The 288,358-nt window shown below is 37.2% G+C and overlaps 4 protein-coding genes, 1 long non-coding RNA gene and 2 pseudogenes across 11 annotated transcripts; 3 read left to right on the forward strand and 4 right to left on the reverse strand.

Moving 5' to 3' along the window:
* Positions 1–14,565: 14,565 nt before the first annotated feature.
* LOC144456667 (uncharacterized) lies at positions 14,566–24,955 on the reverse strand. Of its 2 annotated transcripts, XR_013485679.1 has the most exons (4): positions 24,783–24,955; positions 24,599–24,677; positions 16,901–17,019; positions 14,566–14,779 (listed from the first exon to the last, which is right to left on the reverse strand). It is a non-coding gene; the product is annotated as an uncharacterized LOC144456667 (long non-coding RNA). The 2 variants fall into 2 exon arrangements; XR_013485678.1 differs by lacking the exon at positions 24,783–24,955 and having other exon boundaries at positions 24,599–24,774.
* A 13,171-nt stretch (positions 24,956–38,126) lies between these two features.
* Positions 38,127–69,835, reverse strand: SLC25A46 (solute carrier family 25 member 46). Its single transcript, XM_021009341.2, is given in 9 exon segments — positions 38,127–40,477; positions 45,244–45,301; positions 46,651–46,707; positions 62,358–62,458; positions 62,938–63,015; positions 64,519–64,576; positions 65,990–66,032; positions 69,459–69,684; positions 69,686–69,835. Coding segments are annotated over 9 exon segments (1,254 nt in total). The 5' UTR covers positions 69,740–69,835; the 3' UTR covers positions 38,127–39,898.
* Positions 46,716–54,230, reverse strand: LOC144456897 (protein FAM210A pseudogene; annotated as a pseudogene).
* A 54-nt stretch (positions 69,836–69,889) lies between the features above and the next one.
* On the forward strand, positions 69,890–98,375 carry LOC144456898 (uncharacterized). Of its 6 annotated transcripts, none has more exons than XM_078153102.1 (3): positions 69,890–70,296; positions 74,287–74,406; positions 76,296–76,539. In XM_078153102.1, exons 1-2 carry the CDS (start codon positions 69,960–69,962, stop codon positions 74,319–74,321), a joined length of 372 nt encoding a protein of 123 aa, XP_078009228.1. In that variant the 5' UTR covers positions 69,890–69,959; the 3' UTR covers positions 74,322–74,406; positions 76,296–76,539. The 6 variants fall into 6 exon arrangements, with proteins under 6 accessions (XP_078009228.1, XP_078009227.1, XP_078009230.1 ...); XM_078153101.1 differs by lacking the exon at positions 76,296–76,539 and adding an exon at positions 74,598–75,181; XM_078153104.1 differs by lacking the exon at positions 76,296–76,539 and adding an exon at positions 74,598–75,181 and having other exon boundaries at positions 69,890–70,273.
* A 1,007-nt stretch (positions 98,376–99,382) lies between these two features.
* On the forward strand, positions 99,383–164,566 carry ISOC1 (isochorismatase domain containing 1). Its single transcript, XM_021009353.2, has 5 exons — positions 99,383–99,834; positions 130,891–131,010; positions 131,117–131,320; positions 131,520–131,636; positions 163,971–164,566. The coding sequence occupies exons 1-5, from the start codon at positions 99,511–99,513 to the stop codon at positions 164,115–164,117; spliced, it is 912 nt and encodes a 303-aa protein (XP_020865012.1). The 5' UTR covers positions 99,383–99,510; the 3' UTR covers positions 164,118–164,566.
* A 14,815-nt stretch (positions 164,567–179,381) lies between these two features.
* On the forward strand, positions 179,382–231,724 carry MINAR2 (membrane integral NOTCH2 associated receptor 2). The gene is given in 6 exon segments (XM_078153106.1): positions 179,382–179,685; positions 188,335–188,411; positions 206,966–207,195; positions 207,198–207,268; positions 215,516–215,752; positions 231,481–231,724. Coding segments are annotated over 4 exon segments (579 nt in total). The 5' UTR covers positions 179,382–179,685; positions 188,335–188,411; positions 206,966–207,104; the 3' UTR covers positions 231,661–231,724.
* Positions 231,725–247,249: 15,525 nt separating this feature from the next.
* LOC110222124 (transmembrane emp24 domain-containing protein 4-like) lies at positions 247,250–250,979 on the reverse strand (annotated as a pseudogene).
* Positions 250,980–288,358: the final 37,379 nt, after the last annotated feature.

Below are 288,358 nucleotides of genomic sequence, written 5' to 3' on the forward strand. Positions count from 1 at the left end.
TTTATCAGAGGCTCCTTCTGGACATGCAGGACCTGAGTATACTTTGGAGACCTCTAGATTCTACTGACACTACCCAGACAATCTGAGAACACCATATGACACTTCCTCCAATAATAGTAACCATACGATCTTCTAAGCACACATATTCACAGAGATCAAAACATAAGATAGTTACCTTTGCAACTTAATAGATATAAAAAGGCCTCACACGAGACTTCTTAGAGAACGAAGAGAGCTCCCTTTCTAACAAGCACAGCAACCCTTCTCCCTCCCCATCACCTGTAAAGTCTTTATCACTTATAGTCCCGCACCTGATAGAATTATAGAAAAGGGGAAGGCTGCTGTTGGTTTGCTGTTCCAGATCAGACTCCCCTCAGGGACCCATTTTTCTATACTGTATGACTCTTTTCCTTACAATTCTCACCAGGTAGGTAGACTACTGTTCTTTTCTTCAAGTAGCAACCCTAGCTCCAAGCTGACGGCGGCTCCTCCCCACAGGCTCATTTCGTCTACTGTCTGTTTCTTGTAGCTCATTAACTTTGCTGGCTTCCACAATACCGCTCTTCTCTTGAAAATGGAACTTTTCTTTTTTTAGGAGGCTGTGACTTTTTACTTGTAATATTTTATTTTTCTCCCAATTACAGGTAAAAATGATTTTTAACATTTGTGTTTTTTTTTTAAATTTTGGGTTCCAAATTCTATCCTTCCCTCTCTCTCCTCTCCCCGAGACAGTAAGCAATCTGATATAGGTTATACATGTGCAATCATATAAAACATATTTCCATATTAGTGATTTTGTGGAAGAAAACACGAACCAATAAAAATGAAAGAAAGAAAGTGAAAAATAGTATGCTTCAGTCTGGAGGCAGATAGCATTTTTCATCATGAGTCCTTTGGGATTGTCTTGGATCACTGTATTGCTAAGAATAGCTAAGTCATACATTCACAATTGTTCATTGTATAATATCGTTTTTACTGTGAACAATGTTCTTCTGGTTCTGCTCACTTCACTCTGCATTAATTCATGTCAGTCTTTCCAGATTTTTCTGAAATCATTATGCTCCTTATTTCTTACAACACAATAATATTCCATTATAATCATATACCATAACTTGTTCAGTCACTTCCCAACTGATAGACATCCCTTCAATTTCCGATTCTTGGCCACCACATAAAGAGCTGCTATAAATATTTTTGTACAAATAGGTCCTCCCCCCCTTTTTAAATCTCTTTGGGATACAGACCTAGTAGTGGTATTGCTGGAGCAAAGTTATAGCCCTTTGGGCATAGTTCCAAATTGTTCAAAATGGAACTTTTTCATCTTCCATAGCAAATCAGTTCTTTCTTTACTGGGCCCTGTGATAATTGTCTAGAGTAGTGGTGTCACTCAATAGAAATGCGAGCCATGGAACCGTAGATAAAGATCTATGGGTTACATATTGACTTAGTTTTAAAATGTAATATATCTATGTTTTATTGTATTTTTATTTATTTTGCTAAATATTTTCCAATTATATTTAATCTGGTTCCATAACAATCAAGAGTATTATGGACTACATATGGCCTGGCACCCATGTGTTTGACACCTCTGGTCTAGAGCTGTACATCCAAATCCCACAGTCCCTCAAATATACACATACGAATATATACTAGATATCCCACAGGCATCTCAAATTAAATATGCCTAAAACAAAGCTTATTATCTTCTCCTCTCTCCCCTCTTAAACACACACACACACACACACACACACACACACACACACACTCCTTTCCTCTCTTGTGAACTTCCCTTATGGATTCAATGTACACAGACTAAATATCTGCATTTGAGCTAATAGTGACTGAACAACCAGTTTTTTGTTTGTTTGTTTGTTTTTAAAATATATAGTAACAATGGTCCATAATTGGAGTTATAAGCACTTCAATCCATAATCCACAAAATCACAGAATCTCAATCTTGAGAGAAACCTCAGAGTCTACTTCAATTCAAATCTCAGCAAAAACCATTTCTATAAAAATCCTATAATAATAAAAAACCTTTGCAGAGTACATCCAGTGAGGGGAAACTTCTTGTATTCCAAATGAACTATTCTACTTTGAGATATACCACTATTAGGAAGTTTTTGATTACAACAAGCCTAAACTTATCTTTCCATAATTTCCACCTACTATTCTTAGTTCTGTACTTCAGCAAAATGTCTAGTGTCTCTTGCACAAGACATCCTTTGGATTCTCGAAGAAAGCTTTCATGTTTCTCCATCTTTTCTAGGCTGAATATCCCTAGTCACATACTCTGAAATCCAATGACACTGGACTTCTTGCTGTTCCTTGCACAAGACACTCCCATCTCCCGATTCCAGGCATTTTCACATACCTAGAGGCTTCCTGGCTTCCTTCAAATCCCAGCTAAAATTCCACCTTCTACAAGAAGCCTTTCCAGTTCCCCTTAATGATAGTGACTTTTCCTGTTGATTATCTCCAAATTTATCGTGTATATACCTTGTTTGTACATAGTTGTTTTCATGTTGTCTCCTCACTATTTTTCCCCTTTCTTTGTATCTCCAATTCTTAGCACAATGCCTGTGGTTTAGCATTTAGCCAGTAGGAGTTTATAAATATTTGTTAACTAGTATATGATTTATTGCAGGAGTAGCTGAATGGTGCAGTGAATAGGGCACAAGGAAGTCAGAAGACTGACTTCAATCCACTTCAAATCCAGCCTCAGCTACCGCCTAGCTAGATGACCCTGGGCAAGTTATCTAATAGGTTGCCTCAGTTTCCTAATTTGTAAAATAAGAATAATAATAACATTATTATTGGCCCTATATTGTTGTGAGGATCAAATGTGATAATAATTATGAAGTACTTAACACAGTGCCTAACACATACATAGCAAGTGCTATATAAATATTAGCTATAATAATAATTATCATAAATTGTTATTATTTATATCATAACATTGTTATAAATTGTTATAACTATTATTATGTGTCATACTAATTATTATTATTATGGCATGATTTCTACTCATGTGACCATCCTAGTGTCCTTCTTCTGAATATGTTCTTCCTAAAAATGTCCTTCCTAAAAAAGAAAAAAATTTGGTAACTAGAACTTCTTAATATATAATGTATTATTACCAGATTTTTGTCTTGAAGATCAGAGAAGCAAAGAGTTGAGAAGAACCTTAATTAACCACCTAGTTCAAATTCCTGCAATATGAAATATTTAGTCAGTAGCCTTTGATAAATCTAGCACTTGCAAGAAATATATCCAGCTGCACCCTGCTGTTTCCCATGCCTCCTCTGCAAGCATTTTGTAGAAATGCTCTTTTAATTTCCAGTTATGTTACATTGGTAACAAATGTCTCATTGCCATTTCCTTTTTGAGTTCCAGTTTGGCTTTTAGGCGATGTGTTGGTACAGGCCAAATTTCTCTCAATTTAGCAAAAGAAATCACTTCTTCATTGGTAAGTAGTATGAATTTTGGTCAGAAAGGAATGTAAACTAGTCATTAAAAAGGAGTTTGATAGGGGTGGGTATTATTAGGATATGGGAAAAGGAATTATTTGTGGAATTTCCTTATATAATTTTTTACCAATAGATTTTCTCTCTCTGTATAATGGAAGCTGTACAGTAGTTAAATGAAATACATTCATCATCCCACTGGCATATAAAATTTCTTTATTCCTGTCCTCTCTTTTCCAATGAACTAGAACCCTTTTTGAATTTCTTACATTTTGTGAAAAAGCCTTAAATTCCCCAGGCACTGTTTCACAGCCTAAATAGTTTTCAGAAATTGAAATTTTTTGATGACATCTGCTGCAACTAGACAAAGGAATATACACACACACATACATATATATGTACTGCTAAGCTACTATAGAGTTAATTTTCACTCAACTTTGCATTTCCTTTAACAAAATGAAATGTGTAATCCTTAATATGAGTCACTGTGCTGTGATTTTGAATGCTTTTGCACAAATTACATTCATGTTCTGGCATGCACCAAAAGGTGAAAAAAGTGACTATCACTTCTTTGTGATTTCCTCATGGGAAATAAAGGGGAAATCCCTAAACAAAATATGTGAAACTTAGTAAAGGTGCTCAACATCTTACCTATAGAATTAAGGAGATCCAAGGTCCCTTCAAGCTCCTGGGTACCATGTATTACTTTGGTCTTTGAATTTGCGATAGATGTCAAAAATTTTGAAATATTACTCAACAACAGTTGCCAAGTTTTGTTGTTTCTACCTCTGGCATTTTTTTCACTTGTCTCCTTTTCTCCATTCATATGAGTACCACCCTAGTTCAGTCCCTCTTGCATGATTGATTACGATAGCTTCTTAATTGTTCTGCTTGACTTAGGTCTGCAACCTCTCTAATCTACCCTTCACACAGCTGTCAAAGTCATATTCCTAAAGCATAGGTCTGACCACTTACTCCCATACTTAATAATCTCCAGTAACTCCATAGTATCTAATGCAAACTTTCTTTTTTCACATTTAAAGTTCTTTACAACTTGCTTGCAAACTACCATTCCTGCCTTATTCTTCTTCTTCATATACTCTTTAGTCTAGCCAAACCACCCTTCCTGATATGCCTCAAATATGTAACCATCTTCTGTCAGATAAGGAGGGCTCATTTTATAAGTCAGACCCTCATAGATCCATTAAGATTCTTCCTTCAGCCTGTAGATGGCATTGTCCATATCAGGTAGAGGGTTCAAGTAAAGAGAAGAAAGAGCAAGTAGTATAAAAAACCTGAAAATCTCTGAAGTTTCACGTATCAACAGGCAATCGCAACTTCATGAAATTTATGTGAAAACTAGGTTTATTACAAGAGAAATGAACATGCATGTGGAACCCGAAGAGTTCACAATCCATACAAAGTTTGAGTATTTATGAGAGTAGGACAAAGGAACAGGAGATACCAGGAATCTCCACCTAAATGCTTGTTGCATGGAAGGGGGAAAGATACAATAAAGGTAGAAAAAAGACAAAGCTGCTCCCAAAGGGGAGGAGCAAGGCAATAGCAAAAGCCTCATTCTTTTCTCTTGAGAACTGCTAGACCATGAAGATAGGAGGGTCAGCTTATCTGCAAGGGACCCAGCTGCACAAGCAAATTTCCCAGCCTGCCACAGAATGGCTGGCACCTGTCTTGCTCCCCAAGGGCACTTAAGGAGTCTAGTTTAGGATGCAAACAACAAATTATGTCCTTGATTGCATGCTCTGGGTCCAGTGTTTCTGGAAAACATGGCAACTCAAAAAGTCAAGGTCAGAGGACCACTTAACAATCCTTAAAATCTTCCTCTTAATGACCTCTGGGGATGTCGATGACCATAGAGAGCACACTAGGTAAAACAGTACTGTGGATACTACCTGGGACAGCCCCAATCAATTACCAAGTGAGATCAGAACTATTAATGAAGCACAGTACAAGCCATAGTAAGAATGACCAGAATTAGGGACTAATTTGAAGGGGAAAATCAAACAATATCAAGATAATCGAGAGATTGTAATATACAGATACAGAAAAAAAAGCCAAAGGGGTACAACAATGGACAAAAATAATAATAGACCTTAAATTGAGACTTAGTACTCCATTCCAATATCCATTCAATCAACACAATTCATCCTGTATCTCAGATGTCCCATGCAGTCGTCAAGTCCCTAGCACACCTTTCCTTGGGGCAATCTGGAAAATTTTGTGTCCTCACTTCGTTGGATTTTTCCATTCTGGTTCCAAGTGACTTGTAGAGGCTCCTTAGATGTTCCTACTAGAATCCCTCACAAAACAGATCTCAATACAGCACGGCACAGACTCTTAAAATTTACTGCTCTAAAAACTAGTTTACGTTATGAAAAACAGCTCAAACCTTGCCAGTATTCCCCGCCTAGCCTTAGGAGGAGCAGAGACAGATAAGGATTTTAATCCTCACATAAAAACATGAACATAGAACAATTTTTATAAGAAGATGACCTATGATACACAAATAAATTTCAATTATAGGAAAAGACTTGGGATGATACTCAAGTAGTAAGTTCAAAATAGTGCATATCAAATAATAAATTTTTATATGCACACACATATAAAATAAAACATGTTTGTACCACAGGACATGCTTTATAAATAGGTATTGTTTCCACATTAGTAATAACAAATAAAATTGATTTTCCATTGATGTAACATAAATTATTCCATAAACTACTCTCCTCTAAGAAAACTGATTGCACTAAAATTCTCTTCTTCAAACCAAACCAAAGATGTTTCTAATTTAGTTTCAATAATTAATAGAATAACAGCTATGTCCCACAAACAGTTGTATTAATACCCAATTATTCTTACATCATTTTGAAACATTTAAGGATCTTATTTTATACAGAAATATGTATCTAGTAACATGAAGATGACTAGGCCAAATGATCAGTTACTAAACAGCAAGATCTTGCATATTTACATTGTGCTCATGCTTTCTACCCACCACTTGCTCAGATTACAGAAATTTGCTATAAAAGGAAAAAACAAGAACATGATGTTATAACAACATCACATGTCCTTGATTACTCAACACATATACAGCAGGATAAAGCATCCTTAGCTCTGTCTGACTTCAGGTAAGGGTCACAGCTGACAACCAATCATGCAGTAACAATTCCCCCTCATAGCCAGACTCAGGAACAGCCAGCTTTGTGGGGGGAGAGGGTGGGGTTTTCCTTTCAGTTGGAGAAGGACTGCACATGCTCCAAAACGGAGACTTCTATTCTACTTCATCATGCCTTTCCAAAAGCAGGCTTCCTCCTCTTCTACATGGGACTTATTGAACATTAACAGTAGTTTTCCTAGTAAGCCACACACCTCCAATCACCAGTCACTGCTACATAGAGACTACCATAAATCTAGCATAAATCTGCACAACCTGTAGCCCGCCAAAGGATTTCGAGCAGCTTGTGAAAAATGTAGAGGAAAACATTTTTCACAGGCTGCCTGAAATCCTTTGGCCTTCCCATGGGGCATAAGCAGCCCATGGGCCACAGGTTGTGCAGACCTGATCTAGCAAATGATCAAGCAATAAACTGAATCCATCCATGGCTAAGGGCAGTAAAGTAGGAGAGAGATCACTGTTGTTTGTCTGGATGACAGAAGGCTTCATGGTCAAGAAAATACTTTAAGAGGAAAGATTGAGATTACAAAGAAGAATGAGAAAATTGTAGGAAATGAACAAAGGAGGTAGAGCTGGAAGGGACATTAAAGTATAGAGTGCGGAATTCAGAAAGACCTGAATTCCAGTACTGCCTTTGGCACTGATAAATAGCTTTGGGCAACTCATCTCAATTTGTCTCCTTTGTGGTGGGTGAAGTTTATAGTAATTGTAGTACCTACCTCACAAGATTGTTGTGAGACTTAAATTGATAACATATAAAGTACTCTGCACATTTTAAAAAGCTGTCTAAATACCTATCTGTTCTCATCATTATTATTATCTATTCCAACCCCCTCATTGTACTTAGGAAATTGAGACCTAGAGGGACTTGTCCAACATCACATAGGTAAAAACAGAGATGGCTATGGACCCAGTTCCCTTTTTACACTACACCATGATGGTTATGGGAATGGGCAAGCATGAGCATAATGTGTGGGGGAATTATTTCTCATTTTCACTTTTTTAGCATTAATTTATTCTGCTGGCCATGGCATTGTGGAATTTCTCTTTTTATTCTTTAAGTCCCATTCTCCTCCTTCCCCCTTATGATCCCTGTTTCCATTTTTATCTCTTGAGCATTGATAATTATTTTGTTCTTTCTTCATCAATTTCCAACATGGATTGACTCCAGGTACTTATTTTTCCTACTGTTTGCTCCATGATATTCCAAGAACACATGGGCTAATGCTGATATCTTCTATATTTGCTTCCCTCTTTGATATAACTTTATCCCGCTTTAGTATATCAGGTTAACCTTTTCTCCACAACTATGTCAGCTGCAATATAGGTTTGAGTATGATTAAGACTCTTACTGAAATGTGTACAAATATTTTTGGTATTTCAGTATTAAGATTCTCTATATATCTAGCTTCAGATTAGCCAGAATTAATCCAGTTTTAATTTTTTTCTGGAAAGGTTCCTTAAAGCTGCTTTTTGTCATTTCTCTCTACAAGATATGACTAACACAACTACTACTTCTGGATAGGATTAACACTCTGCTCAAATTGTGAAGTAACTTGTTTGTCCTTAAAATATCAGGATATAAGGTGTGTTCAGGGAAGGCTGGTACCTCTGGTATGAGGGCTGCTTTTCACCTTTGGTGTCCACTTGATCTACTCAAGTCTTACCAAGAAGCTGTAGCATGTGCAGCAGCCACACCCTAGTAAACTGTTTCAGTAGACAGGCTAAACCAGACTGAGGATAGCTGAGGGGTCTCATACCTTTTGGTGAGTTAGATGTCTATTCCAAGCATGTGAACACTCCCCCCAGTGGAATGGGCAGATGAGAACAATTCATTACAACGGCCATGAAGATGGCTGAAGCAGGCACTGCGGAGTGCTTACAGCTTGGTTAGACATCAAAGATGCCAAGGTCATCCACTGCATCCCAACCTATCACAGTCAATCTGGACTTTGTCTTGCCACCAGACTGAAGCAGCAATGGGATTTAGCAGCCCCCTGGGTATCTGAGCAGGCCTTTTGAACAAACAGCAACTGCTCACCTCCTGGTGTGAAGGGCCTAGAAAAGGTCCCCTAAAAATTGTCTGCTTCACCCCATTCTGGCCTACTTATTCGGGCAGGAAGGCATCCCACCCTGTGGTTGAAACAAAAATATGTACAAAACCTTTTACAAAGATGATTCTACACACCACTGGTACATGGAATGTGCAGATGCTTATGAACAATATAAAATCCAGAAGACCTGAAAGAGGAACAGTTCTAGTTGCGAGAGAACTAAGCAGCCCTGAGTGAAACACAGCTGGCAAATGAAAGCCAGCTCACTGAAGTTGGAGCTGTATACATGTTTTTCTGGAATGGCTGCAGTGAAGGGGAGCGCCATGAAGCTGGTGTAGGTTTCACGATCAAAACTAATCTAGTCAACAAGGTTATTTTTTTTTAATGTCTACCAATAGAAGTGAATGACAGGCTCATGATAATGTGATTGCCACTTGCAGGAAAGCACCACACCACTATCATTAGTGCATATGCTCCCACCATAATGAACTCTGATAAGGTCAAACAAAAATTTTATGAAGACATGGAGATCCTCATCATCAATGTACTGAAAGAGGACAGGCTTATAATTATAATTTTGGGTGACTTTAATGTAAGGGTAGGCACAGACTACCAGATATGGCAGGGAGTCTTTTGGAGGAATGGTGTTGGGTAAGGTTTTGTATCTCTTGTTCCAAGCTATTAATTCTCTTTCTATATTCTTCTTCCATAGTTCTCATTTCTTTCCTCTCCAGTCTCATTTGGTTTTTAAAATCCTTTTTTAGCTTTTTTTCAGAACTATTGCTTTATCTCTTCCAGTAATTGATGGTTAGATCTGTGTCTGACCTGTTTTTTTTCTCTGAGGCTCTCTTATAAACATTTTGGAGTCATTTTGTTGTTCTCAGTTTGTGTCTTGAGCTTCCTTGTAGCTCTTTATTGGGGGATTCTGTTTTTGTTTGCCCATTCTTCCAGCCTACTTCTTAACTTTGGCCTTTATATTTGGACTCAGCATACTGCTTTGGGGAAATGTTTGGCCTGAGCTTCTTCCATCGCTCAGTCTGGGGAAATAAAAGCTTTCTGTATTCTCAAAGTGACATGATCTGGGACAAAGTCTGCTCTTTGCCCTCTTGGTTTGAGTTTTGCAAGTTCTCGACCCAAGTTGGGTCTGTTGGCTTGTCCCTGTTTGGAAGTTTCAGTAGACTGCTGCTGGTTTCAGCCACTGGGAGGCTCTGCAGGTTCAGAGTGATAAATTGCAGACTCTTCTTTTTTTTTCTGGGACTCTGGAGGCTAGAACTGAATCCTTGTTCTGCTCCTAGAATCAGTCACATAGTTACCATTCACCACTGACCTAGTTCTTCACAACTAGATCCTTTCTGCCACTTCTAGATGCAGGTCCCCTCCTCATTTTGCCTTACATCTGTGACCTGAAACTTGGTAATGGTGACTGAGCTATCAGATGGCACCCCTTCCTGTGCCTTATGCTAGTTCTGAGATCCTTGGAATCTTTGGAATATTTTCCTGCCCTAATGCCCAGTTCCAACCTCTCTCTGGCCCTGCATGTTGGAATGTTTCATACTTAGTGTGCTCCCGGTCAAACCTGGTCCCCAGTGTCCATAACCTCTCTCTCTGTCCTCTTTTATTTCCCAGTCAGAATTTGGTCTGTTGTGTTTTCTGAGTGTTCATGAAGAAAATGTGGTGGGGAAGCTAGGACCTACTTTCTGCTACTTTAACATCTCCTGCATTCATATGATTTTAAATGTATAGTGACTAAGATATTGTGTAGAGTAATGCAAACGTTCTGTATTTCTGACATGAAAACAGTAGTCAACTTGTCAAAGAACTGGCCAATCCAATTTGAGGAGGGTACAATTGTATCATTTCAACACAATTGTTTAATTTTTAAAATTTGTCAATCAATTGTGATCTTGCATGAACATAACCCGAACCTGAAAACTTATGCTGTATGCCCCTCTGCTTTAGAAAAATTCTCTATAAAAAGCAGAGTGAGGGGAAAGCAATCAACAATACAGAAGTGAATGTTCTCATCTAAGCACGGTACCATTATAGTCAATATTGTACCCATACTAAAAATAGAAACCCAAAGACCATCACATCTTTGGGAAGCTAGTAGTCAGAGGGCAGGTCTAGTGTTCTGAGAAGGATATTAAGTTCCCTTGCACAGCTCTCTAAGAACAAACATGTGCCTATTATAGGTAGACATGAATTATTTCTAGTTTTCAGTATCTACAATTACAGATTATAACGTATCTATACCTTACTAAATGATTTTTTAGTTACTGTAGCTTTTAAAAAATCATACTTAGGTGGCCTTCATGATGAATCTTTTCAGATTTGGCTAGCTTGGAAGACAGGCACACAGTGCATTAGTGATAGCTCCTACTGGGAACTTGTATAACTCTGTAGGGTTTATATTCTGTTGCCATATTCTTAGGAATGCAGAGTAGTGCCTCCATAACTTCACTTCTGTGGAGGATCAAGTTATTTCAAAATGAATTGTTCAGTGTATAGGGCCTAGGCCTGTTTCTCAGTGTATAGCACCTAAGCAATTTTTACCATCTAGATAACAGCATATTTCTAGACTGCCGTAAGATGCATTTTTTACCACAAAGAGAGAGAGAGAACTATTCCAAAATTGTAATTATTGTTATTCTAGTCTCATAAATAAGTGAAAACATCATCAGCTCACAATTTTTATTTTATTTTTAATTAAACCTTATTCCCTCAGTGAAATTATTTGGTAGTAAAACAAGCAAACTACACATTTTTCTAGCACTCTGGCACCCATTGTGCTATTCTGGAGAAAGTGTTAAGTTGGTACATATAAGCAATGTTTAGAAAGCCGTAAAAGAAAATGCTCTCAATTATAGGTGTTATTTCTCTATTTGAATGAAATAGTTATATTGACTCAACTGGAGAAATAAGCTAATGGACCTGCTGGACCACTCTTTCCTATTGAATTTTTACCCTTTATATCTCAACTCAAATATATCTCCTCCATAAAGCCCTCCTTGATCCCATATCCCATCTTAGTCAGAATTCAAGAAGAAATAGTAGTGAGTCATAGCCTAATGTGGCAATATGAGCCTAAATGAACAAGTGTTTCCCATGACTCCTGGCTTAAAAGCCCAAGTACCGTCCTTTTATTGAGTGTAACAAATTGCAATGACACATTTGCTAAGGGCAAAGTCTTCCTGCTCTGCTCTAGGTTTTGGCAGGCCTTTTTTGTTTTGTTTTGCTTGCTTGCTTTTTGTCCCTGAGATACTGATCTTTCCTTCAGTCTCAGATCCCATTGCTTTATTGCCCCAATTTGCTTCATTGCATGTGGCATGGGAACCGCTCTTTGTGTCTGGCCTTTAATCATTATCTCATTCTCTCTCCCTTTACTACAGGCTCTGATGACTCCACTTACTCCATTCTCTTCACTGAAGAAAAACCCTTCTTTTCTACTCTTGATTCCATCCTCTTCTGTCTCCTTTGGAAGATTACCCACATGATAATCCCCATTCACCCTCTTTCCCTCCCCAATTTTCAATTTCTCCCTCTCTAGTGGCTCCTTCTCTGCTACTCTCATGCATGCACAAATCTCTCCTGTCTTTTAAAAAACTTCTACCTCCAAAGTCAGTACTTTTTCTATTGTACCACCTCACTTTCTTCTCTCTCTGTGACCTCATTAGCTCACATGGGTTTAATTATCATCTTGATTTTTAAAACTATCAGATCTACAAATCCAGTGCTAGTCTCTTTCCTAAGTTCTAATTCCATATTACCAACTGCGTATTGGACATTTCTCACCGGATGTCCCAATGGTGTCTCAAACTGAATATGAAATGGAATTCACTATCTTTTCCAAATACCCTTATTCTATAGGAGAAAACACCCACCCCTGCAGATGCCTGGGTTCACAATCTCTGTGTCATCCTCTATTTTTCATTACTCCATCTATCCATTCAGCTGCCATATCTTTTCATTTCTCCTTCCATCATAGCACTCACATCCATCTGTTTCTCTTCTCTCACACAGTCATCATACCAGTTTAGGTTCTCGTCAACACTAGCCTCAGATATTGCAATAAACTGCCTCAAGTCTTTCCCATCTTAAATCTGATCTCTGAACAGTTGGCAAGGTGATTTTGACTAAAGTTAAGTTTTGACCATCTCATTCCCCTACTTAACAATCTCCAAATGCTTCCTGTTATCTCTAGGATCAAATATAAAATCCTCTGTTTGACATTTAAAGTTCTTCACAATCTGGTTAGTCTTATTTTCCAGTTACTCCATTTCAGCCATTACATTACATTACAATTCATTTGACCTCCTTACTGCTTCTCATACAAACATCTTCTGTCTCCATACTGGTTATCTATTCCTGGTTTCCTTTAAGGCTCAGCTTAAGCACTACCCTTTACATGAAGACTCCCTTGATTCCCAAAGGTATTAATGTTTTCCATTCAAAATTATATTTTATCAATTTTGTATCTATTTTGTTTGTAGCTACAGTTATGCCTTCCTTACCAGGTGGTAAATTACTTGACTACAGGATCTCTTTCATTTTGTCTTTGTATCCCCAGCATATAAAATTTTGCATAGTATGTATGTATTGACGGATGGATAAATGACTTTGGTATGGAATGATAATCATGTAACTACTAAAAATTTCTAATATGTAAACATCTTTATAATGGTTGGAACAATTTTATCCCACACTTTGGGGTGACTGCACTATTCAGGCTGCATCAAAAAGAACAGGATTAAAGGAAATGCCAAAAAAAAATGTTCAGGAAGGATATTTCCTTATGATAAAGCCCTTCGTGTAGTTTATTTGTATAGAGTACATGCCTGACTCCTTGTTCCAGTAAATCTCTTTTTGTTTAAAATATTCATCTTTTTCATTTGCCTGGTATTTTCATCTTGATTTCATAGTGCCATCATGACTAAGACAGTTCTGGCTCCAACACTACTGTGAGTAGGTGTGTGCAGTGTGTGTGTGAGAAAGTCACTTAAATTCTCTTTTTAATGTAATCATTTGCAAAATTAGGCAGAAAAGTTTCTGTCTGCCTATTTAAACAGTGAGCAGGATGCCCAGGGATTGTCTAAAGAATGTGTTTTTTTTTTTTTATTATTGGTAGCATATCTAAGCAAAACTAGTGACAATGTTATTGTTAGTTTGAATTCTCATTTATGACTTGAAACAAAAATATGGTACCAAAATGTGGTTTTAACAATAATAAATATCATCATCATCATCATCATTACAATAATAAAAATCAGTCTAACCAAAGATCCTACAAAAATTCTCTCTCTTCATAGGGAGAATCCCGGGAAGAATGGGTGTACACCTGCATTAGCAATAGCAAAAGTTCTAAGGACACTTTATTGGCCTTTGGCTTAGGGAAGAGGAAAAGAGAAGATATAATGAAGTTCAAAAGAAGGAAAACATGCTGAGAAGAAGGTAATTCTCTCTAAATCCTCATGGGAATATCATTTTTTTTGTCTGACTAATCCAAAAGGAAATTACCATTAAATTCAAAGACTAGTTTGTTTTTGGATTAGACCTATGGTTTTCATTGTTCTACAACTGCTCTATGACTTACTGGCTTAGAGAGCTGCCCAGAGCACTGAGAGGTTAAATCATTTTCCCAGGGTCACCCAACCAGTATGTGTGAGAGCTAGACCTGTATTCCTAGTCCTCCTGACTCTAAAAGCAACTCTTCCCTATGCAGGCCATCTCTAATAAAAATTAAGAGAGCTTTGAGGTAGTTCAGTTATGACTTGCGAGGCTTCATAGCATATTTAATATTAAGCAGAATTTGGAGTCAGAAAGAACTTTTCAAACTTTGACACATAATGGCTGTGTGGTTGTGCAAAAAGAATTTTAATTCCTAGCACCTATAAGACTATACTTTGCAGAACAGTTGCCAATTTGCTTTTGAATGAAATTGTAGGTCTGGACCAAAGAAGGTTGTTTGACATCTAAATAGTTGATAAGTCCTGTTAATTCTGCCACAAAACATCTGCTTCTATCCTCTTCTTTTCACTCACATAGTCACTCTCTATTTCAGGTACCTGAAAATAAGTAAAATTAGAACAAAATATGTTATATTTTAAAACTAAGCCATAGCACCCACAGGGATCATCTGTAAGTATGGACTGCTAGCCTCCCTTTCTATTTGAGTTTGACACCACTGTATTAGGATACAGAGATATTGTAAATAAAGATTAAAAAGGCAGAAATCAAAATCCATCTTTTACAGATAAAAATACAATAAAAATAGTAACCAGTTCAGGTTTCACAAACCGAAGACACTGACCCAAATGGAGACTTAGTAATGAAATCCTAAATAATAAATGAGTCAAAGAACAAATCTTAGAAACAGTTAATAAATATATGAAATTGAATGATATTTATGAAAAATATAAAATTTCTGGGATGTAGCTAAAGCAGGCCTCAGGGGGAAAATTATATCCCTACACACATTAACAAAATTTTAAAAAGAAAATTAATGAATTGAATGTGCATTTTACAAGTTAGAAAAACAACAATTAAACTGAAAATAAGCACAAGAGAGAAGATATTAAAAATGAGAGAAGAACCAGATAAACTGGAAAATAAAAACTATAGAAATTATAACTAAAACAGTTGAGATGGAATGAAAGAGTAGGTCATGGGATTTAAGGAGTAAGAGGAATTGGGAAGTTTGGAGGTTTGAGGCTAAGCAGCTATGTGAGAGGAGAAGGTAAAGAGAAGAGGAAGATAGCGAGCCAGATGATGAACTCCTTGAGAAAGGAGCTAGAAAGATGAGGGGAATTTATAAACTATACCCAGCTGAAATGCGAAAAGTAATGCAGTAATTTTAGGTGACTTGAACTTCATAAATGTAACAGAAGAGAGTACTGAAAGCTTGTAGGCCTCAGTCTGAACCATGAAAACAAGAAAATATGGGAAAAATAAATGATACCTATGGAAGAAAGGCATAAAAAAGAAGAATTAATAGCTTGGAACAAAAGGTTCGAAACCTTTCTCAAGAAAATAACTTCCTGAAAATTAGAATGGATTAAGTAGAAACTATTGACTCAATGGAACACTAAGAAATATTAAAACAAAGTCAAAAATTGAAAGATAATCTGAAAAAACAGTAAAAGTATTTCATATCATAAACAACTGGCCTGGAAAACAGATCAGAGAGAAATAATTTTAAAATCATCAAAGCTGAGACACCATATTTCAAGAAATCATGGGGGGAAAAAAACTATCCAGATCACTTAGAAGCAGAGGGAAAAGTAGAAATTGAAAGAATCCACCAGTAACTTCCAGAAAGATTTCTCAAAATAAAAATTCTCAGGAAGATTATAGCCAAAACCCAGAACTCCCAGATCAAAGAAAAAAATAATAAAAGCAGCCAGAAAGAAATATATCAAGTCCTAAGGAGCCACAAATAAGATCACACAAGATTTAGCTGTCACTACATAAAGGACTGGAGAGTTTGGAGAGTGGTATTCCAGAAGGCAAAACATCTAGGCTTACAACCAAGAATAACTTACTAGAGTAATTAGAAAATCAAAAAATAAAAACCTCAAATTAGGGGCAGCTAGATGGCACAGTGGATAGAGCACCAGCCCTGGAGTCAGGAGGACCTGAGTTCAAATGTGGCCTCAGACACTAGCTGTGTGACCCTGGGAAAGTCACTTAACCCCAATTGCCTTAAAAAACCCCACACAACTCAACTTAAACACCAACATAGGAATCCTTTTAGTAATATTTTTAATACTTTTTAAAATAATACTTTTTACTTTTACTAATAATACTTTTTAAATAATACTTAATAATGCTTTTTTTATACTGAAGTCATTTCCCAGTGTGATTCCTCTACCTGAACCCTCACTTGCAAAAAAGAATATTTTAGACTTCTCAATAATGTTAATATTAAAATTTGACAAAGAATGCAAAATTAATATTATACAAGTGTCAATTCAAATGGACTCAATTCGGTCCAATGGTAAGATGCAAAAATCACTAGATTTGGATACAGAAGTCCTGGGCACTATCCATACTACCCTAGGAAAGTTACTTCAGCTCTCTGCACCTCAGTTTCCACATTTGTAAAATGAGAAACTTGGACTATATGATTTCTAAAGTTCCTTTTCACTCTAAACCTCAGGTGGTGGATGACCAGATAATTGACTTACCTGTCTGGTGCTTAGTGGCATAATGTCTAATCAGGACTAGACCAGGTGTTTCAGTTGGATCCCATTTTCAGCTGAAAGGCTAGATAGGCCTTGTATTGAAGAGACATTAATAAGTGAGTCTGGACCAAAAAAAAGAAAAGGCCAGTGAAATCATCATTTCCTTTTTTTAAAAAATTGATTTATTTTGATTTATCAACAATCACTTCCATGTGCTTTTGAGTTTAAAATTTTTCTCCCCCTTCCTCTCCACCAACCTCCCCAAGACCGCACACAATCTGATATAGGCTACACATATACATTCCTATTAAACATATTTTCACATTAGTGATGTTGTAAGTAAGAATTAGAACCAATAGGAGGAACCACCAGAAAGAGGAAACAAAGCTCAACAGAAGAAAGGGAAAAAAATAGCAAATAGTATGCTTCAATCTGCATTCAAACTCCATAGTTCTTTCTTTAGATGTGGATACTATTGAGCTATAAGAAATGATGAACAGGCTGACATCATTTCCTTTTGATTCAATAGTAAGAGCACTTGTATAAAACTTTTCTTTTTATCTCTTCAAAGCTAAACTCTCAAGTTTTTCTAGCTTTCTTTGTGGTGAGATTTTTCCCCATTATCATACTCATGTTCCCTTTGCATTTTTCTTTCAGTCAATGAGATAACCTAGAATCAGACAACAAGCCTTTCTGATCAACTAGTCCAAGATTTGAACTCCTCCTCCTACCAGTATCTGATGCTGAAAATTCCTACTACCAGTCAGCTCTGACTGAGGGCCCCAGTAACTCTTGCCACTTTGAACTCACAAGGTTGCCACTATGAAAATGGATACCTTGATTTGCTTGAGTCCCTCCCCCTCTATCAATTATCCAGGTAACCAGTGTATGAGGGCTAGTTGTATTGGCTTGACATACCAACAATCCTTTGCAGTGATTGAGAGTAAACCTAGCTGGATGTGCAGAAAATTAGCAGCTCTGAAGCCAATTAAGCTTATATCAGCTTTGAAGAAGACCCTGAGCCATTTAGTGGTTTATGGACCTTCAAGAGACATCTTATCTCTAGAGACCCCCATAATTGTTGGTTATGGGGCTCTAGGACACATCATGTTTTACATCCCCTTATCTTATTGTTTGTGCTCAGACCTTGAATTGTCTGGTTGATTTGTGTATCACAGAGCCATATCTGACCCTGGAATTCCTTATTCCATCTCTTGAATGTCCCCTTCCTCGGGAATGGGGACTATTTCCTGTTTTTTTCCCCATATTCCCTTCCTCCATTTGTTTGAAAGGTATCGATATCTTACTCTTTCCAACTGCACCTTGAACATGTCAGAACAGACATTGTTTCATCTTGTAAGCTTATTCTCAGGCAATAAATGCATTTATAATCCGAGTAAACTGTGATTGGACTCTGGTTCATTCCAGGTTCTCCTTTTTGGGCCTGGGGTTTCTTCCATTTAATGGTTCACAGGGGTTTTTCTTTAACATCACAAAGATTAAAAATGTCTATTTTTAAAATTTCTTACATAGGTATAAGGAACAAAAATATAGGGAAAAAAATGTGACCATTTTCTCAAGCTGCCACGTGTGAACACTCATTTCTGTCAGGGTGCAGGATGGTATCTAGGAACTGGACTAGAGCCCCTCACCTACCCCTTAATGGAAGTCCTAGAATGAAAGAGTTATAGTTCATGGGAGTAAGAGCAGAAGCTGCCTCTACTTTTAAATTAATGCACTACCCTTTGTCCTTAGAAGATCAATAAGGATGTTTTTGGCACATCTATCTATAATCCCTAATTCCAGAAATATTTCTAGGCTCCTGATTAGGATCAAGCATCTTCCTTTCCAGTGTCTAAATCTTGTCAAACAGACTATAGATATCTCTCCCTTTTCCCCACCCCACCCCCACTCTCACTGGAAAAAAAAAAAGAGCATACTTGTTCTGGAGGCTTTAACAAATTTAGCTGGATATGTAAAAAGACTTCTTCCCAAGGTCATGGAAGTCCAAAGCTGGGAGTCTTTCAGTACTGGCTCCATTAGACCACGCCCTCAGGAATCACTGATTCCTCATGTTTCAGTTTGAACTTCTGCAACCACCACCTATCTTTTGCAGAGACGGTCCCCCTACAACCTGCTTCCTCAGGGGAGGAATTCACTGCCTCCTCTTGAAAACAGGGATAAGATAAACCTGAGGCTTTGTAAAAACCCATGGGGGTTCCACAGTCTCTATCCCAAATCACATCTGGGAAAGCCTCAATTCTTGTGGATCCTTCCTCAACAGGAACGGGATTCTCTGGGCCAGAGACCATGATCTAAGGCCCTCTTATTCCCTAACCCCTTCAGAGAAGAGCTCTTTACTTTCTGGGCCACCCTGTTAGCTGCCCATCAGCTTTCACTCCATGGTCCCTGTAGCCTTGAAGTGTTCTTTACCCTTCTGAACAACCTCCTGCAGCACTCTTAGAGCTCATCTGTCTGCTTCAGTGGGATCTTCTGCCTCAGGGAAAGCCTGCTGCCTGTCCCACAGAGAGGTCTCCCCAAACACCATCAGGAGGGCTCTGGTGGCAGAGAGCCAAATGATCTGTCCACCTTCCTCTGTACTGCAAATAAAGATTACTTCCTCCAGTTTAACCATGATATGAGCCTGGAGGCCATCTCCTCTTTCTCAGCCGGCCAAGACTATGCCAAATTGTGTAGGCATGGCTCTAAAACCAGTTCCCTCTTCGTTTAGGCTCCAAGTTGGAATGAAGTACAGCACTCACAAGTCACTGATATTTAACAAAGGAGGAGGCTTACTCTGCCCTGACACAAGCAAGAATATACCACATGGCTACAGTGGCATGTAGTGTCTCTGAACAACAACTCCCCCCCACCCCCAACCCCAGCCTTTCCACCTTGAAACTGCATTTAGTTAGTATAGCAGAAATAAAGGTAGACCTAAATAATTGGAGAAATTCTCATTGCTTATGGGAAGGCTGAGCCAACGTAATAAAAATGACAATACCACCTAAGTTAACTTACTTATCAATATCATACCACTCAAGGATTACTTTGCTGAGTTAGGGGGAAAAAAACAAGGAAATTTATATGGAAGAACAAAAGACCAGGAATCTTGAGGGAAAACATGAAAAGTGAGAAGGAAGAGATCCTAATAGTACCAGATCTCAGACTATATTATGAAGCGAAAATCATCAAAAACAATTTGGCATTAGTTAAGAAAGAGAAATTAGGTACACAATATACAGAAGCAAACAAGTGCAGTACCCTAGTGTTTGATAAACCCAAAGATCTTGGCTATTGGGGTAGGAATTCACTATTCAAAAAAATTGGTAGGAAAACTGGATAACAGTCTGATAGAAACCAGATGGACCAATGTTGCATGCCACATACCAAGATGAGCTCCAAACGAATGCATGACTAAACTGAAAGAGTAATATCATTTTAAAAAATCTTAGAGGGGAAAGGAAAAAAATTAATTTACAAAAATTTTAAACAGAGATTGGAGGGGTACTTGACTAGATGGCCCTTGCAAGTATTGAGATTGTGTGATTCTGATTATTTTTATGGGAATTATGATTCTGGCGATTTTAGTCGCATGTGATCTACCATATGAGCAATACAGTTTATTCAAACGATCACAAGGACATCTGAATGTGACTTGTATAGACTACACCTAATTTGTGTCTTTGCTTTAAGGATCTGTGGTTTGAACTAAGTACTCCCTCCATTGGTACAGAACACAACCCCTCTTTCCTTCAGCAGAATTCTTGAGGGACTGCTGCTGAAAACATTCATCATGTGACTGCCAGTCATTTGATAATGAGTATCTCTGAATATTAGCTGATCCTCGGATAGCACATACAGAGTGCATTGCAGGACTCAAATAATAATAGTAACAGCTAACATTTATATAGCACCTACTATATGCCAGGTGCTGTGTTAAGTGCTTTACAAATACTAGCTCATTTGATCCTCACATCAGTCCTGGGAAGTAAATGTTATTAGTATCCTCATTTTTACAGTCGGGAAAATTGAGGCAAATGGAGGTTTAAATTACTTGCTCAGGGTCACACAACTAGTAAGGGTCTGAGTTCAGATTTGAACTCAGGTCTTCCTGACTGCAAACCCATTAGCCACTGTGTCACCTAACTGTCCTGTGAGGCCTTTCCAATTTAGTAATCCTTGCTAGGGCTTACATTCTGCTGACATAGTCTTTTAGAACTCTTGGTCACCTTTAGAACACAATCAGGGGTCAGAGTAGGGGCTTAGTGGAGACTATATACATATATATATATATATATATAAATTGTGTTGTTTATTTCCAAACAATTAACTTACGGCTAATTGCTTCCCCTTTTATTCTAAGTTATTATCACTATCTTCATTCTCTTCCACTGAAATAGTGTTAGAGTAGGGGCATACAGTGAAGAATAAGACAAGGACAAACAGGCTTTCTAACTACCTCCATTTCAAACTGTGGAGAAAACTAGCTTAGGTGGTTTTAACAATATGATTTTTATGTAGCTGTTTGGGTGATGCCTTGCTATGGATTTTCTCCCCACAAAAAGAGTCTAAAGGACATTTCTGAGACTTCTCACTTCTTGAGCTACATGTCCCCATCCACCTAGGTGCTTAAGCATCTAGAACTCCCCAAAGGTAACCATCATCTCATTTTTCATGAACTCAGACTCACGAGGCTTCAACATACACAACCATAAAGGCACATGAATGACCGCATTGGAGTTTGTAAAGAATCAAAAAGCATCCACCCAGTAGGCCAGCCTTAGCCGAAGATTTATATAGCTTTCATGGCTTGCAGTAAGTACTGCCTTGGGTGAGATCCAGGCAAAGGGAGGGAGGCTGTTAACTCCCTCTGTTCATTTTCAACATTCCTCTCTGAGGGTATTTGTGCTGCATTTCTCTTTTGCTAAAAGTTCACTTCTAGTTACTACTTCCCATAACAGTACATCTGTAGCACTCTCTTGCATAGGTGACATAGGTCCTTTCAATACTGTCACTGTCTTTCATTGCCAATAGGTTTGGTGGGTCTTCTCTCCAATGCTGTTACTCAACTTTTCTTTGCTGCTCCCAGCAATTCAACTCTCTTCCAACAGATACTGATTGTTTTCTCTCCAGCTTTCAGGCAGAAGTCCAATGAAAAGAGGCTAATAGCATTATTCTTTTATTCCTCTATGCCAAATTGCCTTTGAAATTTTCTGGGCTGTTTACAACTAAATCCTATAGCCCCACCTTCTACTCAAGGATTATTCAGGCAGCTACAAGAACCTACAGGAATAGCTACTTCTTGAACCACAGGAAAAAGTCTCTGTTTTTTAATTCAGTTCACAGTGGATTTATCTTCACCCAATGCCTAGGAGATGTATCCCTGTTTCAGATGAGCACTTTCCATTTACTTGAGACTTAGAACAACATTTCTATTCTCTTTCCATCCCCCATCTTCACTTGCTTTGTAGCAGCTAGAGCCAGGTTATTACAGAACACCTGAGACATTTTCTTCAATGACCTTCCAGAGTGAAGGGATTAGGACAAAAAGGGGCTTCCAGTGGTTGCTCCAAGTAGAAGCAGAGAGTCAATCACAAAGGTAAGGATTTGTGCATTAAGTACAGGAGGGACATCAGTAATCAAAGAGAAAACAGTTACAGGATGTAATACTTTTGACTGACTCGATATGCATACATCTCATTCCTCAAAGTGGTGAAGATAGCTAAGAAAATGCTTCTGAATGCCTCAAAGTCATGTTAGGCCCTAAACTTGCTATATTTCAAACCACTAAAGTAATGACCCCAAAGTAAGGCCATTGAAGGCCAAGAAATGCATAGAATGACTCAGAAGTCAGAATGAAGGCCAGATAAAAAGTCTGCCAAACCATCCTCCTGCAAAACAAGTGCATGCTTGGAAGCCAAGTGGAACTATCTTGGTAGACAGATTACACAATATTTAAATAGTCTTTGAAACTCTTCCCAGATATCTCTAATGTTCACTTTGTAAACTCTGACTTTTAAAAATAATAACAGCAGTAGTGGCATTTGAAGATCAAAGCCCAACTCATTTTTAAATGCTGATTTTAACTCATCAATAAAAACAATAGCCAATGGAGTATCTGAGTAACTGAGTTTAATATTTTATCAGATGGAACAGCTGCCAAATAGATCCAAGGCTATAAATATCCAACACTTGGCTAATCTGGCTGCTTAGGTCCCTTGACACATTTTTATGGCACAACAACCATCAGCTGACAACATACTAAAAATATCACTGAGAAAAAAGCATGTCCAGTTGAACTACGACATGCCTTCCCATCTCCTTCACTCAGCCCAGCTTCTTCTTCTCCACCTCCCCTACTCAAACCAGCTTCTTCTATATTTCCTTCTGGAGAAAGAGGGTCTGTGTAGAGCGAGGAGGCTGATACTGACTTGACTTTTCTCCAACCTAGTTTCTCTCTAATAGAAAATATTTAGAATAGGATTCATAACGTAATCCCCCATGTAGAGTTCATATACATGAATAATCCATAGTATATACTTGCGGTAACATGGGACTGAGAACTTCCCGGCATACTGGGATTTGTAGTTCATAGGGACAAGTATTTCCTCTCAGCCTTGAGAGTGATTTGGGACTATCAGTCTTTGAGCTGAAGCATTTACCTGAGTCATGCCTGAGAGTCTTTAAAGGGACACACATCCTCTGTGAGAGAATGAGGGGAAAGAGGGGAGCTTCAAGAGCAGTGGGGGAAGAGTACTGAGCCCCACTTGGGACTTAATGAGCTGAGCTTGAACACATAGAGCAATAGGTCCAAAGAGAAACTAAAAAAAGACCTCCCCAAAAAAAGACTGAAAAGAGAAAGCAAAAAAAGTGTTGAGCTGTAGTAGATTGAGAAGAAATTGAAGGTCAACAGACATTTTGAAGCAGAGGACTAATTGTACTGAAGCCTGTACTCACTTCTTCAAGGACTGAGTAAGTTCGAGTTTCTTGTAACAGAAACTATAATGTATTCTGCTTACTTCTACCTAACAATTTCATGTATGCTTCAAACAAAAAGAGGCCAAGGGTTAGCTTGTGATCAATAAAAAATTTAAATTAGGACAGAGAGAAAAATCTCTGCCTAAATATTAGGAATTTTCCTAATTGAGGGCTTTAAGCTACTATTTGTATGATATGCACATATGTATGCATTCATGCTTGCATGCATGCATTTATGTATATGTGTGCGTATGTAATACTGCTACCCTGGTCCCTGCCGCCAGATGGCTACTTCTATTACATTTCACTACTCCCTCAGGGTTCTCTGGAACCCTTAAAGGGTTTTGGGTGTGTGTCTAACCTCTCTACAAATGGCTCCAGACACCACCAATGACTTTCCCTCAAATATGTGAGGTTCCTTGCACTCCAGTTCCATTTAGCAGCCAACATTCAGATTAGCTTTCACAAAGGAATGTTCACTTTAAAGGGTATAACCAAAATACGCAAACTTAATCTCCCAGCACGTGGGAGGCACAATCCCCCCTCCCTCCAAACTATCTCAGTCTCTGGGGATGGAAAGGGCATTAGGTTCATATCTTAGCTTCATTCCCATAGAGCACAGTCCCAAGCTCCACAGCAAAAAACCCCCTGGGGATCTAGTCCCAGGTATCCTGGCTTCCCTGGGGTTCCCTACCAGATTGGCTGGTTGTAATGGCCTACCTGGAATCCTGGCCTCAGTTACCATGGCTCAAAATCCTGGTCCAGGAAATTCAGTGGGAATCACTGTCAGCACCTGAAACTGAGAAAGACAAATGAAATTAAAGTGAAACAAACACCCTCAGCCCCATTTATAGAAGCAGGGGTAAAAGAAAGAGAGAAGAGAGAAAGGTCCTTCCCCTCTTACAAGTTCAGTTCATGGTGCCAGCACTATGGGTGAACTGTGACCTTCACTCTCTGGATGCAGCAGGAAAAAGAAAACCAGGACAGAGTGGGAGCCAGAAAAAAAAAAAGACTGTTCTAGTCTAGCCAGTTTTAAAGCTTCAGCCTTTCTGGCTGCATAGACAATCAAAGGAGGCCACCCCCAACCATGTGGTAGGGGGCATAGGGAGCCTCTATGGTAGATGGGCCCAAACAAGCCCTATTACATCTATCTATCTATCTATTTATCTATCTATCTATCTATCTATCTATCTATCTATCTATCTATCTATCTATCTATAACGCACATATACATATATATATATATCATATATAATGTGTATATGTATGTGTATGTGTGTACATGTGTGTATATCCATTTGGCTCTCCTATTTAATTACACTCAGGGCAATGGACATAATTTATCCATTTTTTAATCTATGCATACAATTAGGCCAAATACTTTATAAAGATTATATATTTCTTCAAGAGGTCCCACAATGTTCTAAAGCTTGAGACAACCAGTCCAATATCACCCACAAACAGAAACATTTGAAGAACTTTACCAGGAATCCCTCTTCCATTTGTTCTTGATCTCTTCTATGACAGTGGTAAACACTTTTGAAACACATATTTCCCAGTTTTATGCATTGCCTAATATTAATAATCAGTGTGTCATCAAATAAAAGTAGCTGTTATATTTTTCAAGAATCCTTTTATTTTATATATATATATATACATATATATACATATATATACATACATAAACACACACACATACATACATATATATATGCAAGAGATACCTTGTTGGAAGAGGGTCTTTAAAGTGATATTTTGCAGTACTGAATCAAATTTTTTATAGTCAACAAACAATAAGCACAGTAAGATCTTATATTTTCTACATATTTTCAGGGCACCTAGGTGGCGCCGTGGATAGAGTACCAGCCCTGGAGTCAAGAGGACCTGAGTTCAAATGTGGCCTCAGACACATAACACTCACTAGCTGTGTGACTCTGGGCAAGTCACTTAACCCCAACTGCCTCACCAAAAAAAAAAAAATAGTCAGTAAACATTTGTTAAGCACCTGCTATTGCCAGGCACTATGTCAAATGCTGGGGATACAAATATGAATAATATGAAGAAATACATCCTAGCTGGCCCTCCAAAACTACTCCACAAAGATCTAGAAAATGCACTAGACCAAATTCTGTTCCAGAAAAAAAAAAGCAACAGTAGGAGACCTCAACTTTCCCCTCTCAGAACCAGATAAATCATAAAATAAATGAGAAAGAAGGTAAGGAGATGACTAGAATTTTAGAAAAGTTAGATATGATAGACTTCTGGAGAAAATAAAATGGAAATAGAAAGGAGTATACCTTTCTTCAGCAGTACATGGCACCTTCACAAAAATTGACCATGTATTAGTACATAAAAACCTCATAAGGTAATACAGAAAAGCAGAAATATTAAATGCACCCTTTTGAGATCACAATGCAATAAAAATTACATTTAATTGACCTTGGAAGCATAGAATAAAAACTAATTGGAAACTCAATCATCTTTTTTTTTCTTTTGTGAGGCAATTGGGGTTAAGTGACTTGCCCAGAGTCACACAGCTAGTGAGTGTTATGTGTCTGAGGCCAAATTTGAACTCAGGTCGTCCTGACTCTAGGGCTGGTGCTCTATCCACTGCACCACCTCGGTGCCCTGAAACTCAGTAATCTGATACTAAAGAAGGAGCGAGTCAAAGAACAAATCACAGAAAGAATCAATAATTTCTTTAAAGATAACAGTGAGACATTCCAAAATTTATGAGATGCAGCCTGAGAAAGTTGATTCCTTGAAGACCCCCCACTCTATTCCACTCAGTACCAACCAGTTTGATATAATTATAAGTTCCATATATTTGGCCCCAGAGTTGTAAGTTGCAGATGATAAGATCACTTGTATAATGATGGGAAGCTGGCCAGAGGCCCTCTACCTTTGTTTTTCCTTGTTGTGGTGACCAAGCCCAGTGTGGTAGAGGTGACACAACTACATAGAGAATCCCCCAAAATTACTTTTGTACCTCTCGACCATTTCCTCTTGACCAACATGAGCAAGTGCCCATCTGATGACCACCTAGTCAATGGAGATATTCCTTGCTTTGCCCAACTTTTAACTCTGCTGACATATTATTGTTTTGCTTATTTTAGTTCATGCATCATATGTCAACCAATGAAATTATTCTGTATCTGGTATAGCTGTTCTTAAATGTTTACATATCTAACCCTATAAAAATAGGACCCTGTTAGGAGGTGGCATCTCAAATCAGAAGGGAGATCTGAGGTCCACTTCATTAGAAGGGACCATGGACCCTTTAACGAAGTGCCATTGGTTCAGAGCTCTGCCTCAGTTTCTCTTATAGGTTGGATAATTTTTATCCCCACAAGCCAAAGCAGTACTTAAGGGAAAATTTATATTTCTAAATGCATATATCAGTAAACAAGAGAAAAAGCAGATCAATGAACTGGGCTTTCAATTAAAAAAAAAAAACCTAGAAAAAGAACAAATTAAAAATCTCCAGTTAAACACCAAAATAGAAATCCTGAAAAATCAAAGGAGATATTAAAAAAATTTAAAGTTACAAAAATTGAAATAATAAACAAAACCAGGAGCTGCTTATATATAAAATATGTAAACCATTAGTTAATTTGATTTAAAAAATGAAAAATGAAAACCAAATTACAAGTATCAAAAATAAAAAAGATGAATGAACCACCAATGAAGATAAAATGAAAGTAATTATTAGGAGCTATTTTGCCCAATTTTAATCTGACAATCCCAATAAATCTGACAGTCTAAGTGAAATGGATGAATATTTACAAAAAAATAAATTGTCCATATTAATAAAAGAGGAAATAGAATATTGAAATAACTCTATCTTAGAAAAAGAAATTAAGCCATAAATGAGCTCCCCAAGGACAACTTTTCAGGAACAGATGGATTTACAAGTGAATTCTACCAAACATTTAAAGAAAATTAATTCAAATATTGCATAAACTATTTGGAAAAAAATAGGCAAAGAAGTCCTATCAAATTCCTTTTATGACCCAAATATGGTTTTGATACATAAAGAAAGAAAACTATAGACCAATTTCCTTACAGATATTAATGCAAAATTTTAAAATAAAATACTAGCAAGGAGATTACAGCAATATATCACAAAGATCATATACTCTGACCAGATGGGATTTATACCAGGAATACAAGGCTGGTTCAAAATTAGGTAAAATATCAGCATAATTGACCATATCAATAACAAGAACAACAAAAATCATATGATTATCTCAGTAGATGAAGAAAAAGCTTTTGACAAACTACAACAAAAACTCTAGAAAACATAGGAACAAATAATGCTTTCTTTAAAATGAAAAGCAGTATCTATTTAAAACCAGGAACAAGGAGGGCAGCTAGGTGGCACAGTGGATGGAGCACCAGCCCTAACGTCAGGAGGACCTGAGTTCAAATTCGGCCTCAGACCAAACACTTGACACTTACTAGCTATGTAACCCCGGGCAAGTTACTTAACCCCAATTGCCTAAAAAAGAAAAAAAAAAGATAAAAAAAAGACACAGGAGCAAGCATTATCTTTACTGGGGATAAGATATAAACCTTCTCAATAAGACTAGGTCCATTTATCATCACTATTATTCAATATTGTACTATAAATGCTAGGTTTAGCAATAAGACAAGAAAAAGAAGTTGAAAAAATTCGAATAGGTAATGTGGAAACAAAACTATCATTCTTTGCAGGCCATATACTTTGCAGGATGTATACTTAGAGAATCCTAGAAAATCAACTGAAAAATTAATTGAAACAATTAACGAGTTTAGCCAAGTTGCAGGATATAAAATAAACACACATAAATCATTAGCATTTCTATATATTATCAACAAAGTCCAGCAGGAAGAGATAGAGAAATCCCATTTAAAATAACTGGAGACCATGTAAAATACTTGCGAGTCTACCTGTCAAGACACACTTAGGAACTATATGAACACAATTACAAAACACTTTTCACAAAAAATATAGACGGCTGTAAATAAACAGAGAAATATTAATTGTTCATGAGCAGGCTGAACTAATGTAATGAAATTACAATTCTACCTATAATTATTTATTCAATGCCATACCAATCAAGCTAACAAAGAATTATTTTATAGAGCTAGGAAAAATAACAACAAAATACATCTTTTTTTGGGGGGGGCTAGGCAATGGGGTTAAGTGACTTGCCCAGGGTCACACAGCTAATAAGTGTCAAGTGTCAAGCTGGACAAAATTCATCTTGAAGAACAAAAAGTCAAGAATAAAAAGGGAATCAATATTTAAAAATATAAAGGAAGGTAGTGTAGCAGTATCAGATTTTAAATTATATTACAAAGCAGCAATCATAAAACAATCTTGTACTGGCTAAGAGAGTAGTAGATCTGTGGAATAGAATATGTATACAACACACAGTAGTAAATGAGCATAATAATCTAGTGTTGCATAAATCCAAAGATCCAAACTTTTGGGACAAGAACTCACTAGCTGACAAAAATTGCAGGGAAAACTGGAAAGAGGTTTGGTAGAAACTGGGTATAAACTAACGTCTCACACGGTATATCAAGATAAGATCAAAATCGGCACATGATTTAGATATAAAGGATGATATCATAAACAAATCAGAGTAGCATGGAACAGTTTACCTCCCAGATCTATGGATGAGGGGAAAATTTATGACCAAACAAGAAAGAAACAGTGTCACAGGAAGTAATATGGATCATTTTGATTACATTAAATGAAATAGGTTTTGCCCAAACAAAACCGAAGCAACCAAGATTAGAAAGAAGGCAGAAAACTGAGGAGGGGGGTGTGGGGAGGCGGGAAGAGGAGAGAATTTTACAGCAAATTTCTCTGATAAAGGCCTCAAATATTTCTCAAAATGGCCTCCATCAAATTTATAAAAATAAGTGTCATTCCCCAATAGATAAATGGTCAAAAGATATAAACAGGCAGTTTTCAGAAGAAGACATCAAAGCTAACAATAATCACGTGAAAAAAATGCTCTACCTTTGACAAAGAGAGGGGGTAGGCAGATATTCATTATTGAGCACTTCCTGCCCTATATCAGGATGAGTATCCAATGAAACAATTTAGTGGATTTTAAAAGTATAATGGTCCTACCTTACTGGTATTCATTTAGGTGGAGGTGTATGTTTTCAGTGTTTGTGGCAGAATTTTGTATTCGGCAAGCAGGCCTTTTTTTTCTTTTAACTGTCATTACTTAAAAAAAACACTTATTAATTTTGAAAGAACTATACTTTGGAATTTTGAGTTTGAAGACATCATGCATTCAGTCCACCTCCCCTAAATTTTTAGGAACTGGATTATAATTTGCACTGGCTGTGTTTTTCTGAATAATGCATTTATTTGCTTTACCAGAAATAAGGTTGCAGTGATTTTCTGGTTAGTTGAAAACCAACTCAAAAATAATTTGGAACATTTATAAAATATGTATGAGGCCTCTACTGATGATGTCAATGTATTATATGTAATTTAATTTAATTAATGTAAATTAATTTAATTTAAGGTTATTTGGGTTTTGCAGAGTGTTCATAGGAGAGATGAGCTATACCATAGTTTTTAAAAAATAAATTCCCAATCTCAGCTTGTTTTCTCCTTAAAAAAGAAGAAAAATGCTCTGTCACTAATAATTAGAGAAATACAAATTAAAACAATTCTGAGGTACCACTTTATACCTATTAGTTTGGCTAACATGATAGAAATGGAAAATGACAAATGCTGGCAGTGATGTGGAAAAATTGTAACACTAATTCATTGTTGGTAGAGTTGTGAACTTGTCCATCTATTCCAAAGAACAATTTGGAACTATGTCCAAAAGGCTATAAAACTGTGCATATCCTTTGACCACTACTAGGTCTGTATCCCAAAGAGATCAAAGAAAATGCAAAAGGACTAAATGTGCAAAAATATTTATAGCAGCTTGTTTTATAATAGCAAAGAATTGGAAATTGAGGGCATGCCCATCTATTGGGGAGTGACTGAACAATTTGTGTTATATGATTGTGATGGAATACTATTATGCTACAAGAAATGACAAGGAGGATGGTTTCAGAAAAAGCTGGGAAGACTTATATGAACTGATACAAAATGAAATGAGCAGAACCAGGAGAACATTGTACATATCAACAGTAATATTCTAACAATGATCAACCTTGAAAGACTTAAGCTACTTTGATCAAGAAAATGATCCAAGACAATTCTGAAGGACTCACAATGAAAAATGCTACCCCCTCCAGGGAGAGAAATTGAAGAATACTTTTTTCACCTACTTTCTTTTTCTTGCTTTTCTTTTTGCAGCATGGCTAATATAGAAATATGTTTTGCAGGATTTCACATGTATAATTGACATCACATTACTTACCTTCTTAATGGGTTGGGGAGGGGCAACAGGGAGGAAAAGAATTAGGAACTCAAAATTAAAAATAATAATTAAAATTTTAAAATAAATAATCAATTACATAATAGATTGGAATCTATTTTAAAAAGAATGCTTGGAAATTTATTTCAATAAAGATCCATTTTTCTTCTTGTAGCATTATACTCAGTTTTGCTGGGTAAGTTATTCTTGTTTATAAGCCCAAATCCTTTGTCTTCTGGAATATCATATTCCAAGTTCACTACTTTTTTATTTCGGTGGCTACTAAATTGTGTATCATCCTGACTGTGGCTCCTCAGTACTTGAATTCTTTCTGGCTGCTTACACTTTTTCTTCTTTGACCTGGAACCTCTGGGTTTTGACCATAATGTTCCTTCCTTCCTTTCCTTTCTTCCCTCCTTCCTTTCTTTCATTATTTCTCATTCTTTTCTTTTTTCTTTTTCTTTCCCTCCTTCCTTTTTTTCTTTCGGAGGTGACTGGAAGATTCCTATTTTTTTTTCACCTCTGGTTCAAAGAAATCTGGGAAAGTTTCCTTTTTGATTTCTTGAAATATGTTATCTATACTTTCAGGTTATCCAGTGATTCTTAAATTGCCTTTCCTTGATCTGTTTTTCAGGTCAGTTTGTTTTTGGATGTGATACCTTGTATTTTTCCTCCTAATCTTTTGACTTTCTTTCAACATTTCTTATTTTCTCATGGAGTTGCTAGTTTCCATTTGATCCATTATAATTTTTAGGGAGTTTGTTTCTTTGGCAATGTTTTGCTCCTATTGTGGCAAGCTATTAATTCCCTTTCCAATTGTTTCAAAGAGTTTAAATTCTACTGGGGAAACAAGTCATAATGCAGGGAATGCTGTGTTTAAAGTCAGGAAGATATGGGCTGTAATCTTACCTCTGATTTAATAGTTGTTTGACCCTGGGCAACTTTTTTGGACTTAACTATTAAATCATAGATGGGTTTTGATCTTTGGGTAGATCAAAGGTGTCGCTATATTGCCAAATTCATAGTTCCTTTCAATATTCACTTTCACAGTGCACTTTGTATTATAATTCCTTGTATATATTTTGTCTTCTCCATTAGACTGGAAGCTAAGTTGGAACAAGTATTGAAATTAAAAATCCACTAGATTTAGAGTTAGAAGACCTTTACTAGGTTTGCCATTTATTGCCTATGTGATCTCGGGCAAGTCAACTTAACCTCCCTTAATTTCTTCATCTGTAATGGATGAGTGAAAAAGCATTCACTGAGCACTTACTATGTGCAAGGCACTACGCTAAGCACTTAAGATTCAAACACAAAAGCAAGACAATTCCTGTTGTTGAGGAACATATATAACAGGGGAGAGCACATAAATGGAGGAATGATTGCTATAGAAAGGTATTTTGCCCTGGGAAATGAAAGGGATGGTGAGTAAAGTAACAGAGCAGTGTACTTTTCAACAACAATCCGTAGGACTGATATGATTACTATTTCCAAAGTATAAGGTAGAAAGGAGTAAACACACAGGCAGAAGAGAAGATGGCTAGTGTAAAACATAGACAGGTCTAGGGCAACTAGAAATAGCAGGCTCTCCCAAATCAGGACAGCCAGCTACAAGGTGGGACTTGGTCAGAGTGGATAGAAAAAGAGGCATGAAAGGTAAAACAATGGAGTTGGACTAAAGGACCTCTCAAGTTCTTTCCAACTCTAAAATTCTGTGATTCTTTTTTTTTTTTCTGTTTATTCCCATCATCTAGCCTAATGCCAAGAGAAAGTGAGGCTTGTGACTTTGCACAGCCCTCCCTCACTTACACCCAATTCACTTGCATATCATGGCATCACCTCCCTGATGTCATGGTCCTCTTCGAGAATGAAGGACAAACAACAACAGCTTAGTGCCTAGTAGGGGCTAAATAATTAGATCATAGATTTACACTTCTACAACTGGAAGGGTTCTCAGGGGCTACCTAGTCTTCTCATTTTACAGATGAGGAAATGGAGGCCTAGGAAGGTTAAGTGAATTGTAGGAGGTTGAAGGTTGTCATTATGAGAGGTGAGACTGTAACCCAGGTCTTCTGATTTGAGGTTTGAGATTTGTAAACAAAACAAAACAAAAAAACACTGATGCCCATTTTTTACTGAATGAATTGAAACTGCCCTTGCTCTTAAATTTCATTTAAACTATATATTTTGTGTTTCTCACTGATGTTTATAGCAGTAAAAAAAAAATAATCATTCTGAAAATATTTAACTTTTCCATAATAATATGCAATTTTTTCAAAACATCTAACACAAAAATCACATGAAAAAAGGACTAATACAAATATTTCTTCTAGCTCAGACAATATTTCATAAAATGCAATGTCAAATTACATTTGGTTGATCTGCTATGTATGATACTAAAAACACAACAGCAAGACTATCCAGATTCAATTAATTTTATGAGAGAAAAACTATGTAGTTTCAAAGGGCAATCATAAGCTAAATTAAAGTCTCAGATTTCAATGTTATGTGAATTGTTGCCAGGAAGATTTGATTCCGTTGTCTCTTAGTTCTGAAGGGACTTGTACACTATATTATTTTTTTTTTCGAGGCAATTGGGGTTAAGTAACTTGCCCAGGGTCACACAGCTACTACATGTCAAGTGTCTGAGACCAGCTGGAAATCATGTCCTCCTGATTCCAGGGCCAGTGCTCTATCCACTGCGCCACCTACCTATCCAACTGTGTACTATTCTTAAGAATTAGAGTGGTTCATATCAAAGGAATGATCAAAAGAAAAAAAACTAGTTCCCAACACAATACATATAATTACAGTATTTTAAATGAGAGGACAAAGATGAAAAAAAAATTTAAGTGTTAACCAAAGATCTCTTAATAGGTATATAAAAATAGGTTTTGAAATAAATTTTGTGCCTTATATATCTCTATGCTGAAATTGCAAAAATATCTTTTTTGCAACATTGAAAAAAATATTTTTGATGGATCAAGGAAATCTATGACAGGAGTTAGCTCTGATTCACTTAAAGTTTGAGAATTTAAAAAAAATTAAAATAAAACCTTTTACTTTCACTTTGTTCCCCAAATCCATGGAAATTTTAACAAGTTTTTTACTTTTAAAAAATTATTTTCTGCTGATTTGGAACCACATATGAATCTAAATTGTACTTTCCTAGTGTAAAAATTATTTTTAAAAGGCATATGCACAATATACCCTATGGAAGTGCTACTGATTGTGAGAGGTTAGCATACATCCTATGACATCTCAAAATCAATGGATCAATTTACAAGTTTACTAAGCATAGTGACTAATTTTTATCAGATTTTTTTGTAACTTTGTTTTGACTTATTCTGGGCTTTTTCCAGATGAAGGACATCTATATTTTTAAGGGAAGGCAAATGAAACAACCACAAGCAAGATACAGATTATAAAAAGTTATCCATTTTCTTGGAAACATGTTTAAAAATTCAGTTCAAAAGAATTTAATTGGATGAATAAGCTGTGAATTTTTTACATGTTTTTGTGAGAAATTTGGTCCAACATTAAATTTGAGCTTGATACCTCTTACTCTAAAGAAAAAAAAATTTTTTCCAAAGAGAATTGATATACAAAAATAAAGTAATAGTGAATTAATTGAAGAAAAATGGTAAAAATAATTGCTTCCTTTTTCCATTTTAATCTCATATAAAATCATTCATATCTAAAATAGGCCATAAACTTTCTTAGAGCATAATTGATGTGCTGATACAACAGTTTTCTAAAAATTCTAAAGACAAAATATTGGTTGCCACTTTTAAATAATTTTGAACTCTCAAAATGTGAGCTTCTATAAGCTAAATAAATGATCTTATAAGGGCTTTAGCAGAAAAATAGTCCAACCAGTTCAGATGAAGTTTACCTTCTCTGTAGATAACACTATATAATTTTAGTCATCTGTTTAATATGTTGTAAACATATGAAGAAATTGGATTTCAAAAAAGAATTTTTTTTGATGATGGCAACAAATTACAGGGGACCCTTTCCTGATGCTGGATTCAGGACCATGTTGCATTGCCCATACAGTGTCAGGTTGCAGTTCCAGGGAAAAGAGGAGCACTAGTGCTTGCAGCTGCAGGGGAACAGGGACCCTGGTCACTGTTCCAGGGGGAAGAAGAGTGCTTGTGGTCACTCACAAAAGAGTAGGAACCCTGGTCTCAATTCCAAGGCAGAAAGGAGCACTAGTGATTGCCTCTACAGGAAAGCAGGGAACCTAGTTACAGTTCCAGGCCAAAAGGAGTACTAGCACCTATGGATACAGGGGAAGAAGGTCCCTTCCTGGGTAAAGACCAGAGTACAGGCCAGGAAGGGAGTGACCACACCTTTCTTTAGATCATACCATCTTGGAAGCACCAAAAGCCTACAGACACAAAGAACTAGCTCTGAAAACAGCACAGAAGAACTGAGCTTGGGACAGTGCCCTTCCACCCTAGGAATAGAGACCAATTTAACATGAAATTAAAAGTTAAAAAATAGGCTGGAAAATGATCAAACAACAAAAAAAAGATAACCATATGGAAGATCAAGACACAAACTCAGAAGACAATGATGTCAAAACAGCTACAAACAAAGCCTCAAAGACAATGTGAATTGCATACAAGCCCAACAAAAGTTCCTGGAAGTTTCAAAGGGATTTTAAAATTCAAATAAGAGAGATAGAGGAAAGACTGAAGAAAGAGGAAGAAAGAGGAAAAAATGAGAGAGAAGCATGAAAATTATGAAAAGAGAGTCAATAGCTTGATAAAAGAGAAACATACACAAAAAATAAATACTAAAGAAAATTTTAAAAACCATATAGGCCAAATGGTAATAAGAGGCACAAAAATTCAATGAAGAAAAGAAATCCTAAAAAAGCAGAATTGGCCAAATGGAAAAAGAGGTAAAAATGTGCACTGAAGAAAATAATTCCTTAAAAATTAGAATTAGATACATGGAAACTAATGACTCCATGAGACACTGAGAAACAATAAAACAAAATTTTAAAAATAAAAAAAAGAATAAAAAGTGAAATATCACATTGGAAAAACAACTGACCTGAAAAATAGATCAAGGAGAGGTAATTTAAGAATTATTAGATTACCTGAAAGTCATGATCAAAAAGAGTCTAGATATCACATTTCAAGAAATTCTCAAGGAAAACTGCCCTGATATCCTAGAAAGTGATAGTCATCAAAGCAATCTGATACTGGCTAAGAAATAAAGTAGTCTAGATTACTAGATCAATGTAATAAGTTAGGTACATAATACACAGTAGCAAATGACCATGGTAATCTACAGTTTGACAAAACCAAAGATTCAAGCTTTTGAGACAAAAACTTATCACCATTTGACAAAAATTGCTGGGAAAACTGCAAAGCAGTTTGGTTGAAACTAGGTATAGATGAACATCTCACAGTATACTGAGATAAGGTCAAGATGGATTTATGATTTAGACATTAAGGGTGATACAAGCAAATTAGGAGAACATGGAAAATTTTACCTGTCAGATCTATGGATAAGAGAAGAATTTATGACCAGAGATAGAGAGCAGTATGGATGTAAAATACATAATTTGGATCACATTAAATTAAAAAGGTTTCCACAAACAAAACCAATGCAGTAAAAATTAGAAAGCAGGAGACTGGGGTGGGGGGATTTTATAGTGTTTCTTTGATAAAGGCCTCAAACATTTCTCAAAATAACCTCAGTCAAATTTATAAAAATAAAAGCCACTCTCCAACTGATAAATGCTCAAAGGATATGAACAGGCAGTTTTCAAAAGAAATCAAAGCTATCAATAGGCATATGAAAAAATACTCTAAATCACTAACAGAGAAATGCAAATTAAAACAACTTGAGGTGCCACTTCACATTTATCAGTTTGGCTAATATAACAAAAAATAAAAATGACAAGCATTGGAGGGGATATAGAAAAATAAGGACACTAATTTACTGTTGGTGGAATTGTAGACTGATCCAACCATTCTGGAAAATAACTCAGAGCCATGCCCAAAGGGCTACAAAACTGTGCATATCCTTTGACCTAGCAATACCACTACTAGGTCTGCATTCCAAAGAGATCAAAGAAAAAGGAAGTATGTACAAAAATATACATAGCAGCTCTTTTTATGGTGGCAAAGAATTGGAAATTGAGGGGATACTCATCAAATGGGAATGGCTGAACAAGTTGTGGTATATGATTCTGATGGAATATTTTTGTGCTGTAAGAAATGATGAGCAGGTTACTTTCAGAAAAAAATTGGGAAGATTTACATGAACCGATGCAAAGTGAAATGAGCAGAACCAGAACATTACACACAATAACAGTAATAATATATGACGATCAACTGTGAATGACTTAGCCATTCTCGGCAAAATGATGATCCAAGATAATCCTGAAGGACTTATGACGAAAAATGCTATTCACCTCCAGTGAAAGAACTAATGGAGTCTGAATGCAGATTAAAGCATACTTTTTTTTTACTTTATTTTGTTGTTTTTTGGGGCTCTGTGTTTTCTTTTACAACATAGCTAGTATGAAAATGTTTTGCACATCTACACATGTATAATTTATATCAAACTGCTTGACCTTCTCAAGGAGAGAGGGTAAGAGGGAGGGAAAGAGTTTGAAACTCAAAATTTTAAGAAAACATTTTTAAATTTACATCTAATTGAGAAAAAAAATAAATAAAAAATTAAATGTTTAAAAAAATGAGAGCAACTCAACAACAATGAAAGCAACTAGACCAAAAATATAAAAAGTTTAACCAAAAAAACCAGAGTTTGAACAGTATTTCTTAATTTCATTCTTTCCCTCTCTGCATATGGTATATAAAATGGAAACTATATATGTTTCGGCAATTTTATTTTTTTTAAAAAAACATTTTACATGGACAACTTACGAGACAGTAGAGAGAGTCCTGATTTACATACTTTTTTGCCATTTGGATATCATTATTTTCTGATTACAACACATTTTGTGGTTTATGTTTTTCCATTAAACTTTCAGTGAATTTAACTACAAGTCAAACTAATAATGACAAGTAATCACTCCCCTGACATTTAACAAGTATAAGAACATTTTAGTTTTCTTGTATTCATGAATTTATGGATTTCAAGGTGTTAAATGTCTCCCAAGTAAATTATGGATCATTAATGTGAGAAATAAACTGCAGAGTGTTTGATGACTAATAGTTAAAAACACATCACTTTACTCTGCAAAGAACCTACTCACCAAAGCTAATTCAGAAGAAAGGCAGAACTTTGCTCTTACTTAAAACTGATTCCTTCAAGTTTTCTTTCCTCTCATTTGGTTAAAGTGTGTTCTCCCACGAAACTGATTAAGAAAAAATGAAAACTCATCCATGACCAAATTCCCTTTCAGGATTATGGTGTGTTTCTTCAGCACTCATTGAAACATCAGATTAAATTTTTAAAAATGGAAACAGCCCTGCTTTACTCTTTATGCACTTGTAATCTGGAAAAGTTTAAGCAAAGTCTCAAAGACTAAATTTAAAAAAGGAAATTAATTGAATAACACTACAAGAAAGGCAAAGGGCAACAAATACATTAATTTTAGTCAACAAATACATTAATTTTAGTTTTGTTCCTTGGAAGTCAAGTAACTCTGAAACCAAATTATTTTGACACTTTTTTCAAAACAATTTGTAAATATGGACACTAATGATAATCAGTTCTCATGATTATTCTATGTCTTATGCATCTTCAAGTGCAGTTAATGTTTGAAAAATGGCTCTAAAACAGTATCCTGATAGTTCATATAGCTATATAAGTAAATCATATATGCATTAAATTGCTGGCAAAACAAGAAGTAGTAATAACACCAGATCACTACTGTGGACATGGAAAAACCAATCAGTCTATTCTGTCTCATTGTTACCAAATGATTAAGTCTATGTTGGTGAAATACAAGTAGAAAATATACCATTAGTTTCATTTTAGGCTAATCCTGCAATACAGTAAATTAGGAAGTATATAAGATGAATATGGAGAATGATATGGAGAAAAGTTTTGGAAATACCAAGTTGTCTGGACATACAGCCATTACTAATTATTATTTTATAACTATACTTTCACAGCACATTTAAAACACACACAGTCTGAAACTCCTGCTCGTAATTTGCAAGGTAATTGACCTTTTTTTCATGGTTGACTAAACGCAATTGCTATCATTAAGACATAATCAACTGACCTTGTATTAACTCAAATGGATACCTTTGAGATGCCATTCCAATATCAATCTAGATGCTTAAACAGCTAATAAATACTGAGGCCAGATAAACTGTTTATGTTCAAACATCTTTTCATATTAGAAGAAAATAAAATGTGCTTCTGTTATGAATATTATTTTTCAATCCAGCATATAAGAGCTCAGCAACACCATTTTAATCTTATGAGTACTATTTTGTTGTGATTTGGGATTTTTTTTGATTCAAAATAAAGCACTTCTGTCTTAGAATTAAAATTGTCATCATGGATTCTTTTTTCATGAATTTCATTTTCCTAACCATTTTTTCAATATTCATTTTTTCCTCATAATTTCATAGTAGTTAAGAGCCCAAAATATGTTTCCTGGACTAATGACTGCTGGATCTTTATTTTAAACATTACTTTGAAGCAGTGTAGAGTAAATAATTTTGGTAATCTGAAGAACAGCTGCATGCAGGGTATACTGTACTATGATAGCTCCAAACCCTTTATAAAAACCAAGCATTCCTTCTTCTTGCTTTATAGTATTGATACAGTCTCTCATTCCCTCATATTGAGTATTGATAGGAAGCACTTCATAGCCAAGGTCTGTATTGTCAATTATCGTACGTGTTCCTTGAATATGAAGACGGTGCAAAACTGTTTCCAGTGGGTAAAGCATAACATCAGAGCAGAGGCTGGCAGCAAAGCTTGCAATCAGTTCAGGAAAATAAGCATCCAACATACTCTGTACAGGACTGGTGCTTTCAGTTGGATGACTATGAGCATTCTTCCTTTTCAGAACAAGTAGGACAAACTTCTGGATGATAGAACTTATGATATAATGAAGAACTCCATGCAAAACAGTGGGAAAGGTCAAGGCAAGAAGTGGGAGCAACCGCTTGCTATGAGGTACTCCCATGCCTATCACTCTGCCAATCCCTTCTTTTACACATTCCAAAATTCCAGCATTATCCCGAATAATCTCACTCTGCAACCAAAAGAATAGGTTTTTTAAAAAAAAGATTAATATCTCATTTTTATCAAACAAGTACCATATAAACTCATAAAGCTCTAAAATTCTATTATTCTAAATCAGAGTACTCCCCCCAAAGCAAAGTCACAGAGAGGAACTGTTTTCTCAATTCTCGGTAACGTCAACTGAGAAGGAAAATGGTTGTATAGTAAAAGGAGCTAAAATAAATAATTATTTAAAGAGCTAAATCATGGTACAGACCACAAAGCTATAGGAAGTCAGGGAAGGAAAAGTTCACTGTGCAGTTAAGCAACCAAGTAAAGTTACACAAACGAGACTAGACTTGTGCTGGGGCCTTCAATGACAGTGGGAAGTGAACTGGTAGTGAGTACAATAAAGGACACTGTAGACAAGTAGAATGAACAATAAAAGTAAAAGGGAAAGAAAAAGCATGGGATATGTAGGGGACAATAAAGAAACTGGACTGATTAGAACAGAAGAGTTTGAACTGAAGAGTAATGGGAAATAAGTCAGAAAGGCATGATGAGGCCACTAAGGCTTTGAATACTAAGTTATAAGGAATACTATAAAACAGAAAATAAGCTGATTAAAGTAGCTTCTTACGTTAATCTGAAAATGATTATGTGAAATAACAGAAGCTGACTTTTAAAAGTCTGTAATGTTTTATATACATTATCTCATTTCTTTGAAGTTAAGCATGACAGGTATTATTACTTCCATCCTACAGATGAAGAAATCGAGGCTCAAATACATTGTGATTTGCCGAAAATTATACAATTAATATGTGTCAGAGATGGGATTAGAACCCAGGTCTTATCTGAGTCTAGCATTCTTTCACCATGCTATCTCGGGGGTAGAAGACAAACAAGTACTACTGAAGGAGAAAAGATGAAAGAGGATCTGATTTAAGGAGTGATGCCAGGCAGGAAGACAAGTTAGGAAACAGATGAGGATCTGAATTAGGGTGAAAGCAGGGAAATGGAGAAGTGAAACAAATCTTCCAAGACCCTGAAGGAAGAATCAATAAGATTTGGTTATCAAGTTGGCTATCAGAGATAGACAGGGAAGACTGTGATCACTCAGTCACCCATCTGAATTCAAATACAAGCTGTCAATTGTATGACATTGAGCAATTCAGGTAATCTATCAGGGACTCAAGTTCCACAACAGCAAAGTGAAAAGACTAAACTAGATGGCCAATTTCTAGCTCGAAATCTCTGGTTACGCAAAGAAGTCAAAGGTTAGTTGGGAAAATCAGAACCACTCTGAAGTTTGTTCTTTCATATATAAAATGATAAAGTTGTATTAGCTAGTTATTTTCTAAGGTCTCTTTCAATTCTGGAATTTTATGATCAAAACATGAAAGAAAAAGAATGGTAATGCCACTGACAGTAAAGGAGAAATCAGGAAGGGAAATCAGCTGTTATGAAGGGGATTGGTTTGATTTTTTGCATTATATTAAAGGTAATGGGACAACAAAATGGTGATATGCTGTAGGCAGGTGGGAATGAGAAAATGGATACCAAGTAAGAGGCATGAATTGAAAATAACTTCCAAAACCACTCTGGAGAACAATTTGGAACTATGCCCAAAGGGATATAAAACTGCGCATATCCTTTGACTTAGCAATACTACTACCATGTCTGTAACCCAAAGAGATAAAAGAAAAAGAAAAAAGACCCATATGTACAAAAATAATTATAGCAGCTCTTTTTGTGGTGGCAAGGAATTGGAAACTGAGGGGATGACCATCAGTTGGGGAATGGGTGAACAAGTTCTAGTATATGATTGTGCAAGAAATGATGAGGGTGACTGGTTTCACAAAAACCTAGACTTATATGAACTGATGCAAAGTGAAGTAAGCAGAACCAAGAGAACACTGTACATTGTAACAGTATTATTTTAACAATGATCAACTACAAAAGAGTTAGCTACACAGATCTATACAATGGTCCACAACAATTCCAAAGCACTTATGATGAAAAATGTTATCTACCGCCAGAGAGAGAACTGATGAATTCTGAGTGCAAAATGAAGCATATTTTTTCCACTTTATTTTCCTTGCTTTTTTTGAGGGGAGCAACATGGCTAATATGGAAATATATTTTACATGCCTTCACATGTATGATGCCTTCTCAATGGGTAGTAGAGGGGCTAGAAGAAGGGAGAGAATTTGGAACTCAAAAAAAAAACCATTAAAAAAAATTGAAAAAGTCTTCCAAATGTTTAGGAAGTCATCTGGAGAAAAAAAAAGATAACTATTGAAAGTCATCATGGATGAGACATCTGAAGGAATGACTGTAGAAGAGTAGAATAGCAACTTGACTTAGAGGATATACCGAAAAACCAGTATGCTGAAGAACCACTAAAGGAAAAAGATAAGAAGGGAGTGGAGGGAGAAGCAAGAGATCATAATATCATGGAAACCAAGGGAAAAAATAAGAAAGGTAAAAAGTCTGAGACAAATTTACAGGATTTAACTAGGAGGTTACTAGTGACTACAGAGACAGCAATTTTAGAGATGAGATAGAAGCAACACTGTAAAAAAGCTATAAGGTGAGGAAAGAGGAGGCTCAGGTTTATGGAGAACTCATTAAGTTTTGCAGGAAAAAAAAAGGCAGAAAGGTAAGAAAAACAAGTTTATAATGTATATGCTTAAAGCAAAAGAGAAGAAATCAGTTGAGAATAATTGAAAATGCTTGTTGGTGAGGAGAAAAGGGAAGGGAGAAGAACTTGAGAGTGAAGGGTCCCTAAGGAATTAGAAGGAATAGGTTCTAGAATGTATGTTTGAGAGAAGAGAAAGAATATCTTTGTAATAAATAAAAGTTATGTTACCAGCGAGGTAGCTCTACTCAGTGTACTTGAGTCGCCACCTTGTGGTGAAAAATGATACCCAAAAAGGGTTTCTTTGTTTTTATTTTATTTCCCTCAAAATTTATTTGGAAAGTTTTCATATACTTTCAGATGACATTATATGTACATTAAAAATTCATTTAGAATGTGCTTCCAATGGGAACCACCATGAGAGACAAAAGTGAGAGACGATAAGTTTCTGAACTAGGGTTGTGGCAGTATGAGTGGTAAAGGGAAGAAAAGTTCTGAGAAAAATTATAAAGATAGAATCAACAAGATCTGGCAACTGACTGGACATAGGAAAAGATGGAGAGGGATGAGTTCAAGATGATTTAGATTTCAAGCCTAGTACTATCAACAGTAATAAGGAGAGTGGAGAGAAGGGCAGCTTGGGGGTAAGGGGTTATGGAAGTGATGAGTTTAGTTTTGCACATATGTTTGATATTATTGGTAGAAAATCAAAGTGGAGCTAAAATTTTAGCATGCAGTTGGAAATGCAGAACAAGAGACTGAGGAAAGGGAGAAGGTGGGATATATGGATTTGGGAGTCACCTGTACAGAGATAAGCACTGAAGCAAGGAGTTGAGGAATAAGTGGTCATTAAAAAGTGAACGCAATGAGTACAGAATATTTTTTCTTTAAGTTTCATAGTTAATCACTGAATGAGAGAGGGATATGGGTTAATAACTTGGAGTGTCTGAGTCAAGTAAGGGTTTTTTTTAAATTTTGTTTTAGTATAGGAGAGACATGAGCATGTTGGTAGGTAGAACAGAAGGAGCTAGTAAAAGGAAAAGATTAAAGATGAGAGATACAGAATGAGCATGCAGATTTAGAAGTGGCTGAATGACAGGAAGAGTAGTCACTAAGGGTATCACTTAAGGAAAGATTTCCAAATAAGGAAAGCTATTCAAAAGAATGAGCTGCTTTTGTAGTAGGTTGCTTCTCAGAGGACTACAACAAAAACTGAATGTCCAATTGTGGATATTGTAGAGGGGATGCTTGGACAGGATTAAGTTGGATCAAACAACTACTGATTGATGAAACAAAGTCCCACATTAGTTAAGATTAGAGACACAAGTAGAACGGGTTGGCCTTGGCAAGGAGGAAGACCTTATCCTCTAAGATATGAGGAAAGAAGTGAGGATAGGTAAAAATACAAGTTTTGAGGTAGAAAAGGCAGATGAGAAAGCTCAAGATGTGGCTTCAATCTCTCCAGCAAAGAAGGCTAGGTCCTCTGCTTACTGGGGGTGAGAGGGAATGTTGTTGGGGGCTTGAGGACAGAGAAGAAAGTCTAAAACAGCTATTGTTATGGAGAGTATTAATAGGGAATCAGTTGGAAATTAATAGGACTGTTAGGCTCCCTTAAGATTAGACACTATGAACTTATAGTGGGTCTAGTCACTACCATGTTTTGATTTCCTCCAATACTGTTCAGCAAATTGGAGGTGGGTTGAAATACAAGGCCAAGACTGAAGGGAGAGAAGTGAACAAGTAATTTGATTCTGGTGGCTAATAACTATTTCTGAGTGTACTAAAATGTCCTTAAAAAGACAAAAAAAACCCTGTAGACTACCTGCATACTTATGACAAATCCCAAATAAGGTTCTGATTTCAAAGAGTTGATGAAAGAGAATGGAATAGCTAAGGGACAGAGAAGAGACTCAAAATTAGAACTATGAGACTAGCCTGACTTGCAACCATCACCTAGAAAGGTGTCTAGGGTATAACAACGTGATGAGAATATCAGCTGGAAAATACTACTCAGTCCAAATGATGTAATGTTAATCTATACATTTTCATACAAAACTCAAATCCACAAAATATATCATCTGTATGTTAAAACATTTGAAAAATAGTTTGTTAAGTTAAAAGACACACAAAAAAGAATAAATATGTTGATAATTTACCTGAACAGTTTCAATCAGGCTTGCTGAATAAAAAGGCATTGCCACCACGTAAGTTAGGCTGTAGGGATCAAAACAAACTTATCACTGTCTTGTAAACAAGATTTGTTTATGCCAGCTTTTTAAAAAGCTATTTAAATATAATTATTAACAATTTGAATTGAAGTAGCACAATTTTATGCACAGATATAATCTAAAGAAATTAACTTCAGAAGGCCTGAATTATATACATTTTTTAGTAATGATAAAAAAACAAACTCGGGAGTAGTGACAACATATTTACAGCGTAAAAGGAACATTAAGTTTATTTCCTGTCAGTCTGGATTTAGTTTATCCAACTATAAAAACTTTCATGTGACCTATGTAAACAGTATGAAAAATTCATTTCACACCTTCAGATCCAAAAGTAGAGCTTCAGAAGTAGCGCTCACTACCATTATACCACTATCATACACTGACACCAGTCCAAGTCCCTGAATCTCACCCAACAGAACAAAAGCAGTCTACAGAGGTAAATGAAGTCCCCTTTTATTTAAAAAAAAAAAAAGACAGCTTTGCAAAGTTGTTTCATGTCACCAATGCTTTATTATACAACTTTGGTATACAACTGCACCATCTAGTTATTATACAAATTCCAATGTGGGATTTTCATTTTATAGGACAGGTCTTCACAAGTAGTAGTTTTTCTGTTGAATGGAACACACACACACACACACACGCGCGTGCACGCACACGCGCAAACAAGGAATCAACTGGAAATTAATAGGACTGTTAGGCTCCCTGAAGATTGGATACTGCGAATTTATGGTGGGTCCTATCGCTGTATGTTTTCATTTCCTCCAATATATGCACACACATATATACAATATAGATGTACATACTATATATATATGTATATATACATACATGCACGCATACAAATGCATACAACAGAGGCAAGCAAACATGTAGGTTTCCACTTCACAATCTTCAAATAAATGTTTATTGTTTTTATATGAAGAGTAAAGTTCTAATCTACAGAACTGGTCACTATTATGCTAATCACTGAAGTCCTTCAGTACAGCATGTTAATGCCATTAAGGTAACAGATCTGCTCTTAGCTCTTCACTGTACACACACACATATGCATGTATATATACATGTATATCATTCAACTGTTTACACTTTACAGTCCAAGGTATGGTGAAATTTATTAAGGGAAGGATATAATAAATGCATACTTCCTTCCCTCTTCTGAAGTGCTTTTCCCATGAACATTTGATCAATATTAAAAATTTAGAAACAATCAGTAATCCTGCTATTTATTTAGTATGAATTTTTTCAAAACTTTACCACTATAATAATAATAATAATAATAATAATAATAATAATAATAATAATAATAATAATAACTTCTGGCAAGATACTTACGCTTTAAGTAGAAGGTGTTCTCCCACTTGCTTAGGACTCCACTTGTGAGAAAGTTCCCTAAAACAACAGAGTTTAACTTATTTAATTAGTTCCTGAATTAGCCTTAAGTTCTATCTAATTTTCCTATGTAGTCATGATATCAGGAAATGAGAAAGTGAAGGGGAATGCTTAAAATCAGGCTAATTTGCCTCAGTGTTTCACATAATTAAAGTTCTAAATTTTCTCACAAAACCACGCAATGATCTGTGGTGGCAGAAAGGGGAAGGAATACTAAAAAGGGAGAGTGGGTTAAGGATGTAAGCAACAATATTTCGTAATTTGGATAGGAACTAGTAGAGATGGTAGACAAGAGACTTCAGGCAAAATAAAATTTGTGCTTTATTATAGTAATAAAAAAGATAAAAGGTGAAGTAGGAAAGTGAGAAGTGGAAAAGAAAGAAGGAAGTGGAGGAGAGGAGAAAGGGCAAAAGGGGAAAGGGAAAAGAAAATATAGAAAGTTGAATAAGAAAAATTAATAACAGTAAGAAGACAAAGAGAAGATTTGAAAGGAAAAACAATGAGGAAAAACAGAGAGCACAAAAAGAGAATGTGGAGAAGAAAAAAATAAATAACTCTAATCTGTTTACGTCAGTCCTATGCTGTATTCCTGTGTCCAGCTTGGTAATCTACAACCATGGGTTAGTCATACACACCACTGACACCTCCATTCCTGAGAATTACTGTTAAAGTCACAAAAGTCTGTTGACTGGGTCCACAACAAATTCAACTAGGACCTCATAAATGCATGGTGATTTTTTTTAATGTCAATTTGTTTAGTCATTTATATACAATCTGCACATCTCACTTTTATCACATACAATTTGAATTCAAATTTTTTCATGTAAAATTAAAGTTTCAACTAGTAGAATGGCCTCATTTTGCTACTTTTTTTTTAAATGATAAAAGACTTCTGAGATTTTGAGACACAATTTAAAAAACACCCTCATTCACTGGCAACAATGGTGCTAAGAGAAATGATATTCTGAGTTGATTATGGTTAAAAGTCTTAAATGATGGATAACATGAAGATCATGATCCCCAAAAAGCTATCATTTCTATAAGATAAGTTCCTTATGTAAGAAATAAATTATTTAGTCTGTCATCATTATAGTGGGCAGTAAAACTATCACCAAAAAAGACAGTGAAGACTGAGAAATCATCACGACATAAAACTATAACCATTACTTATGCTGCTGCTGCTATGAAATTAGTACATTGAGTTCATTTTTTCTTTGCATGAAACACTGATTTTTCTAATATTTAACTTTAAAAAGGTCTTATGGGTTCTTTAACTCTTGGAGCACTGGTATCATAAGTCTGCCAAGCAAAGGTACAATTAAGAGAATGTCTTTGTCCACAGTGCCCTCAGGGCTAAAGAGCATGACTGTTTGTGGCCTGGCACACAGGACTCCCTATTCCACTATATGAAACTTTTCCTTTGATTTCTTATAGTTTTTGTGTGAGTTTATCATCTGTTTCTTCCATTTTTTGCCCCTATGATAAGCAACTTTGTTTCCTCCATTCTGTCCTGCAAGTACCTGAAAGTACTCTAACTGGAGGTGGCATTAACATGTAGACACAAGTATGAAGATACCTGACAGTAATGGATATTCTTTCTAAAGTCACAGCGTATCAGGCAGTGCTGCAATCTAAAAGATGGCATATGCAGGTAGTGCATTTCCACTTTGGAAATTTTTCAAAATGTCCACTATGCTGTCAGGTAACCCAATGAGTCCCAGAAAAGGAACATTAACTCCTTTTAATAACACAGCCCTCTCTCTCTGAAGGAAGTTTCCTCTTTTTGCTGTTTATGGTAAGAAACATCTATCAGATTCCTGTCCTTGAGATATGTTGTGAAAAAGATATAGGTAGGCAATGGTTTTGAGGACACCAAAACAATCTTGGGCCAAACATTACATAAGACTGGACATCCTTTTGCTTTGAGAGTGCCCAATGTAACCAGCCCCATGTGAGATCATACATGTCCTATTTGACAACTGAGACACAGTCCATATTAAATTCCACTGCATTTTGATGAATGGTAGTAGTTGATTTCAGTTCCTAGACATCAGCATGTTTTAGGAGAAAATCATTAATCAGAAGCAAGAAAAGCCTGGACAGGAGACACTAATCTCACCCAGGAATCTGTCTGAGGTGAGGGTACCTTGCTTAGACAGCTAACACTGTCAACTTCCAGAGTTTTAGAATGATAATCACAGCCATGGGTACTATACCACATCAGTGGTTCTCACAGTGAAATCAGCAGATACTGGTGGTTCAGAGTATATTGGGGCCACGGCCACAGGCACTGATAAAGCAGATTTTCCTGTACTGCTGGCTTAGGGGGAATTACTGATAGTAAATGACCTCCCCACAGTGTCTCCATTGAAGCCAATGTGGCCAGGCTTTCCCTCGCCCTCCCAGGACCCTGGCAGACTCAGCAATCATTTGTCCTCCTCAGCCAACTAGGACCACACAGGAGGTACTTGTGACTGCCGGGTGCCCAGTTCAGAATCTCTGCTGGCAATGTCAAATGTTTGATGATTCGTTCATTCATCTCTAAATGACCCTCTATCACTTTCTTTCTCTTATGTCTTCAACTCCCTTCCCTTTTCTCAGCAAATGACTGGGCCACCTGTGTCTTATCCTGTTTTTGTTTTTGTTTTTTTTAGGCAATTGGGGTTAAGTGACTTGCCCAGATAAGTGTCAAGTGTTTGGTCTGAGGCTGGATTTGAACTCAGGTCCTCCTGACTTCACGGCTGGCGCTCTATCCACTGTGCCACCTAGCTGCCCCACCTGCCTCTTATCTTACCAAAAATGTTGAGGTAAGTATGAGTTCCCTCATTTTCCTATATCTTTACTTGTACTCTCAAGGTTCAGAAGATTTGCCACTACCAAAGTTAACTACTCCATATTTTCCCCTGATTTCGTTTGAAGGCTCACTCCATGAGTACTATCAACTTCAATCTCTCCTGCCCAGGTAATTTCTATTCTAATAAAGCACTTTCCCTTGACTTTGTCTCCATCTCAGATTAACCTACTCATCTCCTCCCCTTCCCTGTGAAATGGATAGAAAGAATGGTCTATACTTGTTGACCTCAACTTCCTCATTACTCTTTCTCTTTTCAACCCCTTGCAATTGGACTTCTTTTCTCATCTCTAATGGAACTGCTCTCTACAAGTCTATAAGTTATGTTTTCTAGATCCAATGGTTTCTTCTTTGACCTCATTATCCTTGTCCTTTCCATAACACAGTGGACCAGCACTCTTTTATTTTTTATATTTTCTCTTCAGCATCCAGGACAGTACCATCTTCAGGTCCTCTTCCTACCTGTATGAATGTTCTATTGGTGGTTCATTCTCAATTTCCCAGCCTAAGTATAAATGTTCCTTAAGGTACTTTCTTTGGTCTCCCTTTTTTTCCCTCATCTTCCTTAGTGATCTCATCCACTTTCTTGGCTTCAGATACCACTTTTATGCCTCCTAAATATCACATTTCAAACTGCTTGGTAAAACCTCAGATCTTTTCCTTCAGCATGTATGAAATGGAACTCTTCTTCCTTCCGAACACCTATCGTTCCTCCTAACTCCACTGTTTCTGTCAACGACACCACTAATCTTCTAGTCAGTGAGGCTCAAAACCCAAGAGTCATCTTTAAATCTTGTGCCCCTATCACTTCCCTACTCAAAAGCCTTCAGTGTCATCCTATTTTCCACAGGATAAAATACCAACTTATTTGCTATTAAGGCCTTCTATAATCTGGCTTTAACCTATCTCTCCAGCCTTATTCCACTGTCCTACCTGCACAATCTATATTCTAGCCAATTGGGCGACTGGTTGTTCCCCCAATCTTGCCCCTCACTCTCCATTCCATTATGGCTGGAGTAAATTCCCTACACGTTTCTGCTGAAATCCTTCTCTACCTTCAAAACCTAGCTTAGGTACCACCTTGGCCACAAAACCTTTCCTGATTATCTACCCCCTCAAATTTCTTATGGAACTGTCTAGACCTTCCCTGGGCATTTATTACATTTTACTTTGTATTATATTTATTTGTACATATGCTTCATTCCCTATCTACTATCATCCCTTATTCATTAGACTGTAATCTCTCTGGAAGGTAGGGACTCTGTCATTAAAAAAAAAATCCTTTATACTCATATATTTATATATAAATAGCACAATATCATGTATATAAGAGGAACTTTCCAGGCGGAGAGAGGTCCAGAAATTCCCTCCAATGAGGCCAACTGGCAACTTAAAGTTAAGAGATAAATAGTTTGTCCAGAGTCAGAAAGCTAGTCTGCATCAGGGCCAGTATTTAAACCCATGTTTCCCTGATTCCAAAGCTGACCCTCCATCATCATTCTTCCTCTCAAACACTCAATAACTGTTTGAAATGAATTTAAAGAGAAAAGAGAAAAGAAAGAAAAAAGGGATAGAAATAAATGGAAAGGAAAATCAAAAAGGAGATAAGTGAAGTAAGGCTAATGAAACTTAAAATGCTTTCCATATTGCCTGATCTCTGCGGTTTCTATGACTCCTTATTTTATGTATAAGAATATAATTTTGCCTGTTAGAATTTTGTAATTGCAGGTGCTATCCCTTTCTAATTCTGAGGAATGTAAATGGACTTGCTATTGAATATAAACATGCATAAACACATACATATATTACATGCTTATAATAACATTCTCTTGGCACTTGCCAGATAATTGGAATGTATCCTGTAAGTGTTAACTGTCCCTGTTTTTTTGTTCCCACTCCTAAATTCAGCATAAAAGGTTTCCATCTGGGAACCTGACATTATAAATAAGATCCTCCTCCTCCTCCCCATCGTTGTTTACCCCCTTAGGTAAATCAGGGAACATTCCACTTTGGTACTCTCATCCTACTCAATTAATTACTGGCCTTGGGTGGTGGAGCCAAGATGGCAGAGAAGAGGAAGCTGCCCAGTTTCTTCTATAACTTTAAAATAGCACATCAAATCAAATTTTGGAACAGCAGAGCCAATGAAAGGTTGGAGTAAGACATTTTTCCAGCCCAAGAAAAACTTAGAAGGTTGGAAGAAGTCTGTGACATTGGGGTGGAGGCTAGCCCAGAGCCCATGTGGCAGCAACACTAGCTGTGGGCCTTGGAGGTAGCAGCAGCAGCAACAGCTTCAGCAGCTCTCAAATCAATGGAGGACTGGGAAACTGGTCGGAAAGAGACTACAGGGGACTCCTATGCTACCACCGGGTGCAGGACAGGGCATTGCTTGGTAACTCAATTGCCTATACTCACTTCTGGGTCACAGTTCCAGGGCACAGAATGCTTACAGTCACAAGTGAACAAGAGCCTTGAGGAACAGTATAGCTACTAGTCACAAAGAAGCAGGGGCCCTGATTGACTTCAGTCACAAGGGAGTAGGGGTCCTGAGGAGCAGTATTACTTGTAGTCATAAGGGAGCAGTGACTATATCTCTTCTGAGGTTTGATATCCCACTTTTAGGCCATAGCCATAAAACTTTCTGTGTATTATGGGTCTATGCCTGGGAACTGAAATTCCTGATCCAGTCCAGGGGTAATTGCCTACCCCTGGTCTGCCCAGAACAGCAGAATCTATAATCTTTCTCTATAGTCAGAATGACACAGTTCTGATTTCAGAGGGCCTGGAAGGTCCATCCCTGTTCTACATTCTTGCCCTGGTCATTTACCTATAGATTTAATTCTTGATCTTAGGCTACAAAAATGAAAAAAAAATGTGTTTTTCCTTGGATATTCTTATCACTACTTGGTCTGGTGTTCCTCCTAAGATCTATATTTGAGTAGCTGTGGGACAGAGCTCAACTATAATGCTTCCTCTTACTCTACTACCTTCGCTGGTCTCTCCATATTTTTTTTCCAGTGATGCTCTCTGACAACTCATGAAATACCATAGTCTCCAAAGAATTAAAGTTGAGAGTCACGGCACAATGGAAAAATTCATGGTGGACATAAATAGAGTATTGCATATTACCAATGAAGCATTAACCTAGAGAAACGACATAAAGGATGTCATCAGAGAGATATATGACCAAAAAGAAGAGCTGATCATAAGGTCAGAGTAAGGAACAACGAATGGACATCCTATATGCTATATTTGTATTTGTGTAATATCAAGATTTCCAGGAGAAGTCCTATAGCTTGATGGATGGAATCCCCTAGAGAGGACTTACAGGATATGAACAAGAGTTATTCAAGATGAGACGGTATGAATGGATTGTCATCTGTATTTTCAGAACTAATATCTACATTTATTGAAGTACTTAAGTTTGACATGAAGATTAACTTAGAACGAAATGTTTAAGAAAATGAGAATTTCTCAATTTCAGAGAAAGATGCTTTCAACAAGAGATAATCATTTTAACTGGGAAATTCCAATAATGATTTATGCATAGAACCACAGAATGTTGGGGTAGGAATGGACTTTGAAAGTCATCTAATCAAATCCCATAATTTTAAAAATGAATAAAGATAGGACCAGATTAATAAGGTAACTTATTTAAGGTCACACAAATAATCAGTTGGTGGAAGAATTAGAAGGTAAACATTCTACTATATGATACAGCCTTCAAATCCTTCAAGGTCAAGTAATGAAAGGGCAAAGGTAATATAACGATGATGATTTGGGATAGAACCAAATTATACAAAACCTTAGAAATGGCTTATCCTTTCCTTCTTCCCACAGCTATTGCAGTCACCACTTTGTTCGTTGCAGCTCAGAGATAGGGAACAGTTAGGATTACTTACAAAGACAGCCTAAGATGCCATTCCAGTTAAAGATCCTGCCTTAGGATCCCTTCCCTTCACAAGGAAAGGAAGCTAAGAAACATGGGGTCTGCCCAAAAGAACTTTCCTTCATCATGGCTAGCTTCTAATCAAGTATAAGCTGAATTTTAAAAGATAAAAGTCTTTTGAAAACCACACTAAAATCAATCTCAGGAGCAGGTTGGTAGCACAGTGGATACAGCACTGGCCCTGAAGTCAGGAGGGCCTGAGTTAAAATCCGACCTCAGACACTTAACATGTACTAGCCGTGTGATCCTGGGCAAGTTGCTCAATACCAAGAAAGAAAGAAAAAGAGAGAGAGGGAGGGAGGAAGGAAGGAAGGAAGGAATCAATCTCACCAAAGGATGAAAAATTGAATTTTTTTTCCATTTTATCAACATGAAAGCATGCCCATTGATCTAGCAAAAGCAATTTGCTAACAATTAGAGCAGTAAGGGAGGCATCAAGGCACCAAGAAATTTAAACAAAGAGTTAGGAGAAGGGAATTTTAGGGATAAATAATATATCTTGAAAGAAAACAAAAGAGAAGAGCAAATATATGGGTTCCTTGCAAACACACAGCTAAATGTTCCCAGAGGGATAGAGAGAATCCTATCAGGCAACAAGCCCTCATTCCACAACTAAAGGATGCTAGGTCATCTTCTGGTGTGAGATAAGTAATGACGTTCTATCTGAGAGTCTTCATGGAAGGAAACATCATGTCTAATTATGATACTAACAAACAACATGCAATAAAAGTATTAATAAGCAGCTGATGCTTAGCAAAATAAAATAATAGAATTGGAAAGGACCTCATAAGTCATCTAGTCCATCTCTTACCAAAGTTTGTATTCTTCCATAATATTCTGAACAAGAAAATACCTAAGTTCTAATTAAGTAGCTGCTATGATAGGCTTTGACTTTGGCTGTCTTATCTTCTTTCTAAATACATTCTTCCAATGTCACCCTTGCAGGAACTTCTAGGGTCAGAGCCAAGATGGTAAATCAGAAGAAGCACTACAGCCAAGCTTTCCCGACACTTCCCACCAAACGACTTCAAAATAATGCCTCAAATGGAATTCTAGAGCAGCCAAGACAACAAATGTCAGGGTGAGACATTCTTCTAGTAAAAGGTAATTTAGGAGGTTGAAAGGAGAGATCTGTGACACGGAGGTAGAGGCTGGTACAGAGCCCAAGTGCAACACCATGGTGAGACTTCGTGGTGGAAAAAAACAGCAGCAACAGTTTTGGGAGCATTCGCGTTAGATACAGTAAGATGACTGGGCAATTGGTCAGAAAGAGATTACAGGGGCCCCCTATGCTAGCAATGGGCATAGGACCAAACAATGTTTGGCAATTTCACAGCCTGTACCCACTTCTGGGTCACAGTTCAAAGGGGAAAAGGAGCACTTTTGGTCATAAGAGAGGGCAGGGGCCCTAAGGAGTAGTCACTTGCTATTCCAAGGAACAGGGGCCTGAGTGACACAGGGGTCCTGGGGAGCAGAATTACTTCTGGTCCCAAGGGATCTGGGTAAGGACCAGAGCTCAGACCAGAAGAGCAGTGACCATACCTCTCCCATGATCACATAAAAGCAACAAAAATTTCGAAACTCTCAGAATTTGCTCTGAAAACAGTAGTGTGAAAAAGACTGAAGCTTTGCTCAATGCCTCTCCCCCAACAATGTCAAGAATGGAGCCCAACTTTAACACAGAATTAAAAGTCAATAAAAAGGCTGGGAAAATGAACAAACAACAACAAAAAAAAGAACCTGGCCATAAAAAACTACTACAGAGACAGGGAAGATCAAGACACAAACTCAGAGGAAGATAATGATGTCAAAACAACAAAAGTGAAGCCTCAAAGAAAAAAAACCCATTAATTGGACACATGCCCAACAAGAATTCCTGGAAGAGCCAAAAAATGATTTTAAAAATCAAATAAGAGTGGTAGAAGAAAAATGGGTAAAGAAATGAGAGGGAAGAAAATTATGAAAAGAGAATTAAAAGCTTGGTAAAAGAGGCACAAAAAATACTAAAGAAAATAACATCTTAAAAAAAATTTGGACAAAATTAGAACAGATTGATAAAAGAGGTTACAAAACTTAACTGATGAAAATAATTCCTTATGGAATAAAAGGCACAAAAGCTTAGTGAAGAAAATAATTCCTTAAAAATTAGAATTGTGCAAATGGAAGCTAATGACTTCAATGAGACATCAAGAAACAATAAAACAAAGTCAAAAGAATGAAAAAAACAAGAAAATGCGAACTATTTCATTGGAAAAAACAGCTGACTTGGGAAAACAGATTGAAGAGAGATATTTTAAGAATCATTGGACTATATGAAAGCTATGATAAAAAAAAAAGAGCCTAGACATCATATTTTAAGAAATTATGAAGGAAAACTATCCTAATATCCTTGAATCTGAGGACAAAACAGAAACTGAAAGAATCTACCAATCACCACCTGAAAAAGATACCAGAGTGAAAACTCCCAGGAACAGTATAGCTAAATTCCAGAGCTTTCAAGTTAAGAAGAAAATACTGAAAGCAGCCATAAAGAAACCATCCAAATACCATGAAGCCACAGTCACCCTCACGTAAGATTTAGTAACTACCATGCTAGGGTATAGAGTGTGTTTAGGGAAGACTAGTCCCTCTGGTGTGAGGGTTGATAAGCATTTTTCAGGGCTGCTTTTCACCTTTGGTGTCTACCTGATCAACCCAATTCTCACCTGTGGCTCTAAGAAACTGTAGCATGCAGTGGCCAAACCCTTGTAAACTGTTGCAGCAGATTGGCTCAACCAGGTTGAGGGTTAAGTCCCAAACCCTTCAGTGAGTTAGAGGGGTGTCTACCCCAAGTATGTAAAGACTTCCTCTGGTGGAATGGGTGATTGAGAACAATTTGTTCCAACAGCCATGAAGGTGGCTGAAGCAGGCACTGTGGAGAGCTTAGAGCTTGGTTAGACATCAAAGATGCCACCTACTGCATCCCCAGTCATCTTGAGTTTATCTTACCACTGGACTTTGATGATAGGCAGATAATTTCACACAACTCTGCCTCACTTAAATCCAATTTATGTGCAAATCAAAAGATATCACCCATACTATTTTTACATATCACAAAGTCCTGTGACAACATGCAAGTGACAAAGCAGATGTAGATATACTGGGAGCTATATCGCCACCCTGCACACAAGTGGCCCAGGGCATAGGGTCATCTTCTTGCCAGAAGCAGCAATGGGATTCGGCAGTCCCCTGGGTATCTGAGCAGCCTTTTTGAACAAACTGCACTGCTCACTCCTGACATGAGAAAGGGCCAGAAAAGGTACCCTAAAAATTGTCTGCTTCACCCAACTCTGACCTGCTTACCGTAGCCATATGGGAATCCCACTTTGTGGTTGAAACACAAAACGCAAAAAAATGTAAAAAAACTTCTGCAAAGTTGATTCCACTCATCATCAATACATGGAACACACGTACACTTATGGACAATATAAAATCTAGTGGACCTGAAAGACGAACAGCTCTTATTGTGAGAGAACTTAGCAGGTATCAAATCCAAATAGGAGCCCTGATTGAAACAAGGCTGGTAAATGAAGGTTAGCTTGCTGAAGCCAGAGCTGGATACGTGTTTTTCCTATAGTGGCTTCAGTGAAGGGAAGCACCATGAAGCTCGCATAGGTTTTGCAATCAAAACTAATCTAATCAGCAAACTTGTATGCCTCCCAAAAGGAGCGAATGACAGGCTCATGACAATGTGATTGTCACTTGCAGGAAAGTGCCATGCCACCATCATCAGTGCTTATACTCCCACCATGACGAATCCTGCTGAGGTCAAAGAAAAATTTATGAAGACCTGGAGACCCTTATCATCAATGTGCTGAAAAAGGACAAGATTTATAATTATAACTCTGGGTGATTTTAATGCAAGAGTAGGCACAGACTACCACATATAGCAGGGAGTCCTTGGGAACAATGGAGTCAGAAACAGCAACAGCAATGGTCACTTATTACCAAAGACTTGTGCATCTCATTATCTTCTCATTACCAATATTGTCTTCCATTTACCTAAATGCAACTAAATTTCGTGGATCCACTCTTGCAATAAACATTAGCATTTAATAGACTATGTCATTGTAAGGAAAAGAGACATAAGGAGATTATGAGAGTGATGAAGACAATGTGTGGCACAGAGTACTGGACTGATCACAGACTTATCTTCTTCAAGCTAAACATTCACATTTAACAAAAATGGTGGCCTCAAGGCAAAACAACTACCAGAAGACTTAGTGTCAAGAGATTAGAAAGGTTCTCTGAGCAGAAAATTTGTTGCTAACTTGGAGGGAAACTTGAGCCAACATGCAGTTGGAAATAATGGGGCAGAAAAGCAGAGGGCAGCTTTCAGAGATTTGGTGCACCTAATTGCATTTACTCACCTGGGTCAGAACACTTGCAAACATCAAGCAGGATAGTTTGTCTCTAAGAAGGCAGCGTTTAACTCCATCAAAAGTAAAGTGCAAGTAAAGCTTAGAGAGATGCAGGATTCTTGGCTCAGTAAGAATGCAGATGAAATTTAGTTTTACACTGATAGTAACATCCAAAGTGCTTTTATGATGCCCAGAGACTACTTATGGACCAAAGTCTTTTGGTGCATCTCAACTACTCAGTGCTAAAGGAGCCACACTGATCAGTGATAAGGACATGATCCTACAGAGATTGGCTGAAGACTTCCATAGTGCTCTCAACAGACCATCATCAATCAATGCTGAAGCCAACGACTCTTTACATCAGGTTGAAGTCAATTCCTCCCTAGCTGAAGTTCCAACTGAAGAAGAGGTTTTGAATGTCATTAGGCTGCTCTCATGTGGCAAAGTGCTTCGTGTAGATCCTCCAACTGAGATTTACAAGACGGGGGCCCATTGCTCATATAAAAGCTGACTGAAATTTTCTGGGTTATGTGTTAAGAGGAGGTTATTTCCCAGAAGTTCAAGGATGTTTCCATTTTCCTCCTCTGTGCTTTCTATGTTGAGTCCTTCTAACTGCCCTATTAACTGTCCTTATAATGATAAAGTTCTTAAGCATTACATGTATCATCTTCCCGTATAGGAATGTAAACAGTTTAACTTTATTGAGTCCCTTAGGATTTCATATCCATTTGCTGTAACATGGAACCATCAGTTACAGCAAATGGATAAATTTTGAATACTGTGGATAAGTTCATTTACCTTGGCAGTATACTTTCCAGGGATGTCCACATAAATAATGACGTTGATATACACACTGCAAGAGGTAGCTCAGTGTTTGGAAGGCCCCAAAGGAAAATGTGGGAAAGAAGGGTTATTAGACTGTCTGCCTACCAAAATGAAGGTCTGCAGAGCCGTTGTGCTGATCTCACTGTTGTATGCCTGTGAAACCTGGACAGCATAGTGAAATACTTCCATTTGAATTGTGTTAGGAAGATTCTAAAGATCACCTGGCAAAATAAGGTACCAGACACTTTCTCAATCTCAACTACCAAACATTCACACTCTACTGCAGACAGCACAACTCTGATGGGCTGGCCATGTTGTTCCAATGCCAAATGTACATTTGCCTAAAAGATTATTTAATGGAGAACTACACAATGAAGTTGCTCACGTGGTGGTCAGAAGAAGTAATACAATGACAGTCTCAAGGTTTTTCTGAAGAACTTTGGAAATGATTGCATGATATGTGAGATACTAAGCAAAGGACCAGCTAGCATGGTGTGCCAGCATCAAAGGAGGTGCCATGCTTTATGAGCAAAGCAGAATTGCAGTAGCTGAAAAGAAACATGAGATGCGCAAATTTAGAGACAGCTATATTCCCAATGTTCATGTGGACTATTTGTGCCCAACCTAGGGTAGAACCTTTTGAGCTTGTATTGGTCTAATCAGCCTTAGTTGGACATACTGTCCCTTGACTCCATCCTAGTGATGTCACTTTGGTCCTCTTTTGAGAATGAAGGACAACAACCAACACATGCTAAAGGAACAGAGTACCTGCAATATGATATTCCGGAAGGCAAAGGAGCTAGGATTACAATCAAGAACAATCTACCCAGCAAAACTAAGTATACTCTTTAAATGGGGAAAAATGGATATTTAATGAAATAAAGGACTTTAAAACATTCTCGATGAAAAGACCACAGCTGAACAGAAAACGTGACTTTCAAATACAAGACTCATGAGAAGCATGAAAAGGAAAACATGAAAGAGAAATCCTAAGGGACTCAATAAAGTTAAACTGTTTACATTCCTACATGGGAAGATGATACATGTAACGCTTAAGAACTTTATCATCATAAGGACAGTTAGAAGGACTCAACATAGAAGGCACGGGATTGAGTTGATTATGTTGGGATTATCTAAAAATAAATGGATGGGCGAGAAGGAAGGATAAATTGGGAGGAGGGGGAAGGGAGAGGAAGAACAGGGAGCATTATTGCACATAAAAGAGGTATACAAAGAGCTTTTACAGTAGAGAGGAAAATGGGGGGGGCAGGGGTAGGGAGGCAATGCTTGAACCTCATTTCCATCTGAATTGATTCAAAATGGGAAGAATATCTCAATTTACCCAAGGAAGTAGGGCAGTTAAGTAGGAAGTGAAGGGGATAAGAGGACAGGGTGAAAGTGATAAGAGGGAGGGCAGATAAAGAAGGCAGTACTTAGAACCAATGAATACTTTTTCATCAAACCATTAAATTTATTACAACGTTGCTACCCCACCCCACACACACACAGAGGCAATATTTCCACATAAAAACTTTCAAGGAAGCTTTGCATTCACAAGCAAGTGAATTAAAACAACAATGCACTTAAATATGAAAATAAATACTGCATGATGTCCCTTGTCTAAGAATATTACAAAATATTTTTCTTCAATGGAATCAACTATTACATTTATCCAAATAGAAGACTTAAGTGTCCATTTTCTTGGCCAAGATACAAAATGAATTATAAAAACCATAGCTGTGTGGTTGTGTTGAGCTGCTTCAGTCCAACATGACTCTTCATGACCCATTTGGGGTTTTCTTGGCAAAGATACTAGAGTGGATTGACATTTCCTTCTCCAGCTCATTTTACAGATGAGGAAAATGAGGCAAACAGGGCTAGGTGACCTGCCCAATGTCATATAGCTAGTAAGTGTCTGAGGATGAATTTGAACTCAGGTCTTCCTGACTCCAGGCCCAAAACTCTATTCACTGTGCCAACTGGCTGCCCATTTGTGTCTATATACATACAAAACATTTAACCATTACTAATATGTACAAAGCTCTTTGCTAAGTAAAAAGGGAGTATAAGGAAGAATAAGACATAGTCGGATCTCTCAAAGAGCTTCCTATCTAGCAGAAAGAAATTCAGGCAATTAACTCTCATACTTCGAAAGTACATAAAAGAACAACAAAGTATTAGGAAAATTCAGGAGAAAAATAATTTCTGCTTCCTTCATCCCTTAAATAAGATCATAGGCTATACATGGATGAAAACTAATCTACTGAGACTGGAGACTAAAAACTCAGATTGGAAGGTTAATAAGAACTTTATTAAAACAATATATCTTCTCTATTCAACTAGCTTACCAAATTTTTTTTTGGGGGTGAGGCAACTGGGGTTAAGTGACTTGCCTAGGGTCACACAGCTAGTGTCAAGTGTCTGAGGCCAAATTTGAACTCAGGTCTGCACCCAAGTCTTTTCCTGTATTCTGTCCTTTTAAATTCAATACTACTACTCAAACATATATTTATTAATTTATTTCTCCTTTATGGCTGCCCCTTGAGGGCAAAGGAAATGTTTTATATTTGGGGAATATTTCCCACAGCACATATGCTAAGCCCTTTACAGACAGTCATAAATATTTATTATTTTCCAAATTACATAATGTTTTCAAAGTTTTTATACTTCTGACTAAACTTCTGAGAGTATTTAGCTATGAGTATTAATTTATTTTCTTTCAATGTAGTACTATTCAAAAAAGAAGGGTGAGTGTGAATGAGCCAAGAACACATTTTCATTTTTAAGTATGCATATTCTAATGAAAATATTTGCTAGCCCAAAATTTACGAGTTAAAATTTAAATCTTTTTTTTTTAATATGACTATATTTAAGAGAATTTTAGAGCCATAAGCTGAGGAGACTGGAACAGGGTCCAAATCTGTGATTTCAATGGTATGCAGAAATCTTGGGAGAGAAAACTCCCTCTACCATTGTAGTTTGCTTTAGAAAACACATAAAGTTTTTAAAAAAAGGTATTTTTAGGAGGCAAATTTGAAGCTACGGTTTAATAAGAATAGGCAAAAATCTTTTTAAGTTCCTTTCCATTTGTAAGGGATAGAGACAGGAACTAGATCTGTTATTTCATTAACATAGGGAGCTCCCCGATAAGGAAATTCTCTTTACTAATCCCACGTTCATACCCTTCCTGAAAGTTACAGTCTTCAAGAATTGCCTGGGAGCAGCTAGGTGGCACAGTGTACAGAGCACCAGCCCTGAAGTCAGGAGGACCTGAGTTCAAATCTGACCTCAGACCACACTTACTAGCTGTGTGACCCTGGGCAAGTCACTTAACCCCAACTGCCTTAAGAAAGCAGTAAGAGGCTGTAACTTGCCCAACGTCACATGGCCAGTATATATCAGACACAGGACTTGAACTAGGTCTTCCTGGCTTTGAGACTGGCTCTCTATCTATTTTACCATAGCTATTTCCTCAGTTCAAAACAATTCAATTAATTCTATCATTCACTGGACCATAATATTATAGGCAAATTTCTCTTTTGGCTATTTCTTACTAGATATCAGATTCAAGATGGACACTTAAATTTTTTTTCCTTACATTTCACTATAGATTTTAAAAGGATACCTTGGCAAAGGTGTGAATTCACTGATAATTCCTTCAGCTCCAAGTGTGATGCCCTGAACAATAAATGTGCTTCCCATTCCTTTCCAAAGGGCTCTTGGACCCTAAAATGCAAAAAAAAAAAAAAAAGGTATACCCATTAAAGTCTGCATAATATGGGCAAATTCTTAATTATATGGTAATAGTTATTGATGCTTTCCCAGAGAAAATCTTAATAGAGGGTCTTGACTCAATTTCTTTTCATACTCTTAAGGTATTAAATTCAGTAAGAATTAATTAAGCATCTACTATGTGCCTGGAACTCTGCTAGGAACTGAGGATACAAAAACATAATCAAAACAGCCCTCAAGGAGCTTCTGTTATATTCTTACAGATAAGCAGTTTGAATTAGGGTCATGAAGAATATACCAATTAAACATGAATACATATATTTCAAACTTTCTCATTTTAAAAAAAACTTTTCTTTATTGTCCATCTAAACAGACAAGAACAGTTCTTTTTAAAATTAAGGTAAATGAGTATACATAATACAACTTCAGCCTTAGAAAATGTATCAATCAAACCGGTAGACTGACATTCTCACCTGGGTTTTGTTGAAGCTGTACATGACATTGATGACTGTAAATGGAGTGAGGTGATAATGTCGAGCATGATAATTAACCTGTTAGGAAGATTTTTAAGTTCTTTGTTATCAATGGATTAAAATTTCATTTTCCCTTAAATACATTTAAATAAACCAATGAAATATTGAGTGTATCAACACATTTCTATCTTAGGGAACATAGAAATATATTTAGAAAGCAGTAATTTTATTTTTAAAAATCAGGAAGTTAATTAAAATTCATTTAAACTATATTTTTACAATAGTAGAATATGCTTATTACATAGTTACGTGAAGAGACTCCTAGTCAACCTAAGTTCCTAAAATACTGATATTCTAAGTTCAATTCATTCTCAGAGAATCTATACATGGGTCCCTTATAAGAGGAAAGAGCCATTAATGTGCATGAGTTCCCCTAAAAGAACTTAAAAAGTCACTACTGAAAACAGATTGAGCCCTAAAATGCCAAGTCTTCCTTTTCTACCAAAACTTTTTTCATATAAGGTTTCAGAGATGATTCTCCTCATACTCCTCAGTGGGGCAGCTACATGAATTGAAGACATTACATACAGTCAAAAAAGTCCATGAGCTATATATCAGATCGTTGCAGAAAGGCAACTTACTTCTATGGTTCCTCTTCAGGGATCTGTCTCTAGCACAGAGGACATTATAGAAGCAAGGGAACTTAGCTAATCATCATCACTGCTTCAAGGAATTACAAGATTAGAGGGAGAGAGTTAAAAAAGGACTAACTAGATAACAGGGATACATGCTGTGACTGCACCAAAACATTACTGAAGATGAGACAATTTCCCATATTTATAGTCAGAATATTTTTAAAAATGCATTTTCCTTTAAATAAATGTGGATAAATCCACAAAACTTGAAATAAATTAAGAATTACATTTTGAAAAGCACTCTATTTTAAAACATTTGTTTTAAGCAAATTTAAAAGCAAAAGTAAGCCTTGATTTGTTTTGAAGTATGAGGAGCCCATTTCCAATCCATTTGGATAATTCGCTTTATCTCTAAGGTTCCTATAGTTCTAAAATTCTATGCATTTATGATTCTAAGATGAAAAAGTTAGTGAAAAAATATTACAGAAGACAATGATAACTTTATAGTTTTGGTTTTATCATATGATTTATCACAAAATAATAATAGCCTTTAAAGGCATACTAAAACAATGACTTGCAGTGACTTCATTGATACACAACATACAGAAAAAAGACACTAGAGTGAGTCAAAGAAAATGAGTTCTGATCCTGACTCTGCCATTCATCAACCATGTGACTTAAGGAAAGTTATTTAAACTCTGTCTCTGTTTCCTATTCTTCAAAATGAAGAGATTGGACTAGAATGTTAAAGTTCCTTGCATCTCTCAAATTCTGAGATCCTAAATACTAGCACCGATTTTAGAAAAAAATCACTTGAAATAAGAGAGTAAAGATTTATAGCCTGCTTTATCAAAGTTCATCACAAATCTTGGAAGCCTCATTATTACCTGTACTAAGTGAGCATTTAATTAAAATTTTCAAAAGGTAACAGAAATTATGCAATTACCTGACACTGGCGACGGAGAACAATGCAAGGATGGGCCAAAACATTTTCTGTAAACAGACTACAAAAATAATTTTGAACATTTGTGTAAATACTCCAAAATCTATCTTTCTAAAGAATCATAGGTTTACAACATACAACCCTAAAATTATTAATACATATTTGCTATTAAAATGATCTTGACTACACATAAAAATATATTTCAAAAGCAATGTACTATTACTAACAACATACAACTGAGCTGGAGCTATGTAACTGAAACAATACATACTACTCATTTATAAAGAACAAATCCCTAATGGTGAATGTGTGCTAAGCAATTAATCCTTTCTCTTAAACATCCACTTTCATTTCTCTAAATCTTTATTAGTATATTCTGTAGAGTCAGAATATATACCCCAAAAGTTGTCCTCTGATTCCTCATCATGGTATGAAGATGAAACTGGATTCAAGAAATAACACAGTTAAGTCTGGGGAAGTGCATATACATGATGACCACAGGTGATGTGTTTCGAAGCCAAAGAAACTCTTAAGTTACAGAGGGTTATCACAACAGAGAAAGGAATTCCCACATCAGAAAATCCCATAGGTTCCTGAAGTATTGAAGTAAGTATTACAAAATGTAACAATAATAAGCAAACATAAATTTGGTATTTTGCTCCTTACTGAATTTGATGGAAATATGAAGAAATGCCCATAGCTAAGCTGATATCCAATTAAAATCTATTAGCAAATACAATTAGCAAATACATAGCAAATAGCTATGTCATAGTTAAAATCTTCAAAACAATAAAATCATACACTCTATTAAATGTACTCTACATATTCTACTCACTGTAGATTATAATGTTTATAAATCTCAGGTTAATTTTAAATAAAACCCAGACTTTCTAGTGCTTAATCTTTCTTTCCAAAGTCAGGGGCAAAACCACAAAATTACTTTTTTACTTTTAGAAGTGAATCAGCCCAGGGGTTCTCAGCATAGGATAAATCTCAAAGAAGTTCATGAGCTTGGATAAGAAAAAAAATTATCTTTATTTCAATAAATCTTGTTTCCTTTGTAATCCCATGTATTTTAATTTATGCATTTAAAAACAATATTTTGAGGAGTCCATAGTTTTCATCAAACTGTTAATGGGGTACCTGACCCAAAAAGTTAAGAACCCTTGATCTAACCTGTCTTCCTCTGATCACAAACTCAGAATTTTGATTCTTACTGCCCAAAACAATTATCACCTATTCAATCAATTTCTTCATCTTAGACACTACTCATTTTTGGGGGGGAGTGAGGCAATCGATGTTAAGAGACTTGCCCAGGGTCACACACAGCTAGTAAGTGTCAAGTGTCTTCCGCCAGATTTGAACTGAGGTCCTCCTGACTCCAAAGCTGTAGCTCTCTCTACTGCACCACCTAGCTGCCCCACACTACTCAATTTCTAATTAAGTTAAAGCATATATCACATAAAACTAGTACCTTGCAAGTCCAATACCAAATCCAGCAAATCTATTCAACTGTTCTGAAAGAGAAGAAATAAGATTATATATCATTTATAGTTGGGTAAACTGTAGCAACTTAAGATTAATTTCTATTTTTAGAATGTTCATATAAATGATGAATTTGTACTGGAGACCCTGAAGTATTCCCATGACTCCTGGTTACTCATGAATACATTTTCTCCTGCACAGGATAAAGATGGATACACAATTACAGTTGGTACCATTAAAATGATACGCAATTAATCCCGGGGAGTAGGGGAGGAGGAATCCATAAAAGTCCCTATAATACTTTTTCTAGTAACCATATGGGGGGGGGGAATTTCTTACTTTTCTTCTCTGTCCTTCCTCCCCCACCTCCACCCCACCAAAAATCCATTTGTTTTGAGTGCTTAATTCACTTACTGGTCTAGGCTTAAGTGTCATTAGTGCCTTTTGAATAATAAATTTAATAGAAAAGTGTCCAGTTAGAAGTATTCATGCACAGATGATAAAAACGGAAGGAACCTTTCTCTATATCTGTAGCCAGCAGAAAAGAATGTTATGGTAAGGTATCACAAACCGAAAAGTTTGCACTTCAGGTGACATTTTAATAAGAGACAAAAAGGGAGATTTGTCTTTGACTGTGCTTTTACTCTGTCCCCTTGCTTCTGAGTAAGCAATGACCTTGCTCTTTTCACCTTTAAAAGAATCTAAAGTGTATTAGTATATGTTAAGGGGAGTGGAGAAGAAACTATTTGGTTAGCAGAATGTTTAATAATTACTTCATTCATGCATGCATTCACACCAGCCTCAAAAAGTATAAGACTAGATGCCAAGTCTCTTTCATCCTCTTATAGTTCTTCTCACCCTCTCCCCTATTTCACGTGAAATATCTTCTCCACTCTGGCCAGAAAAATTAGTATCCAGGAAAGACTGTAGTGCAAAAAAGGGGGGTGTGGGAATATTCAATAAAGCTTAAGAAACAAAAAATCAAAAACTACTACTTTATTCTCTCTTTTCCAAGAAATTTCATACCCAAAGAAATTCTCTAAGGTCAAACTAGATCGCAAATTGAGAGCCGTAGCAGTTATCTTATTCAACTTTGTAGACCCAACAGTGCTTAATGTATATAGAGTAGGTACTGAATAAAATATTAAATAAATTGAATTGCTTGTTGTATAGACTATACCATTACCTACTGGCTCCTATTATTGCCACAATAGCTTCATACACTATTTTCAGTGTAAGAAATTGACTTAGTTAAGAGAAGCTTCTACCCTCATTCTAATAATACTAATTATTTCAAATTTAAAAAAAAAAGTATTAGTATCTTCAAAATAAGAACGGTAAAAGAGCCCTAACAATAACTGTATAAATGGTTAATTATTTTCTCAGTGACTGATCAGGATAGGATTATCACTTTAAATATGGAAGAGATTTCAGTTCATCTAGTTAAGCAACTTCATTTTATACATGAGGAATCTGAGATCCAGAGAGATCAAGTGACTTGCCCAAATTCACATATATAAATGGCACAACTGAGACTGGAAACCAGACCCTTTTAATTTCAAATCCAGGGCTTTTTCAACTGCACCACAAATGTTTTCTAGTACAGCAAATAAGAACTTTAAACACATAGGAATGACAATAATGTGTGGAAACAAATTTTCATCTCTGGCTTATAAATCTCAATATTTTATAATCATTATATATTTATATATGTATTTAGCACAGTATCTTAGTATCAGGCACATAATAGGCCTTAATAAATGCTTGTGTGTTTGTGTGTGTATACATGGGGGAAAAACTGTATCTGAGACAGCAGCACTATAAAACTTCATAAGACCACAAAAGGAAATCCTTTACCTTTCCTTGAATAGGAATTTCCTCTGTAACATGAGTTCCCTGAAGAGAAACCCACTACCTCTCAAGGCAACTCATTCTACTTTTGGATACCTTACATTGTTAAGTTTTCCTTTACAGTGAGCCAAAACTTGATCCTCTCAGTTGCCACCAACTGCCCTATCTTTGACCTCTGGGACCAACCAAATCCCTTTCACACAATAATCTTCCCAATAATTGAAGGCAGCCATCAAGGAATATTCCCAGGTCCTTCAAGAGATCCAAGCATGGCACTGCTAGCCAGTTCTCTTACTATCCAGGTTGCCTTCTTCTTCACATATTCCATTTTGCCTATGTAGTTTCTAAAATGTAACATCCAGAATCAAAAACAGTTCTGTAGATATGGCCTAACTACGGCAAAAATGGGTCTACCATGTTCAGGACACTATGCCTTTCAATGCAGCTTAATATCAAATTAATTTTTTGGCTGCCATTTATATTAACTGACTTATACTTTTAGCCCACTAAAACTCCTTAATTTTTCTCACTTATAGTTACTGCTATAACTAATTATTTGACTGTAGTTAAAGCAAATCATTCAAACAACAATAAAATATTTTCACAATTACAAAACTTTGGAGCCACACAGCTCCAAATCTGGAATCAGCTCTGGTGTAGGGATGTTATTTACAACCTCAAATAGATACATTCTGGTATTTAGCTGTGTAGCTTTACCATTATCATAAAGGCAAATGAGTTTTTCAACTTAAGCTGAAATTGTAAAATTAAATTTAAAAAAGCATCAAAATGAGCTTTAAAGATTTTGTTTACTGAGTGGCAGGTCCAAATATCAATTTCATGTTCACCTGAAGATGTTTCTACTTCTAATAGGGATGGAAATTCTATAAAAGCTGAGAGTTCAAGATGAAGATGAAGATTAAAAAAAAACCCCTACTTTGAAGAAGCAAAGGAGGGCACTTAAAAATGTCTTTGAATTTAAAACTAATAGTGGCTCCAAAATAAACACTTTAAGACCAGCCTTCCACACAATTAAAAAAATTGTTGAATAAAATTGTTAAATAAAAATGAAGAATCACAGAGATATCTGATGCCCATGTTATTAATACTGAAACTTAAAGTGAAAATAATTGGGCACATAATAACCAAAGCTAGGAAACAGCAGATATTATTGACATTTTAAAAATTGGAGTTTTAGAGAATTCCCAAGATCACATGGTGGGGCTTAGTTAAGAGAACATTTTAGTCTTTTGACGCCCTACTCAAAACAATTTTCATTTTAAGTGTCACCAAATTGATTTCCTAGGACTTTAATACACCCCAAATTTCATATGGGGCTTCTCATCTTGGAGGCTTCGATGGGGAAAGAAGAAAACGAAAAGAGAATGGTAAGTTAAAAAATAGAAAGGACCTGGGATGGGGTTTGAAGGGCCTGGGCGGGGGGGGGGAGGGGGGAACATCGAGGAAGGCAATCCCAAGGGAAGACTAACAGCCGCCTGCTTTTTCGTTTTTTAAAGGAGCAGAATAACCGAAGGTCCCGGTTCTTTCTCCCTCCGCACAACCCGCCCAGGGCAGGTCTCGGGAGCCTGTCACTGCCCTGCCCTCACCGCTACTAGCCCCGGGCCCGCTGGGGCAGCTGCCGGGGTAGGGCTCCTCGCCGGGTCCCCCGAGCGGCGTGGGCACCGCTGCCGGGTAATGTGGGGTCTTCTCCCCCCAGTGCAGGTTGCGGCTGCCGGGGATGTCGGGCGGAGTGGTCACCCAGTGGCCCAGGTCGGAGGTGGAGCTGAAGGACCTTGCAGAGAAGCTGTTGCCCCCGGGATCCTCCCCGGCCGCCGCCCCCACCCCTGTAGCCCAAGCCATCGAAGCCGTCCGGACGCCGCGGATGCATCGAATTCGACGAGGAGGGACTGAGCCACTGGAGCCGGAGGGCACATCCACCATGAGAGGAGGCCCTCCCGCTACGACCACCGCCACTTTCTCCTCTGCGTCCAGAGAGTCTGACAACCGGAAGGCACTCGGTGCTCCCGGAAGAGGAAGTCCTCGAACATGGACTCAGCTCCTTCCGCTGTCAGTTGCGGCGTCGGTTGCTGGGGTGACGTAGGTGTAACATGGGTGTATCCGAAACGAAGTCTAGAGCGCAGAGAGCTTGTAAAGGTTGTGGTTTCAAAGGAGGAGATGTGGCGGAGGTGGGAGGGAGCAAATGTGGTCAAGCAGTGTACCCCGGAAGGGAGGGATCTCTAGGGAACGGAAAAAACGGCGTGAGTGGTGCCTCGGTCTTTATCTTCGGAGGCGACGACGGGCCGGGCCGGCATGTTCGAGTGGCGTCGGTGAGGGCCACACCGGGAGGGCGCCCACCCCGCTGCGGGGGACTGAGGGGCCCTTCTTTCCCGGCATCTCCTGGGGTGCCGCGATGGTCGCTGAGGTTTGGCATTAACAGCGGCGGGGGTGGGTTTCTCCAGTTGTGATCCAAATAACAGGTTGGGTTTTGAGGTGATTTTTTTTGTCGTCTCAAGTCTCCAAAATGCCGCGGTGCTGCCGCTACAGATCCTTTTGCGAGAGCAAGATCAGCCGGAGGAAGGCAGAGACGTGAACCCAATTCAAGTTAGGGAAAAAAAAATCAAACTACCCCCTGGGACTCTGAAACTGGGTGCCACCATTGAGCAAGTAAAGGCAATTTAGGGGCGTATTTACACCTTGCACCTGAAAATACGCGCTACTTAATCCAGGCTAATTAAACCTAAATGTGGACCATTATACAGATACTAAGGTTACCTGTTTTCATTACCTCCAAGGACTCCTGGAGCAAAATCGTACTTTCTGACCCTGAACTTACTTTCCATCTGTTCTTGACTCTCTTCTCTTGGCACCCTCTGCTCAAGATTCTGAGTGTTTTCGTAATAGAACATTAAGCCCTCCTTCGTTCTTAACCCTTATACACGTTACTGGTCTTCATTTAAAATGGTAGGCAGGGAGTCAGTCAATAAACATTTATAAAGCACTTTTGTGCCAAGCACTGTGATGAACACTGGGTATACAAAAAGCGCAAAAGACAATCCATGCCCTCAAGGAGCTCACATTGTAACAGGGAAGGCAAAAAGCAAGCGTACAAACAAGCTATGTACAAGATAAATAGGAAAGAAAAGAGAGAAAGGACTAGAAGTAAGAGCCGCTAGGTGTCAAAGTGGATGGAGAACTGGTCTTGGAATTAGGAAGACTCCTCTTCCTGAGTTCAGATTCAGCCTCAGACTCCTGCTGGCCGTGTGACCCTGGGCAAGTCACTTAACCCTGTTTGGTTCAGTTCCTCCTGTAAAATGAGAAGGAAATGGCAAACTACTCCAGTATCTTTGCCAAACGGGGTCATGAAGAGACAGACACAACTGAACAACTAGAATTAAGAGGAGTTGGGAAATGCTTCCTAAAGATTATAGAAGATGAGATTTTATTTGGGACCTAAAAGAAACCAGGGAATCCAGTAGGTGGAGATGAGGAAGGAAAATGTTCCAGGTATAGGGGACAGCCAGTGCAAATGCCAGAAGAAATAGATGGAGTGTCTTGTTCTTAGAACAGCAAGAGTGCCAGTAATCCTGGATTGAGGAATATGTGTTTAAGAAGCCTGGAAAGGCTAGGAGGGGGCTAGACTGTGAAGGGATCAGAATGAGGAGAGACTGGAGGCCAGCAGAACTACCAGCAGGCTATTTCAGTACTCCTAGCATGAGGTAATGAGGGCCTGCACCTAGGCAGGAGCAGTATCATCCTTTTTTAATTTGGCAGAAATTAATAGATTAAATTGGGATATGATACACTCAGACACAGGTGACAGACTTCAATCAAAAAAGAGTTACTATTTTGAGTAGTGCAGTTTTGGGTGCTATGGGTGATATGAAAGAAGGTAAGACTTTTGGGCACAACCTGTTTAAAAGAGCAATAGAGCAATATAACACCTGTTCTTTTTCTTCCGTGTCTCTTGGATGTCCACACTGTTTCTTAAGCCTAAAATGGACTCTCCCTATAAACTCCCACTGTAAATTATATAAACCGTTAAGGTTTAGAATGTGCTTTTCTCACAATCATCATTTGAGATAGGAAGGAGAATAATACCTGTCAGTCAAGCATTAAGCACATACTATGTGTCAGTCACTGGGAAATAAAAAGGGAAAAAAAAATTCTAACAGCTAGTGCTCTCTATGAAAGATATGCAACATTCTATGAAAGGTATACAACATGTAAACATATACTTTATACTGAAATTATTTTCTATTAATAACCCATTATTAATTAGGATCCAGGCCATTTATTTCCTCATTCAGGGATTAGTCCCTGTAGGTCAGTGAATCAGTCTCTGCTAGTCAGGGCCTGGTTGATAGAGGAGATTGTCCTAATCCTTGGAGTATGTTCCTCAATCTTGTTCCGGACCCCACCCAAGTAGGAGACCTTACTTCTGTTTGAAGTGTAAACAGAATCTAATCTAGGTAAATTCCTGCCCCAAAGCAATAAGTCCCTGTCTTTGTACCCCTCCTTTGAAGTTTAGGGTAACCCAGCTCATGAAGGAGAAAACCAACCAGAGTGGTCTAGTAGAGATGGATTCCTTTGTCCAGATTACTGGAGGCTGTTGAGTCTCATGATCAAGCCTCATTCTCAGCAGGAGGAGCTGAGTGAAGACTTTTAGCTCACCTCCTCATTAATTGTTCAACAATCAGGGTTGATTTTCACCTGTCACAAAATACAAAATAGTTAACATTCAAGTTAGGGGAAGTCAGGCACTGAAGTGTGATCTTGTTCTTTGATATGGAGATTAGGAGGGAATGAATTTCCAGGCATGACAGGTAGTCCAAAGACATTGAGAGGGAAGATGGAGTGTGGTGGTGTGAGCAGCAGAGAGAAAATGGGGCTTGGCTGCATAATGTAGAATGAGTTGAGGAAAAGTGTAATATATGAAGATAAGTTGCAGCCAAGTTATGAAGGACTTCAAAAGCCAAACAAAGTTAATATTTGATCCCAGAAGTATTAGGAAGCCACTGGAATTTATTGAATAAGGGAGTGACATGGTCAGTTCTACGCATATGGAGTATTTTCAGGACTTCTCCTTGAAACAATACCATATCTCCCTTGCCCACATGTCTATTCACCAAATCTTTGCAGCAAGTTTCTGTGATGTAGGTAATAGAAGGAACTGATCCAAATTTATAAGACTTGAGAACCTTTCCACAATAATGGTTTAATAATATGAATAGGTAATTTTGAAAGGAAGAAATCTAAGCTGTCATATGAAAAAATTCTATAAATCACTAATAATTAGAGAATACAAATTAAAGTAATTGTAAGGTTCTGGCTCACATCTATCGGACTGGGAAAGAAGACAAAAGAGGAAAATGTTAAATGTTGGAGCAAAATGTCAATTTTTCTTGTGGGAAATCATGTATACTAGTTTTTGCCCAATGCAAGTAGTACAGTTTGACTGCAGCACATAGTGTGTGGAGGAGAATAATTTGAAATAAGGCAAAATACATTAAATTTTAGCTAAGTGCATTTAAACCTCACAAATTCAGAGAAGAAAAAATATTTTAAAATATCCTTTAATGACTAAAATGCAACACAATAATAAAGGACTGCTGAAAAAAATTAATTGGAGACTAAATCCTAAAGAATTGATGGGTCAAAGGACAAATCAAATGTGTTAGAATGAGTCATTCCCCAACTGATTACAAAACTGAAAGCAGCAGAAATAGGTAAGTTTTGTAATTATTGGTTCAAATGATTCACAGTGGTTAATGCAAAAAAACTTTATCGGCATCCTATCTTAATTGGATCTCCCCTTAATAAAAAACATTACATACGGAAATCAGAAAATTGGGGGAAAAAATTATAGTTTCTCAGATAAAGGTCTCATATCTCAAATACACAGAGAACTCTGCCAAATTTATAAAAATATGACTCATTCTCCAATTGATAAATGGTCAAAGGATATGAATAGGCAGTTTTTGAATGAAGAAAATCAAAGTTGTATGTAGTCACATGAAAAAATACTCCAAATCATTATTGATTAGAGAATTAAATTAAAAATTTTGAGATATCTCTTACCTCTCAGATTGGCTAAAACGATAGGGGAAAATGACAAATGTTGGGGGGATGTGGACAAAATGGGACACTAGCACACTGTTAGTGGAACTGTGAACTGATCTAGCCATTTGGGAGAACAATTTGGAATTATGCTCAAAAAGTTATAAAACTATAAACCTTTTAACTCAACAATACTGCTGTAAGGTCTGTTTTCCAAGATGATCAGGCAAAAAGAAAAAGAACCTATATGTTCTAAAATATTTATAGTAGCTTTCTTTGTGGTGGCAAAGAACTGGAAATTGAGAGTATGCCTATCAATTGGGAAATGGCTAAACAAGTTGTGGTATATGATTGTGATGGAATTGTACTGTATTGTAGGAAATGATGAGCAGATTGATTTTAGAAAAACATGAAAAGATTTGCATGAAATGATTAAGAGTGAATTGAACAGAACCAAGAGAACATTTAAGAGCAATATTAGTTGAAGAATATGAGCAGGTAAGCTATACTCTGTCAAATAGTAGCTTTCTCTAGTTTGGGGTGGGGAGGGAAGGAGATAGCTTGGAATTTAAAATGTAACAAAAATAATTGAAATGTTTTTAAAAAGCATCATATGCCTATTATAAAAAAAAACACCACTGACTTCTCCAAATCTAAGTTAATTAACTTACATGTTTATGTATTCTCAGTCTTTAAGATTTCCAAGAGAGATCCCTGAATAATCCTCAGATCCAAGCCACTGTCTACTGTCTTTGCCTCAGGGCCTTCTCCAGTGCTCTGGATGACTTTCCCAGAGCAGAACCACCTTAAAGTACCAAATGCTACCTCCCTTGAAGACTGCCTCAAGGCCTACCTTTGCCTGTTTCTGCCTTCTCTGATTTGGGTTTCCTGGGCCTCACAGAAGACTCAATATCATTACCAGTTAGAAGGCTGGGCCTTGAAGGAGGGCCTTAAAAGTTTATTTACTGGGGGCAGTTGGGTAGTACAATAGATAGAGCTCTGGCCTTGGAATCAGGAGGAGCTGAGTTCAAATCCAGCCTCAAACACTTGAAACTTAACAGCTGAGTGACCCTGGGCAAGTCACTTAACCCTGATTGCCTCACCCCCCCAAAAAAAAGTTTAATTACCATTTTTACATGCAACTGGGAAATAAGATAAACAGGCAATGGGGTATAGAAATCTATCCTGCCTTACAGGAAAATAGAAGGGGAAGGGAACAGGAGAAGGGAGGACAGATTGGGGGGAGGGGTTTTCAGAATCCACGCCATCTTGGGGTAGGGGGAGGGAAGAGATTGGGAGAAAATTTGGAACTCAAAATCTTGTGAAAGTGAATGTTGAAAACTAAAAGTAAATAAATTAATTATTTAAAAAATTACTTGCCTCTCCCTCAATGGACCTTTCATCAGCCACAATAATCTGCTTGTATTCATACCTTAATGGTTAGCATGTGTTGACCCTGTCATACTCTCCCCAACTCAGTGATTCTTCCCTAACTAGATGGTACAGTGGATAGAAGAGCACTGGGCCTGGAGTCAGGAGGACCTATGGCACTACTTGTGTGAGGCTGGGCAAGTCACTTGACCTCTGTCTGCCTCAGTTTCCTCAGCTGTAAAATGGAGATAATAATAGCACAGAGTTGTTGTTATGATCAAATGAGATAATATTTGTAAAGTGGCTGGCACATAGTAGATGCTTAATAAATGCTTATTCTCATCCTGTCCCTGTTTTCCATTCCTAATTCGTCACTCTCATCATTCCTATCCCCTCAACTTTGTTATTGTTGTTTTGTTGTTCAGTTGTGTCTGACTTTTTGTGACCTATGGACCCTTCTATCCTCCTCTGGCTCTCAAAGTCTGTCCAAGTTAATGTTCATTGTTTCCATGATACTAACTATCCATCTCATCCTCTGCCATTCCCTTTTCCTTTTGCCTTCAGTCTTTCCCAACATCAGAGTCTCTTTCCAGTGAGTCCTATCTTCTCATTATGTGGCCAAAGAACTTAAGCTTCAGCTTCAGTATTTGACCTTCCAATGAGTAGCCTGAATTAATGTCTACATATTGACTGATTTGACCTCCTTGCTGTCCAAGGGGCTATCAAAGTCTTCTCCAGCACCGGATGTCAATTCTGTGGTGCTCAGCTTTCCTTATAGTCCAGCTGTCACAGCCATACATTGATACTAGAAAAACCATAGTTCTTACTATACAGAACTTTGTTGGCAAGGTGAAAAGTCTCTGGTTTTAAGTATATTGTCCAGATTTGCAATACCTTTCTTTACCTCCAAGGAGCAAGTGTCTTTTAATTTCATGACTGTAGTCTCCATTTGCAGTGATCTTTAAGCCCAAGAATATAAAATCTGACACTCCTTTCATTTCTTCTCTCTTTGCCAGGAAGTGATGGGATCAGTTGCCAAGATTTTAGTTTTTGTGATGTTAAGCTTCAGAACAGCTTTTATATTATCCTCTTTCACCATCAAGAAGTTTCTTAATTTCTCTTTACTTTCTGCCATCAGAGTGGTATCATCTACATATGTGAGATTTCTTCTAGCAACCATAATTCCAGCTTTTGATTCATCCAGCCTGGAATTCTGTACAATGTACTCTGCATATAAATTAAATAAATAAGGTGACAATATACAGCTTTGTCATACTCCTTTTTCCAATCTCAAACCAATCACTTGTTCCAATCTGTTGCTTCTTGGCCCACATACAGGTTCCTCAGGAGAGAAGTAAGATGATCAGGTACTCCCATCTCTTTGAGGACTTGCCACATTTTGTTGTGATCCACAAACTCAAAGACTTTGTAGTCAATGAAGCAGAAATGATTTTCTGGAAGTCCCTTGCTTTCTCCATAATCCAGCAAATATTGGCAATTCCTCTGCCTCTTTGAAAACCAGCCTGCTCTTCTGGCAATTTTCAGTTCACATATTGCTGAAGCCTAGCTTGCAGTATGTTGAGTATAACCTTGTAGGCATGTGAACTGAGTGCAGTTGTTCAGTAATTTAAAAGTTCCTTGGCATTGTCCTTCTTTAGGATTGGGACATAAACTCACCTCTTCCTATCGAGTGTGTTTTCCAAATTTGCTGGCATATCGAGTGCAGCACTTTAACAGCATCATCTTTTAGGATTTTAAATAGCTCAGCTGGAATTTTACCGCCTCCACTAGTTTTATTGTTAATAATGCTTCCTGAGGCCTACTTGACTTCATTCTCTAGGATACATGGCTCTAGATCAGTAACCACACCACTGTAGGTATCAAGCTCTTTCTTGTATAATTTTGTGTATTCTTGCCATCTCTTCTTAATCTCTTCCCTAACTCCCAGATATCCCACTCTAGGTAATCTCCTTCCACTGTATTCTCTTCATTGCTTTCTCAATAGTTAACAACTTGTTTTTATCTTAAAATCTTTTCATTTACCATCATCTCCCTCTTCTAGCTCTCACTGAAACCTTGCTCCCTCTTGATGATACAATATCCCTGGCCACCCTTTCCAGTTACTAGTTCCACTTTATATTTCCCTGACTCACTGTTGATGGTGGGGAATTTGGAATGATCCTTGCTCCCTATTGTCACTTCCCAATTCTGTGGTTACCTACTGTAACTGCCTCATTCTTCTCGAAGTACATTCAATTCAAATTAATTAACCAGAGATTTTAGTAGCTTTTATGTACTGACCACCAGGATACTCTTCCTTTTCTCAATGAGTTTAGTGCCTGACTCTCAGTTTTTCTCTCTTCCAAAACTAGTGCCTTCATCCTAGGGGGACCTCAACATATATATATTGATATTCCCTAACTTCTCAGTTTTTTGATCTACTGATTTTCCAAGACCTGCTCCACCTCAGGTACACACAGAGATGTTCACATTATTGATCTTACCATCATGCACAAATGTTCCATTTCCATGGTCATGTTCATCAGCTCTGAAATTCCTTTATCTGATTACAGTCTTTTACCATTCTAACTTTCCCTGTAGAGTCTTATCACCTGTAACTCTGTTCCTTATCTTCATTATGACCGTGAATCCCTATACTTCTTGGTCTTTTTCCAAGGCATAACCCCTGCACTGGTTATACTGGCCTCCCTTTCCAACCTTGACATGTTGGCAAACCAGATCTACTCAATACTAGCCTTTAGACTTGCCCCCTTGTCCTATTGCTGATCATGACTTGTCATGTCCCAGCTTTAGATTCTTCTCACCATCTGCTGCTTTCACTCTTATTTGTGTACAACTGAGCAGAGGTGAATAAAATCACAAAACTGCAAAATGGATCCACTACACATTTATGTTGCATAATATCAACTTGACCCTCACTGAAATAAACCAGTCCTTTTACACTTCCCAAATGGATTTGCTATCCTACTCATCTCAGTGATTATTTCAAACCTATTCATCTCTCCTTGAGCTTCCAATGGAACCCCTCCTCCAAATCTTCTAAACTGAAGACCTTGTTTCATACTTCATTGAAAAAATTGAGGCCATTTGTCAAGAGCTCCTTCTTCCTTTCTCATCTCACCAATATCTTCTCCCACTATCCCCTTCTTATTCTTGTCTCACATTAAGATGTAGCCCTTATCCTTGCCAAGGCAAACCCTTCTAACATAGACACCTGATCCCATTATGTCCCTTCTTTTCCAGCATATTGCCCCCTGTATCATACCTACCTTTTCTGACTGCTTTCCTGCTGCCTACAAACATGCCATATTTTACTTATCCTTAAAAAACAACAACAACAACAAAACACTCTACTTAATCCAATTACCTTTAACCATAGTCCTATATCTAGTCTCTCTTTCATGTCTAAATTTCTTGAGAATGCCATTAACAACCAATTAGTGCCTCTATGCCTTTTCCTCTCACCTTGTTCTAAACCCTTGATAACTGGCTTCTGAACTTATTATTTAGCTGAAATGGCTCTCTCCAAAGTCACCATTGGTATCTTAATTGCTAAATCTGATGCCTTTTCTCAATCCTCATCTCTGTAGTCTTTAATACTGTTAATCATATTGTTCTAGATGCTCTCTCTTCTCTAGGTTTTTGACAATTCTGTCTAGTTTTCTTCCCATCTGACTACACCCTTTCAATCTTCTTTTCTGCATATTCATCCTAGTATTATGTAGTAACTATGGATGACCTCCAAAGTTCTGTCCTGGAACTTCTCCTTTCCCTCTATGCTCTCTTGCTTGGTGATCTCATCAGTTCCAATGGATTCAATTTTCTCTAACTAGGTGGTGCAGTGGATAGAGCACTGGGTTTGGAATTAGGAAACTTCGTCTTTCTGAGTTCAAATCCAGCCTCAGATACTTATTAGCTGTGTGACTCTGGGCAAGTCACTTAACCCTGTTTGTTTCAGTTCCTCAATGAGCTAGAGAAGAAAATGGAAAACTACTCTAGTATCTTTGTTAAGAAAACCCCAGATGAGGTCATGAAGAGTCAGACATGGCTGAATTACAACAAACATCATTTTTAGATCACCTTATCAATCCCTTATCTCAACTGCAACCTGAAGATGAGCCAACAAAATTTCTCCATTTAAAAAAAATGCACCAGACTGAATTCTGATCTAGAAGCAATTTTTTAAGTCACCATAATTAACTATTTTTCCATCCCAAGGTGGCTTAAGGACATACAAAGGTCTGCAGACACTGGGGACAAAATCTGGTTAGAAGCCCAGAGATTAAAAGAGAGCCAAGACTAGTCACAAGGGCTGAAAGTACTGAGACAGGAAGAGATCCCAGGGAATTCCTGAACAAGCTCAGAGTTTAAGAACAGGTGCCATTTGGCAACTCTATCACCCACTATCCAGCTCTGAGTTGGACTGGGGGGACAGTCTGCACATAAAGATGGTGGAGAAGAGTGGTGACTAGAGGATGCTAGCTATTTACTGATCAAGGAACAAGTTTAGAAGCAAACAGTAGCTAAATAGCTCTGATCCCAGCAGAGCAGAAACTCAGTTGTAGGCTTCAACTCAGATTGAAAGCCTAGGACAGGAGTCCTAGACAAAAGGGAGCCTTCAGTTAAGTTTCTCCAACCCTGAAGAACCTCCCAGTGCATTAATAATGTCTGAGTCTAACAACAGTCAAATGAAATTCCCAACCAGGAACAAACTGACATATTAAAACCTGGGTCAGGAACTGGCAGAGCTCAGAAGAGAACAGTGAGCAGACTTTTCCCTGAACAAGTCAATTTGACAGCATAGAAAGTTTGCAGGCCACCAGAATGAGCTGTGAAAATAGCAGAAGAATATAAAAGGACACAAGTTTAACCAAACATTCTCCTCAAAATTGTGTGAAACACAACACTAACATAAAATTCAAAGTAAAGAAGTAGATTGGAAGAGGGTGAAACCAAGATGGCAGAGTAAAGGTAGGGACTCATCTGAGATCTCCCAAATTCCCCTCCAAACAATTTTAAATTAACACCTGAAAATGAATTCTGGAGTGGTAAAACCAGCAAAAGGAAGAGGTGAAACAATTCTTCCTCTCATACCTCATTTGTATAAGAAAATTGCTCCTTTTTTTGTTACATTTTCCTACCCAATTTTGTCTTTTAGAATCACCTTCATCATACTCAGCTCAGCCCCAGTCTTTCTTTTAAATTGTCCAAGTACTGATGACAGTCTTAAAAATATGGATAACATTTTTACATGTAAGAAGTAAACAGTTTGACCTTATTGAGTCCCTTGTAAGTGGTCTTTGATGTTTACCTTATATTTCTTCTGATCTTATATGTGACATGTCCCATTAAGTTATGGTCTTTTTGTGACAAATACCTAAAAGTCATTCAATTCATTGAATTTCCATTTCTTTTCCCATTAAAGATTATATTTAACTTTGCTGGATAAGTTATTTTTGGCAGCAAGCCCAGCTCTTTTGCTCTTTGAAATATAATGTTCTAAGACCTATAGTTTTTAGTGTAGTGGCTACTAGGTTTTTTGTAATTCTGATTGTGGCTCTGTAGTGTTTGAATTTTTTTCTTGTAGCTCATAATATTTTCTCCTTAACCTGGGAGTTTTGAAACTTGGCTATGATATTCCTGTAGGATTTCATCCTGGGATCTCTTTCACGTGGTGGCAGGTGGATTTTTTTCTATTTCTATTTTACCCTCTTATTCTAGAACTTCAGGACAATTTTCTTTAATTATTTCTTGTAATATTGCATCAAGATTCTTTTTTTGATCAAAACTTTCAGGTAGTCTAATAATTCTCATATTGTCATTTCTCAATCTGTTCTCCAGAACAATTGTTTTTCTAACAAGATGTTTCACATTCTCTTCTATTTTTTCATTCTTTTGATTTTTCTTTATTATTTCTTGGTATCTTATAATATCATTTGCTTCCCCTTGCCCAGTTCTAGTTTTCCAGTTGTTTTCTTCCTTAAGATTCTGGATCTCTTTTTCCAATTGGTTGACTTTCTTTTCATAGTTTTCTTGAGTTCTTGGATTACTCTTATTTTTCCCCTATTTTTCCTTGGCCTCTCTTTTTTGATTTTTAAGTCCTTTTTAAACTCTTCCAAGAACTCTTTTGGGGCTTGTGACCATTTGATGTTACTCTTGGGGGTATGAGTGGCTTTTTTTTTAGCTCCACTATCTTCCTCTGAACTATTTCCCTCTAAATATGAACTCACATCTTTTCTATCCCCATAGTAGCTATCTGTGGTTGGGTTCTTTTTCCTAAGCTTACTCATTTTTATTTTTATTTTGTTTTGGTTTTTTAGCAGCTTATTATAATCAGATCTAGTCCTTGGGTGTGGGGAATGGTGACTTAGGCCTCAGGTCCTTCTTACTGTTATTTTCTGAGCTCTGTCTGGGGCTCAACCTCGGCACTCTTCTCTACCCTCAAGCTGTGGCTAGGGCCCCCAGCCAAGTTGTACTGGGCTTTTGCTCCCTGCAGACCCACCAGTAGCTGCAACCTTCAGTTCTCCCTCTGGCCTTGAACTAAAACCAGGAACTCAGCTCCCCTGCAAGTGCCCGCAGTCAACAGTGTTCTTGCCCCAAGGTGACCACATTCACTGGATGTGTGCTAGCTCCTCCCAGTCAGCCCCAAACCAGGACTGCTAATCAGCGCAGATAGGCCTGGTATCCCTCATCCCTTCACCGCAGAGGATCCTTCGATCTTCCCCTGCTCAGATGTTTGACTCTGCACTGCCTATGAGGTAAAAATTCCTGTGGCAGAGACTGCCCATAGGACTTGTTGTTTCAGCTGAGACAGCCTGGAGGTATTTGCACTTCACTTGGGTCAAACCTCTGACCTTGGGGTCTTTCCTCAGGTATTTTTCAGTTATCTCAGGAGGACCACTGCTCTACCCCAACTCTTGTTTACTTTTTCCATCTGAGGCACAGTCCTGTCTTGTTTGTGAAGGAAATCTGGAGAGTGTGGAATTTTTTGACCTACTCTACCATCTTTCCCAGTTATACTTCAATAAATCTAATAATCTAAGTGAAATGGATGAATATTTATAAAAGTATAAATTGCCCACATTAACAAAAGAGGAAATAGAATATTTAAATAACCCTATCTTAGAAAAAGAAATTGAATAGACCATAAATGAGCTCCCTAATGACAAATCTCCAGGAACAGATAGATATACAAGTGAATTCTACCAAACATTTAAAGAACAGTTAACTCAAATACTATACATAAATACTATTTGGGAAAAAAACAGCCAAAGAAGGAGTCCTACCAAATTCTTTTTGTGACACAAGTATGATTTTAATACATAAACAAGAAAGAGGAAAAAAAAACAAAGAAAACTACAGACCAATTTCCTGATGGACATTAATGCAAAATTTAAAAAAAAATACTAGCAAGGAGATTACAGCAATATATCACAAAAATCATACACTATGACCAGGTGGGATTTATACCAGGAATGTAGTGCCGATTTAACATTAGGAAAAACTGCCATCGTAGTCTACCATATCAAAAACAAAACCAATAGAAATCATATTGTTACCTCAATAAATGCAGAAAAAGCTTTTGACAAAATAAAACACATTCCTGTTAAAAACACTAGAAAGCATAGCAATAAAAGGAATAAGATGATAAGTAGTATCTATCTAAAATCATCAACAAGAATTATCTGTAATGGGGATAAGCTAGAAATTTTCCCAATAAGATCAGGGGTGAAGAAGGGTATCTGTTATCATAACTGTTATTCAATATTGTACTAGAAATGCTACCCAAACAATAAGAAAAGAAAAAGAAATTGAAGGAATTAGAATTGGTGATGAGGAAACAAAACTATCATTCTTTGCAGATGATGACATAGTTAGAGAACCCTAGAGAATCAACTAAAAAACTAGCTGGAATAATTAACAACTTCAGAAAAGCTGCAGGTTATAAAATAAACCTACATAAATTATTATCATTGTTATAAATATTACCAGCAAAGTCCAGTAGCAAGAGATAGAAAGAGAAATTCCATTTAAAATAACTGTAGACAATATAAAATACTTGGGCATCTACCTGCCAAAACAAACCCCAGAACTATATGAACACAATTATAAAACACTTTACACACAAATAAAGTCAGATCTAAACAACTGAAGAAACATTAATTGCTCAAGGGTAGGCCAAGGCTAATTCTATAAAAATGACAATTTTACCCAAATTAATTTCCATAGTCAGCACCATACCAATTAAACTACCAAAAATATGTTTTGTAGAGCTAGAAAAAATAATAACAAAATTTATCTGGAATAACAAATGGTTAAGAATATCAAGGAAATTAGTGAAGAAAAAGTGTGAAGAAAGGTAGCCTAGCAATTTAAGATTTCACACTATATTACAAAGTAGTAATTTGCAAAATAATCTGGTACTGGCTAAGAAATAGAGTGGACTAGATTAGATACACAATACACAGTAATGAATGACCATTGTAGCACAGTGCTTGATAAACCCCCAAACACAAGCTTTTGGGACAAGAACTCAGTATTTGACAAAAGTTGCTGAGAAAACTGGAAAGCAGTTTGGCTGAAACTATGTATTGACCAACATCTCATACTGTATATCAAGATAATATCAAAATAAGTACATGATTTAGACAAAAAGGATGATGCCATACTCAAATTAGGGGATCCTGGAATAGTTAACTGTCAGATTTATAATTAAGGGGGGAAAAATAATCAAATAAGAGATAAAGAGCATTATAAGATACAAAATGGATAATTTTGATTATATCAAATTAAAAAAGTATTTTTCACAAACAAAACCAATGCAGCCAAAATGAAAAGGAACACACAAAACTGGGTGGGGGTGGGAAATTTACAGCAAGCTTCTCTGATAAAGTCCTTATTTCTCAAATAGATAGAGAACTAAGTCAAATTATAAGAATACAAGTCATTCCCCAATTGATAAATGGTCAAAGGATATGAACAGGCAGTTTTCAGAAGAAATCAAAGTTTTCTATAATCATATGAAAAAATGCTCTAAATCATTATTGATTAGAGAAATGCAAATTAAAACAGCTCTGAGGTACCACCTCATATCCATCAGATTTACTAACATAATATAAAATAATAAATGTTGGAGGGATATGGGAAAATTGGGAAACTAATACATTGTTGGTGGAGTTGTGAATTGGTCCAACCATTCTGGAGAGCAATTTGGAACTATACCCAAAGGGAAATCAAACTGTGCATACCCTTTGATCTAGCAATACCTCTACTAGACCAATATCCCAAAGAGATGGGAAAAAAGGGGGGGGGGAAGGACCTACTTGTACAAAAATATTTATAGCAGTTCTTTTCATGGTGGCAAAATACTGGAAATTGAGGGTATGCCCATCAGTTGGGAAATGGCTGAACAAGTGGTGGCATATGATTGTGATAGAATACTATTGTGCCATAAGAAATGATGTTCAGGATGCTTTCAGAAAAACCTGGGAAGACTAACAAGTGAAGTGTGCAGAACCAGGAGAACATTGTACACAGTAACAGCAATATTATATGATGATCAACTGTGAATGACTTAACTATTTTCAGCAAGACAATTCCAAAGGATTTGTGATTAAAACTGCTACCCATCTACAGAGAAAAAGTTAAGGAGTCTGAATACAGATTGAATACAGATTTTTACTTTCCTCATTATTCTTGGGCTTTTATCTTTTTGGACTGCATTTTCCTTTGCAACATGGCTAATATGGAAATGTTTTGCATAACTGCACATATATAATCTATATTAAATCACCATCTCAATGGGGGGGGAAGAACAAAGTGTGGGAGTGACAAAAGAATTTTAAATGTAGTCTAAGGGGCAGCTAGGTGGCACAGTGGATAGAGCTCTGGCTTTGAAGTCAAGAGGACCTGAGTTCAGATCTGGCCTCAGACTTACTAGATGTGTGACCCTGGGAAAGTCACTTAACCCAAATTGCCTCACCAAAAAGCAAAACAAAAACAATGTAGTCCAGACTGGACTGGTCTCTGAACTGTGGATGGCCAAAGCTAAACAAAGCAGGCCAGAGGCAGGTGAGTCAGGAATCAAATAGCAGTTTAATTTCAGAGTGAGGAAAACAGGTTTGCCCCTGAGAAAGAGAGCTGGTAGCTTGTAGCAGGAGTAGGGTTTTAAGTATGAAAACCACAAAAAGGCAGGACCCAACACAGTTACTCTCAAATCTTGAGTAAACAGTTCCCACAGCAGGCCCATGTATACAGGAATTTTGGGGACAATACAGGCATTCTTAGATCCTGTGGGAACAGTTCTCAAGTTATTAGAATCATTGAGTCTTGCGATTTTCTTAAGTTGTAAGGGTCATAGAGCCTTGTGATCATTCAGTGGGGTATAGAACCAAAGTTAGCGTGGCAGGAACAGAAGTGCAACACCTGGTTTGGTTCACTTAGCAGTTACAAGCACAGAGATTGGTAGAATGTCAGTAGATGTGATTAATCACTTTCTGCTGCAGCACTTTGACTGTAGCTCCAGCTCTTAGGCCAGGATCTCCTTGGAAATAGGGAAATCATAAGTACCAATTCTGGGGTTTTGCTATGTCTAAGATCATCCAGAGGATGAGTGCAAAGGATTATTGTTATGCTAAGCTCAGGCTACAGCCTGCTTGCTGGGCCTTAGCTTTGGAAAACAGGGTGTCTCCTAATACCTTGACAGGAGAGAATATGAAACTCAACATTTAAAAAAAAAAGAATGTTAAAAATTTTTTACATGCAATTGAGAAAAAATATAATAAAAATTAAATGTAAAAAAAAGAAAAAAATAATTATTTTTGTATAGAAAAACCTTAAACTGAAATCAGTAGTACAGGATGAATAGGAAATGACATTTTGAAATGAATGTACTATATTCCTAAACCTATGGCAAACTTTGCTCAGAAATTGCAGCAGACATTTTCAGTGTAATCCAGAAACACTCGAAGTTAAACTCACTAGTAAATAGTGAGAGGTCAACAGGATATATAATTTATAGCAGTCATAAATATCAAATGTAGTTATTTTCTATGAAACAGAGTTGAAAATGTAGCCCTGAATTTACCCAGGAAATATTCAAATTTGAACTAGTATTACAAAGTGTGTTTTGAACTTACATTATAAAAGATAATGGAATAGGGGCAGCTAGGTGGCACAGTGGATAGAGCACCAGCCCTGGAGTCAGGAGGACCTGAGTTCAAATCTGGATTCAGACACTTACTAGCTATGTGACTCTGGGCAAGTCACTTAACCCTAACTACCTTAAAAAAAATAGAAAAATAATAAAAATAATAATAAAAAAAATAATGGAATAGACTAAAACAGTAAGACCTAGGACTCAGTCATATACAATAGCCTAATGTTCAATAAACCAAAGAATACATATGTAGAAAATCTCGTGGGAGAAGGACTTCCTTTTCTTTTCCTTTTTTTTTTGTTTTTGTTTTTGGTTGGGCAATGGGGATGAAGGGTCACACAGCTAGTAAGTGTTATGTGTCTGAGGTTGGATTTAAACTCAGGACCTCCTGAATTCAGAACAGGTGCTCTATCCACTGCGCCAGCTGGCTGCCCTCAGGAAGGACTTCCTAATAAAAAAGAACCTCCAAGAAAACTGGAAAATGGTTTTGCAAAAAGGTTAAGAATAATATCTTATGCCACATAATATATAAAATAAATTCCAAATGGATATGAAACCTAGAAGACAACAGAAGGAGGTATTTTACACAACTATAGCTAGGAGGAAATAACAAAACAAGGAAGAGAAATATTCCTAAGAGGTCACACAATTTTGAGTATGTAAAATTAAAACACTCTTACATGATCAAAATTCTGCTAGAATAAAAAAAATGTCAGTCAAAAATTTAAATGAATCTTTAATTTTACTGACTTGGATAATTCTTCGAAGGTATAGATTATAACCTACCCATTCCTGTCCATTCTGTGTGACTCTATGTCTTCCTAATTCACCATGGGTCTGAATAGGAAATCAATTAGTTTGATCACTTTGATTTATTTTTACTTTGGTTACAGGATTAAACTCCTTTCTTTAGGAAAAGCTAGCCCTAACAGCTAAGCCAGACTAACATAGATAGTCTCTTTAAGTCTAGGTTACCTATAGACTTAGTGAATAGACACATTGATAAGACTTTATCATTTAGTAGCATATAATTTAGAGTAAGACATAATAAAATAATCATAGGATTATAAAACTGTTTTTAAAGGGTAAGTTTCCTTTTCTAGTAGAAAGGGGGTTCACCAGAAGTTCCCCTTTCTGGCAGCTGGAGAAAGGTTGGCTAGAGGTTAAGTTCCTCTTTCCAGTCTTAGCGGATAAGCTCCCTTTTTTTCTTAAGGTGGAATCTAAGTTGAGTAATGGAATCTTCTAAGCGTGGTAGCTGGAAAATAAGAGGTGGCTGCTAATTACAAACCACAAAGTTTGTCTTTCCTAGGGAGCTTTTCTGATTGCAAAAGGCACCACTTGTAAGGAAGGACTTCTTGGGCAGGATTAAGAAAGGCTGGGAGAAGCTAACTAGTCAAGTAAACTGCCTTGTCCAATTGAATTCTGTTCAAAACAAGTTTCTATATATTTTTATTCCTCTTTTCTGTTATAAAAATCAACTCTGTAATCACTCCTTGCTTCTGACATCTGAGGAGTCAGATGACTTTATTTGATATGCAAATGCTAGCTTTGCCAACTAAATCATAGATGCTCAGTAACTTTGTCCTCAGTTTCCTTTTATTTCAGATAATTGCTTTTAACAGGTCCATTAAATATTCTAGAGACACATGTGGATTTCTCTGGACATAACGAGATGCTGGTGGAGCACTCAGGTTGTCCCCCAGGTGGTCTCTTTCCCTTACTACATGATTAACCCTCTTTTATGACATCCTTTACTTCTATTCTTTGAGGTTTTTATTTATTCTGTGTAACAGCCTGCTCATGTCTACTAACTTTGTACTTAAAAGATGGGCCTTTGTTTATGGGCTTATTGTCCATTGGCTGACAATTTGGTGATGAATTCTTGAGCCACAGCAATTCATTAAATAAAATGTAGTTTGAGAAAGTAAATCTTCAATTTAAACTTACTGTAGACATTATAAAATATTTAGGAGTCTACCTCCTGAAACAAACCCAGGAACTCTATGAACACAATTACAAAACACTTTTCACACAAATAAAGTCAGATCTAAATAATTGGAAAAACATCAGTTGCTCATGGGTAGGCCGAGCTAATATATAATAAAAATGACACTCCTACCTAAGCTAATTTATTTATTCAGTGCCATACCAATCAAACTACCAAAAAATTATTTTATAGAGTTAGAAAAAATAGTAACAAGATTCATTTGGAAGAACAAAAGGTCCAGAATCTCAAGGGAACTAATGAAAAGGAATGCAGGGGAAGGTGACCTCTCAATTCCAGATCTTAAATTGTATTATAAAGCAGCAATCATCAAAACTGCTTGGTACTGGCTAAGAAATAGAGTTGTGGATCAGTGAAATAGGTTAAGACACAGTAGTCAATGACTATAGTAATCTTTTATTTGATAAGCCCAAAGACCTCAGCTTCTGGGATAAGAACCCACTCTTTGAAAAAAACTGCTGGGAAAACTGGAAAAGAGTATGGCAGAAACTAGGCATAGACCAAAATCTCACACCGTATACCAAAATAAAGTCAAAATGGGTTCATGACTTAGATATAAAGGCTGATACTATAAGCAAACTGGAGACAAGGAATAGTTTACCTATCAGATCTATGGAGAACAGAAGAATTCATGACCAAAAGAGAGATAGAGAACATTAAAAAGCAAAATGGATAATTTTGATTACATTAAATTGAAAATTTTTGCACAAACAAGGCCAAAGCAACTAAGAGTAGAAGGAAGGCAGAAAATTGGGAAAGAATTTTTGCAATCAGTGTCTCTGGTAAGGGCCTCATTTCTAAAATATATAGAGAATTAAGTCAAATCTGTAAGAATACAAGTCATTCCCAATTGATAAATGGTCAAAGGATATGAACAGACAGTTCTCAGATGAAGAAATTAAAGCCATGTATAGTCATATGAAAAAATACTCTAAATTACTATTGATTAGAGAAATGCAAATCAAAACAACTCTGAGGTACCACATCACACCTATCAGATTGGCCAACATGACAAAACAGGAAAATGATAAATGTTGGAGAAGATGTGGGAAAATTGGAACACTAATGCAATGTTGGTGGAGTTGTGAAATGATCCAACCATTTTGGAGAGCAATTTGAAACTATGCCCAAAGGGCTATCAAAATGTGCGTCCCCCTTGACCCAGCAATAGCAGTTCTAGGGCTATATCCCAAAGAAATCATACAAATGGGAAAAGGACCCACATGTACAAAAATATTTATAGCAGCTCTTTTTGTGGTGGCAAAGAATTGGAAATTGAGAGGATGCCCACCAATTGGGGAATGGCTGAGCAAGTTGTGGTATATGAATGTAATGGAATACTATTGTGCTATAAGAAATGATGAACAGGCTGATTTCAGAAAAACCTGGAAAGACTTGTATGGTCTGATGCTGAGTGAAGCGAGCAGAACCAAGAGAACATTGTACACGATAACAGCCACGTTGTACAATGACTAATATTGATAAACTTAACCCTTCCCAGCAATACAAGGATCTAAGATATCTTCAAAGGCCTCATGATGGAAAATGCTATCCACATCCAAAGAAAGAACTATGGAAGTTGAATTGCTATTTTTTACCCTCTTCTATTGAGTTTTGTTTCTTCTTTCTGGTGGTTCTTCCTAATGGTTCTAATTTTTACTTACAACATTACTAATGTGAAAATATGTTAAATAGGAATGTATATGTATAGCCTATATCAGATTGTGCGCCATCTTAGGGAGGGTCGTGGGGAGGAAGGGGGAGAAAAACTTTAAATTCAAAATCATATGGACGTGATTGTTGATGAATCAAAATAAATTAATAAAAAAAGAAAAGAAATCTTCACATTAATATCTCTGATTCAAGATACCTAGGGATTTGATACAAATAAATAAGGCCAAGAACTATTCCTGAATGAAGTTTTCAAAAGAATTGCAAACTCTCAACCATGTAAAAAGTTGCTTCAGACCACTAACAATAAGTACAAATTAAAACAAAGCTTAGATTCACTTGATACTGAGTGAGCTGCAAAGATAATAAAAGATAGAAACAGTCAATGCTGGAATAGCTATAGGAAGATGTACAATTTTGGTGGAAATATAGATTAGATCAATCATTGCAGAAGACAATTTGGAATCATGTGAGAAAAGTCACTAATCAGTTCATATCCCACTGTTTCAAGAAAGTCAAAGACAAAGGGGGAAAAGCGTCCCATATTCATCAGTTTCTTTTGGTCAGCTGTTCATGTTTTTTTGTTACAAAGGTTATGGTTTTTTCCTTTTTTTTTTCTAGTAGTGGGAGAGGAGAAAATATAAGTACTTAGCCATTTAAAAAAATACAATTACATAAAATTTAAATTTTAAATATAATCATGTGGGAATTTTTTGTTTGCCTTGTCACGAATTTTACACATTAGTTCAAAGTTGTTCTCATACTATTCTTTTTTAACTTCTTGGTTGAATTTCAATAATATTGATATAAACCAACTGTTTTTTAATTCTAAGTATTAGATACTTCGCATCTATCTAACTAATAGTCATATGGTAACTTTGAAGTGAATTAGTATTTTGTTAGTTATAACTATAAAAAGAAATAGTAGGGAATGAGTTTGATTATAAGTCAAAGATTCTTTTTTATTCTTCCTAATCCATGTCTCTTCTACTGAGGACTAATCAGGGTTCAAAAATGACAAAAATGGAAAATGACAAATATTGGAGGGTTTATGGGAAAACAAGTGCATTAGTGCATTGTTGGTGGAATTGTGAATTATTCTAGCAATTCAGGAAAGTAATTGGGAACTATGCCTCTAAAGTCATTAAACTGTGTATCCTTTGACCCAGCAACACTAGGCCTATACTCCCAAAAAAGAGGAAAAAGGACCCACAAATACCAAAATATTTAGTGTCTCTTTGTGGCGGTAAAGAATTAGAAACTAAGGGAGTGCTTATCAATTAGGAATTGGGCAAACAAATTATTTTGTATAAATATGATGAAATACTTTTGTGCCACAAAGAAAGCTGAAAAGGGACATGTTCAGTGAAACCTGCAAAGAACAATGCTAAAAGATGCTATCCAACCCCTCACAAATGGACTCAGGATGTAGAATTTTTTAACTTAGACAACCACAAATTTATTTTACTTGACCATGCATATTTGTTACAAGGGTTTAAAAACTTTTTTTTTGCAATACAGCTTTGGCAAAAGAAAAAATATTTTTGTTAATTGAATAAAATTTAATTTTTAAAATAAATTAATTAGATTTGATTATATACTTCAAAACAAGAATATTTAGAAAACAATTCATTCTTCAAATATTCATTAGTCCTAAGAAGCTTTTTGGGGGAATCATAATTTCAAAGTGTAATTTGTCAGATTCCTCACAAAGCAAAATAATTTTTACAACACCTGGTATATACTGTAGATTTTAAGAGAACAGATTTCCAGGAGTTCAGAGAAAGGATAAGTAGCATGCCACAGTTGAAAATCTGAGAAGGAAAGTTCTGTAGGTATGGGAAGCACTTAAAAATGAAATTATGAAGATGCAAAGAACCAATTATGATAAGGAAAAAAAGTTCAAGTTGTCTAAATGATAGAGGATGAAGCATAGGCAACTTAGTAAACAACTTAGAATTTTTAAAGATATATTTTTTAAGATATAGATGATAGTAGGTAGGTATCAATCAACAACATGGCCCTGTAAGAAGGTCAGAAGTGAAAAAGGGAAGGATTAGCTGAGGCTGGTGATAAGATGTAAGGAAAGCAAAACACACTTAGGAAAGTGGTAGGAAGCTATTGAGTGGAAAAGAAGATGATCAAAGAACGGATAGGATTAAAGACCTGGATATATGGGATAAAGACAATAGACAATGAACACTAAGTAAATAAACATTTCTTGTTTTTTAGGCAATTGGAGTTAAGTGACTAGCCCTGGGTAAGCGTCAAGTGTTTGGTCTCAGGCTGAATTTGAACTCAGGTCCTTCTGACTTCAGGGCGGGTGCTCTATCCTAAATAAACATTTCTGGGTGCCCACTATGTGCCAGGCACTGTGCTAAATGCTGGGGAAACAAAGAAAGGCAAAAGGCAATCTCTGATATCAAGGTTCACAATCTTATATGGGAGACAACACACAAATAACTGTACTAATGAGATATATACAGGAAGATAACCAATATAGGGAAGGTACGAGATTAAAGAGGATCATAAAAGTCTTGTAGAATGTAGGATTTTAGTTGGGACTTGAAGGAAGAGAAGAGGAAGAGATAAGGAGGGAGAAAATTCAAGGTATTTGGAGACAGCCAATGAAAATGGTCAGATTTGGGAAATGGAGTGTCTTGAGTGAGAAATGGCAAGGAGGTTGGTGTCTTTGCATTGTCAAGCTATTAGGAGACACCCTATTTTCCAGAGCTAAGGCCTTGCAAGCAAGCTGTGCCCTGAGCTTGGCATAACAATAACCTTTTGCACTCACCGTCTAGATGATCTCACCCTCTGGCAAAATCACAAAATTATTGTATTGCTTTGAACAGCACTAGGTGTTCACTGAACTTGGATGAGTTCTGGTCATGAAGCCGTGTTATGAATCAAACTTGTCACATTACTGCTGTTATCCCTCATTGTCAGAACTACAGCTCACTGTCCCACCATTGGTGTAAGTGTTGAGGTCTCCCCACACTGCTTCAGATTCTCTCACTAGAGAAAGGACCCTGGCACTTATGTCCTTGCTTGCAAGCCAATTCCCTCACTTTGAAATTAAATTTCTGTTTGATGCCTGACCTTTCTGTCTCTAGCCTGCTCTGTTCAGCTCTGGCCATCCACAGGTTAGAGGCTGATTCAGTCTGTTGGCAGCATCAAAGAATACTTGCAGGGAAGTAAGATGTAAGAAGACTAGAAAAGTGGGTGCCGGTAGGTTATGAAGGAAATGCTAGATGGGATTTTATATTTAATCCTGATAGGGAGCTACTGGAGTTTATTGGATGGGAGGAGGAGGTCAGCATGGTTTCATTTCTTCCAGCTTTGTTCAGCAGCATATATGTAGGAACAAAGGAAGCAGTTGGTAGGAATGATCTAGGGCTGAAACTTCACAGAACAAGAGAGGATAAGGGGGCAAGGGACTCAAGAGAAGAAAACAGTGTAGAAGTGAATAGGCAGGAGAGTGTAGACAATGTAGGGATGATGTCCTGGGGAAAAAAACTAAGGGGTTGAGTTGAAGGTCATAATGAAAATGAAGGAGAGGGTTGAAAGGCAGAGGGAGGGGTGGAGAATGACAATAGATTATGATCACATAAGGGAATTTCTGAGTTTATGGATGTGGCAGTAGTCATTTGTGGATGATGGCATAGTTAAAGGTATAGCTGAGGTGGAATACAGGAGTAAGTCACAGAAAATGAGTAAACTGAGGAACAGGGAAATTGGGGCAGGAGAGCAGAACCAGTGAAGTAAGTGTGAAATGGAAGATAGCTAGATGTGAAGTCATAGGACCTGTGTTTAAATCCTGCTTCCGCCACTCACCTGTGTGATCCTGGACAAATCATTGCTTTTCTGTGTCAATTTGCTGAACTGTAAAATTATAGAGTTTGACTAGATTTATCTCAATGATCCCTTTTAGTTCTACATCCGCAAAAACTATGACAAAAGGCGGAGGGGGGGAAGGTAGGGGTGGCACGAGGGAAGAAGACTCTTTTATATGAATAACTGTAGATCGACTTTATTGAATTGCTAGAGTCTAGGGAATACAGATATGTGAGCCATTGGGTGGAAGCTATTCCAGCAATACATGCCACAGCAAACACAATGGCAAAATGTGTAACCAAGGACATATTACCAAGATTTGGCCTGCCATATATTATTGACTATAACCAAGGGCCACACTTTACTGCAGAAATAACTAAACTGTCCAAGTGTTTTGGGATAACCCTGAGCCTATACACCCCCTATGACCTACAATCATAAAGGGGGAGAAGCAGCTAAATAGAGAAGTTAAGATCTTTTTGGGAAAGTAAACAATTAGTATGGCCTCAGCTACTTCCCCTCGTGTTGTTCCAACTTAGAAATTGCAGCAGGCAGGATTGTGGATTGTCACCCTTTGAAATTTTGTTTGGTAGTCTATCCAAGGATGCACCTTGGAGCCTGAGCCTGGCCACAGGGGGTGAAAGCATAGTAAGGAATGTGATCTTTCGTTCTAGTCCTCTTTCACAGTTCTGTTTTACAGGAAGGAGGAAGGCTTGATGCAGACTCTGCCTTTGGAAGAGATAGTGCGTCCATTTAAGCCAGAGGACTACAGGTGGATTTGCTGCTTCAGAAAGATTTCTAGTCTCCAGCCCTCCTGGAATGGGCCTTTCCAGGTTCTGCTGATTAGTTATACTGCCATCAAGGTTACTGAGTAGATGACCTGAATACATCACGCTCATGTGAAGCCTGCCATGATTGACCTCAGCTCAGAAGAGGAAGAAACTCCTGATCAGCCCCTGAACCCAGTTAAGAGGAAAAAGGAGCCCAACACCGAACCATGGTTTTTGGCTGCTTCTTTGTTTGACCTGATTTGTTCAGTCATTTTTTAGTCATGTCCAACTCTTTGTGACCACATTAGGGGTTTTCTTGACGAAGATACTGGAGTGGTTTGCTACTTCTTTCTCTTGCTCATTTTGCAGATAGGAAACTGAGGCAAACAGGGTGAAGTGACTTGCCCATGGTCACACAGCTAGTAAGTGTCTGAGGCCAGATTTGTATTCAGGAAGATTAGTCTTCCTTATTCCAGGCTCAGCACTCTATCCACTGTGCCACCTAGCTGCCCATTGGAGTGGTTGGCCATTTCCTTCTCCAGTGGATTAAGGCAAACAGAAGTTAAATGACTGCATAGAATCACAAATCTGTTAAGTGTCTGAGGCCAGATTTGAACTCAGGTTTTCCTGACTCCAAGCCCAGCACCCTATTCGCTAAGGCAACTACCTATCTCAAAAAAGTACCTGTTGTTGTTTAGTCATTCAGTTGTGTCTGACTCTTCATAACCCCACGGACCATAGCACGCCAATATTGTCCATGGGATTTTCTTGTCAAGGATACTGGAATGGTTTGTCATTGGATTAAGACAAACAGAGATTAAATTATTTGACCTGATGATTAGGACCTTACTATCTACTATGCATTTTCTGTTTGTGCTTTATGCCCTGCTTGGCATGGGGTTGGGAGAACAGGAGAGCCCAACACTTATGTGTATCTGATCCAATATACCAGCTATGCTTTTAACAGGATCAACTGCTGGAAATGTGTGCATATCCCTTTGTCCTTGGGGAAGGGATGCCCCTGTGGGTATAGGGACAGATATTCAGAACTAATGTGATTATTATTTTGCAATCAATAAGGCAAACATATAGTAACAAATTATACTGCCATGGGCTGGCAGAATGAATCTTTCCATTTAATCACTTTTAATCGGAAAAAGATCACTAACCTTTTGCAATCTCATCTCCAGCTTGAGCCGTGACATTGTCAGGTCTTCAGTTCTGTTGTTATGAACAAAACAGGACACGAGGTCAGGAAATGGGATGGCAAATGAGATGTGATTATACTCTATCCCTGAAATGAAATGTGACCATTCGGAATAGAAAAGGTCTGAGAATTTTTTTTTTTTTAAGACAGGAGGCCTGGCAGATGAGTGGATTTTTTTAGGATAGCTTCACAGGGATTTTATTTCCTGTGTAACAGAAAAGCTCATTACTGGATCCCCTCAAATTGTACTAGTAGGGTAGGTTGGAGTGGGTGCTTTTTGGCCTCCGGCCCACACTTACCTTGACTCCTAGCACACATTTGGAAATCAAGTGTGCAGCCATTCAAGTTTCTTTCACACTTCCCTCTTTAGTAAGTGATGCTGAATGTGCCTTTTCCCATCTTATTACCCATGTATGTCCCATGCAGATGCAGTCTGGTGCTCTTGAATATTTTGAACAGCATTTTGCAAGTATTTGTTAATGAAACCATAGGTTCAGTGGAGGACTTAAATACTGAGGTCCGTGCACTTAAAGCTAGGGCCTTCCAAAATAGACTGGCTCTAGATTTCCTCCTGGAAAAGAGGGAAGGACTATGCGTTCTCATAGGTCAGGAGTGTTGCACTTGGGTTCATGACAACTTTGATAATATTCATACCCATATGGACTGGGTTCAGAATGCCTGGAACAAGTTCCAGGAGAATTGGAAGGAACCCTGGTCACTATGGGAATGTTTAACCTCTTGGCTCCCAAATCTCTCATAGCTAAAATATCTGTTAGTGGATTTTCTCGTGTGTGTCCTCATAGGGACTGTGTTTTGTTTGTGTTTATAGGACCTCCCTTGGTGCAAAGGACTGATTCCAAAATTACTGACTCCCAAATTATAAGCAGCTGAGAGTAAGATGATGCAGGTAAGGATAGAGGACTGACAGAGGTCCTAATGTGGTGCTGCACCATAAGTATGGTTAGTACCAAAGAAATGATTGTGCAAAGTCTGCTACGTGTGCAGTCAGTCTGAGTGACCTCATTTTTACGCCTTATTTTGACTTTGGCACATGTGCAGCCAGCCTGCAGGAGATGGTCTGGAAATACCCTTGTGTATACACACTAATCCCATCTCACTATGATACTATAATGAGGGAGGAGTTGAAGTGGCACTAACCCCATCTCCTCATGATTATGAGTACCAATCAACATACTTTTGCTCTTATATATCCTTATATATTGCCCTTATATATCCTGTCTATAAAAAGTAGCAATTTGAAATGGGCAGCAGCACCCAACTACTTGCTGTCTTGGTGAGCTTAATAAAATACTTCTATCTTTCTTTTCCTCAGTTTGTCTCATTGATCAGGGACAGGCCTCAACCAATATTTCTTTTAACAACACACAAAAAAAAGACAAACAGATACCCACTAGCTGTGTGACCTAACAGTGTGTCACTTAACGTCTGCCTCAGTTTCCTCAACTGTAAAATGAACTAGAGAAGGAGATGGTAGACCACTCCAATATCTTTGTCAAGAAAACCCCAAATGGGTTTCACGAAGGGACAGAGAGGGCTGAACAACAAAAACAATAGGGCAACAAAGAGGCAGGAATATCAGATGAGTTCAGAGTATTATGCTACTTTCCCTCTTCCTATGTCTCTCCCTTACCCCCACACCCCATGTCATGAAAGACTGGACCAATAATCCAGCTAGAAGGGGGAGATACACTGAAAGCAAACATGGTAGTTTCAAGGCGCATGACTGGTTTTGGACTAGATAAGAACACTAGTTTGTTATGCAGTAACTAGGATATGTGAATTTATTTTTTGTAAGTACGTGCTCTCCACAGGTGTCTCACTATTACTGTATCATTTGTTCCCAGTCACCCCATAAAATGTATGTGCATTGTGAGAGCACGTGCCCCACATTTTTCAAGGGATTGGTTTTGTATCAGCAGTGCCTGTTATACCTCCTTAAAAAGTTTCACTTTTTAAAAAGTATTTACCTTCCAAGAGGCTGATTAACAGCTAGCTGATAGTCAGTCAATGGAGAGTACATTGAATCAGATTAATGAGCTAAAGTGCTAGAAATGTAGCACCTCAGTTCCCCTAGTCCCATGAAAGGAACAGTAAGCAGCATGCTATTCCAGTGGGAGGGGGGAAAGCAACCTGCAGGGAGTACCCATGCCAGCCATTTTCTCTTTGAACCTGGCTCTTTCATCTCCTTTTCCATGGCTATCCCAACAGCCAGCAATGGAACTACCTCCAACCCTCCCACTTTTAGCTGTTCAAGTCCTTTTAATGATTCTTCTCCCATTAGAATTAGTTCCTTGAGGGCAAGGGACTGTGTTGTTTTTCACTTGTGTTTGTGCTCCTAACACTTAGCACAGTGTCTGGTATATAGTTAAGTGTTTAATAAATTATCTATCATCCATCCATCATCATCATCACCATGTAGTGCTACATGTAGCATATGCTCTTGCCCAACTGAACAGTGCACTACAATAAAGTACTGGGACCTGGGCTCTGATTATGTAGAAAAAGTATCCTCTGTGTGAGTAAGAAAGTGAAAAGTGGTAATTTTGTGATACCTAGTAAGTCATGTTCATAACTGTTCTAAAATATATATGTTTGTCATAGTATTTTTAGGAACTTCCTTTCCTAGTATCCCCTCTTCTCCTCCCCCACTTTTATAGACAAAAGAACTGAGGGCCAAAATAGCATTGCAAGGATTTGAACTCGGGTTCTTTTTCAATCCAGTGTTCCTTCCACTGCATGCATGTTTTTTTTTGGGGGGGAGGCTAGGCAATGGGGTTAAGTGACTTGCCCAGGGTCACACAGCTAGTAAGTATCAAATGTCTGAGGCCGGATTGGAACTCAGGTCCTCCTGACTCCAAGGCTGGAGCTCTATCCACTGCATCACCTAGCTGGCCCCTCACTGCATGCATGTTGAAAGCATTCTGCTACAGTAGAGAACTCAATATTGCCATTTCCCAGTAGCCGCAACAAGGGCCACCCACACTCCCAGGTCCATCTCTCAAAAGCTACTGGGAACCTAGTTCTGCATTGGAAAAAGGGGAAATCTCTTACAAAGTAGGTCTGAGAAGGAAGAGAAGGAACATAGAGGTGGAGACATAGCTCAAGGCAAGAGCCATAGTCCCAAGCAGTCTTTCTGTGTCCTTTGAGTAAAAGAAAAGAACAGTGAAGATGAGCCCTACCGCACAGGTGGAAGTGGAGAAATACGTTATAAGCCTGGAAGAGGGGATTCAGCTCCAGTATTTGGGAGATTCTTCAGCAAGATGTGGGGCAGTCAGACACACACTGACATTCTTTCTTGGCCACTCACCCCAGACCCTGAGCAAGTGGGGTTGGGGGGAGGGAGGGTCAGAGAGAGAGGTGGAGGAGAGAAGCAGCAAAGGGACTCCTCCTCTTCTTTTCCTCTCTCTGGTTGCTGGGGACTGGGGCCCTCTCCTGGTGGCAAGAAACCGAGAGGAAAAGGAGGAGCTGTTCGTCGGTGTTGTTCCCTTAGACAGAGGAAGCGAGAGAGAGCGTGCTCAGCTGTGCACTGGAGCTGCCCAGGAACATGGCGTCGGCAACGGAACCTGCTTCCCTTGCACACTTGCACACCAGCAGCGGCGGCGGCGCCCCAGGGTCACTGCCTGCTGGGGGTGCGGTGCCAGTGCTTTTCTGCTTCTCGGTGTTTGCCCGGCCCTCCACTGTGCCTCACGGCGCGGGCCACGAACTGCTCATCCAGAAGTTCCTGAGCCTTTACGGCGACCAGATAGACATGCACCGCAAATTTGTGGTGCAGCTCTTTGCCGAGGAGTGGGGCCAGTATGTAGACCTGCCCAAAGGCTTTCTAGTGAGCGAACGCTGCAAAGTTCGCCTGGTTCCCTTGCAGATCCAGGTAAGACCCCGGGAGAAAGTGGGGTGGTGTTATGGAGAAGGGGGTAGGAAAGTACGCTGCTTTCCCTTTTCTCTTAAATATGCATACTCCTCAGGTGTCCTTGGTGCAACCATAGCTGATAACCCTTCCCCAAGGAACGTGTGCCAGGACTTTGGTGCTTTGTGTGCTTACAATTCTGCTACTTCTTTATTTCAGAATGCACGTGAGCGTGCGTGCACATGTTTGTTTTAATTGTAGTTGTCATTTCGCAGTGTTTCCAAGTAGACATATAAACGTTACCACCCATATAGGTAAGTGGTGGTACAGCCGTGGTTTCTAAAGGTGCTGTACAGTGTACAGATCTTTTTAAAATTTTCCTGTAAATCTTTAAACTTAATACTCCAAGTTCTTAATGTGGAAATTAACTGTTGCCCCTCTCTGGATTTGGTTATTCTATGCAGTTAAATTATGTTTTCCTCAAGTACTGTGAGATAGCTTTTTTTTTTAATTGGGAGGGAAGACTTTTGGAAAAGGGTTAAGTATAATTTGCTTCCTGGTATTGATTATCAGTCATAGCTTTATTTTGAAGCCCTGCTTATTGGCAGTGGAGATGGGGTAGGGTGGGGTGGAAGAAGGAGAGATAATTGGAATAACCTGCAGATCTTCTGATACCTAAGAACTATATAAATCTTAAACTTGGTTTATATTTTTCACTTTTACCTTCTTTTTGTATAATTAATAGAAACTAGCCATTCAGGTTGAAAATGAAATAAATGTGGAATTCAGATCTGGGGGCATTTAGAGCTCAGGTGTCACCCTCTGCCAATTACTCTAAAGCAGCAGTTCTTTAACTGAGTTATCCCTGGCCTTACTTACCTGCCATTACTTTCCTCCTGCCTTGTAATCACTTGAGCATCCTGACCAAAAAGTTCATATGTAGTTTGCTAAATCAAATAATGTTCCCTTGATATGAAAGATTCGGAGCTTATCAAGTTTCTTTCAGGGTCTTTCAGTTAGATATACTGAAAAGTCTCTTAGGTAACCTTGGAATGATGCCCTGAAATGCCTCATTTTTATGTCAAAACATTTTCATGGTTAACGCCTCAGCAACTCTCCTTGAGAGGCTATTTCTGAGAAAGTGAACGCTGGAGAAGATATCATTAATAAATGGTAATTCAAATACTGTTAAATAGTCCTAAAAACAAAAACAGAGTAGCAGTGGGAGTGGGGGGAGGTGGGGAGAGAATGAAGAGCACATTCATTTGTTTGTTTATTCATGTTATCAATTTCTTTACTTTTGAGAGTCATAAAAAATCGTTTTATTGTGAAAATGATCACCCAGTGTCATTTTATAAAGTACCAGTAGTCAAGAAATACATTTGAACTAAATATTTTGAAATATACCCAAGTAAGACATGAGTCCTTGATGTTCCCTTTAAATGTTAATTAAATCTCATTGAGAAGGTCTTTAATAGACTCAGTTGTGATTTTTGAATTATGTTCTACGTGTAGGAGACAATCACTGGATAATTATTTTTGCTTTAAAACAAAAATTCCTTTCACAGACATTTTTAAAAGTTATAATTTTTCTCTTGGGCTAACATCACTTGAACACTATTACAATGTACTTTTTTTCCCTACAGTTGTGTTCTTAGCAATTAAAAGTTGCTGAGGTACACAAAATTCCTTTCCTTTGCAATAACTAATCTTTTTTTTAGTACACTACTGGAGTAGTGCTAGAGAAAGATGCAAAGATAAATAAGGCACAGCTTCCTACTTCAATAAACTTACATTCTACTAGAAAAACTTTTGAGTTTATAGTTTTTTAAACTCTTTTTAAGTATTTTAATAGGTATTTAGCTAATCCTGATGGTTGGGTTTTTTTAACTGCACCCCATATTATTCATGATACTGTAATATCATCTCTTTAGACTTGCCCAGGAATATACCATTATATTCATGTTATCACTTTTGCTCAGCCATTTCCCAATTGTTTAAGAGGTAATCTAAGATACTATCCCAGATTCTAGGTTTTTTTTCTCTTTTCTTCCTTCCCTTTTAAAACAAAATTTTATTCATGTCTTTTGTTGTTGTTTCTTTTAACATTGAATTTTCCCCAGTTTCTTTTCCCACTCCCACCCCTGGAAAGCCCATTCCATATCACAAATACTGTTTTAAAGAAAAAGAAAAAAAAAGAAAAAAATCAGCAAAACTGAACAATGCACAAAAATGTCTGAAAATATTTTCAATGTACCACAACCAATGGACCTCTTACCTCTGCAAAGGGATGGGGGAGAGGAGGATATCTTGCATCTTTTCTGTAGAACCCTGCTTGTTCTTTGTAATTTTGTAACATTTTCTTTTGATTATTTTGTGGTTGTTCTTTTCACTTACTTTTTTGAATTGTATATTTTATATATTTCTTTTTTCACTCTGTTTACTTCACTTTTCATCATTTCATGTAAATCTTTACATGCTTCACTGTATTCATAAATATTTATCATTCCTTACAGCACAGAAATATTTTATTTCATAGAAAAGTGAGGTGAGCAAATTTAAAGACATTTCCATTCCAAATGGATTACTTGTCCCCAGCCTGCAGTAGAGCCTTGTGAGCTTTTATTGGCCTGATCAGCCACAATTGGACAGACTGTACCTTGACCTGGACATAGTGATGTCATTTTGGTCCTCTTTGAGCACAAAGGACAACCACCTTTCTATTTCAATCATGCACCACGTTTTGTGTAATCATTACCCACTTACTGGATATCTGTTTTGTTTCCAGTTCTTTGCTATCACAAAAAAAAAGCTTTTATAAATATTTTGATGTATTTGGTGACACTTTTCTGGGTCAAAAGTTATTAGCATTGCTTTCTAGATGCTTGTACTGATTTACAGCTACACCAACCAGTATTTTTTTCTTTGACGAGCTTTGGATTTTGACCATGATATTCCTAGGGCTTTTCCTTTTGGAACTTCTTTCAGGAGACAATTGATAGATTCTTTCTATCTGTACTTCATCTTTAGGTTCTGATAGGTATGAGCAATTTTCATTTTTCATTTTTTGAAATACAGAGCACAGGCTTTGTTTTTTTATCATAGTTTTCTTAGAGTATTTCTTACTCTTTTATGGAGTCATTAATTTTTGTTTGATTTATGCTAGTTTCCAGAAAGTCTACTTCTAGGATAAGGTTTACCACTTTATCTTAATAAACTATTAATTTTCCTTTCAATTCTTTTTTCTAGATCTTTTATTTTTAAAATCTCTTCCTTCCTTTCTTCTAGGTATTCATGCAGGCCTTTTGGAAAGTCTATTTTTTCCTTAGAATCTCTGCTTGAAGTTGTTACAGAGAGTTATTCTTTCCTTTTTTTGGGATCCTTGGATTTGCAATATTTTTTTTATACTAATGGTATTTTCTCAGATTTATTCACCTTCCCAGCCTCCTGAATTGGTGCTTTGGGTGTGCTTTTGGGAAGGGTGGTCAGTCTTGCTTGGTCTTGCCTGGGATCGCTAGGGTTCCTGTGTTCATCCCTCTCTACCTCCATCCAGAACTGAGGATCACAGTACTGGATCTTCTGTCTCTCTGTGACATCTCAGGATGTATGTCAGGACTTTAGAATCACTTGCCCGGGCTGGTCTCCTCTGATATATTGACACTGCATTGGTTGCTTGCCCTACTTGCTCCTCTCTGGTACTTCCAAAGACCCCACGTGGGGCTTACTGACCACCTTTGGGCTTTTTTTGGGTAGTCTGGTTCTTGCTTCCTTCAGATACATAGCTTTGCAGGCTGTGTGTCTCTAGGCAACCTCTGGGCCTACTTTGAGATTTTCGTGTAATTTCACTGACTTTGCTAGCAACTCCCTTTCCTTTTTTGCCTTCAGGCTTCTAGATAATTTCTTGTGTAGTTCTGGGGTGACTGAAGTCCGTAATTTTTAAAAAATAAATAATTAATTTTTAGTTTTCAACATTCACTTTCATAAGATTTTGAGTTTTAAAATTTCTCCCCTTCCCTCTCTTCTTCGCTCCCCAAGACGGTGTGCAATTTCATATCGGCTCTACTTAGACATTCATATTAAGCATATTTTCCCATTAGTTATGATATAAAGAAGAATTAGAACTAATTGGAGGAACCACAAGAATGAAGCAACAAAACAAAACAACGAAAGAAAAGGAGAGCAAATAGTATGCTTCCATCTGCATTCAGACTCCATAGTTCGATCTCTGGATGTGGATATCATTTTCCATCAGGAGTCTTTTGGAGCTGTCTTACCTTGCATTGCTGAGAAGGGCTAAGTCTGTCAAAGTCAGTCATTGGACAATGTGGCTGTTACTGTGTACAGTGTTCTCCTGGTTCTGCTCACTTCACTCAGCATCAGTTCATATAAGTCTTTCCAGGTTTTTCTGAAGTCCACCTGCTCATCCTTTCTTGTAGCACAATAGTATTTCATTACATTTGTATACCACAACTTGTTCAGCCATTCCCCAATTGATGGGCATCCCCTCAGTTTCCAATTCTTTGCCACCACAAAAATAGCTGCTATAAATATTTTTGTACATGTGGATCCTTTTCATATTTTTATGATGTCTTTGGGATACAGCCCTAGAAGTGGTTTTGCTGGGTTAAAGGGTAGAAGTCAGTAATTTCTGATTGAATTTCTTGACCTTTTTAGGTCTGTTGCAAACTAAAGGGCTGTCTATGAGTAAATATGTGGCAACTGGGCATTCTGCTTTTTTTGTTCTAGCTGCCGTATTAGTCAGAAGTCTCTAGTTTAGCATCTGAGAAGCTTTGTACTGGAGGCTTTGCAGTAGAACATTATCCAGGAACAACACAACAAAACTAGGAATTAGAAAGCCTGTATTCTAATCTCTGCTGTGTTGACTTGTGTGACCTTGGTTAAGGCAATTGGACTTTAGTTTCCTCAAATATAAAATGAAGGTTATTGAATTGCATGCATTTGAACATCTCTTCCAGTTCTAATATTCTATGACTTTCCCAGAGTGGAAATATTTATGTTACAATGACCATGTTTTCCTTCCCTGTTTTCTCTAGAAATAGAATCGTAATTTTATTCTAGGAGGAACTTTGGATACTTATTTTAACAGACTGGGAAAATGAGGTTAAGAGGGGTGAAGTGACTTGATCAAGGTCCTATGTACTTAGTGGTAAAGTTCAGATTAGAAAATAATTCTTCTAATGCTTAGTCTAATACTATTTGCTTTATATCATGCTAGATAGCCTTTAGTCTTTACTTGTGGCAAACCACACAATTCTGATTGTCTCTCTTTTCTTAACCTAAATATTCAGTGACTCACAAGTATCCCATTTTATCCCAGTGTTTAACTTGAAGTAATAGAGTGCTGGCTTTAGAGCAATGCCTACAACAAGGGGAATCCCTTTTCTTATTTTCGCAAATAGCATATGTAATACTGGAATTAATTGTTCTTTGAATGTTGATAGAACTCATTTGCAAATCCATCTGGTCCTGATTCTTCCCACTTCCCACCACCTTTTGACATGTCTTTAGCATTTGATATTGTAGATAGCCTTTTCTGAATACTCTCTTTTCTCTAGGTTTTTGTGACATTAATCTCATCTAATTCCCTTTCTATCTCACCAGCTCATCTTTCTGTTTCCTTTACTGTTTCTTCATACATGTCACATCTTCTAACTATGGATGTCTCCCAAGGCTTTGTCCTGGTCCCCCTTCTCTTCTCCTTCTATACTATTGCATTAGGTTATCTCAGCTCCCATAGATTAAAATCTCTGTACAGATAATACTTAGATCTACATATCCAGCCCTGATCTTTTCACTGAGCTACATTCACACCTCCAGCTGCCTCCTATGGTGTCTTAAACTAGTTGTCATGTAGCCGTCTTAAATTCAATTTTTCCAAAATAGAACCTATTATTTTCCCCCACAAACCCTTCTGAGCTTCCCTGACACTCTTTAGGGTGCCACCATCTTCCCAATCACTCAGGCCCATGACCTGGATGTCATCCCGGACTTCTTCCTCTCACACTATGATAAGAGCAAAATCTACTTTTTTTTTTTTGATGAGGCAGTTGGGGTTAAGTGACTTGCCCAGAGTCACACAGCTAGTCAGTGTTATATTTCTGAAGCCAGACTTGAACTCAGGTCTTCCTGACTCCAAGGCCGGCGCTCTATCCACTGTGCCACCTAGCTGCCCCACTGATTTTCCCTTCTTCCTCTTTCCCCTCTTAACATGGAATGGACTAGTTTTTCCTTAAGAGGCGACAAAGCTACTGCTCCTGTATCCTTTTTTGAATACTTTTTCCATATTAGAGCTAAGTAAATATTTTTTAACTGTTCAATGACCTATGAATTCTTCATTTCATCCTAACATTGAACCTGACCTAAAAAATGCTGACGTGTCTGGCCACGTTGTTTCTTGTTATCGTTTTCAGTCCTGATGTTTCTACCTTCAAAACATCGCATATTCTCCTCACTCACATAGCAACTGTGTAGTTCAGGCCCTCATTAGCTCTCTCTTGGATTATTGCAATAGCTGCCTGTTTCATCTATTTGCTTCAAATATCTTTTTTAAAAAATCTTAAATATTTTTTCCAATTACATGTACAAAATTTTAATGTTCTTTTAAAAAAATTTTTGCTTCCCAAATTCTCTCCCTCTCTCCCTCCCCTCCTCCCACATTGAGAAGGCAAGCAATTTGATATAGGTTATACGTGTGTAGTCATGCAAAATGCTTTCATATTAGTCATGTTGTGAAAGAAAAAAACCCAAGAAAAATAAAGTTTAAAAAAAAGTATGCTTTGATTCCATCACTTCTTTCTCTGCAGGTGGATAGCATTTTTTTTTTATCATGAGCCCTTTGGAATTATCTTAGATTATTGTATTGCTAAGAATAGCTAAGTCATTCACAGTTGATCATTATACAATATCACTGTTACTGTATGCAATGTTCTTTTGGTTCTGTTCACTTCACTTTGTATCAATTCATGTTAAGTCTTACAGATTTCTCTGAAAGATCCTATTCATCATTTCTTATAGCATAGTAGTATTCCATCAAAATCAAATACCAAAACTAGTTCAGCATTCCCCAATTGATGGGCATCCCCTTGATTTCCAGTTCTTTGCCACCACAAAAAGAGCTGCTATAAATATTTTTGTACGAAGAGGTCCTTTTTCCTTTTTTTGATCTCTTTGGGGTACAGACTTAGTAATGATATTGCAGTGTCAAAGGGCATGCACAGTTTTATAGCCCTTTGGGCATAGTTCTAAATTGTTCTCCAGAATGGTTGGATCAGTTCACAACTCTACCAAGAGTGCATTAGTGTACAAATTTTCCCACATCCCCTTCAGCGTTTGTGATCTTCCTTTTCTGTCATATTAGTCAGTTTGAGGTGGTACCTCAGAGTTGTTTTAATTTTCATTTTCTCTAATCAGTAGTGATTTAGAGCATTTTAAATAGAGCTATATAGATAGCTCTGATTTTCTTCATCTGAAAATGAAAACTGCCTGTTCATATCCTTTGACCATTTATCATTTGGGGAATGATTTGTATTGTTATAAATTTGACTCAGTTTACTATATATTTGAGAAATAAGGCCTTTATCAGAGAAACTTGCTGTAAAAAATTTCCCCTAATTTTCTGCTTTCCTTCTAATCTTGGCTACATGGGTTTCATTTGTGTGAAACCTTTTTAATTCAACATAATCATAATTATCCATTTTATATCTTGTAATGCTTTTTATCTCTTATTTGGTCATAAATTCTTCTTTTCCACAGATCTGACAGGTAAACTATTCCATGGTCCCCTAATTTGCTCTGTCTAAACCAGGTACTTATTTTGACCTTATCTCAGTATATGGTGTAAGATGGTGGTCTATAACTAGTTTCTGCCAAATTGCTTTCCAGTTTTCCCAGCAGTTTTTGTCAAATAGTGAGTTTGTATCCCAAAAACTTGGATCTTTGGGTTTTTCAAACATTAGATTACTCTAGTCATTTACTTCTATTTACTACACTGTGTTGTGTACCTAATCTATTCCACTGATCAACCTCTATTTCTTGGGCAGTACTAGTTCGTTTTGATGATTACTGTTTTGTAGTACAATTTGAGATCTGGTATGGCTAAGCCACCTTCCTTCATGGTTTTTTCCCTTGATTCCCTTGATATTCTTGACCTTTTGTTCTTCCAGATGAATTTTATTATTTTTTTCTAGCTGTGGTAGTTTGATTGGTATGGCTCTGATTACTTATGTAAATTAATTTAGGTACATTATTATTTTTATTATATTAGCTTGGCTTACCCATGAGCAATTAACATTTTTCCAGTTGTTTAAATCTGACTTTATTTAGGTGAAAAGTGTTTTATAATTGTGCCCATATAGTTCCTGGGTTTGTCTTGGCACAGTAGGCTCCAAAGTATTTTATATTATCTATAGTTATTTTAAATGGAATTTCTCTATCTGTCTCTTCCTCCTGGACTTTGCTCTGTTGTGAATGAAATTTAGCAGAAACATAAACTGAGGCAATTTTTTAAGCAATATATCATTTATTAACAGGGGCATGCCACCTGATAATAAAGGGTGGGTCAAATGGCCCTGCCTCTGGCCAAAAGACCTGGAATTGAGGGTGCAATACATTTTTATAAGCATGGTACAAAGAACAGAACAAAAATTATGTAACTGGCTAACATTACAGAGGTGAGAGATTATGATTTCTCATCAGAGAAAGCAGGCATAGCCCCCACGTGGGAATTACAACCAACTCTGTCTCTAAAAAATGCTTTCATGGATTTTGTGGGTTCTAACTTAATCTTGAAGTTACTGTTAAGGTCAGACTTACTGGCAGCTGAGGAATTAGATAAGATGACCTTAACTGTTGAAGATGGGACAAGGTCAGGTACAAGGTCATCCTAACTTCTCAGAGACACCTCACAAACCTTTTAGGAAATGCTAAGATAATGTTTTATGAGAATATTGAGAACATGTTTTTTTTTTTAACTGGCAGTCATTGTGGGAAATCTTAAATTTTGATGTCTAACTTCAGAAAGGCTGAACTTTAGCATGCATAAGTGTCTTCTTTTCTCAGATACAGCGAGGAGGCCCAGGCTTTTTATGTAGAAAATAGAATATGGTTACAGGATAAAATCAAATATGAAATATAGGATCAAGAATTAATTTCTCATTTGGTAATATGTAGAAATACTGATGATTTATATAGGCTTATTTTATATACTGCAATTTTGCTGAAGTTGTTAATTATTTCAACTAGTTTTTTTTTTAACTGATTCTCTAGGGTTCTCTAAGTATACCATCATTTTGTCTGCAGAGAGTGATTGTTTTGTTTCTCCATTCCCTATTCTAATTCCTTCAATTTCTTTTTCTTCTCTTATTGTGGTAGCTAGCATTTCTAGTACACTACTGAATAATAATGGTGGTAATGGACATCCTTGCTTCTCCCCTGATCTTACTGGGAAGGCTTCTAGTTTATCCCCATTGCAGATAATACTTGCTGTTAGTTTTAGATAAATACTACTTATAATTTTAAGGAAAGCTCCATTTATTTCTATACTTTCTAGAGTTTTTAATAGCAATGAGTATTGTATTTTGTCAAAAACTTTTCTGCATTTACTGATATAATCATATAATTTTTTTGGCTTTGTTATTAATATGGTGGATTATGCTGACATTTTTCCTAATATTGAACCAGTCCTGCATTCCTGGTATAAATTCCACCTGGTCATAGTATATGATCCTTGTGATATATTGCTGTAATCTAACATTTTATTTAAAATTTTCACATCAATATTCATTAAGGAAATTGGTCTTTAGTTTTCTTTCTCTGTTTTTGCTCTTCCTAGGTTAGGTATCAGCACCATATTTGTGTCAGAAAAGGAATTTAATAGGATTCTTTCTTGGCCTATTTTCCCAAATAGTTTATATAGTATTGCAATTAATTGTTCTTTAAATATTTGATAGGATTCACTTGTAAATCCATCTGGTCCTGGGTTTTTTTTCTTAGGGAGCTCATTGATGGCTTAGCATTCAATTTCTTTTTTTTTTTGTTTTTTTGTTTTTTTCGGGCAGTTGGGGTTAAGTGACTTGCCCAGGTTCACACAGCTAATAAGTGTCAAGTGTTTGGTCTGAGGCCAGATTTGAACTCAGATCCTCCTGACTTCAGGGTCAGTGTTCTATCCACTGCACCACCTAGCTGCCCCCAATTTCTTTTTCTAAGATAAGGTTATTTAGGCATTCTATTTCCTTTTCTGTTAATCTGGGCAATTTATATTTTTAAAAAATATTCATCTATTTCACTTAGATTGTTAGATGTATTGGCATGTTATTGGACAAAATAGCTCCTTATAATTACTTTAGTTTCCTCTTCATTGGTGGTGAATTCACCCTTTCCATTTTTGATACTGGTAATTTGGTTTTCTTCTTAATTTTATTTTCATCAAATTAATTAATGGTTTATCTGTTTTATTGTTTTTTCCCCATAAAATCAGATTCTGGTTTTATTTCAATGATTTTCTCATTCTTATTTTTATTAATTTCTCCTTTGATTTACAGGATTTCTAATTTGGCTTTTAATTTAGAATTTTTAATTTGTTCTTTTTCTAGTTTTGTTTTTGTTTTGTTTTTGTTTTTAGTAGCATGCCCAATTCATTGATCTGCTCTTTCTCTATTTTATTGATGTAAGCATTTAGGAATATAAATTTTACCCTATGTGCTACTTTGGGTGCATCCCATAAATTTTGGTTGTCATCTCATTTTTGTCATTCTCTTTAATGAAATTATTGATTATTTCTGTGATTTGTTTTTGACGAACTCTTCCTTTAGGATTAGATTGTTTAGTTTCCAATTTATTTTAATCTATGCTTTTACAGCCCTTTATTGAATGTAGTTTTTGTTGCATTATGATCTGAAAAGTATGCATTTAATATTTCTGCTTTTTTGCATTTGGTTGTGAGGTTTTTATTCCCTAACACATGGCCATTTTTTGTGTAGGTGCCATGTACCCCCGAGGAAAAAAAAAGTATATTCCTTTCTATTTCCATTAAGTTTTTTTAAGAGGTCTGTCATATCTAACTTTCCTAAAGTTCTATTCATCTCCTTAACTTCTTTCCTGTTTCTTTTCTCGTTAGATTTATTTAGTTCTGAGAGTAGAAAGTTGATGTCCCCTATTTATATTGTTTTACCGTCTGTTTCCTCTTGTAACTCATTTAACTTTTCCTTTACTAATTTGGTTCCTATACCATTTGATGCATATATATTTAGTATTAATGTTACTTCATTGTCTGTGGCACCTTTTAGCAAAATGTCATTTCCATGCTTATATCTCTTTTAATTAGACCTATTTTTGCTTTAGCTTTATCTGAGATCATGACTGCTACCCCTGCTTTTTTTTTGTACTTCAGCTGAAGCATAATATATTCTGCTCCATCTCTTTACCTTTATTCTCTGTGTTTCTCTCTGCATCTTGTATATTTTATGTAAACAACATATTGTTGGGGGCAGCTAGGTGGTGCAGTGGATAGAGCACAGGCCATGGAGTCAAGAGGACATGAGTTCAAATCCAGTCTCAACACTTGACACATACCAGCTGTGTGGCCTTGGGCAAGTCACTTAACCCTGATTGCCTCACCCCCCCAAAAAAAGAAAACCCCAAAACATATTGTAGTATTCTGGTTTTTAATTCACTGCTATCTGCTTCCATTTTATGGATAAGTTTGTCCCATGCACATTCACAGTTATGATTACTAATTGTGTATTTCTCTCCATCCTGCTTTTCCTCCTATTATCCTTCTCTCTCTCTCCCTCTCTCTCTGTTTCTCTCTGTCTCTCTCCTCCTCCTCCCTCCCTCCCCCCACCTTCATCCTATCATTCCTCAAAAGTGTTTTGTTTCTGACCGCTACCTCCCCCAAATATACTCTCCCTTCTATGAGCCTCCCCCCTGCTTATATCCCCCTGCCCTCCTACTTCCTTATAGGGTAAGATAGCCTTCTGTACCCAACAGAATATGTATGTTATTTGAGCCAGTTCAGATAAGAGTTCAAGCATTGCCTGTTATTCCTCCATTTTCCCCTCCACTGTAAAACCTCTCATGCCTCCTTTATGTGAGATAATTTACTCTGTTTTACCTTTCCTTTTTCTTTTTTCCCAGTTCACCCCTTTCTCTAACCCCTTAATTTTTTTTTTTTAGGCAGTTGGGGTTAAGTGACTTGCCCAGGGTTACAGAGCTAGTAAGTATCAAGTGTTTGGTCTGAGGCCGGATTTGAACTCAGGTCCTCCTGGCGTCAGGGCTGGTGTTCTATCCACTGCACCACCTAGCTGCCCCTAATTTTCTTTTTTAATATCATCCCATGATAGTCAATTCACACCTAGGTTTTCTGTCTATGTACACTCCTTCTAACTGCCCTAATAATGATAAAGTTCTTAAGAGTTAGAAATATTGTTTTCCCATATTGGAATATAAATGGCTTAACCTTATTGATTCCTTATGATTTCTCTTTCCTGTTTACCTTTTTATACTTCTCTTGAGTCATATTTGAAAATCAGATTTTCTGTTCAGCTCTGATCTTTTTATCAGGAACGCTTGAAAGTCCTCTATTTCATTAAATATCAGTTTTGGTTTTTTTTCCCCCTTGAACGATTATACTCAGTGTTGCTGGGTTGTAATTTGATTCTTGGTTGAAATCCTAACTCTTTGCCCTCTGGAATATCATATTCCAAACTCTCAGAACCTTTAATATCGAAGCTGCTAAATCTTGTGTTTTGCTGACTGTGGCTCATTAGTGTTTGATTTTTTTTTTTTTGGATTGCAATATTTTCTTCTTGACTAGGAAGCTCTGGAACTTAGCCATAATATTCTTGGGAGTTTTCATTTTGAGATCTCTTTCAGGAGGTGATCAGTGGATTCTCTCAATTTCTATTTTACCCTCTCTCAATTTCTATTTTACCCTCTATCAGAGCAGCTTTCCTTGATAATTTCTTGCAATATGATGTCTAGGCTCTTTTTTTTTTTTGTGGTTTTCAAGTAGTGTAATAATAAGTCACCCCTAGGGCCTCCCTTCCCGGTGGCTTGCCAGGGCATAATTTGCTGGGCTAGATGGCATTGCAATGTTATCCCAGTAAGACGGGCCTTTCCTGCTGACCTTCTAAGTTGCCTTGGGCTGGAAAATTGTTTCACCTTGTCCATTTGTTGCTTCTGCCACTCCAGAATTTGTTTTGAGGCATTATTTTGTCATTGTTTGGAGGGAAATTTGGGAAAGCTCAGGTTGAGTCCCTGCCTTTATTCTGCCATCTTGACTCCACCCTGCTTCAAATCTTTTGACACTCAGTTTCATCCTTCTATAAAATGCAGAGGCCATTCCCCCCCCCCCCCGTCTTCCTGCTTGGTGAGTTCCATGGATGTCTGTTAACTCCAGGATAAAATATACAATAATCTCTTTGGCTTTTAAAGTACTTTGTAACATGTTCCTTTTCTGTCTCTCCGGCCTTACACATTACTCCCCTCCCTGAATTATACTGGCTTACTTTCAGTTCTTCATTTCCTGATACTTCATTTCCTGATGCTGTACCTTTAATATTGCTGTCCCCCTACTCCTGGAATTCTCTGCTCTTTCACCTTTGCCTCTTGGTTTCCTTGCTTTCCTTACAGACCTAGTTCACATCCTTCCCTACTCTAGAAGACCTTTCCCAGCCCCCTCACCCTCTAGCTGCTAATGAATGTCTCTTTCTAATTTAATTAGAATAATATCTTCTTTATAATTACCTTTGCCTTCTCTGTATTTATCTTCTATGTATCTAGAGTACCTTCTATCATTTAAATGCTGTCAGGGCTCTTACTGGACAAATCCCCCTGGCATAGGCAGTACTAAGGGAAAGAAAAACAAAAAAATATATAACTTCCTAAAGAATCACCATAAAGAAAAAGAAGAGAGAGAAAAATGTTGAGGAAGACAAAAACTAGCAATCCTAATCTATTCCTATTACAAGGGCTAAGTCTTAGATTTCAATATTCTGGTCCATGTGGTGAGTGATAACAAATCTTTGCAGTTCACAGTGGGTCTTATAAAGCATAATGGTGATGATGAACCAGAAGAGCACCACGAATATCAGAGACACAGCACAAATGATGAACTTATATTATATTTAGTCACGTATTCTTCTCCTGTTATAAGATGGTGACAATGAATAGGAGTAGTACCAGGAACATTAAGGCCACAGGATGGATAGTAATACTTCTGTTATAGTTAACAATTTTTTATATAAAAAATTTTTTGGGGTGGGGTGGGGCGTTGAGCCAAGATGGCAGAGAGAAGCCAGGAAGTTGCCTGAGCTCTTCTCAGTTTCCCTCATAAACAATGTTAAATTAAGCCTCTAAAAGAATCCTGGAGTGACAGAATCCATAAAAAGACAGAGTGAAACAATTTATAACTTAGAAGGACTTCAGGAAAGGTCTGTTTCATTTGGGTAAAAGGAGAATGGAGCCCACCGCAGGCGGTGTCTGGGTATGCCAGTGGGAGGCTCTTAGCCACAGCACAGATCAGCACCCGAAGCCCCATGGTCCTGGATCAGCAGGCCAGTGGTAAAGCAGGTGAGCCGCGAGGCAGAAGGCAAACTGCCATCCCCAGAACCCTGGCACAACAAGCATGACTAAGCCGAGCCACCCCAGTACAGTGGGCAAGCTGCCAGCACCTACCAGGCCCCTGGCTCTCAGCACAGGAAGCTTGGGACAATGAGCCGTGACTAAAGAAAGTTACTATGGGGACAGGGAAGATCCAAACACAAGCGCAGAAGAGTATCAAAATGCCTTCATGTGAAGCCTCAGAAGTGAATATGAATTGGCCTCAAACCCAAAAAGTCCTCTTGGAAGAGATCAAAAAGGATTTTAAAAGTCAAATAAGAGAAGTAGAAGAAAAATTGGGAAAAGAGTGTTATGCAAGAGAATTATGAAAAAAGAGTCAATAGCTTGGAAAAAAAAGCACAAAAATTGACTGAATTAAACAACTCCTTAGAAAATAGAATTGGCCAAATGGAAAAGGAGGTACAAAAGGTAACTGAAGAAAATAATTCCTTGAAAAGTAGATTTGGGCAAGTAGAAGCTAATGACTCCATGAGACATCAAGAATCAGTCAAACAAAATTTAAAAAATGAAAAAATAGAAGAAAATGTAAAAAGCCATTATATATAAAAAAAAGACCCTGGACAGCATCTTTCAAGAAATCATCAAGAAAAACTGCCCTGGTATCCTAGAACCAGAGGGTAAAATAGTCATTGAAAGAATCTACTACCACCTTCTGAAAGAGATCCCAAAATGAAAACTCCAAGGAATATTGTAGCCAAATTCCAGAATTATCAGGTCAAGGAGAAAATACTGCAAGTCAGCCAGAAAGAAATAATTCAAATATCAAGGAGCTACAATCAGGATTACATGGTATACTTACAAAGAGGGTGTAGGTATGCTTTGACTTTGAAGTGATGATTAAAAAAAAATCATTAAGGGATGATAAAAAGAATTTTACTGGAAGAAGAGGAAAGGAGGAGGGATAGCTAGGTGGTGCAATGGATAAAGCTCCAGCCCTGGATTCAGGAAGACCTGAGTTGAAATCTGGCCTCAGACACTTGACACTTACTAGCTGTGTGACCTTGGGCAAGTCACTTCACCCCATTGCCTAGCCAAAAAAAAAAAGAGGAAAGGTGGAGGCAGAATGGGTTTAATTATATTGTATGAAGAGACATGAAAGACCTATTGCAGTAGAGGGGAAGAAGGGAGGGGGTAAGTATCATTTGAACCTTACTCTCATTAGGTTTGGCTCAAAGAGGAAATAATATACACATTCGGTTGGGTAAAGAAATATCTTACCCTATGGGGAAGTAGGAGGGGAAGAAGAAAAGAAAAGAAGGGGGTAATAGAAGTGAGGGCAGATTCAGGGAAGCGGGGGTCAGAACAAAACACTGGTGAGGAGCAACAGAGTGAAAGGAGAGAGAGAGAAAAAAGTATAAACGGGAAAAATAGGATGGAGGGAAATACACAGGAATCATAATTGTGAATGTGAATGGGATGAATTTTACCACAAAATGGAAGCAGATAACAAGAGTGGATGAAAAACCAGAATCCTACAATATGTCATTTACAAAAAACGGAGAGACATTCACAGAGTAAAGGTAAAAGTCTGGAGCGAATATATTATGCTTCAGCTGAAGTAAAAAAAGCAGGGATAGCAATCCTGATCTCAGAACAAAAGCAAAAATAGATCTAATTAAAAGAGACAGGGAAGGAAACTGCAGCTTGCTAAAAGGTAACATAAGCCAATGAAGTAATATCAATATTAAACATATGTATCAAGTAGTATAGCATTCATATTCTTAGAGGAGAAGTTAAGTGAGTTACAGGAAGAAATGGACAGCAAAACTATACTGGGAGGGACCTCAGCTTCCCCCTCTCAGACGGGGAAATAAACAAGAAGTTAAGGAGGTAAATAGAATTTTAGAAAAGTTAGATATGATAAACCTCTGGAGAAAATTTAATGGGGATAGAAAGGAATATACCTTTTTCTTAGCAGTATATGGCACCTACACAAAAATTGATGCTGTATTAGGGCATAAAAACCTCACATTCACATGCAGAAAGATAGAAATATTAAATGCATCCTTTTCAGATCATGATGCAATGAAAAATACATGTAATAAAGGGCCATGGAAAGATAGATTAAAAATTAATTGGAAACTAAATAATCTAATTCTAAAGAATGAGTGGGTCAAACAATAAATCATAGACTCAATCAGGAACTTCATCCAAGAGAATGACAATAATAAGACACCATATCAAAATTTAGGAGATGTATCCAAAGCAGTACTTAGGGGAAATTTTATGTCTCTAAATGCTTACATGAAAAAGAAAAAGGAGATCAACCAATTGGACATGCAATTTTAAAAGCTAGAAAAAAGAACAAATGAAAAATCCCCAATTAAACATCAAATTAGAAATTCTGAAAACCAAAGGAGAGATGAATAAAATTGAAAGTAAGAAAACTGTTGAATTAATAAAACTAAGAACTGATTTGATTAAAAAAAAAACAAAGTAGATAAACCTTTGTTTAATTTGATTAAAAAAAAGCAAGAGGGGAGGATTCTGGGAAGATGGTGGAGTAGGTCAAAAAATTCCAAGCTCCAAAGATTTTCTCCCACAAAAGAGAAGAAATAGCATCTCAGGGTGAATATTGAGCCATAAAAATAAGAGTAGGGGCACAACAAGGATCCTCCTGAGACAATTGGAGAAGATCTGAAGAAAAGTCCCAGGAGAAGGTTTGGTCCATGTGAAGAGTAAACACCTCTAGGCTGGGTCCTAGGTTTGCTTAAACAACACGCAGAAAGACCTGGGGTTAGTTGGGTTGGGAGGCTGCCTTGGCCCCAGCCACAGCAACTTTTACTCCCTGGACAGTGAGGGGTGTTGGGCGTCTGAGCTGGGGAAGATCAAAGGAACCTCTGTTGACAAAGAACACCAGATCCAGCTGTGCTGTGGGGACACAGCCAGGGGTGAGAAGGCACCAGTATATGCCTGGTGAGTGCAGAAGCAGTGGGGTGGGGACACTACTGGCTGTGGGCACTTACAGGAAACTGGGGGTCTTGGCTCCAGTTCCGCCAGAGGGGAGAACTGAAGGAGGATCTAATGCCAGAGGCACCATCCCCCATACCCTAGGACTAGAAGTGATTATGAAAACTAAGTTATTACAAATTTTAAAAAAAATACACAGGCAAAGGAGAAAGAATCCAACCATAGAGAATTATGATGGGAATAGAGAAGACCAGGGTTCATAGGATACTGAAGCAAAGAAACCCTCTTCTACCCCAAAAAGTAACATCAAATGGTTACCTGCTCAAAAGTAGTTCATAGAAGAACTTTAAAAAGACTTTAAAAATCAAATGAGAGAGATTGAGGAAAAAACTAAAGACAAAAAACAAAACAAAAAACAAGAAAAACAAGATTTTGAAAAGAAAGTCAGCCAATTAGAAAAGGAGATTCAGAATCTTAAGAAAATGGCTCTTTGAAAATCAGAATTGGGCAAGAGGAAGCCAGAGAAGTTATGTGAGATCTAGAAATAATAAAACAAAATATAAAGAATGAAAAAATAGAAGAGAATGTGAAACATCTCATAAGAAAACTGACTGATCCAGAGAACAGATAAAGAAGAGAAAACATAAGAGTAATCAGACTACCTGAGAGCTATGATCAAAAAAAGAATCTTGATACAGTAATACGAGAAATAATTAAAGAAAATTATCCTGAAGCATTAGAACAAGAAGGGAAAGCAAAAATAGAAAAAATCCATTGATCACCACCTGAAAGAGATCCCATGAGGAAAACCCTTAGGAATATTGTGGTCAAATTCTGAAACCCCCAGATCAAAGATAAAATATTACAAGCAACAAGAAAAAAACAATTTAAATATAGCAGTGTCACAATTAGAATCACGGAAGACCTAGCAGTGGTGATACTAAAAGACTGCAGGTCTTGAAACATTATGTATCTAAGAGCAAAAGAACTGGGGTTTGAGCCAAAAATACTATACTCAGCAAAACTAAGCATAATCCTGAATGAAAAAAAAATGGCTATTTTAATGAACTGTCAGACTTTCAGGACTTTGTTAAAAAAAAATACCTGAACTTAATAGAAGAATTGACATGTAAGAGCCAAGAGAAATATAAAGTACCTATCAAAGACTAATTCCAGGGGATTCAATAAGGACAGACTGTTTACCTTTTATGTATGTAAAATGTGAAATGTATGTCTAAGATTGTTATTAGTAATTGGATAGTTCATAAGAAAGATTGGGGTAGACCTGAGTATGATATTACTTTAAAAAAATAAAGTCATTTAGGAACAGCTAAAAAGAGTAATTATTTTTATACAAATGAGTTGGGAGAGGAAGAACCTACACATAAGAATTAGAAGGGGAAGGAGGATTGTTAGTTCTGGAAACGTACTTTCATCTGGAATGGGTTCAAGAAGGAGCTATATATATATATATATATATATATATATATATGTGTGTGTGTGTGTGTGTGTGTGTGTGTGTGTGTGTGTGTGTGTGTATAAGAGTATAAAAGTCCTCTAAATTCAGAAAGAAATAAAAGGCTAAGGGAAGGGGGAGATGATAAGGGAGGGATCTCTATAGGGGAGGGTGAAGGACTAGGTTAAAGGTTGGAGTATAGAAGGGTGTTTGGATTAATGGAAATGGAAGGACAAGGGAGGGATCTTTGGGAGGATAAGGGAGGGATCTTTAGAGGGAAGGGTGAGGGAATAGGTTAAAGGGGGTATAGAAGATTGTTTAGATTTAAGGGAATGGGAGAATAAGGGAGGGATTCTTGAAGCAGGGCTAGGTTAAGTAATGGAGGGCAAAGTAGAGGGTAGAAGTAAAGTAGAGGAGTTAGGAGGGATTGGAAATAAGAGATCTGCACAAACGTAAAAACAAAGATCAGAAGTAGAATTTGTTAGAAAAGTATACATCTATATGTATGTATTTATGTATGTGTATATAAATATATGCATATCTATATGTAAATATATTCACATTTAATTGTAGCCTTCTGGGGGGGATAGGGAGAGGAAGGGAGAAAAAAAGAACAGAATAAAAAGTGTAGAGCAGAGAACAAAAAAAAACTTAACAAGGAAGCAAAGAAAAGACAGACAGCTTTCAACACAATGTGTAGTACTTATTATATAGGCTTTCTTGAGATGGAAATTTGTTGCTATATGTTTTGAATCCTCTCATGTTCTGTTGCCACAAGACATGCTTTTTTCTTTTTCTTATGTATTTAAGTTTTAATATTTAAGTTTATAATGTTTCTTTTTATTTTCTTATTGTGTTTTTAAGTTTCAGTAATTTAAAAAAAGAGAAAAAAAGAAAAACAAAAGACCAAATTACCAGTATCAAAAATAAAAGGGTGAATTTACTGTCAATGAAGAGGTGATTAAAGCAATAATTAGGAGCTATTTTGCCCAACTGTATGCCAATAAATTTGACAATCTTAGTGAAATGGATGAATATTCACAAAAATATAAATTGCCTTTAACAGAAGAGGAAATAAAATACTTAAATAATCCCATTTTAGAAAAAAGAAATTGAACAAACCATCAGTGAACTCCCTAAGAAAAAATTTCCAGGGCCTAATGGATTTACAAGTGAATTCTGCCAAACATTTGAAGAACAATTAATTCCAATACTATGTAAACTCTTTGAAAAAATAGGCAAAGGAGTCCTAGCAAATTCCTTTTATGACACAAATATGGTGCTGATACCTAACTCGGGAAGAGCCAAAACAAAGAAAATTATAAACCAATTTCCCTAATGAATATTGATGAGAAAATTTTAAATAAAATATTAGCAAAGAGATTACAACAATTTATCACCCCTGTGGCCCAGTGGGATTTATACTAGGAATGTAGGGCTGGTTCAATATTAGGAAAACTATTGGCAAAATTGATCATGTCAATAATAAAACCAAGAGAAATCATATTACCTCGGTAGATGCAGAAAAAGCTTTTGAAAAAATATAGCACTCATTCATATTAAAGACCCTAGAGAGCATAGGAATAAGTGGAGCTTTTCTTAAAAGTAGTATCTATCTGAAACCATTAGTAAGCATTATCTGTAATGGGGATGAACTAGAAGCCTTCCCAATAAGATCGGGGTGAAACAAGGATGTCCATTATTACTGCTGTTATTCAGTGTTGTACTAGAAATGTTAGCTTTATCGATAAGAGGAGAAAAAGATATAGAAGGAATTAGAATAGGTAATGAAGAAGCAAAACTAATATTCTTTGTAGATGACATGATGGCATACTTAGGGAATCCTAGAGAATCAACTAAAAAACTACTTGAAATAATTAACAACTTTAACAAAGTTGTAGGATATAAAATAAACCCACATCAGTCGTGAACATTTCTATATATTATGAACAAAGCTCAGCATCAAGAGATAAAAAGAGAAATTTCATTTAAAATAACTGTAGACACTATGAAATATTTGGGAGTCTACTTGCCAAGACAAACCCAAGAACTATATCAACATAATTACAAAACACTTTTCACACAAATAAAGTCAGATCTAAACAATTGGAAAAATATCAATTGCTCATGGGTAGGCAGAGCATATAATAAAAATGATAATTCTGCCTAAATTAATTTACTTATTCAGTGTCATACCAATCAAACTACCTAAAATTTTTTTTACAGAGGTAGAAAAAATAATAACAAAATTCATCTGGAGGAACAAAAGGTCAAGAACATCAAGGGAATTATTTTTTTAAAAATGAAGTAGAAGGTAGCCTGGCCATACCATATCTAAAAGTGTACTATAAAGAGGGAGTCATCAAAACTATTTGGTACTGGCTAAGATATAGAGTGGTGGATCAGTGGAATAGATTAGGTACACAATACACAGTAGTAAATGACAAGAGTAAAGACTCCAGCTTCTGAGATAAGAACTCACTATTTTACAAAAACTGTTGGGAAAACTGGAAAAGAGTATGGCAGAAACTAGGCATAAACCAACATCTCACACCATATGCTAAGTTAAGGTCATAATGTGTAGATGATTTAGACATAAAGGGTGATACATTCCATAAGCAAATTAGGAGAGCGAGGAATATTTACCTGTTAGATCTATGGAGAAGGGAAGAATTTATGACCAAACAAGAGATAGAGAACATTATGAAATGCGAAGTGGATGACTTTGATTATATTAAATTAAAAAGGTTTTGCACAAACAAAACCAATGCAGTCAAGATTAGAAGGGAAGCAGAAAGCTGGGAAACAGTTTTTACAGCAAGTATCTCTGAAAAAGGCCTTATTTCTGAAATAGATAGAGAACTGAGTCAAATTTATAAGAACACAAGTCATTCCTCATTGATAAATGGTCAAAGGATATGAACAAGCAGTTTTCAGATGAAGAAATTAAAGCTATTTGTAGTCATATTAAAAATGTTCTAAATCATTATTGATTAGAGAAATGCAAATTAAAACAACTCTAAAGTACCACCTCACAACTATCAGATTGGCTAATATGTCAGAAAAGATAAGTGATAAATGTTGGAGAATATGTGGGAAAATTGGGCCACTAATGCATTGTTGGTGGAGTTGTAAACTGATCCAACCCATTCTGGAGAGCAATTTGGAACTATGTCCAGAAGGTAATCAAACTTTGCATACCCTTTGATCCAGCAATACCACTACTAGGTCTGTATCCCAAAGATATGAAAAAAGGGGAAAGGACCTACATGTACAAAAATATTTATAGCAGCTCTTTATGTGGTGGCAAAGAACTGGAAATTAAAGGGATGCCCGTCAATTGGGGAATGGCTGAACAAGCTGTGGTATACGAATGTAATGGAGTACTATTGTGTTATGAGAAATGATGAGCAGGCAGATTTCAGAAAAACCTGGAAAGACATACGTGCTGAATGAAGTGAGCAGAAGTAGAACACTGCACACAGCAATGTTGTGCAATGACAGAATCTTCTCAGCAATGCAGGGATCTAAGACAATTCCAAAAGACTCAGGGTGGAAAATACTATCCACATGCAGAGAAAGAACTATGGAATCTGAATGCAGATCAAAGCATACTATTTTCACTTTTTTAATCCCCTTTGTTTTTTCCCTTTTGTTCTGTTGCTTCTTTCCCAACATGACTAATATGGAAATATGTTTACGTGATTGCACACACGTAGCCTGTATCAGATTGCTTGCGTCTTGTGGAGGGAGTTGGAAAGGAGGGAGGTATTAAACAATTTGGAAGTCAAAATTTTATAAAAAATGAATGTTGAAAACTAATATTATATGTAATTGGAAAAATAAAATACTATTTCAAAGAAAAAAATATTGGTCTTCTTCCTAAGTGATGGCATGCTGCTCCTACTGATGCCAATAACACCATACCCTTGACCCTGAGCCTGGGCTACCTGGACTGTAACCTTGATGAGATCCAGAGCATCTGTAGTGTGGGGTGTAATGACTTTGCTCAGCTCCTTGTAGTCCTGCTCAGGTGCCATCTGCCTTTTTCACAGGCCACACAAAGTTGTTGTAAAGGGAGTTGTTTTAACAAAGTTTAAATGAATCTGTTTTAACTCTTTTCTTCATCTCCCTCACTAGAGAAGAAATATTTTCACTCTTTCCTTCCCCAACTTCCACTTGATCTTCTTTATTCTTAACTATGTGGTATGGTTTGTGTAATTCTAAGGGTTTCCATTCACCCTTACCCATATAACACACACAGATGTTGCTGAAAGCGTCTGCACAGATATTTCCTCCTGAGAGGCCATAATTCCACCATGGCCTCTCCACTGTAGCCTCCCTTGAATGATCCAAACGGGGTTAGGGCTTTAGAGAAGGCTTTAGGCTTGGGTAGGACTGAAGGGTCTCAGCTGTCCTGGAATTGAATTACCCTGTATGTTTTTGTTAGCACTCCCATAAGCCGTCCATTCATTGCTTTCTTGTTTGCCCCATGTTTCCAGGCCCATACCCAAAGCTTCCTCCCGCAGGGGATCATTGTTCTGTACATTTATCCAGCTGAGGAGTAGTCTTTAGGACTCCTCCCGTCATTCTCTGAGTACCTATTTACATTGATATCAATATTTGCACAAGTCACAGCTGCCTGAATTTACTGTTCAAATTTCACTGGTTGCTTAGCCTACACCTGCATAGGTGTGTGCTAGGGGAAACCTAGAGCTAAAATCTGAAGGCATTCTGTAGGAGACTGCACCCAGAAGGTAGGATATAAGTGCCCAAGGCAGGCCAATTATAGAGTTTGTGAAGCTGTGTGAATGTGTATGTAGATTCAGTCTCTCAAACTCATTTCCTTTAGGTATTTCATGCCCTCTCTTGAAGATCCCCATCAGGTAGCTACTACAATGGGAATTCACCTTTATGGGACTAGGTGTGAGTAATTCATCTCAGTCACCTAAAAATGGGGGGAAAAGGTGGTTGATCTTCATTTGGAGCCTATGTCTGATTTTTCTGATTATAGTAAGTCTTCAGAGAGCTCACTAAATCTCTGGAGCTAAGTTGCAGAGAAGGTCTCAACATTGGCTCCAGTGATTTCTTAGGCTTGAACTTCTTATGCAACCTACCCAGTTCCTTGGTGGTAAAGTCCTACTGATCTCATATTTCCTCAGTGGAGGAAATCACCCTCCTCCCAGGAGAAGTAATGTCTTTTTTTTTTTAAACCACCATTTGAAGTTTCTACGTTTCTTACTTCCATGCTCATTCTGTCTGATTTCTTTGATCTCTGCATGATGCATCTAAACTGGAACCTTTGGTTGGAGAGTGTACTCAGGTCTATTATCTGTGGCTTCTCAGTCTTCAGCCTCTTCAAGAGAGATCTCTGTTTTTGCAGCGCTATTGTTTGCTCCTCAGCTTTCATTGAATAGTCCCTAAAATTGGAGAACTTTGGTTCTAATTTCTGAATGTGGCAGTCAAATTTACTTTCAATCTTATTATGCCGGCAGTCTAGTCTTTGCAGGATGGTTAACAACAACAAGGGTATTCTGGACTTCATACTTTATCCTCTCTTGCAGCTTCTCCCAACACCCACTGAGTTAATAGCTTGATGTGAGCAGGATCCAGCTCATTTTCATTGAGAGGATTCCCCATAAATGTCTTAGAAGGGCTTTTGCTATTCTGATGGCCCTACAGACTTTCAGCAGTCTTCTTCCAATTCAGTCATTATTTGAGTGACAGTGATATCTCATCTTTTTTCAGTTACCAAATACACTAAATCTTAGTGGCAGAGTTGTCACCAATATTTTTTTAGTTTAGGTTTGATGGTGAGACAAAATGCACTAAGCACAAAAAAAAAGTTAACTTAGCTCTAACATGGCAAGGATATACAACAAGGACACAGGGGAAATTGGCTTCTGTCGATGTCTCCTGATCTGCCCACCCCATGTCTTAGTATGAGATCATACTAAGCAGTGCAGGTTGTGGTGATTTACTGTGTCGAGGGAGGCATAGATTATCTTGGCTTACGTATGGATTAAGGGGGAGAGGAGGATATGGGGGAAACCTTGTTAACAATATTGGTCCTATCACATGAATATTTTATATTTTTCTAAGTATTCGTTCTATCAAAGTCATCAATTTTATTGTCATATAATTAGACAGAAAGGTTTCTAATATTGTTGTTGTCAGTCGTGTCTGACTCTTCATAACCTCTTTTGGGGTTTTCTTGGCAAAGATATAGTTTGCCATTTCTAATAGTTTCTTTTATTTCACCTTCATTTGTTGTGAATCTCATATTTTATCCAATTTGGTTTTACTTTCTCTCTTTTTAATCAGACTAGACAACAGTTTAACTTTTTTTAATCTTGTAGTTTTATTTATCAGCTCACTGTGGTTTTCTTCTAACTTTGTTAATCTCTTCTTACCATTTCAGAATTTCTACTTGGTGTTTTATTGGGGATTTTTAACTGACGCTTTGTTAGTTTTCTTATTTGCATGTCCAGTTCATTAATCTGTTATTTCTGTCTTTTGTTAAATAGTAGTTAATAACATCAAATTTTTCTCCTAAGGACTTCTTCAGCTCCATTTGATATATATTTCATTACTGTTATTTTCTTAGAGGAAATTTTACATTGTTTCCATAATTTATCCTTGACTCACCATTTCTTTAAAGTTAAATTATTTAATCTCTAATTTTTATCCTTTCTTTAAAGGCTCTTTATTGAATATACTTTGTTGCATTGTGATCAGAAAAGCAAATATGTGTTTAATATAATTTCTTTTCTACATTTGTTAAATTTTTATGTCCTGGTGAATTGTTAGTATTTGTAAATTGCTTTTCCCAGCTGAAAAAAATATGTAAACTCCTTTTGCCCTCATCAACAAACCAGTAATCTTTTAAGCACCTGCTATATATCAGGGACTGGAGATATAAGTACAGAGAATGAAATAATACTTCAGGGAGCTTAAATTCTAATGTCATTCAGTAATAATCAGAAATCTAACATCTAATTTGTTCTATTCAGGTCTTAACTTTTTTCTTGTTCATCTTTTAGTTAGATTGATCTCAGTCTGAAAGGTGTATATTGAGTTTCTCCACTATCATAGTTTACTATTTCTACCTGTAATTTGATTAACTTTTGATTAATTTTTCCTTTAAGTATTTAGATGCCATGAGATTTGGTATAGATATTTATTAAGTATTGATATTCTTTTCTGTTGTGCCTTTAACATAGTTTCTTTGCCTATCTCTTTATCTGTTCTTTTTTTTCTTTGCTTTGTCTGAAATCATGATTGCTACCTGAGGTTTTTTGAGTTAACCTTAAACATAATTGATTTTACTCCAGTTCCTTTTTAAATTCTATGTGAACCTTTATGTTCCAAGTATGTTTCCTGTATATAACATATTTTTGGATTCTGCCTTCTAATCCACTTCCTGTTCTTTTCCATTTTATGATGAGTTCATCTCATTCACATTCACATAATGATTGTTAATCGGGTATTTTTCTCCATCAAGTCCTCTTGTACTTTTTCCTCTTTGCCTCCACCCTGACCCCTACTCCCCTTTCTACAAAAAGGTATTGAAAGAGAATAGTTTAACATTAGCGATTTCCAATTGAAGCTGCTTGTTTTGCCTTATTTCCTCTTTTCTTTTCCCCTTGCCGTTCTCCCACCTCAGGTTTTCACACTTTCTTTCCTTTTATCCCCCTTTCACACTTTACTATATGACATGAGATTTTGTTTTGCTTATGACAGTTCCCTGAATGTGTGTGTGTGTGTGTGTTAGCCTTCCTTTTTCTGCTTCAGATGGAAGTGAGGCTCATCATGGAATACCTGGTTTTCCCACACCTTCCTCCATGCTTGTATACTCTTTATCCCATGAACCCCTAGAACAGGTGATAGCAGTATTCCATTTGATTCCTCCTATGTTCTTCTTCAGTGTTTTCCCCTTTCTCCATCTTTTCCTTCTTCTCCTGAGACCATCAAAAGTGAACAAAACCACGGACCTTCTGTTATTTGACGTAACTTTATGACCTGAAGTATCTGAAGAGAATCTTGTTTCTTCTCTCCCTTTAGAACATAAACACTGCATCATTGTGTTGTCCCATAAATTCTCTTGACTCCTGTATTTGCATTTTCAAGTTTCTGCTCCATTTTGACCTTTTCATCAGGGATGCTTGGAAATCTTTTATTTTATTTCTTTTTTTCCCTGTAAACTCCCTGCACACACTCAGTTTTGCTGAATAGGTTATTCTTGGTTACAAGCCTTTATTTATTTATTTGTTGGTTTGTGTGTTCTTGCCTTTTGGAATATGATATTCCAAACTCTCTTCTTTACAGTGGCAGCTGCCACGTCCTGGGTGATACTTACTGTGGTTCCTTGGTACTTGATCTTTTTGTTTTGGGCCACCTGCAGTTTTTTTAACACTCTGGATTTTGGCTATAATATTCCTAGGAATTTTATTTTGAAATTTCTTTCATTAAATGATTTGGTGAATTCTTTATATTTTTTACTTTCTTTAGACTAAGAGAAGTTCAAGAGGTAAAGAGAAAAGAATCCAATATAGTCTCAGTCTTTCTCTCTCTTTCTCTCTCTCTGTCTTCTTCTTTTTGGCAACAGGCAATTAAGTATTAAGTGCTTACTATATGCCAGGCTCTGTGCTAAATGCCAGTGATTAAAAAAAATGAAAAGAAAGGCAGTCCCTGCCCTTAAGGAGCTTACATTCTAATGGGGGAATACAACACACAGAAAGGACTTGAAAACAGCAGGTGTGAAGAAATTAAAGTCCTCATGTAGGGGCATGGTGTTGAAAATTAATAGCACAGCCAGAAAGGGAATAAAGGTGTCCTGGCCTGAGCCTCTCTCTAAAACAGAGGCCCTGGGAGGAGGACGCTGTCATTGGTGGATGGATATGCCTGGGTTAGGAAGCTCCAGGCAGAGAGGGAGGTTCCAAATGACACTGCAGCAGAAGCATGGTGCTGAAGTAGGGAAAATTAGGCACGCAGATGCCAAGGGAGTTAAAGTTTTAATGTTTCTTATTGTCTTGGGGACAATCAGAAATGTCCGTGTTTGTACAATTCTCTTGTTTGGGTAAGTGACCAATGTCTCTGTTTATCCCATTTTAATTTTCAGTTAAGTTCAGTTCTTAAATAAGGTTTACCACTGTCTCTGCTAAGGTATTATCAGTTCTTCTTGTCCTTTTTCCTCCCTGTATATTTTTCCGTTTTGTATCTTTTCTTTCATTTCTTCCTGGTACTATTGTAGTCCTTTTTGGAAGCACCTTCGTTTCCCTGAGAGCTAGGACTAATGAGGTTACTTTCTTCTTTCCTTCTTACCTCTTGGACTTCTCTCAGTCTATGGTTCTTTTTCATTGTGTTTGGCATTTTCTCCTTATTATTCGTATCTTCCATCTCATTTTCAAGCTTTGTTTTTTCTTTTTTGGTTAGACAGTAGGGTTAAGTGACTTGCCCAGGGTCACACAGCTAATAAGTGTTATGTGTCTGAGGCTGGATTTCAACTCAGGTCCTCCTGACTCCAGAGTCAGTGCTCTATCCACTGCACCACACCACCTAGCTGCCCCCTCCATCTCATTTTCCAGACAGTGTTTGAAAGGTCAGTATTAATTCCCACCTAAACTCTTGGGTGCAGTGGACAGGTGTCTGTTTGGTCCTAGATGAGTGTTAATAGGCCCCGTCACATCTAGGACTTCTTGAGTTTGACCTCAGTATTTTGGTTGACCTCTTCTCTGTTGTTTTTGACTGCAAAATCTCAAGAGTTTGGCTTCCTAGGTTCTGCCCTGGCCTTGTCTTCTGCAGTACCTCAGGCAGGCTGCCTGGGTTCCTGTTCAGACCCTGCCATAAGTCCACATTGCTTTCAGCCTTTGTATTCGGAGTACCCCAGCTTGTCTTTAGAGGTTCTGCAAGATTCTGGCAGTCTTTTTGTGCAATTTTAGAGTGCATACAGAAGCTTACAGGAATTTCCCCTTGCTTTTCTTTATCTAATTGCCCTTTCCATTGTGTTTTTAGAACTTGACTGAGGCATTTGTAGATGTTTGAAGTTTCTTTATTTTCTAACATGCCTCCATTTCCCCACAGTTACTCCTGTTGCCTTTTGCATGAGTTATTGTCTAGCCTTGCTCTATCTTCCCCTCTCCCCATACTGTTCTTGATTTAAAAAAAAATACAAGTGTGGCCTTTTACATTTGCAACCATTAAATTTAATCTAATTTTCTTTGGTTTATTAAATCTAGGATCTCATTCATTCATGTATCGTATGACTATTGGGTGCCAAGTACATACAAAAATAAAGATTACTATGGCATTGCCCTTACCCTTGAGGTTTTTAATAAATAACGTCATTACCACAAACAGGACAAACAAATTCCATGTTACATTCTAATTAGAGAATAAAGTTGAAAAAATTTTTGTGGGGAAACAGGATACTTAAGAGAGATTCATAGAATATATGTCTGAGGGGTTATTGACTTATTTCATAGAGACATTATGAAGAAAGTACTTTATAAACTTCAATGAAAATTAATGCGTATTGTTATTCAAGGTAATTGTAAAGGTTATATTCACCACCCAATCCTAATCCTTGAGATATCCCTGCAATACAAAAACTTGGCAATTAGCAGAGGCTCCTTCTCTGAGCAGCTAGGTGGCACAGTGTCAGGCCTGGAGTCAGGAAAACCTGAGTTCAAATTCGGCCTCAGGCACTTACTAGCTATGTCACCCTGGGCAAGTCATTTAACCCTGTTTGCCTCAGTTTCCTCATATGTAAAATGAGCTAGTGTCTTTGCCAAGAAAACCCCAAATGGGGTTGCCAAGAGTCTGATGTGACTGAAAACAAATAAACAAGAACACACCCTCCTTAAAGGCTCAATTGACACGAACTCTTCTTGTAGATTCCTGTAGTGGAATCTGTTATTAAATGTGGCAATATCAAATGAGGCAGTGTAATTTTTAAAAAAAAATCTTAATTCAGGGCAGCTAGGTGGTACAGTGAATAGAGCGCCTACCCTGGAGTCTGGAGGACCTGAGTTCAAATGCAGCCTCAGACTCTTGACATTTACTAGCTATATGAGCCTGGCCAAGTCACTTAACCCCATTGACCAGCCAAAAAACCCCCCAAAAACAAAAAAACTTAATTCATTTGATTTCCACGTTGTCCTAGTACATATCTGAGAACAGAGATATTGCTTTAGACTTTTGTTTTCATGGTATGTTGCAGGTCATTTAGCAAGTGGTTAGATGTTGCTTTTAAAAGTGAAGCACCATTCATTAAAAACCTTTATTTCTCCCATTTTTGCTGTCTTCCTAAAAGTTGTATTTTTTAATGTTAAAATCTTTGCTTGCCCTGATTGAAGTAGGAAAACTTGCATAGAGACAATTAAAAGGAGTTTATTGGAAAACACCTTGGTAGAATGGCCACAAACTGCCAGCTGCTTTTTAAAGACAGCTTTTCTAATACAGGCAAGATAAATCCTGATAGGTACAGGTTTTTTAAAAGGAGATGGGCTAGTGTTTACTATCCAGGAAGATGCATATTTCCAAAAGATGATGGACCATTGGGCTTCAGCTTCTCCTGCATTGCCACATCATAAGGGAAATGAGACTAGAGGTAAGGGGGATGGGATGAAAGCCCATATTGCTATATGCTGATTCTCTGGTAGGGAATGGGATCAAAGTTCATGCCTGCAGACTGCCTGACTCCTCTCAAAAAAGACTTATTAATGCTAGGTGCTGACCAGCAAGCAGGTACACACCAGAAGACAAGCCAGACTGAAAACAATGGAGTCACTTAGGGCACAAATTTCAATATTAAAAAGTTTCTGGTTTTTATAATTTTACATTGTGTTTTCATTAGCTAAGCATCATTTTTCTGATTTTCTCTGACTTTTCTAAACACTTCTTGCTGTGTCACAGTTCATTTCAAATTGCCAGTATCCAGTTTTTGTGTTTCATTTTTAAGGCATCTCATTACCTGCTTTAAGTTTTAAACATTAAAAATTTGTTAATAAATATATTCCGGAATTAAAAATTGAAAATGAACTGCTAATTTCTCCCCTCTTTTCTTTTTCTAGCTCACCACACTGGGAAATCTTACACCTTCAAGCACTGTATTTTTTTGCTGTGATATGCAAGAAAGATTCAGACCAGCCATCAAGTATTTTGGTGATATCATTAGTGTAGGACAAAGATTGGTAGGTTTAAAAAAATAATTTGTGTAATGTATTAAATTTCTATTCTGTTTATTTGAGGCATAGTATATCTTTTTGAAAAAAAAATTATTCTTTTTTTTATTTGCAGTTGCAGGGGGCACGGATTTTAGGAATTCCGGTTATTGTAACAGAGCAGTACCCCAAAGGTCTTGGCAGTACTGTACAAGAAATTGATTTAACAGGTGTTAAACTGGTGCTTCCGAAGACTAAATTTTCCATGGTAATACCAGAAGTAGAAGCAGCATTAGCAGAAATTCCTGGAGTCCGTAGTGTTGTCTTATTTGGAGTAGAAGTAGGTATTTTTCTTATGAAATGTTATTGTATTGATTTGTATTTATCTTTTAAAATGTGATCTTGACAAATAGAAGTGCTAGTTTGTGCTTATTAAGCCTATTTATCTTCAGTTTTTTATTATTTTTAAGAATTGAGGGGTATCAAAACGACTTATGTTGTGTTTTATTGTTGTTATAATGTCAACACTTTTCTATTAGACTCATGTGTGCATTCAGCAAACAGCTCTGGAATTGGTTGGCCGAGGTGTCGAAGTTCACATTGTAGCTGATGCCACTTCATCAAGAAGCATGATGGACAGGATGTTTGCTCTTGAGGTAACATGACCACTTTAATATCTGTACTTATATATCTTGTCATAGATCCTATCACATTTTCCAAGTCAACCTGCTTTTGAAACAGTGCTTAACAACCTAATAACAGGGGCAGCTAGGTGGTACAGTGAATAGAGCACCAGCCCTGGAGTCAGAAGGACCTGAGTTCAAATCCAGTCTCAGACCAGACACTTGACATTTAACTAGCTGTGTGACCCTACACAAGTCACTTAATCCCAATTGCCTTGCAAAAAGCCCAAAAAACAAATAAAAAACCAACCTAATAATAGCTCTATATTATTATATTTGAGTTCAGAATTGTTGAGAAATTAAAAATTTATGTGAATTCATTTAGGGCTTCGCTACTATGCGCAATGTAATCATATTAAATAAATGATTCCTGATATCCTGAAGAACTGATTTTGCCACCATGGTCCTAACTTGAATATCCTATGCCGTACTCTTCAGGTTTGTTGAGGCCAAAAGCTGGTATTAATTTCATCCAAGTATGTACTCACGATGGAGGGCATTAAGAATGCAAAGTACCTGTGCCCTTTTCAGATGTATGCTGTCACCTCTAGACAAACACTGTACTCCTTTGACATCTGGGAGTTAAATACAGTTCTTCCATCTTTGGCCAGACTAAATATGGCCACAAAACTAAAAGAAATTAGTAAATAAAGGGGAAAGTTATAAAAAAAAGTAACTTTTGAAAAAGATGATTCTTTTCACTATTTATTATTTTCACTTTTCACATTTGATGGAAGGCTAGACGCAAAGAAACTGACAAGAAAGGTAGAGTTATATAGGTCAGTGGTGGAAAACTTCAGAGTAGAGAGCTTCACTGTACTGCTTATAGTTCTCTAAAGTATATAATATATAACAGTCCTTTATGTGATAGGCTGGGATTGAAATCTCCAAAGAAAAATAATAATTTCAGTTATAGTGCAGTGCTGCAATATAACAAAAATAGTGCTGCACATAACAAAAATAAACACATGAAATTTGAGGGTTTTTTGCTGGTATAGATAGGTGCAATCCTTGATCTTTGAGAAATTATAAAGTAAGTTTAAAAAAAGATGGAGGCAATAGAATTATTCATTCAACGTTTTATTAAGCCATGGTAATACAGAAGAGGAAATACTACCCCTTCCACTGACAGGGGTGGAGAGAAGTGGGGTTCCAGGAATTTTAGACCTCATTTTGAGTTCTAAGCTGTATTGCTATAGAGAGAGAGAGAGGATAATCAGTGGACCAGAGAGGAAATAAATAACATGGTCTTATTCCTGCCTTGAACTCTAGACTACTGACTCCATCATTAGGAAGAGAAAGAGAATAGGGAAAGTATAAATAAGCATATGAAACATGCCTATCTATGAAATAAAGTTCCTATTCCGTTTATGTTTAAAGTTGCCATTAAAACCATTAACTAGTAATGTAGTGACCTAAAAGTGTGAACATTCCTCTTTACCCACATGTCTTAGTGGAAATGATTTCAATACAAATGAGATTGAGTAGCTGAAACACATAAGCAAGTAATTTTTTTAAAAAAAATTATTTTTTCCAATTACATGTTGAAACGGTTTTTAACATTCATTTAAAAAGTTTTTTGAGTTCCAGATTCTCTCCATTTCTCCTTTCCCCCCTCATTGAGAAGGCAAGCAATTTGATATAATTTATACATGTGCAGCCATGCAAAATATGTTTCCATATTAATCATGTTGTGAAAGAAAATACAGATCCCCTCAAAAAAACCCCCACACAAAAAAGTAAAAAATAATATGCTTTGATCTGCATTCAGACACCATCTTTCTTTCTCTGGAGGTGGATAGTATTTTTCATCATAAATCCTTCAGAATTGTTTTTGATCTTTGTATTGCTAGAACAGCTAAGTCATTCACAGTTGATTACTGCACAATATTGCTGTTACTGTGTACAGTTCTGCTGGTTCTGCTCACTTCACTTTGTATCAGTTCATGTAAATCTACAAGCAAGTTACTTTAAATAAGAAGACCGAAAATTAGTTTGCAAAGGAACATTATTTTCTTTGAGAATTGGAAAGATTTGTGAATATTTTCTCCTTTGATACAGTTTGTAATGTTCCTTCATTTTCTCATCTTATGTAATTCTTGTTCATTCCTAACCAATGTTCTATAGATGAATCTGAGGATTCAAGCTTTGGTAACTGGTGGTCTCATCAAAAGAAATAGGGAAGTTAGAAGAAGGAGCAGGTTTGGGGTTAGTCTTATCGCTGAAAGTATGTCTGCAGCTTCTTACTCTTTGATTTTTTAAAAAAGTCTTTTGGGGGAAGATGTGACTGTTCAGGTTGCTGGTCCTGTATAAAAGGGATTTCCCCTACAAGCTGTCTATACTGCTTGCAGGGTCTATACTGTGTCTGTGCTGCTGGCTGGAAATGTAAGTTTATCCTCATTCAATAAAAGTTCTTTTTTGCTAACACATTGTGGTTCTCATTCTCTTGGTTCTCCCATGATTTAAACCCAAGCCCCCCATGGACTACAAGAGAAGGTCAGCTTGATTCCTAGGGTACCCTTTGGCCCTGGCCTTAGAATCAAGAGGATTTATGAAGAGAATGCCAGCTATCACAAGCACGTCAGACACCAGAAAAGAACATTAGGAACTGTGGAAAGGTCTTATCAGTGTTAATAAAGTAATGATTTTTAAACCAGAATGATGGATCTGACTACACTGAGTGGTATCTCCACTGATGATTAAGCATAGCTGGGGAGAGAGGGTAGAGACATACTCTTCCTCTTCCTGTCTACATAAAGGAACTGAATGTTCTTTTGTGTTATGTACTTGCTTTAATACCTCACTTCCTTTCTTTCCCTGTCAGTCTCATTGAAAGGCTGCTAGAGGAGCTCAGGAAGTTTTTGTCGTTGCCTAAAACAATAACTTTAATTTCTAAGCTATTAAAATAGGTTAAACCTATTGGCCAGCTAAAACCCTAAGCCATCTGTTGCATTTTACTTACTGCTAACATAACACCAGTTTTGGTAGCTCCTCTCACAGGGACAACTGATTCTCTTACTGTTATCTTTAAGATAGAGTTACAGTATTTACTGTCATTCGAGGAATAACCCTGGATTTTTGAAGGCTCTTGACAATGAAGTGTAAGTTCTGACAGCTTTTACCATGCTTGAAAGGCTTCATGTTTGACCCCAGAAACAGAACAGCTGTTTTCCAATGACTAACTTAACCAATCATAGAAAAGTATATCACAAGTGGGATAGTAATTAATATTTTTATTTTCACTGTGGGCAACCAGTAAAACAAAGGAAAAAAATTTAAATGGCTTCATACCTTTCAACTTCTTCTGTGACAGTGGCAGAGTAGTGGGAAAAGTGACAGAGGGTGCTAAAAACCAATTTTTAATCCATCAACAAACTTTAATTTGACTTTTCATGCTCAAAATGTGAGCATCCAAAGACCAATAAGTTGTCATAGTACTAGAAGAGCTAAATCATATTAATCTTGCCAGTCTTATTATAAATAAAATTAGAAGAAAGGTCAGGCTCAATCTTGAATGCAAAATTTCCATTTTCCATTTAACAATCTTAGGCCTTTATGTTATCTACTCACTTTAATACCTCACTTTCTTTCTTTCCCTGTCAGTCTGATTGAAAGGCTGCTAGAGGAGCTCTATCTATTTACCTCTTAATGAGAGCTCATCTTTTATCACCAATCTGCTTAGTAACAACTAGGGTCCAATAGTGGGAGACTAATTGCATTTTGGGAGGCTAGGTGACACAGTAAATAGACTGCTGGGTCTGGAGTCTGGAAGACCTGAATTAAAATGTGACCTTGGACACCTGCTAGTGTGTGCCCCTGGGTGAGTCATTTAACCCTGTTTGCCTTAGTTGCATCATCTGTAAAAGAGCTGGAGAAGGAAATGGAAAACCATTCCAGTATCATTTCCAAGAAAACCCAAATGAGGTCACGAAGAGTTGGATATGATTGAAACGACTTAACAACAACAGCTTTTTTAAAGTGATATTGTAAGTGGCAGCTTCAGGAAGCTTTTGGCTGCAGAAATGAAATGGTCATTTGATTTTATCACCCCTGGGGTGGACATACATAATTTCTTCTGATTAGCTGCCACAAACTATGATCACCCCGGACTTCTGTCTGAACAAGATTGCTTCTTTCTTCAATAGCTTGCCCCATGAAGTTTCCTATGGATCCGGGCGTTAGTATTCTTTCATATAATAGCAGCCTGGCTGCCAATATCCGGCAGCCCTCTTTGTACTTGTCCCCCCACCTCCTTTCCAGGTCACTACAATGTGGCATGTGACCTGCAGTCCCTCTGAGGTACTACTTCTAGGGTGATCATTCAAGAGAACTTTGACCTTGGCTCTAGACAAACTCATCCCAAATTTACTCAAGTCTAAATACAGAGATTTGAGTGGCCTGTGTCCAGCTTCTTACAAATTGGGCCTATCCATTAAGAGACACAAAGTCATTTAAGTGGTTGAAGATTTGCAGCTAAGGAGTGGCATGTGGTAGTAGGACTATATCTACCAGAGTCTGTTGCTGTAGGGTATGGGCCACTTCTTAAAAACAAAAACAGAAACCTGTCTTAGAGACTTAGTTTAGCTCAGAGTTTTGATGTAGTTTCTACGTCAATTGGAAAAGATACATTGAGCTTCAGCCTGTGCCAAAGGCTTTGCTAGTGAATCACCATGGATAACATAGATGCAGGGAAGCTGTGCTTAACTGAATCAGTGTATCCTTGGATAAATATTTTTTTTTCCTGTTCCTTAATATTCCTTTCTTGTATGGCTAAGTAGCCAGTTCATTGGTAAGTACAGTAAACACCACAGGGCCAAGCCCAGATCTGTACTTAACTATTAGATGGATTATGAGTGCCTGGAAAAAGAACTCTGGAATAGATCAAATCACAAATCCATTTAAAAAATTTTACAATAGCCAGTAATATTCATATGTAAGCCTATTAGATGAAGGGGATGATAGGGAGATGAGCAAAAGGTTATGAGAAAAGAGGTTTCTCTGGTTTATTTCATATTTAATAAAGTGGCATGGGCCTCAGAGCAAATTGATTATCAAAAAAGTTGTGCAGTTGTCTTAAATGGGATTATCTGAATATGTCCCTTTATTACCTTAGAATCAGGAGTTACAATTACAGAGTCACAGTTCGAGAGCTGGAAGGGATCTCAGAGCCTGTCTAATCCAACCCTTATATAAAAGGAATCCCCACTGTCACATAACCTGGCGAGGTTTTGTCTACTTTACCTTTGAAGACCTCTGAGGAGTGGCTGTAGATTCCACTTTTGGGGATCTGTAATTGTTAGGTAGTTCTTCCTGACGTGCTTTTGCCTCTCTTCACCTTTAACCCATTGCTCCTTGTTTTGTTCTCTGGGACCAAATGGAACAAGTCTGTTTCTTCCTCTTCATATTAGCCCTTCAGATATTTGAAGACACCTTCCTTATCATCCCAGAATCCTCTCTTTCCAATCTAAACTTGCCCAGTTCCTTCAACCAACCTCACATGACATTGTCTCAGCTCTCTTTGCCATCCTCGCTGCTCTCCAGAGAACACTGTCCACACTGACAGTGAATGTCCTGCTTAAACTGTGGCGCCCCCCCCCCCAAGCTGAACACAGTTCTCCAGATGAGCTCTGATGAGGAAAGACTACTTTCACCTCACTATCCATGGAAGCTGTGCCTCTCAATATAGTCCAAGTTCTCGTTACCTTTTTTGGTTGCCACATCACACTCATGATTCATATTGAACTCAGCCCACTGAAAAGTCCAGACATTTTTCAGAATGAAAACTGTCAGGCTATGCCTCCCCATTTTTAAACTTTTTATTTTGATTCAATTTATTATATCCAAGTGTAACACTTAAATTTATTGTTATTGGATATCATCTTATTAGATTTCAACTCTAGCCTGTAAATATTCTTTTAGAATCCCAACTCCATCATCCAGTATATTAGCTCGCTCTCTAATTTTGTTTCATCTGCAAATCTGATGACTGTGCCACATACACCTTTATCCAATTCATTGATAAGTATGATAAACAAACAAGGCAAAAACCACATCCCTCGGGTATTCCAGTGAGCAATCTCTGCCTTGCTGATATTGAACCATTAATAACTACTTTTTTAGTCCAGCTGTCTGGCCAGTTATGAATTCATCTGATTTTATTGTCCTCTAAATCGTATCTCTTCATCTTGTCCAAAATAAAAGTATGAGGTCCTTTATGAAAAGCTTAACTAAAACCTATGTAAACTCTATCCACAGCATTCCTAGTATTTACTACTTTAGAAATGCTTTCAAAAAAAAAAAGAAATAAGGCTATTCTGACATGACCAAAATAAAAATACTAGGGATTGGAGGTGGGGTTATAAACACTTACATATGTAAAGAAGGCCAGAAAAAGAAGATTGTATATGAAACTATGAATCATATAGCCTTTTAAATATATATATATTAAATTTTTAAAGTTTATTACTGTTTTCTTTCTGTTTTTTATTTGCATCACTATCATTCTTTACTCTTCCCAAATATGACCCCCTTCCCCCAAGAAAAAAGAGAAAAACAATTCTTTGTAACAAATAGGCATGATCAAACAAAACAAGTTTGTATTGCATTGGTTGTGACCGAAAACATGTCTCATTCTGCACTTGCAGATCATGACCTCTCCACTAAAGGGTGGGAAAATATAATTGTAGTCATTCAGAATCCTACTTTGTCATTGTGTTGCTTATGGTTTTTTATCCTTTCAATGTTGTTTTCCTTTATATTGTAATGTATAAAGTTATATATCACATAATAGATCTTCTAGCCCTGTTTGTTTGACTGTATCAGTTCACAGAAACCTTCCAAAGTCTTTCTGAATCTGTCCCTTTGGTAATTTATTATCAAACAATAGTATCTCATTTTAATTAAATTTTATTTTTTCATTTAATAAGCAGTTATTCTCTCTCCCTCTCACCTGCATACCCCAATTGAGAAAAGAAAAACAGAGAGAATCAAAACCTCTGTAACAAATATGCACACTCAAACAAATACAATCCCACTGGCCAATGTCCGTATGTATATGTCTCATTTTACACATTGAATCTACCTAGGTACTGAGTAACATGCTTCATAACTGATAATCTGGCATAATCCTTGGTAATTTGCTTTGTTCAGAATTCTAAAGTCTTTACAATTGTTTGTTTTTAAACAATATTTTTGTTTATTACAAAGTGTTCTTGCACTTCTGCTCATTTCATTCAGTTCATACAAGTCTTTATAAATTCTTTTGAAGACATCCCTTTTGTCATTTCTGACAGCACAATGTTACATTACATTTATATACCATATTTTGTTTAGCCATTCCCTTGGTTTCAGTTCTTTGATATCACAAGGAGAGGTATTATAAATATTTTTGTACATAAGAGTCTTTTTGTTTTCTGTTGATCTCTTTTGGTATAAGCATAGTAGTGGTATCACTGGATCAAAGGCTATACACATTTTAGTGAATTTTGGGGCATAGTTACAAATTGTTTCACAGTTCCACCATCACCAAGTGCAATGATATGCCTTTTCCCCCAGCCCCTCTAACATTTGCATTTTGTTTTTTTGTCAGCTTTACCAATCTAATGGATATGAAGTAGGGACTCAGGCTTGATTTAATGTGCACTTTTCTAATTGTTAATGACTTGGATTTCTTCTCTTGAAAACTGCCTGTTCATATCCTTTGATCATTTATTTATTGGGGAATTGCTCTTGGTCTTGTACATTTGAATTAGGTCCTTACATAACTCAGAAACCTTTTATCAGAGAAATTAGCTTCAAATGTTTTCCTCCAATTAGCTGTTTTCCTTTTATTTATGAATGTTTTTTTCTTAATTTTGTGTAATCAGAATTGTCCTTTTAGTCATCTGTGCTCCTCTCTATACTTAGTTTGGTTATGATCTCTTGCCTATCCTTCCCCCCCTCCTTGTTCCTCTCTTTTGTTTATAATGTTTCTTTATGTATCTAAGTCATATAATTATCAGGTCCTAGGTTTGTTTTTTTCCACTTTCAGTGGTCATTCATGTCTTGTTCAATTTATTTTTCTGAAATTAGGTCAATGCCTCTTGTTATATTAATCTTGGAGTTTATATTTTTGTAAATATGCATCTATTTCAGTTAAATTTCACTAGTTTCTAACAATTTTCTTTATTTCTTCATTTGTTATGAATTCTTTTTGTTTTTGATACTGGTAATTTAGTTTTCCTCTTTTTTAAAAAAAACAAATCAACTGATTTATTTTATTAGTTAAAAAAACTCCCAGTTTTACTTATTAATTCCTTTGTGTTTGTCTGTTTTTAGTGTTCACTTTTGTTAATATCTATCTTCTTTGATTTTTCAGAATCTACATTTTGGTGTTTGGTTTCTGTTGTTTTTTGTTTTTGTTGTTGTTGTTGTATGCTTTATTTGTTGGTGAGATACAAATTTCCCTAAATATCTGATTTGGCTACATCTCAAACATTTTGGTATGTTATCATATCGTCATTATCTTCTATGAAATTATTTATTGTTTCTATAAATTATTCTTTGGCCCACTAGTTCTTTAGGATTATATTACCTCAGAAGAGCTGTAATAAGTATAATTTTTTATTGCATTGTACTAGTAATAGATTTTTAATGTTCCTGTTTTTATTCACATGTGAGGTTTTAATGCCCTAGTTCATAGTCAATTTTTGCAAAAGTGCCACAAAAGTGATAATTACATATACTCTTTTTTAATGCCCATTTGGTAATCACCAGAAGGCCTTCTTTCTTGTTTATTTTTTGGTTAGGATTTATCTAGCTCTGGAAGGGGTAGATTGGATCCCCCACAATTATTTTATTTCTCCTATTAATTCATTTAAATTTTCCCTTAAGTACTTAGATTCTTTGTTATTCAGTACATAGGTTTAGTATTGCAGTTATTTCATGTGCCTTTCAGCATAATGTAGTTTCCCTGTTTATCTCTTTTAATCCCATATGTTTTTGCTGTTTCTTTGTTGTAGATCATGCTTTTTTGAGTTCAGTTATAGCACAATAGATTTTGTCCTAGTTCCACATTTTAACCTTTTGTGCATCGTTATGTTTATAGTAAACTTCTTGTAAACAAAATATTGTTGGATTCTGCTTTCTAATACATTCTGCGATCCTCTTCCTTCTTATAAATGAGTTCATCCCATTCATAGTCACAATAAAATTTCATTTTAATTTTATTGTATGTTCATCCATTCCACAATTAGATATCTACTTTATTTCTACTTTTTTCCTACAATAAAAGTATTGTCTTAAATATTTTTGTATATATGGGCCCTTTCCTTTTCTCTTTGGTCTCTTTGATATATATATATATATATATATATATATTATATATATATATATATATATATATATATATATAATATATATATATATATATTATATATATATTATACTTGTAGTGGTACTGCTGTTTTGTGAGGATATATACTGTCAGTGACTTTTGGGGTATAGTTCTATATTTCTTTCTAGCATAGCTAGTCCAGTTTACAATTTCTCCACAGCATTTAAATATTGCTTTCCTGCATGCTCTTTTCTTGAGGAAGCTTTCCTTAATGAAGTGGTACCTGTGCTTAGGTACTGTGAAGCCAACTATACTTCCCTTCCTAGGTGTTTGCCAAATATCCCTTACTGATCTCTCGTAGAATTTTCCCAGGAACTGTCTACTTCTATGTTACGGAGAGTGGCTCAGCAATCACATCTGCCAGTTCTTTCAGTATTTAGGGATGTCATTCATCTAAGCCATGGGAACTGGAATTCATTTAAGGAAAATAGATGGTCTACTCTCTCCTTATTTATCTTGGGTATCAATTTACTTTTGGGTAAGTTGTCAATAATCATTTTTGTTTACTTTCAATGTAAAGATCTTTCCATTGGGAGTGTAAATAGAAGCAAAATAATTAAATATTTCTACTTTCTCTCTGCTATCAGTTGTTATAGTCTCTTCTAGTCTAAGCAAAGATCCTAATACACACATACACACACACACCCACACACACACCCACACACACACACCCACCACTCTTGTTATTGTCCTTAGCTTTTAGCACCAGCATCAGCTTAATCCAAATGTTAGCATTTCTCTACAGGCCTGTGCCACACTCTCATATTCATCCTCTGTTACCTCACCTTTTTTCCATCTTGTGTGTGTTTCCTTTTAAAATCTATGTTGGTTGATTAGGTACATCCACATTAGTCTCTTCAGACAATCCCAGTTTTTCTTATTGAAATTGTTATGCTTTGTGTCTTCTGAATTTGATTATTTAAAATCTTCCAGCTCTTCAGGGCTTACTTCCCCTGTAATAGATAAAAGATAAAATCCAAGTCAAAGTCAAATCAACAAACATTAAGTGTTATGTTCTGTGAATAAAAAGAAAAGCAAAAATACATTCCTTTTTTTAAGGGCTAACATTCTAATGGGAGATACAACATTTAAATAGATAGATATAAGGTAACCCAAAAGTCTTAGTGTAGTATTAGACTACTTAGAGTATTAAAGACTACTTTAGTGTCTTTACTTAGTGTAGTATTAGACTACTTAGAGTATTAGAATATTAAAGCTACTCTAAAAGGCCTTTCTTGGTCCATCTGAGGTACTCCTAACTTTCCCTCTCTGATCTAACTCAGTCATACTCTAAAGCCTAAGCTTTAATAACTTAAAATTGCACCAAAATTTTGTAGGCAGCTGGTATACAGAATAAATGGAAGATATTGAGTGTCGTGAGTAAAATTCAACAAAGGTAGACTGAGGCACATTTTCTCCAAGCAAGATAATGGTTTATTAACAGGGCACAAATCAATTAATAAAGAGGTCAATGGTTTGCCTCAATTTATGCCAAAGATCCCAACATGAAGACTTAACTAATAAGATTAGAACAAAGAACAGAACAGGGTAGGTGGTGTCATGGGGTGCAGATGACATGACTGGTTACAAAGCTGAGGCAAGAGGGACAATATGATTGGTTGGAAGGTGGGTCCCCCCTTTCTTCCTGGGACTAAGAAATATTCATTGTTTTGAGTCTTCCTGCAAGATCAGAGATATGGTAGACCAGACATGCTTGACGGATAGCTTGGTGGCCCACAAATACTGTACCAGACTCTCTGGTGTCCACACACATTCCTCAGGGATAGCAGATTTCCTTGAGGCAAGAATAAAATGATGATTAGCAGAAGCACTGGATTTCTAAACATCTCATAACAGGCCTGCTGAATTTCTGAATTAAGTTCAGAAACAAAGAACCACGATTTAGGCAGTTACAGGGCAAAATCAATTAATTGCAAATAGGGTCAATAAAAAATGATACAGAATCAATTTCATCTTCTCAGTATCCCCCTTTGATTAATGCGAAACTTGTTTGTCTCTCACAGATCACTTATCTATAAGCTAATTCTATAAGATCTTTAACATAATCATTACCAGTAGGGCACATTAACACAAACTTTTTGGGCGTAAGGTCAGAACAGGCTTTAACATAGCAACTGATACAAAATCTAAAAAGAATAAGACAGGACCACAAGGGTTTATTCACCAAGGATAGGTAAAAGATTGATTAATCATAGCACAGACCATAGCAAAAATATCTCGAACCATGGACTAATTTTAGAGGGGAGATTCACATATCATCAAGATATGCAAGAAAACTCATAAAACATAGGTACTGTGAAACAATAAGCCAGAGTAATACAATAAGATCATCAACATCACTTAACAGCAAGTCTCCCAGTATCCCAGTAAGTCACTCCCAATGTCTGTTTAATCAGCATATTTCATCTTGGATCCCAGATGGCCCTTGTAGTTGTCTGGTGTATGGAAACATCTTCTCAGTGAGCTTTTGGACTTCCTTTTCCGTTTGGCCAATTCTGCTTTTGAAGGCATTCTTCTCTTCATTAGATTTTTGTACCTCTTTTCCCATTTGGGTTAGGCTATTTCTTAAGGTGTTATTTTCTTCAGTAATATTTTGGGTCTCCTTTAGCAAGCTGTTGACTTGTTTTTCATGATTTTCTTGCATCACTCCTATTTCTCTTCCCAGTTTTTCCTCTACTTCTCTTACTGCTTCTCAAAATCCTTTTTGAGCTCTTCCATGGCCTGGGACCAATACATATTTTTCTTGGAGGCTTTGGATGTAGGAGCTTTGACTTTATTGTCTTCTTCTGGTTGTATGTTTTGATCTTCTTTGTCACCAAAGAAAGATTCTGTGGTCTGAGTTTTTTGTGAAGTTTGCTCATGATCCCAGCCAATTACTTGAGTTATAAACTCTTTGTTAAGGTAGGGGTCTTCTTCTAGTGTGGAGAATGTACTGTCCCCAAACTTGGGGGGTTTTGTGCAGCTGTTTTCAGAGATCCTTCTAGGGACCTATAAATTTTTAGTTCTTCCAATGTGGTATGATCAAGGGCGAGGTGTTTACTCCTTAACTGGCCTGTGCTCTGGTCTGTGAGTGACCACAAGCACTCTTTTCTGCTTTGAAACTGTGCGGAGGGTTTCTTCTTACCACTACTACAAGATCCACCACGCCAGCACTCATCCTCGCCCCAGAATCGCCACCCAGAACTGTGACCCAGATCCAAGCACAGGCAAAGCAAGATAATCCTGCCTCAGTAGGAGTGAAGAGATCCCTGCAATCCTCCTCTGAGCAGCCACTTGATCTCCCCTCCCTCTGTGGGCCAAGAGCTCCAGAAGCAGCTGCTGCCCCAGGGCTGCGCCAGGACTGGGGCTGGGACTGAGCTTGTCTCTCACCGAGGTCACAGACCTTTCATACTGACCTTCTAAGTTGTCTTTGGCATTTGTGGGTTGAGAAGTCTGGAAACTGTCACAGCTCCTCTTGATTCAGTCCCCTGAGGTCTGCTCCAGGTTTGCTGAGGCCTGGTCTTTGCCTGTATGCTTACGCTAAACTCTGTTCCTCTCCTAGCCCAGCACAATAGACCTTTCTGATCAACTATCCAGGTTGTCTTGGGCTGGAAATTTGTTTCATTCTGTCTTTTTATGGGTTCTGCTACTCTAAAATTAGTTTAGAACCATTTTTTACAGATATTTGGAGGGGTTTGGGGGAGAGTTCAGGCAAGTCAGTACTTTTACTCCACCATCTTGGCTCCATCCCCCTTGGTCTCTAGAAACTTCTTCTCTAAGACATTCTGGGATAAGTCTCATTCTCAGGGTGGCTCTGAAGGGATTCTTTTTCAGTAGGTTTGCTTATTTGGTTTCGTATCACTTGCAGAGTCTTTTAATTGTTCTTGCTGAAATCTTTTACAGGATCTTAGTACAATTTAGTATAGCCTCTTAAATTTTATTTCTCCAACAACTAGTTCATGAGGTGAAAACCAGCTCAAACTTTATGATTTTGATCTCATTAACAGTAGAGCTATAAAGATAGCATCAAGTTAGAATACATAATTCACTTGAAATTCAAGAGCATTTAAGGTTTTTTGCTCTTTCTTTCTCTATCTAAATCCTATACGTGATGTAGACACTGCCAACAATAGGCTTAAGGACGAAGCTTTATAAACAAACAAACTGAGGATCTGATTTGTAAAATGGGCCCTTCTGCTTAAAGATTTAATATGTGCCAAAGTTGACATGTAAGGTCAACTTCCTTTGATATAGGTTAGCAAATTGTGATGTTGATATATTTAGGAAATTCAAATAACATCTGAGCCATCAAGAATTAAACAATTTAAAACCTTTTAAATTAAGTGTTAAAAGAAACCAGAAAATGCCTGGCTTATGTAGAGGGTGAACAATACAATTTCATGTATAAAAAAAACCTGAACCAAATTTACAACTTTTTATTAAAAACATGCCCAAGGTATACATTAGAATCATTTACATATAACAAATAACCATCTGATCTTGTTGCTATCTCAACAAAAATTTTTATTTCAATTATTCAAACTAATTTTCCACTTTATTTAGAATTCCAGTTAATAATTAGAACTTCAATTAATCCCCACCTCCACCACCACCCCTACCTCTGGAGAAGCAGAGACTGATAAGGATGTAATCCTCCTGTGAAAACATAGGTAACAACACTCATTGTAAGGGGATGACCTACAGTACAGAAATGAATTTACCTAAATGTTGCCAGTTTACCTTAGTTGTAACAAAAATCCAACCATAGGATGTATAAATATGCTAAGTAATCAATTCAAAGCATATAGAGAACAATGTATATTTCTAGCAAGCAGTAACATTTAAATTGTTTGTTCTACATAGAGATGTCAATCCCAAAACAAATAATAAACTTAGGTAAATTTGAATTTCCCTTCAAGGTAATATAAGACAATCCATAAAGTACACTCCTCTAGAATAACTGTTTGTGGCAAAATCCATATCCTTAAAACGAAATTGAAAATTATTCTGACTTAAACCACAGTAAATAATAGATTTATTTCATGGTCCCAAACTTTTACATTATCTAACCATTCCCAAAACAGTCTGAGATGAATTATCTGATTAATAATATAGTATTGTTATCCCTGAATTAGGGACCTTAACTTTTACAGGGATACATGACCAATAAAGGGCAGATAACATTAACAGGCCCAAATACCCCGCTACTAAGTTATTTAGGATATGAAACTACTTTAATTTCATATTGAAAACAGTAAGATCATATATACTTGCTTTACATAGCTGTGTATAGCAGCTAAAGTATTGCAACACAAGATTCATTATTTAAAAAAATTATTACGGCTTTACTTGCCCTTATTAGAGAGATTGTCACAGAAAGAAGTAGGGAAATGATTATAACAGCATCAATTCTGGTCCTCCAGGCCTAAGCCCAAGGGCACAGAATGACTCAAAAGATATATAATAAGATAAAATATCCTTAGTTCTGTTTGATTTCAGGTAAGTTTTGGAATAGCCGATCACTCAGTAAAGTTCAACCTCATTTAGGACATCATAGTCAGGCTCAGGATTAACCAGGTAGGAAACATTCCTTTTCAAAAAGGAAGTAACACAATGGGGAAACTGAGTCAATAGGATCCTACCTTCAGCCATGCTATGGTTGTCCCCTCAACCCAGGGACAGAAATCTACCTGTAGCTTTCTCAGATTGCCCTCCCTTTGATCGGCTTGTGGCATTTCCCTCAAATGGTGGATTACTGACTTTAATGATCAGTCAGATAATCATACCTGAATTCAAAACCTAGGCTAATATCAGATTACAGTCCCATGACATTTTACCTTACACAGCAAGCTTGACTAATCATGCTTAAGACTGGACATAGTTACTGATACTCTCATGTTGCTGCAATAAATTAGCAATAAAAGATTACCAGGCCTTCCAAAAATCACTCAATTTCCTCTCCCCCCAGCCCCCATTTCTCCAGTTTAAACTTATCCTGAATTAAAATCATCATTAGAAATGAATAAAATAATGACATGCTATTATCCCACATAGATAGTGAATATGTTTACTCAAAAAGAATCCTGCAGAAAACACTGATGGTAACCCCCAAACTAACACATTTATATCATAAAGTATTGTATATTAATCCCTAAAACAAAAATAAATCTCTAAGCCTGGAATCTGTTAAGACCAAGTTGATTCAAAATTTAACTTAGAAATATAACTTCATAATTTTAATAATTGCAAATTATCACATAAGAGACCTCTATATTATAAACAAACTTTTAAATTCTCCATTTGCCAAGGAATGGAGAAGAACTCATTCTTCTAAAGTAAAATAAAAATTCACAAATGCTTTCACAGGGCTGTTATGACCTTGCTCAAGCAGATGGTCCCAAGAAATTTGCCAGGTATACAAATAACGAAGTTTCTACAAGATCTTTTTTCCTCTCATTATTTTCTGTAAAGCAAGCAATTATTCTTTCTTTTTGAAATATACCCAAATAAATGATTCATAGGTCCTAACATTATGACAGTATCTCTGATAACATAATTAATAATTTCACAGTATCAGAATCAAAACAAAAAAACTATCATCCACTTAACAGTATTTTTTAAACAATGATTCTTCAGAATTTACAATACAAGAAAATTTAGAAATATAATTATAACATTCATATCATCATGAATGGGAAATATGAAACAAGGCTTATTACCTTTCGGTCATCAATTCAGTCAAATACATTTCTAAATCATATGGAGAAAATCATCCGCTTTACCACCTTTAGCATTTTATACCAATCACATTTAAAATCCACTATAGAGTTATCCAGTATGGATGCATTCTCTGATTGCATTCAATCAGAGAAATAACAATAATTAACAAGCATATAGTGCTTGCCATATGCCAGGTCTTATGTTGAACACTTCTTAATCAGTATATCATGTTTTTGATTTTCACAACAACTTTGGGAGGTAGGTACTATTATTTTTCTTAGTTATAGTCTCAAGCAGTATGACCCTTCTTATGACGGTAAAAACATTCTTTCAACCTATAGTTATGTGATGTAGAGTTGCCAGGGGAGGTTGGATTTTAGTTGGGGCTTGTAGGGGTATAGTTGGTATTAGGAAAAAGTAGCCAGGAATAGGAGGACCTCAGAGGGGTATAACCCCACCCCCCCGGGGAGTGGGGTGAAGATAATGGTTTAGATCTTCCCTTCCTTTGCACTCTCTCTCTCTCTCTCCCTCTGTTTCTCTTGCATATACCTCTGTGGCAATGCTCATAAGTTCATCTCTACCCTTGTCATGCCATCTAGGGCAGAAAATGGATATATTACTTAATTCTTGGCAGGGATTGTTTAACAAAAGCAGAATTAGTAATTTTTGCATCGCGGGGTCTGAGTAGATATAGCCCCAAATTCCACCTAGCGCTTCTATATAATCTGTTATAAAAATGGGTAGGAGTGTCATTTTCTTCTTGCCACGTTGTTTGAAATCTACTCCAATTAATATCCAAACCCAAATGGTGGGGGATGGGGGGGAAGCCTAAAATTATTTACAACAAAATTTCTAATTGCAAAACATACTAATTTGAAAATTTCTTTCTAAATTGATTAGTACTTAACTTTAATTTGTAAAACTCCCAAGTATCTAATTAGAAGGCCTAATCAAACTTATTTACTTTTTGGTTGTTCCCTAATTTGCACAAACTTCTTTATGGGAACCAGGCATTACTAATAAGTAGGTAGTTTTAAAGTGCCAGCTTTATTTACAATGTAAGCTACTGCCTCCTTTTTTTTTTTACATTTTGAAATTTCTCTGATAACTACTTCCAAACCAGCTTCTTTCTAATCATCTAAATAACCTTCCTGTGTTTGCTATAAAATAATAAATGTATCTCTTGGCAGGAAAAAAGTGATAAGAGACCTGAATGTTATTTTCCTTTAACTTTGACAATTATGTACTCAGTTCCCTTAAAGCAAATCCTAGAGAATGTTAACTCCAAGGGGCAGCTAGGTGGCCGAGCGGATAAAACACTGGCCCTGGAGTCAGGAGGACCTGAGTTCAAATCCTACCTCAGACTCTTACTAGCTGTGTGACCCTGGGCAAGTCACTTAACCCCAGTTGCCTCCAAAAAAAGAGAAAAGAATGTTAACCCCAAACTCACTAGAATATATCAACATTTATAAAAACATTTAAACCACAATATGGAGATTTACAGTAAGGAACTTACAATTCAGTCACAAATTAGCCTAATTAGGGTTTTGGGGGTTTTTTTTTGCAATTGGAGTTAAGTGACTTGCCCAGGGTCACACAGCTAGTAAGTGTCAAGTGTTTGGTCTGAGGCCAGATTTGGATTCAGGTCCTCCTGACTTCAGGGCCGGTGCTTCTAATTAGTTTTTGATGTCATAAAATCCTGCAAAGTTAGGGAAAGATCTTGTTTCTCTGTCTCCTGTCTCCTGCTTGGCTAGCTGCTAACTTGTCATAGACAGACATAGACAAAATAGACATAGGCACAGAAAAACACACAAGCACAGACAAACAAGCACATTAGTAAAATAAACACACAACTGTGAGAGAGTGTCTAGGGCAGGGGATGGGGAAGCTGTAACTTCAAGGTCCTCAGGTGTGGCCCTTTGACTGAGTCCAAACTTCACAGAACAAATCTTCTTAATAAAAGGATTTGTTCTGTAAAACTTGGACTCAGTCAAAGGGCCGCACTTGAGGACCTAGAGGGCTACCTGTGACCTCCAGGCTGCAGGTTCTCCACTCCTGGCCCAGGATGTTTCCTTATTGATTCTAATGTGAGGCTTCTGTGAACAGCCTTCTGCCAAAACCAATTTAAAGAGATATTGATACCTAAATGCCAATGACAGACCATATCACCTAAAAGTGTTGCTGTCCTCAATTTGGTCACTAGATGTCACCCGAGATGATGCTAGCTCACACTCCCAGACTGATCAGGTCTTGGAGAGGAAATGTTCTTCAGAAATCAATTTAATTCTTAATTTTTTTTTTCTTCGTTCATATACCTTTTTCTAGGATTTTCTGACTGCCTGCTCATCATTTCTTATAGCACAGTAGTATTCCATTACATTTCATATACTACAGCTTGCACAGCCATTCACCAACTGATGTGTATCCACTCAATTTCCAGTTCTTTGCCATCACAAAGTGAGCTGCTATAAATATTTTTGTACAAGCAAGTCCTTTTCCCTTTTTTTTTTTGCTTTTGGGATACAGACCTGGTAGTGGTATTGCTGGATCAAAGGTTATGCACAGTGTGATTGCCTTTTGGGCATAGTTCTAAATTGCTCTCCAGAATGATTGGATCAGTTTACAACTCCATCAACAATGCATTAGTGTCCCAGTTTTCCCACATCCCCTCCAATATGTGTTATTTTTCTTTTCTGTCATATTAGCCTTTCTGATAGGTATGAGGTGCATTTCTCTAATCAGTAGTGAGTTAGAGCATTTTTTATATAACTACAGATAGCTCTGATTTCTTCATCTGAAAACCTGTTCTTATCCTTTGACCATTTATCAATTGGGGGATGACTTGTGTTATTATAAATTTGGCTCGGTTCCACATGTATTTGAGAAGTGAGGCCTTTATCAGAGAAACTTGCTGTAAAATTTTTCCGCAATTTCCTGTTTTCCTTCTATTCTTGACTACATTGGTTTTGTTTGTGCAAATGCTTTTTAGTGTAATGTAATCAAAATTATCCATTTTACATCCCATAATTTTCTCTATCTCTTATTTGATCACAAATTCTTCCCTTATCCAAAGCTATGACAGGTAAAATTTTCCATGCTCCTCTAATTTGCTTATGATAACACCCTTTATGTCTAAATCATATACCCATTTTCATCTTATCTTGGTATGGGGTGTGAGATGCTGATCTATACCAAGTTTCTGCCAAACTGATTTCCATTTTTCCTGGTAGTTTTTGTCAAATAGGGAGTTCTTGTCCCAGAAGCTTGGATCTTTGGGTTTATCAAACTGTATATTGTGTACCTAATATATTTCACTGATCTGCCACTCTATTTCTTAGCCAGTACCATATTATTTTTGATGATTACTGCTTTGTTAATATAGCTTGAGATCTGGTATTGCTAAGCCACCTTCACATTTTAAAAATATTCTTGACTTTTGTTATTCTACATGAATTTTGGTATTATTTCTTCTAGGTCTATAAAATAATTTTTGGTGGTTTTATTGAACTAAATGTGTTAATTTAGGTAGAATTGTCATTTTTTTTTTGGTCTTATTGGCTTGGGCTACACGTGAGCAATTAATATTTTTCCAGTTGTTTAGATCTGACTTTATTTGTGTGAAAAGTGTTTTGTAATTGTGTTCATATAGTTCCTCGATTTCTCTTGGCAGGTAGAGTCCCAAGTATTTTATGTTGTCTGTACTTATTTTAAGTGGAATTTCTCTTTCTGTCTTTGGCTGCTGGACTAGGTTGGTACTATGGAGAAATGCTGATGATTTATGCAGGTTTATTTTCTGTCTTGAAAGTTTGCTTTAAGTTGTTAATTATTTCAACTAGTTTTTTAGTTGATTCTCTAAATATACCATCACATCATCTGCAAAGAGCGATAGTTTTGTTTCCTCATTTCTATTCTAATTCCTTCAATTTCTTTTTATTCTCTTATTCATATAGCCAGCATTTTTAGTACAATATTGAACAATAGTGGTTATAATGGCTATCTTTGTTTCACCTCTTATGTCACTGGGAAGGCTTCTAGTTTATACCCATTACAGATAATGCTTGCTGTTGGTTTTACATAGATACTACTTATCATTTTAAGCAAAGCTCCATTTATTCTTATGCTTTCTAGTTTTTTTAATAGAAATGAGTGGTGTGGTTTGTCAAGAGCTGGTTGGTTTATATTTCCTGGTATAAATCCCACCTGCACATAGTATATGATCTTTATGATATGTTGCTATAATCTCCTTGCTAGTATTTTATTTAAAATTTTTGCATCAGTATTCATCAAGGAAATTGGTCTATAGTTTTCTTTCTCAGTTTTTGCTTTTCTTGGTTTAGGTATCAGCTTGTATTTGTGTCATAAAAGGAATTTGGTGGGATTCCTTCTTTGCTGATTTTGCAAATAGCTTATATAATATAAGAATTAATTGTTCTTTAAATGTTTGGTAGAATTCACTTGTGAATCCATTTGGTTCTGGGAGTTTTTTTCTTAGGAAGCTTGTTCGATTTCTTTTCCTAAAATAGAATGATTTAAGTATTCTATTTCTTCTGTTAGCCTTGGTAATTTATGTTTTTGCAAATATTCATCTATTCCACTAAGATAGCTAGATTTATTGGCATATAATTGGGCAAAATAGCTCCTAATAATTGCTTCAATTTCCTCTTTATTGGTGGTGAATTCATCCTTTTCATTTTTGATGCTGTTAATTTGGTTTTCTTCTTTTCTTTTTCTTAAATCAAATTAAGAAGCAGTTTATCTATTTTAAGTTTTTTTAATTGCATGGACAATTCATTCATCTGCTCTTTGTCTTTTTTATTGATGTAACTAACTTTGAAAAATTCTATTCATCTCCTTAACTTCTTTCTTCTTATTTCATGGTTAATTTTTTTAGTTCTGAGAGGAGAAAGTTATAATTTCTCACTAGTATAGTTTTACAGTCTGTTTCCTCCTATAACTTACTTTGCTTTTCCTTTAAGATTTTGGATGCTATGCCACTTGGTATTTAATATTGATATTACTTCATTGCCTGTGATACCTTTTAGCAAAAGGTAGTTTCCCTAATTATCTCTTTTAATTAGGTCTACTTTTGCTTTTGCTTTGTCTGAGATCATGATTGCTACTCTTTTTTTCTTTAACCTTGGCCAAAGCATAATTGATTTTCTTCCAGCCTTTCGTTTTTACTCGCTGTGTCTCGATGTTTCAAGCGTGCTTCTTATAAACAACATATTGCTGGATTCTGGTTTTCAATCCATTCTGCTGTACATTTCTGTTTTATGAGTGAGTTCATCTCCTTCACATTCACAGTTGCGAATACTAGCTATATTTCCCTCCATCCTATTTTTTCCCCCTGTTTATCCACCTCTTGCAGTCTCTTTTCACCCTGTCCCTCCTCAAAAGTCTGTTTTGCTTCTGATCACTGCCTCTCTTAATTTGCCCTCTCTTCTATCAGTCCCCCTGCCCCTTTTCTTACCATTTTCCCCTCCTACTTCCCTGTAGGGTAAGATATCCAACTGAGTCTGTATATTATTCCCTCTGAGCCAAATGTGATAAGAGAAGGGGTCAAGTATTGCCACCCTCCCCATTTTCCCTTCCACTTCTTTTCACTTTTTGTTTTATACCTCTTTTATGAGAGAGAATCTTCCCCATTTTCCCTCCCTTCTCCTAGTCCATCCCTCTTTCTCACCACTTAATTTTATTTTTTTAAATCATCCTATCATAGTCAATTTACACCTGTACCCTCTTTCTATGTATTCTCCTTCTAACTGCGCTGATAATTACATTCTTAGAAGTTACAAGCATCATCTTTCCATATAAGAATATAAAAAGTTTAACCTTGTTGAAATCCTCATGATTTCTCTTCCCTGTTTACCTTTTTATTCTTCTTTGGAATCCTGTGTTTGAATATCAGATTTTCTATTCAGCTCTGGTCTTTTCATCAGAAAAGCCTGGAAGCCCTCTGTTTCATGAAATCTCCATTTTTTCCCCCCCCACTGAAGTATTATACACAGTTTTGCTAGGTAGGTTATTCTTGGTTGTAGTTTTAGCTCTTTTGCCTTTCAGAATATCATATTTCTCAAGTCCTCTTAAAAGGGGGAAAATGACAAATGTTGGAGGGGATGTGGAAAAATTTGGATACTCACATACTGTTGGAGTTGTGAACTGATCCAACCATCCTGGGGAGCAATTTGGAACTGTGCCCAAAGGGCTATCAAACTGTGAATATTCTTTGATACAGCAATACCACTACTAGGACTGTATTCTAAAGAGATCAAAAAAGTTGAAAAGGACCTATTTGTACAAAAATATTTATAGCAGCTCTTTTTATGGTGGCAAAATGTTGGAAATTGAGGGGATGTCCATCAGTTGGGAATGGCTGAACAAGTTGTAGCATATGATTGTGATAAAGTATTATTATGCTATAACAAATGAGGAGGGAGATGGTTTCAGAAAAACTTGAAAAGACTTATATGAATTGATACAAAATAAAGTGAGCAGAAACAGGTAATCATTGTACACAGTACTAGCCATATTATACAATAATCAATGGTGAATGATTTAGCTATTTGACCAATGCAATGATCTAGGACAATTGCTAAGGACTTGTGATGAAAAATACTATCTACTTCCAGAGAAACAATTGATGGAGTCCCAGTGCAGACAGAAGCACAATTTTTTTTCACTTTCTCTACTTTTATTGCTTTTTTCTTTTTTTTTTTTTTGCAACAACGGGAATGTTTTGCATGATTTCACATGTATAATTGATGTCATGTATCTTGTCATCTCAAAGGTGTGTGTGTTGGGGGGGGAGAATTCAGAATTCAAATGTTTTTTAACTGAATGTTAAAAATAAGAAAAAAATTTAAAGGAAAATATTTAGTAATATAAAAAACCAAAATGTATTAAAATTATTTAAAGATAAAAAACAATAAACTTTTAAAGTAAATTTTTTTCAATTAAAAAGAAAAGAAAATTCTATCTGTACAGCAGCCTAGGAATTTTCCCTTAGAAATCCTGGTTTCTTCTTCCAACCTGCATTTTCTACTTTGAAGGCCTTTAGGCTTGGCCTTAGCTTACTACATTCTGCCTTTCAGTTAGTTATCCTTTGTAATGCAGGATCCAGACCTCCAGTCAAAATTAGAGGCACTATTCATAAAATTAATGTCAGGGCACAGAATTCTAAGCTTTCTTTCTAAGAACATTTCAAGCACAGCTTTTGTTGAACAGCCATCTTTTTTCAATATTAGACCCAGACTGTAGGGTAGGTCACATTGGGTTGCATATAACTGGGGAAGGAAGTGCTACTAGGATATGGATTTTACACAACAAACATGTAGAATATGTAGTAAGATTCCACCACTATTGACCCATAGACTCTGCAAGCCACTTAACATTCCTCCTCCTGCACCAGCAGATATGTAAAGTAAGCAAACAACAGAATTTACTACTGTTATTACTATCACCACCACCACCATCACCATCACTACCACCACTACCACTACCAGTACTATTCCCCAGAGAATCTATGGATCCAGTGTCCTAAATAACTTTATCTAATGCTGGTTATCTCTTAACCTCATTCTGGATCTTGGAGAAAATACTTTTTGGTTTCTTCTGTCGATGGAAGATTGTAGATTATGTTAGGAGTATAATCATCTATTCATGCATAGCTGCCTATTGCAGCACATACCCCTTCTTCCTTTGTCAGTTTGAAGGGGCAAATGCTTCTTCAGAGTGATGAATTGATTTTGCTTGACCCGATCCATCCGCAGTTGTACTGCAGAAACAGTTTTGTTCATGAATGTCTCCAAAGTCAGGGTCAAATTCATAATACCTAAAATAATTGTTGATTGCTACATATCTAGTGGTGCAGGAGGAGGAATGTTAAGTGGCTTGCAGAGTCTATGGGTCAGTAGTGGTGGAATCTTACTACATTTTCTACATGTTTGTTATGTCAAATCCATATCCTAATAGCACTTCCTTCCCCAGTTATATGCAACCCAATGTGACCTACCCTACAGTCTGGATCTAATATTGAAAAAAAGATGGCTGTTCAACAAAAGATGTGCTTGAAATATTCTTAGAAAGAAAACTAGTTTTGAAGGTATTAGGTTTTTTTTTATACACCTGAGAATCGAAATATAAGAATAAACACAGCAACTCCAGACAACTATGAAATAACAACAGAGATACCACAAAGGGATTTTTTTCCTAAATAAAACAGTAGAAGCAATGGATAAGGCAGAAGTGAATTAGGAATGATGGTGAAAAACAGGTCTGAAACATCAAGGACTAAACTGTCACAATACTCTGCCTATAATCGAATCAAAGTTTTTTTGTAGACTAAATTATGGAATAGGAGGTTGCATAAGAGAAGAGGAGGAAGAAGATTGAGGGGAATATGTGATGTTCCCTAATCACATCAATGGCTAAAAATGAAGGGAAGGAGAATCTTGTAATTTCTTGTAAAATCTCTCTAGGAGAAGAGAGCATAAAAGAAAGGATAATGGGACAAAGGGAGAATTTAAAAGAGGGGGAAAGAAAGGGAGAAATATTGTATCAATGGTAGGACATGATACAAGTGATGAATGTTCCCATGGCAGAAGAGATATTTTATAAAGGGAGATTGGAACCTTGCAACAGATGTAATCTGTAGGGAGTTTGTGCTTAGAGAGATTACTTAGGCTCTCTCAGGAGAAAGGGTATCGGAGTTCTTGGGGACAACTAATGTCCAGAAGAGTTGAAGATCATGGCCCTATGGAAGAAACTTCAAAACAAATGGGGAAAAAAAATTATAACAGAGAAGGCAAAGGTCAGTAATGAACTGCATAGTCAGGGACATAGATTCCTACCATGGACTAGTATCTTCTCTATCACCTACATGAATTAAATTTTCTAAGAGTGAGCTACAACAGAAAAAAGAAAAGAGAGGCTGGGGGCAAGATCTACAAGGCAATAAACAGAGAAGCTATTTAGAAGGAATGCAGATGTAATATATAGAAGATTTAGTTCAGTGAGGAATACAGAGACTAAATAATGACTCAAAAGAGTAAGTCTAGAATCGACAGAGAAGTTATATAATATATAGAATGAGTGAAAGAAATCTTTTTCAGACAAAGATGCAGAAAGTGAAAGTTTAAAAGCTAACAGACAAAATGCTGTGAAGATGATGAGAGGAAGGGGGATTTTACTTGACTACTTAACTGAGGAACAAAGAGAGGGAGAATTCAATATAAACAAAAAGGAACTAAATAAGGAAAATTCAAAAGCTAAGAAATTGGTGGGGGGAGACTTGAGAGTAAGTGAGCTTGAGTAGGTCATAATAGAGTTGCCCCAAAATAGATAAAGAAGGATAAGAAGAAAGAAAGGAAGGAAGAAAAGAAAGAAAAGGAAAAAAAGCATTTGTTAAGTGCCTTCTGTCTGCCAGCCACTGTGCTAAGGGCTTTGTATATGTTATCTCATTTGATCCTTAACAATCCTATGAAGTAGGCCCTGTATTCCCATTTTACAGTTGAGAAAACTGAGACAGAGGTTAAATGACTCGTCCCAGGGTTACATATCTAGTGTCTGAAATTAGATATGTACTCAGGTCTTCCTGACTTTAGATCCAGTGCTTTATCCACTGTGCCGCCTAACTAAAATAACTGAAGAGACATGATATCACGTTTACAGAGGAATAAGAAAAATCTTAATTTGGAACAAAAAACAATATTAATACTTGAGGAAAATATAAACCTAATTCTTTTAATTTTAAATATAACTAGATTAAACAATCTAATAAAATGCAAAAGAGTGACAGGTTAAGAAAACAAAACCCCACAATCTGTTGCTTACAAGAAACACATTTTTTTAAAAGACATACACAGAATTTAAAAAGCAGTTGGAAAAAAGTTTCTCTGCATTAGGTTAATCTAAAAAAAGCAGGAGTAGTAGTCTTTGTATCAGACAAAACAAAAATATTCATAAAAAAAAGGATCAACATAAAAAGAGACTAACAAGGAAACTACATTATGTTGATAGGAACCACAGAAAAGAAGTCATTGTCATTATTAAACTTATATGCTCCAAATCCTTAGCATCTACGTTGTTTAGGAAATGTTAACTGAACTACAAGAAGGCATAGATAATAACACAGTAGTGGCAGGAGATTTCTGTGTTCTTCAGTTTTAGATAAGTCTAACAGAAAGGTAAACAAAAAAAGAAAATATAGAACTGAACAAATTGCTGGAGAAACTACAGCTAAAAGATTTCTGGTAACTTCTAAATGGTACTGCTAAAGAATATAAATATTTCTCAGCGTTAAATGGAACTTTTACAAAAAACGGCCATGTATTAGGTCACAGAAATGTTGCAAACAAACATAAAAAGTTAGAAATAGTAAATACATCCTTTATAGACTATTATAACACAATAAATATTTAATTGGTTGATGGATCACAAAGGACACAGACTCAAATAAAGACTTAACAATGAAATCCCAAATGATGAGTGGATCTTTCTTGAGTGGAATTTAACAGAAAAGTACACTAAGTCATTTCTTTTGGCAAGATATAATTTATTAACAGGGGCATGCCACCTGATAATAAAGGATGGATAGAATGGCCCTATTTCTGGCCCAATAACCCTGAATTGAGGGTGCAATACATTTTTATAAGCATAGAACAAAAATCATATAATTGGTAACAGCATTACAGAGGTGAGAGATTATGACTGGTTACATCAAAAGAAAAAGCAGGCATTCCCCCAATGAGGATGACAACCACCTCTATCTCTAAGAAATGCTTTTGTGAATTTTATGGGTCCTAGCTGCATCTTGAGGTTATTGATAAAGACAAACATTGGTGACTGAGGAATTAGATAAGACCACCTTAAGTGTTAAAGATGGGACAAGGTCAGATAGTCCTAGCTTCTCAAGGATACCCCACAAGCCTTGCAGGAAATGCTGAAATAATGTTTTATGAAAGTACTGAGAACAGTTTTTCTTTAACTGATAGTCATTGTGGGAAAAGCTTAACTTTTAGTATCTAATTTCAGAGGGGGGAGTTGTGGACACATAAGTTTCTCTCAGAGAAGAGGAATATGATCATAGAATAAAATAATAAAGTAAAATCAAATATATAATATAAGATCAAGAATTAATTCCTTCAGATGAAAGAATAAATCTTGGAAACAATAATTACAGGAAAGAAAACAAAGATGAAACAACATATCAGAATTTCTGGGATTTAGCTAAATCTCTTCTTAGGGTGAAAAATCATATCTCAACACATGTACAAATAATGATAATAAAGCTACCAATACACTAAATATGTAATTAAATATGCATTAAAATTAGAAATCCAATAAATGTACTTAAAATAGGCACTAAATAGATATTAAAAATAAGAAGAAATAGATAAACTGGAAACTAAAAAACAATAGAAATGATGAAACTAAAAGCTGGTTCTTTGAAAAATTAATAAAATTGCTGAATCTTTTACCAATATAATTTAAAAAGGTAAGGACAAAAAATCAAATCAATATAACCAACGAACAAGATGACTTCACAGCAAAACCAAAAGAAATAGAAAGATTAATCAAGACATATTATAAACAAAGTAGAGGAGTACCTTCAAAAATATAAAGTACTCACATATAGAGGACCAAATATAGTTCTTAAACACCAATTCTCAGAAAAGAAAATATAACTTGTAATTACTAAAGAAAAAAATTCCAGGAACTGATGAATTCAGAGATGAACTCTTATCGAACATTTAAGAAAGAATTAGTTCCAGTACTACACATACTATTCTCAAAAATTAAGGAAGAAAGGATCCTATGAGATTCTTTAATAAGACAGATAGTCCTAATATCTAACAAGGATAAAGCACAGAGAGAGAACTATAGAATGGTATCATTAATGATATCAATTTAAAAATTTTTTAATTTAAAAATTTTAAAGGAATTTAAATTTAAAATTTAATTTAAAAATTTTAAAGGAAATCCTCTGAAACAGACAACAGCAATTCATTCAAGAAATCATCATGACCAATTTGGATTTGTATCAGTAATGAGAGAATGGTTCTACATTAGGAAAACAATTAAAATAATCATGTTAAAAAAAAAAACCAACATACTCCCTGTCATCCAGGCTCTAAATCTAGATGTCATCCTTGATTCTTCACTCTCATCCCCAGATCCAGTCTTTTGCCAAGGTCTATCTTACCTTACTCCCATCTCATTTCTTCTCTGACATTGCTACCAACCTGATACAAGCCCTCATCACCTCGCACCTGGACTATTATAATAGCCTACTGGCAAATCTCCTTGCTGCATATCCCACCATACTCCACCACTCAGCTGTCAAGAGTAATATTTCTAAAGTCTAGTAGGTCTGACCAGGTCACCCCTTCCCCAGACCTCCACTTATTCAACTCTAGTGGCTCCCTATCATCTCCAGATTCAAAGCCCTTCATAAACTGCCTCCATTATACCTCCCCAATAAAGCCCAATTCCTTGGTGCTCCACCAACAAGATGCTCTGTCTCCTGACTGCAGGCATTTTTACTGGTTGTCTCCTAATGCCTAGAATTATCTGGAATGATTTCCATCCTTATCTCTGTCTCCTGGCTTCCTTCAAGTCCCAATTAAAATCTTACCTTCTACAGAAAGCCTTTCCTGATTTCCCATAAATCTAAGTGCCTTCTCTCTGTTGATATTTCTGATTTATCCTGCATATAGTTTGTTTGCATGTTGTCTTCTTCATTGAACTGTGAGTTCTTTGTGAGTTAGACTGTCTTTGCCTTTCTTTGTATTCCCAGCACAATAACACCAAGCCTGGAACACAGTAAGTGCTTAATAAATGTTTATTGACTGATTTTGGTAATAATTGTGCAATACCTATACAAAGTACAGGTATACCTCAGAGATCCTGTGGGTTCAGTGCCAGACCACCACAATAAAGCAAACCTCATAATAAAGCAAGTGACACCAATTTTTTGATTTCCCAGTGCATATAAAAGTTATGTTTACATTATACTGTAGTTTATTAAGTGTGCAATAATATATAAAAAAATGTAAATACCTTAATTTAAAAATACTGTGTTACTAAAAAAAATGCTAATCATTTGAGCCTTTAGCAAATTGTAATCTTTTTGCTGGTGGAGCATCTTGCTGCAGTGTTGACAGCTTCTGACTGATTGGAGCGGTGGTTGCTGAAGGTTGGGGTGGCTGTGGCAATTTAAAATAAGACAACACTGAAGTTGGCCCCATCAGTTGGCCCTTCCTTTCGCTTGAACACTTAGAGGCCATTGTAAGGTTATTGGCTGACCTAATTTCAATATTGTTGTTATCTCAGAGAATAGGGAGGCTGGAGGAGAAGGAGAAAGATGGACTTGAACAATTGGCCAAGCAGTCAGAACACACACAACATTTATTAAGTTCGCATCTTATATGAACATGGTTTGTGGTGCCCCAAAACAATTACAACAGTAACATAAAAAGTCACTGATCATAGATCACTGTGATAATAATGAAAAAATTTGAAATATTATGATAATTACCAAAATGTGACACAAGTGATACAGTGTGAGCGCATGCTTTTGGAAAAATGGCTCCAAAAGACTTGTTTAATGCAGGGTTGCCATAAATCTTCAGTTTGTAAAAAACTCAATATCTGTGAAGTTTAATAAAGCGAAACACAATAAACAAGGTATGCCTGTATAGGCACTGAGGGATTTTTTTTTATGTCAAGGAAAATGTCTAAATGAAAACAATGGCTTATTCAAGGGGGTATAAACTGGAACCTTTCTTAATAAAAATAGGAGTAAAGCAAAGATAACCTACTCTCCTACTTTTATTTGATATAGTTTTGGAAATTCTAGCAGTAACAGTAATATGAAAGGCTCAAAATTAAGTGTGTAAAGATAGGTAGAGAAGAGATGAAACTATCTATATTTGCTGATAACATGATGATTTACTTAGAAAATCCTGGAGAATCAGCAAAGATAGTAATGAAGGCAATAGCTTTAGTAAAGTTATAGGCTATAAAATAAGCCCTCAAAAATCAACAGCATTTTTATATAATAACAAAATTCACCACTAAAAATGTGCCTACCCTTTGACCTAGCAATACCTCTACTAGATCTGTATCCCAGGGATACAGAAAAGGGAAAAGGACCTAATGTACAAAAATATTTCTGGCAGCTCTTTTCGTGGTTGCAAAGAATAGGAAATTGAGGGAATGTCCATCAGCTGGGGAATGGCTGAACAAAATGTGGTATATGAATGTGATAGAATATTACTGTTATCAGCGCCAACAAAATAGCATACTCACTGACTTCAAAACTACAAACAGGAAGAAAAACCATGTGTACAAAATCTAATGTGATTGTTACAAAATTATAAAGAACAAGTATGGCTTGAAAGAAGAGATGGATTTCCCACTTAGTGGAATTGAAAGATCTGCAAGTATTGTACATTGCCAGTGTTTTCAGAATTTTTCAGCATCTGACTAATTATGTTGATTTTTTTAACCCTTATTTCTTTTTTTTTTTGTCTTTCAAAAAGATGCTTTTTTAAAAAAATAAGATGACTTTCTTGGAGTGGGAAGAGGAATAATAGGAGAAACTAAAGTGATGTTTTTTTAAAAAGTAAATTAATGAAAATTCTTTTTTTATAAAGAAAGAAAAAGGAAAAAATGGAATAAAAAAATTCTTCTGAAACACTCAAAGCAGCAGCTTGAGTTTCCCCTAAGGCTGAAGGTGTTAATCTCAAGTTTTAGAGGACTAATAAGTTTTTCTATTATTACAGCTTCCTTCCTCCACCTCTTTTTTTTTTTCCATGCACTAAAATACTCAGGTTTAGAAGCATATCTTGGCTTATCCCAATATCATTCTTTTTCCAGTATCATCACCCATAGCTCTTTGCCACTGGGTGCTATAGGCCAGTGTCAGGCAGAGTGTTGAAACTCTGCTTTGTTCTTGAAATAAGAAATAATGTCTGCTATTTTGGCCTCCTAATTTGCAAGGAAGTTCAAGAAGCTGTCCTAAACTTAGATATCCACATGGCACAAATGAGTGGCCTAGCACAAGCAAGTGGATATAAAAGAATTGTTTTATCTAGTTTATAAAGATGCAAGTGCTGAATAGAGAGGAAGGATATATGTTGCTAATTTTGATTCTTTTGAGTTTAGCAGCAAGACTTCCCCTTGTCTTCCTTACCCCCAAGGAAAAGGCCTTTGAAATAATGGCTGATGACACAGGCCTTCATAGTATGAGAGGACCATGATGTCTAAGAAGGCACTTGGCCTTTTGTGCTAGATGGTTTTATTTGTCTTGGGTTGGGAGTTAAGGTAAGGACACCAGATACCACAGGCAGCTAGGTGGTGCAGTGGATAGAGGGTCAGGTCTGACTCATTTTCCTGAGTTCAGATCTGGCCTTAGATACTTTCTAGCTCTGTGACCCTGGGCAAGTCACTTAACCATGTTTGCTTCAGTTTCCTCATCTGTAAAATGAACTGCAGGAGGAAATGGCAAACCTCTCCAATATTTTTGCCCCTACAAGGGGTCACAAAGACTCAGACACGGCTAAAGCTACTGAACACCACCACCACCACCACCACCACCAGATACCATATATCCAGGGGAAAGCCTTAAGTTATGCATAAAACAAAAAAACCTTTATGCTTTATCTTTCCATGTAGGGAGGGGGGATTATTGTCTACCATCATTCCCTAACTTCCAATGGCTGTCTGCTAGGGATTTCTAGAAAATTAAATCCGTACCAGTGCTGAGAAACTTCCCATGTAAAAGCCCTGGCTTCTCCCTCCAGCCTGCTTTTTACCCTTTTTAGTGTGTATAGGCTTGACTTCAGCCTTCCACAAAGTCTAAAGGGAGTGTTCTCTATTTCATGCTCTTTAATTTTGCTTTATTACATTGCAGTAGAGATTTAGTTCATGTCTCACTTGTACACCATTTCTCATACTACCCAGCTCCTCCCCACGGATCTACCTCGTAATAGCAAGTCTACTGCCAAGCGTCTGTTGTTTAACTTCAGGTCTATTTTGGGAATGAAGCAGGGATGGGGTCAGTTCTTCCATCACTGAATTTAAGTACAGTACTTATTAGCCATGGCTTCCATATAGAATGTACTGAAGTATTATAACCTAACATGCATTTGCTTTTTGGAAACAGTTTTATTTCTTATACTGATTTTATTTATTTGATTTTTTTTTTTTAGCGTCTTGCTCGTACTGGAATAATAGTTACTACAAGTGAGGCGGTGCTGTTACAGCTGGTAGCTGACAAAGACCATCCAAAATTCAAGGAAATACAGAATCTAATTAAAGCAAGTGCCCCAGAATCTGGTCTACTTTCCAAAGTGTAGGATTTTAAAGGATTGGCTACTAATCTACCCTAAATAAGAACAAAATCATAAACATAGATGTGCTGTCTTCTCACATGTACTGCAACTGAAATGTTAAAAACTGACTACTTTTTTTGCTTGTCTTCACAAAATTGATTTGATTAGTCTATTTGGGTACTAGTATTTGGTCACAAAAATCAGGGGTTTTCAGTGTTTGTTATTTATTTCTTTCCTTCATTTCATCATTGTTCTTTCATCTTTAAAACACTATACTTGTCCCTATTTGTTGTAACAGCTCTTAAAAGTTCATACTTCTGTGAAATTTCTCAATTGGGCACTTTGTTAATAATAAAAAGTACCTGTGAGTGGTTTCACTTCTGACATTAACATAAGATTTATATATAAATGTCATATGGATTCCATGTTTTCTCACAATGTAAACTGATTAAATGAAAATTATTTTAAAAGAATTTCAAAAACATTCTGAATTTTTTTTTTATTAAAAAAGTGTTTTACTTATTCTTTAAGTAGGAGCAAATTTTCAAGTTATGATATATTAATTACTTTGGGCAGCAGAAGCTGGTCTTATTTATTAATACTCACCATTGCCTTGTTACTTCTGAGTAGAGAATTATCAAACACCAATACTTTTCTCTGTTTTGCCTTTATTGTATTTTCTCTCCCTTGATAGCTTCTGTGGCTCTACTTTTATCTTTTCCTGGAGGACAAGCAACTTCTTCCTCATCAGGGCATCTAACTCCCTCTTCGACATGAAAAGTCTCAGTTTTTTAAAAATTACTCATATATATGGTTGTTCTTTTCCTTCCTCTCTTACTCTGCCAACATTTCTCTACTTTACAACTTCTTAACAAGGGTTAATTTTTTCCTTTACTGCTTTTTTTCCCTTTTGAAGCCCCATTTCCATTTTCCAGGGAATACTTTATTGTCCCTGATAGCTGGAAGCATGGAGTGGAAAATTCTTCATTTGGGCTTTACCCTGATTAACAAGGCAAAACTCCAGACAAAGAGAATTAAATGGAATTTATTTTAAGTACATCAAAGTAGCCACATATTAACGGGCTGATAACTGGAGATCATCTATGGCTTCAAAGAGGCCCAGGTTTTATTGATTAGTTCAAATGTCGGGAGAAGAGATTGGGCCCTTGCATCTCAGTTCCTCCACAGGGTAGTAAGTACCTCACAATTTACAGGTAGGTGTATATGACAAAGAACAGGTAATAAAAAAGCTGCAGACTTGGTATTAACCTTTCCCAAACAGAGTCTCCCAACACTGACTGACAAGCAGGTCTGGGAACACTGGGTCACTGAGTCAATATAACTTTCAATAATAGTAATTTGTTAAGGGGGATAAGAATAGAGGAGTGGAGTGTTTCCCAGTTTATTTGATGTTGGCTAACTTGTGGAGTATCTTATCTATGGTGCTAGGTCTATGGGGTCATTTGGTCCCAGATGGACACTTACCCATGAAAAACTGAATGAACTGTCTTTAGTAAGCACTTGTTCAGTCGTTTCAGTCATGTCCAACCCTTTATGACTATTTGGGTGGGGTTTTCTTGGCAAAGATACTAGAGTGGTTTACCATTTTCTTCTTTAGCTCATTTAATAGAGGAGGAAACTGAGACAAACCAGGTTAAGTGAGTTGCCCAGGATCACACAGCTAATAATTATTGGAGGCACTTACTGTGTGCCAAACACTTCAGGGATACAAACTCAAAAGCAAGACAGTTCTTTCCCTCAAGGAGTTTATATTCTACTAGGGGGACACAGCACATATAAGGGAATGGGGACCAAGTCAAGTCAACATTTATTAAGCATTTACTTTGTTTCAGGCATTGTGCTAAACACCATGAATACAAACTCAATCTGAAAAAAAGTCTCTATCCTTAAAGAACTTACATTCTAATGGAGAATACCATCCAGAGGCGTAGTAGAGAAAGTACAGAGTCAGGAATACATTCTGGAAAGGAATGAAGTGGCTGGACTGGGCATTTTTCTCAAAATGGAGTGTCCGTGAGGAACCAACCAATCAAAGGAAACCGCTACAGGGGTGGAGACTGTGAGTAGTCCAGGGGTAGAGTGAACTTTCAAGGTGAGGAGGTTTCTGTGGAAGTGAAGAGGAAGTCCACAGCGTCAGTAGCCAGTGGAGAAGTGAAGGGAAGGGTGTTTTGGCTTGGGGAGCCACAGGGAAGGTGAGTGGAGCCTTAGGAAAATCAACAACTCCAGAAGCAATAGTTTGATTACTCTTCAGAGCAAGAGGTGGAGGGCAGAAAGGATATGTGCTTTGTGTCATAGCAGATGGCGGGAACATTGTACAATGGTCAGATAGAATGTGAAACATAGCTTAGGGTCCAGGACTGACTAGATGTATGCCATTTATATCTATACCGTGTTAACTCACCATTCAGGACCAGAGCATTGATATATAGGAAGTTATAACTGGGGAAACAAGAGATGACCATCTTGATTAGTTTCAGGAGTAAAAGCAAAAGAAGTCAAGAAACAAAATTATTCAAGAATGAAGGATAATAGCTAATTAATGAGGACATGATTCTTCTTTGGAACTTTTTCCTTTAAATGCCTGTCCTTTGCCATGCAGGTGATTGGGATTGTTTTCTCAAGGGAGGATCAAATGTTCCCTGATAGAGAGAGGTGTTTAAAGTATGTTCTCTTAGGAGTCTACATGTGAATACTACCTCAGATTCTATAAAAGGGTAGGGAATAAACTTTTAATATACAGAGATCTTAACATGGGGGGAAAGTTCCCAGTGATTAATATAGCTATGTATAATTGTGTATAGAAATGTATTATATATTATAAATTTGTTTACATGTTCAGAGAAAGGATGGCATTTGCAAGTACAAAATTCTAAGAAACAAACATATCTTTATATACATAATAACAATAGTCATAGAAATCACAAATCAGATACTGTGAAATTAATTGAGATAGTCCTAGCTTAAAGGACCCTACCAAAGTAATTGAGTAACTTGTTATTGGTTGGTTCTTTTATTTTATTCTGAATATTTAATCTTAAATTTAAGAATTTATTCTTAAATAATAAAACAAGCATTTTCACAACATAGTAGAATAGAAAAAAGATGTTTATACATGAAACTGCAAATCTTTTATGTATAACTTGCTATTCCTTTTAAATATGTAATAAAGTTGTCATGTAACTTTTTTCCCTTTTTTCCTTCCCTTCTCTCCCCCTGCCCTCCCCTTCCACCATGGCTACCATTAGACACAATAGGCATACACACACACACACACAGGTAAAATTATTCTATACATACTTCTATTTATCAGTTCTTTCTCCAGATGCAGATAGTGTTTTCCTTCATACGTCCTTTGTAGTTAATTTGGATATTTATTATAGTTAAAGTGACTTAATCACTCAAAGTTGTTCTTAAAATAATATTGTTGTTACTGTATACAACTTTCTCTTAGTTCTGCTGATTTCACTCTTCACTATTTTGTGTATGTCTATCTATGTTTTTCCAAGATCATTGAGTTCATCATTTCTTAGAGCATAGCAGCATTCCATCACAATCATATATCACAACTTGTTCAGCCATTCCCCATTTGGTGGGCATCCCTGCAATTTCCAGTTCTTTGCCACCACAAAGAGGCCTCCTATAAATATTTTAGAACATATAGGTCCCTAATCATCTTGGGAAGCCTACTTAGTAGTGATATTGCTGGATCACAGGATATAGGCAGTTTAGTAACTCCGTGGGCATAATTCCAGATTACTCTCCAAAATGGTTGGATCAGTTCAGAGTTCCACCAACAGTGAATCAGTATCCCATTTTCTCCACATCCCTTCTAACATTTGTTGCTTTTCCCTTCAATCATTTTAGCCAACCTGATAGGTATAAGCGATATCTTGAGGTTGTTTTAATTTGCATTTCTCTAATCAATAGTGATTTAGAGCATTTTTTTTCATATGACTATGTTATTTTGATTTCTTCATCAGAAAACTGCCTGTTCATATCCTTTAACCATTTATCAATTGAGGAATGACTTGTATTATAGATTTGGCAAAGTTCTTTATATATTTGAGATATGACACCTTTATCTGAGAATCTATCATAAATTTCCCCCCAATTTTCTGCTTTCCTTCTGATCTTGGCTATTTTTGTTTTATTTGTACAAAAACTTATTAATTTAATATAATTGAAATTATCCATTTTGTACCTCACACTGCTCTCTATCTCTTGTTTATTCATAAATCATTTACCTATCCATAAGTCTGATAGGTAATACATTCTTTATTGTTCAAATTTTCTTTAATATCTCTCTTTATATCTAGGTCATGTATCCATTTTGATCTTGGCCTGGTAGATGGTGTAAGATATTTATTGGTCTATACCCAATTTCTGCCAGACTGCTTTCTAGTTTTCCCAATAATTTTTGCCAAACAATGAATTTTTATTTCAAAAACTTAAGTCTTTACACTTGTCAAATACAAGGTTACTTGTTTGCTGTTGTAAAATGTATTTCTACTCTGTTCCACTGATCTATCTTTCTATTTCTTAACCAGTACCAGATAGTTTTTGATAATTACAGCCTTATAATATAGTTTAAGATCTGGCACTGCTATTGGTCTTTTCTTTTAGGCATTAATAATTTCTACCACTATAACTAGACTGAAACTGCTCTTTGCTCACCAACTCCAGTGCTTGAATTTATGTCCTAGTTTTTCTGTTTATTTTGTAGCATGACTTTGCTACAACAACTTAAGCTCTCTAGGCCTCTGTTTCCTCCTTAATAAATGAGACCAATAATACTTACAGTAGCTACCTCATAGTGTGAGAATAAAATGAAATAGTGACCTTATAGTGCTTTGTAGCTATAAATAACAGCTATAGAAATGTAAGCAATCAACAATCTCATCTTCATTTGTAAACATACTCTTCTCCATTATTTGGAAACATACTCTTCTCTCTCATTTACACTTAAATGAGAATGATCTAAAAATTTCAATCAAATTTACTTATTTAGCTATAAGAAAGTGTTGTTTTTATTATATTTTTTTAAAGGACTCATGTACCTGTCTTTGTACATCCAGATCTAATGTGTGAAGAAAAGAGTTAAATCTTTATAGTTATCATTGCTGGCAGAAGTAGGATCTAGAATAGAGCTAATCTTGATCTGGCTTCTGCTTTTTGCTACTAACATGGCTATCCTGAGTCATGTGAGCAAATGACTATATTGTAATTCTTCAGTCATACTATTAAAATGTGTATGGAATTAATGTATGAAATAATGTCAGAGGAAATTTGAAATTGTACATCATTTTCTCAATAGCCTTGATTTATATTGTGTATATCTCTTAGAATTATTAATAAATGTTTGTTGAGTGGGGAAAAAATTAACTACATTGGTGTGAACAATAGTTTGAAGAGGATTCTGACCCACGAAGTACCAGAACCTGGGGAGATACCTGGGGTCCCTTGGGTGAGGAGGGAGTGTTGGGTAGTACAGAAGGATGGCACACTTTTTTTGTTGTTAAGCAATTGGGGTTGAGTGACTTGCCCAGGGTCACACAGCTAGTAAATGTCAGTGTCTAGTCTGAGGCCGGATTTGAACTCGGGTCCTCCTGACTTCAGGGCCGGTGCTCTATTCACTGCGCCACCTAGCTGCCTCAATGGCACACTTATTATATTAGGATCATGGAAACATGGACTGAGACTATTGAATCCAACTTCCTCATTTTACAAATGAAGAAACTGAGGCTGAAAGAGGTTAAGTAACTTGCTTGGGTTACACAGTAAGTGTCTGAGGCAGGATTTTAATTCAGGTTTTCCTTACCTCAAACTCAGGATTCTATTTACTAAAAGGGGTGGGGAACCTGCAGCCTCAAGGCCACATGTGGCCTTCTAGGTCCTCAAGTGTGGCCCTTTGACTGAATCCAAACTTCACAGAACAAATCCCCCTAATAAAAGGATTTGTTCTGTAAAAGGCTGCACCCAAGGACCTAGAAGGCCACAGGTTCCCCACCCCTGTACTATACCATCTAACTGTATTTATCATCATCAACAGAATTGTGTTTAATTTTATTTTTCTTATATTGATGGAGATTTGTCAAGTTGAATGAATGAGTGAAAATATTCTTTCTTACTTGGTCACCTTTGTAAACTAAGGCAAGGTTAAATCTAGCCTGCAGCTTAGTTTTGTGAGCTGAATACAGTTTTTACATTTTAAAGTATTTTTATTGAATTTTTAAAATGTAAAAATTTTTCTTAACTCCTAAGCTTGACAGGATTTGGCCCTCAGGCTGTAGTTTGCCAACCTCTGGTCTATGGCATGAATTTATTTATAAGATTCTGGTGGCAAAGTCTCATCCTAAATAGATTAATAAAGGACAACAAAGTTCCAGAAACTACCAAATTACCAAGGTTTGCTCGAATTTGACTGTTCCATATTGAAGGAGATACTTCAACTAGACTTAATTATTATTATGGGGGGGGCGAAGCATTGGGGTTAAGTGACTTGCCCAGGGTCACACAGCTAGTGTTGACACTAGCTCTCTGGTCTGAGGCTGGATTTGAACTCAGGTCCTCCTGACTACAGGGCTGGTGTTATCCATTGAGCCACCTAGCTGCCCCCTTAATTCTTTTTCTTTCTTTCTTCCTTCCTTCCTTCCTTCCTTCCTTCTCCTTCCTTCCTTCCTTCCTTCCTTCCTTCCTTCCTTCCTTCCTTCCTTCCTTCCTTTCTTTCTTCCCTTTGTTTTTTTAGGCAATTGGGGTTAAGTGTTAATTAGTTCTTGATGGTAAGAACTGCCATTGTCATTGATGTTACTGTGCCTTTTGAGAACTGATTCTCTTCTTTTCAATCAGCCAGAGCTGACAAAATTGAAAAATATCAAATAACATGTTGGTATGGGGCTTTGGAAGTAATAGTGGGGTCTCTGGGACATTGACTTTGTACTATATAAATTGGAAATGACTCACAGATATGGAAATCTGAGGAAATTAGCAGTATAGCAGAGATATATACATTGATCAATTACTAGTGAAAGACAGGATACGGAGTAAATAAAAATACTGTCTCACACACCAGTAACGTGCAAGACAGTATGCAGAGTGAATATAAATTAAAGATAATGAATCTTTTATTATTTAATGGCATAAGTTTATCTTTTCACATGTGAGAAGCAAGCAGTGATTTACCTTACATAGGATTATTGTAAATAGTCTTTTTTATTGTTCTTATCAGAGATAGATATTTATTTTATATGTTTACATTACTGAAACTTATTTTTTCAGAAAGTCTTGTTGTGAATCATCACATGGTAACATTTGTATGTCTATATTTTTTAAAATCCTAATTGAATAAAAGAAAGGAACCACAGCAGAGGTGAGACGCCAGTGTATGGCTATGATGTGAGAGCACAATATCTGATTCTGTCTTCCAGCCTAGTCTGAGGTTTGTCGTTGCTTGACTATGAAAAGGAGCTCAGAACAAGTTGCTTCCAGAGCTCCAACTAGGGGAGCTAATCATTTAGTTTGGGGCTGTCACTGAGGTCCAGACTGGAATCAGGAGCTTGAAAAGTTCAGACCAGCTGAGTAACAATCAGACAGTCCTATATAAGACCACTTTGAATGTGCTGAAAGTTTACAGGTCCCTGCCTAAGCTACCTCTGAGATTCTTGAAGAACACATCACTAAATAGGAAGAAAGGAAACAGTGGCATGATTCCAGGGAATACAAATTAAAACCAAAGGGGGTCCAGATACGCCCTCCAGAAATGTGCCCAGCTGATCCTTAACTGAAAGACCCAATTCAGTAGGTGATTTAAGAATGAATAAACAAAATGACTTCAACAATAAAGAGCTATTATGAAGATAAGTGCACTCAAAACACAAATCCAAGAAGAGAACGACTCCAAAACATCTACATGCAAATCCTCAAAGAAAACACAACTCAAATACCAGGTCAACTACTATTTCTGGAATAAGTGAAGCAAGAGTTAAATAATTTAAATGATTTTATAAATGTAAAGAGCTTTAGAGGAGCAAATTAGAAAAGAAATGACACCTTTGGAGGAAGGATTTGCAAGGATAATTTGGAGCATAGCACTAGAGGTGGAAAATCTTATGCAAATAACAGAATCATTAAAAATCAGAATGGACAAAATAGAAATTAATGCAGGGATTCTTAACCTGGGTTTCGTGTACGTATTTTAAAATATTTCTACAATTGTATTTCAATATTACTGATTTAATTTGTAATTCTATGTATTTTATGCATTTAAAAATATTATTCTGAACAGGGGTTTATAGGATTCATCAGACTGCCAAAGGGGTCCATGACACAAAAAAGCCTAAAAACCTAAGAGTTAGGGGCAGCTAGGTGGCGCAGTGGATAGAGCACTGGCCCTGAAGTCAGGAGGACCTGAATTCAAATCGGTCTCAGACCAAACACTTGACACTTACTAGCTGTGTGACCCTGGCCAAGTCACTTAACCCCAATTGCCTAAGGAAGAAGAAAAAAAGAAAAAAAACCCTCTGAGTTAATGACTCCATGAGATAAGAAATTTCAAAATAAACTCAACAAAAAGAAGAAGGGGGGCGGAGCCAGGATGGCGGAGTGAAAGCAGTGATTTGCTTGAGCTGTCCTCCAAACCCCTCCAAATACTCATAAAAAATGGCTCTAAACAAATTCTGAAGCAGCAGAACCCACAAAAAGACAGAGTGAAACAAATTTCTAGCCCAAGACAACCTGGATGACTGATCAGAAAGGTGTATCGCACCGGGCTGGGAGTGCAGCGCAGCGCAGCACGCTGGCCGCAGGGAACCTGGAGCAGGCCTCAGAGGACTGAATCTCGGGCAGCTGTGGAGGTTTCCAGACTCCTCAATCCACCAATGCCAAAGACAACTTAGAAGGTCAGTGGGAAAAGTCTGTTTCTGTTGGTGCTGAGACAGGAAGGTGGGGTTTCAGCTCCATTCCCCAAGAGAGCGCGGCCGGGGGGGGGGGAGCTGCTTCCCGAGCTTCCAGCCCACAGACTGAGGGGGAATCCAGTGGCTGATCAGAGAGGGATTGCAGGGATCTCTTTGCCAGTGCTGAGGCAGGAATCTCTTGCTTTGCCTGCGTTTGGATCTGGATCACAGTTCTGGCCGGCAGTGCTGGGGTGAGGAGGAAACCCCTCCTCATAGTTACAGAACAGAAAGGAATACTTGTGGTCACAGGCCAGGAAAGGAGTAAACACCTCGTCCCTTATCATACCACCTTGGAAGAACTCAAAATTTACAGGTCCCTACAAGAATCTCTGAAAACAGCTACACAAACCCCTGAAGCTTGGGACAGTACACTCTCCACATCGGAAGCAGACTCTTACCTTAACAAAGAGTTTAAAACTCAAGTAATTGGCTGGGATCATGAGCAAGCAGTGCAAAAAGAGTCAGACTATATTATCTTACTTTGGTGAAAAGAAGATCAAAATATACAACCAGAAGAAGACAACAAAATCAAAGCTCCTACATCCAAAGCCTCCAAGAAAAATATGAATCAGTCGCAGGCCTTGGAAGAGCTCAAAAGGGATTTTGAGAAGCAAGTAAGGGAAGTAGAGGAAAAAGTGGGAAGAGAAATGAGAGTGATGCAAGAAAATCACGAAAAACAAGTCAACAGCTTGCTAAAGGAGACCCCCAAAAAATACTGAAGAAAATAACACCTTAAAAAATAGCCTAACCCAAATGCAAAAATGGCAAGAGTCCAAAAAGCCAATGAGGAGAAAATGCCCTAAAAAGAAAATTGGCCAAATGGAAAAGGAAGTCCAAAAGCTTACTGAAGAAAATACTTCCTTAAAAATTAGAATAGAGCAATTGGAAGATAGTGACTTTATGAGAAATCAAGACACAGTAGAACAAATCCAAAAGAATGAAAAAAAAGAAAATGTGAAATATCTCATTGGAAAAAAACTGACCTGGAAAATAGATCCAGGAGAGAGAATTTAAAAATTATTGGACTATCTGAAAGCCATGATCAAAAAAAGAGCCTAGACATCATCTTTCAAGAAATTATCAAGGAAAACTGCCCTGATATATTAGAACCAGAGGGCAAAATAGAAATTGAAAGAATCCACAGATCTCCTCCTGAAAGAGATCCCCAAAGGAAAACTCCTAGGAATATTATAGCCAAATTCCAGAGTTCCCAGGTCAAGGAGAAAATATTACAAGCTGCCAGAAGGAAACAGTTCAAGTACTGTGGAAACACAATCAGGATAACACAAGATTTAGCAGCTTCTACATTAAAGGACCAGGGCATGGAATATAATATTCCGGAGGGCAAAGGAGATAGGATTACAACCAAGAATCACCTACCCAGCAAAACTGAGTATAATCCTTCAGGGGAAAAAATGGTCATTCAGTGAAATAGAGGACTTTCAAGCATTCTTGATGAAAAGACCAGAGCTGAATAGAAAATTTGACTTTCAAATACAGGACTCAAGTGGAACATGAAGAGGTAAACAGGAAAGAGAAATCATAAGAGACTTATTAAGATTGAACTGTTTACATTCCTGCATGGAAAGATGATATTTATAACTCATGAGACCTTTGTCAGTATTAGGGTAGTTGGAGGAAAAAAATTCTATATGTGTATGTATGTAGATAGATAGATAGATAGAGGGCACAGGGTGAGTTGAAGATTAAGGGGTCATATCTGGAGAATAAAATTAAGGGATGAGAGAGGATTATACTCAGAGAAGAAGAAAGGGAGAGGTAGAATGGGGTAAATTATCTCACAAAAAAAAACAGAAAAGAAAAGTCTCTTGCAGTGGAGGGGAAATGGGGGAAGGTGAGAGGGAATGAGTGAATCTTATTCTCATAGGATTTGGCTTAAGGAGGGAATAACATACACATTCAATTGGGTATGGAAATCTGTCTTACCCTACAGGAAAATAGGGGGAGAAGGGGACAAGAGAGCAGGGGGATGATAGAGAGGAGGGCAGATTGGGAAAGGGGTAATCAGAAGTAAATACTTCTGAGGAGGGACAGGGTCAAAAGAAAGAATAGAATAAATGGGAGGGCAGGATAGGATTAAGGGAAATAGAGTTAGTTTTTCACAACATGTCTACTATGGACGTGTTTTGCATAACTGCACATGTATAACCTATATTGAGTTGCTTGCCTTTTCAATGAGGGTGGGTGGGGGGAGGGAGGAAGAGAAAATTTGAAACCTAAAGTTTTAAAAACATATGTTTAAAAAAATGTTTTCACATGCTACTGGGAAATAAGAAATACAGGAAATGGGGTACAGAAGTCTATCCTGCCCTATAGGAAAATAGAAGGGGAAGGGGATAAGAGAAGGAGAGAGATAGAGAGGAGAGGACAGACTAGGGGAAGGGATATTCAGAATGCATGCCATCTTGGGGTGGGGGAAGGGGGGAGATGGGGTGAAAATTTAGAATTCAAAAACTTGTGGGAGTGAATGTTGAAAACTAAAAATAAATAAATTTATATTTAAAAAAAGAAGGAAGAGAAGGAGAAAAGGGAAGAAGAGAAAGGAGAGAAGAAAGAGGAGGAGACAGGGAAGAATAAAGATAGCTATTAAAAAAAATAACCTATAAATAAAATCAAAGACAAAACATTTAAAAATCATTGGACTACCTAAAAGCCATGACCAAAAAAGAGCCTAGATATATTTCATGATGTTATGATAGAAAACTGCCCATATTTATAGAACCTAAGGGCAAAGCAGAAAATAAGAAGAATCCACCAGCCAACTCTTTAAAGAAATCCTAAAATGCAATTCCTAGGAATGTCATATCTACAGTCTAAAGCTTCTAGGTTAAGGGAAAAACACTACTGCAAACAGGCAGAAAAAGTGCAAGCACTGAGAGCCATAGTCAAGGTCACATAAGATTTAGCAGCCATCATTTTAAAGGGGCAGATAGCTTGGTATTCAATATTATAAAAAGCAAAAGAAATAGTCTTACAAAAAAGAAAAACAATATAATTTTACAGGGGAAAGAAAGAACCTTTAATGTAATTAAGGACCCCCAAGCATTCTGGTGAAAAGGCAAAAACTAATTAGAGACTTTGAAATAGAAATGTGAGTCAAGAAAACATGAAAAGTTAAGTATGGATAAGCAATTGGAACAGCATAAATAAGGATAAAATGTTTATATTTTAATAGGTGGAAATGATCCAAGTCTTCTCTCAGAATCATCTTGTCTTCAGGATTCAGAGAAAGAGTCTACTAAGACCTGAGTCTTAAATTAAAAAATTAATTGGAGACTACACAACTTAATCTTACAGAATTAGCTGGTCAAAGAACAAATCATAGAAACAATAGATCATTTCCATGGGGATAACGCAGTACAATTTTTGTGATGCAATCAAGATAGTCCTTTAGGGAAAATTAATATATTTAGACACTTTTATCTACACGTGAGAAAAAACAGAAGTATGAATTTAACATGCAACTTTTAAAAAAACCTAGAAAATAATTAAAAACTCTAATTAAACATCAAAAGAGAAATTCTGACAGAAGAAATTAATAAAATTAAAAGAAATAAGTGAAATAAAAGCTTATTTAAAACCAATCAAATTAATTAAATCAACTAATTTTAAATTTCTTAAAAGGAAAAATCAAATGACCAATATCAAATATAAAAAAAATTACTTCACGAGAAATGAAGAAAAAAAGGAAAATTGCTGAAAATTATTTACTCTATTAAATTCCTAAAACTCTTTAGACAACATCATTTCGCTCCAAAATGTCTCATGGGATTTACTAATGCCCAAAAGATCACTGAAGTCACTAATCCCATGTAGTTTTGGTAACCAGCTAACTCAGTGTTCAAAAAATATATATTAACTTCATTACCTCTTCCCAAAAAAGAAATACCAGAACAGGAAAATCTTATTACATGTGATTGACCTTCCATCTTTCATTATCTATTAAAACCCTTGTGTGAGAAATTCTCATAATATGAAAGTCCCAGTAAAATTTGGAGGATTCTCTCACTTTCTCATTGTCTTGGCTTCATAGGCTTCACCCAGGAAACCTAGATAAATGTATGTGTGATATGTCCCTGAGATTGTCTCCGTATGTGTGAGGTAAATTCCTAGGCACAGTCAGGTTCTTCCCTTGCTGGTTTCCACTTGCTCACAGCAAGCATTGCCAGCTGTTGCTTCCAACAGGAGTGGCCAGATTCTATCATGTATTCTGGGGAGAATATGCCAAAGATTTGTAGGAGAAATGTTCTCTTGAAAATTTTTCTACTATGCTATTTCATTAAATACATTTTCTTTGAACTAATTGTGTCCTCTGACTGACTTGAGAGGAAGTAAATTCATCAGTGAATGCTTGTGAGCGATGGTTTTGAATGGATTTGGACCCACAGAGTTATCTTGAACCTGGGAAGCTTATTCTTGGGGTCTCAGGTGCTACAGCAGAATGTGTGAAGGAGAGTAAGGCAGTGCAGTGGACATAGTTCTGGGTCTGGAGTCAGGAAGACCTGAGTTCAAATTTGACCTCAAACTGTGTGACCCTGGGCAAGTCAATTACCTTCTCTTTGCCTCAGTTTCAGATAAAGCACTTAACACAGTACCTGGCACATAGTATACACTATATAAATACTTTCATTGAACCAAGTTATCTCCATGATTACATTCGATGTACTGTCTAAGATTTATTCAGTATCCCCAAAATAGGAACTTACATAATTTGATTTTCCACTCTGAGTCCAAGAGGATGCTACAACATACCTTCTAGGCACTAACGAGAAAAGAGCCTCTTTTTCATCCTTCAGTAACATAAGAACAAAAAACTGTTTCAACTGAGCACCTGAGAATTTTGCCCTCTGCTAGCCATATTCTTTAAGACCCTGTTACAGACAGGACAGAAGGCAACTAGTCCCAGTTGTAGGATCAGTAGTCATATTCCAGTGTGTTGCTTTGATGATTTTCCTGGGTCTTGCCTGACCATTTAGACTACACTTCCTCAAGTGTTCTCCTGTCAGGTCTGAGCCTGTAGTCTTTCTTCTTCCTTCCTTCCTTCCTTCCTTCCTTCTTTCTCCTTCTTTCTTCCTTTCTTCCTTTCTTCCTTTCTTTCTTTCTTTCTTTCTTTCTTTCCTTCCTTCCTTCCTTGGCAATTGGGGTTAAATGACTTGCCCAGGGTCACATAGCTAGTGTCAAGTATCTGAGGCTGGATTTGAACTTAGGTCCTCCTGACTCCGGAGCCGGTGCTCTAGTCACTGTGTCACCTACCTGCCCCTCTGCCCTTATTTCTATATTTGGATTTCCCAGCAACCTGTATTCTTTTACCCAGTCTAGACTTTTAACAATAACCGCAGACTTCTGACTACTCAGACTTCACATCTTGCCTTTTTTCCTCTCATTTGGCTGGACACTGGCCTAGCTTTATTCTCTGGGATTCATGGAGGCTGTGTGATCTCATTCACATTTACTGACACTCCTAGTTGTGACATCTTGTCTGGATGCTTCATATCTCATCTCCATGCCTTTGCATTAACTGTCCTCCATGCCTGGAATATATTACCTCTTTACCTCAGACTCCTGGAATTCCTGGTTTCCTACAAATTTCAGTTCAAGCATCATCTACTACAGGAAGCTTTTCCTGGTCCCCTCAGCTGGTTTCCCCTCCAAGATCACATTGTATTTGATTTGTCTATGTCTTTTATATACCTGTAAAATCATGTTGTCTCTCCAATTAGAAAGTAAGCTACTTAAGGTCCCAGACTGTCTTGATATCTCTGGTGCTTAGCACAGTACCTGGTCAGTAGTATGAAGGATGGATGGATACATTGCCTTCTCTAATAAGCCCCTCTGTGCTAGTTCTGTCTCATTGCTGTTGATATTGTAATACTCATAAGGGCTTGTCGCAAAGACCCAAGAAGGAAATTTTTATTGTGGGTTTTTCCTCCTTTGGAACGAAAAGAGGAAAAATCTCAAGGAAATCTTGGCTTTCTGAACTACATTTCCCAGCAGACCCCGTTCTGAGTCTAGTGCAGTTGAGAAACTGAAGAGAAGTTATTACCTCGGTCTACACTGTACACTACGACTCCCAATAGGCCTTGGGGCTTCCCTGGCCTTCCAACACTTAAGAGGTTTCCCAGCAGCCATGGGGCAATTTCTTCAGCCAATCACATAAGAGAAGAGAGACCGGGGCAAGGAGGAGACCCTTTCCTGTTGCCTTGGCGCTGTTGCATCCAGCATCCCAACACCCTCCCTCTCTCTTGCCCCGCCCCGCCCCCTTTGCTGATCACATGATAGGGCCGCACTCAGAGCCTAGGAAACAGAGGGGAGGCGGATAGGGAAGGGTGTCGTGTGGCCCGAGTGCGGTCTCTGCGCCTGAACAACCTTGGCCACGGCAGTGGTGCGGGTGGCTGGGACCGAGGGGCATGCGGCAGCTGGGGCAGCCTTGGATCCAGCCCGGGAGGCGGATCCCCGAGCCTTCTCTGCCGGACTTAGCCTCCTCACCGACCAGCCCCCCCCCCGCGCCCCTTTGGGGAGCCCCTGACTGCTGGACGGACCCACCCCCGGCCGCCTGGCGCCGGGGTGCCGGACCCTCGCTTCAGACCCGGGGGCGAGGCGGGGTGAGCGGGATGGCTGGGCGCCCACATGCTTCACCCCTTCTCTCACTTCTTTTAACTTTTCTTTCTTTTACTCCTCTCTTCCTCCCATTTCTCCCTTTCTTTCTCTCCTTCCCCCCTGTTTTCCATTCCTTTCCCTTTCCCCTATATTCCTTTCCCTCTTCTTTCTCCCCTTTTTTCCATTTTCTTCTTTCCTTCCTTTACCCCCTTCCCCCATTCTCCATTCCTGTCCTTTCTCCTATTCACCCTCCCCTTTTCTTCTCTCCCTGCTTGTTTTCCTCCCTTCTTGCCTTTTCTTCATTTCCTTCTTTCTCCCTCTTTACCCTTCTCATCTTTTCTCCTGTTCATCTTCCCTTTTTCTTCCCTCTTTCTTGTTTTCCTCCCTTCTTCCTTCCCTCCTAGCTCTTCTAACCCCCCTGCACCTTCTCTCTACCCCTGTCCAACTTTCCTCCTAGCCAGTGTCCCCAGAAAAGGGAAAGGATATGTAGCTCAGAGGAGTAAGACATGAGAGGGAGTAGGTATGGGTGGAAGGAAGGAACTGAATCTTTCTTGACTTTTGGTTTGTAGATTTCTCCGTCAGTCTATGTTGGAATCAGTTTACATTGTTATGGAGGAGATCAGCACCATCTCTCTAACCTGTTGTTTTTCTGCTCAGACCCATATAATTTTGGGTATCTGTATCATGGATGAGTAAGGAAGATGGGGAGAGGAAACAACTTTTTCATCATGGGGAAAGGCTTTAGTGTTTAGGAAAAATTTTACAGTTATCTCTGGAATCTCACAGACTCCTAAGTATTCTAATTAGGGAAGGTAGACATTGGTTACTGAAGAATGTTTAAGGTTTATTCTAATTTCCTTTCAAAGATGCTCATATGATGGCCAGGGAAGACTATTGGATTTGAAGTCTGAAGATCTTCATTGGAATCTTGGCTTTGCTACTTAATTTCCTCTGTGGGTCCCACTTTCTTCAAATATAAAATGAGGGATCTTAGACTAAATGATCTCTAAGGCCTCTTCCAGCCCTAAATTCTGTGGTCCTGTAATATTTATTGACCATACACATTTTGCCAGATGATGCTCACAGAGCCTGTCTTTTCTCCTCTAGAAGTTAAAACACTTCAAATCCATATGGAGAAGTCTTTTTCTCCTACTTACAAACTAGGAAATTTGTACTTAACCCTACCTACAAATAAGAGAATAGGTTTGAGTAAATGTTAGCTTTTTTCTTAACTTTGAGAGATTGAATTGTCACTGAAATTGTTAAGGGGAGATTTGGGAGAGAACTTTAAGAATGATTGCTATCTTCTACCTTTACTTCAGTTAGACTTTGATTTGCAGCCAGAAGTATACAGTAATAAGGATGCTCTTCTAGACTACTTGTCTTTAATTTGTTGTGTGCTTAGGGAATCTAAATTATTTTAATATATCCCTAAGCAAATGTTATTAGGAACATTGTTGTTGTTTGTCTGTTCTCAACAAGGACCAAGGATATCAGGGTGGTGATATTTTGACTTGCAAGTGATTTGGATTTAAGTGAGGCAGGGCTGTGCAAAGTCATCAGCCTCACTCTGTCCTCCAGAGTCACCAGAGTCCAGTGGCAAGAATAGGTTAGAATGACTGGCAATGACCCCAGATGCAGTGGGAGACCTTGGTCTTTTTTCAGCTAAGGTCTTTCCCAGGTACCAGTTTATCTGAGGCAACACCCATTCAATTATTTAAGGATAGGTAAGAAATGAGGCAAAAGATGGCTTAGTTTAGGGGGCAGCTAGTGGATAGAGCACCAGCCCCGGAGTCAGGAGGACCTGAGTTCAAATCCAGCCTCAGACACAACACTCACTTGCTGTGTGACTGGGCAAGTCACTTAACCCCAATTGCCTCACATAAAATAATTTTTAAAAAAATAGATGGCCTAGTTTGCCTATGCCAAAAAAAAAAAATCAGACTAGGAGGGAAGACCTTCAAGGTTGCTGGCCAGAACAGAAACAATTGCTATTTATACTCACTGACTCATCACAACCCAAACAACCAAGTGAGGCTTGTCTGGGACCTATTATTGGCAAGTCAGAGCGGGAGTGATTTGGGTTTAAGGTATGGTCAAGTAGCTCCATTTGAATCCCAATGGATTTTATCAAAGCATGGTTTTCCTGAGCTCTATTTCAAGAAATCATAAATGAAACTACATGGGACAAAAGAGTTGTCCCAGTTTTTAAAATAATGGAATAAATAAGTAGGAAAAAATCTAGCCCCCAAACCCCAAGATATCTTGGTAAGGTTTCAGTAATCAAAATTTATATTCCTTTAGGTAGAGCGCTCACATGTAGGGGTGTGATTCCCCATGTGGACAGAGGGAAAAGGAAGGAGGGAGGAAGGAAGGATAAAAATTTGGAAGGGACATTAGATACCATCTTGTCCAAAATTAACAAGAGTCTCTTCAATGACATCCTCACTAATTGGTCACCTGTCTTTTGCTTCAGTGAGGGGACATTTCCCACCTCTTGAGTCAGCCCATTCCACTTTTGGATGTTGTTTGTCCTTCATTTTTGAAGAGGACCAATAACTTCACAGGGCGATGTCTTGACTTGCATATGAATTGGATTTAAGTGAGGCAGAGTTGTTAGTCTCACTCTTCCAGAGTCACTGAAATCCAGAGGCAAGACATAAGTCAGGATGACTGGTGATGGCCCAGGATGCAGTGGATGACTTTGTCATCTTTGATGTCTGACCAAACTCACTGGTGAGTTTGAGGCCTGTAGGTTACCCTCAGCCTGGTGTAGCCTGTCTGCCAAGATGGTTTTATCAGGGTGTGGCAGCTATACATGCTACAGCTTCTTGGAGCCACAGGTGAGAGTGGGTGACTGGTTGGACATCAGACATGGATGAACAGCCCAGAAAAGGGCTGGACTAACCTCACACCAGAGGTGTTAGTCTTCCCTTAACACACCATATACCCCCGACTTTTGGATAGTTCTAATTGTTAGGAAGTTTTTCCTTATACATTGTTCCTAAATCTAACTGCAAATTTTCACCCCTTGCTCCTAGTTCTGCCCAAGAAACAAAAGCAGCTGGTCTTATTCTTCTCTAGGCCAGCTATCTTGCTCCCATTAAGCCTTCTCCAAGCTAAATATATATTGTTTCTTCAAACAGCTCTTGTGTGGTATGATCCTGAGGCCCTTCATTATTATTATTTTTTTTTGGCAAGGCAGTCAGGGTTAAGTGACTTGCACAGGGTCACACAGCTAGTAAGTATCATGTGTCTGAGGCTGTATTTGAACTCAGGTTCTCCTAATTCCAAGACCAGTGCTCTATCCACTGCACCATCTAGCTGCACCCCCTTAATTGTTCTTCTGCCCATCTCTGAATGCTCTCCAGCCTTCTAAAATGTGGTACTTGTAATGAAATGCAGTGCTCTAGATGTAGTGGCACTATGGCATAGAATATTGGGACTTCCTAGTCTTGGATTACTGTCGCTTTCTTAATGCAGCCTAAATTTCCGTTGACTTTTTTTGTTTCTTTATAAATGTGTTGAGAAGCATTGTAGCATAGTGGATAAACGGCCAGCCTTGGAGTAAGGAGTTCTGAAAGAACAGTCAATCTGCATACATTTACTAAGCAGTTACTATTAAACTTACTGGGAATACAAAGAAAAAAGTAAAATAGTCCCCACCCTCAAGGAATCTGTGTGTATATATACTCACCTATATGTACATATGGATACATAGAGAATACCCACAAAATGAATACAAGGTAGTTTTGGAGGGCTTGCAGTAGCAGCTGGAAGGATCAGGAAAGGCCTCATGAAGATGGTGCTTAGACTGAGTCTTAAAGGAAACCAAGTGGTACTTAGGTGAGGAAGGAGTGAATTCTAGGTGTGAGAGACAGCCAGTGTAAAGGCCAGGAGACAGAAGATGGAGTATTGTGTGTGTAAACAGCAAGTAGGTTAGCATGGTGGGATTGAAGAGCAGAGAGGGCAGTAAGGTATAAAGGTAGGAAGGAGCTGGGGCTGAATTGCACAGCTTTTTAAATGTTAAGCAGAGGAGTTTATGTTTGATGCTTGAAACAATAGGCAACCACTGGAGTTTATTGAGGGGGTGGGGTTTGACATGAGTAGACCATGCTTTTGGAAAATCACTTTATCAAATATGTGGAAGATGGATTGGAATGGGGAAGAGGTCTGAGGCCGGGAGACCAAATAGAAGGCTATTGCACTAGTCTAGCAGAGATGAGGGCCTGAATGTAGTTTGTGGTTATATGAATGGAGAAAGCAGAGTGGATGCAGGAGAAGTTATAGAGAAACAAGATTTGGCAAGTGATGCATATCTGAGGTGAGTGAGGAGTTCGCTGAAGTTATAAAATAGGGTGACAAGGATGGTGGTGCCTTTGACAATAGGGAAGTGTGGAAGAGGGGGTGGGTTTTGAGGGAAGATAATAAGTTTTGTCTTGTACATGTTGAGTTTGATGTGCCTATAACATGTCTAATTTGAAATGTTTAAGGAAATTGGTTATGCAGGACTGGAACTTAGGAGAGAGATTGGGTAGTGCTTGAGATAGTAATGTCTCCCAAAAACCTAGAGAAAAGAGACTATCTAGGAGAAGAGGATGATCAAGTGTCAAAGATTGAAGAGAAGTCAAGGAGGATCAGAATTGAGAAAAGACCATTAGATTTGGCCACGAGGAGATCTTTGGTAATTTTGAGAGAGCAGTTTCAGTTGAATGATGAGATCAGAAGCCAGATTTCAGGAGGTCAAGAAAGTGAGGAGAGAGGAAGTAGAGGTACCATGTGAAATACTGTTTTTACAGGGAGTTTAGCTGAGGAAAAGAATAGAGATAAAGGATGATAGGGAGAGTCTAGTGAGAATTTTTTGAGGATGGGAGAGACTTGAGATGTTGGTAAGCCATAAGGAAGGAAGGAACTAATAGATGGGGAAAGATTGCATATTAGAGAGGGGAATGATAGTGGGGGCAGTTTGCTGGAGAAGAAGAGGGGATGGAGTCAAGGGTGAATGTAGAGTTGATCTTAGTGAGAAGGGCCACCTCTTCGTTAGAGACTGGACTAGAGGAGGAGATAATAGGGTTATTATCTCAGGGGATTGTGAGGAGAAAAGGGAGTTTTTTGCTAGTGAGTCTGAATTTTTTTTTCCAGAAAAATCTGAAGGAAGAGTCTCAGCTAAGAGCATGTTAGAAGGGATGTTGTTTGAGGCTTAAGGAATGAAGGGAAGGCTGAAAATGCATGTTAAAAGTGTAATATAAAATCACTTGGGAAGATTCCAGATCCTACAATGGGGACTTAGTTGAGATTAGATAACATACATTTGTAGTGAATCCAGTCAGCACAGCTGCAGGACTTTCTCTGGCTCCATTCAGCAGCACATACTAGCTCTGTGACCATTAGCATGTCAATTAACCTCTTAGTGTCCCAGAAACTCCTTAAGTCTATAAGTCACAAATGATTCCCAATCTATTTCAGTGTATGAAGTTTCCACATTGACAAAATCACAGGTTATCTTTTCACATTACCCAATGATGCTACCATTTCTGAAACAATTTTTCAGAACCAGTTGAGCCACAAAAGGAAAGTGGTTGACTCAAAATTATTTTACCAAGACTGAATGCCATTATGTACATTCAGGAGATTATGCTATACCTCATGGACTCTGAGAAGGTCCAGAAATACTTTTGAGTGATGGCAGAACATTAGAACAAAAATCATTTGGATGTGCAAGTTATGGAGAATAGCATAAAAATATTATCAGAGTTGTATGGCTATTATAGGTAGGGAACCTAAATGATCAAAGCATGACAGATAGACAACCTTGGTGCTTTACTCAGCGAAGAGAAGATGCAAGAGGGGTTGTAGAGAAATGAGATTTGGCAAGTGATGCATGTGTGAGGAGAGTGAGAAGTGAGGTTGACACTGGAGTTATGGAACTGGGCAAAAGGAAAGATAGTGATGCCGTTGACATTAATAGGAAAGTTTGGAAGAGGGGTAGATTTTAAGAGTCCATGAATGGTACAATGGAAAGGGCATGGGACTTAGAGTCACAGGACCTAGGTTCAAATCCCAGATTTTCAAGTTAGTACCTATGTGTGAGCTTGGAGTCATTTAGCCTCTCTGGGCCTCAGTTTCTTCATTTGTAAAATGAAGAGGTTGGACTCAACTTCTATAGCCCCTCCCCTTCTAATCTATAAGCATAAGAAGGCCTCTACCTAGTTGAATGGCTTTTCTTTTTGTAAGATTGACAGAGAGACATGGATGAAAATCAAGGAAGATGAGAAGGCATGGATAGGGTATGATTTCTGTCAGTAGAGTAGAATATCTACATCAGTGAGTCCTTTGAGAGAGAGAATTTTTTTTTTAAAGATCAGTATTAATATTTAACATTCTTACATGCCCCATTTGCTGTATAAACTATTGGCTGTTTGGGATTATTGGTGCTGCTATTGGACCTGAAAATAACCTAACTGGAATGGAAATCTACTCAAAGCAAAGGATTCTCAGTTTCACATGTAACTGATCACATCCCATGCATTTTATCAGTTTTACTTTTTTCATATGCTAATGTAGTAACAATTTCAAAAATACCTAAATAGAGAGTCTTTAAATCAGCCATGATTGCTTTTAGTTCTTTTACTCTATCTACAAAAATCTTATCTAGAGTGCACTATTTGTCATTAGTTCAGATCAATAATCTTGTAAACCAGAGGTGTCAAATAACCCATTGCAACCTGCAGCATTGCTTAGCACCCAGTGTGGCCTGAACCAGATTAATATGTGACTGGAAAGTATTTAATGAAATAAAATACTTTATTTTAACATAGTATAACCTTACAATATAGTGTACTTTAACATAGTATAATCTTATAGTAATAATGTTACTATAAGGTTTTCTAAGTCAATATATGGAACTCAGGGATCCTAATGTAGGGCTTTTTTACCCCATTTGTATTTGAGTTTGACACTGCTATTGTAAACAAACTTTAAATTAGACATAGATTCTTTTTAGAGCAAGGATTATAGAAGGACCTTAGAGATCACAGAGGTTAAGCCTATCATTTCACAGTGTCAACTGGACCAAACCTGTGGATGGCTGGAGCCAAACAGAGCAGTCCAGAGACAGGAGATTCAAGAATAAAACAGAAGTTTAATTTCAAAGTGAGGGAAACAGCTTGTAAGCAAAGTCCTCCTTCCTGAGAAGGGGGTCTCACCTGCTTAGGGCAGGGGTAAGGTTTTTTTTAAAAATTAATTTATTTTGAATTATCAACAATCACTTCTATAAGCTTTTGAGCTTTAAATTTTTCTCCCCCTCACTCCCCAACTCCTTCCCCAGGAAGGCGTGCAATCTGAATATAGGCTATACATATACATTCCTATTAAACATATTTTCATGTTAGTGATGTTATAAGTAAGAATTAGAACCAATAGGAGGAACCACCATAAAGAGGAAACAAAACACAACAAAAGGAAAAAAATAGCCAATAGTATGCTTCGATCTGCGTTCAGACTCCATAGTTCTTTCTTCTTTGTGAATAGCATTTTCCATCACGAGGGGTAAAGTTTTTTAAGTGAAAACTACAAACGGCTAGACCACAACACAGGGATTCTCAGGTCTTATGAGCCTTGTGATTGTTCCACACGGCACAGAACCTGGATTAGTGTGGCCAGAAGCAGAAGCGACTACAAATCTTGCACTCTTTCCAGTTCATCATGCCAAAAATTGTTTTTCTTATTTGGGTTTGTCTATCAGCAAATGTTTATTAAGAACCCACTTCATTTTAAGTTCTAGGGTTAAAAATAAAAGCAATAAAATAATCCCTACTCTCAAGGAGCTTATGTTCTAACAGGGGAAACAACAAATACATATGTAAGTATATAGAGAATAAACATAAAGAGAATACTAATAAAGCCAAGGTGGTTAAATAAGTTATTGAGGGAAAGAAAAGTTTCATGTAGAAAGTGGTACTTAGACTATGTCTTAAAAGAAAACAGATTCTATGAGGCAGGGGTGAAGAGGGAATTAATTTTAGGCATGGGAAATGGCCGGTGGAAAGGCACAGACAAACAGTGGAGTTCTATGTGTGACAAACAGAAAGCAGTACAATTTGGGTGGACCATTAGAATATGAGAGAGGAAATAATAGCACATTGAGACTGAAAAGACAAATTGGGGTTAGGTTGTGAAGGGCCTTACAAGTGAAGCAGAGGCATTTTTACATTTTATCTCAGAGGCCATCAAGGAGCTACTGCAGTAAATGGAGGAAGAGAGTGACTTGGTCAAATTTGTGCCTAAGGAAAATTAGTTTATTTTAAATAAAATTTATTTATTTGTGAGGATGGGCTGGAGTGTGGAGATGCTTGAGGCAGGAAGACCAGTTTGAAGGTTGCCAAAATCTTAAGAGGTTATGAGGGCCTGAACTAAGGTAATGGATAGTGTTAAAGAGGAAAAAAAATCATATGTATGAGATAATGTGGAAGTAGAAATGGTAAGAGCTGGCAGCTGATTGGATACATGAGATGAAAGCAAGGAGTTGAGTTCATTAACATGTGAGACAAAAAAAAATGATGGTGGCTTCAGCAGAAATGTGAAAATTTGGAAGAGGCATAGGGTTGTGGGGAAAGATAATGAGTTCTGTTTTGGGCACTTTGAAATATCTTCAGGACATCACAGTGGAATTGGCCAATAAGCAGTTGGAGATGAAGACCTGAAGCTCAGGGGAGAAACTTCAGCTGATTAGGTAAGTCTAGGAGGTGAACTGATGGAAGTCATCAGAGAATGTAGAGAGAGAAGAGGGCCCAGGACAAAGTCTTAGAGACCACCCATAGTTAGGGGTGTGCTATAGATGAAGAACCACCTAAGGAAAATGAGGAAAGAATAGACAGGAAGAGAACAGAAAAATATGGCAAAGAAGTATCCAGGTGTCAAATGCAGCAGAGAGGTCAAGAAGAATAAGCACTGAAAAAGGCCATCAGAGTTGGCAATTAAATGGTCATTGACACTTTATGCTTGGAGGCTGTCATCTGAGCTGAACTACCATGTTTGTTTTTTGGTGGCTGTCAGAAGTTACCTTTGAAGAAATCAGTTCATTCTTGGGGATATTGAAAATCATAATTGAGTCCCAGAGTACTCAGCTTACCTGAAATGAGTTTAGTGTGCTAGCAAAAGGGGAGTGTTGTTGGCTTAACATAAACAAAATAGATGTATCTGTTCCCTGCCTTCTTCACTTACAAGTTCCTTCTCTGCACTTAAAAATGCTTTAAAGTAAATATTGTCTTTTAAAAATTTGGTGAAATAGGGGCAGCTAAATGGCAGACTGAATATAGCGCTGGCCCTGGAGTCAGGAGGACCTGAGTTCAAATCTGGCCTCAGGCACTTGACACTTACTAGCTGTGTGACTCTGGGCAAGTCACTTAATCCCAGTTGCCTCACTAAAATGAGAAAACAAAACAAACTTGGTGAAATGATTCAGACTGTAAGCATTTTCAAATGGCTTTTGACCAGAAATGAAAGAAGTAAATCCAGAAAGTATATTAGTCACTGAAAAAACATGTGATTACAGCCCTAAGAAGATTCTTTATGACCTGAAGCAGGAAAATTTCACAATGGACAAAGTTTAAAAGACAAAATATAAATTATTTCCAAATCTGAGATGCTTTTCTCAAAAGTCTATCAGGCTTCATTTTGGTAATTCTTAGGTAATTGTTTTTCTCCATCTCTGCTTTTTTTTTTTTAAGTAAGTTCTGTTGATGCATTTTATTTTTACATCAGTCATTTCTGATGTAAAGAAAGTTTTCCCACCCCTTAGCCTAAGACTTGACTCCTTTGTAACAAAGAAAGGCAAAAGTTAAATATAATCAGCTAACATGTTGAGCTTCTGACTTTCTCTGCAACATTTTACTCCTTGTAGCCTTTACTTTCCTGCATTTCTCCTGAGAGAAAAGAGTTATGTTTCATTACCTGTACCTATGTTTTATTACCAATCATCTACTGAGGAATGACTTTTGATCTTAAATATTTATGTCACTTTCCTATGTAGCTTTTTATATCAGATGTAGAGATATTTGATGCAAAGATTTTTTTCCTCTATCTAATGGTTTGTCTTCTTGTGATGTCTGCATTGATTTCCTTCGTGCAAGATATTTTCATATAATTGAAATTGTTTATTTTGGCTTCTCTGATCATCCCTATCCCTTGTGTGGTTAAGGATTCTTTCCATGATTGTGGTTGTGAAATGTATTTCCTTCATTTTCTTTAATTTTTTTGAAATGATGTATCTTTTTATATTTAGGTTCATATCTGTTCAGAGATTATTGGGGTATGTGGCATAAATGCTAATCTGTCAGTTTGCTTTCCATATTTTTTCCCAATTTTGTCAAGCAGAGAGTCCTTCCCCTGGTAATTTATGTTCTTGTATTTATCAAACACTGGGCTTTTCTTTTAATTGCTTCTGGTTCTTATCTAGTCTGTTCCATCAGTATACTTTTCTGGTTTACATTTTTAACCAGGACCAAAGCTTTTTGATGATTTTGCTTTAAAATATATTTTGATGTTTGGTTATGCTGTGCTCCTTTTGTTCCTACTTCTAAAAATTATTCCCCCTGGAATTAAAGACTTTTTGTTCCTCAAAATGTATTTTGTTGTTTTGTCCAGTTCTGTAAAGTAATCCTTTGGTAGATTGGTATGGCACTAAATCCATAAATTAATTTAAGCAGCAAATATATAAATTTATAAATATTTAAGATAATTTAGGTAGTATCACCATTTTAATTATATTGGCAGGGCTCAATCATGAGCACATAATATCCCTCCAGTTGTGTAAGTATTCTAGAAAGAATGTTTTGTAGTTTACTCTATATGAATCCGTACTGGCTAACACATAATAAGCATTCAGTGAATGTTATCATTCTTCTGTTTATTCTGTGTCCTGGTAAGAGCTTTTAACATTTTATTTTGTTTTATTTTTTGTCCAGACCTGTGATTTCAGTAGTACAGGGAACTCCCCTGGTAGGAATTTCCTCTCCTGTTGGGGATTGACAACTCCATAAGTGATCATCCTCTTTGCTTGGGCCACTGAGGGGTTACCTTTGAACCACAAGACTAGACTTCTATCTACTTTGCCAGGCTGTCTCTTTTTTGATAAGTTAACTCTCAGATTATCTTACACATTTCATACTTATTTTGAATGATATTTCTCGTAGCATTTCCTCTAGGTTTTTGTTACTCCTGCATAGAAATAACAATGAGTCTTGTGATTTTCTTCTGTATCTTGCTACTTTATTGAAGGCTTTAATCTTCTCATTAAGTTTTTTCACTGATTCACGGGGGCTTTCTAAGTAAAACATATGCAAATCAAGATAATTTTGTGTCCTGATTACTGCTACTTACACCTTCAGTTTTGTTCTCTTGCTTGGTTGCTCAGGCTAGAATATGTTTAAATTTTTTTTTTCCAATTAACAAGCATTTATTTTCTCTCACTGCCAACTTCCTTCCCCCCATTGAAAAAACCAAACCCCTTGTAACACAGATATACATATATATTACATAATTGTACGTTAATATATTAAAATGCAAATATATTAAATATAATATGTAAAACAATGTATATTATATATTATTATTATATTATATATATTTAAACCAAACAAATTTTTGAATTGGCCATGTCCAAATTGTAGGTCTCATTCTTCACATTGAATCTGTCATCTCTTTATCAGGAGGTGGATGGTGAGCTTCTTGAATCATGGTTGGTCATTGCACTGATCAATATTTTTGGTCTAATTAAAACATTTCTCTTTTCATTAATAAGCAGGAAAGATTTCTTTGTGTAGAACAGTTACTGAGTGAGAAGAAGTGTTTCTGGGCAAAGAAATCATAATGGTGCCTTAATGGGTTTGAAGTATTACTGATGATGGGGGGACATGTAAAGTCAGATAAATGCTCTGAATCACAGCAGATTCTCTGCCTCTCTGTGGAGTGGTTTCCATTTACAAGGAAAATTTATCCTTGTGAATCATTAGCCTATCTGTAGTGGAAAGCAAGCTACAGAACTTCCATTCATTTACAGTGAGCACAGTGCAATATTGGGCCAGATGAGTCTTTCCCTCTATGTTACAATGCAACCTTTTAAAAGAAAATGGGAAAACTTCAGGAAGATCCCTATCTAGTCTAGTGAAATCAAGCAGTGGCTTCAGTGCTTTTGAATATTCCTCAACAAAAGGACTTTTGCTATAATCCTCATGGTTTAGTGCATTTTGCTTGTAACTCATTTCAAGTTGTTGTCTGGACACTGCTCATCACATAGGAAACAAAGAGATCTTGTTTTTTCTTTTTAATTTTAATTTTTAATTTTTAGTTTTCAACATTCACTTTTATAAGATTTTGAGTTTTAAATTTTCTCCCCTTCCTCCTTTCTCCCTTCCCCAAGACAGCATGCAATCTTATATAGGCTGTATATGTACAATCATATTAAACGTATTTCCACATTAGTCATGTTGTGAAAGAAGAATCAGAACAAAAGGCAAAAACCATGAGAAAGAAAAAAAAAGGAGAGAAAATAGTATGCTTCCATCTGCATTCAGACTCCATAGTTCTTTCTCTGGATGTGGATAGCATTTTCCATCATGAGTCTTTTGGAATTATCTTAGATCATTGCATTGCTGAGAAGAGCTAAGTGTATCAAAGTTGGTCATCACACAGTGTTGCTGGTACTGTGTGTACTGTTCCCTCTTTCTGTTTACTTCACTTAGCATCAGTTCACGGTAAGTATTTCCAGGTTTTTCTGAAATCCGCCTGCTCATCATTTCTTATGGAACAATAGTATTCCATTATATTCATATACTGCCACTTGTTCAGCCATTCCCCAATTGATGGGCATTCCTTCAATTTCCACTTCTTTGCTACCACCAATGATACAGACCTAGTAGTGGTATTACTGAATCAATGCACTTTGGGCATAGGAAAACAGAGATCTTAACTTGGATGTGTATGATCCTTTACCCAATAGAACCATAGCAAATCTACCTGTTTTTTTTATTGAGGAACACATTCTTGAAAAGGATAAACACATTCAGGCTGCAATAAAGTAATTAACAGGGAACTTAATGGTTTCTTTCCAATGGGAATAAACAACATCAACCTCATGGACAAGACCAGTGCTACAAGGAAGGATGATTTGGGATACTCCTTGTTTTGTTGGAGGACTTTTTCAATTTCTCCTGATTAATACGTCAATTTCAGTTGTGGATACAAGAGGAAACCATTTGGAATGAGATAAACCATTCACTAGGTAAGATTGTATTTCATCAAGACTTACTTTCTTTCTATGAATTCAATACATTACAGTAGGCCTAAACTCTAGTAGTTGTGAATATTTTGGGTCAGTTAAGAGTTTTCTCTAAATTAATAGGCAGGAAGTATTTCTTTTGTGTCAAACATTTACTGATGGAGAGGAATTCTTTTACAAAGAAACACAAGTGGAACATTAATGGACATGAAGCATTGATGATAATTGGGGATATATGAAGTCAAATAAATGCCCTGAATAACAGCAGATTCTCTGCCTCTTTATGCAATGGTTTCCATTTATGGGGAAACCTTATATCACTATAGAGTTCTGGCTTAGCTTTAGAGGGAAGCAAGATAGGGAACTCCCATTCATTTACATTGAGCCCAATGCAATATTGGCACAGGGCAGACTTACCTGATATAATGCAGCCTTTGAATAGAATGTTGGAAAGCTTTCAAGAAGATCTCTTTGTAATCTACTGGAATCAACCTACAGCTTCAGTGCCTTGCAATATCCTTGACAAAAGGACTCTTGCTATAATCCTCGTGATTCGGTACAAATTGCTTGTGACTCAATTCAGTGGACTGTGGTTGTTACCTAGAAAACAAGGAGAATTAACGTGGGTGTTCATGATCTTATATTCAATAGAACTATCACAAATCTATCTGTTATGTTGAGGGACACATTCTTAAAAGGATAAGCACATTCAGGCTGGAATAAAGTAATTGACATGGAACTCAATGGTTTCATTTCAATTTAAGAAACATCTATATAGACAAGACTAGTATAAGGAAGGATAGTATGGGATAGCTCCTGTTGTGTTGGAGGACCTTTTCAGTTTGTCCTGATTGATAAATGAAAAGAAGAAACCATTTGGAATAAGATAAGCCATTAAATGGGTATGATTGTATTTCATCAAGACTCATTTTCTTTTTTTTTAATACATTATAAGAGGACTAAACTTTAAAACTTGTGAGTAATTTTGATACAATTAAGAGTTTTCTCTTCCCATTAATAGGATGGATATCCTCTTTGTTGAACATTTATTGAAGGAGAAAAACTCTTTCTTTGTCAAAAACACACTAATTGAACTTTAATGGACTTGATCCATTGATGGTAATGGGGGGGATGTATGAAATCAAATAAATGTCCTGAATCATAGCAGTTCCTTTGCCTGTCTGTGGAATGGTTTCCATTTACTGGGAAACCCTATATCACTGCAGAACCCTGATCTAGCTTTAGAGGGAAGCAAGATACACAAGTCTCATTCATTTACATTAAGCCCAGTGCAATATTAGTGTAAGTGAGTTACAGCCTTTAAGATTAATGTTGAAAATCTTTCAAGAAGATCCCTATGTTTTCTACTGGAATCAAACCATGGCCTTGACAAAGGCACTTTTGCTACCATCCTCCTGGTTGAGTAGTATAGTTTGAGACTCAACTCAGTTGAATGGACTGTGGTCATTACATAGAATTCAAGGAGATTTAATGTGGACATTCCTAATCCTTAAGCTAATGGAACCATCACAAATCTATCTGTCTTCATTGAGGAACACGTTTTTGAAAAGGCTATTTAAGCACATTCAGACTGGAATTAAGTATATGGTAACTCAATGATTTCATTCCAATTGAAATAAGGAATATCTACACCATAGATAAGACTAGTGGTACAAGGAAGGATGGTATGGAACGTCTCATGTTTTGTTGGAAGACCTTTTTGATATGTCCTGATTGATGAATTAATGTCTGTTGTGGATACAAGGAGAAATTACTAGGAATAAGATAAGCCGCTCGGTGGGTAAGATTGTATTTCATCAACATTCCCCAGAGAAGCTCACACAGCCCTTTCTGCTGCTTGGCTGGTAGAAAATGAGGGTAATTCAGACAGAGGAGCTTCGCCTATATGATTCCATTTGGAGTGTCCTCAGTGTAGCTCCAGCTGAATATCCTTCTCTTTCTGTGGCTTTATAAGTCTGCTTTTATTAACTGTTGAATGATCTAAAAGTGTCTCCTTTTGTTCCAATACTGAATGAACCCGAATATTGAAGATGGTACTGGCCTGGGCCGGACCAGGCCAGGCCAGAACATCCAATGCTTAGCACAGTTCCTGACACTGTGTAGGTATTAATCCCTTACAATTTAGTTTCTGACCTTATCATTCCACCAAAACTGCTCTTTCCAAAGTCACTGATGTCACTAATAAAACCCCAAGAAATAAAGTTTCCAGGCATTAATAATAAATTTATTAACTAGGCTAGCCAATAATAGATTGATGGTCAGTGGTTTCTCTTGGTAACCAAAGATGCCAAGGGAAACTCTGAAACACCTTAAGTCAGGTGTGTGCCTTATGACAGGAAGCTCCTCTGACAAGTGAAACTCAATCCTGATTGGTGGATGTTTAATGAGGAGGCAGGCTAGAAATTTCCAGTTTCTTCCATTTACCACATTGGGGAAGTAGGGAGTGGAGCTCCCTCTAGCAATCTGAGCACCTCAACCAGGTTCTCATGAGCTGATCACCCTAAACTCTGATGAAGATCAAGGACAGGAGTTCTTTCCCCCAGGGAGAGAACTCAGCCACGCTGGATTCTGTTTATACCCTGAACAGAAATCAGGTTTTCCAGTTGGAAGACGCCTTGAGCAGAATTGGAATGCTTCTGGCATTCTTTAGAAGGGGAGGGACTCCTCTAAGCTAACCATTTTTACAGAAAAGGGAATATTGGAAATTATTAATAATGAAATGGTACAGCATTAAAATTAATTTTTCTCATGATGATGTCTTGATTGTCAAATGCAATTTTTTTTCTCTCAATATTCATTCTCCTTGACCTCTGTAGCCACTGACACTATTGATCACTTCCTCTTTGATATTCTGTTCTGTAGGTTTTTGGGTCACCACTCTCTTCTGGTTCTCCTACCTATCTGACCACTCTTCAATTTCCTTTGCTGGATCCTCTTTGAAACCACACTCCCTGACAAAAATGTCACTCAGGGTTTGGTCCTGGGCCCTCTTCTTTTTTCCCTCTATACTACTTTACTTGGTGATTGCATCACCTCCTATAGATTATTACCATCTCTATGTTGATAATTCTTGTCAACAACTGGCCTCTAACCTGTGGATGGCCACAGTTGAGCAAAGCAGGTTACAGACGGGACAGTCAGGATTGAAAAAGTTTACTTTCAAAGTGAGTGAAACGGCTTGCAAGCAAACACACACGTGCTGGGGCCCCACCCCTAGTGGAGGGACATGCTTTATACCAATGGCTGCACAGTGAGCTGTAGCTCTGACAATGAGGGGTAACAGTAACAGTGTGACAAGTTTGATTCATAGCAGGGATTCATGACCAGAAACAATTTGCTGTGGTTGAGATCATCCAGAGCAGAGGTTCCCAACTTTATTTGGCCTACTGCCCCCTTTAAAAAAAAAGAAAGAAAAAATTACTCAGTGCCCTCTGGGAAATCTACTTTCTTTAACCCTTTAATGGTTTAAAAAATTTTGTCGTTTCAAAAATATATAACTTTTAAAAATGACACATCTTAAATTTAATAATTTATTGTAAATTTGTGGGGTTTTTTTCCTGCATTGAAATTTTGATGATGCAATATTGCATCATGTAATCATATAGTATCGCATTGTAAACAAGTTATTACATATTCCTGCCTGTACGTATTCCTGAGCATGCTGGACTTCCTGACCATGCATGACTCACTTGCTGCCAATTCTTGTTAAGACCTGTCATCAGACTTGACCACTGATTGATTGGTTATAACTTGCATTTTGTGTGTTTATTTGGAAAATAATGTGATTACTAGGACTTTAACTGTTACTTGGCAGATGAAACATATACGAATGTTTTTTCAAAAATTTCTTCTCTTCTTTCCTTATGCTTCCACTGCCCCCTTATCTTTATTCAACACCCCCCTAGTTGTACCCAAGTTGTACAGCTTCCCCTGGATCATTCCAGCACCTCCCAGGGGGCGGTATTGGCCACTTTTGGAACCTATGATCCAGAGAGTGAATGCAAAGAAAATACCTATCCTGCCCAAACTCTGATTTCTTCCAATTTCACACCTCCAACTACCTTCATCTACAACTGGATGTTCAGTAGACATCTTAAATTCACTACGTTCAAAATGGAACTCATTATCTTTTCCTTTAAACTCTCTCTCCTACTCTCACTATTACTGTACACCATCCCAGTCCCTCAGGTTCACAATCTAGGTGTCATCCTCATTTCATCACTCTCTTTCACCCCCTATATCCAATCTATTGACAAAGCTGCCTGTTGATTTCACCTTTGTAACGTCTCTCAAATACTCTCCCTTCTCTCCTTTGACATTGCCACCACTCTAATGCAAGCCCTCATCACCTTACTATATGCATCACCTGGACTATTCTAATAGCCTGCTGCTGGTCTGCCTGCCCCAACTCTCTCCCCACTCCAATCCATTTTCCAATCAGCTACTAAAGTGATTTTTCCTAAAGCACAGGTCCTATCATGTCACCCCATACTCAGTAAACTCCAGTGGCATCCTATTGCCTCCAGGAGCAAATACAAAATGCTCTGTCATTCAAAGTCCTTTATTACCTAGCCTGCTCCTACCTTTCCAGTCTTCTTACTCCTTACTCCTCAACACATAGTCTTTGATCCAGCGACTCTGGCCTTCTGTCTGTCTCATGAGCAAGATGCTCCATCTCTTGGTTATAGGCATTTTTTCTGGCTATCCCCCAAGCATAAGACACTTCTCCTTCTCAACTCTGCCTACTGACTTCCCTGGCTTCTTTTTAAGTCCTAGCTAAAATAACACCTTTTAGAGGAAGCCTCCCCCAAGCCCTCTTAATAGTAGTGCCTTCACTCTTAATTTTTTCCTATTTATCCTGTATATAGGTTGCTTTATACATATATATAAATATTTGCTTGCATGTTGTCTCCCCCATTATACTGTCAGCTCCTTGAGGGCAGGGATTATCTTTTCATCCTTTATTCCCTACACATTCTTATGCTTCTTATCACTCCAAAAACAACTTGATAGATTACAGTTTTATTTTAAATTACATTTTTAGCAAGTTTCAGTTTTCAGATCTTAACTATTTCTCTAAAAATCTGGTAAGTTAAAAAAGTGTGTATATATAAAAACGATTGTGTAGTTCAGAGTCTTTGACACACTATGAAAACTATTTTTTTCTTTTGCCCTAGTAAGGTAACATTCTATTTCTCAGAGTAATCATTTCAAAATTGGTCTCTGGAGATCCCTAAACTTCCTTTTAACTACGTTCTCCCATTTACCACTACTGAAGAGTAAGGTCTCAACTGCACCTTGCAAATGTGATCTTTATAGTTATTAATTGATGATTAATACAGGCTAGCAAGGTTCCCATTGGTTTACAATCTGTACTTAGTTTTCAGGTGATTATTTTCCAAAAGTGTTTGCATTTTTCTTCCATACATTTATCTTAAATTATGTGAGGATCGTGAAATTGATGAATTCTTGATAGAAAACATAAAAAGGATAGTATATTCATAATATGAGAAGATATTGAGAGAAGGGCATGCTTTTTCTAATTGTTTTTTTTGTTATTTTGGTTATGATACAAGTGGGACAAAAATCAGATTTCTAAACTTGGTCAAACTATAGTAATGAACAAATTATAATCTCTACTCAAATCTGAGAAGAATTTGTTAACAGTGGGGAACTCCACCAAAACACATCCCAACCATCTATGACTTAGATAAATCTTAGGGAGTTTTTTTTAGGGGGGGAGAGAGATTACAAAGATCAATCACCTTCCCCTGTGTTTTACAACTGCTGATTGGTTTCTAGAAAAATCTGATTTTTAATGTTTTAAAACCTAACCCTTATTTTTTATTTGTGTGGCAAAGCACAATGAAGTTAATTGGCTAGGTATCCCACCAGTTAAAATACAGGAAAAAGAAGAGAAATTCTTCAAACACTACTCAATGAAGCTCTTTTCTAATCTCTCTTTTTTTTGGGGGGAGGCAATGGGGTGAAGTGACTTGCCCAGGGTCACACAGCTAGTTAAGTGTCAAGTGGCTGAAGTCAAATTTGAACTCAGGTCTTCCTGAATCCAGGGCTGGTGCTCTATCCACTGCGCCATCTAGCTGTCTCTTTTTTTTAATCTCTTGACCCTTTCCTGTCCTAGTTTATAATGACCTTGCCCTCTGATACCACATATAGCACTTTGCTCCTGTCTATGCACTTATTTTGTGTTATGATATTTAGTGTGTAATATTCCTTTACTGTATTGTTTCTTATCTAAGAATTGTTTACCATCTACCCTGGTGATAGGCACCTAGGTACTCAAATCATTATTACTCAGTAGAAGCAGTAAAAGTTATTTAACAAGATGAAGCAAACTGAAACTGTATGACTACAACTAATACCGTTAAAAAATAATTGGAAAAATATTATTTGGTCAAGGGTAGGTCAAGCCAATATAATTTAAAATGACAATACTACCCAAATTAACTTACCCATTCAGTGCCATACCACAGTACTAAAGGATTACTTTGTAGATTGAAAACAGTAATAATAATTACAATAGTATTAATAATGAAATTCGTCTGGAGAACAGTAAGCTAGAAATCTCAGGGGAAATAATGAAAAAAGTAGGACACAAGAAGTATCAGATCTCAAATTATACTACAAAATAGTTATCAGACAATGAGTTAAGTAATCAGAGGAACAGATTAGGTACACAATACAGAAAAACAAAGGAACATAGTAGCCTACTTTTTGATAAATCCAAAGACCTCAGTTACTGAGAAAGAACTCATCATTCCACAGAAACTGCTAGGAAAAAACTGGAAAGTAATTCGGCAGATACTAAGTATAAACCAACATGTAACCCGTAATAACAAGATAAGCTCCAAAGGGGTATATGACTTAGATCAGTGGTGCTGGCTGCTTACTGATTTAGAAAACCACAAATTAACATTATCTATGTTATACTGTATTTTTTATTTCTTTTGTTAAACATTTCCCAATTGCTTCTTAATAGCCTTTAACACCTCTGATTTAGATGTATAAACAAATTAGAGGTTCAAGTAAGAAATTGATTTTCAAATCTATAGATAGGGCAGAGTACATAACCAAATAAGAAAGAGGGTCACAGAAGATAAAGCAGATAATTTTGATTATATAAAATTGAAGTTTTGCCCATATAAAACCAACATAGCTAAGATTAAAAAGGAAACAATTAACTGGGAAGGAGTGGGGGCAGGAAATCTTTTCATCAAGTTTCTTTGTTCAAGGTCTCCTAACTGATTCAAATTTCTAAGAATAAGATGTTAACCAAAAATCATGACTGTATAAGACATGGGTAGTAATTTGATTTATTATAAGAAAAAGGCATGTCTGTGTTGACTCCTAAGTATTTCATACATTTTGTAGTTAATAAATGGAATTTCTTTTCTCTCTCTTCTTGCTGAATTTTATTGGTAATGTATGGAATGTTTATTTCAATTAAAATATTCATTTCTTTCATTTATATTGTTAATTTTGTTGGCATACCCCTTTTTGACATCAGTTCTTTCTTTGGAAATGGATAGCATTTTTCATCATGAGTCCTTTGGAATTGTCTTGGATCATTGTATTACTGAGAATAATTCATTCACAGTTGATTGTTGTACAATGTTGTTGTTAACTGTGTACAGTGTTCTTCTGGTTCTGCTCACTTTACTTTGCATCAGTTCCTGTAAATCTTTCCAGGTTTCTCTGAAATCATCCTGCTCATCATTTCTTATAGCACAATAATATTCCATTACATTCATTTTTTTAATTTTTATTTTTTTTGGCTAGGCAGTGGGGTTAAGTGACTTGCCCAGGGTCACATAGCTTGTAAGTGTTATGTGTCTGAGGCTGGACTGGAACTCAGTTCCCCCTGAATCCATGGCTGGTGCTCTATCCACTGTGCCACCTAACTGCCCCTCTATTACATTCATATACTGCAACTTGTTTAGCCATTCCCGAATTGATGAATATCCTTTCAATTTCCAATTCTTTGTCACCACAAAAAAAAAAGTTGCTATAAATAGTTTTGTGATAATAGGTCCTTCTCTGTCTCTGTCTCTCTGTCTCTCTATGTCTTTCTGTCTCTGTCTCTGTCTCTCTCATCTCTTTGGTGTACAGACCTAGTAGTGGTGTTGCTGGATCAAAGATTATACACAGTTTGATTGCCCTTTGGCCGCAGTTCCAAATTGCTCTCCAGAATGGCTGGATCAGTTCACAACTCCACCAACAGTTAGTGAGTGTTCCCATTTTCCCACATCCTCTCCAACATTTATCATTTTCCTTTTTGGTCATATTAGCCAATCTGAAAGGCGTGAGGTACTACCTCAGAGTTATTTTAATTTGCACTTCTCTAATCAATAGTGATTTAGAGCATTTTTAAAAATATGACTATAGATAGCTTTGATTTCTTCTTCTCAAAACTGCATTTATAAATTGGAGAATGACATATTCTTGTAAATTTGACTCAGTTCTCTATATATTTGAGAAATGATGCCTTTATCAGAGACACTTGCTGTAAAAAAATTCCACCAGCTTTCTGCTTACCTTCCAATCTTGGTCATATTGGTTTTGTTTGTGTAAATCCTTTTTAATTTGATATAATAAAAATTATCTATTTTGTATCATAACTATCACTTTTTTGGTCCTAAATTCTTCCCTTCTCCATAATTCTGACAGATAAACTATTCCATACTCTCCTAATTTGCTTGTGGTATTACTTTTTTTGGGGGGAGGCAAGACAATCAGGGTTAAGTGACTTGCCCAGGGTCACACAGCTAGTAAGTGTCAAATGTCTCAGGCTGGACTTGAACTAAGGTCCTCCTGACTCTAGGATCCATGCTCTATCTACCACACCACCTAACTGTGGTATCGTTCTTTATGTCTCAATCATGTATCCATTTTGACCATATCTTGGTATATAGAATAACATGGTTTACACCTACTTTCTGCCATACTGTTTTCCAGTTTTTCTACCAGTTTTTGTCAAATAGTGAATTTTTGTCCCAAAAGCTTAAGTTTTTGGGTTTATCAAATGCTGTGCTACTATGGTCATTCACTACTATGTGGTATGTTTTGTTGAATAGTGAGTCCTTATCCCTATAGTGGATTGCTTTTGGGAACCTAATTTATTTCATTGATCAACATTTGTATTTTTTAATCACACCAAATTGTTTTGATGATTACTGCTTTGAGTATAGTTTACAGTATAATTTCTTACAGATTAATTTTGATTTGTTTTTGTTTTTGTTCTTTTTAGTTCTATATAGTGGCATTTGGTAGTTTAGTATGACACCAAATCTGTATATTTATTTAGGTAGTATTGTCATTTTTATTATATGCCCTGGTGATAAGCAATTTTTTAATCATTTCAGTGTATATGAAGTGCTTTACAATTGTATTTGTTTAATTTCTAAATGACTTTTAAGTGGACTTCCGTGGTATTTTATACTCTATAATCATTTTGAATGGAATTTCATTTTCTAGCTCTTTATGATGAGATAGAAAAAGAGGCCTGTGGATACTGAAGAGGCAGTTGTGAAAACACCTGGCTGTGGCAGCAGCAGTGGTAGAGAGCAGCCCAGTGCCAGGGGATGGTAAAGGGACTAAACATCTAGTCAGAAAGAGATCCCAGAGGACCCTGGTACTAGCACTGGGAGCAGGAAAGGTTGCTCTCTGGCAGTTCTATTACCTATTACTCAGTTCTAGGGCAGAGAGATGTGCAAGTATAGTCACAAGGGAGCAGAAGCCCTATCTAGGTAGGGACCAGACCACAGACTAGAAGGAGAGTAACCAGACCTCTCCCTAAATCATACCACATTGGAAATAGTAAAAACTTACAAGCCTCCACTGAGCTGTAAAACAGAAAGGCAGACTCTCAGGCTGCACATTCCTCATCTCCAGAGATGAGCAGAGCTCAATTCTAATATAAAGTCCAAAGTCAAGAAATAGGCAAGAAAAATGAGCAAACAACAACAACAGTAAAATCTGACCATAAAAAGCTTCTATGGTGACAGGGAAACTCAAATCACAAACTCAGAAGAAGACAATGACATGAAAACATCTACAAACAAAGCATCAAAGAAAAATGCAGATGGTTAATGATTCCAACAAGAAATCCAACAAGAAAGAGATTAAAAAATGGAGAAAAAAATTTTTTTTATGTAATAGTATTTCATTTTTTCCAATAATATGTAAAAAGATAGTTTTCAACATTCATTATTATAAGATTTTGAGTTCCAAATTTTTCTCTCTCCTTCCCCTTTCCCTTCTGCAAGACAGAAAGCAATCTGATATAGGTTATACATGTACAGTCATATTAATAGTATATCCATATTAGTCATGCTGTGAAAGAAGTGAAAATAGTGTGCTTCAATTTGTATTCAGATTCCATAGTTCTTTCTCCGATGTGGATAATAGAAAGAATTATTTCAAAATCAAGTAAGAGCTATAGAGGAAAAATTTGGTAAAGAAATGAGAGCTATTCAAGAAAATTACGAAAAGAAAATTAACAGCTTGGTAAAAGAGGCACAAATAATACTGAAATATTTTAAGAATCTGAAGTAAAAAAAAAAGAGGGTAGCAATCATGATTCCAGACAAAGCAAAAGCAAAAATAGACCTAATTGAAGGAGATAATTAGGTAAACTATGTTTTGTTAAGAAGTACCATAGAAAATGAATAAATATTGGTACTGAACGCATATGTATTATGTGGCATAGCGATCAAATTCTTGAAGGAAGAGTTAAAAGATATACAGGAGGAAATATACAGGATAAGGAGACCTCAATTTACTCCCTCTCAGACCTAAATAAATCTAACTATAAAATAAATAAAAATGAAGATAAGGAGATAAATAGAATTTTAGAAAAGTTAGATGTGAGAGATCTTTCAAAAATATTGAATTGTAATAGAAAGGAGTGTATCTGTTTCTTAGCTTGGCACCTTCACAAAAATTAACCAGGTATTGGGGCATAAAAACCTCACAAATGAAAAGTACTGCCTATATTTGTCATGTAATTAAACTTTTCTGTACTAAGACTATCAAACAAATATTCATGTCAGGTGCTCTGTATTCTCTCATGTGAAAATTATCTATCAAATTCCTCCAATACACTTAAAATGTCCTGTGATAGATTTTGGTTTACTCATATCCAGCTAGAAGTAGGCAGTGTCTATCAAAGGAGAGAAAACAAACAAAAAAAGAAAAAAAATTAAGTGATCCTTATTGCTATTCTCATGGTTTTTTTTTTCCTATTCATGTATGTTGGAGGTGTGGTCCTAAAGCAAACTCTGTCAATTCGGGTTGGAGGTTGAGACTAAATGAGCACTTACAGATCACTGAACATAAAACAAATGAGGGTTACTTTGCCCTAATGCAGTGAGACTGTGCAACAAGGATACAGTGGCACTTAGCTTTTCTGGATGCTTCAAACCCCCTCCCCTGCAACTTTGACATTTGGAAAGGCATAATTGGCAGGATGAGACAAGAGGAGAGGGCTTCAAGGCTCACATCATAGTTGAGTTGAATTGACGAGCCCTGCAGCTATGGAGGAAGAGGGTGTCCTGATTGGATGATGAGACACCGCCTATCTCTCTATTGCCAGACCCTTCATGATCACGTATGGAGTACCCTCTCTGTGGGACTGGGCTTCCACTCAGGCAGAAGGATAAGCCCACTAGGGAAAGGAGAAGTTTGCCTGAAAGGGTAACAAAAGTGCCAAGCCAGCATTCCTTGGATGTTGCTAAGTGGGCTGCATAAATTGTACTGGCAGCACAGTGGCATTGAAAGTGATCTGGGCCAGTGCTTTTAGCAGCTAGATAGCTCCAGGCTTTCAGAGACTATGCAATGAAAGCTCATGAAGCTGGCAATTGCACAAGTGAAGAGATCTCTCCTGATAGATAATGGGGTTAAGGACTGAGAGACCCACCCTATGGTGGAACAGCTGAGAACCCAACCTATGATCTCTGATCCAGCCATTTAGATTCCTGCAGAGATGGAATATGTGAAATTAGAGGAGAGCAGATTTGGGGCAAAGACTAGGAAACTCCCTCCAGTGGTAAGAAAGCCTTGGACTTATCCTAACACTTCCCCCAGTAACACCCTGTCGTGAGGGATCAGGCTATAGGTAAATCCTCTCTACCACAGAGCTGGGGTGTTAAAAGTGATGAGAGCTTCATTTCATTAGAACATCAAACCTGAACTAAGAGGGTGTTATAACCCCATTTTCCAACAAAGTGCATTCATTCTTGTGGCTCTTCCTTAGTACAGCAATTTTAGGAAAAGCCAAAGAGCTTATCTTTCATCTCTAAAATTGGAAGGCTTTCTTGTTCCTAGAAATGGAAAGCCAATGATACACTACAAACTAATTTGACTTGTGGTTCATGTGAGCTGAAGGCAGTTATTGAGTCAGAATACCTCCATTAAAGCTATCAATAGTAATCTGAGGTGCTTTACTTCTGCACTGGATGTCAGTAACAGATTAGTTTTTGAATATTGCCACACTTCCCATTCAAGTCATCAAATTCCCTTTTGCTTTCAAACTATTTTGTGTGAATCCTTAAGCAAAGTGTATATGTTATAATATTGAACACAAAGTCAAGGGAACAGAGAAAAATGAATGTGTTTCATGCAGTGGATATCTTGAATCCCACTACTGTGGGTAGAAGGTGGTGAAGAATTACTGTAGCAAAGCATTGTAATGAAGATGTTCGGGGGAGCCACCTTATTTGTTGGACAAATCTCCTATGGAGCTAGGTACATGCTTTGGCCTCTTTCTGTTTTATTTGTGTTGTGATGGCCCCATCCCCTTTGCAAATATGAACCCATCAGAATTGTCTTGCTCTTATAGAAGTGTTCCCAGTTTGAATCCCCAGGGTTGGCCCTCATGGCTAGTCCACCGACATATTTCTACCCTGATATTTTAAAATAAATTCATTTAAATTTCCTCTACCTGAGTTTGCCACATTCTTGAGGCAAAGACCTGAACAAAGATTTTCTTTTAATAATACCTGTTGTAGGGGGCAGCTAAGTGGTGCAGTAGAAAAAGCAACGGCCCTGGATTCAGGAGGACCTGAGTTCAAATCTGGCCTCGGATCAAACACTTGACACTTATTAGCTGCGTGACCCTGGGCAAGTCACTTAACCCCATTGCCTAGCCAAAATAACAGCAACAAAAAAACACAATACTTCTTGTAAAAGGGACTATGCTAACAGACTTTTGGAAGCAATCTAAATATAAGCATTCCAAATTTCTTTTGGAAATTTTCTTCAGAGTTCTACTCTAGTATAGAGGTATAAAGATCCTAGAAAATTTGAGAAAAGCCTAACTCAGTTTGGAGTCAGTATGCTAACTGGATGAATCTAGATTTTACATGGGTCCACAGCTGGACCTCACATAGAGACCACCTCTAGGCCATGGGACAAAATCTTCCTATTTCCTCTTTTAGGGTGGAGTGTCCAACACCTGAACATGATTAGAAGTTGCAATAGAGAGACACTTTAAGTCCTAAACTGAGGCAAAAGATTCCAAGTAAGTCTCACAGGTCACAGTAAGACTAGAAATTTATGAGTGAATCTGCTGAAGGTCTTGACAGCATTCAAAGGGACATTGTAAGAGTTTGCCTTTCCGGGCAGCTAGGTGGCGCAGTGGATTGAGCACCAGCCCTGGAGTCAGGAGGACCTGAGTTCAAACGCGACCTCAGACCAAACACTTGACACTTACTAGCTGTGTGACCCTGGGCAAGTCACTTAACCCCAATTGCTTAAAAATTAGGAAAAGAAAAGACTCTCCCTTTGTGCCCTCTCAAATAATAAAACCTTGGGGGAGGGGATCTTCTAACCCACTGTCTCTTATCTATGCAAATATTAATAAGTGCCAACCTGCCTGTTTAATCCAGAAAATCCAAAATGTGAACCCTTAGACAATATAGTTTATTGCCTCTGCTTATCTCACCTAACATCTAATATATCATTTCAAGGACTGATTTCCCTCAGGAGCCTGCAACTGAACACCAGGCAGATATCGTTACAGGCAAACATGAGATCCTTCCCTGGGACATCAATAATGGAAGAGCCTTACAAACAACAGTCTGGACTATATTCACCACACAGAAAGACATGGATCTTTCAGTTTTGCCAAACAACAACCACCCTGACAAATTCCTGCAACTTGAAGTGAAATCTTTGATAAAGAAATCTGCCCTTCTCCAGCTAGTCTCCCAATACTACCAGGTGGCAATTATCCAGCTGCTCAGCACTGGCATAACCTGGTCTACTCACAGGTAAGACACAGAGGTATTTAGAGTCAAGCGGTCCTTATTTTTCTCTGTCCTTATCAATTCTATGTTTGTGTGATGCATGTGACCTTGAACAGAATATGAACTGATCTTCAAAGTAACTTTTGGGAAAGGTCTCTTTCTCTTTCCATATAAGATGCTTTCTCTACTCACCTTAGTCACAGTACAGAGAACAAAAGAACTTCATCTAATCCTGTCTCAAACACTTAGCTGTGTGACTCTAATTGCGCTCTTAAGTCAATACGGAAAATAATAGCCACAGAGTTGTTGTGACAATCATAGAGGATAATGGATGCAAAACCTTTTGTAAATGTTAAAGTATTGCATAAATGTCACTTGTCCTCTTTTCTAGTGCTTCCTGTTTTCTGTTTTAGAATTTTGCATATTCCCTTTCTTAACAGCACTGACTCACTTCTGTGCTCATTTTAACCTCTTTTTTAAACGTCTGATAATTCAATATTTGGATAAATCCTGATTCTGTAGTAAAGAAAGCATCAGGAGTAGAAGCATTTAAAGTGAACTTTTTCCCCCACTCATATGAAAAGTATTTGAGATATGTTAACATATTAAATTCATTTTAGAACAGTTCCCATTTTATTATCACCTCTATTAAGGGACATTTGACAATACATCAACTTCATAACTGTGGTGACAAAGGGAAGAGAATAGAGAAATTCTTTTTTGCCTAGGAAAATCTCAGAGGACAATTCAGATTCTCCTACTTATTAATTTTATTTATCTAAGAAAAGCACAAAGGATTCTCAGGACTTGCAAATCCAGTCTGCATTTTATTTCTCTTCTATACTTTCCCTCTCTCTGTGGGCCAACTAAGAAGCAGATAACTATGATAACTTTCCGATAGTGCATTAATACTGTGTTAATTCATAAATAATGTTTTGTTTGTCTTTTTTTTTTTAAGGCAATTGGGGTTAAGTGACTTGCCCAGGGTCACACAGCTAGTAAGTGTTAAGTGTTTGGTCTGAGGTCAGATTTGAACTCAGGTCCTCCTGACTTCAGGGCTGGTGCTCCATCCACCCCACCACCTAGCTGCACCAATAATGTTTTATTTTAAGAAGAAAGAACCAGTGAGTTTCAGCGTATAAGTTCATTAGAAGCAAGGGCAGGAGTTTCATTCAGAACAGATTGTCAATGATCTGAAAACCCATGTAGCAATTACAACTTTTGGATTGACTTTAATTCCTGGGACAGAAATTAAAAATGAAAAAGACAAAATCATTTATTATTCATGAGTCCGTGTATAGTATATCCTTAGTGGTGTATTTGTGGGCTTTTCATTACCTTTATTGTGAGATAATTCAAATTGAAGGATACATTATTAACTATTTCCTCTACCTGCCTGTGTTTTATTTTTGGTATGATCTACTTTAACAACTACCTTTCAGAATTTTCTTCTATTTACTTTTCTACTTTTCTCACAAGCCACCTTTTTATGTTAGACAGATGAAATACTGTTTCTCTCTGTTATTCATTCTTGTTTATATCACAAACTGAAATAATCCACACATCCGTTCTAGAAACCTTAGTCCTCCTTCAAGATGAAATTTATTTCGAGAAAATGTTTCCAATAAATTTCACTGCATGTATAAAAAAACATGGATGCAACATTTCCTGTTTTGTACTAAGTTCTGGCTTTTTATAGATTATAATGGATGCTTTGTAAAATGGTAGTACTTGGCATTAATAAAAAGTTTACTTTTTTTTTAGTCACTTAAGTCTGTAGGTATTGTGTTTGGGTTTAGTAATTGCAGGGACTGTTTAAAATGTTTGTTTTTTGTTTTAATTGAACTCGGTTCAGATAATAATTTTATTCTGCAGATTTATTTGGCCATAGAAGCGCCCCACATTAAATATTTAGTCTTTCTTGGCTTCAGCTTTCTTATCTGTAAAGGAAGAGAGTTGGATCCAAAGACATTTGCAGTTCCTTTTAGTTGTAAGTATTTAATACTTAACACTAAGTACGGTAGATAGAAAATTTGCCACTGAAATAATAGCATTTCATAAATTTATAGATTGTGTTGGACAGGGTGTTAAATGTCATCTATTCCAGACCCAATTTAAAGTATGAAAACATACTTTATATGAGGAAACTGAGACTCAACAAAGTCAAAAGCATGAGTATGCTCTCAACTATGACTCTACCAATCTCTGAAAGCACAAAATAGAACAAAGGAAAGATCATTGGCCTGGGAATCAGGACATCTGGATTTAAGTTCCAGCTCTATCTATTTATCTATCTATCTGTCTATCTGTCTATCTATATATCTATTTGCCTGTCTGTCCATCTGTCTATATGTCTATCTATTGGTGTGTCTATCAACTATCTATCTATCAAGTATCTATCATTGTCTTTCTATATGTCTATCAACTGTCTATCTATCTACCTATCTTTCCACCTGTCTTTTATCTATCTCTTAATGGGCTGCTAAACAAAAAGAACCGATTACTTATGGATATTACAAATGCAAGCTATTAGGCTCTTGAAGTACTCTTTTCTCAGAATGACACAAGACTGCATTGATCCTTGTCCTGAGAGGTCATGGAGGTGATTCCTTGTCATCATACAATGCAAGTTTTTGTGCCACCTAAGAAGACAGCAGAAACCTTACAAACCTGTAGCACTAGAAGCATGAGTTGCCCCTCCTCACATGTGTTTTGGCTGTGTCTTCTCTATGTGTATTTCTCTCCAGAGTACTTTAATAACTGAGTAGAGTGTGGACTAGAATAAGGAGAGGCTTGAGACAAGGAGACCAACCCGAAGGCTATTTTAATGGTTTAGGCATGAGGTGATGAGGTCCTGTACCAGGCTGTTGCCAGTGTTTGAAGAGAGAAAGAAGTATATGAGAGATGTTGTGAAAGCATAAACAAACTTGGCAAATGATTGGATATCTGGAGTCTAAGAGAGTAAGGAAAAAATATTGACACCTGTGTTGGTCAAGAGCCTCTTTCAAAATAACCCCACTTGTACTTCTGCCCTGATAGTAGGGGACTTCGCCATTGATTCAACTTGAAATAACCTTACTTCTCAATTCCTCAACTTACTCATTTCCCAAGACCTCAATCTCCGCCCCCCACCTCAGCTAGAGAGAAAGTCATACCTTTGATCTTGTCATCACCCACAAATTCACTGCTTCCATATTCATAAACTCTGAAATTCCTTTATCTGATCCCATTATGATGTCATTATACCGCTCCTTATCTTGCAAGTCCAAACCCTGTTCTTCAGCCTCATTGTAACCCCCAAATCCTTGACCTTTTAGCTCTCTCCCAGGCCTCCCCCATCTTGATCCCCTGGTGAACCAGTTCAGCTCTACACTGTTTTCTGTCTTAAATCCTTTGACCCCTTCTTATTTCTCTGATCTTGCCCGGCTAAGCCTCAGCCTTTGATTACTCCTGCCTTTGTTTCTACTTCTCGTTTCTTATAGCACAGTAGTATCTCATTACAACCATACACCACAACTTATTCAGCCATTCTCTAATTGATGGAGATCCCTGTAATTTCTAGTTCTTTGCCACCATAAAGAGAGCTGCTTTAAATAACCCACTCATTTTCAAAGTTGTAATTACTATTTGTGAATTTCCCTCCATCTTATTTTTACTCACTATTTTCTTTCTTGGTCTCTCTTTTTACCCTATCCCTATTACCTTATCTTCTCCCCCCCACACCCTCCCATCCCCACTTCACCTACCCTTCCAAGAATCCCCTCATCCTCTCCCTCATTCCCAGTCTCAATCCACACATCTCTCCCCCTACCCTCCCAAATTCCAATCTATACACCCCTCTAAAAGTCCCTCCGTGACCTTGTCCTCCAGGTTTCTTACCTCTCTACATGTTCAGAAGACTTTTACAGCCTTCCACATGTACATATTGTTTCTTCTTCAACCCAGATGAGAGTAAGGTTCTAACATTACCAGCCCCCCACCTCCACTGCTTCCTCTATATTAGTTCTTCCTTTCACACCCCATTTTTGTAATATAATTACTCCCTTTAACTTTTCCTACCTAATTTTGGTGTTTTTTAGAATTACCCCATCATACACAACTCAGCCCTAACCTTTCTTTCAAACCACTTTAGTAATGATGACAGTTTTCATAATACTGATAACATTTTCATGTATATAAGTAAACAGTTTGACCTTAATAATCCTAATTTTCTTCAAAAACAAACAAAAAAAATAACAAAATCAAGCAGCTAGGTGGCTCAGTGGATAGATCACTGGGCCTGGAATCAGAAAGACTTCAGTTCAAATTCTTCCTCAGATGCTGTCTAGCTGTGTGATCCTGGGCAAGTCACTTAGCCTCTGTTTGCTTGAATTTATTAAACTGTAAAACAGAGATGACACCTGCCTCATATAGCTGAGGATCCAGTGAGATAACATTTGTGTCTAATATGTAGTAGATACTATATAAATGCTTAGGTTAAGAATGTTAAAAGAAATAATGAAAAAGCGGGAAGGGGAGGCCTGACACTACTAGATCTTGAATTGTACTGCAAAGAGCAGCATTAATGGAAGAGATTAAGTACAAAACAAAACAAAAGAAATAAATATTGTAGCAGAGTATTTGATAAATAGGAAGAACTGTCTCCTGGGTTAAGAGCTCATTTTTCAACAAAATTTGCTGAGAAAACTGAAAGACAATCTGCAGAAATTAGGTATAGACCAACGTCTTATACCATATATATACATATATTACTTAGATATGAAGGGCCACATCGAAAATATATGAGGGGGCAGCTAGGTGGAGCAGTGGATAGAGCTGTGGCCTTGGAGTCAAGAGGACCTGAGTTCAAATCCAGCCTCAGACACTTGGCACTTACCAGCTGTGTGACCCTGGGCAAGTCACTTAACCTTGCCTGCCTCACCAAAAAGCCAAAAAAAAAAAGTTCATACAAAAAAGAACTGAGAGTGAAAAAAGGCACTCAAAATCACAATAACCATAGCTGAGACAACAGTAAGGAGAAAAAAGCTGACGGTGATCAAAGTCCAAACTCTAGAAAACAAAATAGTAAAGGCAGAGAATTAAAGTCCTCTACATACAGAAAAGAAGGAAGAAAAGACCAGATGCTCATTAGAAAAAGAAATCAACCAAAAAATCAAAAGAAAAAAATCTGATCATGATCAATTAATGTGTGAGCCCTGGAACTGATGAAGACAAAAGTGGATAAGTGAGGGCCTTGAACTTTGTATTTCCGTTTTTCTCCTTAGGTTTTAGAGATTTGCTGAAAAACATCCTTTGTTGTTGTTGTTTTCCTATTCATTTTTGTTTTGGGTTGTTTTTTTTTTAAATGCGGACTTCATCAAGTTTGATCTTTTGATATTCTACAACCTAAATAATTTATACTGTCAAAGTTTTAATAAACTTTAAATGAGAAAAAAAATATGAGAGGAGCAATAAGAAAACAGCTTTAAAAACATGAAAGCAGTGGTGCAGTGGATAGAGCACTGGCCCTGAAGTCAGGAGAACTTGAGTTCAAATCTGGCCTCAGACCAAACATTTGACACTAGCTGTGTGAACCTGGGCAAGTCACTTAACCCCAATTGCCTAAACAAAACAAAACAAAAACATGAAACCAAGAAGAGTTAAAAACCAAATAAGGCATAGAGAAGGGCACAGAAGATAAAATAAGCAGTTTTTATTATATAAAATTCAAAGTTTTTACACATGCAAATCTAATATAATTAGAAGGAAAATTGTTAACTGAGGGAAAAAAATATTTGCAGAAATTTTCTCAGATAAATGTCTCACGTCCAAATAATGGATTTAGATCTGAAAGAACAAGATCTATTCTACAAGAAGTAGTCAGAAGTTACGAATAGGCAATTTTAAAAGGAAGAAAAATGTAAGCTATGAAGCATATGAAGAAATGCTTCAAATGATTAATTATTAGAGAAATGCAAATTAAAGCAACTCTGAGGATCTATTTGACACCCATCAGATTCAGATTACAAAAAAAAGGAGAAAGACAGATGTTGAGCTATAGGGAAAGTAGGCACATCAATGTAATGTTGGGGGAGTTGTGAATTTATCCAGCCATTCTGGAAAGTAAATTTGGAGCCATGCCTCAAAAGTAACTAAATTGTGCATACTCTTTGACCTAGTGATATCATTACTGGGCCTTCTGAGAAATTAATTATTCCTCTCTTATATTTAATAACTAATTATTGAATCAGGACCAAGTTTTTTCACCTTTTCTACTTCCTCATCTAGAAACCAATCAGTGTAGGAAATCTCTCTTAGAGATTTACCCAGGCTAAAGATCTGATCAGACAGTAAAAGAAATTCTAAGCTTGGACTAATGGGTATATTCTTCCACATTGTGTTTGTTTATACAGCTCTGGGAAAATATTTATTTTCTCTTTCTTTCAAGAGAGGTGATATGGAAGTTGATGTCTCTTTTGGCCCCAAGAGCCTCATTTTAAGATAGCCCACCTCCACTGTGTTAACCAAATGGTTAACTTGCCACTTGAATGGCACCCCTCAGTAACACCTACTCTTTGAAGGATATATAAACTGTGAGCCCACCACCATGAGGGATCGTTGGTCTAAGAGAGAAGGCCAAATGACTATCCTTTTATTAATGACGTGCTAGCATTATTAGTAAGATAACTAAATTACCCCAGAAACTATATCTCTCAGAATTTTTTAATCATTGCAGCCTATATGCCAAAGAGATCAGAGGAATAACAAAAGAAGAAATATATACAAACATTTATAACAGCCCTGTATGTTGTAGCAAATAATTGGAGAATGAGCCAATTATAATACATTAATATTCCACAGCAAGAAATGTACAAACTTGGGAAGACTGATACGGAGTAGAACAAACTTGTGAAGTATTAAGTGAGCAGAAACAGGTAAAAAAATTTATGCACCAATAAGTTTGAAAGACTTAAGAACTATTATTAATGCAATGTCCAGCAATGATTCCAGAGTACTGATTATGATGATGTATGCTACCCATCTCCTTATAGAAAGGTGACAAATATATTTAAACATAACCAATGTTAGAACTTGTTTTTCTTTACTATGCATAGTTTTTACAAAGGTTTTGTTTTTCTTTTTTTTCCCTCAATGGCAGAGGTTGGGAGGGAGAGTGGAGTTAGAGACAGGGTTACCCTTCTCCCCACCTTCCCCACCAAAAAAAGAGAAAGAAAGAAAAAGAAAAGGCCATTATAATATGTTTTTGAAATATATGGGAAAGAAAGTCCAGAAGAAATTAGAGACATTCAGGGTACCTCTGAAAAAAAAATGCCTTACTTTCCCACACCAACAGCCACAATAACATCTCTAAGAATTTTTAAAATATACTTTTAGAGCTACAACTTTTGTATTTTTCCTTAGAGTAATAGCTATTTTTAAAAATGATAGATCTAAAAACAACAAAAATGAGCACAGAAACATATATGGCATGAAATCCAGCAAATTGCAGAACTAAAAGGGGGGAAAACCAGTTATCAGATTCATCTCTTCAATCCATGATCACTGCTATCATAAAATAAAAACATGTAAAATTATCACTGTCCCAAGTAATTCACAAAATCTTGCCAAATGAGAAAATAACTTTGAAGGTTTATCTATTCATCAGTCTTTCTTGTCCCTGCAAAATGTGACCACCTCAGATTCTATGACCTCTTTGAGGAAGGCACTTAAGTGTTCAACTGTTAATAAATGTCTTCTGCGTGTCCTAGTAACATTATCTGAATCTCACACATTTAGCACCTTTGAAGTATCATAACTACAGAATGAGAAACTCAAGTTCTTCAGCTGTTTCACTCATGTCCCATTCTTTGTGACCCTATTTGGGGTTTTCTTGGCAAAGATACTAGAGTGGTTTGCCATTTCCTTCTCCAGCTCATTTTACAGATGAGGAAACTGAAGGCCAACAGGGTTAAGTGACTTGCCCAAGGTCGCATAGCTAGTAAGTGTCTGAGACCAGATTTAAACTCACTTAGATGTCTTCCTGACTCCAGGCCCAGTGCTCTCTCCACTGTGCCACTTAGCTGCCCAAACTCAAGTTACATAGCTAGAAGCTAGTATTTCCATTCTTATTTTTTCTCTAACTTAAAAATAAACCTTGGTTTTCAGGTATCATCCACAATTCCTAGGTTAAAACTTTCGCCAACATTTTACCCTCTGAGTGAAAAACTAACAGCATTGGAGTGGACTGGCAAACAAATTATAAAAGTCTTCTCTTCCTTAAATCTTTTACAGAGAGAAAAGAGAAATGCTGCTGAGCAGGTTGGTGGAAAATCAAGTGTGAAAGACCCAATGCTTATTAATTGCATTCTGAGTGAACAGAGTACCTCCACTTTCAAACTGAAGAATAATCCTTTGTATGGGGACACAAGGCTAGAGGAGGCCATGGAAGAAAGAAAACAGAGCCCTTCTTGGACCATCCAAGACTATGATAAGCATTCTCTGCAGTCGAACCTCTCTGGCTATTTGAAGGTACTAGCTAATCAATAAAATTCATCTTCTGAAGTGTGTGTGGGGTGAGCAATTTCAAAGGAAGATTTCAGATGCCATTGTGGCCACACTGATTATTTGAAAAGTGGGAGTCCGAGACTCCCTTCAATTAACTAGAAGCAGGTTTTCTTTTTGTGGTATCCTGTGCTTTGCTTTCTCCTTCTTCATATAAGCCTTTTGGCTTGTTTTCTGTTTCACAAGCAACTTCAAATGGTGCAGAGAACGGTAAAGATAGCCTTGGCACAGAAATCTGTCATATTTGTGGTTGAAATAAAAATATTTTACTTACTAGCTGTGTGACCCTGGGCAAGTCACTTAACCCCAATTGCCTCACTGAAAACAAAGCAAAAGAAAAAAAAAGAAATAAAAAGATTTTGGGGGAGAGGAGGGTGAAGGTTGGAATTAGTGAGAGAAATTAAGAAATTGTATTAAATGTTGTTGTTATTCAGTTGTTTTTCAGTTGTGTCTAACTCTTCATGACCCCATTTGATGTTTCCTTGGCAAAGATACTGAAATGGTTTGCCATTTCCCTCTCTAGCTCATTTTACAGATGAGGGAATTGATTTGACCAGGGTCACCCAGACACCCGTAAGTGTCTAAAGCCAGGTTTGACTTCAGGAAGATGAATCTTCCCACCATGCCACCTATAATCATTCATTACTATGAAAATGATAGCTGATAACTTATCAGATGATTACATTAGAAAGCCAATGGTCAGCTTAAGGTGGAAAATTTATACCAGAGTTATCCCTTTGTGTAATAATGACGGCAACAACTAAAAAAGTAATTTGAACAAGGAAAAGTACATAATAAGCTTTTTTTGGCCTATATTAAACCCTATATCTGGGGTGCTCTTCTTTCTCTTCCACCACTTAGAAATCCTTGCTTTATTCCAGGTAAAGTTAAGCAGCTGGGTGGTGCAATGCATAGAACTCTGTACCTGGAGTAAGGAAGATCTAAATTCAAATCCAGCTTTAGACACTTACCAGCTATGTGACCATGGTGGGCAACCTTGACCTCTGTCTTCCACAATTTCCTCAGTTGTAAAAGTAACAATAGCACCTATATCCTAAGGTTGTTGTGCAGATAAAATGAAATAATATTTTTAAACACTTTGTAAATCTTAAAGTACCATATAAATGCTTATTATTAACCTACCATAATAGGCCATTCTGTATCCCGTCAATTGTTAAAGCTTTCCTATTACCCATGAAATTACTTTGTCTTAATTTTTCTATGTAATTGGAGATTTGATGGGGAAGCACAAAGCTGTCCTTGATTCTAGTCAACCATATGTACTAACTCAGTGTTTGCATGGCTTGGAGATGATGAAACACCAACCTGATTCTGGCCATGTATACTTTAGCACTGAAGTACTCTTGTCCTTTGAAATTATGAAGCAATCTCTTTCTTGACTACTAAGCAGGAAGAGGTGAAGAAAGGACTCAGTAATCATAGTAACTTTCCTTTTAGAGGTCCAAGGTGTCATGAGCTCTTCTTGCTCAGTGATGAATAATGATATTAAATTAGCTCAAAACGCAAAAGTCCTACAGTACTGAGCTACTTATGGATAGAAGCAATCAGAGGCTTTGTCATCATCAAAGCATCCTACCCCTGAAACATCAATTGCCTAAATTGGGAAAGGGAATTTTATTCATTCCCTGTTCAACCACTGGATATCTATGCTTGCATGTATGCGTGCATGTGTACATCTATAAATGCATACAAAGACATATACATATGGTAAGATATAACGGCAGTTTTGGTGAGATGGAGTGACAGTTTTGTGGTAGGCAAGTGTGTGTATATGATATACACTATATATTGTATGGGCATATATATGTGGTATGTATGGTGAAGCATGTATAATGTACATATATGTAATAACTTTAGTATGTGCGTGTATGTATACATGTATATTTATTGCTATATATACATACATATGATATACAGGTATATGCACATTTACATATGTAATGTAAATTGTATATCAGAACTAATATAATTAATATATACTACATATATCTATATACTAATATATATTATATATAATATTGCATGTACATATATATGTGCATGTGTGTATGTGTGTATGTTAGGAAGACCTGACTTCAAATCCTGCTTCAAGCACTTTTAGTTATGTGACCCTGCGAGTCACTTGACCTCTCTGTGTCTCAGTTTCCTCATCTGTAAAATGGGAATACTGTAATATCTCCCTACAGTTTTTGTGATGCTCAAATGTGATAATATATATAAAAAAGCTTTGCAATCTAAAGCATTATATAAATGCTAGCTTTTTTTTTCAGGCAGCAAGGACAGAATCATAGATAGGGATAGATTGAAGATGGCAGAATACAATGATTGCTGCAACAATTTGCTAGAGAAGACAGGAGGTTATGGGATCATGGCTATATGAGAGATATTGGAGTTGTCAAAGAAATGAGTCATCTCTTCATCATAGATTGGAATAAAGGAATAGAGAGAGTGGGGTTAAGGGATTGTAAGATGCAAAGAAAGGTGAGAGAACTCATGGCTAATAACCTTGATTTTCTAAGTAAGGTATAAAGGTGAAGTCCTCAGGACAAAGAACCAATTAGGAAAGGGTAAAAGGATTGCCTTGTTAAAGGGCGGGCCCAGTCGAATTTAGATAGCAAGCATTTATGATGGAGACTGTCAACAGGGTTGTGTAACTTCCTTCAGCTTCACTTATAAGCATGTGAATGGGTGGGGACCAGGCACGCAGATGGGCAGAGTAAAGTAAGGGCAGCCATGTCTTCATTCCTCTCCAGACTTCAGTCCTGAGTTCCTGGAGTTTCTGCATTGTGGTCTCCCCACTATCTTCTTCATTCCTCCTGCCCCACCCCTACACACACACACACACACACACACACACACACACACACACTTTTCAGCTTTCTACTTATATTATTTTCCCAATGCTTAGTACAATGCTTGGCACAAAGTAAGCAAATAAATGCTTTTTGCGTTGATTTGACAATATGACAATTTGGAATTATTTTGATTATCAAAAAGGAAACCTCTCAACTCATAAAACCATTTTAGAATCATTACACATTCACTGTTTTATCCTTCTTTTGTCAAATGAAGTAGAATTCCCATTTCTTGCTAAGGCTTATCCCTTTTATTTTATCTGTCCCCACATTCTAGGAACTACCCCAGAAATCATCAGCACTCTCATGATCTTCGTCCTTAAGCCTATCCCATCTCTAAATTTTCTTATCTCTATTAAAGTCACCACCATACTCCTACTCACTCAAATTTGTTATCCTGGGGTCATTTTAAAATTTTCTTTCTCCCATCCTTTTTGCTATATCTATTGCTAAGGTTTGCTAAATTAACCTCCCCTCCAACATCTCTCAAACCCATCTCCTCTCCACTATCTAGTTCAAGCCTTCCACAAAGGCAAATTTAATCCTTCTAAGGAATAGGTCTAAAAGTGTTACTCCTTATTCAAACATCTCAAGTAATTACCTGTTTCCTCCAGGATAAAATACACATTCCTCATTGTAGAAGTTGTAGCCTTTCACAGTGTTCCTGACTTATCTTTCCAGTTTTATTTTATTATATTCTTCTTCATGTATTTTACTTTCCAGCCAAACTAGACTACCAATCGTTCACTAAACTTGTATTATCCCTATCTTTTGTTCTATCACCAGTCATATGATCACCAATTATGAAACTCCAATCTTAGATTACTGCCGTTGGCTGCCTTGGCTCCTGTTTCTGTCCTGCTGAGAGAGCTGGAGAATTTTATAAAACCTTACTGAATGGGCCTACCACAAATTTAAGTTACATAATCTCAACTGGATCCTCACTTCAGCAAGGCAGTCCTTTTAGAGCTCGCTAAAATCAGTCTGCTATCCCATTCATCACACCAGCTATTCTGAACCTTTTTGTGTCTTCTCACAGCTCCCAAGGCATTGCTTTCTCCCACCTTTTTCTCATTTGCATACCTTTCCTCATACTTCACCAAAAACATTGAAGAAATTCACTAAAAGATCCTATTTATATCCTCTTCATCTCACAATTCTCAGATATATTCCCCAGCTATCTGCTCCTTCACCCTGTCTCTCATAATGAGGCAACATTTTTCCTTACCAAGGCAAACCATTCTAAATGAATTCTTGATCCCATTCCTTCATGCATTCTTTAGAAGATTGCCCCCTCTCTCATTCTCCTTCCTCTGATCTTCAGTCTTGCACTATCCACTAGCTATTTCTTTGCTACTTAAAAACTCCCCAGGTCTCTCCTATTCCTATAAAGTCCTCATTCACTTACAAATCATGCTTTCTATCATTCTATACCTCTGCTCTCTTTCTCAGTAGAATTCCTTAGAAAGACATCTAAAATCAACACTTTTGATTCCTCTCTCACTTGAATCTAAGCCTCCTACTGTCTTGCTTCCATCCTCATCACTTGACCAAAATTGCTCTTTCTAAAGTTACCCATGATTTCTAAATTGACAAATATCATGATCCTTTATCAATCCTAATTCTTCCATACCTCTCTGCATCCATATGTACTCTTCAACAAGCCACTCCCACCTCTCTAGGTTTTCATGACACAGATCTGTCTTGATTCTCCTCCTACTTACCTGACCATTCCTTCTCAGTCTCCTTTACTAGTTCTTCTGGAATGTCATGCCCACTAACTGCGGGTATCCTACGAGGTTCTTCCTTGGGCCTTTTTCATTTCTCTCTCTATATTAAAGTCTTCCCTATTAATCTCATTAGCTCTCATGAGTTCAGTGATCAACACTATACAAATGATTGGGCAGCTATGTGGCCCAGTGGATAGAGGACTAAGCCTGGAGTCTGAAACACTCATCTTCTTGAATTCAAATCTGGCCTCAGACACTCACTAGCTGTGTGACCCTGGGCAAGTCACTTAACCCTGTTTGTCCCAGTTGCTTTTTTTGTAAAATGAGCTGTAGAAGGAAATGGCAAACTACTCCAGTATCTTTACCAAGAAAACTCCAAATGGAGTCACAAAGAGAGGGACACAATTATAAAATGATTGAATAACAGCAATGCAAATGATTCTCAGATCTATACATCTGTCCCTAATTTCTCTCCTGAGTGCCAGTATTACATCACTAATTGCCTCTTGGACGTCTCAAGGTGGATAGTCTGTAAGAATCTTAAATACATTTTATCCAAAAGAGATTCATTTATATTTTCCCCAAAACCTTCCCCTCCTCCTAATTCCCCTGTTATTATCAAGGATACCATCATACTTCCTAATCACCCAGACTTGCAGAGTCAGTATCATCCTCAGCCTCTCTCTCACACCCGCTCTCCTATACAATCTATTGCCAAGTCCTATAATTTCTACCTTCACAATATCTCTCACATTTGTCCCCTTCTCTCCATTCACACATTTGCCAGCTGGTACAAACCTTCATCCTCTCACACCCGGGACTATTGTAATAGCTTTTTGGTTAATCTCTCTGCTTCAAATCCCTCCCCCACTCCAATCCATTTTTCACACAGCTGTCAAAGTGATTTTTATAAATTACAGGTCTGACTGTGTAATTTTAATTTATTGAATTTTTATTACTCATTAAATTCCAGTGGCTTAAAGCCCTTTACAACCTGGCCATTTCCTAGATTTTAAATCATCTTGTACTTTACCCCCTTCCATCTACCATATGGAGCAGCAATACTAGCCTTCTTGTTCTTCCTTGGGCATGGCACTTCATCTCCCAGTCCCGTGTGTTTTCACTGACTGTTTCCCATTCCTCAGATGTTCTTCCTCTTCATCTTTGCCTCCTGGCTTCCCTGGATTTCTTCAAGACTCAGCTCAGATCTCACATTCTGCAGGAGACCTTTCCACTCTTTTCTTCTGCCCCCCTACCTCTGTTTATGCCTTCCCATTTAGATTACTTTCTATTTACACTTGTGCTGTGTATATAGTTGCTTGCATGTTGTTTCCTCCATTGGAATGTAAGCTATTTGGGCATAGATACCACGGATTTTTTTTCTTTCTTTATATTCTCAGTGCTTAGCACAATGCCTTGATATAAGAGCTTAGTCAATATTTGTTGACTGATTGAATGACCAGTAATGAAACTGTACTCCCTAGGTCTACTACAAATTTATGTTACCTAACTTTAGCTGTCCTGTCCTCTTACCCTGTCACTGATTTTGCACTGCTAAGGCCTCATTCAGTCTTGGATTACTTCCACCATCTGCTACCTTCTCTCCTCATGTGCTTCTCAATGAAGGTGGGAAAATCATGAAACTGAGCTACTTGGTCTACTAAAGATTTATGTTACATAACTTTAACTGGACCCTTACTATAGCATCACCACAAGTCGCTATCCTACTGACCACAGTGACTTTTCCAAACTTTTTATCCCTTCTCAAACCTCTCATATCTCCCCTTACCCTCACCCTCTCAGGTGAGAGCCTTATACCTCATATTTCATTTAAAAAAAATTTGAACTTTGAAAGCTCTCTTTTATTCCCTCCCCATCTCATATCACTCAGATAACTTTTTCCACTATCTCCTCCTTTGACGCATCTCACACAAAGAGATGGAACATCTCCTTGCCAAGGCAAACCTTTCTGTATGCACATGTGATCCCATTCCATCCTATCTTCTCCAGCAGATTGTCCTTTTTATCCTTATTCTCTCACTGATGTTCTTTTTTTCCCCCAACTACTGAATGTTTCTCTACTGTTTACAAACTTGCCCATGTCTTCCCAACCCTCAAAAAACTTTAACTTGATCTACTCATCCCCATTCGCTGTCATATATCTTTCTCCCTTTTCATGTCTAAATGTCTTGCAAAGGATATCTGCAAATAAGTGCTTTTACTTTTCCTTTTGCTCTCTTCTTCTTCTTCTTTTTTTTTTTGGCTAGGCAATGGGGTTAAAGTGACTTGCCCAGGGTCACACAGCTAGTAAATGTCGAGTGTCTGAGGCCAGATTTGAACTTAGGTCCTCATGACTCCGGGGTTGGTGCTCTATCCACTACACCACCTAGCTGCCCCTCACTTTCTTCTTAACTCTCTACCATCTGGCTTCTGACCTCCTCATTCAACCAGAACAGTTCTCTTCAAAATTACTAATGACTTTTTAATTGCTAGATCTATCAGCCCTTTCTCAGTCCTCATCCTTCTTGACCTCTCTGTAGCCTTTGACATAGGGCAACATCCTTTTCTATATACTCTCTACTTTGTTTTCATGACATTGGTTAAATTGAATTGGAGAAATCTACATCTCTGTATTTCTATCTTTTGAAAGGTAACTAAAGATTAAATGTCAGAATATCCTGTCTGATCGGGGCATAGCACCTACTACTCAATGTTCCATGTAACTTCCCTGAGATATTTCACTACAAACTAAAATATCTGTTTTTTGTAAAGTCTTCAAATGTCTTTAGTTGTTTTTTCCCCCCGGTCTTTATCTATGACATTTCCAATGGATTCACTCAGGTCTCTTACTATTATTCTGAAAATCTCTCCATAACAGGAGTTGTCCATATCCTTACCAGTGAACATGAGATTCCATCAGGTCCCAGACTGAACACTTTTCCCTTAATTAAATTACAGCTGTAGTATCAACAGATTTACAAATCCCAGGATAAATAACTTCCATGCTCCTTTCCTGAAGATGAAATTTAGTTATCTGAGTAAATATATTTGTTCAAAATCGGAAGGAAATCAGACATTCATAGAGTATTTAGTTGACTAAAAAAATATTTTCTTAGCTATAGTGGGAGAAGGATAGGGAACAAGTATTCCCCTGATTCCCTTGAGTACAACTTTTATGCAACTGTGTTGGTCATACTCCTGGTCTTCAGTCAGAAACCTGAGGAAGGAGTTCCTCATGCCCTTGTTCTTTTGTACTCAGGGGATCTAGAAACCATGTCAAATGTCAGAGCCTTTAGTCTGCTGAGCTATTCAGACATTAGAGATAGTTTCAATACCTTTTAAGGAAAAGGACTATCCAGGTGTACAAGATATGGTACCCTAGTAGATGGTTCTCCTACTATATCCCAGTCCTTGGTGGCAAGGTCCTAGAAGTCTTCTATAGACACTTTCATTACTTAAATGTCATTAGAGATGTTGTTGGCCAATCTTAATCTTGAGAATGTGATAAGACTGACACATGGAGCACTAGAAGAAAACAAAATTAAACTAGAAAGGAGACAACAAGCAATAAAAATAGTCATCTGAATATGATAAATGTGACCAGAATGGCATGAATATGACCAGAAATACTAGGCTTTACTTCTTTCCTTAGGAAGGATTTAGTCTTGAATTTAAATGATTTCTATAGTGTGTGATGCCAAATTTTTGCAATTCACAATAGGTTTATCAATATAAAGAAGGAATGATAAGCAGGAGCAACATTGAAGGGCATTCTTCAGAGAGTTGCTCTTCTGCCAAAGTCTCTGATCTTCATCATGATTCATGTTCATCTGTAGCCTGTGCAAGTGTCAGGGTTAATACTGAGACTCATCCTATACCACTACCCACTGGCCCATCAGCCAGAACTTTTTCTTCCCTGGGAATCCCATGGGGATTGGAATAAATATGAAATCTTGTCCATTTAGAGGCTTCTAATCTCCCTTCTTCCACTGGGGGCTAGGTAAATTGTTCATCTCCCACCCTTCCCTTTGCCCAGGATAAAGCAAGTCAGTTTCTAACAATACCGATCCTTGGTTCTAAAAGCCTTTCCTTGTCCATTGAACATTATATACTGTATTGGCAACAACATGGCAGAGCTCCAATGGTTCCGGATTGCAGTGTTGCTAGTCCTTCCTTTGCCTCTGCCCAAACCAGTGCCCATTCTGCTGGGTCCTGCTCTACTATCCAGTCGATGACCATTAGGATTGACAAAGCTGCCTTCTGCCACTGGAGCCTGAACTGCTGCCTGCTTTGTTGCTTCTTGCCACTGAGACCAAGTACTATCCCCTTCACTGGGTTCTAAGTAACACTATAGGCACTATCACTGTCTCCCTGTACGAGGGTAAGAATACTGCCCTAGGTGGTGTTGCTGCTCCCTCGTGCTAGGTACCGACAGTGCTGGGGCCCCATGACAGTGCCTTCTCACTACCCCCTCTTATCAGACTGATTGTCACCTCCTTGTGCCAGAGCCTGACTGCCACCCAGATGCAGCCATTCCCTCTTGTGTTTTTGTAGCAGTGCTGTCATGGATGCCACCACTGCCCTCCTTTGTACTCAGAGAACAGCTGGAACCTGAGCTTTGCCTCCCTAAGCTGGGGCCTGGCAATGTACCCTAGATGGCATATCTGTGCCAAGACACATCTGTGCTGCCAACTGCCAAGGTATCATTGCTCCCAATTTGCCCAGCACATTGGTGAGGTCAGAAAGGGGTTCCTGCTAGTCAGGTCAGATCTTGAGGACCACCTGTCAGCAATCATTCTCTGCAGTGTAGGAAACTCATCCTTCTTTGAGACAGCCTAAAATGAGGAGCCCTTGACATCTTAAACTGTAGGAGTACATGGTGCACACGGAGCTTGGAGCTGTTCTAGGCACAACTCTCAAGTCAGCATTTCAGTGAAATGAGGCACTTGTGAGGCCCTGAACATTTGTTATGGTAGAGATATTTGTTCCCTGGATTTGTGTGGTGAGTAAGTGCTGCCAAACTCTCTCTCTCTCTCTCTCTCTCTCTCTCACACACACACACACACACACATCCCACAATACAAAAATTATAGAGGTTAAAAACCTAGGTTTTCCAGCCTCAGACAAAACCCAAACAATTGTGAGGACAAAGCTTCTTATAGATAAAATTACACCAGAGTGACAAAGAAATAATTCTCTTAGGCCATAAAATTTGAAATAGATTAAAGAGAAGATAAATACATATTCCATACTTCCCTCAAAGTCATAAAAGTTGAACAAACTTAGTTAAACAGTCATAATTTCATACATCCCCTAAGGAAACAAAACTCATCAAACAAACTTTATAGGTAAACAAAGTCAGGTTACAGATTAAGCTACAGTTGGAGGATTCACAAATAGACTGATTGAGGAGGATTTACATGTTGCAGAGGAGTCAGGGACAGTTGAGATTATTCTCTCCAGAGGTTCCCAAACTTATTTGGCCTACCACCCTCTAAGTTATACTTAGCCATAGATAGAGAAGGGAATAGCTACTGAGAGAAAGGAAAGCACATTCAGTGAGGACATGTCACTGATTGCCTGAGTATAGCTTTTCTGTACCAGTTCTATTCTACAGTCACAAACCTGTAGGATCTGGAGCTCCTTATGCCCTGGTCCCTACTCATTCAAGTCAAGGGCCTAAGCCAATCAAGTCTCAGATGTGGTTTCAATACCTCTTTGGACAAAGGACTAACATAACTTATATGATTGGAGGACCCTGGCAGTCATTCCTCTTACCACTATACTGGAGTTGACCTGACCACCCCCACCCCCAATCTCAGCATACCATAAAGGCACATGGGCCTATGTCTATTAACCTGTACTTACTTGCTGCTCTGGACATGAGCACTGTAATACTTGCACTAACTGATTAAATATGCTAGAGCTTCCCTTTTTCCCAGGGGAACCAGACAATGGAGTAGCACAACAATTAGCTAATCAGGATGACTTCTGATGCCCAGGACTACTTGGCATACCAGTGTTCCTTTGCAAAGTAAACTTTGGCTGAACTTGGAGATACCTGCAACTGCTGAAACCAGTCTTGACTAACTTAGAGAGAAAAGGAAATATCTCACTTTCTGACTCATCCTGGTTTCTGATTTATTGTGTTTACAAATATATTCCTTTTAGGCCCTCATTTCCCACTGATTTAGCCATAAATGCCTCAAAAAGTACTAAATACCTTAGATATGTATAAATACCTTACCCTTTCTCACTTCCCGTTGAGCAGATGAGAACGTTGTCACACTGCTCCAGCTTGTAAGCTTCTTCTCAAGCAACAAATGCATTGATGATCTTTGTAAACTGTGGTAGGACTCTGGTTCATTCCAGGTCCCCCTTTTGGACCTGGAGTTTCTTCCATTTTAGCAGTTCACAGGGATTTTTATTTTAACACTGCACAGATGTGCTCCTAATGGTGGGGTATGGTCCCAAACCGAGATCTTTGCCCCTTGCCCTAAGGGGAATCTGGCTCCCATTTGACTAGGGGGCCCTGCTCCTTATCTCCCTTTGAAAGCCCTTGCCCTGCCTTTTGATCTTATTCAGATGCTTTTCAAACCTCTTCCTTCCAGTTCCCTTCATTATCTATTCCCATTGTCTGTTCAATCTCTCAGACATTCCAATTCCTAGCCCCTCCTCTGGTCACCCAAAATTACTTGAGTGTATATAAGATCCACCCTGGCCCCCATTTAAACGCTGAGACTTTCTTGTGCCCGCTTGTCCTTATGAATGTCACTTGGCCGATGTGGTTTATCTCTAATAAACTTTTTCTCTGGGTGAAAGAAGGTTTGGGTTGAATTCATTCAGGCAGGGCCTTTGTGTCATGATCTTGGGGTCCCAGCACCCTGAACCTCCAGACCTCATCACTAAGAATATTGACTCCTTTTTGAGTCTGGGGGATCTGGGATTTCATTAGTATGGCAGTGTTATGGGAATTTTTTATTTGCTTTTATTATTTGAGACTAAGGGCTATTCCTCCTGCAAGTTTTGGTTAATGTAAAGGTTAACCTCACCTGAACAAAAAACTGTCTCATTGGATGTAAAATTTTGCTTAAGAGCATTACTTAGATAAGAAGCTAGAGGAAGAATCTCAACTGTCCCTGACTCCTTGGCAACATATAAATGCTCCTCATCAAGTTGCATTAAGGAGAGGAAGCCAAAATAACAAAAAATATGCTCTTTAGTTGGGGGAAGGAGTTACAACTGAAGTTCCAAGCAGCAGCAAGTGCTAGGGGCTGGATGCAGGGCAGAGGGGTGAGGAGGGCCTCCAAAAGCATTTGGGTTGAGGGAGAGGGGCTGTAGCAGGTGCAAAGGTGTTGGGACATTCTATGGTTTTACAAAGTAAGTTGTTTTGCATAGTAACTAAAAGTCCATAGAGAAAACTTGGGAATCTAGGAGGGGAGAGTTTAGGACATTACAAAATTGTCAGCCTCAGGCAATTCATGGGTCTGCGAATGGGGACAAGGTCAGCTTCAGTCAACTGCATTTGACATCCTCAATCTATTTGTGAATCTTCTAAATATAGTTTAATCTATAACCTGATTTAGTTTATCTATGTAGTTTGTTTGATGAGGTTTATTTCCTTCGGGGATATGTGAGAATATGACTCTAACTAAGTTAGTTGCAACTTTTATAACATTGGATGGATCTATCTTCCCTCTAATTTTTATGGCCTACGCCTCACTCTCTGTTCTTCAGAGTCATCAGAGTCCAGTGGCAAGACATAGGTCTGAATAGCACTTCTAGGGCTATATCCCAGAGAGATCAAACAAATGGGAAAAGGACCCACATGTACAAAAATATTCATAGCAGCTCTTTTTGTGGTGGCAAACAATTGGAAATTGAGAGGATGCCCATCAATTGGGGAATGGCTGAGCAAGTTGTGGTATATGAATGTAATGGAATACTATGTGCTATAAGAAATGATGAACAGGCTGACTTCAGAAAAATATGGAAAGACTTATATGGTCTGATGCTGAGTGAAGTGAGCAGAACCAAGAGGACTTTGTACACATTAATAGTCACATTATGCGATGACTAATATTGTTAAACTGAACCCTTCTCAGCATTACAAGGATCTAAGACATCTCCAGAGGCCTCCGGATGGAAAATGCTGTCCACATCCAAAGAAAGAACTATGGAAGTTGAATCGCTATCACTTATTTTTACCTTCTGTTGAGTTTTGTTTCATCTTTCTGATGGTTCCTCCTATTGGTTTTAATTTTTACTTACAACTTCACTAATGTGAAAATATGTTTAATAGGAATGTGAATGTAAAGCCTATATCAGATTGTGTGCCATCTTGGGGAGGGTGGGGGGAGGAAGGGGGAGAAAAATTTTCAAATCAAAAGCATATGGAAGTGGTTGTTGATAAATCAAAATAAATTAATAAAATTTTAAAAAAAAGACATAGGTCTGGACAACTGCTGATGGCCCCAATGAAGTGGAGGACCTTGGCCTCCTTAAACTAAAGTATTTCCCAGATCTCAGTTTGAGGCAACACCCATTTAGTAGTTGAAAGCTAGGTAAAAATTGAGGCAGAAACAATTGTTATTTACACTCACTGTGAGCCATCAAAACACTATGAGCAAGTGAAGCTTAGGCTGGGAGGCTGAAGACTTTCCACAGCTGTCCCTCACTGAAATCTTATTCACATGCAAGTCAGGACATCACCCTCCTGATGTCACCGGTTCTCTTCAAGAGTGAAGGATTAACAATGATCTAAGAGTAGTAGTAGCTGTCCCCCTGGAGACTCAACTGGTCAGTTCTAGTTGGTCAGTACTGCTATTTCCTCTTCCTCATATTCTTCCTTCTCCTTCTCCTCTTCCCTCTTCCTCCTCATTCTCTTCTTCTTCTCCCTCTGTCAAGTGGAAAGTCCTGCCTTACATGTGGGTGCTGGGTCCAAATGAATATAGATTTTGATTGCTTGTGCTCTGCGGGGTATCTTGGGATTTGGGTGTTCTTTGTTCTTTTTTTTTTTTTTGAGACTGGAACAATTGACTCTTGTCTTATGGGGTTTTCGTTTGTGATTTCTAAAGGCATAGCTCTGGAGAACCAGGGTTTGAGGGAACCTGTTGGATTCAGATGGAGCTGTTTGACTATGCCTTTGAATCCACATTACTCTGGCTCTCATTGATTGGCCAATGGTGGCTCCCCGCCCAGGCCTTACTCACTTGTTGTTTGGGTTTTCATGGCTCAGAGTGAATGCAAATGGCAATTGTTTCCGTTCTGGCCAGAAACTCTGAGGGTCTTCCCCTCTCAGAGTGATTCTTTTGTGAGAGCAAACTAAGCCATCTTTTCCTCAATTCTTACCTAGCCTTTAACTGCTGAATGGGTGTTGCCTTGGGTGGGCTGAGACCTGGGAAGGATCTTAGTTTGGGAGGATCAAGGTCTCCCTCTGTATTGGCCATTGCCAGTCGTCTTAACTTATGTCTTACAACTGAACTCCAATGACTCTGGAGGAGAAAGTGAGGCTGGTGACTTTGCTCAGCTCTGCCTCACTTAAATCCATTTCTCTTGCAAGTCACAATATCACCCTGATGATGTCATTGGTCCTTTTTGAGAAAGGATGAACAACAAATAACAACAACAACAACAATATGGTCTAAGAGGGATGCACAAAATTGTAATATGTAAAACAATGATTTGCCTGTCATTCTGATGTAATTTTTTCTATAAGAAGACTTGTTGGAATGCTCATGATTCTCCAGGTTTTTTCCGAGGCCAGAATCTATGATCGATAATAATAATAATGATAATATAATAATAATAATAATAATAATAATAATAATAATAATAATAATCCCTTGGTTTTTACTTCCATAATTTCTTCATTGTGGTAAATATATATTTGGCAACAATTACCCATCATATGAACTCAGAAGAGATATTCCTCCCATACCAACAGGCAGAGACTTCCTTTATTGACACAGAATGTGAACTCTTTATCATTGTGAATTGTGTCCATTTTAAAAATATCTCTATATTGTGTACATAATACATGTGAACAACAAAATTAAACTGTAAAAGCCTGTCTAAAGCAAATAAGTTCAACTTCATTTAAATTACTAATACTTTATATAAGTTTCTGGACTAGAATTTTCAATCTTTTTTTTCTGCCCTAATATCCCTTAGTCCTCTTATTTGTTCAGGGTGCAAAGGAAAGAGGAGAGAGAGGGAGAGGTCACGTTTTCAAATCTTTCATTTAAAATATCTGGCTACTTTATGAGTTTTGCTTTCTTATAAGTACTAGTAAGATTCTCTCATTTTCCCTTGCATTTTCTAAGATCAAGCATCTTCTAATCATATTATCAGGGTAAGGTTTCTATTACTTCCAATTTAGACAAGTTCTTTTAGCAAAATTAATCAGAGCTCCAAGCAATTTTTATTGTCCTCAAAGCTTCAAACTTGAAGATAGCTCTTCCATCCCTCACAGATCAATCAATCAATAAGCACTTAGTAAGCACCTAATATGCCTTCTACTCTCCAGGCTTAACATCTATAATTTATACAATTGATTTTCCTATTATATTTATAGCCTAGAAAAATAGTGACAAACATTCCTAGCTTCTGCATTTCTTTATGTCTACATTTAAAAAATATATTCTACAATTTTAAATAACTGAAATTAACACAGATTTTCCAAATGTGGGCTCTTTGCAGTCAGTCTATGATAGTATTATCAGATCTACACATTACTTTAAAATTTAAGAATCATTCTCTTTACCCATATCTGTTTGATAGATAGTACAAGTAACAGCAGACTTTTGTTAATGATGCAAACACTAGGACTCTGAGATGTTAAACAACTCATTCCAACAAAAATAATGTTTTATAGCACTTTAAAGTTTACAAATAATGGGAAATTTACTTAAATGTGAAAAGCAGATCACTCAGCCAAAGTCTGGAATTTGACAGCTCTGATTTTAACTGGATAAACACAAAACTGTTTTCAAATGTTTCAAGATGTGACTCTATTAATTAGTGAATTTGCTCTTATAAGCCAAAGTAACTTCTTGAGATTATATTGATTTTACAATTTTTCTTTTAGGAAAACCCTAATGATCTACGGTTTTGGCTGGGGGACACATACACACCCGGATATGATGCCTTATTGAAAAAGAAAGAGCAACAATGGAAGCAATCTAAATACTGCCGAATAAGCCTGATTGTGTTGGTTACTGCCTGCATCTTGGTTTCTATAATTACTATTTGCAATTTCCTTACCTAAGGAATCTGCTATAGCAACACTGAGTATGAGAAGTTCTCTTTCAATAAATATTTGCATAAGCATATATTCTTGTTTTAGTCTTGCTTCAGTGCTGCACCTTGACATGAAGGTGAACTTGAGTTCTTAAAGATTATGCTGGGGCGGTTAGGTGGCGCAGTGGATAGAGCACCGGACCGGAGTTCAAATCCGGCCTCAGACCAAACGTTTGACACTTACTAGCTGAGTGACCCTGGACAAGTCACTTAACCCTAATTGCCTTAAAAAAAGAAAAGATTATGCCCAGTAGAAGGGAAGTTCTAATAGTTCCATTTACCATTGTAAGGCTTTGAGTACAGGTCTGAAAATTTATCTGAAATATTTATCTGTGGTCTAAAACCTAGCCACTTAAATTGTGCTATAAAATGTTCCAAGATCTTTGCATTCAGTATCATATTTGAACTTCACACCAACTCTGTGAAGCAGGTATCATTGGGAGGCAATATTGTGTAGAGGATAGATTGATTGACTTAGAGGCAGGAGAATGTGGGTTAAAATCTTGCCTCTGATGCTACTCCATGTGTGACCTTGGGGAAGTTACTTAACCTCAATTAACCTATTACTTTTTTGTCTGTAAAACTAGAATAATGGAACCCACTTCATAAAATTGTTCTGCAGCTTGCTGGAGATCAATGCTTTAACAAAGAAAGTGTAGAAAGATTGACTTTTGGGGCAAAAGAAAGTTGTTGCAATCAAAATCTGCAATAAAGAGAAATTGAGGTGCAGAACTCCAAGCATGATTCATTTATTAGCAAAGTTAGCAATTGCCAATAAATGGTATCCAAGGATCCCCAGTAGCCAAGGATGCATCTGACAGTCATGGCAACTCTTTTATCATCAGTAAAGAGGAACTGATCAGCCTACACAATCTTGGGAACATAGGCCTATCTCATTTCTGATTGTTCAGTGTTGAGGTTGCTAACCACAAATTACATCATCAGGTGGTGAACACCTGGACCAACATCCTTTGGAAAGTTCCATGGTTGACACTTGCTAAAGGAGAATATAGACCTTGCAGTCTGGTGGACACTTTCCTAGGAAGCATACTATTGATTCCCTATTGCATTGGATTTTTGTGGAGGAAAGGACCCCAGAAAGGGAACTAACACACAGGGCTTGATTTCTTGGTTGTTAGGAAAACTGTAGAACAGTTATTTTTCCTTGTGGTTACTATAATATACATGAGGCAAATTTATATGTAACAATAACAGGGTAGTTTAGCTAGCAATGCATAATATGATTACTTTTATGGTGTGAGTGGCTTGGGGTACAAATAGGGAGCATGCAGCTTCAGACTTAAGTTCAGAAGGAGTTCAAGTTCACATATTAAGGGAGAGTAACTAATACATCATTAATACATAGCAAATTGTATAAAATTAAAGTAAATTGTATAAAATAATACAAAAATAAAGTGGGATATCAATTTTGAATTCTACAGAACAAAAAAGGTGTAATCAGGAGATAAAAAGTATATAAGGAACCAAAGATACAAGGAAGAAAATAAAGAACTAAGAGAAGTGAAGGTGGAAGAGTTAAATTGATATGCCATGGACTAAATGTCCTGATCTCCAAGAGGAATCAATGTATTTTTTGGAAAGACTGTAGAGATGTTAAAAGAGTTTTTTTGGAAAAGAGTTTCATACATGGGAAGAGAAGAAATAAAGGACAGAGGGGGATGTGTTCTTTAATACTGTAAAGTCCACAGGCAAACAGGGAAGGGATCTACTGGTATTCCTATAGTCTCTGGACAAGAAGTTGTTCCAGGAGAATGGGAGGGAGATAGCAGAGGAAATGGATTCAAACCAGAGGACCAGAAGTGGGACAGAGTGGGAATCTTGCATCAGGGATGAAGGAACTCATTGAAGAGAGCAGTTACTCTGTTGGGATGCTGTGGTAGGCTTAGTCAGGGGATACATTGAGAGGCCACATTCTTTAAGACAGTGTTGTGCATCTATGGCCAACATTCCACTCCAGAACAGAGTATATCTGAGTTTCTGGGTGTGAGTTCCACTCAGAGTGGTGGACAGGGAAGGAACACAGAGCCAAAAATGAAATAACATTACCTTTGGAAAGGACATTAATCATCTTAAGGACTGGGGTACATGGTTCATTAAACAGAGTAAGTTCTACCATATAAAGCTTCTTGCAGCTAACATTTTTTCTCTCATGAACTGATATTTCTCTAAGAGCAATGTACAGAAGAAAAACAGAAGGGAAAAAGATCTACATAGAAATGCATAGGAAGGAGGAACTAACCCTTGGTGAAAAACTTGAACTCTGTGAAGGGCAGAGAAACAATTAAGAAGGAACAAACAAGGAACTCATGTATGATAAAAGAAAATTCCACATAAATTGGAAAGGAGATATGTCATGAATAGGACAAAGCAAAGAAAAATTCCTTATGAAATGTACAATAAAAGAAAATTACTTTTCAAAAAAGAGGTTGGAGGAGAGAAAAGAAGGTCTAGAATGAATCAATTAACTTTGTGATATTCTCATGGGGAGGAGGTGGGTATCTACATAGAAATATAAGGACCTTACGGCAGTCTTAATCTGGGCAGAATTTACACATTTAAAGGAAATTTTCTCTAATACAGAGCTGTGCCTTAATAGTCAGCATCCTACCCCACAGGAAAGGGATTAAGTAAATGCCTAAGGGCAACTAGCATAGAGAGTGGTGGTGGGGAAGTGAGGTAGAGCCAAATTAGAGGCTGAGATTGCATGGCTTCTGGAAACAAAAAAGAGGAGGAGAAATAGGTAAGTAGTTAAATAAATAGGGAAAAAACAGTAATTGAAGTAAAATACAATAACTTGTGAAAGGGTAGCTACATAGGAGTGTGGAAGGGGAAGAGATCCTATGGAATTGATTAACATCAAAGTAGTTTGCTCAAAACAAATCTTAGAGATCTACTGAATTAAAAGAGGACTGGAGACTGAAAAAAGCAATTCTAAAGAAACAAAGGGAGGAAAATACAAACCTAACAACCATAACTTTAAGTATAGCCATTCCTTAATTAATGGACATCCCCTCAATCTCTAATTCTTTAATACTACAAAAAGAGCTCCTATAAACATTTTTGTACATTTGAGCCTTTTCCCTTTTTCTTTGATCTTTTTGGAGTATAGATATAGGGTTATCAGAAAGTATGCAGAGTTTAATAACTCTTGGGGCACAGTTCCAAATTTCTTTCTGGCATGGTTGGACTTAGTTCACAGCTCCACCAATAGTGCATTTGGGTCCCTATTTTCCCACATTCCCTTCAGCATTTGTCATTTTCCTCTTCTGTCTTCTTTGCCAATCTGATAAGTGTAACTCAGTATGTTGGAATTCTTTTAATTTGCATTTCTCTATTTATCAGAGTTACAGCATTGTTTAATATGACTATTGATAGGTTTGATTTCTTCCTTTGAAAACAGTTCATATCTCTTGATCTTTTATCAATTGAGGAATGGTTCTTTTTTTCTTTTTTTTCTTTTTAATATAAATTTATTTTTAGTTTTCAACATTCGCTCCCACAAGTTTTTGAATTCTAAATTTTCACCCCATTTCCTCCCTCCCCCCACCCCAAGAGGGCATGAATTCTGAATATCCCTTCCCCTAGTCTGTCCTCTCTTCTATCTCTCTCCCCTTCTCTTACCCCCTTCCCCTTCTATTTTCCTATAGGGCAGGACAGACTTCTGTACCCCATTTCCTATATTTCTTATTTCCCAGTAGCGTGGGAAAACAGTTTTTTAAACATATGTTTTTAAAACTTCAGGTTTCAAATTTTCTCTCTTCCTCCCTCCCCACCCACTCTCATTGAAAAGGCAAGCAACTCAATATAGGTTATACATGTGCAGTTATGCAAAACACTCCATAGTAGACATGTTGTGAAAAACTAACTCTATTTCCCTTAATCCTATCCTGCCCTCCCATTTATTCTATTCTTTCTTTTGACCCTGTCCCTCCTCAGAAGTATTTACTTCTGATTACCCCTTTCCCAATCTGCCCTCCTCTCTATCATCCCCTGCTCTCTTGTCCCCTTCTCCCCCTATTTTCCTGTAGGGTAAGACAGATTTCCATACCCAATTGAATGTGTATGTTATTCCTCCTTAAGCCAAATCCTATGAGAATAAGATTCACTCATTCCCTCTCACCTTCCCCTTTCCCCTCCACTGTAAGAGACTTTTCTTTTGTTTTTTTTTGTGAGATAATTTACCCCATTCTACCTCTCCCTTTCTTCTTCTCGAGTATAATCCTCTCTCATCCCTTAATTTTATTCTCCAGATATGACCCCTTAATCTTCAGCTCACCCTGTGCCCTCTATCTATCTACATATACATACATATAATTTTTTTCCTCCAACTACCCTAATACTGACAAAGGTCTCATGAGTTATAAATATCATCTTTCCATGCAGGAATGTAAACAGTTCAATCTTAATAAGTCTCTTATGATTTCTCTTTCCTGTTTACCTCTTCATGTTCCACTTGAGTCCTGTATTTGAAAGTCAAATTTTCTATTCAGCTCTGGTCTTTTCATCAAAAGTGCTTGAAAGTCCTCTATTTCACTGAATGACCATTTTTTCCCCTGAAGGATTATACTCAGTTTTGCTGGGTAGGTGATTCTTGGTTGTAATCCTATCTCCTTTGCCCTCTGGAATATTATATTCCATGCCCTGCGGTCCTTTAATGTAGAAGCTGCTAAATCTTGTGTTATCCTGATTGTGTTTCCACAGTACTTGAATTGTTTCCTTCTGGCAGCTTGTAATATTTTCTCCTTGACCTGGGAACTCTGGAATTTGGCTACAATATTCCTAGGAGTTTTCCTTTGGGGATCTCTTTCAGGAGGAGATCTGTGGATTCTTTCAATTTCTATTTTGCCCTCTGGTTCTAATATATCAGGGCAGTTTTCCTTGATAATTTCTTGAAAGATGATGTCTAGGCTCTTTTTTTGATCATGGCTTTCAGATAGTCCAATAATTTTTAAATTCTCTCTCCTGGATCTATTTTCCAGGTCAGTTGTTTTTCCAATGAGATATTTCACATTGTTTTCTAATTTTTCATTCTTTTGGATTTGTTTACTGTGTCTGATTTCTCATAAAGTCACTATCTTCCAATTGCTCTATTCTAATTTTTAAGGAAGTATTTTCTTCAGTAAGCTTTTGGACTTCCTTTTCCATTTGGCCAATTTTTCTTTTTAGGGCATTTTCTCCTCATTGGCTTTTTGGACCTCTTTTGCCATTTGGGTTAGGCTATTTTTTAAGGTGTTATTTTCTTCAGTATTTTTTGGGTCTCCTTTAGCAAGCTGTTGACTTGTTTTTCATGATTTTCTTGCATCACTCTCATTTCTCTTCCAGTTTTTCCTCTACTTCCCTTACTTGCTTCTCAAAATCCCTTTTGAGCTCTTCCAAGGCCTGGGACTGATTCATATTTTTCTTGGAGGCTTTGGATGTAGGAGCTTTGACTTTGTTGTCTTCTTCTGGTTGTATATTTTGATCTTCTTTTTCACCAAAGTAAGATTAGTCTGACTCTTTTTGCTGCTTGCTCATGATCCGGCCAATTACTTGAGTTTTAAACTCTTTGTTAAGGTAAGAGTCTGCTTCCAATGTGGAGAATGTACTGTCCCAAGCTTAGGGGGTTTGTACAGCTGTTTTCAGAGATACTTGTACGGGCCTGTAAATTTTCAGTTCTTCCAAGGTGGTATGATAAGGGGTGAGGTGTTTACTCCTTTCCTGGCCTGTGACCACAAGTATTCCTTTCTGTCCTGTAACTGTGAGGAGGGTTCCTCTCCACAGCCACTCAAGCTCCACCAGCCAGCGCTTTCCTCACCCCAGCACTGCCCAGAACTGTGACCCAGACCCAAACACGGGCAAAGCAAGAGATTCCTGCCTCAGCACTGGCAAAGAGAACCCCGCAATCCCTCTCTGATCAGCCACTGGATTCCCCCTCAGTCTGTGGGCTGGAAGCTCGGGAAGCAGCTGTCCCCCCCCACCAGCTCTTGGGGAATGGAGCTGAAACCCACCTTCCTTCTCAGCACCGACAGAAACAGATTTTTCCCACTGACCTTCTAAGTTGTCTTTGGCATTGGTGGATTGAGGAGTCTGGAAACCTCCACAGCTGCCCATGATTCAGTCCTCTGAGGCCTGCTCCAGGTTCCCTGCAGCCTGTGCGCCCAAGCTGCGCTGCGCTGCGCTCCAGCCCGGCATGATACACCTTTCTGATCGATCATCCAGGTTGTCTTGGGCTGGAAATTTGTTTCACTCTGTCTTTTTGTGGGTTCTGCTGCTTCAGAATTTGTTTAGAGCCATTTTTTATGAGTATATGGAGGGGTTTGGAGGAGAGCTCAAGCAAGTCACTGCTTTCACTCTGCCATCTAGGAATGGTTCTTATTATTATAAATTCGGCTCAGTTTCTATATATTTGAGAAATGAGACATTTGTCAGAGAAATCTGCTAATTTTTTTCCTACCTTCCTGCTTTTGTTCTAATTTTAGCTGTATTTGTTTTGTTTTTGCAAAAACATTTCAACTTTATATAATCAAAATAATTTGCTTTACCTCCCATGTACTTTTCTGACTCTTGTTTGGTCATGAATTCTTCTCCTGTCCATAGATCTGTTAGATAATTTTTCTCCTTGCTCCACTGACTTGCTTACCATATCACCTTTTATCTCTAAATCATTTTGACCTGATCTTGATATACAGTGTGAGATATTGGTCTATGCCTAGTTTATGCCAGACTACTTGCCAATTTCCCAGCAGTTTTTGTCAAATGGTGAATCCTAACTGGGATCTTTGGGTTTATCCAACACCAGGTTATAGTGTTCGTCAGCTTCTGTATATAATGTACCTCATCTGTTCCACTGATCATTGTATTTCGATTGACTAATTTAGTTCTTATTCAGTACCAAATTCTTTTTATGATTTCGACTTTGTAGTATAGTTTGAGATCTGATACCACTAGGCCCTCTTCTTTCACGTTTTTTATAGATTCTCTTGATATTCTTGATGTTTTGTTTTTTCAGATGGATTTTATTATTTTTTTCTAGTTCTATAAAGTAATTTATTGGTCGTTCGATTGATATGACACCAAATAAGTAAATTAATTTAAGTAATATTTTCATTTCTATTATATTGGCTTAGCTTACCCATGAACAATTTTCTAATTATTTAGATCTGTATTTATGTGAAGAGTGTTTTGTAGCTGTGTTCACAAAGTCCCTGTGTCTTGGCAGGGAGACTGCTAAATGTTTTATAGTAACTGTAGTTATGTAAGTGTACTTTTACTTTCTATCTCTTCTGGCTGGGTTTTATTGGTAATGTATAGAAATGCTGATGATATATGAGATTTTATTTTATATTCTGCAACTTTGATGAAGTCGTTAATTGTTTTTAGGTAAACCATCTTTCCTGCGAAATCTGATTTATTTCTTCATTGCCTGTGGGTATTTCTTCAATTTCTTTTCTTACCTTATTGTACAACTAGCATTTCTAGTACTGTTGTGGTTTCATGGTGCGTTGTGGGGTTGTCTCAAAAGAATTCACAGGCTCAGACCATCTTCAACCCAAGTAAAAGCATTTATTGAGAATTATGCTCTCCAGCAGACTGAGTTCCTCTTTAAAAAGGAACCAGCAGCTTCAGTAAAACAAGGCAGCTAATTTTACAGTGTAATGATGCTGATTGTACAACAGAAATTATGAATATTAAAAAGACAAGAGGGGTTTGTCAAGGAATTAGGCAATTGGGGAGGGGTCCCAGCCTTGGTGGAACTGTTCACGCTATTTCCCATAATGCATTCAGAAAAACCCACGGGGGTGGGGGGGGGAGGATGTATGTATGATAATGATACTATAACAAGCCTCTCCACGCTATAAGTTCACCTAAAGGACAACTTTTGCTATTACTGTGCAGGTGCCTACTTAGGGAAAGTCCCTTCTATTGTTTTGGGGTCCACATCGTACTTGGACATCCTGGTGGTGCTGTGTTCTTATTGGCTGGCTATTGTAGCCCTGTCTGAGATTAGAAGGATATGGTTGTGGTTCGGTGCATGGACACACCTGTTTTTGTGAGGAATTTGAGGAATGGATCTGGGGGCTGTGGCTAGCTAGAGGCAGTGGCTAGGATTCCATCACATGGACATGCCTACTGTTCTAGTGAGGCATATTTGGGATATTGGGTCTGGGGGGCCTGTGGTGTGGTGTGGTGTGGTCAAATCAGGACATGAACACTGTTCAGTGAGGCCCCCACAAGGAAGTTAGAATATTCGGCCTGGGGGCAGCTTTATTAGGATTCCATCAATACAATATTGAATAATAATGGTGATAGTGGACATCCTTGCTTCAAGGCTTCAGGTTTATCCTCCTTACAGACAATGATTGAGCTTCATTTTAAATAGATTCTACTTTAGGAAAATCAAAATTATGCTGTGTCATTTTATAATTGATCCTATTCCCAATTTTGTCAAACTCCATTTCTCAGTTTAGCTCCTAAATGAGGTCTTTCACAATCCAAACTTTTGGTTCGATTGAATAATGTGATCACTCCTAGCCTCCAGGACTTTTGCTTTCTAACCAGTTTAACCAGAGTTCCCATTTTTGTTTGTCGGTTAACAAAAACCTGTTTAAGCTGAGACCCTACCCTCGGGACAGAAATGCTGGCCCTATCTCTCCTTGTAAAAATTAGGCCTAGTTTCATCTTCCCAAGGGGACAGCTAACCTGGGTGATCCTGATTGGGGTGGTTCTAACCAAGATTACTAGAGGCAAGTGAGGTCTCTAAAGTAATTTTGTTCAGTCGTTTTTTCGGTTGTGTCCTACTTTTCGTGATCCCATTTGCTGTTTCCTTGGTAAAGATACTGGAGTGATTTGCCATTTCCTTCTCTGGGCTCATTTTACAAATGAGGAAACTGAGGCAAACAGGGCTAAGTAACTTGCCCAGGGGCACACAGCTTGTGTCTGAGGCCAGATTTAAACTCAAGAATGTAACTTTTCCCCTACACATTACTTAATTGTCAGAGAGGGGTGTGATCAGCCACACCTGAAGGCCAACCCACTTTCCCCAGCTGCAGCTAATCATAAAACTTCCCAACTACTCTGACCTTCCCATCCTTCAGAGCTCAGTAAAAATGGTCTTTTCTATCACTGATATAACTGAGGAGGCCAGTCAGACCCATTTTATTAACAGCTATAAGAGTTATTGTTAATAAACTTTTATCATGCCTGAAAAAAAAAATACCTGAGTCCACCTGAGTTTCATTTTACTTGCCACATCCTGGAGAACAATTTGGAACTATGCCCTAATAGCTGTAAAACTGCATACCTTATGATGCAACACTACTGCTACTATATCTATTCTCCAAAGAGATCAAGAGAAAAGGAAAAGGACCTATATGTTTAAAAAAAATGATTTCTAGCAGCTATTTTTATGGTGACAAAGAACTGGAAATTGAGAAGATGCCCATCAGTTAAGGAATGACTGAACAAGCTATGATGGAATACTATTGGGCTGTAAGAAATGATTAAGAGGATGACTTCAGAAAGATCTGGAAAGACTGAAATGAAATGATGCAAAATGAAGTGAAAAGAACTGGAGAACAATGTACATGGTAACAGCAACATTGTAATAATGTTGTACTGTGAAAGACTTAGCAACTTTGATGAATATCATGATCCAACAGTTACAAAGGACCCATGATGTAAAATGCTGTCTGACTCCAGATTAAGAATTGATGGACTCCAAAAAGACAAGAAAAGAAAAGCTCCACTTATTCCTATGTTTTTTAGTATTTTTTAAAACAGATATGGATATTGTATTTTGTCAAAAGCTTTTTCTTCATCTATTGAAATAATCATATGATTTTTGTTGTTTTTGTTATTGATATGGTCAATTAGGCTTATAGTTTTCCAAATATTGAATAAGCCCTGAATTCCTGGTACAAATCCAGCCTGGTCATAGTGATATCATTGTAATATATTGTTTTACTCTCCTTGTTAGTACTGTATTTTTTTGCATAAATATTCTTTAGGGAAATTGGGTTATTGTTTTCCTATACTTTTTTATTTCTCCCCGGTTTAGGGTATCAAGACCATATGCTGTATTAGAAGGAATTTGGTAGGACTTTATATACCTATTTTTTCAAACAATTTATGTAGTATTTGAATTAATTGTTCTGTAAGTATTTGGTAGAATTCAGTTATAAATCTGTCTGCTTCTGGGGTTTTTCCCCTTAGATAACTTGTTTATGGTTTGTTCAATTTCTTTTTGTAAGATAGAGTTATTTAAGTATTCTGTTTCTTATTTTGTCAATTTGGGTGACATATTTTTGTAGATATTCATCAATTTCATCGAGATTGTCAGTTTCATTGGCATATAGTTGGGCAAAATAGCTCTTCATAATTGCTTTATTTCATCTTCATTGGTTGTGAATTCATCATTTTCATTTTTGACATTGGTAATTTGGTTTTATCTTTCTTTCTTTGTTTTTTTTTGAAGTTGTTAGCCAGTGGTTTATTTGACTAAATAAATGAAGTGCTAGTGTTGTTGATTAGTTCAATACACTTTCACTTTTTACTTTAATTTCTCCTTTGATTTTTAGAATTCCTATTTTTGTTTTTGATTGGGAGCTTTTATTTCTTGTTTTTCTAGTTTTTTTTCCTTCAAATCATTGAACTTTCTTATTAAAATTTCTTTCTTTTTTATTTTTAAAAATTAATCAATTCATTTTTAGTTTTTAACACTTGCTTTTATAAGATTTTGAGTTCTAAATTTCCCCTCCTTTCTCCTCTCCGCCCCTCCCCAAGATGGCATGCAATCTGATATAGGCTATACATGTATGATCATATTAAACAGATTTCCACATTAGTCATGTTGTGAAAGAAGAATCAGACAAAAGGGAAAAACCATGAGAAAGAAAAAACAAAAAACAACAAAAGAAAGAGAAAATGGTGTGCTCCTATCTGCATTCAGACTCCATAGTTCTTTCTCTGGATTTGGATACCATTTTCCATCATAAGTTTTTTGGAATTGTCTTAGATCATTACATTGCTCACAAGAGCTAAGTCTAAAAGTCAGTCATCACACAATGTTGCTGTTAACTGTGTACAGCGTTCTCCTGGTTCTGCCCACTTCACTCAGCATCAGTTCATGTTTCAAGTGTTTTATGCTTTCAAGTGCTTCAGGTCTTCCAGGTTTTTCTGAAGGTGGCAGGCTCATCATTTCTTATAGCACAATAGTATGCCATTACATTCATATACCACAACTTGTTCAGCTATTCCCCAATTGATGGGTATCCCTTCAATTTCCAATTCTTTGCCACCACAAAAAGAGCTGTTATACATATTTTTATACATGTGGGTCCTTTCCCCCTTTTTTATTATCTCTTTGGGATACAGACCTAGTAGTAGTATTGTTAGATCAAATGCACATTTTTTATAGCCCTTTGGGCATAGTTCCAAATTGCTTTCCAGAATGGTTGGATGGAACTTCCTCTCTTTTACAGCTGTAAACATTTAAAGATATGTTTTTCCCTGCTTTGGTTGTATCACATAAATGTTGGCATGTTGTCTCATTGTCATTGCTTTCATTCAGTAATTTTTTAGTTGTGTCTGTTCTTCATGACCCCATTTGGGGCTTTCTTGACAAAGATGTTAGAGTGGTTTGCCATTTCCTTCTCCAGCTCATTTTACAGATGAGGAAACTGAAGCAAACTGGGTTAAGTGACTTGACCAGGATTAGGCAGCTGGTAAGTGTCTGAGGCCTGATTTGAATGTAGGAAGATGAGTCTTCCATCCAGGCCTGGCACTCTATCCACTGTGCCACCTAGCTGCCCATTGCTTGTAACTCAGCTCAATTTAATGCACTGTGGTCTTTACATAGAAAGCAAGGAGATTTAACACAGACATTTATGATCTTTTACCCAATACAAATCTATCTGTTTTTACTGAATAAAACATTCTTGAAAAGGATAAGCACCTTCAGGTTGGAATAAAGTAATTGACATGAAACTCAATGTTTCATTTCAATTGTAATAAGGAACATCAAATCTATGGGTGAAGCTAGTGCTATAAGGAAGGAGGGTATGGGGCACTTCCTGTTTAGTTGGAATATCTTTCCAACTTGTCCTGATTAATAAATGAATATCTATTGTGAATATAAAAGGAAACCATTTTTTAGATTTAATTTTTTTTCCTAGGAATAAAAATCCACTTTCTCTCACTTCCCATTTTCCACTCTCATTGACAAAGAAATTGTAACAAATATGCGTAGTCAAGCAAAACAAATTTCTGCCTTGGTCATGTACAAAAAACAGGCCTCAAAATGCACCCCAAGTATATCACCTTTCTGTCAGGAGAGCATGGAATCATGGTTCTTAAGTCTTTCAAAGGTATTTGTCTTTACAGTGGTTGTTAATGTATAAATTGTTCTCCTGGTTCTGTTCACTTCATTGTGCACCATTTCATACAATGTCTTCCCAGGCTTCTTTGAAACTGTTCTTTTCATTTCTTACAGCACAATGGTTTTGCATTAATCATATACCACAATTTGTTAGCCATTTCCCAATTGATGGGCATACTCTACCCACCTACTTTCCAATTATTTGCCACCATAAAAAGAGCTGTTACACTTTCGTATACATGGGTCTTTTCTTCTTTCTTTGATCTTTTTGGGGTATAGACCTAGTAGCAGTATTGCTGGGTAAAGGGTAGGCAGCTCAACCAACAGTGTAATAATGTACCTGTATCCCCACAGAACCTCCAGCAAATTTGTCATTTCCTTTGCCTATCTGCTGGATGGAAAGTAGAACCTCACAGCTGCTTTAATTTGTGCTTAGTTATTAGTGTTTTGGAACACTTTCTTCACATGGCTATTGATAACTTGGATTTCTTCCCCTGATAACTGCTTGTTCATATCATGTGACCATTTATCAATGGGAAAGTGGCATTCATTCTTATAAATTTGAATCAGTTCCCCACATATCTTGGAAACAAGAGCTTTATTAGAGAAACTTGATGAAAAAGTTTTCTCCCAGTCATCTGCTTTCCTTCTAATTTTAACCACATTGGTTTTATGTAAAAACTTTTAAATTTTATACCTTCATGGCTACTTATTTTGTTTGTGATTCCTTTTCTACAGATGTGAAAGGGACTTTCATCCTTATTCCTCTAATTTATGTTACCTTCCATTTTTTTCCACTCCACTAATGCCACACGGGGCAAGTAATGTACTTTCCCCTACCTATCTGTAATTTTTGGAGACAAATAGGTGTCTGTGAGTATTCTCTGATACTTCCACAGGAAAGAAGGAAATAAGCGTTTATCAAGTACCTACCATGTGCCAGGCATTGTGCCATGCACTTTACAAATATTATCTCATTTGACCTTCACAACAACCATTTGAGGTAGGCAATCAGAGATTAAATGACTTGCCCAAGGTCACACAGCTAGAAAATGTCTAAGGCTGGATTTGAACTCCAGCCTTTCTGATTCCAGTGCCCTCTCACTAGCTGCCAAGGAAACACATCCCTTGCCAGTTCTCCTGATAGGATCATGTCAAACATTCTGTAAACCCTAAATATTATTTACATGTTATCTATCATTACACTGGTGTCCTAGAACTGTAAGACTGTTATGGGATGATGGGAATATGGAGATGGGTTGTGGCACTGGACTTTTGACAGCAATAGAGAGTGTGTCAAAGCAGACTAAGCTGGGCCAGCCTAAAGCAGCTGGATTTGGGGATTAGGGGACTGAATGAATGGCAATAACTATCTGAGTGAGATGGAAGAATATAATTTAGACCCCAGCCACCCTTCCTGAATCAGATAGCAAGATCTAATAATTGCAACGAACTAGACTCAGGATAGAATAGTTGCTGGATGTGAAAATAATGTGATTTAGAAGTGTATGAACAACACAGGTAGATTAAAGGAATAAAAAGATCAGGGAGAAGTAGCAGCTGTTGGTACAGGTATGCTGGCCAAGCCCCTGGGAAAATACCTGAATGTTCAGTAGGATGTTCTGTTTTCCAGTCTTTGGTAGTCTATGACATACCTGTAAACCTCATGGAAACAGCTCAGGACAGAGGTGTCTCTCCCTCCTATCTGCCTTCTAATTCCCTATACCCCACTACAGCATATGCAAACATGCACAAGCTTATTCTTTAAAGTTAGATGCCAATACCTTAGTAGCATGTTGGTCACCATGGCTTCCCAAAGCTCATACCACATGGGTTCTGATAGACTCTATTAAGCTAAAAAGGTCAGTACCAGTACAGTAACGGACTAGCATAAAATGTCCAACCTAGAGAAGTTCATCACAGCATCCTGACACTACTTGGAAAACTGGTCCAACCCTGCCCCTACCATTTAACTGGTAATTGCCCCTGTTTCTGAAAAGCCAGGTTAGGGAGCATTAACTCTGAATTCATGATATCTAGGAATAGTATTAGAGTATTGTCTTCTTTAAAACACAACTATCCAGAGTCATGAGCCATATAAACCACAAATCTTCCCTAGCTCTAATACCTGAAATAGGACAAACAAGGAGTATAAGGGGTATTCTAGGATGAAGGAGATGTGGTAAGGTCTGCCCAGAATGATTCCTAAAGGCTGAGACTGAGGAGACTGCCCAGGCAAATACCTAATTCCCTTGCCTGTTGGATGCTGTTCTAATTCTAATTGAGCCCTTAGGTGTGTTTGTTCTAAGCTGGGAGAGTCTCCAGAGATTTAAGATCAGCTTCAAGTCATCCTTAGGGTTATTTCATATCAGGTTTCCTACTCTACTATTCTGCTTGGCTTCTGGTTTGGTAAGAAATTTTATTTCATCTCAAGCATCAGAATAGGTTTTATTTCACTGGAAAATCTGTACAAAGAACTGAACCTGGGAACCATGGAAAAAATATTCACTGCATCTTAAATAAAAATTTACCAGTTAGCAACTCTATGAGGGAAAGAGAGAGGAAGAGAAGAAAATTGACTACCCTCAACTGCTCACTTCATACAACCTTAACTTCACATCCCCTTAATATCCATAAGTGACTCAAAGGGTCCAAGGAGGACTGTGCACGCCTTCAGGCAAGGCCTTACTAAAAATAAGCTGACATGTCTGCTTAGGCTCCTACCTTCTATAACTTTCACTGAAGAGCCTGAGAGTTGCCACAGTAGTTACAAAAAACATAGACAAGCAGTGATGAAGACTGTCAGTTCTGCATTGATCTTTTCAACCACTCTTACACCCAGGCAAAGACATTTCAGAAAGGAAGGATAAAATACACATATCAAAAAATGTTTGTTATATAAAAAAAAAAATCTCATTCCCTTGGTATCCAAGACCTGCCAAGTTGTTTGAAGTCACAGATCATCATCATCCAGGACTAACTGGACAGTAGAGAGGCTAGGGTGTCCTATTCTTGGCACTTCAGTCACATGCAACATAGGCATGATAAAAGAAAACCAGAAATTAAGGGAGCAGGTGAGTGGCCTTTGCTTACTTAATCAGAGGGCTAGGAGAGATGACTGGACATGGAAAAAGGCAAATCATGAAATCAAGGTTGTGTCCTAATTTGTTCAAGCTCTTCCTCAGAGTACATAAAGAGCTTTGTGTAGGCTTTGTTTGACCAGTAACCTATGACCTTTGTTGGGGGAAGAAAGGTGGTTTCTGTGTAGGCCAGTGGCTACCAACTTCACCCTGACTGGCGTGGCTGTCATGGAACCAAAGGAGCATATATTGTCATTTTCTTTTCCATCCAAAATCCAAGTAGCCAGGGTGTGATAGAGGGAAAGTAAGTAACAAGGAAGTGGGATGAAAGAAAAGAGGTTGTATAGAAAAGAACTTTGCACCAGCTTTTTGGCCTCAAAGAAACTCTTGAGGTGTCGCATCTGTCAGATGCCAGTGAGGAGGAGGATTAAAGTCTGAGCACTCTCTGGTTGGTGTTCTTGCTGATCATAAGGAAGCATTCCTCATGATACTGCGTAGTTCTGTGCCTTTTGGATCATTCTACCTAATCAAACAACTGGCAAGCACAGAATTGTAGTTCTGTTAATTTATCCTTGGCAGCAATTTCAGGATAGTTGGTGTTTGCCAACCTCTGTAACTAGATGAACCCCTAGTTTGCCACCTGCAAAGGTGGTCATTTGAGTAGAATTGGAGTATAGGAAGATCTTTTCCTCACCTAGGGTGTGGAAGTTGCAGATGAATTGGCTTTCTGAATCATACTGCCTAGATAATACTACCTTTGCAACTGGATCCTTCACTTTCACATGCATCCCTAGCCTTGGGGTAGAGGGTAGGAAGGTCTCCATCTGCTTATCCCATAACTGGGTGTAGTAATTCTTTGCAAGGCAGATGAGTTCTCTATCACAACACACCCAGCAGTGGTGAGTCCCCCCAGAATACCTGTCCCAGAGGGTGGGTGGGAGTGGGAGGGGAGCTGGGTTTCCATGAATCAAGGGTAAGACTAGACAAAGGCCTCCTTCTGGGGCCTCTCCAGGCTGCCCCCAAGGAGGTAAGTTTGGGGACCAAAGTGGGGTTGTACTTAGCCTAGTTCTGGGTTAGGATAGGGGTTAAGGGGAGATGGAGGAGATTTAGTCCAGGCAGGGGCCAGTGCCAAGGGTTGGTTTCTCTGGATGTCTGGAGGTCAGAGGTCAGAGCTGGGGTCAGCGTCTGGCCTGTGCTCAGGTAGAAAGTGAGGGACTGCCCCCCCCCTTGGTGTTAACCAATAATCATGGTCTCATAGGGGACTGTCTTAATGAAGCAGCGTTTCTTAGTTTCTCTGGTATGGAAGTAAAGCCCCTACACTGAAATCAAGGCCAGCCAGAGCAGGAGCAGCAGTTCCTAGTGCTGCATCACAGCTCACAGTTCCCTGGCCCAAATACCTGCTATCACTCAAAAAAGACAGATTTGCTATGGTTCTATTGGGTAATAAAATCTTGAACGGCCATGTTAAGATCTACTTGCTTTCTATGTAATGACTACAGTCCATTGAATAGAGGTGAATCCCAAGTAACAGGTACTGAAACATGAAGATTATAGAAAAAGTTCCTTTGTCAAGGAATATTCTAAGACACTGAAGCCACTGCTTGATTCCAATAGATTCTACAGGGATTCTCTTACAAGATTTCCAACACTACTCTTAAAGGCTGCATTTTGACATCCAGGATATCAAGGGGCCCCTGAACTTTTCTTCTTGAGTTGCCATATTTTCCAGACACACTAGATTCGGAATATGCAGGAGGCTCTGGACATGTCAAGGACAAAGACTTCCTCCCATCCTCCCCAGCTGACATAAGTTGTTATTTGCTCCCCAAGCTGGACATTCCGTGTGTCCTTGGGAGTCAACAGGTGCCAGTCAGTCTGCACCAGACTGGGAAACTGGCTTGTGCAGGTGAGACCCTTGTAGATAAGCAGACAGTCCTATTTTCATGGTCTAGCAGTTCCCAAGGGAAAAGAATGCTGCTTTTGCCATCACCTTCTTCCTCCTCTTCAGGAGGGGTTAGTCCTTTTCCCTTCCCCTTTTCCTTGTAACTTAAATACCAAGGCTTTCCCTCTACTGTTTGGCTCCTTGGTATGGGGAGTTCCCACATACATGCGCTTTTCTTTTGTAATAAATCCAGTTGCAACTCATGTCTCATGGGCTTGTGATATTGTTTTTGGTCAACAAGGGTAAGAATCAAATGCCCCAATGTTGCATTGGCCTTCATGTAAATGAACAGGAGTTCATTATCTTCCTTCTCTCTAAGCTTACAGAGAGAGAATGTTTTATTATAAATGAAAATCATTCCACAGAAAGACAGAAAATATGCTGTCGTTCAGGGCATCTATTTGACTTTCTGGATCTTCACTATTATCATCAATGCATCAAGTCCATTAAGATTTCATTGGAGTTTCTTTGTCTAAGAAAGGGTTCTTCCCTTTCAGTAGATATTCTACAAAAGGAAATCCTTTCTGTCAGTTAAAGGAAAGAGAAAAGCCTTAATTGGACCCAAAATACTCAAAACTGGAACAGGCCTTTTGTAATATATTATTGAATTCAACAAAAGAAAACAAGTCTTGATGAAATGCAGGCTTGCCCATTAAATAACAAATGTTTCCCCCTTATATCCAGACTAGCTATTCATTGATTAATCAGGACAAATTGAAAAGGTACTCCATCAAAACAGGAAGTGGCCCATACCATCCTTCCTCATAGCACTAGTTTTATCCATGGAGCTGATGTTCCTTATTTCAATTGAAATGAAACATTGACTCCCATGTTGATTTTTTTATTTCAGCCTTAATGTGCTTATCCTTTTCAAGAATGTATTCTTCAATAAAAACAGGTAGATTTCCTGTAGTTCTATCGGTAAAGAATCTTGAATGCCCATGTTAAGGTCTCCTTGCTTTCTATATAATGACCAGTCGATTGAATAGAAGTGAATCCCAAGCAATACTACTGAACTGTGAGGATTATTAGATGGCTTATCTTATAACAAATGGTTTCTCCTAATGTCCAGACTAAGCTATTCATTGATTATTCAGGACAAACTGAAAAGATACAAGAAAACAGGAAATGACCCACCTATACCATCGTTCCTCATAGCAGTTCATCTAAAATGAGATCCAGGAGTTCTAGAGTACTTTACATTACACTCCTTCACAGGGAGCATAAGCTTTTTTCTCAAACCCAGCTGAGCAAATGGCTGTCTTCAGAGAATTAGGTGACCTCCACCTGCCTGAGATTGCTTTTAGACTTGGGGCTTTTATTAGGTAGACCCACTGTGAAGTGTCAAAATTTAGCATCACTTACTGCCACATGGAGCAAATTATTAAGATCTGGGATTCAGTTTTGGCATTTGTTCTCTTCAATTTCAGTCAGTCAATCAGGGACTGTTAGATTTTTTTTTGGTCTTTTTTGCTATTTCCAGATTCATCAACTTTTGCCCCCTTTTGTAGTTGTCTGTAGCCTACTCTGATATTACTTGTTTCTGACTTCATTGATCCTTATCCAAATGTTTGCCATATTTCCCCTACTGTAGTTCCTATATGTCCTCATATGAGAATATCTTCCTAAGACATAGCCCTATTTCCTCCCATTCCTTTACCCACTCTGATTTTTATTTAAATAAAATATGCCTTTCTTTTTTTAAAATTAATTTATTTTGAATTATCAACAATCACTTCCATAAGCTTTTGAGTTTTAAATTTTTCTCCCCTTCCTTTCCCTCCTCCCTCCCCAAGACAGCTTGCAATCTGATATAGGCTATACATATATATTCCTACTAAACATACTTTCATATTAGTGATGTTGTAGGTAAGAATTAGAACCAATAGGAGGAACCACCAGAAAGAGGAAACAAAACACAACAGAAGAAAAAAAATAGCAAATAGTATGTTTCAATCTGCATTCAAACTCCATAGTTCTTTCTTTGGATGTGGATAGCATTTTCCATCATGAGGCCTTTGGAGATGTCTTGGATCCTTGTATTGCTGAGAAGGGTTAAGTCTATCAATATTAGTCATTGTACAATGTTCTCCTGGTTCTGCTCACTTCACTCAGCAATAGACCACACGAGTCTCTCCAGGTTTTCCTGAAGTCAGCCTGTTCATCACTTCTTATAGCATGATAGTACTCCATTACATTCATAACCACAACTTCTTCAGCCATTCCCCAGTTGATGGGCATCCTCTCAATTTCCAATTCTTTGCCACCACAAAAAGAGCTGCTAGAAGTATTTTTGGACATGTGGGTCCTTTTCCCATTTTTATGATCTCTTTGGGATACAGCCCTAGATGTGCTATTGCTGGGTCAAAGGGCATGCACATTTTGATAGCCCTTTGGGCATAGTTCCAAATTGCTCTCCAAAATGGTTGGATCATTTCACAACTCCACCAACAATGTATTAGTGTTCCAATTTTCCCACATCTTCTCCAACATTTATCATTTTCCTGTTTTGTCATGTTGACCAACCTGACATGTGTGATGTGGTACCTCAGAGTTGTTTTGATTTGCATTTCTCTAATCAGTAGTGATTTAGAGCATTTTTTTCCATATGACTATAGATGGCTTTAATTTCTTCAGCTGAGAACTGCCTGTTCATATTCTTTGACCATTTATCAATTGGGGAATGACTTGTATTCCTGTAGATTTGACTTAATTCTCCGTATATTTTAGAAATGAGGCCCTTATCAGAGACACTGGTTGTAAAAATTCTTTCCCAGTTTTCTGTTTCCTTCCTAATCTTGGTTGCATTGGTTTTGTTTGTGCAAAAACTTCGCAATTTAATGTAATCAAAATGATCCATTTTGCTTTTTGCAATGTTCTCTCTCTCCTGTTTGGTCATGAATTCTTCTGTTCTCCATAAATCTGATAGGTAAAGTATTCCTTGCTCTCCCAGTTTGCTTACAGCATCAGCCTTTATATCTAAATTATGAACCCATTTTTACTTTATTTTGGCATATGGTGCCTAGTTTCTGCCATACTCTTTTTCAGTTTTCCCAGCAGTTTTTATCAAAGAGTAAGTTCTTATTCCAGAAGCTGGGATCTTTGGGTTTATTAAATAATACATTACCCTAGTCATTGACTACTGTGTCTTGCATACTTAACCTATTCCACTGATCCACCAGTCTATTTCTTAGCTAGTACCAAGCAGTTTTGATGGTTGCTGCTTTATAATACAATTTAAGATATGAAATGAATAGGCCACCTTCTCCTGCATTTCTTTTCATTAGTTCTCTTGATATTCTGGACTAAAGTGTGCCTTTCTTGATCCATATCCTTGTTTGGTCTTGTCCTATCAAGTCTCAATGACACCTACAAAGTCAAATTTGCCTCCTTGAGTTAGCATTTCTAGTTTGTGTTTCTTGCTAGCCATAGTCTCTGTACATTTTGTATAGACACTTGAGGATATGGATTTTATTACTGATTCTTGTTTTAGATTTGGTTTCCTACGAATTTTTGTATGTCTAAGTGCCATTTTTCTTCCTTCATTGTAGCTATCTTCCCCTTCCTTTTAAATGTAAAGCCTTTTAATTTTATATGAAAAACATTGGACAAATGCATTAATACCAGCCTGATAGGCACACTATATTCCATTTCTGTCCAAGAGCCCATCATTCTTTATTTTAAAGTCTGATCCAGAAATATAAATCCTGATTCAAACATCTTAATCAAACATTCACTCCCAGGAGCTGTCTTTTTCCATATCCTTTGCTTTTGATGGGAAACAGTAATGACAAAACATTTGTTACCCATTCACTTTACTGCCCAAAGCTTCATCATCTCAGAAAATGTTTTCTGGGTTCCTTCTGGCAGCATCATTTGTGCTCACATGTATCACTAGAAATGAGTCGTCTGTTTTGTCATATCTCAGGAGCTTCTCATGTTAACATGGCCAAAGAAGGCAGCTGTGACATTTAAAAAGATTCAAGAGATGTATTATCTGGTTAATTTAACCATTTTATTAACAAGACCAGGAGGTTAACAAAAGGTTGATCATTAGCTATCTCTCTTAGACCAAAGACCCCTAATGATAGTGGGGTCACAGTTTATATGCCCTTAGAAGAAGAAGAGAAGGTGTTCCTGAGGGATGCCTAATTACCTGATTGGTTAATCAAATGAGAGGTGGGCTATCTTGGGGTACATAACTTAGGTCACTCACACCTTTGTCAAAGAGGCATCAATTTCCATATTACCTGTCTTGATAATAGGGAGAATCAACATTTTTCCAGGACCTGTCTGAGAAACACGAGCAGGAATACACTCACTAGCCTAAACTTAGAATTTCTTTTACTGTCTCTCTAAGAGAAATTTCCCACACTGGTTGATTTCTGGATAAGGAAGTAGAATGGGAAAAACCTTGGTCCTAATACAAAAATTAGTTATTATATATGAGAGAAATATTCATTTCTCATATAGCACAACTCTATTGTTATCAGATGAACAAGTAAACTGTTTCAGTACCCTTCATCAGAAAGTCACAAACCTACTTTAAACTACTATTCCTTTCTGCTAACCCTCACTGGATGGTTTTTCAAGTAATAAGCTGGCCTGTAGGACAACTTTATTAGTTAGCTTCCACTTCAAGAAAAACATCAAATTTGTTTCTTAGCTCCAAATGTTTAAAGATCTTCCTTCTTCTCTTCTTCCTCAGCATCAGTTTTCCACACTCAAACCTCTGGGCAAAGATCAGGATTCCTTTCTACTTCGTTAGAGTCTTCTTATTGATTCTCAATTTGAAAATCTCCTATTAAGGGTTTTTTTTTGTAATATTAGTAACGGTCCCTGATAATCTGAAGAGTAGAGTTACTCCAGCCATTTCACTGTCTTTTCTAAAAGAAAGATCAATCTGTGCTTTTAGCTTAGATAACAAGTATTTGTCCATGGAAGATATAAGCACTGCATATTCAGTGAAAATTACTACAAAATTTTCCTGACTCTCTGTACTTATTAGACAGGAGACCCTCATGACTTTTCTTTCTTACTGGTAGAATTGCTCTAGAAAACTGATTGAGAGTGACTATAATTCCACAGTTAATATTCATCTTGCCACTTTAGCACCCAGTTAACTCCTTTACAGCCACACACAACTTTTTAAAACTATAAAATACAGAGTGAATGTAATGTTTATGAACAAATCCAAGTATTTCAACATATAAAGTAGAGGGAAGTGATTGTGTAATAAAAGGTGAACCTCTCTACATACTTATATACTTTTTCATATGAATATATATGCATATGTTTGTACTAACTTTATAAAAATAGCTTTTATATATTTTAAATACCTAAACTTTATATATTTTAAAGACCTAGATATTTATTAATAAATATATGTATATAAGGTCAGCTAGTTTGGTTCAATGGATACAACACTAGGCAGGGAATCAGGAAGAGCTTAATTCAAATTTGGCCCCAAACATTTATTAGCTGTGCGACCCTGGGCAAGTCACTTAAACCTGTTCATCTCAGTTTCCTCATCTGTAAAATGAGCTGGAAAAGGAAATGGAAAACTATTCAAGTACCTTTGTCAAGAAAACCCCAAATTGGGTCCTGAAGACTCAGACAGGACCGAACAACAGCAACAATAGCATAATGTTCATATATACACATAAAGTTTAAAGTTTAACAACGCATCTCTTTGTGTCCCCTTCTGAACTTCTTTTTTGTGCATTTAAAACACAATTTTATTGATGCTCCACAATTTTTTAAATTGCTCCTCCCTAATCCATCCCTTGATCAGCTCCAGAAGAATAGTAAATGTACAAATAATAAATATGTGTAGTTAAAAAAAAAGCAGGGCAGCTAGGTGACACAGTGGATAGAGTCAGGAGGACCTGAGTCAAATCTGACCTCAGACCAAACACTTGACACTTACTAGCTGGGCAAGTCACTTAACCCCAATTGCCTAAAAAAAAAAAAAGCAAATCAAGACAGGGACTATGTCATCTTCCAACAGATAAGATATATGCTTTGTTAATATTCTACAGTCATGATTGATCACTGCTTCAGAGTTCAGAGGTCTTTAAAAATCATTTCCCTACAAACTATTATTGTAGTCATTGAATAAATTTTTCTCCTGTTTTTGCTCACTTCAGTCTGAATCCATTAACAAAAGTTTTTTTTCCCATATTGCTCTGAATCTGTCGCATTCATCATTCCTTATATATTCCCATAAAATTCTATTACATTCATATGCCACAGCTTGTTTAGCCATATTTCAACTGATAGGCACCCATTTTGTTTTCAATTTCTTGCTACAAAAAGAAGTACTGCTTTAAGTATTTTTTTTTCTATATATGAATCTTTTTGCTCTGCCCTTGACCTCTTTAGGATACATGATTAATAGTAGGTTAAAGTGCATGCATAGGTTAGGTACTTTATCAGGAATAAGTGCAATTTCCCCCCCAGAATGGTTCAATCAATTCCCAGCTCCATAGCAATGTATTTGTGTGCTTGTCCTGCCAAACATTATAATTTTTCCCTTTTGTCATCTTTGTCAACCTTTTAAGTGTAAAGTGGAACATCATAATTATTTTAATTTGTATTTCGTTAGTGACTTGAAAGCTTTGTACTTATTTTGAATGGTATTTATTTTTCTGGAGCTTCATTCTGACTTTTGTTGGTAATGTACAGAAAGGTGATGATTTCTGTGGGATTATTTTATATCTTGTTAATTTACTGAAACTATTAACTGTTTCAATTAATTTGAGTTCAATCTTTAGGATTACCTAAGTAAACCATCATATCACCTGTAAAATATTCATGACTGTTTCCTCTTTGCCTATGAATATTATCTATTTTTTCTTATGCTTTAGTTAGCATTTCTAAAACTATATTAAGTAATAATAATGAGAATTGACACCCTTGATTTACCCTTGATCTTGTTGGAAAGGCCTCTATGGTTTCACCAGTTCATTTAATGATAATTTGTACTTTTTAATAGACCTATTTAGCATTTTTTGAAAAAGCCCATGTATTCCCTCCCTTCCTTCCCTCTTCCCTTCTTTTCTCTTTCTCTTTCCCTTCCCCTCCCTTCCCTCCTGGTAAAACCCTTTCAGCAGATGGGTTAAACCAGATGGGTTAAATAGGCCTCAAACCTATCAGTGAGTTATGGGGATGACTACCCCAAGCATGTGAAGAATTCCCCCAGCAGAAAGACACAGATGAGAACAATATGTTTCAACGGCCACAAAGGTGGCTGAAGAAAGTGCTGTGGAGTGTTTAGTGCTTGGTCAGACATTGAAGATGCCAAGGTCATCCACTGCATTTTGAGTCACTGCCAGTCATCTTGACTTTTGTCTTACCACTGGACTTGATGACTCTGGAGGAGAGAGTGGGGCTGAAAACTTCGTGCAACTCTGCCACACTTAAATCTAATTTATGTACAAGTTAAGACACCACCTCATGTCATCGGTCTTCTTCAAAAATGAAGGATGAACAACATTTGTAAAGTGCTATATCGATGCTAGCTATTATTATTATCATATTATTATCCAAATATTTCATTCAATATTTTTGCATCATTATCCATTAGAGGCTTTGGTTTATATCTCTGTTTTATCTTTCTACAAGTTATGTATCAGCATCATATTTGTTTCATAAAGGAAATTTGGTTGGATGCTTCAACTTCCTTTCCCTTCTATTACAAATCTTTTATTGTCTTACCAATTAATTGGTTTGACTTTCTGGTATTTAACCTACCTTTTCTTACTACCTATCCTCTCCTCAATATCTTCCTCCTGCTTCTCTTCTTTCAGCTTGGATTCTTTTTTTTTTTTTAACGTCTCCTCTGGTTCTTCCTTTTATTCTTCTCAGGCCCTTTTCCTTTATCACAATGAATTTTCCTCCTTCAGCTCTTCTTATTTTTCTTCCAACTTCTCAAATCCTTCCCAAATTCTTGACAAATCCAATCTATTTTTCACAATTCCAAAACTCTTCAAATCATGTTCAGAGTTCTTTGGGCCTTCTTATTCATCGCTTTTTATTCTTCTTCTTTTCTTATAGCCTGTACTCTGGATTGATCTCTAGTTTACTAGGTATACATAGACAATCTCCTTCTTTCTCCTTAGTCATTTTAAAGCCCCCATGATCAGATTTCCTAGAGTATAGATAATTTTATTTTTTTTTATTCCAGTCTGAGAGCAATCTTTGGTTAAAGACTCATATTCTTGTATTCTCAGACCTGGTCCAGAAATCCAAATTGTTTGCTCAGGCTCCAACTTCTTAATTAGTTGTTCTCCCTGTCTTCTCTGTTTCACATCCCTTATCTCCAGTATTTAGAATGTAGTCTACCCTTTTCAGATTTCAGAAACCTTCAACTTTTAAAAGAAATACTTTTTAGTTAGCCATACTGTTTTTGTTTTCCCTTACATAAATGAAAAACAACCTGTTTTTTATAGAGTCTACAAGTTTAGAAAGGACCTTAGAAAACATAGATTCTGATCACCTTATGACCAATGCACAAATTGAGTCCTAGAGAAGCCAAGTGACTTGCCCAAGTTCATATAATTATGTAGCAAGGCCAATACTAGAACCCAATTATTCTGAGTCCAAGTCCAATTCCCTTCCCACTTTGTCCTTAAATAAGAATTCTAGGAAGGCTGTGCCATTCCTCTTGACAAATCTAGAAAATTCACCAGACCAAATCCTGATTGGAAAGACAAAGAGGTCTGTCTGTTAGGACAAGAATAAATCTCACAAAGAATACTCCAGTGCCCAAGGCTGTGCCTCAGGGCAAGAGGTCCTGGATGCATACCAGGGTTCCCCTTCCACCCACCTTTGGGCTCCAACCATACATACCAGGGCACTGCAATGGGGACCTGGCAGTTTTTTTACTTACTTCCCAGTTCTGGGTCCATTGTGACCCAAGAAGGGAGACTGTGCACAAGGGGGGCTTTTCTGGTTAGGAACGCCCTGAGTGGTGTTCCAAGAAAGGAGAAATTCAGAGGCTAGTGACAGAAATTTGCGTCAGACTGCAGGAGCAGGGCAGGGCCTTAGTTCCAACATCTAGTCTAATCTGAAGAGAAATGACCAGGAAGGGAATAGTAGACCAAAGGTGAGCCTAAAGTTCTATCACTCTGAAATAACAACTTCACAGCTAACTTACCGAGGTTGAATCCAATATCATCCTACTGTTGTTCTGACTGAAACCCAGGTCAAAAACTTGTAGAACTTCGATAAGGGTACAGCAGTCAGACTTTGCAGATTGCTTTGGGTCAGACCACTTTAGGGAGAACCGAAAACTTGTATATTCCTAGCCTATCCTTGAGATCCGCAACACTCAATATCCCAATAAAGCAGCAATAGGACCAGCCTAGACTTGCATTTCACAAGTATGACAGACCCCACCTCTCAAAACATTTCTTTTTCACCAAAGTAAGATAATATAGTCTGACTCTTTTTGTGCTGCTTGCTCATGATCCCAGCCAATTACTTGAGTTTTAAACTCTTTGTTAAGGTAAGAGTCTGCTTCTGATGTGGAGAGTGTACTGTCCCAAGCTTCAGGGGTTTGTGTAGCTGTTTTCAGAGATACTTGTAGGGACCTGTGAATTTTCAGTTCTTCCAAGGTGGTATGATAAGGGGCGAGGTGTTTACTCCTTTCCTGGTCTGTGACCACAAGTATTTCTTTCTGTCCTGTAACTGTGAGGAAGGGTTCCTCTTCACAGCCACTCCAAGCTCCACCACGCCAGTGCTCCTCCTCACCCAGCACTGCCACCCAGAACTGTGACCCAGATCCACACGGGCAAAGCAAGAGATTCCTGCCTCAGCACTGGCAAAGAGATCCCTGCAGTCCCTCTCTGATCAGCCACTGGATTCCCCCTCAGTCTGTGGGCTGGAAGCTCGGAAAGCAGCTGCCCCCCCCCCCCCCCCCCCCCCCCCCCGCCACGCTCTTGGGGAATGGAGCTGAAACCCCACCTTCCTGTCTCAGCACTGACAGAAACAGACTTTTCCCACTGACCTTCTAAATTGTCTTTGGCATTGGTGGATTGAGGAGTTTGGAAACTGATAGGGGCGGGGCCCAAGCCAAGATCTTCGCCCTTTGCCCCAAAGGGAATCTGACTCACAGGCCCCAGATCCTCATCTCCCTTGAAAGCCCTAGCTTACCTTTAGATCTTATTCAGATGCACCTTCAACCCTTGCCCTGAATAGAATCTGGCTCCTGTTTGTCTACAGGACCCAGAAAACCCTTAAACCTTCAAATTTCCTAATCGGCTCCCTCTTGTCTATAGGCCCCAGAAAGGCCTTCCCTTTATCTCCTTTTGAAAGTCCTAGCCCCACCTTGATTTTGTGCAGATGCCTTTCAAACTTCTGCCTTCCTGTTCCCCTCCATTATCTATTCCCATTGTCTATTCAATCTCTCTGAACTCCCCAATTACAATTCTTACCTAGACCCTTTTCCCAACCCCCTTCTCTGCCCACCCAAAGTTACTTCAGTATTTAAGATCCACCTTGGCCCTCGTTCAGATGCTGAGAATCTCAGGCCCACAAGGCTGAGAACCTCTCATGCCCTCTCGTCTTTACGGGCGTCACCTAGCTGAGAATCTCTCGTGCCCCAAAGGCTGAGCCTTTCTCATGCCCGCCTGTCCTTATGGGCATCACCTGGCCTCTGTGATTTATCACTAATAAACTTTTCCTCTGGCTGAAGAAGATTTGAGTTGAATTCATTCAGCAGGGCCCGGTACCGTGATCTTGGGGTCCCAGCACCCCAAAACCCCTAGACCTCTTCAGAAACCTCCACAGCTGCCCGAGATTCAGTCCTCTGAGGCCTGCTCCAGGTTTGCTGCAGCCTGCGCCCCACGCTGCACTGCGCTCCCAGCCCGGCGCGATATACCTTTCTGATCAATCATCCAGGTCGTCTTGGGCTGGAAATTTGTTTCACTCTGTCTTTTTGTGGGTTCTGCTGCTTCAGAATTTGTTTAGAGCCATTTTTTATGAGTATTTGGAGGGGTTTGGAGGAGAGCTCAAGCAAGTCACTGCTTTCACTCCGCCATCTTGGCTTCGCCCCCCCTCTCTAAACATTTCTGTCCAATGTCAGAAAGTAGATGAAAGAATGGGCAAACAAAAAAGAAACCCACCATAATGAGCTATTGTGGTGGCAGAACCCTCAGGACAAAAGTGTCAAAGAAAAGAATGAATCAGAAACATTTATAAGCAAAGCCTCAAAAGAGTTATAGAAGACATAATTGGAAAAGGAATTGATGGCTTGGCCCAAGAGGTACAAAACCTTTCCCAAGCAACATATGCCTTGAAAATTTGGATGGATTAAATAGAAACCAACAATTCCATGAAACAACAAAAAATATTAAAAGAAGGTCAAAAGACTAAAAATATAGAAGAAAATAGGTATCTCACAGCAAAAAACAACTGACCTGGAAAAAAAATTGAAGAAAAAAAATAAGAATCTTTGGATTCTAAATGCCATAAACAAAAGAAAAAAAAGAGCTTAGACATCACATTGCAGTAATAATAAAAAAACCCCAAAAACAAAAACAAAAACAAAACTGTCCAGATCTCTTAGAACCAGAAGGCAAAGTGGAACTAATAACCTCCTGAAAGAAATCCTAAAATGAAAACTCCCAGGAATGTCACAGTCAAAATGCAGAGCTTCCAGATCTAAACAAAACAAAACAAAACAAAAAAGAAACTATAAGCCCCCCCCCCAAATTCAAGTATTGAGGACATAAGGTCAGGATCACACATGATTTAGTAGCCACCACTCTAAAGGAGTAAAGAACTACGAATATGATATTCCAGAACGCAAAGAATATGGGCTTTACAACCAAAAATAACTTATCCAGAAATACTGAATAAAATACTATGGGAGAAAATATGGATTTTTAAGAAATAAAGGCCTTCAAAGCATTTCTGACAAAAGAACTAGAACTGTGTAGAAACTTTGATGTTTAAATAAAAGGTAAAAGAAACAAAATAATAAGCATTAACAAAGAATGATAATTGACTAAATCATGATAAATTGCTTACATTCTATTATGAGGAGATGATACATGTGTTCCCTTTGAAGTCTATCATCCTCAGAATCATAAAAGGAGTCTAATTAGATAAGGCCTGGATTGGTTCTGCTATATCTTGATGATTTTAAGAGAAAAACAGAAAGAGAGAAAAAGAAGAAAATACTGGAGTGGGAGGAGGGAAAGGAAGGTTAGGGAAAATCATGTCACATGTTTGGGTTGCGAAAGTAGACATTTACACAAATGAGGAGGAGTTGGAATGGAGCAGCTGAAACTTCAACCTCACTCTCATCTGATTTGTTTAAAGGGAAACAATATAGACACACACCCACACACATAAATACACATGCAGTTGGGTACAGAAATACATTTCGTTCTGTAGGGAAATAGGAGGGAAAGGAGATGAGCTGAATTAAAAACCTGAGAGACAGTTTTTGGGTAATTAGTAATCAACTTATCAATAAAGGAAATTGAACTGATCAGTCTTATATTAGGCAGACACATTAAATAATGATTAGAGAAGAAAAAAAAATTAAAATGTTTGTAATATGTTCAATGCATATAGTAATAATGGATGAAATTTTTCTTTAAAAAAAGCAAAAAGCAATAAATAAAATTATATTTAATTTCTCAAAGCAAAAAAGAAGTTGTGGGGTTTTTTTTAATTCATGAGAAAATTCCTTCTTGAAAGCAGATTTTGGTGAGCTTTATTTATTCAAAGTTTTTATTGTTTTTGTTTTTTTAAATCACTTTTTGAGCTGCTTCAGGAGGAAGCAGCAGAAATCTCCCCTCCAGCTCCACTCTAGGAATGTGGGTGTAGCCAGCTCTTTCTAAATAGTCTCTTTTTTCCTTCTCATCAAGTCTAACTTACTCTATAGTCACTCCCCTAGTTCACACCTCTCATAAGAAAGATATTTGTGAGAAAGCATGGAAAGAAAAACAATGAAGAGAAAATGATTCAATAGTACTCAATACCACCCTTTCTCACCTTCCAACTCCCCACTATTCAACCACTGTTATTTTTAGTTTATCAGGCAAAGACCTAAATCCATGTTTACCCCCCTTTGGAAGATTTATAATATAGGGAATCAATATCAGTAAGATTTTTTTTTTACTTCTGAGTTCCTTGCTGAGGTAGCTGGTGATTATACAGAGACTGAACCTCTGTGCCTTTCATTTCCATCATGTATACCTTGTTCTTATTGGCCCTGTCTTGTTTTGTAGTTCCTTATTAACAAATAAGGAAACTCACAAATCATAACAGTTCCTATTGATAAGACTTTATTCCTATATTAGTGCTAAACAAAAGAGGAATTTTGAGCAAACTTTAAAGAACAAGGCACATTTTAAAACAGCATTAAGAAGATTGTGGGAAGATGGTAGAATAAGGCAGGAAATTATCTGGTCCTCCCACGTCCCCCTCCAAATAACTAAAAATAATGCCTCATAGTGAATATTAGAGTGACAGAAATAATAAAAAGTTGGGGTAAAGCAGTTATCCAGCTTAAGACAACTTAAGACTACATTAGGAAAGAATCGACCTACTGGGTAGTTGTCTGACCAGAGACAAGTGCATGCCAATAAACTGCAAGCATTGGGGGCAGCAGTGTCAGCATGGCATCAGGAACTTTAGCCCCACAGAAATGGGGGGAGGTGTGGGTGACCAGGGGAAGATTGAAGAGGCTCTCTGCTGGCACTAGGGTCAAGCAGACTGACTGGGCAGTCCCAGGCTGGAGCTAAGGGCAAGTAGGAGTAAGCACATGCCCAGGAGTATGGTAGCAAATGAGTGGGGCTCTGTTGTGGTTTCAAAACAGAGAGGACTGGTTATGATCACTTGCAGGAAATCCAAGTCCCTGGTTTCTGGATGCTTGTGGTGGTGGGAGAAATGGAAATCAGGGAGTCAGAGAGTTTGTGGTGGCAGGGCAGGGCAGGGGGTAGAAGGGCCTGGTCTTGGCTTAGGAGTGGAGGGGAGTACTTGTGGTTACTTGAGGTCACTCGTAAACCTGGCCTTGGATCACAACACAGTGAAAGAACCAACAAGTCAAAGACCCCCAGATAGGATTATCAAAACAATATGAAAAATCTGAAGCCTGAGACATTATCTCCAATACTCTGGGAGCAAAGCCCGATCCTAAAATAAATTTAACAGGCAAGAAATGGGCCATTAAAAATGACTAAGGAACCTGATCATAAATAGTTACCATGGTGATAGAGAAGATGAGGGTTTAAATTACCAAAGAATTCTTGGAAGAGCTTAAAAAAGACAAATCAAATAAGAGAGGTAGAAGAAAAATTGGGAAAAGAAAAAGAGAAGGGCAAGAAAATCAAGAGAGTTATGAAAAGAAAATCAACCAATTGGAAAAAGATTAAAAAAAACTTTACCAAAGAAAATAACTCACTAAAAATTAGAATTGGGCAATGGGAAGTTAATGACTTCATAAGAAATCAAGAAATAACAAAACAAAATCAAAAGAATGAAAAATAGAAGACAACTTAAAATAGTTTATTGGAAAAACAACTGACCTGGAAAACAGATTGAGGAGAGACAATATAAAGAATTGTTGGACTACCTGAAAGTCATGATAAAAAGTCTAGATGTTATACTTCAAGAAACTATTAAGGAAAATTGCCCTGAAGTTTTAGAACCAGAGGGTAAAATAGAAATAGAAAAAAATCTATCAATCACTGCTTGAAAGAGATCCCCAAATGAAAACTCACAGGAACATTGTAGTTAATTTTCAAAGCTTCCAAGTCAAGGGGAGAATATTACAAGCAATTAGAAAGAAACAATTCAGTAACTGCGGGGCTACAGTCAAAATAACAAAAGATTTAGCAGCTTCTACGTTAATGGATCAATAGGTGTGAAATATAATATTCCAAAGAGCAAAGGAACTGGGTTTGCAAACAAGAATATACCCAGAAAAGTTGAGTATAATCTTGCAATGGAAAAAATTTGATATTTAATAAATTAAACTGCTTTCAGACATTCTTGAGGTAAATAACAGACCTAAACAGAAAATATGAATTTCAAATACAAGAATCAGAAGAAACAAAAGAAGGTAAACATGAGAAACTAATCATATGGGATTTAGTAAGGTTAAACCATTTACTGTCTTATGTGGGGAAATGATATTTGTAACTTTTAAGAATGTTATCATTATTAGGGTAGTTAGAAAGAGTATACGTAGATAGAAGTCCTGGGTTTAGGTTAATTATGATGGGATGATCCTAAAAATAAAATTAGGTAGAGAAAGGAAAAATGGAGCAGATTATCTCATACAAGAGGGGCATGGATGGAAAAACTTTTATAGTGGAGGGGAGCACAGGGTGAGGGCATGCAGCATGGAAACCTTATTCTCATATAAAAGTCTTGGGTATAAAAGTCTTCTTAACTTACATAGAAATAGGTGGATAAGGGAATATAAGGGAGGGAGTCTTAGAAGGGTGTGCAGATTAGGGAAACTGTAGTCAGAAGCAAATTAGACTTCTGAGGAGGGATAGGGTAAAAAGAAAGCAAGAGAAGGATAAACAGTTGGGGGAAAATAGAATGGAGGAAAATACACTCATTGTAACTTTGAATGTGAATGCGATGAACTCATCCATAAAACAGAAATGGATAGCAAAATGAATTAAAAACCAGAACCCAACAATATGTTGTTTACAAGAAATGCACTTAAAAATTAGTAGAGTAAAAATAGAGTAAATATAAATAAAGTAAATAAAAACAGAGTAAAAATAAAAAGCCAGAGTAGAATTTATTATGCTTCAGGTGATGCAAAAAAAGCAGGGGTAGCAATCATGATCTCATAGAAAATTATAGACCCATTTCACTAATGAATATTGATGCAAAAATCCTAAATAAAATGTTAGCTAGAGGAGCACAGTAATACATCACAAAGATTAAACACTGTGACCAAGTGGGATTTATACCAGAAATTCAAGGCTAGTTCAATATAAGTAAAACTGTTAACATAATAGCTTATATCAATAACAAAATCAACAAAAGTCATATGATTATATCAATAGATGTAGAAAAAACTTTTTGACAAAATACAACTCTCATTCCTGTTAAAAATACTTGTAAGTATAGGTATAAATTGATTTTTCCTTAAAATGATAAGAAGCATCTAGGTAAAACCATCTGCAAGCATTAGCTGTAATTGTTAAGCTAGAAGTCTTCCCAATAAGATCAGGATTGAAATAAGGATGCCCATTACAATCAATATTTTTCAATATTGTACTAGAAATGCTAGCAATAGCAATAAGAGGAAAAAGAAATTGAAGGAATCAGAATGGGCAATGAGGAAATAAAAGTATTTTTGTAGGTGACTTGATGGTATACTTGGAAAATCCTAGAGATTCAACTAAAAATTAATTGAAACAAAAATTTTAGCAAAGTAGCAGAATGTAAAATAAACTCACATAAATCATCAGTGCCTTTGTATATTATCAACAAAGCCTTTCAGGAAGAGATAGATATATTTCATTTAAAATAACCGTACACAATATAAAATACCTGGGAGCATACCTGCTAAGACAAACCCAGGAACCATATGAACATAATTATAAAACACTTTTTATACAAATAAAGTCAGATTTAAGTAATTGGAGAAATAGTGACTGCTCATGGGTGAGTCATGCTAATGAAATAAAAATTATAATTCTACCAAATCTACTTATTCAGTGCTATTCCAAATAAACTACCCAAAAGATACTTTATTGAACTAGAAAAAAAACTATTCCTTGTTCTCCCAGTTTACTTATGGTATCAGCCTTTATATCTAAGTCATGAAACCCATTTTGACTTTATTTTGGTATACGGTATGAGATTTGGGTCTATGCCTAGTTTCTGCCATACTCTTTTCCAGTTTTCCCATCTTCTCCAACATTTATCATTTTCCTGTTTTGTCATGTTGGCCAATCTGATAGGTGTGATGTGGTACCTCAGAGTTGTTTTGATTTGCATTTTTCTAGTCAATAATGATTTAGAACATTTTTTCATATGACTATAGATGGCTTTAATTTCTTCATCTGAGAACTGTCTGTTCATATCCTTTGACCATTTATCAATTGGGGAATGGCTTGTGTTCTTATAAATTTGCCTTAATACTCTATATATTTTAGAAATGAGGCCTTTATCAGAGAGACTGGTTGTAAAAATTCTTTCCCAATTTTCTACCTTCCTTCTAATCTTAGTTGCATTGGCTTTGTTTGTGCAAAAACTTTTCAATTTAATGTAATCAAAATTATCCATTTTGCTTTTCATAATGTTCACTATCTCCTGTTTGGTGATGAATTCTTCTGTTCTCCATAGATCTGATAGGTAAACTATTCCTTGTTCTCCCAGTTTACTTATGGTATCAGCCTTTATAACTAAGTCATGAACCCATTTTGACTTTATTTTGGTATATGGTGTGAGATTTGGGTCTATGCCTAGTTTCTGCCATACTCTTCTCCAGTTTTCCCAGCAGTTTTTTTCAAAGAGTGGGTTCTTATCCCAGAAGCTGGGGTCTTTGGGTTTTTCAAATAATGGATTACTATTGTCATTGACTACTGTGTGTTGCATATTTAACCTATTCCACTGATCCACCTCCCTATTTCTTAGCCAGTACCAGGCAGTTTTGATGATTGCTGCTTTATAATACAATTTAAGATCTGGAATTGCTAGGCCACCTTGCTCTGCATTTCTTTTCATTAGTTCCTTTGATATTCTGGACCTTTTGTTTTTCCAAATGAATCTTGTTATTATTTTTTCTAACTCTATTGGTATGGCACTGAATAAGTAAATTAACTTAGGTAGGATTGTCATTTTTATTATATTAGCTTGGCCTACCCATAAGCAACTGATGTTTTTCCAATTATTTAGATCTGATTTTATTTGTGTGAAAAGTGTTTTGTAATTGTGTTCATAGAGTTCCTGGGTTTGTTTCGGTAGGTAGACTCCTAAATATTTTATGATGTCTACAGTAAATTTAAATGGGACTTCTCTTTCTATCTCTTGCTGTTGGGCTTTTTTGGTAATATATAGAAATTCTGATGATTTATGTGGGTTTATTTTATAGCCTGCAACTTGTGCAGAATGATTTTCAAAGAGGCAGAAGAACTAAAGACCAAATTGCCAACATTCCCTAAATTATTAAGAAAGTAAGGGAGTTCCAGAAAAACATCTACTTCTGGTTCATTGACTACACTAAAGCCTTTGATTGGATCATAAGAAAATGTGGTAAGCACTCAACAAAAAAGAAATACTAGAATTAATATTTATTTTCTTTTCTTGAACTTGTTCACTGACTTGACATATAGTCATGGGTATTTTGTTTTATTTTATTTTATTTTTTAGTCAATTGTGGTTAAGTGACTTGCCCAGGGTCACACAGCTAGTAGGAGTCATGTTTGGTTTGAGGCCAGTCAGGTCCTCCTGACTTCAGGGCTGGTGCTCTATTCACTGCACCACCTAGCTGCCCCTAGTCATGGCTATTGCATACCAATCACATTATGTTGGGTGCAATCTTCATATCTTTAAGGTATACTTTATCTCTCCTCTCAATTTCTTCCCTCTGATTTGTACTCTTGTTCAAAGAATAACTGTGAATAACTAAGCTATTCTGAGTAATATGAACATTCATCAACTACAAAAGATTCATGAAGAAGAATGCTGTCCACCTCCAGAAAAAGAATCGATATATGGAAGTATTATTGTAAGGTTCCAACACATACATCTATCTAAAATGTTTGCCTTCTCTACTGTAGAGGTTGGGAGGGAAGGAAAAAGGAAGACAACTTGGAACTCAAAATGTAAAATAAATAAATAAAATTTTTAAGAAAGAAAGAAACGGGATTATTCCCTCACTTGCTACCAGTTTCAATAAATGGTTGTAGGATTGGGGGCAGGGGGAAATAAGAGGGAGAAAGATGAAGAAAAAATGTTGCCATAATCCTTCTTGGCAAATTTGAGTAGAATAGTTTCAGGGTGGGGGCTACATTGTCCAAATAATTACTAATAACAATAGCTAACATTTATACAGCATTTAAGTTTGCCTTAGCAAGAAGAGTCACTTCTTCAAGTGATATAGGAGTGAAGCAAGAGATAGCATGGGAAGGCATCTGGATGATGTGAGATGAGGAAGAAAAGAGAAAAAGTACCTCTTGGCAAACGGCCTTAATTTTTTTTCATGAAATATAAGGTAAGATGGGGGTGGGGTGGGGTAGGGAAAGAAAGCCATGGAAGGTTTGAGAAGGAATGAAAAGATTTGGAAAAGCCACTGTGGACATAAGGGTAGAGAGTCAATTAGAGAGGTGCAAAAGGATAGCCTTGTCATAATGAAGGCCCAGTCGAGACTAGGTCACATAAATTTGTAGTGACCCCAGTTGGTGCTGTTTCGTAATTTTCTTCATCTTTGTCTAGCAGCACATGGATAGGAACAAAGGCAAAAGAGAATGGGGACTAGTCCAAGGCTAAGACCAGCAAGAAGATGAGGGTGGGATGGCAAGGGACTTGGGGGAACAGTGTAGAGTTGAACTGGCTCACCAAGGGTTCAAGTTGCAGTAGTGAGGAGAATATAGCTGTTACAGGGTTGATCCCTTGGCAAAGAACTGAGGGGTTAAAGGATGGGAGGTAATAATGGATGCTCCATCTTGCCTCAAAATTTAAACCTCTGTTTTGTCATTTAAAGCCAAATTTTGTATTCTTTTTGAATATGCCTACTTTCTTAATTTCTTTTCCATGTGTTATCAATGTAGTTAGTGTTTCTAGAATTATAGTTAATAATAGTGGAGACAATTGAGGGGGAACCATCTAATGGAAGATCTTAGCTATGAAGCGATCATTCATTTGTCTCATCTATTCATGTGTGCCAACATCCTGGGTCGCACTGTCCCTTCCTCTGGGTGATTTAAAGCCCTTCACAATCTGAATCTAACTTATGTTTCCAGTCTTATAGCACATTGTCCTCCTTCACACATTATATTCTTGCCAAAGCGGCCAGATTGATGTTCCTTATACATGACATTCCATCTTTCCCTAACATGAATATGCCTTTGTGATATCTGCTCTGGAAAATAACTCTACTCTTTTCTATCATCCTAGTTTGTGCATCTTGTGTGTGTCCTGTTTCTGACCAGGGCTGCTGAAATGGCCCAGGGGAGATGTATCTTAACCTTTCTGTGCCAAGGAAAATTGTTTTCCCTATACCTGGAATGTATTCCCTTCTCAAATATGCCTAATAGAATCTCTAGTTTCCAGGCTCAGCTCAAGCGACACCTACAAAAGGTCTTTCCTGATCTCTCTAGTTGCTACTGCCATTTCCCCAACCCACTTTTCTTTGTTTATATTTTATATGTACTTTGTATGTTTGTATTTACTCATCTGTGCTCATGTAGTTCTTCTCCAGTAGAAAATAAGATCCTTGAGAACAGACCATATTTTTATTTTTCTCTTCATATTCAGCACAATGCTTGGCACACAGTAGTTTAATAATTATTCTTGAGCAGGTATAGGGGTTAGTGTTGGCAAGGAGTAGGGTTACCTCATCATGTGAGTTGGGGATGAAGGAAGAGATGGTGGCAGAAGGCATCTGAGTGACAGAAGATGAGGAAGAGGGGAGAAAAGCGAGCTCATAACTAAAGGTCTGAATTTTTTTTTGGGGGGGTTAAAACATGAGGCAAGATTCTCAGCTGAGAGTGTGGAGGGAGAAGAGCCATGGGAGGTTTGAGGAGGTATGAAAAGGAATAGAAAAGCTATTGTGGAAAGAGATAATGAGTTGATAAGGCAGGTATAGAAAGATCCCTAGCAGAAGTGAAGAGTATATGAATTTGTAGTGGACCCAATCAAAATAATTGATATTGTCTGCCTTCATTCAGCCACACATATGTTCAGGAGCAAAGGTGGCAAATGATGGGAGTGATCTAGATTTGAGGATCATTAGGGCATAAATGTTGAAATTATAAGGGTGTTAGGAATTCAAAAGAGGAGGACAGTATAGAGTTGAATTTCATCACCAAGGCAAAAAGATGGGGAAAAGAGGAAAAAGTGGTTAGTTAAGGGGAGATGATATGGGAGAGAATCGAGGGGTCAAGGGTCATGGTATGGATGAAAAGTAGGGTTTTATGAGGAAAGATGAAGGGAGAGGTGAAAAGCCACTAGATTATAGTAGGATAAGGGGATTTCAGAGTTGTAGAAAATGGAAGTGGTACATTTGTGGGTGATGACAAAATCAAGGGTATGACCATCTTTATGTGTCACTGAATTGGGATGAAGTAGTAGGTCATGGGAAGTTAGTAGGTTGAGGAACTGAGTAATTAGGGTGTTTGAAGAAGACTCAACATTCATTCAATATGTATGTTGAAATCCTTTAGTATGAGAGAAGCAGTTGGTGGGGAGAGAAAACTTGTGATTCATGTACCAAACTATTGCGGAGGAGTGATCTGGAGATCTGTAGACAACAGTTACAAGGATTTTGATCAGGTGGTAGAAATGAATTGCGTGAACCGCAAAGGAGAGGTTACTGAGTGATGGAGTTAAGTCGCAATGGTGAGCAAGGAATATTCCAACTCCTCAGTCTCAACAAGTGAGCTGAGGGGAATTAGTTCAAGTGCAGCCAATACTGGAAAGCATGGTGAGGGAGGCTGCATCATCAGGGGTGCACCAGGTTTCAGTAATAAGCTAGTAGACAGAAGACATAGGAGAGGAAAAGATTTAGGATGAAGGGGAATTTGTTACAATTTCAGAGAGCATGATGGAAGGGGTATTGTTTGGTTAAAACTTTGCGGTCAGAAGGCTGAGAGATGGGAATAAGTTAGGAGGTGGGGTGGAGAATGGAGTTTGTATGATGAGCTGCAGGAGTTCAAAATCACTGGCAAAGATAGTGGAACAGTTTGTCATTTCCTTCTCCAGCTCATTTTACAGATGAAGAACTGAAGCAAACTGAATTGAGTGACTTGCCCAGGGTCACACAGTTAGTGTCTGAGGCTAGATTTGAATTCAGGAAGATGAGTTTTCCTGAATCCAGGCTGGGCATTCTATCCAATGCGGTATCTACCTGCCCACATCCTTTTATACTTACCCTCTTTTTGTCTCATAGTCATCCTTTCTAAAGGAGAAAGTGGTGATATTGAAGGAATGAGTCTGACTGATCCTGTTTTGAAGGAAGCCTCCTTTATTTTAATGATTTCCCGTCAAACAGAATATCTTGATGAGATTAACTACATTACCATTATCCCACTGAAACAAACCTGAGGAAAGTTCAAAGAAAACATTTGCTCTTTTCTGCATCTTCCTTACCCAGTGCTTGTTTATTAGCAGATATTGTAACTTACTGTACTTATTTTTTTACCTCAACATTTCTGGTGACTTGAATTTTTGCATTAAATAAAGGGGTTAGAGGTTATAGAATTTCAATTTAAGAGTTAGAGTCAAACATTTGCCTACATTAATCATTTTCTTACAAGACAGCTCAAAGCTATGGTGATTGTATTCCTAAATTTTCATTACTATAAACTCCATGAAGGAGCAAAGAAAAACACTATTGGGACTTGAGGAACATTTCCTTTAAAAATTCCTGAGGAATATTTCCTTTAGGCTAAAAAACTAACAAAATAGAATGTGGCTGATTAAATCTCCAGAAAGAAAGGGGATTGGGAGGAGAGAGTGGGGAGAGAGTATGCCTCCTCCCAGCCACACCTCAAACCACTAGAGTTATATAAAAATGGAAAAGATTGGAGTTGAATGGGATCTTAGGCTTCATTGAATCCAATCCTCAATTTTATAAAGGAAGAAATCTAATCCTTGAGAAGTCACTTAACTAACATCACATTGTTAGTAAGGAAAAGGATTTTAATTCAGGTCATCCTAATTCAAGGTCCAACATTCACTATATCATCATTCTCAATCTGAAAATGTCACAAGAGAGCTATTTGCAAAATTTAAAAACTAAAATAACACAAGAATATGTGAACTTGGGATTTTTTGTGTGTGTGTGTGATGAAGGGTATTTTAAAATCTTCACAAAAGTTGCACAATGTGGGAAAGTTAGGTGGTGCAGTGGATATGATAAGCTTCAGCCTTAGAGTCAGGAGGACCTGAGTTCAAATCTGGCCTCAAACACTTGATGCTTACTGGCTGTGTGACCCTGGGTAAGTCATTTAACCCTGATTGCCTCACCAAAAAGCAAAAAAAAAAAAGTTTACTATAACCAGGAATTCTTCCATAAAACCATTGGTCTGAGCATTTGGGGGAAAAATTCTTTATAACCCATTTTGTTTGTACAAAATAAATTCTCAGCTATAAAGTTTCTTGCTAAATACAACCGTCTTTTCTTTTTAAAATTTTTAAAAAATTTTTATTTTTTTTATAACCATCTTTTCTAAGAAAACTGTATGTGATGTCAAGCGAGTTTTACTCGAGTCACTATGAATGTAAACTAAATGTCTTTTCCTTCTAAACAATATCTCCAACCATAAAACAACAAGATTTTTAGGACCTCTGCTAATATGTTTATTGAACATGTTGCAATATAATTTGCTATGTTGCATACATTGAAAAGAGTAATGATTTCTGTATAATACCTATAATTCAACTTCCCAGCCACTATCTCCACACCATGCTTCATCTTCATCTTTTCCTCACCTCACTCCCTACCATTCCTAATCTTCCTGAGAACCTTGGGCTCTGATAGGTGAGCTTTTACCTTATGTTGCCTGGAACTGTTCTCAATTCCTCATCACTATTCACAAACCATCTCAATCATCTGTTTAATTTAATGTAAGAAGTCGTTTAATTTATGAGGTTTTTTTTGTTTATAATGCTAAAAACTCATGGTTGGGTTTTTAGAAATTTATATGAAAAATGTTTTCAGCTATTGGAGTCTGTTACACAAAGGTTTATTCACGTACACAATGTCCTTTGGTGTTTCAGCTGATTTATAATGCTTCTGAAGGCTTGCTGTTGGCTAGATATATTTTATTTAACTTGTCATTATAGTAACTAATTTAAAATTTTAAAAAGAACATAAGGGCTTTATCATCCTATCACTTTTTCTAGTTTCTCACCTTCCAGTTTCTTCCTTTTTACCTTTCTAAGTTTTTCTTGTCTTCTGCGTTTTCATTTCAAAGATTCTACCCAGCTCTGGTCTTTTCATCAGGAATGATTAAAGGTCCAATTTCCCCACTGTAGAATTGTATTCACTTTTGTAAAGTAAGTTATTCTTAGCTTTAAGCATTTTTCTTTTGTGTTTGCAATATTATATTCCCAGAATTTTCTATCCTTTAGTTGCAACATAGTCTTATATAATCTTTCCTATGGTTCTTGGGTCTCTCTTGAAGTCTAATTTCAGTATTTTTTTTTCTCTAATGGGAAAGCTATGGATTTTGGCTATGGTATCCCAAGCTAGGTGTTTTCAATTTGGGATCCTTTCTAGGGGTGACCATTGGATTCTTTCTATTTTCACTTTGCCCTCCAGGTCTAATGGATTTTGGCAAATTATGATTTCTTAAAATATGGCATTTAGGATTTTTGCTTGACCCTGGTTTACAAATCCTAGAAGTCCCAAATTTCTGCTCCTCAACCTGTTTTCAGGTCAATCTATTTTGGTAGTACATACTTGTTTTTTTATTCAAATTTTTATTTTTGTGAAAAGATTTTGTACTAATACTTCTTGTTGGCTTATGGAATTATTGAGTTATATCTATTTTTCACATAACCTACTACTTGGGTAAGATTTTCCATCTTACCTTTTAAAGCAGTGGTGTCAAACTCAAATAGAAATGGATGAACTACATGTTGGCTTAGAAAACCTCATATTAAGAGCAGAACCAGGAGAACATTGTACACAGTAACAGCCACAGTTCTTTTTGGAAATGCAAGGATCTAAGACATCACCAAAAGTCTCATGATGGAAAATGCCATCCACTTCCAGAGAAAGAACTATGGAGTTTGAATGCAGATTGAAGCATACTATTTGCTCTTTTTTTGCTTCTGTTTTGTTTTGTTTCTTCTTTCTTGTGTTTCCTCCTATTGGTTCTAATTCTTCTTTACAACATGACTAATGTGAAAATATGTTTAATAGGAATATATATACATACAGCCTGTATCAGATTGCACACCATTTTGGGAAGGGAGAAGGAGAAAATTTAAAACTCAAAAGCTTATGGAAGTGGATGATGAAAACTAAAAATGAATTAATATTTTAAAAACCTCACATGTTACTATTATTGATGTTTTATTAATTTATTTTGTTAAACATTTTCCAACTATATTTTAATCTGGTTTGGTCTGTACTTGGAATATAAATGAGTTTGACACCTTTGTGGTGTCTGGGTGTGTATAATTTTCCTTTCAATTTTTTCCTTCAAGAATTCTAATTTCACTTTTCACATTTAGCTTCATTTCATTTCTTTTTATTTTCTTTATTTTCTTTTCAATTTGAGAAATAAAACAGGGGCAGCTAGATGGTGCAGTGGATGGAGCTTCGGCCCTGGATTCAGGAAGCCCTGAGTTCAAATGTGACCTCAGACACTTGACACTTACTAACTGTGTAACCCTGAGCAAGTCCCTTTACCCCATTGCCTCCCAAAACAAAAAAAAAAAGAAAAGAAATAAAACAAGCATTTCCCCTAACATAATAGAATTAAAAAAAAGATGACTGAACATGAAGCTGTAAATCTATTGTGTAAAACTTGCTGTTCCTTTTAATTGTTGCTTTTCTTTCTCATTTAATTTTATTTTTTCCCCAATTACATGTACATTCATTAAAAAAAATTAAGTTCCAAATTCTCTCCTGCCTCCCTTCTCCCCCTACTCTATTGAGAAGGCAAGCAATTTGATATAGGTTATACATGTGCAGTCATGCAAAACATGTTTCTGAAGTAGTCATGTTATGAAAGAAAACACAGACAAAAAAATCCCCCACCAACTACAAAAAACCCTAAGAAAAATAAAAGGAAGTAAAGAAAATGTATGCTTAGATCTGCATTCAGAATTCATCAGTTCTTTCTCTCGAAATGAATAGCATTTTTCCTCATAAGCTCTTTGGAATTGTCTTAGATCATTGAATTGCTGAGAATAGCCAAGTCATTCACAGCTGATCATCATATAATATTGCTGTTACTATATACAGTGCTCTCCTGGTTCTGCTCATTTTATGTAAATCTGTCCAGATTTTTCTGAAAGCATACTGTTCATCATTTCTTATTTGCTGTTCCTTTTAAATATATAATGAAGTGATCACGTAACTTTCTTTTTTATCCTTCCCGGTTCTCTCTCTGGACGCAGATAGTGTCTTCCTTCATAGGTCCTTGGCAGTTAATTTAGGTATTTATAATGGTCAAAATGACTTAGTCGCTCAGTTGTTCTTAAAACAATATTGCTGTCACTGTACATGACATTCTCTTGGTTCTGCTTATTTTGTTCTTCATTATTTCATGTGAGTCTATCTATGTTTTTCTAAGATCACTGAACTCATCATTTCTTGTAGCACAGTAGCATTACATCATAATCATATACTACAATTTCTTTATCCATTACCCAATTGACAGGCAACTGAAATTTTCAGCTTTTTGCCACCACGAAGAGAGCTGCTATAAATATTTTAGAACATGTAGGTTCTTTTCCTTTCCCCTTATTTACCTTGGGAAACAGATCTAGTAGTAGCATTGCTGGTTCAAATGGTATAGGCATATTCTTTGGGCATAATTCCAGATTGCTCTCCAAAATGGCTGGATTAGTTCACAGTTCCTTCAATAGCCAAATGGTGTCCAAATTTTTCCACACCCTCTCCAAAATTTGTCACTTTCCCCTTCAATTATTTTAGCCAATCTGATAGGTATAAAATGATATCTCAAGGTTGTTATAATTTTCAATTTTCTAATCAATGATGATTTAGAACATTTTTTCATATAACTATAAGTTGTTTTAATTTCTTCATTGGAGAACTGCCTTTGACCATTTACCAATTGGGAGTGATTTGTATTCTGATAGATTTGACAAAGTTCTTTATATGTTTGAGATATGAATCCTTTATCTGAGAAACTGTCTATAAATTCCATCCCTCCCCCCTTTCTGCTTTCCTTCTGATCTTGGCTATATTTGTTTTATTTGTCCAAAACATTTTGAAATTAATGTAATTGAAATTATCCATCTTACACCTCACACTGCTTTTTATCTCCTGTTTATTCAAAATTATTTGCTTATCCATAAGTCTGATAGGTAATATGTTCCATGTTCTCCAAATTTTCTTGTAATATCTCTCTTTATATCTAGGTTATTTATCCATTTTGACCTTATCTTGGTAAATGATGTAAGATATTGGTCTATGCCCAATTTCTGCCAGAGTGATTTCCAGCTTTCCCAACAATTTTTATCAAATAAAGAATTCTTATCCCAAAAACTCAAGTCTTTACACTAGTCAAACACAGGGTTACTACAATCATTTGCTGCTGTAAATTGTAAGTCTACTTTGTTACCCTGATCTACCTTTCTATTTCTTAGCCAGGACCAGATAGCTTTGACAATTACAGCCTCATAATACAGTTCAAGATCTGGTACTGCTAAACCTCTTTCCTTTACAATTTTTTTCATTAGTTCTTTTGATATTCTTGACCTTTTAAATGAATTTTGTTGTTTTTTTTCTAATAGTGAAATAATTATTTTTGGTAACTTAATTGGGATGGCATTGAATAGACAAATTAAGTAAAGTTGTCATTTTTATCATTGGCCCTCCTTTCCATGAACAATTGATATTTTTCCAATTATTTAAATCTGATTTTGTTTGTATAAAAAGTTTTTTTTTAAGTAATTTTGTTCATATGGGTCTTGGGTTTGTTTTGGCAGGTGTAACTCTCAGATATTTTATACTGTTTAGAGTTATTTAAAATTTTATACTGTTTAGAGTTATATAAAAAGAGGTATCTCTTACTATCTTCTTGCAGGGTTTTGTTGGTGATACAAACAAAGGATTTATGTGGATTTACTTTATACCCTGCTCTTTGTTAAAAATATTGTTTCAACTAATTGTTTAGTTGAGTCTTAGGAATTTTCCAATTATATCATCATATCATCTGCAAAAAGAGATAGTTTTAATACCTCATTTTCCATTCTGATTTCTTTTATTTATTTTTCTTCTCTTAGTGTTATTGCTAGGATTTACAATACAATATTGAATAATATTGGTGACAGTTGGCATTTTTGTTTCATACCAGATCCAACTGGGAAGGCTTTTAGTTTATCTCCATTACAAATAATGCTTGTTGATGGTGTTAGGTAAATGCTTTTTTTGTCAGTTTAAGGAAAATCCATTTATACCTGTACTTTCTAGTGTTTTTAATAGAAATTAGTGTTGTACTTTATCAAAAGCTTTTCCTACATCAGTCGACACAATCATATGATTTTTGTTACTTTTGTTGTTGATATAATCAATTATATTAATAGTTTTCTTTATGTTGCACCATCGCTGCATTTCTGCCCACTTGGTCATAATGTATAGTTTTTGTAATATATTGTAATCTCCGGTTAGTATTTTATTTAGTATTTTTGCATCCAAATATATTAATGAAATTGGTCTATAATTTTCTTTCTGCTTTTACTCTTCCTGATTTAGGCATCAGTATCATATTTGTTTCATAAAAGGAGCTTGGCAGGACCCCTTCTTTTCCTATTATTCCAAATAATTTATTTAATATTGAAATTAGTTGGTCTCTAAATGTTTGATAGAATTTACTTGTAAAACCATCTGGTCCTGGTGCTTTTCTGTTAAGAAGCTCATTTATGGCCTGTTCAATTTCTTTTTCTAAAATAGATCTATTTAGACCTAGTTTATATTTTGTTTCCTGCTAATTTAGGTGTTTATATTTTTTGTAAGTATTCTCCCATTTCGCTTAAATTGTTAAATTTGTTGGCATATAATTGGGCCAAATAATTCCTTATAATTGCTTTGATTTCATCTGTATTAGTGGCATATTAACCCTTTTCATTTTTAAAACTAGTAATTTGGTTTTCTTCTCTTTTTAAATTATGTTAACCAATGGTTTATCTATTTTTTTCAGAAAACCAACTGCTAGTTTTATTTATTAATTCAATGATTTTCCTACATTTAATTTTATTAATCTCACCTTTACTTTTTAAGATTTAGTGTTCAATTGTGGATTTTTAGTTTATTCTTTTACTAGTTTTTTTTTAAATTGCATGCCTAATATATTGGTTTGCTCTTTCTCTATCTTAGTGATGCAAGCACTTAGAGGTATAAATTCCCTGATTATTGTGTTTGCTATATCCTATAGGTCAGGAGAGGGGAACTTGTGGCCTCTAGGTCCTCAAGTGTGTTTCTTTGAATCCAAACCTTACAGAACCCCTGCCATAGGTATATATTGTCTCATTGTCATTCTCTTTAATGAAGTTATTGTTCCAAGATTTGTTCTTTAACTCATTCATTCTTTAAGATTATGTTTTTTGGTCTCTAATTTTTATTCTATTTTTCTGTGGTCCCTCATGAAATATAATTTTATTGCATTGTGATACAAAAAGGATGCACTTACTATTTCTGCTTTTAACTACAAATTTTTTTATAGTCAATCTTTATAAAGGCACCTGGAACCATTGAGGAAAAAGGTGTATTCCTTTGTATTCACATTGAGTTCTCTCCAGATACCTATCATATCTACCTTATTTAAAATTCTATTCACTTCCTTCTTTTTTTAGTTAGATTTATCTAGTTCTCAGAGGGGAAGTTTAAAGTCTCCCACTATTATAGTACTACTACCTGTTTCTACTTGTAATTCATTTAATTTTTCTTTACCTTTTATCAAAATGTAGCTACCATGTTTATCTCTTTCAATTAAATTTCTTTTACCTTTAACTTTGAGATCATGATTGCTACCTTTGCATCAGCTGGAGCATAATAAATTCTATTCCAGTCCTTTATTTTGACTCTGTGTGTAGCTCTCATTTCAAGTGTTTCTTGTAAACAATGCATTGTTGAATTCTGCTTTTCAATCTGTTCTGCTATCTGCTTCTGTTTTATGGGTGAGTTGATTTTTTAAAAATTAATTTATTTTGAATTATCAACAATCATTTCCATAAGCTTTTGCGTTTTAAAGTTTTCTCTGTCTCCCTCCTTACCTCCCTCCCCAAGACAGTGCACAGTCTGCTATAGGTTATACATATACATTCCTATTAAACACATTTTCACATTAATGGTGTTGTAAGAATTAGAACTAATAGGAGGAACCACCAGAAAGAGGAAACAAAACACAACAGAAGAAAAAAAATAGCAAATAGTATGCTTCGATCTGCATTCAAATTCCAACTTCTTTAGCCATTCCCTAATTGATGGGCATCCTTTCAATTTCCAATTCTTTGCCACCACAAAAAGAGCTGCTAGAAATATTTTTGGACATGTGGGTCCTTTTCCCATTTGTTTGATCTCTTTGGAATATAGCCCTAAAAGTGCTATTGCTGGGTCAAAGGGTATGCACATTTTGGTAGCCCTTTGGGCATAGTTCCAAATTGCTCTCCAAAATGGTTGGATCATTTCACAACTCCACCAACAATGCATTAGTGTTCCAATTTTCCCACATCTTCTCCAACATTTATCATTTTCTTCTTTTGTCATGTTGGCCAATCTGATAGGTGTGATGTGGTACCTCAGAGTTGTTTTGATTTGCATTTCTTTAATCAATAGTGATTTAGAGCATTTTTTCATGACTATACATGGCTTTAATTTCTTCATCTGAGAACTGCCTGTTCATATCCTTTGACCATTTATCAATTGGGTAATGACTTGTATCCTTATAAATTTGACTTAATTCTCTATATATTTTGGAAATGAGGCCCTTATCAGAGACACTGGTTGTGAAAATTCTTTCCCAGTTTTCTACTTTCCTTCTAATCTTTGTTGCATTGTCTTTGTTTGTGCAAAACCTTTTCAATTTAATGTAATCAAAGTTATCCATTTTGCTTTTTGTAATTTTCTCTCTCTCCTGTTTGGTCATGAATTCTTCTGTTCTCCATAAATCTGATAGGTAAAGTATTCTTTGCTCTCCTAGTTTGCTTACAGTATCAGCCTTTATATCTAAATCATGAACCCATTTTGACTTCATTTTGGTATATGGTGTGAGATTTTGATCTATGCCTAATTTCTGCCATATTCTTTTCCAGTTTTCCCAGCAATTTTTGTCAAAGAGTGAGTTCTTAACCCAGAAGCTGGAGTCTTTGGGTTTATCAAACAGTAGATTACTCTTGTCATTTACTACTGTGTCTTGCATACTTAACCTATTCCACTGATCTACCACTCTGTTTCCTAGCCAGTACCAAGCAGTTTTGATGATTGTTGCTTTATAATACAATTGAAGATCTGGAATGGCTAGGCCTGAGTGAGCTCATTTCATTCGCATTCCCAGTTATAATTACTAACGCTATATTTCCCTCCATCTTATTTTCCCCTTATTATTGTCTTCAGTCTCTTTTTACCTTATCCCTTTTCTAGTTTACTTCTAACCAATACCTCCCTAATCCACACCTTTTTAAAGAATACCTTCCTTATCCTCTCCCCTTACCTTCCCATTCCTTATTCTACCCACCTCTCTAAGAGTCCCTCCCTTACCATTTCCCCTTCTAAATCTTAATCTACACACCCTTCCAAAAGTCTCTCCCTTCATTTCTTCCAGCTATTGTTGGGAATTCTGGTGGCTAAACATTCTTTTCTCTTTAGGTTCTTCTACTTGCTTTGAAATTATTCTCTTCTTGGTTCTGAGATTGGGACTTTGTGCCTGAGTCAAACCATATCCCTCTTCTACACTGTTATATAGCGTGGGCAGGCCCTGTTTGTACCTGTCTGCTCTATAGTCTGGATGCTACCTGCCACTGCTTCTGGATGAGGTTGCAGGGACTAGGTCCTATTATCAAAGTAAGCCATAATTCTTAATTTGTGACTCTGTCCTCTGAAGTCTTACTGTAGGTGTTGGCCTTAGCCCTATCTCTCTCCTCCACCTTGAATAATCCCCAGTTGAGAGTTGGCTCCATTTCCTGCTGACAAGCTTCAACTGGATGTCTGTAATTATTCTGCCAGGTTCAGGACTCCTGTCAGGTTCCTAAGCACCCAGGGACTGAGCCAGTACAATTTTTTTCTTCAGTTACAAAAGGGACACTGCTTTCAAGGCCCTCTGCCAGTCTCTATCACCTTAAGAATTATACTGACTATACCTTACCTTTGTTCTATCTGAGGCCCTTTTGTAGAACTTTCATGTTGCCAGGTCAGCCAGAAGTCTCCTAGATATACTATATGAAGATCTAGGGATTTTTGTGTATTGTGTGCTCATGTAACGTTGTGGGTTAGTCCATTAATATTACCTTAGCTGCATTTAGAGAAGCATAATGACCTATTTACTAATAATTACTAAAAATAGATGGGATTCCTTACTAAATACTGAATTTCCTAAATGCATATCTGTACATGTATGTACAATTTTATTCAGGAAATAATCTTTTACTGGAATAAAGAGTATGAGTGTATACGTGCATCCACATATCTCTTCAGAGAACGCCTGCTTTTTTGAATGCCCCAGTGGTCTTTGTTCATATTCATTGCCCTAAGATCTGACCTCTCCCCTTCCACCACCATGTTTAACAGAAACTGTGAGTTAAAAAACAAAGTATCCATTTAAAGCTCCCCCTCCTAAATTGGACCTAGGCAGTTAGAAATGTCCTTTCACAGATCTAGGTCTAAGGATTTCTAAATTTGGCCTGGGAGCCCATGAACCTCATGTGGTATTGAGCTTTAAAAACAGGGACAACTGAAATGCACCTTATAGCCTGCTTGTTAATGTTATTCCCCCCCCCCCCAATTACATGCAAAGATAGCTTTCAACACTTACTTTTGTAAGATTTTGAGTTCTGATTTTTCCCCATTATCTCCCTCTCCTTCCCACTTCCCAATCTGATACAGGCTATACATGTAAAATCATATTAAACATCAGCCTGCTTGTTAATCATAGAAAACTCTGGAATCATATTGAGATAGAGGGACGTTAGAGGTCATCTTGCCTAATCTTTTCAATTTTTCTTCAGCTAAGGAATCTGAGGGCCAAAGAAATAATGTCACAAAAGTTTAAGTGGTAGAGGCAGGACTTGAACATTGGTACTTTAACTCAAATCCTCACACTCTGCACTGTGCTACAAAATAAGATTCCTTTCTGTATAGAAGGAAAGGAGAAGAGTCTCATGGTCACGTTTGTGCTTAAGGAACATTTCTTGGGCAGCAGTGTATGGGATGGACTGGAGTCAGGGAGAGACTTGAGGCAGGGAGACTAATTAAGAGACTGTTGCAATAATCTAGTGAAAGGTAATAAGGGCCTGAGCTAAGATGGTAGCTGTGGGAATGTAGAGAAGGGGTCAGGAAGAATGATTGAGAAGATAGAAAAAGCAAGGTTTGGCAACTGATTGGCTATGTAGGGTGGGTTCTTAATCTCAGTACAATGCTGAAGTGATGCCTTTGACAGAAATAGGAAAGTTTGGAAGAAAAGGAAGTTAGGAGAAAAGATAATGAGTTCAATTTTAGTTATGTTCAATTTGACACCTTTACATTGAAAAGTCTAATATGTGGTTGGAGATCCAGGTCTTAAGCTCAGTGCAGAAACTGGGCTGGACATATAGTCCTGGAAGTCTTCCGGATAGAGATCTTAGTTAAACCCATGGGAGCTCAAGTGGCTGCCAAGAGAGAGCATATGAAGAAGGAAAAGGTCCAAGGAGAGAACACTGGGGGATGCTCATGGTGAGCAGGCTGTGGATGATGATCCAACAAAGGAGTCAGACAGGTAGGGAGCGAACAAGGAAAGAACATCACAAAAGCCCACAGAGGAGATTTTATCCCGGAGGAGAGGATGGTCAACATCCAGTAACAGGGTCAAATGCAGAATATAGGCCAAGCAGCTTTAGAACTGAAGGTGTGAGGCCAGACAGGAGTAATGGCCTGAAAAACACCAGGGGTTAGAGGGACGAGAGGTGGCAATGAAGGTGAAGAACAAACAGGCTGTAGAAGTATTAGGAAGGACGGACGGTTAGGTGGCCGTGGGCAGATAGGAGAATGTTAGGGTTCTAATTAGGGAACTGGAGCACTTGTGGCACGATCCAATGCACAACATTCTATGTATGGCTGACACGGAGTGAAAGAAGTTATAATATTCAAGGAGGATGATGAATTGGAAGGTTAAGGAAGTTTGGGGTGTATTTATAATGGCCATAAGGGTGAGACGCAGTCTTGGGAACAGGAGGTAGTTTCTAGCCTGCTGAGATCAAGTGAGGGATAGTATAGACTTTTTGTTGCAGTTTTGATGGGACCGCTGGCTTTTGTGAGGGAGCAGATGCTGTTGGGCTGTGAAACTGATATTTATTATTGCAGCCATCTGTGTTATCAGTGGCCAGAGGTTAGGAGTGGAGTGTTGTGGGCCAGGACACCAGTGGAACTGAGAAGGCTTGAGTTTCCCCTCAAACTCCCCTCTTCTACCATCCCCCCCCCGCCCCCACAATAATAAACACTGTTTTGAATCAAAATGCTCCAGAGGAGAGCTAGGGTAGTTGGCTAACTTTGTTCCCAAGGGAATTGATTTTTGGACTCAGCTCTGAGCCCTTTGGGTAATAAGAATATAGAAACACTTTTAGGACTTTGAAGAAAGCTCCTGGGACTCCCAGGGAACTTCCTTGGTAACTGTGTATTTCTTTGCCAGCAGCTTTTACCTGCTTTTGATTTCTTAAACTGCTTTTTCTCACTTAATGGATTGCCTTTTATCTAGTGGTTAGTGGAAGGTATTGTTTGTCTGAATTCTCAGATTTTGAGTAATTCATTATACCCAACAGGCAACTAAGACCTAATACCTAGCACGATGCCTAGCACATGGTAGGTGCTTGGTTCTTGTTAAGTTGAAATTATAAGTCAAGTATTACATAAATGTGAATCATCATCATCATCAACACCATTACCACCTGTTCTTTTCAACAGTTCATCTGGAATCATTAGCAGTAAAAGCTGTCATTGTTATCTTATATACTAGTGTAATGAAGTTGACATCCCTGCCTTGTAATGTTATAACAGAAAAATCACAAAAGGCCATGGAAGTCTCACTGGCAACAGCTTTCAGAAAAGATGCAGTATTTAAAGTGAAATAAGTCCAGAGGCTTTTCCTTTACAAAAGTATTATCTGATAACACAAAAATGGAAGCTGTTTCTTGTAGAAAGGGTCAACTTAAAATCATAATGCTAGCCTCTCTGTTTATGACAGCTTTATTGTAATTTAACTCTTGATTTTGGAAAGTCATAATTATGAAATATTTTAAAATGTCTTAAAAAACTGGAAAAAGTGAACTTCCAACAATTGGGGAATCACTGAAAAATATAATAATAACTAATATTTGTATATCAATTTAAAATTAGTGAACTACATATTATCCCTTTTGATTCTCACAATAATTTTAAGGTAGGGGCAATTATTTCCACTATTTTGCAAATGAGGGAACTGAAGAGAGAGAGGTTATGTGGTTTGCCCAGAGGCACCCACTTAGGTCTTCTTCACTTTAAATCCAGCATGCTCTCCACTAAGGCAAGTGTATTTGTAATGGAATATTATTACTTTGTAAGAAACAACATGTGTAAATCTGCATCTACATTGTTACACATATCTGAAGGATTCAGAGAAACAAGGAGAGACCTCTTTGATCTGATATAGAGCTAAAAAAGCAAAAATCTTGAAAACATTAAAAAATAACTATTGTAATACAAATAAATATAACTTATAATTCAGTTAAATATAACTAAAGTCAGAGTAAATGCAATTATCAATCTTGATTCCAGAAGACAGAAAATAAAACACATTTCTCTCCTCCTTGTAGAGATGTGGTAGGTTTTAGAAGACGGAAGCATCCATTGATTTTACTTAGCTGATTTTCTCTGCATGAGGGATGGTTCTACTGAAGAAGAAATATGGGGTGCCCCAAAGTCTTAGTGTAATTTTAAGCTACTAAGACTTTGGAGAGATGCTGTACAGTTAGTTCTCCTATAATATTTGTTTTGAAATTGCTGCTATTATCCTAATATTTATGATTTCTTAACCATTGAACATGTATAAAACTGCTACCATTCTTACTAGGTGATGAAGTTGTTGAGAGTTGTGCCTCTCATCCCATTTTTCCCCATAAGTGGTTTTTATTGTGATTATGTATATCGTGGTGATTTTTAGTAACTCGTAAGTCTCATTATAGCAGAATTGACTGTATTGCTGAAGGACCATTGAGTAAACAATAACCAAATGGGTGTATTGAACAAAGCATCTGCATACACATCAGTCTTACTAGGCCTATTATATATGCTGAATATATGTTGGTTGATGTTATTACTTATCTCAGGTGAGCAGCAGCAAACTTGGCACTGGTCAGTTGTTAGTCCATACGGAGAGTTCTGCTACAAAAAAAGTGTGCAGATATATCATTTTCTCAGTACAATTCAACTCTTAAACTTTCCAGACTGGTATTGTGTACAGGACAAAAGGGGTTTGAATAAGCCATTACCAATGCATGGTTAGGTCAGTCAAATTGGCCAATAAGCATTTATTAAGCACCTGTTGTATGTGAAGTACTATGCTAAGTGGTAGAGATACAAAAAAAAGTAAAAGATAGAAGATAGCCCCTGCCTTCAAGAAACTAACAATCCAATGAGGGAGAGAACATGCAAACAGCTATGTAAAAACAAGCTATCTGTAGGAAAAGTGGAAATAATCAATGGAAGGCAGTTACTAGAACTAAAAGCAATTGGGAACGGCATTCTGTTGAAGGTAGGATTTTACCTGGGATTTGAAGGAAGCCAGCTAATTAAGTCTTTTTTACATTTGTCTGTTTATCTCCAAAAGACTTTGTAGGTTTTAAGACAGTTTTGCTTTTCTTGCTTTTTTGGTTCTGGTTATCTACAATCACATTTGTATGAGTGAGATTATTTAAATGGTTTAGCAATAGCAGTATCATTCTTAACAATCTTGTGATAAAAACTGCAAAGCTAAATTTATTGTACTTGAATGAGTACCATACTAATTGTACTAATGTAATTAGTCTGGTCTTAATTAATTTGATTTAAATGTCTAAATTATGTCCCCTTAAAAACGTGTTTGAATGTAATTCATGCTGTTGGGTTTGGTGGGGTTATTACTGGGCTGTGGAGATTGATGTATAATGTGTTCATTATTTTATGTAATCACCTAATCTGCAGTATGCCAATTTTATAACTTAAGGATATTTATATAATTTTAATGGCTATTTGGCAAACTATTAATTTTGAGTGCTATTTTCCCCCCTTGGTGGGATTTTTTTAAAAATTAGAAATAGAAAGTCTTAAGAGAGGTGGCATGGCTACTTGAGAAGAGCTTGTAACTTCTTTGAATCAGTGCTCACACTTTATATGGATATGATATGGCCATATCCTTAACTGAAGCTCTGGAAAACTGGAATTTGTCAATTGAACAGCTTCAGAGCAGCTTTCTCCAGCTGACCTAACAATTTGATAAGTCTTTTCTCCAGTCAGTGCCTTAACAAAGTCATTGGCAATACTGAAGTATACTAACACTGTCACTATCTATTTCCTCCATTGTCTTTAGGAAAGTGGCTAGTGCCCCTAGATTCCTTGGGGCATATGTTCTAATTAGCAACAGATCAAAACAACCTTTTCCTTTTCTTCCGTAGACATAATAATCTCACAGTCTCTATTTTGCAAGTCCAAGACCAAAAATTGCTGGCTGGCTAGCAGACAGTCCTGAGCATCTTGTACACATGGCAGAGTGTACGAGTTCATTTTAGTTCTTTTGTTTAGTTCTTTGAGGTAGCTAAGTGATTTAGTGGATAGAGTACTGGGCTTGGAGTCAGAAAGCCCTGCATTCAACTCTAACCTCAGAAACTTAATAGCTGTATAACCCTGGGCAAGTTACTTAATCTCAGTTTGCTGCAGCATCCTCAACTCTAAGATGGGGATAATAACAATCACCTAACTAGCAGGGTTGTTGTGAGGATCAAATGAGGTGATTTTGTACAGTGCTTAGCCATAGCATCTTGCACATAGAGTAGGTGCTACATAAATGCTTATTCCCTTCCCCCACATCAGATAATATTAACTAGTATTTATAAAGTGCTTTAAGCTTTGCAAAGTGCTTTACACATACTATCTCATGTGGTCTTCACAACTTTTTACAGAAAAGGAAACTGTGGCAGAGAAAGGTCAAAGGAATTGTCCAAGATCACACAGCTAGTTAAGTTTCTGAGTCAAGATTTGGACTCAAGTCTTCCAAGTAGGCCTGGCACTCTCTCTACTGCACCACCTAACTGTTCACCTCACTTCACCTCTCTGTCTCTTTCTCTCTCTCATCACTACCCACCATTTGTGATAAATAAATTAAGGGCTGCTGGATTTTGAGATGACACCATTAAGTAGTATATTTTTGAGATGGTTTCTGAGGGTTTCCACCTTAGAGGAATCATTTTAGATCTTTCTTTAATAGCCAAGAATCAGTAAGCTGGATTTTATGGGTTGTACCTTGAGCACATCCAACATCCCACTAATTCAGCAAGAACGAGGCTGTTTTCTTGCTTGTCTCCCAAGTCAAATACCTCAGGATCCAATTCAGAGTCTGAATAAGTAGGGCTTCAGGGATGCTCATTGGTACTCCTTGTCTCTATCCTCTTATAAGTCTCTGTACAGTGTGCACACATGATCAAAGTGTGCAGGTATTGAGCCCCCGTTTGTTTCTTGAAGCATCCTGCTAGAATTTTCAAAAGATTAGAATTAGTCCTGATCCACGCTTACGTTTCTGTGAATATTAGATGGTTTAGACATACTAGAAATACAATGGTTGATTTTCTGTTGATACCAACAACTTTCTTGGGAAATCTCAGGCTCACCTTCATGTATCACCTTCATGTATCACCTTCATGTATCAATAAGCTTTCTAAAGGAACCCAACAAAACTAAGCTCTGTCAGAGGCTTTCAAGGTAGTTTTCCCCCCCTCCCCCCACATATTTGTCATAAAAATATTGGTAAATGATGGCAACTTGAGATCCATATTTGAGGATAGGATTGCAGTTTGCATTCTAAATTTTTACCTCTACACAAAGTCCTTTGAATCCAGGTGGAATACATCCATAAGGAATTGACTATATTTTTGTGTTCCAGTCCATATCCGGCACCTTAAACTCTACATGAATGAAAATGAACTCATTATCTTTTCCCCAAAA

Source organism: Phascolarctos cinereus, unplaced genomic scaffold, assembly GCF_003287225.1.
Source record: "Phascolarctos cinereus isolate Bilbo 61053 unplaced genomic scaffold, phaCin_HiC Scaffold_4;HRSCAF=312, whole genome shotgun sequence".
In the NCBI taxonomy this organism is placed as follows: Eukaryota; Metazoa; Chordata; class Mammalia; order Diprotodontia; family Phascolarctidae; genus Phascolarctos; species Phascolarctos cinereus.

What these genes read in the sequence shown, in the direction of transcription:
- LOC144456898 (XM_078153100.1), top strand. Translation starts at nt 69,960, where the DNA reads ATGGGTGTATCCGAAACGAAGTCTAGAGCGCAGAGAGCTTGTAAAGGT. An exon ending in TGGCATTAACAGCGGCGGGG is followed by an intron (nt 70,297 to 76,295) that starts GTGGGTTTCTCC and finishes TCTCTTTGCCAG; the next exon opens with GAAGTGATGGGATCAGTTGC.
- ISOC1 (XM_021009353.2), top strand. Translation starts at nt 99,511, where the DNA reads ATGGCGTCGGCAACGGAACCTGCTTCCCTTGCACACTTGCACACCAGC. An exon ending in TGGTTCCCTTGCAGATCCAG is followed by an intron (nt 99,835 to 130,890) that starts GTAAGACCCCGG and finishes TTCTTTTTCTAG; the next exon opens with CTCACCACACTGGGAAATCT. An exon ending in TTAGTGTAGGACAAAGATTG is followed by an intron (nt 131,011 to 131,116) that starts GTAGGTTTAAAA and finishes TTTTATTTGCAG; the next exon opens with TTGCAGGGGGCACGGATTTT.